The sequence below is a fragment of the Cervus canadensis genome, chromosome 26 (genome assembly GCF_019320065.1).
Source record: "Cervus canadensis isolate Bull #8, Minnesota chromosome 26, ASM1932006v1, whole genome shotgun sequence".
Lineage (NCBI taxonomy): Eukaryota > Metazoa > Chordata > Mammalia > Artiodactyla > Cervidae > Cervus > Cervus canadensis.
Window position 1 is genome coordinate 30,240,498 of NC_057411.1, and position 223,884 is coordinate 30,464,381.

General features: G+C 39.0%; 2 protein-coding genes across 7 annotated transcripts; one reads left to right on the forward strand and one right to left on the reverse strand.

Moving 5' to 3' along the window:
* The first annotated feature begins 1,332 nt into the window (after nucleotides 1-1,332).
* On the forward strand, nucleotides 1,333-110,046 carry BMP2K (BMP2 inducible kinase). 2 transcript variants are annotated; one of them, XM_043448562.1, is made up of 16 exons: nucleotides 1,333-1,630; nucleotides 49,501-49,619; nucleotides 52,377-52,482; nucleotides 57,697-57,839; nucleotides 60,851-60,972; nucleotides 63,052-63,133; nucleotides 67,170-67,302; nucleotides 73,303-73,406; nucleotides 76,235-76,314; nucleotides 80,383-80,543; nucleotides 84,427-84,608; nucleotides 85,708-85,806; nucleotides 86,601-86,785; nucleotides 87,539-87,696; nucleotides 94,548-94,658; nucleotides 108,473-110,046. In XM_043448562.1, the coding sequence occupies exons 1-16, from the start codon at nucleotides 1,471-1,473 to the stop codon at nucleotides 109,876-109,878; spliced, it is 3,351 nt and encodes a 1,116-aa protein (XP_043304497.1). In that variant the 5' UTR covers nucleotides 1,333-1,470; the 3' UTR covers nucleotides 109,879-110,046. The 2 variants fall into 2 exon arrangements, with proteins under 2 accessions (XP_043304497.1, XP_043304498.1); XM_043448563.1 differs by lacking the exon at nucleotides 94,548-94,658.
* On the reverse strand, nucleotides 107,757-136,627 carry PAQR3 (progestin and adipoQ receptor family member 3). Of its 5 annotated transcripts, none has more exons than XR_006265727.1 (8): nucleotides 136,245-136,627; nucleotides 132,506-132,668; nucleotides 127,611-127,766; nucleotides 124,354-124,551; nucleotides 122,114-122,204; nucleotides 118,416-118,564; nucleotides 115,671-115,790; nucleotides 107,757-109,909 (listed from the first exon to the last, which is right to left on the reverse strand). XR_006265727.1 is itself a non-coding variant. In XM_043448565.1 (7 exons), the coding sequence occupies exons 1-6, from the start codon at nucleotides 136,427-136,429 to the stop codon at nucleotides 118,422-118,424; spliced, it is 936 nt and encodes a 311-aa protein (XP_043304500.1). In that variant the 5' UTR covers nucleotides 136,430-136,627; the 3' UTR covers nucleotides 109,778-109,909; nucleotides 118,416-118,421. The 5 variants fall into 5 exon arrangements, 2 of the variants coding, with proteins under 2 accessions (XP_043304500.1, XP_043304499.1); XR_006265728.1 differs by having other exon boundaries at nucleotides 109,778-109,909; nucleotides 115,671-115,809; XM_043448565.1 differs by lacking the exon at nucleotides 115,671-115,790 and having other exon boundaries at nucleotides 109,778-109,909.
* Between the last annotated feature and the right edge of the window lie 87,257 nt (nucleotides 136,628-223,884).

Here is a 223,884-nt window from a genome sequence, read left to right on the forward strand (position 1 = left end):
ACGTCTTACACCAACGTTCACTTTGCCTGCCTCACGCCGCAGGCACTGAGATTCCTGCAGTTTATGAAATGGATGCAACGGGTCTGTTTTTTTTTTTTTTTATGGGCAAATCTCTTTGTTATGGGGCGGGGGGCCAATGGCTGGTTTTGCTTGCAAACAGTCCTAAATCTGCCGTTTTTCAACGATCTGAGCCTAACCTGCTTTTCCCGAATGGCCCGAGGTATGAAACTAAGTATCCAAGGATGGCCCTTGCAGTCGCAGCTCTGTCACAAGCCAGCCATGTGACCTTGGGCAAGTCCGTTAAACTCTCTTGCCCAAAGGTGATGAAAGGTCTTGAAACGGACTGAAAACGTCTTCTGAATACTTCGCAGGGTTGTTGCAGAGCACACACGAGATTCTGAAAGTACTCCTAAGTCATTTATAAACCGCAAAACGCTCTCAGCACAAGCGGCTGTTACCCAGAGTGCGACACCACGGCTTTAGAAGTTATGTTACTGAAATCCGCTCTACTTCTGTGCTGCTCCCACCTCCCACGCTCGGGGGTGGGCGAGCGGAAGAAGGTTCTCAGGGGAGAATTTCTGGAAAAACGACTTAGAAATGCAGGGAGAAAAGTCCCTTCGCAGAGGTGAAGTTGCTGGCGGCATTTTTAAGCCCCCGAGTGACATACCAACCTCCAGCGGCGATGGTAGACCTCGCCGCACAGCCAGAGCCAAAACCGGTCCCCTGACCACCTCCCTGCTCGAAGCGGGGACCCCAGGAATCAGGCCTGAATCCTCCCGGCCGGGACCCCAGACCCGGGATTCCGGACCTCGCCCTCGTCCCCAACCCCCACTACCGCCTCCCCCGTCCTCCCCCCTCCACGTGACAAGAGCCGAAACCGTCACTTCCGGCGGCGTAGGCAACGCGCCTGCGCGGGGCGCCTTGCCTTAGTGAGCGGTTGGCAGGGGCGCCGCGCCGCCAACGGCCGCGAGTGGCGGGCGGCGCGGGTTCGGCCGGGGCGGCGGCGGTGCGGTCCAGCGGGTGTGAGGCCTGAGTGGTCCAGCCCACTCCTCGGAAGGGACCGGCCGCCCCGCCCCCTTGGCCCTCTCCCCCGCTGGCGCCCTCCTCCGGGGTTCGCGCTCCGGGCGCCTAGCGCGGCGACGAGGGCGCCCGAGGCACTGGCGGAGGCGGCCGCGTCGCTCCCGCACTCGGGCCCGCCCCCTCGCGCCCCGCCCCGTCCCCGCCCTCCTCACCGCCCTCTGCGGGAGCCCGGCAGCTGCAGCGGAGCCGCGGAGCGGGCGGCGGGGCCGGGGCAGTGCGCTCGGGGCGCGCGGAATGTGAGGCTCGGCGGGCCGCAGCGTGCACGGACGCTCGGACAGGCGAGGGGCGGTGACCCCTCGCGGACGCCCCGGCCGCGCGCGCCGGGCCGGGCACTCGCCCTCTCGCTCGCCCTTACGCGCGCCCCGCGCCCTCCAGCGCGCCGGCGGGACCATGAAGAAGTTCTCTCGAATGCCCAAGTCGGAGGGCGGCGGCGGCGGCGGAGCGGCGGGTGGCGGGGCCGGCGGGGCCGGGGCCGGTAGCTCGTCCGTGGGGGTCCGGGTGTTCGCGGTCGGCCGCTACCAGGTCACCCTGGAGGAGTCGCTGGCCGAAGGTACGGGCGCCCGGGGAGGCTCGGGCAGGCAGGTGAGGGAGGGCTGGGGTGTGGCGGTAGCTTCTCCCGTTCTCTCCCGCTTCTTTCCGCGCCCTCGCGGCTCACTCTTCTTTCCTGCTGCCTCGGCCAGGCCGGCGGGGGCTCGCGCCTAAGTCGGCTTTTCTCGCCGCCGGCAGCTCTGACCCGTGCACAGTACTTTCAGTACGAGTTGTCATTTTCACTCCCTCTTGAGGCTGGGAGATAAATAGGAAACATCTTAGCGAGGTCTGCGGTGTCATGATTGAACCAGTGACTCATTAGAGGTTCAGATCGAGCAGGATTGGGGCTCCCCGCTCCGGCTCAGGCGGCTGTCCTGCACTAGCCTCTCCACCCGCGCCGCAGGGCTCAGGACCCCGCAGCCCCGGGTGTTCGCCTGGGTTTGCTCCTGCTCAGTCATCTGTTGAAAAACAAATTTATTTCTGTGTGTGCGCGTGCTGGAGGTGATGCTTTGCCCCAGATTTCAGTCAGTGGGTTGCCATTGGGGGAGCAGGTAAACTTGAAGCTCGCTTTGTTATTTAGAATCTTCTCTATGAGACCAGTTGCTGGTCATGTCCTTGCAGGACGTCTCTTTGATAGTACTTGAAAAGGCGGTATGAAAGGTTTACTTTCACTTGAGAAGTTTTGTTCATTATCTTTACCGGGTTATGTCAACAGTTGCAATGCTGCTTACAAAAAAGTTTACTGTTAAAAAAAAGAAAAAGATCCTACACTTTAGTTTTGTGTATCGTGCATAATCGGCTTGTAGGAGATAACTCTTGTTTTGTCGCGTGTTTTATTGGCTTTCGAGTTTTTAATCGCAGAATGATATTACGGAAAAAATACTTAAATACTTCTCAAGAAATCATTTGTTGGTGTGCTTAGCCCCTCACTTGTGTCCGACTCTTTGTGACCCCATGAACAGTTAGCCCACCAGGCTCCTCTGTCCATGGGATTGTCCAGGCAAGAATACTGGAGTGGGTTGCCATTTCCTTCTCCAAATTTGTTGGTAAATGGCCCTTTTAAGTTCCAAGATTAAGAGAGAAGAAATCAAAGACAGTAGTTTTGGTTCTCTGAGAGCTAGTTGTTGATGTGGTTTGGAGACAGTAGACTGAGATTCTACTTGTGCTTTTTGAAATGCTGTAAACAATAGCAAATGAGTACAAGAGGAAAAATGGAAGGTTATTGTCTATTAAATACTCTAAAGAGAAGGAAGATTTGAATGGTTCAGGGATGGATGCATTGTTTGGCAAGCTATTGCCCCTAGTAATGAGCCTGGCTGAACCTTAGAGAGGTGGGAGGAGGATCCCTAACTTGTCAAATAATGAGTGTATGGTAATGGGTGTTGACAGATTTACTACGCTGTGAAAGTTCCTATCGCATTATTTTACAGGAATTTCAAATGTTGGAGTTGTAGCTTGAGCTGTAGGTTTTCAGAAGACATGGCTGTTAACTCTCATGCTGTACTTCTGTCTTCTGAACTGTAGTAACTGATTCAGGTGTGACTTGAGGAATATTACACTCACTTCATTTCACTAAACCCCAGATGCGTCTTTTATTTAATAGAAGGAAATCATCAACATTTCATGAAACTAGACTTCGGATTTGTAGCTTTTGCCACTGCTGCATGCATGTCCTATGATTACTTCTGAGCAAGCTATTTTCAACAGAAAGTAATTTTGGAAAATGCAAATAAAAAAATTTCAAAAGGGGGGTGCTCAACCACACACAAAAAAATTTAAAAGAAAATTTTTTTCAATCACTAATGTCATTGTTAATGTTCCACTGCCTTTTGCCATAATTTGTCATTTCTCTTGGAAAAATCTGCAGTCAGTCAAGTGTTAGGAGGAAGCAAGCATTGAACAAACTCTTTTGAAAGATGGCACTACTCCCCCCGCCCCCCCCCCCCCAACATCCCAGCTCCTGGACCTAGGCTTTTGGCCTTCTGTGGAGGGAACCCTGAGTTCTTGGTCTTGTTCTCTTGTGTATTTCTTCTCTTTCCAGCACACATACAACTGAAATTATCTATATTCGGTTTACTCTTTGATTCTGACGATATATTGTCATTTCATATGCTTCATATCCTCTTTTCTTTCCAAATATGCCACAGTGTAGATGTTTAAGCACAAATGTGGTTTACATTCAAGAATGATCATTCCTTTAATTTACAAATATATTTGCCCAGTTGTAAGATTATGGCAAGTGCTTATGAAAAAGCGTTAGAGTTTAGAGCACCTGAACTGGGGAGAGGTTTAACCATTGAGTGGGAAAAAGGTAGAAGCAAAGATAGCAAAAAACAAGCCTAGTAGGTTTTACGTTTTTGTTTTCTGTCAGTGTTGTTTAAATGGAGCCAGGACTCCGGATGCTGTGTCCTGAGTGTTTTGCCATGCTGCTGCTCAGAATGACTTCTGCAGTGTCTTTGAGTCCTCAGTCAACCTGGTGGGAGGGCTACCTGTCTCCCTCCCCGTGTACATGTTTGATTCTCATTATTCATAGAGCTTATGTTCTATAACGTTGTTGTCAACAGTGATTTAGCAAATATGGAATCAATGTGCCTAGGGGAAATACAGTGTCAGGGTACCACAAGTCTCTGTTCACATTTTTGCTAGTCAGTCAATATAAACCTTGTTTTATGTGTGTTTCTGTTTCAAGACACCTTGTTTAGTATATATATTGTTCACTCATTAACATTGAATTCATGGCCAACAGTACTGTAGTTCGTGCCTAAACGAAGCTTAGCGAACACACAGATTTTCTCTGTAAGGGACATCATAGCCTCCTTGCTCTAAGGAATGCTAGGTGGACAACATTTTGGCACTAAACAACAGAATCATCAGTAAAAACCACAAAAACAAGAAAAACATGACTCGGTATAGACCTGGAAAAGGGCCCTTGCTTACAGTATGAGAGCTGGAAGAAGGCAGAGTAATACCTCTTTGATGGCAGCTGGCCTACTCAAAATTTTCGCCACTGCGCAGTCTGCAAATGACCATGAAAGTGCCATTGTTTGGATTTTGGGATATTGTATTGATTTCAGGGATACAAATTTGACAAGTAAGCACGTTTACAAATATGAACTCAAATAATGAAGATCAGCTGTATATGAAGATACACGTGCACATATATGTTTTATATAGTCTATTATAATTTTAAAAACCTAGATTCTTAGGGGTATATTTATGTTGTGTGTTGGTGTAGTTTCCTTTCTGAAATGTTATACACTTCATATCGTAATCTCTTTTTAGTTAAGAATATATGTGTTGGAAAATGCTGAGAACTTGCACCTTTTTAGTTCTTGCTAAAAGTTGAAACAACTGATAGGACAGGCATTTTCATGGTTTTCCTCAAAAAACAGTTTTGTTTAGTTTCAGGAATGCAAGTTCAGTTTTAGGTTAGGCTGTAGAAAAGAGCTAGAGCTATATGTAAATTTTAGCTTGAAACAGTATCAAATTGTCAAGCACATATAATTCGGTGTCACCTTCTAAGTTTTTACCAAAACATAGGACCACTTTTGGATAATATGCCTTCAGTCTAGTCAGAAGAATTTAATGTTGGTTGATAATGAAAAGGGTGGGTTCTCCAGTAGGGGACTTTTCGCCTTAAATGTCTTTGGTAAAAAGTGGACTTAAATGGGGAGCAGCATAGAGGGCAGGACATCATCCATAATTTGTTGACATAATCTAACCATGAGGTTATGGGGCTGGATAGGAATGATATCTTGAATATGATTGGGTGCATAGGACTTTCTGACATGGGCGTGGGGAGGTGGTGTTGGCACTGTCAGAAATTGGAAAAAAAAATTTACTACAGATTTCTGTAAAAGTAGCTTGGTAACTCTTTCAGAGTTAACTGCTTGGAGTAAGGTGAATATACCCTAGGTGCCAACTAATTCTCATTGTTAATTTTACAGAAATTACATCATTTCTGTAAAATGAATGTAAAGTACTTCTGATTTTGCAATATAAATCAGTAAGAAAAATGATGTATTTAAACATGATGTTTCATGCAGGAATTATCTGTAGCTACCCAGTAACATGTAAGTTAAAGTTCCTAAGAGATAAGAGAGACAGCAGAAGGGGAGGATTTAATAAAGATATCAACAACTGTTCCTATTCCCTAACTATTTATGAAATGCCTTCTTTAAAAAAACGCCAGGCTCTGTACTAGGAGAACAAAACAGATATTTCTTTGACCTTATGGAACTTATAGTCTAGTGTAGATGATAAAATCAGTCAGATTAATGTAGTTAGCAGTTTAGATAATTGTGACAAGAAAGCATAGGGTTTTATGAGTGAATAACTGATTCAGTTTATATTGGTGGATTAGGAAGCCCCCTCACTCCCCCCCTTTTTTGATATTTTAGCAGAAATCTGAAATTTGAGGAGGGTTAAGTAAAGGCAGAGGTGTGAAGGTGGGGGTGGTGTGCAGTATGTTATGAAGAGAGAAATTCCTCTGTAGGGAAGAGTTTCAGAAATTGAAGGAAGTCTGGAGCCATCGACCGAAGTGAATGAATCATGTGAAAGAAGGACCAGGATGATATTGGAGCAGAGACTAGGATCTAGGTCTTTGTATGACATGTTGGGCATTTAGATTTTATCTGAAAATGCGGTGGGAAGCCAGTGAAGGAGTTAAATTTGGGCGGTGACATGCTCTGATTTGTGTTTTCATAAGATCATGGTGTTTGCCCTGTGGTGTTTGAGAGGTATACAAATTAGATGATTAGTTACGAGGGTGGCAGTGGGGACGGAGCCTAATGTTACTAATGCTTGAATGGGAGGACCTGGTGTGGATACATGGAGATGGGTGTTGTAGGAAGTGTGAAGAATGACTTGCTCATGCACGTCTTGGATGGAGGTGCTCTGAGATTGAGATGGGAAGAGTAGAGAAGGAACAATTTGGGGGCTGGAGGTGGAGGTTGGAAGAATATCCAGTAATTCTGGACATGTGTAGTTGAGAAATCTGGGAGGAAATACTTGTCAAGTGGGAGGCTGAATGTATGGTCTGGTACTCAGCAAAGGTGTTGGGCTTAGAGACAGGTACTTGGGATTAGTGAGCATTTATTTGACTGTTATTTTAAGCTCTGGGATAGGATGGGTGTAGGAGAGCGTGCAGAATGAGAAGGGCAAGGCTGTCATGAAGGACGCCTGTGGAACATTGGTTTCAGACATTAGAGTTTATTAGAATCATTTATTTGGAGAGCTTGGTAAACCACAGATTGCTGAGCCTGACATCCAGAGTTTGATTTTGTATGGCTGGGCAGAGCCCATAATTTTCATTTCTACCAACTTGCTCATCAGTGCAGATACTGCTGGTCCAGGAAGCATGCCTTGAGAACCATGCTTTAAGAGTAGGCAGAGACTGAGAAGACTAAAAAGGAGCTGCCAGAGAGGCAGAGGAATACAGGAGAATCTGATGCCTTGAAACTGAGGAGTGAAGGGAGGGAGGGAACAGTTGTGTCGCTGAGAAGTCATCTTACTTGGTTACATTTTTTGGCCAGGCATTTGTGATTATAATGGGCTTCCCTGGTGGCTCAGTGGTAAAGAATCCTCCTGCCAATGCAGGAGACAAGGGTTCAATCTCTGGGTTGGGAAGATCCCCTGGAGGAGTAAATGGCAACCCACTCCAATACGCTTGCCTGGGAAATCCCATGGACAGAGGAGCCTGGCAGGCTGCGGTCCTTGGTGTTGCAGAAGAGTCAGACACAACTTAGCGATTAAACAGCAAGTTCATGATTGTGCGTGCTCAGTCTTTCACCTCCCTGGTGAAACTTAGCTGTGTTGTTTTCTGGTAACGCTCTTTGCTCCAGCCACAGGGTGCTTCCCTCCTGGTTCCCGGGTTGAATCTCCTGTTTGCTTTTCACTCTGCGTCTCTAACCCTAGCTTCCTAACTGCTGGCTCTGATCACTCCCTTCTTCCTGTGGACATTTGTAGCTGTTTGCTTTTTCTTCTCTTATCACATTTAATCTTTTGTCTTGAGATATAATTATGTAAGCACTTGGAAACGGGTGATTAATTATTGTTCCTGTCTCAACACCCCTGGCAGATAGTGAAATTCTGGAGGCTAGAAGGACTCTGCATTAATTGTTTTTTGTGTCACAAAAATTGAGTCATCAGAGGCATTCAAATACTTTTCAAAGGAAATGATTTTTGACTTTTTTTTGGGAAACCAGAATTTTTCAGTAGAATTTAGGACCTAATTTGCAAATTAAGAAGTACCAGTGGAGGACTCTTTAGTTCTTGTCCCCTTAGAGGTCTTCTGCTTAGGCCTGGGAACCCTGAATTTTCTACTTTTGGTGAAGACAAATTTGCAAAGTGGCATTTCATTTAGCTTCCTTGAAACAGCAAAGAAAGAATAACATGGATGCCCCCTTAAGTCATCTTTCTCTGTTGACATTATATTTTTCTTTATTTAGCAAAAGTGGCCGAGTTAAAAAAAAGAAAAGCATTTTTACATGTCATTGTGAAATTGTTTTATATTCTGCAGTTGGTTTTGACAGTCCTTTTTTTTTTTTTTTTTTTGGTGGAGAGTATTTTGAGGACAGGGTCTTATTTATTTATCTCTGTATCTTTAGTCCTGTGCAGTAATTTTCAGTTGTTGTTGAAATTAAACTGTAACACATAGCTAATACCTAGTATGAAAATCAATAGGTAATGTGTGATATTGACAAAATAATTTGTGTTGGTACATAACAGTGCATGCCAAATCTCTCAGTAAATATGGATTAGTTTCTGGTTCAGATTTAGTTGTAAGCTTTCGGTGAAATTTGATTCTGGCATTGTAGTAACTTGCTTTTAGATTAGCTGGTACATTTATCCTAAAGTAAGTGTCACATGTTTGTAAAAATTCCAAATCATTTTGATCAGATAATTATTATATGGCATTCAGCCACATATAATTTGTAGGTTCCTGTTAGCTATATAGAATTTTGACCTTGATAGCAGTATGTGCTTTCCCAATAATGTGAAAGTAATTTGCAGCAAAGGGTATTACATAGAATCCTGTTAACACATGCTTCTGTTTTGGGTTCTGTTATCATTGTAGGGACAGCTCCTAGGATGTAATTTTGATCGCTGATATATTTTCTTTAGATGTGGCAGTTTATTCAAGGACAAGATACTAACACTAAATTTCCAATACTTCAAAAATATGTAGTGGAAATTGTACATTTACCTCCAATGTGTGTGAGCTCAGTCGCTGTCATGTCTTTTGAGACCCCATGAACTGTAGCCTGCAAGGCTCCTCTGTCCATGGGATTCCTAGGCAAGAATAGTGGAGTGGGTTACCATTTTCTTCTCTGGGGAGCTTCCCAACCCAGGGACCAAACCCACGTCTCCTGCATTGGCAGGTGGATTTTTAACCATTGAGCCACCTGGGAAGCCCATTTATCTCCAGTAAAGGTGCTAAATTTGCACTGATATGTCAAATTTCTGTGATTTTAGCTGTAGTCAACTTTGTGGGGTTAGTACTGACATTTTCATGCTGAGCAAATTGGAAAGGTTGTCTTCGGTTATTTTAACAATAATGGGAATAAATTAATATTTGTTACTATCTTTCCATTATGGAGTTTGCAGGAAGGAAAGATAGAAAATTGGTGTTAGAAGTATTAAGGAACATACTAGAAGGTAGAATTGATGTCTGTCCTTACTTTGATTCCTGATCTTTGGTGTTCTTTACTGATCTTGTGTATTATCTGGGGTTCTCCTTTACCCCTTCTCTCCTTGTTTTCTTTTTTTTCCTTTTGTTGTCAAAACTCAAAGTAGAACATACACATTATTAGAACACATTTGGTAGCTATCAAATGATTAAAGCCTTGATCTGGAATTCTGAAATTAAGAGTATGAACGGCAGTTTCAAAGCTGCACGAGGTTTCATCTGCAAGGGCTTGAGGCTGCTCATTCCTTGATTTTTATCCTGCATCCATCTGGTGAACCATTTATGTACCCACAAGCCACTATTTTTAGGGGACTCGGTTGGGATGTTGAGTGGTTAATGACTGAGCTGTTTTAAATAGTTGGGTGCTTAGTTAATTTGGAGATTGTCTCAGTCTGTATGTATCATCTTTACAGTTGAGATCAGTCAGCACATTTCTGCTAGGTTTCAAGACTTAGGAAAGTGGTTGTCAGGCCTTTTCATAGAGGGACTTTGTTTATGGAATTTTAGGTTTGTCCTAGAATTCCAGTAACCTTGAGGGCATAGTTTGGGATGTAACCTTTGGAGAGGCACTTTGCAATGGATATTGTTTTAAAATGTGAAATATTTGTTGCTACTAGTTTTCCTGTTTTAAATTTAAATTTTGAAATGGTGCCTTCTTGGAGGCAACTATTAAAAAAAAAAAGGTGAAACTTGGGAGTTAGACCATCTGCTAATCCCAGTTAATGCCACTAACTCACATTGTGACATTTTGACCTCAGTTTCCTCAAGGAAAATAATGAAGTGGGTCAAGATAAAGCTGTAACATCTTTTTCTGTTTTGACTTTCGCTGATTCTGCCTATGTAACTGAATCTTACTGCTCCTGCCGATAAGAGCAGAGTGTGGAAAAGGAGGGCTAATGAGCAGTTTTAGGATTGAGATCGTAATGAAAGGATTGTGTGTAGTTATCATACATTTGTATTCTTTGGCAAATTTCAGTATAGGGTAGCGCTTTATTTCTTATTACATGGTATAAAGCCATTTCTTAATCATTGGAAAAGAGTCTTTTATAAGAAGTTATCTTGTGTGTTAGCCTCAAGGTAGAGGACCAATGCTCAGGTAAAATAGCATGGCATTTCAGAGCCCAGTTCAATTTCAAGGGCCTTGGCACCTTAGTTGCTGCTTTTGTCATTTTAATGATTTGTTTTCTCCCAGTGATTGGTCTATATATGTTTTTTGAAGGGTATCTGGAAGTAAAGAAACTCGTTTTACAAATTTTTGCTTACAAAGAATATATGAGGAAGGGTTATAGTAATATTTTCTCTGAGCAAGTTTATGGATAGAAAGTTTAACTGTGTTATGTGTGAAGAACTAGTTACTTTTTGTTTCCATTGCTGTCTAGCTCTAGTTTGGGTCCCTAATACTTCTTAAAGAAATACATTCTCATGTGGACTATTCCTCCCCTTTTAGGCTCTTTACTCATCAAAGCAACTCTTATATTTCTACTAATTTGTTCTTCTGGAAGTGGACTTCTGATTTTGTCACCCTCTTATATGCTTAAGCAAGTGAAATGCAGACTCAGTACTGTGGGATTCAAGGTCCTCTGTAACGTGACTCCAAACCCCTTTCCAGCCTTCATCTCTCACTCCACCCCTGGGTGTATGTCGCTATTGCACATCTGCTTCTGTCTCCTACACTTCTTTTGTGCTTTATCATTCCTGATTTTCAGTTTATGTTGTTATATTTGCCTGAATGCAGATACCTGCCTCTCCAGGTCTGTTGAAATTGGATCTTGCAGCACTCATTTAATATACCGTTAATTAATTGCAATCTTTATTTTTCCATGAAACCCTGTGTGCAACCAAATGAGTGCAGTTATGTCTTCCTTTGATGCCTTGTGTAGCAACTGTTTCTCATGTTGCACTTATTTTACATGGTTTTGTTCTATTCCAAGAAAATTCCTGATAAAAAGTTTCCTCTACTGCAAGATTAAAAGCTCCTTTAAAATTTGGCTTATATTCATCATTTATCTCCTGCAGTGCTATACTTGTGATACATGTAAGAGATTGAGGTGTTGAACTAAAAACAGTCCGAAGGCCTGTAAAAATTTATTGTTAAACAGTTGGAAAGCAAACTAGACTTGATGTATCCTGTTGTTCAGTTGATATTTAGGAACAGATTGGCCCTATTTTTCAAGTTATGTCCCTTTATAGAAATTAAAATAAGTAGATACATTTATAATGATGTAGGTACAGTGTTGTCTAGATAGATAAAAAAACACAACCAGATTTATTTGTGAATTTCTAGCCTATTTTACTTCTGTTATGATTACACAAATAGTGCATCTTTGTTTTGTGGGTACTGCGTTGCTCTTATTAGGTATGACTCTCAGAAATACTCTAGCCTAACTTCCCCTGACCCATGTCATCTTTAAGAAAGCCACGACTGTGGGACAGAGAGAGTGAGCTGAAGAGGCCTAGTGTATGTGCTCTGAGTAACGAATCTAAGGAAGTATCAGTGTTGGAAATGATCAAGTGGCTAAGGCTTTCTCTTCAGTGACTGATAGTACCAAGGTTTAATGTGACAGCTGGAATCTAAGAGAAGGAGAGATTAGCAAGAGAGGCGTCTCCTTAATGCTTTGCTTGAAGGAACATATGATCATTTCTTTGGAGGACCTCTCTAATTAGTCTGTGATATTGGAGGTGCTCATTTTCTAGTGGAGAGACATTGACTTTTTTTTGATTGGGAAATTTGTAAGCCTTAGCATAAGAGATCAGAGGGTAGCAAACTAAGTCTTTATGCAGTTTTCTTAGTAACTCATCATTACCACCCTTAGCATTCTTGTATTTCTTCTTTGGTTTTCTGGAAGAGAGGTTTCTAACACACTCCTTCCCTTGCCTAATTGCTATATTTACTTGTTTTCCTTAGATTTAAAAAAATTTCTTTTTTGGTGTGCGTGTGCGTGACTTGGCCATCGTTCGATCTGATGGAGATTTTTACATACTTAACTATTGTCTTTTGAATGAGGTGGTCAGTGGTTAGTCTAAATTTTGATATTCATTCTGGAATCATTAAGATATTAGTACTTATAATACAGTAAACTATTTTACTTAATGAATGTTTTCAGGACTATTTTTCTAGGGAGTAGGATTATGCATCACTGACCATGACCCACTTTTTCATTCTCTTTCCTGCATAACAGAATCTCTCCTTCTGAATATTAATGGTCTGTCTGTTCTTTGTGTAACAGCAACAAAAAAGATGCCACTGACTCATGATCAGTAGGACATGGATTTTGAGTTATTTTTCCAGAAGTAGGATGAGTATGTGTTCAGCTGTGCTCAGGTTTTTAATGGTCTGTTTTGTGATCTGTGACAGAAGTTTTTAAGACCATTAACTAGTGCTGGTGCTGTAGTGCAGAAATGTAGACCTAAAGAGGATTTTGTTTTCCAACTAGCCTAGTTCAAATCATGGTGAATAGTTAACCAGATTGTTAAACCTTTGTTTATTTTTTATCTTTTAATAAAATATTATTTATAAAATTCTAAGGATCTCAATCCAAATTGATAGTTTATATGTATGTATTTAAAATCCAGTGAACTAGCTGTTACAGCTTTGTTCTTCAGCTCACTGAAGTGGGACTTGAGAAATGTTGCAAATCCATGGATTGAAAGAAAGCATGTGTTTGTGTATGGCATTTTGCCCGTAGTATCATGTTAGAAGTGAGTTTGCAAGGTGCTGTATGAATTCATCTTATTCAGAGTTGGATGTAACTATTTTGATGGCCCATAAATTTCTAGCATGAGAAACTCCTGTTTATAGAGTTAAGGTTCAAATTTGTCCTCACTTTAAAATAGTAGCTGTCTTAATGAAAGCTACATGTATTTTAAAAGGTTATGGTGGGCCATTATGGATATTCTGAGGTCAATTCTGTTGAGTTTTGCTTTTTTGGAAGACTAAATATAGGGATGGAGTGGTGGGTGGCGTACAAGAATCTGCATGAAGGCAAAGGCCTTCCCAGCTTCCTTCAGAGAATATCCCCAGTGGTCTATTAAATGGAGTTGGTGGTGCTGGACTAACAGTCTATCTTTTAAAATGCTAGAGCCTCATTAAATCTCCTGTAATTGCAGCAATTACCCAATTTTAGTTCCCTTATTTAACTGTGAGAAAATAGAGTAAGGGATGAGCCCGAAGTCACACTGTTAGTGTTGGTTGTGGAGGGCAGACTTCAGGTCTCAGGACTTCAACTTAGCACTCTTCCCACTACATGTGGGCTCTTTAATTGGCTCTTGTACACATTCAAATTTTGGCCTTTGGTTGGAGTGGGACTTTGAGCAGACTTAAGGGATCAGAGGACTTTTAATATTCTGGAGGCAGCTGGAGTATTAATGGGTACCTGAGGAGTCTGAGGTGGAAGGAGGTATTCCCAAACATTTTTGAGTTAAAGTTTTTTCACTTTGCTAAGGCCATGAAACCACGTGTTGCAGTTGTTTAAGGTGTCAGAGTCAACATTAAAAGGTTTAAAATTACACCTTCCCCCAAATTAGTCTTATCTCAGTTTAGAAAGATTCAGCCCTGAGTGAAATAATGTGTTTGTGAACTGTAAAGTAAGATAAAATCACATCACTTTAGCGTCTTCATGTGAATCTAGCTTAGCAATATCTGGGACCTCCTGGTAGGGAGGAAAGAAAGTGAAAAGAAGAGAAACAGATGAATTCTTACCCCCTACCTCCTTCTGTTCCTAGTTCAAGGTTATGGGAACTTTAAAGCTTAGAGTCTAATGTACTGTAATATCAAATCCCCTTTTGCATTTCATTTAACCAATTTGTGCTACGTTTATTCAAAATAAAAAGAAAAGACACAGGATCTTTCAAATTTTTATCTTCAGATCGTAGCATGTATACATTTGTCTTAAACCTGAAAATACTACACTTCTGAGTCTTTGCAGGAAATAAGGTCATGTGACATCATACGAATTTTCTTAAAAATGGCATGACATTACTTCTGTGATATGTGGCATATTTTTATACACATGCAAGTGGAAAGTTAGAATGGAATGGTCCTTGATCTATGATTTAAAAATATTAAAAGAAAATTTGTTAATATTTTTATTAAACTATGGGATTATCACCATCATTATCAAGAAACATTTATTTAGTGTTTGTATTTTTTTCAAGTAGAGAGGTTTTTTTAAAAAAATTGAGATAGAGTTGACATACAACATTATATTAGTTTCAGATATACAACATGAGTCCACATTTGTATACATTGTGATAAGTCTATCCATCACCCCACAGTTATAAACTTTTTTCCCTCTGATGAGACCTTTTAAGATCTATTCTCTTGGCAACTTTCAGATATACATACAGGATTATTAACTATTGTCACATGTTGTACATTACATTTCAATCACTTAAGATCCTTTTTAAAGGCAAAATACAACCTTGCCCATCCCCCATCTACCTCTAATATGGATCTCTCTTTTACTTCCAACTTTAGACTCTCCCCCCCCACCCCCCCGTTTCTACTTGTGCCTTATTACTTATTCTATCTATTCAACATATCAGCTTGTTTCTCTCATTTTAAAAGACAAAACAAAAATAAAGCTTTTTCATGGTCCTTTGTGTGTCTTCCTTCCGTCACTGACTTCTGAAAGAATAGGCTTCAGTAATGGTTCTCCAAGTGTTGTTTGTGGGCTCCAGGGGGATGGGTCCTCAAAACCTTTTGGTGGGGTCTATCAGGTCAAAATTATTTTCATAATACTTTTAAGACATAATTGCCTTTTACACTTTATTGGCATTTTCACTGGCAGTTTGAAAGCAGTGATAGTTAAAACTGCTTTACCATGAATCTGCACAGGTGGCACCAAAATGTATTAGTAGTCCTGGTGTTCTTCATGGTCACATGTGCTCAGGTTTGTTTTCTTTTTTTAAAGCCATTTTCTCGTAATGTTTTTGATGAAGATGTAAAAAGTCTTTTCTCAATCTCAAAAGTACGTGTCTTTTTTTTTTCTTCTGATTGTGGTAAAATATACTTGAAATTTACCGTTTTAACTATTTTTAAGTTTATAGTTCAGTGGCATTCACATTGTTAGGCCATCATCACCACTATTCATTTCCAGAACTTCTTCATCTTCCCAAATTGAAACTCTGTATCCATTAAGCACTAACTCCACATTCTTCCTTTTCCCCAATCCCAGTGACCACTATTCTACTTACTGACTGAATTTGACCATTCTAACTTCCTCATATAACTGGAATCATACAATAATGGCCCTTTTTCATTGGCTTGTTTCACTTACCATAACGTTTTCGAGGTTCCGCCACGTTGTAGCATGTATTAGAATTTAAGTCTGACCCATGAATCCATGAATGGAATGTCACATTTTGTTTAGTCATCATTGGTGGACACAGTTTGGTCATTTCCACCTTCTGACTATTGTGAGTAATGCTGCTATGAATATAAGTGTATAAATATCTGCTCAAGCCCATGCTTTCATTTCTTTTTGGTATGGACCCAGAAACAGAATTGCTGCATTATGTATGAAAGATTCTATGTTTAATTTTTTGAGGAATTGTCATCCTGTTTTCCATAGTGGCCAGCTATATCATTTTAAGTTCTCATGTCCTCACCAACACTTGCTATTTTCTGTTTTTTTCTTATTAAAATTTTATAATGACCATCCAAGATGGGTGTGCGTGGTGTATCACTGTGGTTTTGATTTGCATTTTCCCAAAGATAAGTGGTGTTGAACATCTTTTCATGTGCTTATTATTGGCCGTTCATAAGTTCACATCTTTTTAATATGTGAAGAAATGGGAAGTATACATAAAGCACTTGCTTCATGGTGAAGTATATGGTGGTATAATTGAGGAAAAGCACTTAGGTGATTCAGTTGTGTGCTGAACCTGCTGCTTTTTTCATGGAACACTATTTTTATTTGAAAGTGACTGACAAACTATGGTTATTCATTTAGATCTGGATATTTGGCTCACGTTTTCTCAAAAAATAAAGTGAGACTGTCACTTCAAGGAAAACAAGTGTTATTAATGACAGAGTTTGATTTTTCAAAAGAAAATTAGAATTTTGGAGAACTTGTATCTGCTGCTGTGAACTTGATAGCTTCCTACCACTTAAAGGCTTTTCTGAGGAGATAGGTGATAATGTTTACAAATACAATTTTTAAAAAGGGTAACATGATTTCTTAAACTCTGTGAACTGTTATTTTCCTAATATATGATGTTACTAATATAAGATTGACCACTGGATTTTAATGTAAGCGTGCAAAAAATTCAGTGATGTGGTTTGAGACACCATGTTGCATGACCTTTAAGAAATGAGTAATTGTTATGTTTTGCTACAGTAGCAGAGAAGAATATTCATAGGTATCTGAAAGGACTATTAAAATAGTCTTTTATCGTTACTTCATTTCAGTCTTATGAGCAGGAGTTGTGGTGAGGTGTCCGAGGGACTGGTGACAACAGGAAAGTGTGGAAGGAATATTCCTTTGTACTCAGATGCTGGTTCACATTAGAGTGTGTGTGTGCACGTTCAGCTGTGTCTGACTTTGTGACCTCGTGGACTGTAGCCCACCAGGCTCCTCTGTCCACAGAATGTTCCAGGCAAGAATATGGGAGTGGGTTGCCATTTCCTTCTTCAGGGGATCTTCCCAACCTAGGGACTGAACCAGTGAACCAGCATCTCTTGCATTTCCCGCATTGGCAGGTGGATTCTTTACCAGCTGAGCCACCAGGGAAGCCTGGTTCACATTAAGTGTATTAATTTTTTAAAAGTAATTTTGGGGAGCCTTGTTCTCTAATACACTGCTTCTCAAACTCTTAATAAGTATATGAATCACTTGGGGATTTGTTAAAAAGTAGTTTCTGACTCAGAGCATCTGGGGTAGGGGCTGGGGTTCTACATTACCAGCACGCTCTTAAGTGATGCCAGTGCTGCTGTTTCCACAGGTCTCGTTCTCCTTTAGCCAGTCTCCTAGGAGAGGGAGAGAGAAAAAGACACCCTCTGAAGTGATCAAAGCAGTTCATGATGAATATCTGTTTTATTAATGGCCTTCAGATTGATCATTAGGAGACAGCAGGACTAATGCAGGGGTTCTTAAATTTTACCTGGGGTGCTATTGAACAGATTTCTGGACCTAAATCCCAGAGATTTAATCTTAGGTTTAGAGATCTTTTGGGAAAACATCAAGTTTAATAAGCACTCCATATAATTCTGTTGTGTTGGGATTTTGATTGACATTACTCAAAACTGCCTGTTAACTTGGGGTTGAGCATATTGATAGTATTGAGCATTCCTTTCCAAGAGCATAGCATCTCTATTTTATTGAAGTCATGTGTGAGGATTACTAGAAACCTTGTTAGATTTTGTTTGAAAGAAACAAAGGAAAGGGGGAAATAGTACTTGTTGGGTGCCTGTGGGAAACTTGCCTAGACTGTTTGAAGGGCTGATCTTTATTACATAGGTCCTTTAAGATCAAGGGGGGACAGTGCATTAAGTAATTTATGGTTTATGGGGAAATTTTTTAGAACTGTTGTTTAGTATATATAGAACCTCACCATGGAAGGAAATAACTGGTTTTACTTGTTTCCTTAGCTTTCTTCCTATTGCATTTCTATAAATTATTTCACTTTGAAAAGAATTTGTTCTTAGAAAAGCTGTGATCATATACTTTCAAAGGTGTGACTTTCTAATAGTAATCTCTGAACAGATTACTTCAGGTGGGAATATTTTTAGGAAAGTTCCAGTGGGTATCTGAAATCTCTTACCCGAGAGTTTCAATTTAGTCATTGTTAACCAGAAGTAGACATTATTATGCTCTTTCAGATAAAGTATATTCTAATATAAACCTACATGACTTAAAGATCCACAGGCTGAATGAGAAAACTAAAGTCTTGGTATCAGTGCTTTTAAGACAAAACTTGTTTTAATTTTTTAATAGTACTTATTCTGAATGAAATTTTAAATATCTTTTTATAGACCATTGTAACAGATAAAAATACCAGTGATAAACATTATAAAGTTATTGCATATTGACATATTTTGTTAGAGACTTCTAATTATCTAGAGAACTTTCTTCTACATTGTCAAATTTAATGTATTCACCAGTTCTTAAGTAGACATGACAACAGAACTATGTCCATTTTTAAAGAGAAGGTATGTGAGGCTAACAAAGGTCAGGTATGCTTAGAAGCCAGTTCATACACAGTGTAAGGAAGGGGAGATACACACACACACACACACACACACACACACACACACAGAGTGACACACACACACACACACACACAGAGTGTGTGTGCCAGAATTTGGAAGAGTTATAGTTGTATATTTCAGTAGAAGTAGTAAAAAGAAAGAAAAAAAAAACTCTTTTGGATAGCATATTTCTTTGCGAAGTTATAGATACTTTCCTCAGGAAAATTTGCATATATACAAATTGTGCAGATTTCAGAGAGTGTATATGTATTATGCAAATTACCCCTATGGTATATTCCTTGATTTTTATAATTTAAAAATGTATTCAAGCTTTTGTGTTTTAGTAGCTTAGATAGTAGTGGCTATACATGTATTAGTAGTGGTACTAATACATGAAAATATAAGTCAAAGTATATAGAGACTTCATTTTTCTAACCTATATACACTTAGGTGATTTTGGGGAGGAGATTCCGCTGCTGATGCCAATATTTGTGTGTGTGTGTGTGTGTGTTTGTGTCTGCATTTAAAGAGTTTTGTGTACAGTTTCTATCGGTAAGATTGGCTTTTCTCTTAAAAGTGCATAAAATGTTTGTAAGGCTGTGTTCAGCTGTATCGCTGAGTATCAGAAGAGTTTGACCAAATTCTTCCTTAATGTTCTGTGGTCATTAACAGTATGCACAGATGGGTTGTAGGTGTGCCCAGATGGTTCCCCTCAGTCCTCAAAGTGGCCCTGTTGTGGTTGGAGGTCCCTGCTGGTCAGCAGCTCAGGCTGAAAGCAAACTCTGTCATTCACATCATTTCCCCAGGGCGCTGGCCAGGTGGTTGGGAAGCACTGAGTTGGATAATAACACTGGATGGTTTTCTATTAGTAGGATAAATACGGATTCAGTCAATGGAATATTAAGCCCAGGGAGTGTTAGAGGCCCGTGAGAAAAATATGCTCCACTCGACCTGACAGGCCTAATTAATCAGGAAAATAAATTTGAGCTGTCTTTATAAAGGAGGAATTAACACTGCTAGTCTTTCAGTTTGAGTCTTATTTTTGTTTAGTAACATCAAGATAAACCAACTTGAAACTTGTAGAGTGTGCTTTTCTTAGGCTTACACAGAATGTTTAAATATGTATCTGTTTTCTGAGCCAAGGTTTTGCTATCAGGCCTTGAAGTAATAGATACTGGCCCTCTGCTGATATACTGGCCCTCTGCTGATACTTTGGCTCCATGGGGTGATTTTTCTCAGCAGTTCCCTCCCCCTCTTCTGAAGTAATTACAGAAGGCGCTGTGTTTACTTGGCACACTTTGAACTCGTTAGACAAAGTGTATGCATAAGCATCAACATGTTAGGGCCAGTGTAGTGATAAGGGATAATGCCAGGAGAAGTTAACATATCCTGTTCAGTACACTCTATCTTCTGTGACTTTAAAGAAGATGTTTCTGTTACTTGTTTTGAATGATTTGGAATTACAGTGCTTCCCAGCTGTCTCATGCACAGTCATAACCATTTTTTGTGCTTTTTATTTGCTAACTAGAGCTGTTATGTATGATTTTAATTCTGCTTTAATTAACCAGCTAGTGGAATGTAGTTATGGATAGAAGTTGTGTAGTGTTGTTAGCTTAATTTCTATGTGTTGAAAAAAATGGGTTTTGCCTTCTCTGATCATTTCATGTTAATGTCGTAAATTGGAATGGCTTGAACTGCAGCTGTCTTCAAAACTTGGAAATAAAGCTATTTTCATTTAATAGAAATATAATTTACATTGTAAATACCTAAAATAAAAAATGGGGAAGAACTCACTTGCTAATGGAATTTAGATTGAATTGCCTTGCTTATCTACAATAAATACACTGAAATTATAAACAAGTTTTTGGAGGATGAGTATGTTTTAAAGACTTTGTAAACCTTTCAAGATAAAGAATCAGCCAGCAATGCAGGAGACCTGCGTTCGATCCCTCGGTTGGGAAGATATCCTGGAGAAGGGAATGGCTACCCACTCCAGTGTTCTTGCCTGGAGAATTCCGTGGACAGAGTAGCCTGGCAGGCTATAGTCCATGAGGTCTCAAAGAGTCGGACATAATTGAGCAACTAACAGACACAGTATTTCAAAAGTTTTTTTAAAGAAGAGTTTTCTTTTAGTATTTTTTTTCCTAACGGCAGTTGTCCAAAATATTTTAAGATAGAGTTAAAACATCCCATAGAGCTCATTTTCATTTGCCTAGAGTTCATGTTTTACCTGTCCTTTACTCCCCCTCAGTATCTGTGTGATGGATTTATTCACAAACCCAGATTCCCCAAATCTCTATCTCTGGTAGTATACTCCTCCTTGCCTCTGTTGTAGACATGATCTAAAAAACCTGAACTTCTCACCAAATCAACAACTTCCCTGACTCCATTGGAAGGGAAGCCCACTCATGGTCACACAGGTGGGAAACAGGAGATGAGTTTGTCATCTCCTTTCTATAAATGTCTTTTTTTTTGCCTGGACTGTTAAAGTAGCTCTGTGGGGGTGTGAGAGTGTATGTATGAATGTCCCAGTAACCTTGTGTTAATCCTCTTCCTGTATCTGTTGGAGACTTTTTTCCTTCATACTGAAGTTCCTTTCTAATTTGGCTCCATACTGAAATTCCTTTCTAATTGGTCTCTTTTTCTGCCCTTGACTTCTCTTCACTCATCAAACAATGCTGGTTAATTATTATCTTTTATACAAATTCTTTTTTCCCCCCTCTTTTTTGGATTGATTAAGGTTCTCTCTATCTTATTATCCCACCTCCCATTAATTGGAAGCTATATATATATGTTTTTCCCTCTATTTTTTTAGTAGTTGTTTAATAGAAGACTACTCCCCAGGTGGCACAGTGGTAAATAATCTGCCTGCCAATGAAGGAGACGAAAGAGATGCCGATCGAATCTTGGGTCAGGAAGATCCCCTGGAGTAGGAAATGGCAACCCACTCCAGTATTCTTGCTTGGAACGTTCCATGGACAGAGGAGCCTGGCAGATTGCAGCCCATGGGGCTACAAAGAGTCAGACATGACAGAGGAACTGGGCACCACAATAGAAGATTATAGTTAATATTTCTTTAATGCAGGAATATTATGAGAATTGTAGAATGCTCTAACTCCTACATAGCATCACCATTTTCTCTTCCTGATTTGTGATGTCATTGTCCAGGATTTTGCAACTATTGTCTCTTTTCCTTGTAAATTGTAATTATACTTAGTGTTTTATATTGTTGTTCAGTTGGTAAGTTGTGTCTGACTTTTTGTAACACCGTGGACTGCATGCAGCACACCAGCCTCCTTTGTCCTCAACTGTCTCTTGGAGTTTGGTCAAATTCATGTTCATCGAGTCGCTGATGCCATCCAACCATCTCATTCTCTGCTGCCCCCTTCTCCTTTTGCCTTCAGTTTTTCCCAGCATCAGGGTCTTTTCCAGTGAGTCAGCTCTTTTTATCAGGTGGCCTCGGTATTGGAGCTTCAGTATCAGTTCTTCCAGTGAATGTTCAAGGTTGATTTCCTTTAGGATTGACTGGTTTGATCTCTTTGCAGTCCAAGGGACTCTCAAGAGTCTTCTCTAGCACTACAGTTCGAAAGCATCAATTCTTTTGCACTCAGCCTTCTTTATGGTCCAACTCTCACATCCATACATGACTACTGGAAAGACTATATCTTTGAATATACAGACCTTTATCGGCAAAGTAATGTTTCTGCTTTTTAATACACTCTTCAGGTTGGTCATAGCTTTCCTTCCAAGGAAAAAATGTCTTTGAATTTCATTGCTGCAGGCACTGTTCACAGTGATCTTGGAGCCCAAGAAAATAAAATCTGTCACTGTTTCTGCTTTTCTCCCTTCTGTTTGCTGTGAAGTGTTGGGACCGATGCCATGATCTTTGTTTTTTTAATGTTTTAAGCCAGCTTTTTCACTCCTCTCTTTCATCCTCATCAAGAGGCTCTTTAATTCCTCTTCACTTTGTGCCATTAGAGTAATATCATCTGCATATCTGAGATTGTTGATGTTTCTCTCGGCAGTCTTGATTCCAGCTTGTGATTCATCCTGCCCTGCATTGCACATGGTATACACTGCATAGAAGTGAAAAAAGCAGGATGACAATACACAGCCTTGTTATACTGCTTTCCCAATTTTGAACCAGTTAGTTGTTCCACATCCAGTTCTAACTGTTGCTTCTTGACCCACATACAGGTTTCTTAGGAGACAGGTAAGGTGGTCTGGTATTCCCATCTCTTGAAGAATTTTCCACAGCTTGTTGTGATCCACATAATCAAAGGCTACACTAAAGTGTAGTCAATGAAGCAGAAGTAGATGTTTCTCTGGAATTCCCTTGCTTTCTCCATGATGCAGTGAATATTGATTATTTAATCTCTGGTTCCTCTGCCTCTTTGAAACCCATCTTGTATATCTGGAACTTTGTTCAGGTACTGCTGAGGATATTGAGCATAACCTTGCTAGCTTGTGATATGAGCTCAATTGTCTGGTGGTTTGAACATTCTTTCTCATTGCCCTTCTTTGGGATTGGAATGAAAATGACCTTTTCCAGTCCTGTGGCCACTGCTGAGTTTTCCAGATTTGCTGACATATTGAGTGCAGCACTTTAGCAGCATCATCTTTTAGGATTTGAAATAGTTCGGCTGAAATTCTGTCACCTCCACTGACTGTGTTCACAGTAGTCCCTCCTAAGGCCCACTTGACTTCAAACTCCAGGATGTCCTGCTCTAGGTCAGTGACTCTGCTGTGGTTATCCAGGTCATTAAGACCTTTTTTTGTATAGTTCTTGCCACCTCTTCTTAATCTCTTCTGCTTCTGTTAGGTCCTTACCATTTCTGTCCTTTATTGTGCCCACCCTTGCATGAATGATCCCATGATCTCTCCAGTTTTCTTGATGAGATTTCTAGTCTTTCCCGTTCTGTTGTTTTCCCGTTTCTCTGCATTGTTCATTTCTTACCTCTCCTTGCTGTTTTCTTGAATTCTGCACTCAGTGGGTCTTTCTTTCCCTTTCTCCCTTGTGTTTAACTTCTCTTTTTTCCTCAGATATTTGTAAAGCCTTCTCAGACAGTTACTTTGCCTTCTTGGGTTTCTTTTTCTTTGGGGTGATTTTGGTCACTGCCTCCTGTAGTGCGTCAGGAACCTCTGTCCATAGTTCTTCAGGCACTCTGTCTGCCAGATCTGATCCCTTGAATCTAGTCGTCACCTCCTCTGTATAATCATCAGGGATTTGATTTATGTCATACCTCAGTCGCTTAGTGGTTTTCCTTACTTCTTCAGTTTTAAGCCTGAGTTTTGCAATAAGGAGTTCATGATTTGAGCCACAGTCAGCTCCCAAGTTTTGTTTTTGCTGACTGTATAGAGCTTCTCTCCCTTTGGCTGCAAAGAACATACTCAGTCTGATTTCAGTATTGATCATATGGTCATGTCCATGTGTAGAGTCCTCTCTTGTGTTGTTGGAAAAGAGTGTTTGTTGTGACCATTGTGTTTTCTTGACAAAACTCTGTTAACCTTTGCCCTGCTTCATTTTGTACTCCAAAGCCAAACTTGCCTGTTAGTCAGTGTTTAACAGTTACCTTCTTTTTTTCCCGCCTCTTTTCTTTCTTGTATGTCAGGCTTTCCATCCAGACTCAGCTGCTTTTACTCTGAAACATCCTTCCTTTTAAGTTCTTTTAATCAAGGTCATTTTGTTAGCTTGAAAAATTTTTTATTTTGTCTTCATTCAAAAAAGACTCTTACTTGATACAGAATTATAGGCAGATAGTTTGTTTCTTTCAGCATTTAGGTATCATTTCTCTGCCTTCTTCCTTTTATTTTTGAGAGGTTGGTAGTCACTCTGATCATTTTTGTGGGTAATCTGCATTTTCTTACTGGTGGCTTTGATATTTTGTTTGTTGCTGTGTTCTTTTACTGTGATAGTGTAAGTTTGGTTTTCTGTTATTGTAGAGTCCTTGAGTTTTCTGAATCTGCTGATCGGTGTTTTTCATCAGTTGTGGACAATTCTCAGTGATATCCTTTCTAATCCTTTTCTCAGTTCTCTGAGGTGATGGATGTATGTTGAATCTTTTCACCGTGTCCTGCAAGTCTCATAACTTCTCTTTCTCATTTCCCACCTTTGACCCTTTGTCCTGCCATCATTCTATGCATTCAGCTTCTCTTCCCGGTTCTGCTCCTTCATGTGTATTTCATCTGCAGTTTACCCTTTTCAGTTATTGTATTTTTCATATTAGAAATTCAATTTGTATGATAAAATTGCCTGGTCAGTTTTTTTGGCCTTGTCAATTTTGATAACCTCTTAATCCCTTTTTATACTTTTATTTTCCTATTTTGTTTCTTTAAATCTGTGGAACATTGCTATTTAGTATTCTGTGTTTGGTAATTCCAGTATTTTTTAATCTTTTCTGGTCTCATTGTGTAGTTTGATTGTTCCTTCTGACTTTTGTTCATGGTGGCTGGTTTCTTGAATGCTCAGTGATTTCCTTCCTTCTTTTAAAAATGTTTGTTTGTTCTGTGCTCACAGTCCGTAGAATCTCACCGGCTAGAGTTTTTTGAGGTTTGAGTGCCTTCCTCTAGAGAATATGAGTTTCTCTCTACCAGAAGTCTGGGTGTACCCACCTGAGCTATTAATAAATTGTTGGATTAGAGTTTTTTTTTCTTGAAAAGTTTCAGGCGACTCTCCCACTTTATTCAGAGCTGAGGCTAAGGCCGGTGCGTGTATGTCTTTAGCACCGTCTGTGGGATGCACTGGTTTCTGTGTTACACTGAGGGTGCTTTGTGGGTCCAGGCTTTATGTGGTGGTCCCATCATGGCCTTCTGCCTTATTCCAGTGTTGGCCTTTGTCCAGTGAAGCTTATGGATTCCTGCATCTTTCTTGTTTCTTTTTGTTTCAAGGGATTCTCTTGTTCTGTCTCCATGATTATGTTCTAGCATTTTAAGGACTGTTATACTAGGAAACATACTATACTAAACATACTATAAACTGTACTGTACTAGGAAACTAGGATAACAGCAAACTGTGGAAAATTCTTAAAGAGATGGGAATATCAGGCCACTTGACTTGCCTCTTAAGAAATCTGTAAGCAGGTCAGGAAGCAACAGTTAGAACTGGACATGGAACAACAGACTGGTTCCAAATTGGGAAAGGAATATGTCAAGGCTGTATATTGTCACCCTGCTTATTTAACTTATATGCAGAGTACATCATGAGAAACGCTGGGCTGGAAGAAGCACAAGCTGGAATCAAGATTGCTGGAAGAAATATCAATAACCTCAGACATGCAGATGACACCACTCTTACGGCAGAAAGTGAGGAATAACTAAAGAGCCTCCTGATGAAAATGAAAGAGAGTGAAAAAGTTGGCTTAAAACTCCACATTCAGAAAACTAAGATCATGGCATCTGGTCCCATCATTTCATGGCAAATAGATGGGGAAACAGTGGAAACAGTGTCAGACTTTAATTTTTGGGGCTGCAGATGGTGACTGCAGCCATGAAATTAAAAGACGCTTGCTCCTTGGAAGAAAAGTTATGACCAACCTAGACAGCATATTAAAAAGCAGAGACATTACTTTGCCAACAAAGGAACATCTAGTCAAAGCTATGGTTTTTCCAGTTGTCACGTATGGATGTGAGAGTTGGACTATAAGAAAGCTGAGTGCCAGAGAATTGGTGCTTTTGAACTGTGGTGTTGGAGAAGGCTCTTGAGAGTCCCTTGGACTGCAAGGAGATCCAATCAGTCCATCCTGAAGGAGATCAGTCCTGGGTGTTCATTGGAAGGACTGATGGTGAAGCTGAAACTCCAATACTTTGGCCACCTGATGCGAAAAACTGACTCATTCGAAAAGACCCCGATGCTGGGAAAGATTGAAGGTGGGAGTAGAAGGGGATGACAGAGGATGAGATGGTTGGATGGCATCACTGACTCAATGGACATGAGTTTGAGTAAACTCTAGGAGTTGGTGATGGACAGGGAAGCCTGGGTGCTGCAGTCCATGGGGTTGCACAGAGTCGGTTGGACACGACTGAGTGACTGAACTGGACTGATAACTAGGAAAGGTGATCTACCTTGAATTTGTAGTCTGCCTAACATGTTACTAGAAGCAGAAATTGTCATTTAAATTTTAATATGGTAAAATTTATTAGTTTTCATCTTTTTGGTGTTTAACGTAAGAAATTCAATCATACATACCTTTACTTACATTTTCTTTTAAAACTTAATGTTTTATTTTTTAATATTTATATCTTTGTAATCAAGTTTCTATTTGATGTGTTATGGGATAGTGCAGTAATTGATTTATCCTTTTCCCAGTGATATATATGCAGTGTTTCTGATGCCATTTATAAATTTTTTAGATGGCTTTCATGTTCAAGTAGATTTGTTTCTGAGTTTGTTATTCAGTGGTTCTTTGTTTCTATGCTATTACCATATAATCTCATCAGAGTTTATAATTTTGATAATTGGGAAAGTGACTAACCCCATTCCTTCCCCCCCCCCCCAATTCCTTTATCTTATTTCTTTAAAAAAATTGTTAGCTAGTCTTAGTTCTTTGTACTTCCACGTGAGTCTTAGAATCAGGATATCCAATTCCATGAAAAACTATTAAGGTTTTATTTAAATATATTGAATTTATCAACTCTGTGAGAAATTGAAAACTTTGTAACATGGCGCCGCCTTTTTCATAAATATATAGATATAGAAAGCTGCACTTATTTAAGTTTTCTTTGTCTTTTATTAATGTTTTATGATTTACCTCATACATCTCTCATACATTTTCTAGTTGATTTATTCCTTGGTGCTTTTGTTGGTGATGTTATTGCTATCATAAGTGATATCTTTTTATTTTTTCTTTTAGTTGCTCCTGTATAGGAATATAATTACTATAGAATTACTTTCTGATGGACATCTGATGAATCTAAACCTTTGCCTAAAATCCTTCTGTGGTTTCCTTATCTTTTGCAGGACAGAGTTCAAGCATCTCAGCATATGATCTTAGCAATAATCATTCATGATTAGGATTATTTCTGACTCTTTACCATGCCTCACTAATGACTTCATGTTTTGGGACCTGTGTTTCAGCTGTAAGGAGCTAGTTATAATTCTTTGAATTTACTCTGGTTCTTAAAAGCTTTATTGGGATATAATTTACATATAATTTAATTTAAAATGTATGATTTAATGAAGTTTAGTATATTTTATTATATAGATCTTTCTCAACTTAGAACAGGGATATGTCCCTGTAAACCTATTGTATGTTGAAAATACAAGTTGAAAGCACACTTAATACACCTAACCTATCAAACATCATAACTTAGCCTGCTTTACATTGAACATGCTCAAAATACTTACATTTGCCCACTTACAGTTGGGCAGAATCATCTAACACAAAACCTGTTTTGTAATCAAGTATTGAATGTCTCGTGTAATATACTGAATGGTTGCAAGTGTTTCAGTTGTTTACTGCTGGTCTGACTGGGAGCTGTGACTCACTGCTGTTGTCCTACATCACAAAAGAATGTCCTACTATATAACCCTACCTCAGGAAAATATCAAAGTTTGAAATTTGAAATATGTTTCCTACTGAATGTCTATTGCTTTTGCACCATCATAAGTAAAGTCATAAGTGGAAACATAGTTAGTCAGGGCCTGTCTGTATATTTAGTGTATTTGGACCACCACAACTGTCTAATTCTAGACTGTTTTCATCAACCCCAGAGAAGCCCTGTGCTCATTGTCAGTCACTTCCCATTTTTCCTTCCTGGTTCCAAACCCTTGCAGTCAGCAGTCTGTTTCTTTTCTTTATGGATTTGCCTTTTGTGGGCATTTCATGTAAACGGGATCATATGTAGCCTTTATGTCTGACTTCTTTCACTTAGCGTATTTTCAAATTTCATTCATGTCTTAGCACGTATCCTATGTCATTTATTTTTACGGCTGAATCATTTACATTCTTTGGGTAATACTACATTTTATTTGTGTATCAGTTGATGGACATACGTGTTGTTTCCACTTTTTGGCTATCATCAGTAATGCTTTTATGAACATTTGTGTACAAGTTTTTGTGTGAATATATATTTTCAGTTTTTCAGGGTATATTTTTAGGAATAGAGTTACTGGCTTGTATGATAACTCCACATTTAACTTCTTGGGGAACTGCCAGAGTTTTCCAGAGTGACTGTATTCTCTTGAAATTTATGAAGGTTTCCGGTTTTTCTGTGTTTTTACCAATGCATTGTCTTTTTGATTAAAGCCATCCTAGAGGGTGTGAAGAGGCATCTCATTATGGTTTTGATTTCCATTTCCTTAATTACTGATGGTTCTGGGCAACTTTTCCTGTGCTTATTAGTCATATCTTCTTTTGGGCTTCCCTGATGGCTCAGCTGGTAAAAAAATCCACCTGCAATGTGGGAGACCTGGGTTCGATCCCTGGGTTGGGACGATCTCCTGGAGAAGGGAACAGCTACCCACTCCGGTATTCTGGCCTGGAGAATTCCATGGACTGTATAGTCCGTGGGGTTGCAATGAGTCAGACACGACTGAGTGACTTTCACTTGGGGAAATTGCTGTTAAAATCTTTTGCTCTTTAATTGAATTATTAGTCTTTTATTGTTCAGTGCTAAGAGTTCTTCATAGATTCTAGATACTAGATTTTTATCAGGTGAAGCATTTGTAAGTATCTTCTCCTTTTCTTTGGATTATCTTTCACATTTTTTGAGAGTTTCATATTGAATATTTTATTAACAGCACAGTTGTCTTTTTCACTTTAATAGTGTTCTTTGAAGCATAAACATTTAAAATTTGATAAATTTCCAATTTTTTTTTCTGCTTTGGTTGATTGTACTTTGGTGTCATGTTAACACCATTGCCTAGTCCAAGGTCATGATGACATACACCTATATTTTCTTTTATTTTTTGAGCTTTTTTTATTTAAAATGAAGTGATTTTGTTTATTATTTAGTTATTTTTTGACCACACTGTGCAGCGTATTCTCCAGCTAGGGATCAGACCACACCCTCTTGAGTTAGAAGGTGGAGTCTTAGTCACTGGATTGCCAGGGAATTTCTTCTGTGTTTTATAATTTTTGCTCTTATGTTTAGGTCTTTCATCCATTTTGAGTTTTATGTGGGGTGAGGTGGAAGTCCAGCTTCATTCATTAGCATGTGAATATTCAGTTGTCCTAGCACTATTTATTGAAAAGACTTTTCTCATTCTGTTGTCAGTCATTCTTACTGGATATCAATTGACCATAAATGTATGGGCTTATTTTTGAGTTCTCAATTCTCTTCCATCGATCTATATGTCTATCCTTCTACCAGTACCACACTCTTTTGATTGTTGTAGCTTGGTAGGTAGTTTTTAAATTTTTTTTATTATTTAAAACTTTTTTTTTTTGGCTCTGCTAGGTCTTCATTGTTGTGTGTGGGCTTTCTCTGGTTGCCACGAGCAGCGGCTACTCTTCCTTGCAGTGTGCAGGCTTCTCTTTATGGTGGCTTCTCTTGTCGCAAAGCACAACTCTAGGTGTGAGGGCTTCAGCAGTGTGTCTCACAGGCTCTAGAGGGCAGGCTCAGTAGTTGTGGCACATGGGGTTAGTTGCCCAACCACATGTGGAATCTTCCTGTAACAGGGATTGAATCTGTGTCCCTTGCATTGGTAGGCAGATTCCCAACAACTGTACTACCAGGGAAGTCCAGTAGTTTTGCATTTGGAAAGTGTGAGTGAGTCCTCCAACTTTTTTCTTTTCGAGACTGTTTTTAAGTCCCTTGAGTTTCTATATAAATTTTAAGATCAACTTGTCTAGTTCAGAAAAAAACAAAGGAGGGGGGACTTGATAGGGATATTGGGAGTTTGTTTTTTCTTTTTTAATGGGGATTTTGGGAGTACTTGGGGAATATTACTGTGTTAAGAGTTCATTCTTCTAGTCCATGAATGAGGGATGCCTTGACATTTATATCTTTAATTTCTTTCAGTGATGTTCTGTACTCTTCAGTATATAAATCTTTCATCTTTTAAATTTACTTTTTCTTTTTTTAAAGATTATTGCTGCTGTTGTCAGTGGAATTGTTTTCTTAATTTCTTTCTCAGATTGTTCATTGCTAGTGTATAGAAATACAGTTCATTTTTATAGTAATGATCTGGTATCATGTTCGTGCTGAACTTGTTTATTAGCTCTTTTTTTCTATGGGTGTTTCAGGTTTTTCTATATACCAGATTATGTCATTTACATTTTCTATATACCAGATTATGTCATTTACAAATAGGTAATTTCACTTTTAAATTTGAATGATCTTTCATTTATTTTTTTTACTAAATTACCCTGGTTAGAGTCAGTACCATATTGAATAGAAGTGGAAAGAACAGACGTTCTTGTCTTGTTCCTGATTGCACAGGGAGAGTCTTCATCTTTCTCTCTTGAGTGGATTTTTCACATGGTTTTTTCTTTTTTTTAATCGAGATGATGATGTGCTTTTTGTTTGTTTATTCTATTAGCATGTTTTGTTATGTGATTTTTATATGTTGATCCAGCCTTCTGCATTTTTGCCCACTTGGTCACAATGTATAATTCTTTACATTCCTGGATTTGGTTTGCTATTCTTATTGAGAATTTTCACATTTGTATTTATCAGGGACATTGGCTTGTAACTTTTTGTGACATGTTTGGTTTAACAGAATGCTTAAAAAGTGTTTCCTCCACTTGGAATTTGTGAAGGATTGGTGTAATTCATCTTTAAACATTTGACACAATTCACTAGTGAAGCCATTTGGTCATGGGCTTTTCTTGGTTGGATGTTTTTTGATTACTAATGCAATTATCTTTGGGAGCTTCCCAGGTGGTGTGGTGGTAAAAAAATCCATCTACCAATCAATGTAGGAGACCCAAGAGACTCAGGTTTGATCCCTGGGTTAGGAAGATCCACTGGAGGAGGAAATGGCAATCCACTCCAGTATTCTTGCCTGGAGAATCCCATGGACTGAGGGACCTGGCAGGATACAGTCTGTGTTGTCACAAAGAGTCGGACATGACTTAGTGACTGAGAATGGACGTGGATGGATGGCGGTATCTTTACTTGCTACAGTTTTTAATTTTTTTTTAATTTTTTTTGGTGCTAGATCTTCATTTCTATGTGTGGGCTTTCTCTGGTTGTGGTGACTTCTCTTCATTGCAGTGTGCAGGCTTCTCATGGCAGTGACTTACCTTGTTGCAGAGCACAGACTTTAGGCACCTGGGCTTCAGTAATTGTAGTTACGGTCCAACTTTCTCATCTGTACACGACTACTGGATAAACTATAGCTTTGACTATACGGACCTTTGTCAGCAAAGTGATGTTTTTGCTTTTGAATAGGTTGTCTAGGTTTGTCATAACTTTTCATATGGGCCATAATTTCCTGTTTCTTTCTATGCTGATAAGTTTTTGTTGAAAACTACATGTTTTAAATGACATAATATGGCAATTCTGGAAATCAGATTCCTCCACTCCGTAGGATTTACTGTTTTTTTTTTTTTTTTTCCATTTAGTGACTTTAGTAATTGTGTAAAGCCTGAAATTTTTTTTTCTTTAATGAAAGAAAGACTGGTCTTTGCTCTGTTATGTAAATAGTCAGATAATGATAGAACAGATATTTCCTTAAACACCTGGAATCCATAAGTCTTCCAGCTTTTGCCAAAGGACTTTATGTATGTGTTGGCATAACTTCAATTCTCTCATGCAGTTTACAACTACTTTATGCTGGTCTTCCTTCTTCTGTAGAACCTCAGTGTTCTAGAGAACGCTAGGGCTAGTTGGGGATAATAAGGGCTGAGAGGCTAGGGCTGTCTCAGTTCTTCCCTGGGTGTGCCATTTTACCCTATGTATGTGTGGCCTTCTCAGTTCCCATGAATGTGTAATAGCTTTTCAAAGCCCCCTGTAGACATCTTATTTCCAATTTTTCTATGCAAATATTTTTGGTCAACTTATTATCCCCAACTTGTTTCACTGCCAAGCATGGCTGCAGTGTTATACGATTGCTGTTGATTGTTTTAAACAAGCTCTCTAGTTACAGAACTAGAATGAGTCAGGTTAAATAAAAACAAACCCTGAGAATGAAGCTTTTCCAGAGAGCTACCTGACAGATCTGATAGTGAGGAGTCTTGGGCTTTTTGGTAGCTCTAAGCCTGTTTTATTTCTTCCATTGTCTTCAAGGCTGCAAGGCTAGTAGTTTTTGCATTTACTGTAGTTGTGAGCTTTATGTTTTCAAGACTGCTGTGGAGCTGGAAGAGAATAATGAGAATAGGACAAGTTGTCACAAAGCTCACTCTTTTTACTGAGATTGTCATTTTTCTTGAATAAAAACTCCTTGAATTGTTGCAAGTCTTTGTGTAATTTCCTGAGTTGTGAAAATATAGGTGTTGCCAGTTTTTACCAGTGTTCTTATTGCTTTTATGGAGGTATAGATTTTTGAAGGTTCTTAACTTTCTATTTTGGAAGTGTCCCACTTGTTTTTTACACTTGTTTTGGGGGAACTACTACACATCTTCAATGTTCAGCTCATACATTACTTCTTTCTTCTGCTTAGTTGCTTCAGTCGTGTCCAACTCTTTGTGACCCTGTGGACTGTTGCCTACTAGGCTTCTCTGTCCATGGAATTCTCCAGGCAAGAATACTGGAGTGGGTTGCCATGCCCTTCTCCAGGGGATGTTCCCGACCCAAGGATCGGACGCCGTTCTCTTATTCTCCTGCATTGCAGGTGGATTCTTTACCGCTGGGCCACCAGGGATGGAGAAGCCAATGGCAGCCCACTCCAGTGCTCTTGCCTGGAAAATCCCATGGACGGAGGAGCCTGGTGGGCTGCAGTCCACGGGGTCACTACCAGTCAGACACAGCTGAGTGACTTCACTTTCACTTCCCTTTCATGCACTGGAGAAGGAAATGGCAACCCACTCCAGTGTTCCTGCCTGGAGAAGCTCAGGGACGGGGGCGCCTGGTGGGCTGCCGTCTCTGGGGTTGCACAGAGTCGGACACGACTGAAGTGACTCAGCAGCAGCAGAGCCACCAGGGAAGCACTGTTACTCCTTCAGTGACGGCTCTTCTGGTTTTCCTCCATGTGCTACAGCTTTATTGGTTTCCATATGCTTTGAACGTAGTGTTTTTATCCCACTTGTTACAGTAGTTTGTTTATCCGTATTTCTTACAAGCTTGTGGGATATTTGAGACTACTTTTTATCTCTAGTTCCTGAGAGTTGAAGAATCTCTGGAGATTATCTGTAATTGTTAATATAATTTTACAAATGATACAGGCCTAGAAGGGTAAGAGAGTAAATGCTTAACTAAGTATGTTTCTAAAACCCACTTCTGCTATTTGTGCAGTATATAATCATTATGCACTTAACTATTAATACTATATAGGATTATATAATGTTATGCATTGCTAGATATTTGCAGGTGAAAACAAGTCTATCTTATTAGAATTTCATATATACGTGTGAAGTAAGATTAAGAGATGACAAATAAAAGGCTAGTTAATTTTAAACATAGTAGGAGCTTCTTTCTTTCTGAACTTCATAAAAATAGTTTAGAAATTAGTGTATATATATGTATAAGTAATGAGTTTGATTTTTTTGATGAAAATTAAAAATAAATGAGTATTTTAATGAAGTAATCTCTTTTTTGTCCATTGATAAGTAATTTTCTTTTAACATGTTTCAGAAGTCATTAAAAATTTTAGGACCATTTTATAAAATACATAGATTGATTTTTTGACCTTTCATGTACTGGCTTCCACATACTGTTTTTTCTTTCCATCTCAAAACATTGAAACCTATCAATAACTTTGATCTAATTTAGTTGAGTAGGTTAGGGGCAGGTTGTAATAACTATTTTTGAAATTCTGTTCAGTCTCAAAAAGTGGTTAATTTCCCATATTATAGTTATCAAAAAAAATTTATGATGGGTCTCTGAAGTCTTTTTCAAACTGTGTTAGGGAACTGTGTTAAATTTTTAGCAGTGTTGTGGAAAAAATCAGTGTCAATAACTTTGGTGACAATATTCATATTTTGAGTCTGTTTATATAATGTCTATACCTGCAAAATATAATTTTTTTTGTTTGGTATAAGCTGGATCCTAAGGTGGTGTTAAGTATTGCAGGGAAATATGTGTATGGTGGGCTTCTGTTGTGGCTGAGCTGGTAAAGAATCCACCTGCAGCGCGGGAGACCTGGGTTTGATCCCTGGGTTGAGGATATCCCCTAGAGAAGGGAATGGCTACCCACTGCAGTATTCTGGCCTGGAGAATTCCATGGACTGTATAGTCCATGGGGTCGCAAACAGTTGGAAACAACTGAGTGACTTTCATTCACATCATATGGTATTAACCCAGTTTATCTTACTGTTACCTAACACCCCAAATGCAGGAGTATCACAGTGCTAAATCATTGATTTTTGTTTGTAAGCTTCTGCTTTGGAAACATTTTTTGTGGTTCTTAGTTAATGAGAAGTGCATGATATTTGCATTCTATAGAAATAACCTTACAAATGAGGGCTAGCTTCTGAAGCTTGATCCTACTGCTCATGTACTTGATGCCTATGTAGGACTCTCTTAACTACAAACAAAAGTTTGCAGTTGAATACATCTCAACTTAGTGTACTAAAAAAAGGAATTTTATTCTTTGAAAGGCAAGAGACTCTGTCCTGAAAGCAGTTGTACCTGAAGTCAATTGAACTTGCTTTGTATATATAGTAATCCTTTGGTACCCACAGGAGATTGGTTCCAGGACCACTTGGGGTCACTAAAATCTGAGGATGCTCAAGTCCCTTATATAAAATGAGATAGCATTTGCATGTAACCTATGTACATCTTGTAGTCTTTAAATCATCTCTAGATTACTTATAATACCTAATACAGTGTAAATTCTGTGGGAATAGTTGTCAGCATGTGGCAGATTCAACTTTTGCCTTTTGGAACTTTATGGAATTTTTTTGGGGGGCGGGATGTTTTCAGTCTGTGGTTGGTTGAATCTGCAAATGTGGAAGCTGTGGATATGGAGGGCCTACTGTAGTCTATGTTTAAAATTATATTAGTGTTATTACAAGCACCTTTAATGCTTCCACAGACTGTCATCCTATATGACATTATTTGCATATTTATTTGCATGTTGCTTGAAATACAGGTTTCTGCTTCTTCACTAATAATTTTTATATGGTAGAATTCTATGAATAAAATCATGAGAAGAAGAATATGAATATCTTTAAGGCTCTTAATACATGATATATAATCTTAAAGTATGGTTATGGTGGAAATATTTTACTAATTTCCACATCCACCAAGAACATATAAAAGATTATTGATTTTAGAGCATCCTTGATGACAAGTTTAATGAGGCTTTACTTTTTTTTTTTTTTTTTTATTTTTTCATTTGTTTTTGGGCTAGGATGAAGCCCTGGGCATTCGGTTTTTCAGAAGTCCCTTACATACTGAGTCGCTTCAGTTGTGTCCGATTCTTTGCAACTCTATGGAATGTAGTCCACCAGGCTCCTCTGTCGATGGCATTCTCCTGGCGAGAATACTGGAGTGGGTTGCCATTTCCTTCTCCAGGGAGGCTTTACTTTTTAATAACCCTTTTTTTGTGCGGGGGAAATTTTTTTAGGATGCAGGAACACAACTATAGCTAATGATAGATTGATTGAAAACTAAGGTATAAATAAGGATAGCTCTTAAATATATCTCTTTCCCTTTGATCGCTCCTTTGGAGTTTATACTTGGAAATCTAATTGCCAATTCCACATCCCAGCTGAATGTCCAACAGGCATCTCTAACTTAACATATCCCAGACTGAGAACTTACTTTACCCCAAATCTTCCCTGTTGTCTATTAAGAACTGTTAAGATTTTGAGATTTACCTTACTTGTAAGTTGGAACTTCCCTGGTGGCTCAGTGGTAAAGAGCTCACCTCCCAATGCAGGAGATGCAGGTTCAATCCCTGGGTTGGGAAGATCTCCTGGAGAAGGAACTGGCATCCCACTCCAGTATTCTTGCCTGGGAAATCTCATGGACAGAGCCTGGTAGGCTACAGTCTGTGGGGTTGCAAAAAGTTGGACATGACTTAGTGACTAAGCAACCAGTTGAGTTAGCCTGCTATAGTTTCATAGATTCTGGCAGAAGACATGGGAGAAAAGATTTTGGTACTGTAGTATCTGTATCCAGAATACCAGGGTTTGCTCCACTTTCTAGAGCCTCAGTTCCCAGAGGGCAACGTGAAAGGGCCGCGTGATGCCTGTGCACATAGTGGGATTGAATTGAGTTGGCAAAGGTTCAAAACCCAAATGAACCTTTTGGCCAACTCAGTTTTACAGGAGAGGAACACCGAGTTTAGGGAACCAGATGTTTTTATAATGGTTATTATATTTGCTCCAGGAGAGTTGGGGGCCAGGTATTATCATTATTATGCTAGGCAGTAAACAAACCTTCCCTTTGCTCCAAAGGGGATACAGGGGATCTTGTCTTCTAAGGCTGTTCATTACGTAGGCAGTCTTGATAAGATCTTCCAGAGCAAAGACAGTCAGTGCCTCTGCCTGCAAATAGGCAGAAATATGAGAGATGCATGTTAAATTGTTTTCCAGCACAGTCTTCTCCATCTCAGTGGTGACTTCATCCTTCCAACTTCTCAGTCCAAAAACTTGGAAGTCATTTTTAGCTCCTATTTTTCTCACATCCAGGGTTATCAAGAAATCCTGTCAGCTCTATCTTAAAATTGTATCCAGGTTTTTTTTTTCTTTCATTTCTCACTAGTCCCACTGCCCTGCTCAAATTTACTGTTATCTTTCTACAGAATTAGTGTGGTAGCCTACCAACTGGCTTCCTTGCCTCCAGTGTTGCCTGTCTTCACTGTTTTCCACACGATAGCTGGAGTGGCCATATTGAAATACGAATCCAGTTATGTCAGTCCTGCTCAGTGGCTTCCCATTTTACTGAGAGCAAAAGGCAAAGTCTTTACTCTCGTCCATACCCAAGAGCCTGTGTGATCTGGCTCCATTTTAATCCTTTGACCTCTTTTTTGTTACACTTGCCTTTGCTCATTCTGCTGCAGAAATTCTGGTCCCTTTGTTGTTGTTTTCCATTTCTGAGTGGTGTCCGACTCTTTGCGACTCCATGAACTGCAGCACACCAGGCTTCCCTCTCCTTCACTGTCTCCCGGAATTTGCTCAGAATCATGTCCACTGGTTCAGTGATATCATCCAACCATCTCATCCTCTGTCTCCCACTTCTCTCCTCTTGCCTTCAGTCTTTCCCAGCATCAGGGTCTTTTCCAGTGAGTTGGCTGTTTGCATCAGGTGGCCAAAGTGTTGGAGCTTCCGCTTTAGCATCAGTCCTTCCAATGAATATTCAGGGTTGGTTTCCTTTAGGATTAATTAGTTTGATCTCCTTGCTGTGCTAGGGACTCTGAAGAGTCTTCTCCAACATCATGGTTTGAAAGCATCAATTTTTTCGGTGCTCAGCCTTCTGGATGGTCCAGCTCTCAAATTCGTACATGACTGCTGGAAAACTATCACTTTGACTATATGGACTTTTGTCAGCAAAGTGATGTCTCTGCTTTTTAATATGCTATCTAGGTTTGTCATAGCCTTTCTTCCAAGGAGCAAGCATCTTTGAATTTCATAACTGCAGTCACCATCGACAGTGATTTTGGAGTCCAAGAAAAGAAAATCTGTCACTTTTCCCACTTTTCCCCACCTATTTGACATGAAGTGATGGGACCCGATGCCAGGAGCCTGTGTGATCTGGCTCTCTTTTAACCCTTTGACCTCTTTTTATGTTACACTGCCCTTTGTTCATTCTGCTCCAGGCTTTCTGGTCCCTTTGCTATTTTTCAAACATCAGTAGGCTTCTTCCTTAGGGCTTTTGCACACCTTCTTATATCTTCCTGGAATGAACTTGCCTTGTTATCTCTGTGGCTCATTCCCTCACTTCCATCTTTATTCAAAGTCACGCCAGGCCTTCTCTAGGCATCTAGCATCTAGATCAAGCATTCCTCCACTGGACACAGTTTTATAGTCTACCATCCATCTCCACTTTAATTTTTTCTTTCCTCAGAATGTGTCATCATTTACATGGCATATATTTTACTTGTATATCTTGTTTCGACCTCTCTAGGACATAAGCTCACAAAGGGTACAAGGGTTTCTCTGAATTACTTACAGTTTTGTTTCCGGCACGTAAAACAGTGCTTGGCACCTTGTGAGCAATTAATATGTATTGTCCAATGAATGAATGATTTACATGGTAAAGAAGTGAAATTCTTTTTTCTAAATTTGTAGTGTATATTAAAAGTCCAGTCAACACCAAGGGAAAATGATGAATCAGTGGTTAATTGCTTTTTATTCATAGAAGATCAATGTAGTAATTGTAATTTGTCAGTTAAAAAACTATTTCCAGCAGAACCAGTTTATTAATGTTAAGTCAATATTTGAGTGCCAGGCAAGGTGGTAGGCATTGATGATACTGGGATAAGTGAGGTGTATGTAGTTTCTTGCTTATAGAGCTTATGACCCAGTTGAAGGGAGAGGCACTAAATAAGTATAATAGATAGAATTACTGTGATGGGTAAATTTTTAAAAGTTCATGTTGCAGGGGTTGCAAATTCAGATGCCTACACTAGCCAGGTGCTTAATGTAAAAGAGCAAGGTGGGCCAGTACCTCATTGAAACTTTAAGAGGAGAGGGAACGGTGATGAGCCGCAGAGCACATGCCCTGTATGAAGGAGTGGCAACTGACTGACATCATATAGGAATAAAAATCCTCTCGCTCCTCATTTCCACGTTTTTCAAGAAAAACAGAAAAATCAAGATCGTCATCTGAAATACGCCAACCTTCTGAGGTACTGTGCAGTCTAAACCACACCTGGTTTTGACCTACAGGCCTCTTCTGTGTAAGAAATACTGCTTATTAAGGAAGGTATATCAAGAAGAAAACTTTGGGTATTGGGAGGGAGGACATTGTTCCCTCTCAGTAACCCCATTTTTCTTGTTCCTCCTAAATTGTAATATTATTCCCAGATCCTACATAGACTTTTCTCCTGGAGTAACAAAGACAAGTGTGGATATAAAAACATCACACTGTGAGATTTATGAGAGAAAACCCCTCTGGCTTCATCTTATCAGCATTGTGTAATTGGACTAGCTGCTTACCTTCTTTCTCAGTGTTAAGTTTATTCCTCATCTGCAGAATGGGCTTAAGTTAAATTGCTTCATAACGTTACGAGAACTAAATGAGATCGTGTACTTAGCAATGCTTTCTGTGTAGTTAGGGCTCTGTGAATGTCGTGCTCTTGCTTTTTCTCTTTCCAACTCCCCCCTCCTTTTTTCTCCAGCCAGTCAATTGTAACTGACTTATTCTTTCATTACCTTGTACCAGATAGTACAAATGGATAAGATAACTTTAGCATGAATTTTAAGTTAGTAATTCTTTTTAGAGATATTTTCACTTTTAAAAATAAAACTCCTGGAGTTCTTGCTTTAACCTAGAGTAATGAAAGTCTGATGTATCACAGGCCAGTGGTCATTGGCTCAAATCCTGCAGCCAAATAAGTGCCTGTTCCACTTAACTTGAAGATAGTTTTCAAATGACATTGTTTTCTTTGGCAGTGGTTGAAACCAGAAGTTGCTGACGGCTTAGTATTTTTTCTGTCTTGTTGACTAGCGTGATGTCTGATGATACACACAATACAGAAAAAGACCATGTGTAACTTTATCCATTCCTCTCATCTCTCTTCATTCCCCAGGGAAACAAACTTGATAGAAGTAAACACTACTAAAGCCCAGACTTTCATAAACATGAAGTGCTTGTGTGTATCAGGATACTGGAACCATAGGTATCCAAGATACCATAAACATTTTCTGTGGCAAGAGACTTATGGTGCCTTTGGGGAAGTTGTGAGTGTGGCTAATCAGCAGCAGCATTGTTATTCTTGTAAAATAATAATTCTCAGTGGTGGTGGTGGGGTTGTTGGATGGCAAGGGAGAGAGGAATTACTTGGAGAAAAACATCCTGAGACTCTTATTCTTTTTCTTTCAAGTTTATTATGAAAGATTTCAAAATGTAGAGAAAGTTTGGAGGAGTAGTACTGTGAATAACTATATGAAAATCATCTAGATTCAACTACTGATAACATTTTATCATTCCATTATTTACACATTTTTTAAAAACGTGGATAATTTTGAGTCAGGACTATGCATCAGAAGAATTATTGTTCATTTTCTTAGGTGGAACAAAGGTATTATATAGGATAGTGTATGTATTTTAAGAATGTATATGTGTTTAAATACTCATGAAATATTAATACTAAGAATAAACTGACATGAATCCACAACTCACTTTCAAGTAATCCACTGCTAGCCAAAAGCACGTTTTATGGTTTCTTTCAAAATAGACTTTAATCAAGGATTATTTTTTTGATTATAATCTCATTTAAAATCTAGGATAACCTTACCCCCCTCATTAAAAAAATTTCAGTTTTTTTAAACTAAGAAAATAAAGTGGTTCACCCAGTTCTTCCAATCCCCCGCCCTTCACTTCTGGCAGCTACCAATTTATTCTGTCTGTGAGCTTAGTTTTTTTTATATTTATTTAAAAAATATTTTTAGATTCTACATGTAAGAGAGATCATATGGTATTTGACTTTTCTCTGTCTGACTTATTTCAGTCAGCATAATGCCCTTGTAGTCCCTCCATGTTGTTACAGATGGCAAGATTTCCTTCTTTTTCATGGATGAGTACTGTTCCTCTCTGCGTTTGTGTGTGTGGCACAGATTTTAAATCTATTCATCCGTTGATGGCTAAGCTGTTTCCATATCTTGGCTATTGTGAATAATGCTACAGTGAACATGGGAGTACCTGTGGTGTGGTGGTTTAGTTGGTAAGTTGCGTCCATCTATATCTCTTCAAATTACTGTTTTTATTTACTGCCAATAAATACCCAGAAGTGGAATTGCTGGCTTATACTGTAGTTCTATTTTTAATCATTTGAGGGCCCTCCATACTGTCTTCCATAGTGACTGCCCCATTTTTATTCATACCAACAGTGCACAAGGGTTCCCGTTTATCTGCATTCTTTCCAGCATTTGCTGCTTCTCGTCTTTTCGATAATAGATGTCCTAACAAGTGTGAGATGATATCTCATGGTTTTGATTTGCATTTCCCTTGTGATTAATAATGTGAAGCGTCTTTTCATGTACCTGTTGACCATCTGTGTGTCTTCATTAGAAAAATGTTTATTCAAATCTTCTGCCCATTTTCAAATCAGATTTTTTTTAAACTATTGAATTGTACAAATTGTTTATGTATTTGGACATTAGCTTCTATCATGTGATTTGCAAATATTTTCTTCTCTTCAATATGTTGCCTTTTCCTTTTGTTTATAGTTTCGTTTGCTGTGAGAACTTTTTAGTTTGATATAGCCCCACTTGTTTAGTTTTGCTTTTGTTGCCTTTGTTTTTGATGTCAGGTTCAAAAAATCATTGTCAAAACCTATATCAAGGAGGTTACTGCCTGTGTTTTCTTCTAGGAGTTTTACGGTTTCAGGTCTTATGTTCAAGACTTTAATCCATTTTGAGTTAATTATTGTGTACGGTGTAAGATAGTGGTCCAGTTTCATTCTTTTGCATGTGACTGTTCAATTTTCCCAACACCATTTATTGAAGAGACTTTTTCCCATTGTGTATTCTTGTTTATTTTGTCCTAAATTAATTGACCATGTGTGTCTAGGTTTATTTAATTAATCTGGGCTCTCTATTCTGTTCCATTGCTTAATTTGTCTTTATGCCAATAACATACTGTTTTAATCATTATGTCTTTGTAATATAGTTTGGAATTAAGGAGTCTGATGCTTCCAGCTCTGCCCTTCTTTCTTGAGATTGTTTTGGCACCATGGGAAACTTTTAGGTTCCATACAAATTGCAGAATTTTTGATCCTATTTTTGTGAAAAATGCCACTGGAATTGATAGAGATTGCCTTGAATCTGTAGATTGCTTTGGATAGTATGGACCTTTAAACTGTATTAATTCTTCCAGTCCGTGAGTATGAAGTATCTTCCATCTATTTGTGCCTTCTTCAGTTACTTTCATTAATGTCTTGTAGTTTTCAAGATACAGATATTACACTTTCTTGGCTAAATTTTTTTCTAGGTATTTTATTATTTTTTATGCAGTTGTGAATGGGGTTGTTCCCTTAATTTCTCTTCTGGTAATTCATTATTAGTGCATAGAAATGCAGCATATTTTTGTATGTTGATTTTGTATTCCACAACTTTACTGAATTCATTTATTCTAACAGTTTTTTAAATGAAGTCTTTATTAGGGTTTTTATATATATATGTGTGTGACTCTTTGAAACCTCATGGACTGCAGCCCACCAAGCTCCTCTGTCCATGAAATTTTCCAGGCAAGGATACTGGAGTGGGTTGCCATTTCCTTCTCCAGGGGATCTTCCCAACCCAGGGATCAAAGCCAGGTCTCCTGCAATATATATATATATATATAATATCATATCATCTGTGAATAGTGACAGTTTTATGTTGAATAGGAATGGTGAGAGTGGACATCCTTGTCTTATTCCAGATCTTAGTGGAAGAGCTTTCGACTTTTCACTTTTGAAGTGAAGTGAAAGTCCCTCAGTTTTGTTTGACTCTTTGTGACCCCATGGACTATACAGTCCATGGGATTCTCCAGGCCAGAATACTGGAGTGGGTAGCCTTTACCTTTTACAGGGGATCTTCCCAACCTAGGAATTGAACTGGGGTCTCCTGCCTTGCAGGCAGGTTCTTTATCAACTAAGCTATGAGTCATCTAATATTATTTTGTTACTGTCTATTTCTCCTTTTAAGTCTGTTAATATTTGCTTTATATATTTAGGTCTCCTATTTTGGGTGCAGAAATATTTACAAGTGTTCTATCTTGTTGGATTGACCCCTTTTCATGTAGCACCCTTCATTGTCTCTTATTACAGTCTTTGTTTTAAAGTTTATTTTATCTAATGTAAGTGTAGCTACTCCAGCTCTCTTTTGGTTTCCATTTGCATGGAATATTTTTTTAATCCCTTCACTTTGATTCTGGGTGTCCTTACATCTAATGTGAGCCTTTGGTAGAGAGCATATATGTTGGTGTTTTAAAAAATTTATTCAGCCACTGTGTCTTTGATTAGAGAATTTAGTTCATTAACATTTCAGTTAAGTAGGTGCTTACTGCCATTTCACTATTTTTTTTTTTTTCCATGTTTTTTGTTCTTTGTGCCTGTCTTCTCTTGTTTTCTTTCTTTGGTGGTTTTATAGTTTGATGGTTTTCTTTAATGGTGTGCTTGTATTTCTCTTTATCTTTTCTGTCTGTATTTACTACAGGCATACCTTGTTCTCTTGTGCTTTATTTTATTGCACTTCCCAGATATACTGCCTTTTTTTTTTTTTAACAAATGGAAGGTTGGTAGCAACTTCGCATTGAGTAAGTCCATCAGGACCATTTTTTCTAACAGCTTTTGCTCACTTTGTGTCTCTGTGTCACATTTTGGTAATTCTTTCAATATTTTAAACTTTTAAATTATTATTATATTTTCCTTGGTGATTTGTGATCAGTAATATTTGCTCTAAGACTCCCTGAAGGCTGAGATGGTAGTTAGTATATTTTTGCAATGAAGTATTTTTTTAATTAGTGTGCACATTTTTAAAAGACATGATCCTACTGTACTATTAATAAACTATAGTTTAGTAAACATAGCTTTTTATATAATGGGAATCCAAAAAATTTGTATGACTAGTTTTACTGAAGCATGCTTTGTTACAGTGGTCTGGAACTGAATATGCAGTATCTCCAAGGTGTGCCTACATAGGCTCTTTACTGGGCTTCCCTGGTAGCTCACATGGTAAAGCCTCTGCCTACAACGTGGGAGACCCAGGTTCGATCCCTGGGTCGGGAAGATCCCCTGGAGGAGGAAATGGCAACCCACCCCAGTGTTCATGCCTGGGAAATCCCATGTACCAAGGAGCCTGGTGGGCTACAGTCAATGGGGTCACGAAGAGTTGGACATGACTGAGCGACTTCATTTCACTTACCAACTCTTAACATATGACAACTTATATCTGCAGTAATTATTTTAAATTGAAAACACAGAAGTTTAATCCCGTTGTGAAGCTCAACGTTATTGCTCCCTCCCCTCCACATTTTATATTATTGATGTCACATTTTACATCTTTTTATCTTGTGTATCACTTAACTAATTATTGTAATCATAGTTATTTTTACTACTTTTGTCTTTTAACCATCATACTAGTTTATAAATGACTAAACCTTTACCTTTACTATGTGTTTGTATTTCCAGTGAGACTTGTTCATTTATGTACATTTTGTACTAATGTACATTATGTACTAATTTACTAATTAGTACCCTTTCTTTTCAGCTGAAAGAAGTCTGTTTAGCAAATTTCTTCTAAGATCCATTTAGCAGTAATAAGCACCTTTTGCTTTTGCTTGTCTGGAAAACTCTTTATCTCTCTCATTTCTGAGTGATAACTTTGCCAGGTAGAGTATTATTGGTTAGAAGTTTTTTTCTTTCAGCACTTTGAATATATCATGACACTCCCTTTGGCTTGCAAAGTTTCTCCTGAAAAATCTGCTTATAGTCTTATTGGAGGTTCTTTTGTACAACAACAGGTTGTTTTTCTCTTGATGCTTTTAATATTCTCTCCTTGTCTTTAACTTTTGACATTTTAACTATGTGTCTTGATGTGGGTATCTTTGGGTTCCTTTTATTTGGAACTCTGGGCTTCTTGGATCTGAATGTCTGTTTTTTCCCGTAGGTTAAGGAAAATTCAGCTATTATCTCCTCAAATAAGATTGCTGCTCCTTTCTGTCTCTCTTTTCCTTCTGGGAGCCCTATGTTGTGAATTTTAGTCTGTTTGATGTTGTCTCGTATACCCCTTAAACTATCTCCACTGTTTTCATTCTTTTTCCTTTTTGCTGCTGTGGTTGGTTGAGTTCCACTGCCTTGTCTTAGAGTTGACTGAACTCTTTGTTCTACTTTTGTCCAGTCTGCTGTTGAACCCCTCTAGTGTATTTTTCAGTTCAGTTATTATATTCTTCAGGTCTTTGACTTCTGTTTGGTATTTTCTTATATTTTTTAAATCTCTGATGAAGTTCTCCCAGTTCATCTATTCAATTTGGTGAGCATCTTTATGATTATTACTCTTTATCAGATTAGCTACTTATCTCTCTTTCATTAAGTGTTTTTGTTTTCCTGAGATATTATCTTGTTCTTTTATTTGGAACATAGTCCTCTGTTTCTTCATTTTGCTTGTGTCTCTTGTGTTGGTTTCTATACTGTAGATGAACAACCAGTCAGTTTGGAAGGCGTGGCCCTGTATAAGAGATGAACTTTGTGATTCAGTCCTGCCTCAGCTTTTGGTTATCTTTTAAACATCTGTCCTTGTCCACGTAGCCTGTTACATTTTTAATACCCACCAGTAGTTGTGGATGTGCTATGACTTATCATTGTCCCAAAGGGTAGAATCTCAGCACCTGGATGCAGGTTTCCTGGAAGTCGAATCCTCAGACACCAGCTTTTAAAAGTATGCAGATATGTAGAGGCTTATGAAACTAAAAGTGTTAGCTGTGCTGGCCACCAGAACCAGGTGATCTGGAGGTCTCCCCTGAGCAGCAGTGTCAGAAACTGGGACTCCAGATGAGGGAAAAGCTCTTCTCTGGGTGATACCGGTGAGCTGGAGCAGGGCAGAGGGAGAGTGCCAAGATGGCACCCAAAGCCTTGTTCCTCGTGGGCCACCAGATGTGGATCAAACCTGAGGAGTGCTCCCTAGGGTGAAGCTCCAGAACAAGTAACGAGGCTGCCTTGGGTGTGCCCATTACCTGCTAATGAAGAAAATGACCTCACTTTGAAATGGGCTTCCCTGGTTGCTCGGTGGTAAAGAACCTGCCTGCCAGTGCAGGAGAGGTGAATTCAGTCCTTGGGTCAGGAAGATTCCCTGGAGAAGGGAATGGCAGCCCACTCCAGTGTCCTTGCCTAGAAGATCCCATGGACAGAGGAGTCTGACAGGCTACAGGCCATGGGGTAGCAAATGAATTAGACACAACTTAGCAACTAAACAGTAACAGCAACAACTTTCCAATAGTTGAGCAACAAAAATCACGTTTTATAGTTTCTTCTAAAACTAGTAATTAATCAAAAATGATGTATTAATTTGATTGTAACGTGATTCTACTCCATTTTTGTACTCTACATGTGGAATACTGTACAAGACAACTAACCAGCGTCAGTATCTCAGACTTTGTCTTACTGTCACTTTGTGTTATTTTCCATATTCTTTTAGCCCCTGTTATCTGTAAAGTGGAATTTAGGCCTTTAAGGTTTATTAGGTTAAAGGTATTTCACAGGTGATGCTGTTTAATTCATTTTCTATCACATCAGGAAGCATGTAATGTCAATATTAATGCCAATATTAGTGACCCCCAAATTTCTTCTTTGAAAAGAAATGATTTTCCTTTTGATGCTTTGACACCATGTGAATATCCTATTTTTCATAAACATTTCATCTAGAATTTTGCCATACAATGATGATCCTTGCTGAATCAGTTTCATAATATTGTATTTCTCAGCTTTGATGCCTTTCTCCCAGTTCCATTGACAATCTCTGTCACTTAGGGAATGAGTAGAGTCCATCAATGTGTTGGGCAAGAAAATGAGTTGAGGATCTCGGTTACAGGAAACAGATAATGGCATCTAATTTTATGTCACTTTTTTGAAGTTGGATTTTCAGTTCTTTGGAAAGAAAATGCTGATTAGGAGCTGAGAGACATAATTAGCAAATTATGTCTGATGAATGACTTCTTGTAGTGATTGGGAAATTTTTTTACTTGTAATCAGGTTATGTCAAATAAATTAGTGTATGTTAAGATTTCAGTTTAGTTCAGTTCAGTCACTCAGTCATGTCCAACTCTTTGCGACCCCATGAACCGCTGCACACCAGGCTTCCCTGTCCATCATCAACTCCTGGAGGTAACCCAAACTCATGTCCATAGAGTCAGTGATGCCATCTAACCATCTCATCCTCTGTCGTCCCCTTCTCCTCCTACCTTCAATCTTTCCCAACATCAGGGTCTTTTCAAGTGAGTCAGCTCTTTGCATCAGGTGGCCAAAATATTGGAGTTTCAGCTTTAACATCCGTCCTTCCACTGAACACCCAGAATGGATTTCCCTTAGGATGGATCTCCTTGCAGTCCAAGGGACTCTCAAGAGTCTTCTCCAACACCACAGTTCAAAAGCATCAATTCTTCTGTGCTCAGCCCTCTTTATAGTCCAGCTCTCACATCCATACATAACCACTGGAAAAACCATAGCCTTGACTAGACGGACCTTTATTGACAAGTAATGTCTCTGCTTTTTAATATGCTGTCTAGGTTGGTCATAACTTTCCTTCCAAGGAGTAAGTCTTTTAATTTCATGGCTGCAGTCACCATCTGCAGTGATTTTGGAGCCCAGAAAAATAAAGTCAGCCACCGTTTCCACTGTTTCCCCATCTATTTGCCATGAAGTGATGGGATCGGATGCCATGATCTTAGTTTTCTGAATGTTGAGCTTTAAGCCAACCTTTTCACTCTCCTCTTTCACTTTCATCGAGAGGCTCTTTAGTTCTTCTTCACTTTCTGCCGTAAGGGTGGTGTCATCTGCATATCTGAGGTTATTGATATTTCTCTTGGCAATCTTGATTCCAGCTTGTGCTTCTTCCAGCCCAGCGTTTCTCATGATGTACTCTGCATATAAGTTAAATAATGTTAGATGTTAGATTTAACAAGGCACTAAAAAATACCACCCCCGACCCCGTCCCCGCCTAGAGCACTTAGTTAATTCAAAAGTGACTTAACGGTTATGTTCTAAACACATTAATTACTTGTCCTCTGTCCATGGCGGTTCTCCAGGCCAGAATTCTGGAGTGGGTAGCCATTCGCTTCTCCAGGGGATCTTCTCAACCCAGGGATCGAAGCCAGGTCTCCTGCATTGCAGGCGGGTCCTTTACCAGCTGAGCCACAAGGGAAGCCTTGTTTTAGAAGGACTATCAAATTGATGAAAGTGACATAAAATATCCTATGCCAAAATGAGTTTTAAAAACTTAAGGTGGAAATCTTTGTTCAAATGTAACAGAATTGTTCTTTAGAATACCTGTATATTTCATATATGATGCTTTCTTAGGTGCAGTGAACAGACTGTGGCATAAATAATGAGGACATTTGTCATCTAGCATGAGAGATCCCAAAGGCTTGTCTAATTCAGTAGCCTGACTATGTTAGTATTCTGGGTCGTTTTCTCTCTGATTCTTTTTTCTATCATAGCCACATATGGTTGTCCTAGGTCTAAACATTATGTTCTTACACTGCAAAATCCAAAAGCTGGAAGGAAGAGCAAGGCCTTCTTCATAAAACTCTCTCCCCCTGCCCCCCTCCCCCAGATGGAAAATCTTTCCTGCAACCCTCAGCAGACTTTCCTATATGTCCCATTAGCATAGTCAATCTGAAATCAGTTGCTGACAAGAGGAAATGAGGCTCTCGTTACCGCCTTAATACGGTGTCGGTTCGCCCCCTAGATCGGGATGAGGGACCCGCCCATCTGAGCCTGCTGGTGGTTTGTCATCACAGAGAGGGGGGGGCCTGATGGGTAGACAATCAGTAGTATATGCCAGATATAGTGATATAGTTATGTTGTAGTATTTTCCATATCCCATAGAAGAAATATTCCCATTCAGATACTATTTTAATATTTTAATGTTTAAAAGAGAGACATGTAACCTGAAAAGCATATTATCCTATATGTGCTGGTTTGTGGTTGGTATAGCAAGGCAATGTTTTGGCTGTAATTTAATATATTAGTCACTTACTGTTCTTATTTTTGTCTTGTGTACAGTCACTTTATTTCCTTCTGAGATTAAGCTCCTCAATGATGTTACATGATTTTAGCAGTAGTTTCAAATTCTTTATATTTAATTGGTACTTGTTCTCATAGGTGGCTTCTCAACTGTTTTCCTGGTGCGGACTCATGGTGGACACCGTTATGCATTGAAGCGAATGTATGTCAATAACACGACAGACCTCAACATTTGTAAAAGGGAAATTACAATTATGGTAAGTGAAAGAGTAATTCCATTTGAAAAACTTGTATCAGCATAACATTAACCAGCTTTTAGGCAAGCTGCTTATGCACATCCTGACAACCTTTGAAGTGTACTCTTTAAAGCCACACTTAGGGCTAAATACAGCCAACTCCTACCTCTCCTCCCTTGCTTATAGTAGTTCAACAGGCAGGCTTCTCTGCTTTCTTTTTTTCTATTTAAAATACGTTTTAATTATGGAATGTTCTTAGAATAGAAAAATTGAGAGGACTAGTGAATGCCACTTCATCACCTACTCAACTTAAGGATTGAAAGCTTACAGATACAGATGAAGCCTTCTGTGTATTCCTCTCCAATGTCATCTTTATACTGTTATCCTAATCCAGAAAGAAGCCCTTATCCTGAATTTGGTGCTTACCATCCCCGTGGGTATTTAATAAAAGTATGTGTTTGTATTCACAGGCAAAACTTAGTTTTGCTTTTCATTTAAAAAATCATGCTGTAGAATTGATTTTTTTCCATAGGTGTGTACTCTAGTTATATGGTAAGTTATATGAATACTAGGAAAAGTGAAAAATACTTTACTAGGCCATTAAAGAAAATTTCAGTAATTCAGTTAACTAGACTAACCAGTTCAAGAAAACTACAGAATAAAAGTTTCCTTTTTGTCTCGAGTTGCTTATTGTCAATGCTCTGGGTAGTTTCTTATTCTTGTTCCCCCCTCCTCCTCCTCCTCTCTCCTGTTCTCCTCTTCCTCCTCCTCATCCGTTCTTTATCAAGTCTAATATGTATATTTAATATTTTTGTTTTATTGTGGCAAAATTCACACAATATAGTTTTTATAATTCACATTTTAAAGTGAACAATTCAGTGGTATTGAATGCATTCACGGTGTTGTGTACAGCCTGCCCCTATTGTTCTAAAGCATTTCATCCCTCCAGAGGGAAACGCCTGCCATGAAGCAGTTACTCCCCATCCCACTCTTGTTCAGGGCTTGGCAACTACCCAGTCTATGTTATGTCTCTATGGATTTGTGTCTTCTGGATATTTTATATCCATGGAAGCATGCAGTATGTGACCTTTTGTGTCTGACTTCTTTTCACTTAGTATATTTTTAAGATTCATCCACATTGTAGCACTTAACAGCACTTGATTCCTTTTTATTGCTGAATAATATTCCATTATATATGCTATGCATATATTATTTATTCATCTATTGATGGACTTTTAAAAAACCATTGTGATGGTCATTTGGGCTGTTTCTACTTCTTGGCTATTGTGAGTAAGTGTTGCTATATATATGTGTGTATATATATATATATATATTTGTTTGAGTGTTTCTTTTCAGTTCATTTGCTATATATCTAAGAGTGGAATTGCTGGGTCATATGATAATTCCATGTTTAACTTTCTAAGGAACCATTAAACTGTTTTCCACAGCAGTTGAACCATTTTATATTCACACTAGCAGTGTAGGAAGGTTCTAGTTTTTTCACTTCCTTGTAAACACTTGTTATTGTCAGTCCTCCCCAGCTGCTAAGAGGGAGATTTTCTTATTTTGTATCAACATCTCTATCAACACACATGTGGTTTGATCCTTTTTGTTTTAAGACAGGCGCATTTATACAATATGACTTACCTGAATTCTGCTTTTATTGTCCCTATCCCTCAGCTAGACTAGAGTTGATTAGACTTTGAGACTTGCTTTTTTTCCAGGTAAGGCTGTTAGTCAAAGGGGGAAAAGATTTACTCCGAGATAATAGGAAACCTTAGACAGTTTTCTAACTTGAGCCCAGATACGTTACTATTATATTGTAATAGTTCCTTCAATAGAATTTGTTTACATTTGAGATATATAAAATGTAGTCATCATCAATCTCAGTTAACACTCAGATTTTATGCTTTGAAAGAAGATAGTTTGGTGAGATGAGCAGTTGTCTTCCAACTGTTTTTTGATGACCAATCCTCCATTATTTATGTTTATTTGTGAATTATTCACATGTTCAACTGCCATTAGCTAATGTCTCAAATTATATTGCATAGTTAAAACTAGATTTTTTCCTTTAATGATAGTGGATGTAACTTACTTTAAACTTAAAGACAAAATGAATTTAGATCATTATTGTTTTTAACCTTATTATATATTGATGATTGTTTTATACTAGGAGCAAAGTGTCAGATTTCCCATTTTCTTCTTATTTGCATGTACTCATTCAACTAGTACTATATTTAATCTATAGTTTCTTTATAGGAATCCTATTTAGCTACTTGTTTATTTTTTGGGTTATTTAGTTGAAAGTACATACATTCATAAATTCTTTTAACTAGGTGGATATAAATTGCAGTCTGTTGCAGAGAAAACAGACAAATGAGAGTATAGCTGTTAGTTTAGGAACTAAAAATTCATATTTTAAAATAAAATACAAATTTAAAATACCATATAAAATCTGGTATTTTATTCTTGCGTCCCACAGTGCTATCTTGTGTATTCCCTTTTGAAGAGTATTGTTTTGAATGAACAAAAGTGATGTCTTTCTTCTCCATTGAATTTAAAAATGAGTATTCATTAACTTTCTGTCTGTTACAAAATGACAGTCATGTGTAACTAAACTTTCCATTGAAACTGTAGAAATTTTTTTAAACATGTCAGATTCCATACTTAAATCTTTTTGAAATTCTTTAAGTATATTAGTTTAAACTTCAAATCATTAACAATAGATGTTTAACATACATATTTTCCAGTTTTTAAAATTTTGTTTATTTTTTGCAGAAAGAGCTATCTGGTCACAAAAATATCGTGGGTTATTTGGACTGTGCTGTAAATTCAATTAGTGATAATGTATGGGAAGTGCTTATCTTAATGGAATATTGTCGAGGTAAGTATTTCTCTGCATTTGTTTTATGCCAAAGGAATTTGCTCATAAATTGGGTTATTAGGTGTCTTGGTTTCTCCCTGAGCAGCTGTTATCTAATTGTGGACACTCATTGCACCTCAGCTTTAATTATTTGTCTAATTAAGGAATGCTGTTGAAAAATAATTTATAATATTGTTGCATTGGTGATATGAGCACATGTAAATGGACAATTAGAAAAATGCCTTTGGGTTTAAGATAGGGAATCTAAGCAATCACATTTCTTGATCCCTTTATGTTTCTTTTATGGTCTAACCAAGAAGAACATGCTGTGTCCATATTAGTATTATAGGATTTTTCCAGAATGCTACTATGTTATCCTTGAGCATATTGAATTTAATGAATTTAAAGGATACATTTTGATGTATAATTCTTATAAATTTATGTGGTCTTTTGTAAACATCAGAAGATAGAAAACCACTTTTTATTTGGATTTAATGTGGTATTTTCAAAGAAAAAATTAGAAATTGTAGCGTATGCTTAAGAATTATAATCAAAGTGTTGACTTTTTTTTTTTGAACTTTAACATGTGTGAAGGGGTCAACTAGTCAATTTCCTGCAAACTTGCCTTCTTCTCCCCATGCACACCTGCCTCCCCCACCACCTCCCCGAATGTAACTGGCAGTTTGGGTTCTAGGGAGACCTGTTCTATATTTAGATTCTCTTAAGACAGCTATGATTGTTAACTATCGTACCAGGAACTCTAGTCAGTTCCTGAAGTTTGGAGGAGGAGGAAGATGGTGATGGTAATTGAAAAAATTTAGTCTTTATTTTACTCCAGTCTTGTAAGAAGGGAAGGACAGAGGAAAATGAAGTGAATCAGTATTGTAATATCTATTGTGATATGTTTGTAACTTATTTACATATATAATAGAAACAATTAGATATTTTTGTGATTGTTCTTCCTTATTTTTATCTACTGTAAAACATTATGATCCCTTGAAGGAGACAATACTGATTTTCCTTACTTTCCTAGTGTTTAAGGTGCTAATTCTTAGCTCGATTAGAGTTGACTAATAGCCCTTGACTATTGATAACTTTTTAAAAATAATTGAATTGAGCATAATCATAACCCTGAATGAGTTTAATTAAAATTGTCATTCAGAAGACATTTTAAAAGGGGAACCAAACGAGCTTCAGTTTTTAAGCAAGTGAGTGTTTGGGGGCCAGTGGTACAGTCTGTGGCAGATGAAATGTTAATTATCTTGTAAAAAATAAAGTCATATCAGCATTTAAATAAGATAGTAGGTTGCACTGTATGGCATTTTAAATTAAATGGTAATGAGTGCAATCTCAGAGATACGAAGATTGTTGAGGCTAGAAAAATGGTGACTTAAAATTTTAATCCTGAAATAGGGCAGAGTATAGAAGTTTTGGTTTAGGGGTTGATACCTGTTTGAAAAATATGTAAAGATTTGGCAGTTACCCACATCTTACTTTAAAAGACCTTCAGGCTTCAGCAGTATTTACTTTTTGGATATGATTTTAAAATTTTCATTTAGAATAATTTTACTTTAATGTCTTGTTGTTGCTCAGTTGTGTCTGATATTTTGCGGTCCCATGGACTAAAGCACACCAGGCTTCCCTGCCCCTCTCCGTCTCACAGAGTTTGCTCAAACTCATGACTGTTGAGTTGGTGATATCATCCAACCATCTCATCCTCTGTCGTCCCCTTCTCCTCCTGCCTTCAGTCTTTTGCAGCATCAGGGTCTTTTCCAATGAGTCAGCTCTTTGCACTAATGCAAAGTATTGGAGTGTCAGCTTCAGCGTCAGTCCTTCCTATGAATATTCAGGGCTGATTTCCTTTAGGATTGACTGGTATGATCCCCTTGCTGTCCAGGGGACTCGAAAGAGTCTCCTCCAGCACCACAGTTCAAAGGTATCAATTCTTTGGGCTCAGTCTTTTTTATTGTCCAGCTCTCACATCTGTACATGACTACTGGAGAAACCATAGCCTTGACTGTTCGACATTTGTGGGCAAAGTAATGTCTCTGCTTTTTAATACACTGTCTATTTAGAAGACTTTGGTTTTGAGTTTCTACATTAGTAAGTGCGGCTCAGATAGAGCTTTTAGCTTTTTCTGGGAACTTAGATTTTGTGATTCAAGGCTTCTAACCCAAAGATCTCTAAAGGGAAAAAATATTGACTAACTCTTTGTTTAAAGTTTATTCTACTCATTAAAACATTGAAAGTTTGCAAGAGGTAGAAGGAATTCAAGGTTATGATTTCTTTAGCTGTGAAATGATAGTTGAATAATGGTGAATGTTGTTGTTCAGTCACTAAGTTGTGTCTGACTCTTTGTGACCCCATTAACTGCAGCATGCCTGGTTTCCCTGTCCTTCACTGTCTTCTGGAGTTTGCTCACGTTCATGTCCATTGAATTGGTGATGCAGTCTAACCATCTCATCCTCTGTCGCCCTCTTCTCCTCTTGCCCTCAATCTTTCCCAGCGTCAGGGTCTTTTCCAATAAGTTGACTCTTCATATCAGGTGGCCAAAGTATTGGAACTTCAGCATCAATCCTTCCAATGAGTATTCAGAATTGATTTCCTTCAGGATTGACTGGTTTGATTTCCTTGCAGTCCAAGGGACTCTCAAGAGTGTGTGTGTGAGTTGCTCAGTCATGTCTGACTCTGTGACCCCGTTGACTGTAGCCAACCAGTTGCCTCTGTTAGTGGAATTCTTCCAGGCAAGAATACTGGAGTCTGTAGCCATTCTCTTCTCCAGGGGATCTTCCCGACTCAGGGATCAAACCCAGGTCTCCTGCATTGTGGGCAGATTTTTTTTTCCCATCTGAGCCATCAGAGAAGCTTGAATAATATGAATAAACACCAATAAACCACTTCTTTTACTGTTTAATTTTTGCGTAAAATGAGTCAGGACATCTAACAAAGTATGGAGAAAATTGCTGCATAGTCAGGTGCCTCAGTCTTATATGAGATACTTTGAACAAATTATAACCAAATAGACCTGAATTTTCTGAAAATTGAGGATTCATGGGCAAAATTAATGTTTTTTCCTCTGCTTTAAAGTTCTAAGGAAAAACTAACTATTTCAGAATACATATGAGAATGCTGTTTAGACAGTAATAATAGAAGGAACAAGTGTGTATACACCTTCTTCAGTTCAGTCACTCAGTCGTGTCTGACTCTTTGTGACCCCATGGACTTGAGCACACCAGGCTTCCCTGTCCATCACCAACTTATGTCCATCGAGTTGGTGATGCCATCCAACCATCTCATCCTGTGTCGTCCCCTTCTCCTGCCTTCAATTTCCCAGCATCAGGGTCTTTTCCAATGAGTCAGTTCTTTGCACCAGGTGGCCAAAGTATTGGAGTTTCAGCTTCAGCATCAGTCCTTCCAATGAATATTCAGGACTGATTACCTTTGGGATTTGATCTCCTTGCAGTCCAAGGGACTCAAGAGTCTACTTTAACACACAACTCGAAAGCATCAATTCTTCGGCACTTGGCTTTCTTTATAGTCCAACTCTCACATCTATACATGACTACTGGAAAAACCATAGTTTTGTCTAGAGGGACCTTTGTTGGCAAAGTAATGTCGCTGCTTTTTAATATACTGTCTAGGTTTGTCATAGCTTTTCTTCCAAGGAGCGAGTGTCTTTTAAGTTCATGGCTGCAGTCACCATCTGCAGTGATTTTGGAGCCCCCCCAAAATAGTCTGTCACTGTTTCTATTGTTTCCCCATCTATTTGCCATGAAGTGATGGGATCAGATGCCATGATCTTAGTTTTTTGAATGTTGAATTTTAAGCCGACTTTTTCACTCCTCTTTCACTTTCATCAAGAGGCTGTTTAGTTCTCCTTTGCTTCCTGCCATAAGGGTTATGTCATCTGTGTATCTGAGGTTATTGATATTTCTCCCAGCAATCTTGATTGATGGCAGCTTGTGCTTCATCCAGCCCAGCATTTCACATGATGTACACTCTGCATATAATTAAATAAGCAGGGTGACAATATATAGCCTTGATGTACTCCTTTCCCAATTTGGAACCAGGTGTTGTTCCATGCACCTTCTTACACATTACAAAATAACAGACATTCATTTATTCAAACTTGTTAAAGGAAAATTTCAAACACAAGCTTGCCTTTTTAAATTTCCAAACTTTATTTAGGTTAGAATGTTTTCTGAATGAATCATATATTTGTATTCTGAGAATATGATAGTAAACTTTCTCTTAGTATAAAAATTGTCACCATTATGCTATCAGTTATTGTAGTCCACTCAATACTTATTTAATAACTCTCTCAGGGCTTGTTGGTGTGGCTGTTTGACTTTGGTAGGTTACTCTGCCCTGGTAAGTTATCTCTTAACCTGGTTTAGAACATTAGTCCCTTATACATCTCTTTTTCTCTCTTGTGATTCCTCCATCCCCCTGTCAAGAAGATCTTTTCAAAATCTGATCAGGAAGTTTCCTTGATTCTCAAGACAAAATCTTAAATTTCTCTCTCTCTTGTCAGTATCATCTTTATTTTACTCTCTTCTTGATGCTTTCTAGACCATACTCAAATTGGTTCTCTTTAAGTTATTCAAAATCATCAAACTGTTTCCCAAACTAGAGGCCTTTTTACATGTCACTTGCTGTCACTAGGGTGTTCTGCCAAATCTCTGCCAGGTTAATTTCTAGTTAACCTTCAGTTTAAACATAAATAATCACTTCCTTAGACAGGCCTTCTCTGCCAGTCTCTTCTTCCCATCCTTTACCAATTTAAATTTGGGTTTTTCTCATATTATCCTTGTTGTTTGTAACTTTGATAAATATTTATGTGTGTGATTGTTTAATAATTTATCTCTACCTTTAGGTATAAATTTTGTGATAATAGATACTTTATTTTCGTTCACCACTGTTTACCCCCGTAATTAGCATAGTTGAATAACTGTTGCTTCAAATTTGTGATGCCATCAGTTACAAGATACATCTTGATTTTGGAATTGTTAAAATGTTAAAATCATCAGATATTCTCATATCAAAGATATAAAATGTGAAAAAAAATTATGTCATTGAAGCAACAGAATATGGTGTATAATAAGCATTTTTACATGAAAATAATGAGAAAGCCAGTTTTCCATTACCTGAGACTGTAAAGTCATTTCTTAATTTCTTTGTCTGTGGTAGTCTTCAGTTATTAAAAATGTCATCAATATTACTTTTTTTGGTTAGCTGGGCAGGTAGTGAATCAGATGAATAAGAAGCTGCAGACTGGCTTTACGGAAGCAGAAGTGTTACAGATATTCTGTGATACCTGTGAAGCCGTTGCAAGGTTGCATCAGTGTAAGACTCCGATAATTCACCGGGATCTCAAGGTAGGAACTTTAGACTCCTTATGGATTACTACCTTTTAAACTTTGGAGTTAAAATGTCCTTGGACTGTCTTCATCTAAAGCAGTTCTTGTTACCAGCACTCAGACTGGTCTCTCCGTTCTCTGCTGCGTTCCCTGAGGCCATGTAAAGACTGACTGCAGAATTGAAGCTGTGCTTTCCATGACCCTGACAGTTTCTCACATGGTTGTAGAAGTGGATTTTGTGCTCCCTGCTCTGCTTCCGTTGTACTGAGCAGGCTTCTCTAAAAGGTTTCACGTGAACAAGAATGTGAACGTCACCGCCGCAGGCGGGGTGTCTCTCCATACTGTCCTGCCAGCACTCCTCCTGTTTCCTGTAGTTCATTTTAAGCATCAAGGAATTTTCCAGAGATATTGGAGCTCACTGTAAATGGGTCTCTTATTTATTTATACTTTACTACAGTTTTAGGTAATTTCTTATAATTTGGTGGTGATTGTCACTTTAAGGTCACTTTGTCTTTCATATTCATGGAATCTGACCTTTTGTATATGGTACACCTGTTACACTGGAAAAAGTGCCCAAACGGGATTGAAGATTCCTGAAATTATATTGCTTGAGCTATCATTACATTCTTTAGAAACATAGGTATCTTCTTTGATACTTGGAAACACTAAGATTACAAAAATTCCTCTTCCTGAAATGTTCTATGCCCAGATATCCTAAGGTAAACCTTTCCCCCACTTCAAGTTCACTCAGATTCACTTTCTCAGAGTGCTATGCTTGTACCACCTTATTTATAATTACAACATAACCTTTCCATTTTCTACTTGTTCTACCGTTTATTATCATTTGTCAGTTTCTCAGATACTATGTAATTTGCTTATAAGACTGTTGTTTTATTTTCTGTCCTCTTCCATTGGAAGGTAAGCTCTCTGTGAGCAGGGATTTCTCTCTTTTGTTATGATGTATCCAAGCATTTAGTACAGTGCTGGCACATAGCAGAGTCTCAGTAAATGTTTACTGAATGAATGAATCTCAATTCTGGCTTGTTATTGGGCTTCCCAGGTGGCACTAGTGGTAAAGAACCTGCCTGCCAATGCAGGAGACATAAGAGAGGCGGGTTTGATCCCTGGGTTGGGAAGATCCCCTGAAGAAGGGAATGGCAATCCACTCCAGTATTCTTGCCTGGAGAATCCCCATGGACAGAGGAGCCTGGCGGGCTATAGTCCATAGGGCTGCAAAAAGTCAGACACAACTGAGCAACTGAGCACTCAGCACAGACGACTTTGAAAAGTGACAATAAAATGCTCTTAAGATACGAGAGAATAGAAGATGTTACTCAGAATATAGGTTGTTAACCATGAAGGCATCTTTTAGGGAAATTTATGCTAAAGAATACAAGCTAAGGTAAGATCACAGTGTTTGACTCCACATCTCTGTCCCTTAATTTGGATAATCAGTGTAGCATCTTTCATTTCAGTTCTTCTGGATATGCAGCTCTTTTACATTTTCCCTAATAATTTGGTCAGATGATTTTTTGCTATTTTAGCTCATTAACTTTTTTAATGTAAAGTTGATGTTTTCAGCCAAGTTTTCCTTGGTTTTAAAACAAAGACATTGAATTTCATACTATTATATAGACCATATTGACTAGAATTAGTTGTTTTTATGTGTGGAAATTTATTCAAACCTGCTTAAGTAGATATTTTTAAGTAGATTTCTTGTATAAATCCTTATTTTCTACAAGTATGTTTAAAAGTAAATTAAAATGAAGTGGGTTTTGTCATACATTGACATGAATCAGCCATGGAGTTACATGTATTCCCCATCCCAATCCTCCTCCCACCTCCCCCCCCCTCCCCGATTCCCCTGGCCTCCAACTAATAAAAATAATTGGAAAAAAAAAAAAAGTAAACTAAAATGAAATATAGAAGAAAAATTATAAAGAAACTAATGTGAGTATTTTGGTTGAGTGGAGAGAAATTTAATCACTCATTCAAGGCTATATCATAAAAATAAAAACACTGTAAAAAAGTTAATAATAATAGTGTCATTTATTGTATGCTTACCTTATTTCTGTTGTGTTTTAAGCTTTTTACATGTTTTAATACATTCAGCTTTTACCGTTTCTACAACAGTCTCATGTAACAGAGGTCATTTCCCCCAGTTTATAGGTGAGGAAACTGAAGCTCAGAGGGGTTAAGCAAACTGCCCAGGGTACATGTGATAATAAGTGGCACAGTTGGCCTGTGAACCCACACTCTCCTGTTTTAGAAACTGCGCGCGAAACTTTATTTATTTCGACTCTGATCTCTAAGTTAAGACACAAAGTTAGATCTGTGTTTTTCAGTGTAGTATTTTAGATAAAAATGGAATTAGGAGTTAATCAGAGGTAGAATTGGAATGGTTTTTGTTTTTTCTGTAGAAAAACTGAAGTGTCAGAAAAGGATGAAAATGGAGGTAGGGTATAGACTCACTGCTACTAGCAGTTCTTTTTTATAGAAGCGTTAGAGAGAGGACTTATGGTTACTTGAGGGCTTCCCAGGTGGCTCAGTGGTAAAGAATCCACCTGCTAATTTAGGAGATACGGGTTTGATCCCTGAGTTGGAAAGATCCCTGGGAGAAGGAAATGGCAACCTGCTCCAGTAGTCTTGCCTGGGAGATCCCATGAACAGCAGATCCCATGGACTGGCAGGCTACAGTCCATAGGGTCACAAATAGTCGGATACAACTTAGTGACTCAACATGTTACAACAAAAAGGGTTACTTGGCTCTTGTAAAACTCATCCTGGGATGGAAGAAACACTCCTGTGTTCTTAGTGAGAGAAGCAGTAGATAAAGTAACATGTATTTTTGTTCTGAATCATTTGCCCTTTCTCACAGTTTGAGGTGCCGTCTCTCTGTATATACGTGTGTATGTGTGTGTGTGTGTGTGTAAAACAAGTCCTTTGGTATTTATTGTGTAAAAACATTGTTGTAAAAAGACAATTTTCACTTTGAAAATACTACTAATTATTGATTTTCTTTTCTGAAGGTAGAAAATATTTTGTTGAATGATGGTGGAAACTATGTACTTTGTGACTTTGGCAGTGCCACAAATAAATTTCTTAATCCTCAAAAAGATGGAGTTAATACAGTAGAAGAAGAAATTAAAAAGTAAGTGTTAATTTTTGTTTTGTCTCATGAGAATTTTAGTTAACTTGAGTCTGTGACCAGCTCTGCTAGTTTAAACTTTAGATATTCCATTAATAGATCTCTTTAAGATATTTCTGTGTGATATAATTGATTAGTTTATGTCTCATCTAGTTCAGTAGGAAATACATTTTACCATGTAAGCAAAATTTTCATCTACATTGTAAACAAATTAATCAAATTTAACAAATTTGTTAAATAAGCTGTAGTAATTAGTGGAGTCATTAAAGGGAGTTTGAAGTTATTATTGAGTTCAATTAACCATCTTTGTGTTTATTGATACTGAGTGAGGATTTGTGCTTGTTAGGAAAAATACTTAAACTTTGGCCTCGTATTTACTATTAAGAAGTTGATATTATTGCATTGAAAACTGTGTGGAAAACTTGTTACTTTATAATACTGTTTTGGAGAACTCTTTGGTAGAAATATAAATCATATCTGCCTTATATTTTCTTAACCTTGTATTTTCCATGGTTGCTAGAGTATTGTAAGGACTTTCCCTGGCTTTTCTGTTTTCTAGTTTTAGAAAATAGTACTGTTTGTAAATCTTTGATCATCTTAATAAAATGATGCAGAATGCAGAAAGATCTGTCAGAATAGGAGTTTCTAAGTAGCTCCCTTTTTCTAAGTTACTTTTCTTCACTTTCTCACAGATTCTCAGTGGTTTAAGGCTGCCTATGAGCTTTTGTTTGAACTGTGACATGTATTTTGAAATAGGCTCAAATAGAGCTGATATTATTCTGGTCCATTTGTATAAAACTATGGTTTTGTAGACTTGTGTATTTCTACTCAGGAACAGCCAGTGATGGTTATGTTAAGATTCCATAAAAACAAACTCCTTAGTAAACTTATAAACATCCTGAAGAACACCAGAACAATGAATTATTGAATTGGCTTCTTATGGGTATATGTATATACATATAATTTTAAAAGTTATTGAGTTGTGATATATAATGACTGTTACAGAATTCTGCTCAAGCATCTTTGGCTTGCTGGAAGTTTAGTTTTTTGCTGTTAAGATCTGAAGTATAGCTAAAGTTTAGCAGAATTTTACACTAGTGGTGAACGTAATAAGCTCATGGGTTCTTGTACTTAGTGGCTCATAGGAATTAATGGTCTAATTGTTTATTCAGTTCACAGGGCGTACAACATATTGGACACTGTTGTTGATGCTACGGTATAGCAGTAAACAAAAAAGAAGGCCTGTCCTTATGTAGTTTACATTCTGGTTTCTTAGATCACTCCTCTGTAGTAGTATCATTCAGAATGTATCACGTTAGGGTGATTTGAAAAAAATAAGATGGTAGAATATTGAGTTTTTAAGATACTTCATGTAAAATAAAACAAAGTGAATCTTAAATTATGTCATAGTATAGGAATTCCTTTGATATTCTAATAATTTCTCCCATGAAATTGAGCAATACTTTATTCTGTTCATAGTGGATTTGGAGTTTTTATACTTGTAAATATTTATTCACCTTATCTTTTAATTCCAAACTACTTATGCTAACAGTTTTGGAAGTGTACTTAATGTAATTAATAATAATTAATTATGACAACTAGATTACTTTTAAAAGAATAATTATAAAAACAAACCTCAAGATTTACTACCATGTGTAAGAAATTATGTTAGGATTCATAAAAACAAACTGCTTAATAAGCATATAAATTAATTTTTTGAGAGGGTAGAAGTTTCACTTTTAAATTACTACACTAAAATATTTTGATAAGGATATTTTTATAGTCAAATTGTCTTATTTCATTTAAGAAATTCAAGGAAAACCATAGTTCCAGTACATTGTCTTTATTTAATTTTTTCTCTTAAAAATTGTGTTTATGATCACAGATGCAATTGCACTTGTTACAAACGTGTATAATGCTTTGTATTGTTTAATACTTGATGGGCTTTTAATGAGCTTTTAAAGCAGTATTATTTCTCTATAATGTTATTGAACCTAGAAGTTTTTGTAGTGTTTTATGTAGAAACAATGCAGTATGTCTTTTTTTTTATATCTCCGCTCCATTTTACTTATTTACTGCCAGGTATACAACTCTGTCATACAGAGCCCCTGAAATGATCAACCTTTATGGAGGGAAGCCTATCACCACCAAGGCTGATATCTGGGTAAGGCCAAGAAAGGCTGACATTTTCACTAACCAAATTAACAAGATCTGAATTCAGTTGATTATCTTCCCCCTGTCCTCCACAAGGTTATTTCCTAATAAGTAGAAGAGAGTGGTGGACAGTAAAGCTTACTAATAGCAGAAGAAAAATATTAGCACATATCTTCTTGATCCGGAGATGGAAAACTTAGGTATAAAAAAGCAAGTAAACAGTTTCCACATAACGTAACTTTTTACCACAGTATTTTTTAGAATTTAGATTATATATGACGGTTAAAATTTTTTTGATTTGAGTGCAGTTTTGGAAAAGCTGGCCATAACTCTTAACTGGTTATGCTTATAATTTTCTCAAGTATTTTAGGATCTTTTTAGTGGAAACTAGCATGAGTAAAATTTTTAAAAAATTATAAACATACCGTTGACTAACCTCTGTATATTGAGGTTCTTTAGCATCTATATATAGATTGAATTATTGAGGTTTAACATGTTTCTATGGCTTCCCTTGTGGCTCAGATGGTAAAGAATCTGCCTACAGTGCAGAAGACTCAGGTATGATCCCTGGTTCGGGAAGATCCCCTGGAGAAGGAAATGGCAACCCACTCCAGTATTCTTGCCTGGAGAATTCCATGGACAGAGGAACCTGCGGGGCTACGGTCCAGGGTGTCTCAAAGAATTGGACACGACTGAGTAACTAACACACACAACATGTTTCTATAGAGTTGAACTTTATGTTAGAGAGTCAATATGTCTTTTGAGGTTATTTCATAAGTAAAATGTGTTTTGTCTATATTTAATAAACTAGCAGGAAACTATTTTAAATGTGAATTCATTTAAATTTAACAAGCATTCAGCCATATCTGCCACCAGTGGCCATATTAGGAACTGAGGAAAAACATTCAGAAGTATTTCTAGAGTTTACAAGAAAAGTCATTTGATTTCATTTTAAAGCATAATATTTAGAAAGCAGTCAGGCGTAATGGGTGAAAGCAAATGAATATCTTCTTGGTGCTCCTTTCCTGACCAAATTCTTTTATAGAGATTGGGAAATATTCTTGCAAGGTAATAAAAAAAGAGTATCTACAATATTTTTCCCTCTGTCTACATATTATGCACTTTTTCATCAGTGGTTCTTAAATCTTGTGGTAGTTGAATTTGTATGTAATTGAATGAAACCACAAATAGGTTTGATTTAGTCAATTTGCTCCTGCTTACAGATTCCCAGCTTGTATAACTCAAATTCAGTTGGCTCTTCTCAGCATTGACATTTGATTCATTAATTGGCTTATAGTAAATAGCTTGTAGTATAATGTAGAAAACAAATTCAGTTGAATCTTAATTTATAAAATGAAGGTATTAATTAGAGGAGGTGATTGTGGAAGTCTTTTCCTGGCCTAATTTTGTGACTAGTGTTGAAACCCACATTACCTAAAAGAGTATTTCAACAGCGGAGGAAACAACAGATTCATACGTTGACTGCTGTTTTGAAATCATCAAGGGTTGATTTAAAAAAAGTCTTTTAAGAACATGTTTGTTACCCAATGTCTTAACAAAAAGGAGGGAGTCTTTCTTTGTTGTTTGTTTTTCCCCAAGCTTAAAATTTGTGCCAGGATGGCTAAAATTGTCAGCGATAGGTGGCTCAGTGGTAAAGAGTACATCTGCTAATGCAGGAGACATGAGTTTGATCCCTGGGTCAGGGAAGCTCCCCTGGAGAAGGAAATGGCAACCCACTCCAGTATTCTTGCCTGGGAAATCCCATAGACAGAGGACCCTGGAGGGCTGCAATCCATGGGGTCACAAAAGAGTAGGACATAATTTAGCAACTAAACAGCAACAAGTTTAAAATTTATTCCATTTACAGGTTAGTTATATGGAGTGGCATTTCTATAATGGGTAACTGGATATAGCTGTGGGATGACAAATAGATACTCAAAGATAAAAAAGAAGCCAGAAAAAAAAAAAAAAGAAGCCAGAAAAATTATCAGAAAACAGAATGTATTTATATGCTTGACAGAGATAGAGTTTCAATTTCCTTGATACCATTTTTATGCTTGTCATAGCTCAGATGAAATGCCTACAACATTTTAGGTGTGAATTTGAGAATATCCAGAAAAAGAAATCAGTTCATATCAGTTAAGAGCTATATTTTGATCTTATTTCAGAACAGTATTTAGAGAGTTATGATATTGAGGTTAAAGTATTCATTTAGCATATGTATTTTGGAGAAATTCATTTTTTACTTTGAAATTTCTATTGTAGGTTATTTTTATCCTGAGAACTAGGATGCTGATTTTATTGACCAATAGGAAGTTCAGTGAGAGATGCTTCATGTTACCTTTTAATGGGGAAAATGGAAGATGGTGATACTCAACCCTCAGAATTAGGTCATTCATTCCCTCCTGTTTCCTGAACAGTTCTCATTGTATCAAATGGAAAAAGAGGGAAATGCCTTTGGTGTGAAAAAAATTAGGACACCTCCTTGTGTTCACACTCTGAAGCAGAGTATTTTAGATTAATGTTTTTGAAGTACACTGGCATTGCTATCTAAAATTGTTACCTGGGAACTCCCACAACATATACTCTAACAAAAGACACATTACTGAAGGTTTGAGTGACAAGATAAAACTGGCTAAAAAGCAGATCTCCTTTGCTTCACTGTCATCTGGGCAGAAGAAAGGTATAATTTAATGCAGACATTACACCATTAATAGTCATTTTTTTAGTGCTGTTAAGGAAGCCTTATGCTCAGTTTGCAGTATAGAAGCTGAAAATATCTTCCTTAGAGAAAAATGCATCATAAATTTTTTAAAGCCACATTGAACTCGTTACTTCCATTCAGAATCTTTGTAGTTTTATTAGTCACATAGTAAATAATCTAGTAATGTTTTTGAACTAATATATTGAAATTTCTAGAGTCTCTAAACTTGTTTTGTTAAAGGACTTTTGTAATATTGAAAATAATGTTTTGTAAATTAATACTGTTGAACTCAGAAAGGTATTTCTGTATTTTGTGACCTTCGTAGCAGTTATAAAACTAGTGTATTTGTTAATTGGCTTGCCAGGTTGCTGTGTGACGAAAAAGCCAACAAAGGCCAGCTGATGCGCTAGTGTTTAGATAGGCCAGATTTCAGTTATTGCTGATGTCATTGTATAGTAACTACTGGATAATTTTATGTAATCAGTTTAGAGTTAGAATTGTCCCTTACACTCATAACGCTTTGTAGGCGACACTTCTTGTGACAGTGTAATGATTTCTTGAGCAGAAAATCACATTTTATTACCACGTCTCAGATTTGAGCTGTTGGCAGTTTAGCTAAAAATTTCCTGTGCTACTTTTCCAGACACAATTTGTGTCTTAGGGTGTTTTGTATTCATTGTCAGAAAGTAGATTTATTGGCACTGTGATGTCTATGAATCCATACAAGCAAAGCAGACAGAGCCCTTTCTTTCTGAATTTTATATAGATTACTCAGGTACAAATATGACTAGTATAATGTAGAATGAAAATTGTAGGATTATGTTTAGAAGTAGAGAACTAATTTTTATACTATGAAATAATGACATGTGCTCAGTGAATAATCAGTGTTGATGGGTGTCTGATAAATTTAACTGTGCTGGCTAACTCCTATTTGAAACTTGGAGCTTTAAAATGTGTTTTATAGTGAATTTTTAAAATATTCTGCTACAAGGAGCTTTGTGCTTGCTTTGTTGGTTGTTACATGCTAGCTGTGTACTAAATATATATTTTCTTTGTGAAAGAAATGAAAATGTAATTTTTCTCCCAAAGGGAACCAGTCACTTCTAATTTTAGTTCTGTCATTCATGATCTAGTGTTCTATGAGAGCATTAATTCATCCATCTAGCCACACGCATTAATTTAAGTTGTAATTTGTGAAAAGATTGAGTCAATATAGAAACATTAGGCTTTTGTTTTCTTAATAACATATTTAGTTTTTCATTTGTGGCTTTTTTTTTTTTTTGCTCTTGTGATCAAGTTGATACTTGAGTTCTGATGATATTCATGCTTCTTTGTTTTCCAGGCCCTGGGATGTTTACTGTATAAACTTTGTTTCTTCACTCTTCCTTTTGGTGAGAGCCAGGTTGCCATCTGTGACGGCAGCTTCACCATCCCAGACAACTCTCGTTATTCCCATAACATACATTGCTTAATAAGTAAGTACTTGGAAATTTATGAAAAGAATTGTAAGGTACTATACGCAGGGCCTGCTATTTCTGTTCCTTTACCTAAAACTAGTCTTTTAATTTCATGTTATTATAATTTTGTGAAACTGCTATAGTCAAGAAATACATTTAAAAGGATGTTCAGGGCCTTCCCTGGTGGTCCAGTGGTTGAGACTTTGCCTTCCAGTGCAGGGGGTGCTGGTTTGACCTCTGGTTGGGGAGCTAGGATTCCACATACCTCACCGCTATAAAACCAAAACATAAAAACACAGAAGCAATATTGTAACAGATTCAATAAAGATTTTAAAATTTATCTACATCAAAAAAATCTTTAAAAAAAGATGTTTATAAGACTTTTATAGGAATGAAAATAGACTAATTACTGATTAGTACATGGATGTTTTTAAGCTCTAGATAAGCTTTTATAGAACATAGAGGTTATGTAATTAAGGAAACTGGAATTTCTGGAAAAACTTTCCAGCATAACATTTCATTATTCAGTCTTTGTACTTTTGAAATCAAAATAACCTGATCTGTTTCTTGTTTAGATCAAACTATTTCCAATTTAAAATTGTAGTTTATTTGCCACATTTTTTACTGTTTATTCCTTGTTGATTATAAAATCAGAAAGCAAGCTAAGTGTAATATCAGAAGGAGTAATCTTGTGGACCTTTCATTCCAAAAGAATGCCTCAGTTTTTCTTACAGTCTCTTTTCAGAGTTTTTTCTTCGTTTTTGACAGATCCTGTAACTTAATTTCTTGAATATGCACATGGTATAATTTCTGCAAAAGATGATTTGTTACACATTTGGTGATTGACTAACTTTTGTAATTTATGAGGCTCATGTAACTCAAAAAAAAACCACCCCAAAACACAGAGCAAACACTCCAAGAGAAAAACAATCGAAATGGAGCATAAAAGGATATATGTTGCTTCACTTGGCAAACTTATTTAAAGCATAATCTTCTTTGTTTCTTTAAAGAAATCCACATTTCTTTAATGTGGATTTGCCCATACATGTTGGAAATTAGAGGATTATGTCAGCTGAACACAAAAACTACACTACTTCACATAGAGTGTTTTTCCTAGGTGAGGGGAACCAGAGTAATGGCGTGGGGGAGGTGGTGTTATAACTTACAGGGGAAAGGAAATAGCCCTAAGCTTGGCTGCTTCACTGCCAGCATGAACTTTCAGCTCTAATTGGAGAATATTAAACATGAGTGCTTGTATCTGGGGTTTCCTTCCCAGAGAGGTCTACCTCTCAGCTTTTGTGTGACTCTCTGCTAATGGATGGCCTCCTGAATAGCATCCTTTATGGCTCAGAACTGCACTTTATCTTTATTGGTGGATAACCTCCTAGTCTTGTTTTGATATGTTTTTCTGTCCTTCTGACAGCTTTCAGCCAAATAAGCTACCTGCCTGGGCAGTCCAAGTTACCTTTTCAGATACCAATTAATGTTTTTCTCAGAGTTCTGGTGACTGAGCTGTATAGGTTTTCAGTGGTTTGTCTCATCTCTCTTTTCTCCATTAGCCTTGTTATTTTTAGCTTGCCATTTTGCAAAATGTGTATTTTTTTTTTCAAAGAGCAAGCATACCTTTTGAGTATATATGAATAAACATCAGACCCATCAAGCCACTCTGTTTTAACCAGTTGCTTTCTTCCTTCATTGCAAAATTTAGGGCATCAGAAGCATGAAAGAACTGATTAATTGGAATGCTCAAAAAATAGATTGAGGAATTTTCTTTGGCTGTTGAGTGTTCTAGCCAATTGAAATTTAACCTTTCTTTGAAGCTTTTGTTATAAATCACCATATCAGTGGCATGATTTTGTTGTTAAGTATAATGTTTTTTTTTATCACAATTGGACTAAGGATTTTATTGAGGATCTTGCAGTGTCTGCTGATTGCCAAAGGTGGGAGATGGGTGAAAGAGATGAAGGTGGTCAAAAGGTATAAACTTTGAGTTATAAAGTAAGTCCTGAGGATGTAATATACAGCATGTGACTATAGTTAAAAATATTGTACTGTGTACTGTATATTTCAAAGTTGCTAAGACAGTAGATCTTAAAGAGTTCCCATCCCAAGGGAAAACAATGTTTAATTCTGTGAGGTGATAGATATTTACTATATCTACTGTGGTCACCCATTTCATAATACATATATACATAAAATCATTATGTTACTCACATAATGAACTTCTCTGTCTGACCTGGGCTTTCCTGGTAGCTCAGCTGGTAAAGAATCTGCCCGCAATGCAGGAGACCCTGGTTCGATTCCTGGGTCAGGAAAATCCTCTGTATAAGGGATAGGCTACCCACTTTCCTGGTGACTCAGTCGGTAGAGAATCCGCCTACAATGTGGGAAACCTGGGTTCAATCCCTGGGTTGGGAAGATTCCCCTGGAGGAGGGCATGGCAACCCACTCCAGTATTCTTGCCTGGAGAATCCCATGGACAGAGCAGCCTGGCGGGCTACAGTCCACGGGGTTGCAAAGAGTCAGACACGACTGAGTGACTAAGCACAGCACAGCACAGCACTGTCTGACTGACTTGACTTAGCGTATATGCTACCCTCATGTTTATCCATGCTGCAAATGGCAAGATTTCTTTCTCTTTTTTTTTTAATGACTGAATAATATTCCATTGGTATATATACATACATACACACACACACCTCTCACATTTTCTATATCCATTGACCCATTGATGGACACTTAAGTTGCTTTCATGTCTTGGCTATTGTAAATAATGCTGCAGTGAACTTGGGGGTGCACATATTTTTGTGAGTTAGTGTTTTTGTTTCTTTCAGATACATACTCAGAAGTAGGATTGATGGATTATATGATAGTTCTTTTTTCAACTTTTTGACATACCTCCATACTGTTTTCCATAGTGGCTGCACCAATTTATATTCCCACCAACATTGCACAAGGGTTTCCTTTTTTCCACGTTCTACCAACACCTGTTGGGCTTCCCAGGTGGCTTAGTGAGAAAGAATCTGCCTGTCAATGCAAGAAGACACAGGAGATGCAAGTTCTATCCCTGGGTCAGGAAGATCCCTTGGAGGAGAAAATGGCAACCTATTCCAGTATTCTTGCCTGGGAAATCCCACGGACAGAGGAGCATGACAGGCTATAGTCCGTGGTGTCACAGAGAGTCGGATATGACTGAGCGACTAACACACATATACATGTATACTTTTTAAAAGTTGATTTTATATTTGCAATAGAAGCAAAGTTAATGGGAGTGGTCTTGTGGTGACTAACATGATCATTTTAAGTTGGGTAAACAGGGGTGTATTCTAGCTTTTTTGTCTTTTCTAAAAAACTTAGTAACTTGATTCACTTTTAGATCAGTTAGACGTGTGTATTCATTAATCCAGCAGTCCCCAACCTTTTTGTTATCAGGGACGGCTTCCCTAGTGGCTCAGACAGTAAAGAATCCACCTGCCAAACAGGGGACCTGGGTTCAATCCCTGGGTCAGGAAGATCCCCTGGAGAAGGAAGTGGCAACTTACTCCAGTATTTTTGCCTGGACAATCCCATGGACAGAGGAGCCTGGTGGGCTATAGTCCATGGGATTGCAAAAGAGTTGGACATGACTTAGCGAGCAACAACAACAACAGACAAACTAAACAGCCTCCAGAAAATGTATTCCTACATGAAAATGTGAGCTAGGGGAGTTAGAGGTCCTTTTGTTTGCTTGTAAGATGATGTCAATACACCGACAGCCTGGTTACTTAATCATTAGGAGATGTGCTATGCTTAACTTGAGAGAGAGAGTTACCTATACAGATATTGGTTAGAAAACATAAAAGCTCAAATTTATTTATTTCTCTTCAATGCTTCTCATGTACTGTAAAAGAAAAAAAAAATACAGGGTTGCCCAAAGGATTGCCATTCCTCTCTAGATACTCAGAAAACCTTTCCCAAGATTATGCCATGCCAGGAAAGTGTATTTTCGTATCCTCATTGTTCTGTACTCCTGTAGAATTTCTTCTCCTGAACTGCATTTTGTTGTTAGGTCACTGGTCTGCATGAAGGCGGGTATAAGACCTGACTGTGTGTCACTCATTGTAGTTTCTTAGGAACATTGTTCACTCAGTGGGAACCATCTTTAGAAAGACTCAAAGGGGAATTTTCTCTTTGCTTTCAATATTAGAAATGGTGCTTTTTCTTAGCACCTGGTTTGTTTTTAAGAATATTGCAATTCATATAATGGATCATGTTGCCCTATTTGTGTTGACAGCTAGAGAGCTAAATTTTTCCAGTTTTGGCCCTGCATTTGTAGAACCAAACATGTAATTTCTTTACTGACAACATTATCCCTCTTTTTTTTTCCTTCCTTTTAGCCATTACTTTTTCATTAGTCTTAATTTTCTCATATATTAAAAAAGAATTACAGTTTTGTATGCCACTTCAAGTCCTCTATAGGAAAAAGTATTTATAATTAGCTACTATTGAAATAAGATTTTAAAGGCCAAATAAACTGAATTGTTAGGATAGAAAAGTTTTAAGTTTATCAATTTTATAAGTTTCTTGTGATTTGTTTCACTTTTACAAATTACATGAATAAGCATTTATAAAAGTTGGTATAAATGTATTCCCATATCATATACTATTGTTGCTTCTAAAACAATGTATTGCTATCAAGATAAAATATGATTTTGGAGGATAAAATAAACCTTGTAGATTTTTCAGATCTTTTCTGGAATGAGGTTGAATATCAACTAATATTAGAATTAAATGTTTTGAGCTATTTCATTCTAACATGATAAAATAATAAAATATCAATTTTGTAAGTGGTATATGTTAGCCTTTTTAAGTGTATAAAACCAAGTGACGTGCAGAATATAATAAAACTGAGTTCAAAATCTCTCAAATAACTTGTTTGTGCTTAGTGGCACTTGCCATCCAACCATGTTTTTAACCAGGTTAACTTATCATGCTGTCAGCGATGTATTACACGTTATTTGTTCAAATATTACCTATGATTGAAAGGAGGATTTAATTTTGACTTGTAATATTACTTAGGATTGAAAGGAGGATTTAATTTTGATTTGTAATATTAAGGTAGTTATTTATATACTTTTATCTCAACATAATTTTGTTAGCAAATTTCAGAATATTGTCTAATTAATGCTGTAAACTTTATATTGCAAGTAGGTTTAAAAATGATTTGAACATGATAAGAATTTAATCAATGAAGCAGAGTTAGAAGATGAAGAATACCGTAACAAAATATGGTTTTTTTCATGTATAGGATGCAGTATAAATGTCGGCCTTCTTGTGAAATTGTAATTTAGCAAGTAGTTCAAGAAATGTAGTGGCCATTTTGGTTAGAAAAAAGGTCAGGCCTTTCAAGCAGTGCTGTAGGATTGGTGTGAAAACTGTTCATAATAGAACCGTAAGACTATGCTTGTACTTCTAAACATGTTGTGGATAGCATATTGAAATACAGAACTATGATGAATACTGCTGTCATCCATGTGGGAGGAAAATGTGTTTTAAGAAAACTACAGTGCCGACCCTGTACTACTTCCCTATACTACTTTGTTAAGTAGATTGTAATGCATATAGTTTAGTCTTCTCTTCATGTTTCAGAAGCCCTTAAAAATTGATATATCTAAAAATATTAGCAGATACGTAAAAGTTATTTTAGATAATAGTGAAAATAAGGACCCCTACTATAGCCCAGAAATTTTCTTGAATAATTCCCCAGTGTTGACTAAACTCACTTTTTGTTTTGTGTCAGAGTCTCAGAAGAATATTCATATTTGTAATTCATGCTTTCAGTACTGATCTGTCTTAGGACTCATTTATCTTTAGCTTGGGATAATGTATAAAATAACAATTTTTGTATTTTCTATAAACATTCCCAAATTTTACCGGAAGCATCACTAACCTTAGAATGGAAGTATATATCTTTTTAATGTGCCTCTAATTGCTTCTGTGTTCAGTGAAACTTCTTAACATTTTGGTTTATTCTTGTAGGGTTCATGCTTGAACCAGATCCAGAGCGGAGACCCGATATATTTCAAGTGTCATATTTTGCGTTTAAATTTGCCAAAAAGGATTGTCCAGTCTCCAACATCAATGTAAGTAGTTTTTGTACTATAAGTAAGTAGGATATGAATTTAAAATCCATTTCATCATGTGTGGGTATATATGCTTTCAGAGTCACTTGTTTCATGACAAGTGATGTAATGGTATATTTGTAATTAGTATTTTTGATGCAAAGCTGCAGATACAAAGTATAAGTGCTGGGGTGCTCTGGGGAGCTATGGTGGATTTGATGGCACTGCAGGACACTTTACATCATTGAGGGGATCACAGTGACATCTCTGAAATAGCATAGACTATTATTAAGTTGACTATTGAAAAAGCAGGACTGTTAGATTTCTTAGGAGCATGGTTGGGCTGGGGGTGTCATGAAAAATGGCTGAGATACTCAGCATTCTGTAAACTGAGAAAGTTTGGTTGCCCTTGGTGTACAGAGCATAGGCATTATAAATGGAGAGAAGTGGGTTCAGTTCCACAGAACTGGAAAAGGTCAGTTTTCATTCCAATCCCAAAGAAAGGCAATGCCGAAGAATGTTCAAAACTTCCACACAATTGCCCTCATCTGACACGCTAGCAAAGTAATGCTCAAAATTCTCCAAGCCAGGCTTCAATAGTACGTGAACTGTGAACTTCCAGATGTTCAAGCTGGATTTAGTAAAGGCAAAGGAACCAGAGATCAAATTGCCAATATCTGTTGGATCACAGAAAAAGCAACAGACTTCCAGAAAAACATCTACTTCGGCTTTATTGACTACACCAAAGCCTTTGACTGTGTGGATCACAACAAACTGTGGAAAAATTCTCAAAGAGTTGGGAATACCAGACCACCTTACCTGCCTCCTGAGAAATCTGTACTCAGGTCAAGAAGCAACAGTTACAACTGGACGTGGAGCAACAGACTGGTTCCAAATTGAAAATGGAGTACATTGAGGCTGTATATTGTCTCCCTGCTTATTTAACTTCTATGCAGGGTACATCATATGAAATGCTGGCTGGATGAAGCACAAGCTGGAATCAAGATTGCTGGGAGAAATATCAGTAACCTCAAATATGCAGATGACACCACCCTTACGGCAGAAAGCAAAGAGGAACTGAAGAGCCTCTTGATGAAAGTGAAAGAGGAGAGTGAAAAAGCTGACTTAAAACTCAACATTTAGAAGACTAAGATCATGGTATCTGGTCCCATCACTTCATGGCAAACAGATGGGGAAACAATGGAAACAGTGAGAGACTTATTTTCATGGGCTCCAATATCACTGCAAATGGTGACTGCAGCCATGAAATTAAAAGATGCTTACTCCTTGGAAGAAAAGCTATGACCAAGCTACACAGCATATTAAAAAACAGAGACATTATTTGCCAACAAAGGTCCGAATAGTCAAGGCTATGGTTTTTCCAGTAGTCATGTATGGTTTTGAGAGTTGAACCATAAAGAAAACCAAGTGCTGAAGAGTTGATGCTTTTGAACTGTGGTGTTGGAGAAGACTCTTGAGAGTCCCTTGACCTGCATGATCAAACCAGTCCATCCTAAAGGAAATCAGTCCTGACTACTCATTGGAAGGGACTGATGCTGAAACTCCAATGCTCTGGCCACCTGATGCGAAGAACTGATTCATTGGAAAAGACCTTGATGCTGGGCAAGATTGAAGGCAGGAGGAGAAGGAGATGGCAGAGGATGAGATGGTTGGATGGCATCACCAACTTGATGGACAGGAGTTTGAGCAAGTTCCAGGAGCTGGTGGTTAACAGGGAGGCCTGGCGTGCTGCAGTCCATGGCATCACCGAGAGTCAGACACAACTGAGGGACTGAACTGAACTGGACTCAGTTGTCTATATCAGTGACTGGTTTTGTATATTTTGGGAAGTTGCTTAATGTTTGTTACTTTTTCTGTAAAACAAGGATAGTAATTATGAGGATTAGAAATAATAACTGTAAAACCCAGCGTGTAGTTCAGGGAAGATGTATTATAGCTGATACCATTAAAAGGCTTTGAATGTGTCTGTTGTCTGCACCCTGTACTTCACTATATCAGATTAACAGTACATGGCAAGTCTGCTAACTTTAATAAAGGTCTAGAATCAAAACACTGATTTTTAAGCTTTTTCAACTTGAGTGGCCTTACTTTTTCTTATAGGTTTCCTTTGTATATAACTTAATCCACTCCACTAAGAAAAAAGAAGGAATTTGGTCCCTTTCCTTTTCATTTTTTGAAATTCTTGTTATGTCAGTGTAATATATTCTTGGTTGAAGCTGAAAGTCATTGCTCACATTCTAGTAATGAATTTTATTTGACATTTGCCTGGATTTTCAGCCTTTCACTCTGCAAACATTTATTGAGTACTTACTGTGACTTTTTTTGAGTAATTATTGTAAACTGAACACCAGAGAGCAGAAGCAAGTGAGCGAAGCCTCTGTTCTTGTTTGCTGGACTTGACAAGCAGTGTCATGAAAATTACCTTCAGTCTGTAAAACAGCACTTAATTCATGTACTTGGTGTTTGCTTCTTTTTCCAGTGTGTGAAATAGTCGTTGTGTGGTCCTTTATACCCCAGGTTTACCCATTTGTAAAGTGGTTATAATATATATATGTATTATATAATCTAATATTGTTCTGTTTTCCAAGGGTTTCTCTGGAATACAAATAAGAAAGCGACACTTAAGTGTAACACATAGTGATATTTGCGGATTAGATTGGGCAAATATGTGTCAACAACTTGTAGGTATCTACAAAGTGAAGAGGTGAAGAAATAGTTTCTCACAGACAGTGCTGTTAAAGTTTAAGAATATATTTGCAATGTTTCAATAAAACTTTCTGCAATTGAAACGAAAACTAAAATGAAATGTTTTATTTTTTTCTTCCAAGAATTCTCCTATTCCTTCAACTCTTCCTGAACCGATGACTGCTAGTGAAGCAGCTTCTAGGAAAAGCCAAATAAAAGCCAGGTAAGCAAAGCTATGCTGAAATTTGAAAAGGCATTTATTAAAAAAAAGCGGGGGGGCAGGGAACAGTACTCATTTTTAATCCTAGCAGATGTCATTGGTTAAATAGCATCTTCACCCACAAAGAACACTGTATTCCTCACTGCATGTAGTGTGACGTTGAGACAGCAAGTTCAAAGTAAGCCTTTTTGTGTGAGATAACAGGGTTTGACAGTAGTCACACTTGAACTGCTCCCTCTCTGCCTTCATGAAGTGATTGTGTAACTGGTGATGTTACATTGGGTCATCTTACAGGTGGGACTTGTCATTATTTCATCCCATGACAACTAATTTAGGAAATACTGTGTTTTATTTTATTGTTAGTAATGACCTTTTATTGATTTATGAAAAGAAGAGCTGTATGTAGTTTACAATGAATAGTTACAATGGCAACATTTTTAAGACCAATAGAGGAATATTTGTTGTTGTTCAGTCTCTCAGTTGTGTCTGACTCTTTGAGACCCATGGAATATTATAGTGTTTTAAATAATTTTATAGTTATTCACTACATTAATGTTTGATACAGATTATGTAGGTTAAGGCCTAAATCTGAGTAATGGTTGAATTAATGATAACCTTTTCTCCTCTTTTTTTTTTTTGAGTTTAAAAGTGAGTAGATAGGACTGTATTTTAGATTATCAGGTATAGTTTTATATTTGGGGAGATTTCTTGATCACAGCTGTTTGTATTGTATTTCACTTAGGCAAAGTGTTTTGACATGAAATACGTAAAACCATCTGTCACACACTTGTTATATGCAGGATATAGATATGGAGGACCCAAAGAAAAAGAAGCGGTGTATTTCTAAGGAGTTCCCATTCAAGTGAAGATACACCAATGAACAGTTACAGCTTGCAGGTGATGAGGCTGTGAGCGTGGAGGAAGAGAGGACAGGGGCTCGGGGAGAATCCTTTCCTGGGGGCGGGCGTTGCTGGACTCTTTCTTGAAGGATGAGTAGTCTAGTCACTTGGAGTGATGGGTGGGAAGCTATGACAGGCAGACCTTTCAGGTAAGAACAGCCTTTGTGAGCTGCAAGATGGGAGCATGATAAGGGCACATCTACAGGAGGTTGGGAAATGAAGCTGAGGAGGCAGGTGAATGTCAGTCACAGCAACTTTATTCTCTGTCATGCTGAGAAATTTGGATTTTGGCCTTTAGGCAGGTGAATTTTCAACCTTGTAGTCAGTTTGCTGTTTGGAACTTGGTTGTGAGATGTGTTAGAAATAATCTGCTATTTGTAAATTGTTGAAATATCAATTGGGAATGACTTAATTTTTAAAAATAGCATCACTCTAAAACTGTTATCTTCATTCATTTGAATTTAAAATACTCTTGAGTAGGAGACAAAGGAGTAAAGTTACATCTAACTTGCAGGGATCCAGCTTGACTGACTGTCTTACTCATGATATAGCTGGAGTTAACAGCTGCTGTTATAGTTGAATGGTCATTATGAATTATTGTCAGACTTGTCAGCTAGTTTTATTGTTACTTGTCTTTTAAAATAATTATTTTGTCAATGATTAAATCTTTAAGTATAAATTTTTTAAAAAGCATGAGTCAATTGAAAAATAATGCTTTGAATATCTTTTCACCATGACACAAGCTATAGCTATACACTTACAAACAAATGAAATAGTTAACAAAAATTCACAGTGCTATTCATAGTATGTTAAACTATATATTATGTATATTGAATAATAGGGTTCATTGATCCTTACTGGTCAATAATATAAATTTCCTTTTTGTTGATAGTATCAGTAAAGAACTTGAAAAATTATAAATGGTAAAGTAAAAAATTAATCTTATTTTTCCATGTGAAAGTCATATTTCCAATGCGGGGGGAAGGGGAGTCTTTAAATAGCCAGTATCATTATTTACATATTTTAAAACCGTGAATATTATCTGCCTGCCCTACCTTCAATCTGTGAACTTTTTGTTTTACTTCTTAAAAGTTCCCTTCCATCCCCCAAAATTTGCATCTGCTCTTGGGACTGTTAAACATGTTAAACTTAATGTGATTTGTATCTTCAAGATGGCAGGGTTGAGAATCACTGTCCTGGCAGGTGGAAAAACTGAAGACTTTTAAGAGAAGAGAGAGTTTATATTTTAGGAAGATTGTTCAGGTTAGCAGGAAAGAAAAGAAAGCAAAACAAAAAAAATCAGCTCTGTGTTGGCTACAGTAGTGCGAATGAGGTTTTATAGCAGTGTTGATACCAGTAATTACTCAGTTTTTCGTTTCTGTTAAATTTGTATTTTCACTTTGCCTAATTCATCCTGGCATTTTCTTCTCATTTTTTCACAGGCTGCTTAATGTCTTTTACTGTCTGATGAAGTCATATTTATTTTTGTACCTCCAGTTCTCACCTGAGCCTTCTCTAGCCAAGTTAGGTTAAAGGTAGAATAACTCCTCTGTCAAACTTTTGACATTACTAGTGTTAGTGCTAATTATTTTTTCTGTGTTTTATTTTTGTGAACATGCGCCATATCTTCCTAGGTAGCCTGTAAACTCTTTGAAGACTGGGCACTGTCATGTTTGCAGGGTATCAGTAAAGTAATTGTATCGTAGATATTGGTGCATTAGGGAAATAAATTAGGCAACGCTAGACTAAACAACTGAGCCACCAGGGAAGTCTGCACAGCTTTTCAATGTGGTTTTTAGAGGTTTGCTGTGCTTGTGTGTGTTGTGAATCCTCTGTGGAGTGATATATAATAAAATAAGAACAAGGCAGGATGAGGCTTTGCCTGTACTACCCACTGAATAAAGAATGGTTAGACAAATGGAAAGACTGTATATAATGTTCCCCCCAGATTGCTTGAGTTTAGAGAGTATAGCATGGGCTTTAGTGCCATATCCATAATTTGGACTCAATAAATACTTTTTTAGATTAAATGAGATAATTGGTTATATGTACATGTGATCTTTTATTGCCTTAAATTTAGTTCAGTTTTCATTGTATCCTCCGCATTCTGTCTAAAACATAAATATTATTTTCAGAAAACTGCCCATATGCAATGTATTTCTATGATTTTCCAAAGTCTTTCTATTCAATTTCACTTCCTTTCTTTCTGAGAAGATAGTTGTTGACAGGGCTCCCTCTTGTGGTGTCTACAGATAGAGGAGAGAATGATAAATCTGTGCAGTGGACAGATCTATAGATCTGTTATGGTAGACAGGACTTTCTCTACATGCCGCAGATGTCTACTTGATGAATCATACATATGCAAAAATTTTAAGTGTCAGGTCATTTGAAAATGTGCTAAGGGAACTTGGTAAAGAGATTTTATTGCAGTCCTTTTGAAAAGTGAACTTAGACCTATTAAAAAGTATGAGTTTTTGTTTTGAATTTATAAAAAGCAGATTTAATAACTATGAAAGTTAAACATTTTTTGTGGCTTTTTTTGAAAGAGAAGTGTCTTCTCAGATTATCTTTAGTGTCTCCTGATTTCCATTTGACCACTCACATCTATGACCTAAACTAGATCCTAGTGTGAAAACTTTTATATGATTTCCATTCAGTGTTTCAAGTCAAGCAAAGATAAAGATTCAAGAAGTTGAAGGTGAGCCGGTAGCTCCACCTGTTAAACATTTTGGTTTCTTTTGTTTTATGTGCCCTAGGACATATTCTTTCTTTCTTAGGCCGAGTCCAAGCTAAGGAAGACTGTTATTTGTTGTTTATTTTTATGTTTCTGACTGGTTTAGAAAGTTGGCTCTCACTTTTGTCTACAACCTTACTGAGAAGGCTTCTGTGTGTTTATTTTATCTCCTTAAGAGCAATCCTATACTCTTTTTCTGCCGGCTTCAGTGGCAGACTATGTGTGGAAGCAGTCTGGTTTGAGGAAGTTGGTTCATTTTATTTCATTTACTTCCTTATCTTTATTAACATTTGATACTTGATAATGAGACTTAGGAAGAAGCCAAGAGGACTAACATGATCATCAATAATAATAAATATGCATCTGCTTAAATAGATGCTTCATAAATTAGAAATAATCCCAGTATTTGGAGTGACATGTCTTCTTCTTCTATTGTAGAATAACAGACACCATTGGACCAACAGAAACCTCAATTGCACCAAGGCAAAGACCAAAGGCCAATTCTACTACTGCCACTCCCAGTGTGCTGACCATTCAAAGTTCAGCAACACCTGTTAAAGTCCCTGTTCCTGGTGAATTCGGTAATCACAGACCAAAAGGTAATACAGCCCTGCCACCCTCGTCCCCTTTATAGTTGATTTACATAAACCTTTTATGGCTTGGTTACCTAGCAGTGTAAATTATTGGCAGACTTATTGTGAAGCAGGTATATTACACAGTACTTTAAGAAACATAAAGCTACTAATGTGTAATAAACTCAGCTAATTATTTTCCTAATGTTCTCAGCAAAGGTAAGTTACTGGCAGTATAAAAGTATGGTATAAAAACCTCACAATTTGCTTATCCCTAGAGTCATCTTCAACTAGTAGGGGTTCGAAGTTGATACTAAAGTTCAAGAGTATAGAAAATTCTGTATTGTATTGGAAAGGAAGAATTTGAAACTCTAGCCTTTATTTGTGTAAAATTGTTTTCAACTAGTATATTTTAAATTAGAATACTCTTAACGGACTTCCCAGGTGGTGCCGTGGTAAAGAATCTGCTTGCCGATGCAGACGTGGATTCAATCCCTGGGTTGGGAAGATCTGCTGGAGTAGGAGATGGAACCCACTGTAGTATCCTTGCCTGGAAAAGTCCATGGACAGAGGAGCCTGAATCCATGGGTTTGCCGAGTCCAGCATGACTAAACAACTGAGCAGTCACACACAATGGTTAAAAACCCACATATTGAGTCTCATGAACCTGAATTTCAGTCCTGTATCTTCTGTTTTTTTTTATAATAAGTGAAGTGAAGTTGCTCAGTCATGTCTGACTCTTTGCAGCTCCATGGACTGTAGCCCACCAGGTTCCTTCGTCCATGGGATTTTTCAGGCAAGAGTACTGAAGTGGGTTGCCATTTCCTTCTCCAGGGGATCTTCCCGACCCAGGGATCGAACCTGGGTCTCCCACATTGCAGGCAGACGCTTTACCCTCTAAGCCAGCAGGGAAGCCCCATATGTATTATGAGAATATAGGATTGTTGTGAGGATTAAATGACTGCTTACTGTAATGCCTGCCCCATAATATGCCCTTCAGAAATGTTCACTCGTAACTATAATACATGCTCAAGAAGACAGTATATTATCTGATGTAACATATGCCTGTGGTGATCAGGCATACCCGATGGAGGAATATTCTATGGAAAAGGGAACATAGGGAAGTATGAAGTCTTTATGTCTAATTCCCGTTTTACCATCTCTTAGCCTCACTGTTCTCTTCTGTAAAATGGGAAAACAGCTATTCTGTTTTAAAGAGTAAATAACAAGGTGTAATGTATCTTGGAAAATGCTGTTTCATGGCAAGCATTCAACGTGAATTTCCCTTTTTATACCTTTCTGGGGTGGGGATGCTCTTACTCTTACCTATCATGTATTTCAGCCCTTCAGCCAGAGACCACTAGGAACACACTTATATTTGAGTAAATTTGGTTTATTACTCAGAAACCCTGGAAATCTGTGGGAGTATCTCAGTAAGAAGGTGTCTAAAAAGACTTATGAAAGGGTTTGGGCTTGTTTTTGGTAATTTGGGGGAGGTAGGGGTATAATATCATTATGTAGAAGGAGAGATGGAGAAGCCTCATTTGGAAATAAAGCAACATTCAGTCATATTGGCCAGGATTGAGAGAAGTTTGGTCATTTTTGTGGCTTGGACAGTGTTCCTGATTTTGCCAGTGCTGAGACATGATTATGGAGTGGGCTTGTCGTGATCCATCACTGCCACAGGATGGCCTTGTCTGATGCTGGTGTTCTGTAAAACTGTTCACGTTTATCAGGAGACTCCTCCATGCCATGACAGGGGCAGCGCTGCTGCTTCTTCCATGCTTGCAGTTTAAGTTGGGGAAAAAAACAACCCCCCCGCCCCCCCCCCCCCCGCCCCCGCCTGCCACATGTATACATCTCTTAAGATTTCTTTTCCCATTAAATCTTACATAAAAGTAACACATGAATAAAATTTAAAAAAATATTCATACAAAGCAGTAATATTCAGAAAACTGTAGATATCTCCAATCTTTTTCTTCCTAAAGTAGACTAGCAACAGTTTGGTGTACCTCCTCCCAGTCCTTTTTATGTTTTTGCATGTATAAACACAGATATAAATAATTCATGTTGGGTTAAACATAAATGCATTCATACTAGATACAGTTCTCTACAGCTTGATTTTTCTTAATATGCTTTGGGGGGGCCTCCCAGGTGGCTCAGTGGTAAACTACCTGCCAATACAGGAGACATGGGTTTGATTCCAGGATTGGGAAGATCCCCTGGAGAAGGAAATGGCAACCCGCTCTAGTATTCTTGCCAGGGAAATCCCATGGACAGAGGAGCCTGGCAAACTACAGTCTGTTGGGTCACAGAAGAGTAGGACATGACTTAGAGATTCAGTAACAACAATAAACTTTGGAGAGCTATGCATAAATCTGCATGCATGGTGCATATCGTATTTTTATAAACACTTTCAAGAATAATTTAAAAGGAATATGCATTTTCTTATAATTCTAAGAGTTGTTGCTCAGTCACGCCCCACGGACTGCAGCACGCCAGGCCTCCCTGTCCTTCACCATCTCCCAGAGTTTGCTCAAACTCATGTCCATTGAGTCGGTGATGCCATCCAACTATCTTGTCCTCTGTCGTCCCCTTCTGCCTTCAGTCTTTCCCAGCATCAGGGTCATTTCTAATGAGTCGGCTCTTTGCATCAAGTGGCAAGGCGTGCATATAGATTCCTTGTATTTTGTAAACATTTTCAAGAATAATTAAAAGAAACATGCATTTTCTTATAATTGGAAGAGTTAGAAATAGTCGTAAAACTTATCTTCATAGAGATGCTGTATTTAAGGCCTGTGGAGGTTTGAAGACATTAATATTGATGAGAAAGAGTCCTCTTTCTCCTTGCACGCTCCCTCCCTTTCCCCCTTCGGATTAAATAGTCACATTTGATTTTACAGTAACTTGTTGGAAGAGAATATAGAAATTACCGTATATTACATTTCCTCTTTTTAAGTTGTGTATTTCATCCTCTTGGTTATTTCTGAAGTTTATTTGTAGGGTTTTCCTGTGGTACAGTTTATAAAGCTTATAGATAAATTTCTATTTAGGAGCCAGTGTTAGTAGATTTTCTACAGTAGCATTTATTGAACATCTGTTATATAAAAAGTTAATTGGGGTGCTAAAATAAATAATAATAAAGTCTTCACCCCATCTCTCAGGAGTAATAGTTAGGAAATAGCCATGTAAACAGTTAATGTGTGCAATGCCGAGATAAATGTTATAAAACCAAGTGGAAGCTTTAGATGAAAGAACAAGGAGAGATTTGAGATAAATTTTAAAGGATAACAACAGTTGCAGTGCGTGGAAACTGGCATTTTGGTTAGAGAATCCTGTCAGCAAACATGCAGACTCAGGATGGAGCATCATACAGTTGAGAAATGTGGAACATTTCAAACTGGCCTGGCTGGTGTGTCCATGGAGAGAGAGCATGGAAAATGACTTGTTCATGAGTTGTAACTGACAAAATTAACTTTCATGAATGCTTTTGCTATAGTAAATAATCCATTTAGACTACATTCATTTGGAAGTTTCTATAAAATAAGGATATAGATGCCTTGGTTAATGAGTACTGAAATGAGTGTTTTGAAGTCCAACCATTTTATTGAAATCATGAGTCTTTAATTTTTACTCCCTGAAATGGAGCACATTTGCTTTGCAGCGTTGTGTTTCTGCTGGGCAGCGAAGTGAATCAGCTCTGCCTGTACCTGTGTCACCCCTTTGGACGTCCTCCTCACTTAGGTCACCCCAGAGCCTTGAGCAGGGCTCCCTGTGCTGTGCAGTAGGCTCTCGTCAGTTGTCTGTTTTATCCGTAATAGTGTATATATGTCAGCTCCAGTTTTCCTATCCGTCCTACCCCCTTGAAATCATGATGATGCTAATGTAAGTTTTTGAACACCTCTTCTAGGAGCGCTGAAGCCCGGAAACGGCCCCGAGGTTTTGCTGGGCCCGGGGCCCCCCCAGCAGCCCCCGCAGCAGCACCGAGTCCTCCAGCAGCTGCAGCAGGGGGACTGGAGGCTGCAGCAGCTCCACCTGCAGCCCCGTCACCCTCCGCAGCAGCAGCCCCTTCAGGACGCCTACGTGCAGCAGGTGGGTCTGCCACTTGAGATGCAGAAGTATCTGTATCTTTTGTATGTATAGCCTCTATAGCTGTGAAGTTCATGCCAGTTGTAAATAGCAGTGAGTTCCCTTTTGTCTCATGGGACGTTGAGCTGTGGACTGAAGTAAACAGTTTGCTCAGTTTCCTGCTTATTAAAGAAAAGGCGTTTTATGTGCCTTCTGTGAGATGCTTAAGGGTGCTCTGTGGAAATAGGCTGTGTTGTGGCTTTATGAAGCAAAGAATGTTCACCCAGTCATTTGGCACCACAAATAAGTATTGCAGTTTATGATGAGTAGTATCTTTTGAGTTACATTTTGAGTTCGTATATATACAGACTGATAATGTTGTTGAAAAGGTGATATTAAGTTTTCAGAGGTAGCATTGTCTTGGGTTCTTGTTCTTATTTTGATGTTTTTCTTTTTTTGCCTGTGTTGGGTTATATGTGTGTTATGTGTGTGTGTAGGTGTATGGGGGTTGGCATTTAGAAGGGACATAGAAAAAAATGACCTTAAGTTCTATTCTGTCCTTGGCCTCATCAGAACCTGCAGATTTCTAGTGTCACTAAAATATTTTAAATTTAATGACTGTTGTTATCATCCTTCCATCATTTTCTGAACTATTTTTGAGTCAATTATATGCATGACACTTCTTATGGGTGTACTGGTGCCCTGCTCTTGACTGATAGACCCAGAGTGAAGAGGAGTTAAATAGGGGTGCCGTTGGATGGCCAGAAGATATCATTGAAGGGGAGACAGAGGACAGTGGGAATTTAATGTTGTAATTCCTGCAGACAGATCACTTCAGGGGCTTTCATTAACAAGTAAACAGGTTTAGGTTTCTTCCAGACATCCTTAAACTGTGCTGCAAATTGCTTTTAGTTGCATCTATTATGTTGCATTGATAATTTTGAAACTAGTTCCAATAAGCAGATGTAAGTTACAGTCACTTACTGATTATAGGTATTTCCCATTAGTGTTTGGCTATTGAGTACCCAAGTCATTGTTACGGTAGGATCAATACTTCACAATAAAAGGCTATGGAACAAAAGCGGCAGGAGTAATATCGTTGAATTTGTTTTTCAAACTGTAGTATCAGCATGCAGTGCAGCAGCAGCAGATGCTTCAGCAGCAGCTGTTAATGCATTCGGTGTATCAGCCACAGCCTTCTGCGTCGCAGTATCCTGCAATGGTAAGTGGTGCATAACTTTTAGAGGTTGCTTTTGGAGTATACACTGCAGTGTTGGAATTCACAGTGTGAATAGTATTTTTTAGAATTTAATAATTCAGAATTAACTCAAGTTAATTAATGAACATATATTTTATCAAAGCCAGTTATGTATGCTCAAGCAGTTTTACATTGGGTTGAACCTGGATTTGGCAGATCATAATAGACTGATAGTATTTTTCTCTTGTCTCATAGTATAAGGATATGACTGCTTACCCAGGGTATCTTGTCATATGTTTCATTCACTTGACAAATGTCTATTGAATTAAAAAAAAGTAAGAAAGGAAGGAACCCCCAAAGGAAAATTGCATTTGCTTCAGAGAATAGTTTTGACATTTTTTTATAGCAACCACCATACCAAGTGACTTTAAACTACTGTATTGTTTTTTTATTTAAAGGAGAATTTTTGAATCCTGCTAGGTGAGCCTAACTTTCCAGTTTCTTAAAAATTGAGGTATAATTGACATAAGATTATGTTAGTTTCAGGTAGATAATGTAATAATTTGTTGTGTGTCTATATTACAAAATGATTGCTACAATAAGTCCAGTTAAACAACTTCTTAAATAGATTTATTTCACCTTGTTGTAGTGTTCTGTAGAAGCTGCTCCTTCAGATAAAAGTTGTTTTTCCAGTGTCTGATTTGTTGCCAGTGTGAAAAGGAAGGAGTGAAGTAGCAGGTGCAGTGGAGTAAACAGGCGCGCTGCTGACAGCGCTTCGTGCCCTGAGCGTCGCTGTGTGACGGCATGCTTTGTTTCAGATGCAGCAGTATCAGCAGGCTTTCTTGCAGCAGCAGATGCTCACTCAGCATCAGCAGTCTCAACCACAGGCATCACCAGAGTATCTCACCTCCCCTCAAGAGTTCTCCCCAGCCTTAGTGTCCTACTCTTCATCACTTCCAGCTCAGGTTGGACCCATGATGGACTCCTCTTATAGTGCCACTAGGCAAGTATTTTTCCACTGAATACAAAGGAAATCATTGTGGGAGTGGGTGTTATCGTGGAGTGGAGTCATTTCATCGGTTGAAGTGGCTCCTGAATTTGGAGCCCATCTTTTTGTCGAGTTCTGTCTTTTCTCTTACTAGTCCTCTCTTCTGGTCCCTGTGCGTCTCCATCCTTCTTTCCGTTTTCATCAGTTAATTCTGCTAACTGCTGTCTGCAAGTAAGGCTTAGCAACATCCAGCAGTGTTTAAGGCTAAGGAAAGGAAAAGGAAAATTATTGTCAAAAGGAAAGCTATTGTGGTGTCTTAGCATAACCAGGACATAAAATCACTTTATTCAGTAGTGATTTTAGAGTGGTACTATTTGTTATGGCAACTGATTTTCACTTTAAGGTTTATTCACTGTGATGATAATAGTTAATATTTATTGAAGGCTTATTTATTTATGTTCTTTGCTTTACCTGTATTAAATCATTTACTCTTCTCAGTAACCCTGTGAGGTAGATACTGCTTCTCCTGTTTCACAGATGAGGAAGTTGAGACCTACAGAGGTCAGGGAACTTGCCCAAGGGTGAACAGCTAGTGACCTTTCTGGAGGTGATTCAGATCCCATGTGGTCCCTCTCCCAGTGCATGTCCTTATCTACCACCTCCATCATAATAAAATGATCTGCTTTATCAAGTATTTATAAAGTATGAACCAGGCCACTTTAAAATTTTCAGTTATAATTTTTTTTCCTCTTTTAATGTTTACTCTAGGTCAATTGCTGGTAAAGAGGCAGTTGCAAATATGACACATCAGAAGAACATGAGTAACCCACCTGATATGTCAGGGTGGAATCCTTTTGGAGAGGACAATTTCTCCAAGTTGACAGAAGAGGAACTGTTGGACAGAGAATTTGACCTTCTCAGATCAAGTAAGGGACACTTGAAGGCTTATTTTGCTTCACAGTAAAATAACAGCTCTATAATTATTCAGCAAGGCCAAAGACTGTTTTGGAATGGTAAAGAGAAAATTCTTTTTGCGCATTTGAGGGCAAAATTCAGGCCATCTTCTTTTACATATACTATCATACTATCTTGTGTGCATTAGAAATCAGTTGCTTGATAGTAGCTATTAAACCTAAGATTACTGATATTATGTTGATTCCTAACACTTAAATACTGCATATCTTTGAATGTTAATTCAGAAACCTCCAAAAAATGGAAAGTTAATGTTCAAATAAAAAGGGAGACATTAGTATCTTGCCTTACTAATCATTTTGCAGCTCTGTTTTCTTGCACACTCGTTACAAGATTTTGTGGGTCTGAGATGCCCTTTGAAAGTGCCTGAAAGAAACATGGGCTACTACATTATGTTAATGTTTTGTAATGCCCTTTGAATGAGTGGTGACATAAAAGGGCTGCTTTGTTATCCTGGTATGGCAAAGTGAAATAAATTCTTTTCCATCTTAAATCAGATATCTCAATGTTTTTACTTGCAGTCATTGCCTTTTATTAAACTACCTAATACATATGTCAAACCTCACCATACATATTTTAGAAATTATTTTTTGGAAAAGAGATGTGTGGAGTGTTTTGAGGAGCTTGCGAAACAGTAGCAAAAACTCATTCCTGAAATCTTAAGATAATTATCAGTTTTCTGAGTCTTGGGTGTGTGTGTGAGCATGAGTGCATGTGCCAAGTGTTTTTCCCCGTTTTGCATGTGAAAAGGTCATTAGTTACAGTTCCTAGTTTCTATTTTGTTTTTAGGTAACTGGCCTTATGAGAACATTTATTAGGTGAAGTACTTTGTTTCAGATTGATATATATTTTATGTTAAAGCTTATAAATGCCCTGAATTCATGTAAGAATAGTTGTTTGGAATTTAAATTTGTATTTTACTTTTTCGTTATATGATTATGAAAAATTAAATTGATTAAATACAGATATAAAAATGAGTTCTGAGCCTTTAATAAAGGTTTGTTAACTTTGATAAAACCAATCTTACATTTTTTTTCATTAAAAAATTATTTTTAAACCACAACATTTTTTGTTTGGCATTTTTCCTACAATTTATGTTGAGTGGTCCAAAAAGCAAGGTTTTTAAAAAAGAAAAGTATCTCTTTCCTTTAGGGAGATGGTAGGGAGATATAGGGGGTAACCAATCATTATAATTTATAGGATTATTTTTAAAGCAAAAGATAAAATATTCATTTTAATGTATTCTGACCAGGATAGTAATTAAGGTTTGCTAAATCAATATTTTCTACTCTTTGGGTGAAAACTCCTCTTCACACTGTTCTAAAAAATAAATCAGTTTATGGGATGGGTAAAGTATTCACATTATTCTGTATCTTATAAAAATGTTATTCTAAGCTCTCTAGAATTTATGATGACACCAAGTGTTAGTTACTTTGCATAGGCAGGAATGGCATACAGATATTCATGTATACTTCATAAAAATTGGATTTAGTTTGTAAAACGCTTAACCAGCCATTTGCTTTCAAACTTTAAGGTCTACTCACATGTGTAATTTGTGTATGTATTTGAATACACATGTGAATGCCAAAGAGAGTCAGAGTTCACTGCAGTATTAGTTATGAAAAGATACTAGGTTCCAAATGAAAGTGCAAGAGAAACTTTATCTAAAGGTCAGACTTGGAAACAACTCAGCCATTTGGAAAACCCCCTAGATGGTCCCTGAGCTGTTGAACTCATTGTCACAAGGAGGATTTACTTAAATTAGCACATCGCAGCAGAAAGCATGAATTCTGATAACCTGGCCATGCCATTTAACTAGATCTTTAACTCTGTGAAGTCACTTAACTGCTGTTCACCTGATCATTTATAAACTGGTTATAATGATGCTTATCTCATAGGGTTGTCAAGAAGGTTCAATAATGTCTTTCAAGAGTCCTGGCACTCCATAAATGCCACTTCCACTTTTCTTACCTTCTGTGTACGTCTTTGGGGTCTTATTTCCGAGGTTATTTTTCTATAACAAGCATTTTAAAATCATATCTAAACTGTTGGGTTTCTCAGCTGGCAATTAAAAGACAAATGGAAGGGGTTTTGTGGGCAACATGTCAGCAGCAGAAGTGATTTATGACAGCAGGGAGAGCGACTGAATTCCTCAGGCAAGAACACTGGAGTGGGTTGCCGTTCCCTGCTCCAGGGAGTCTTCCCAGCTCAGGGATCTAACCCAGGTCTTCTGCATTGCAGACAGATTCTTTACCAACTGAGCCACCAGGGAAGCTCTAATAATTGATAGTCACAGTAATGGGGTTCAAAAAAAGTGAAATGTCTCTAACAAAGTTTATGAAGAAATCAGTAATGTATAGAACATAGTTGAGAAAGATGCCTCCCAGATTTGACTTGATTGTAACGCTGAGTCGTCGTTAGCACGCCTTTCACTCACAGGCAATAAGGTGTCTAGTGCATGATCTACTTGGTAAGATTTAAATTACACAGATGGGTCTCTTCTAGAACCTCGAGTTTCAGTACACTAATGGTGGAGTGGAAATTGATTGTCGGTCATTACTGCGAGTTGGCTCCTCTGTCTCTATCAACATTTTCCAAAATGAAGAAATAAATTACCAATGAATTTGAAATACCAAATTTATCTTTTCATCAGCACAGATATTTATCAACAATTTTTCAAAGTCTTTTTTTTAAGATTTTTTATATTTGACTTATGAAAGCTTTCCAGTGAGAAACTGTATACTTTATGTTTGGACCTTAAAAATACTGGCATTGTCCATATAATGATTGTTTAGAATAAAACATTGCCATTTGAAGTTTTATTTTTAAAATAGTATGTGATTATTTATTTTTTAAAAAAGAAAAACAAGATGTACTGTCTAGGAAATACTCTACTTGTCTGTATTTTGCAGGCAGTAATTCTAAAATTTTGAGATATTAAAATTCTAAGATATTAGTAATTGGTAATTAAAAAACCCGTTTTTTAATCATTTTTAAGAAAACAGTGGACTCCAGCTGGCCAAGGAGGTTAACATATAAAATATGAGTCAGATTCTTCTTGCTCTTGCTTTCAGTGTAACAATACTTATGGTTTGGAATTTTTAACCTGTTCCTATTTAAGACCAAAATATTACATTTAAATTAAGCATTGTTAATAAAGCTAGTCTCAATATTTTTTTAAAATTTAAACTTGTATTTTTCGTGGTCTTTTGTGTCAAAGCATTCAGATTCATATGTTAACTTTAGAAATCTAATTGTCGTAATCTTTAATACACTAAGCACTAATTAGAATATGGGTGTTTGCTTTGGGAAAATTTAACTTGCCTTTGAATAGTTGTGTAGCTCTACACATTAATTAAAAGTAATACTTGATGATATGTTTTCTTGTTTATGAATTTATTGTTTATTTCTGTTTAAAATTGCATCAAAATAACTAAAAGGAAGAGTCGAAGAAACTAAAATCTGTGGCTCCTTTGCATATTCTACTGAATGTGCATTTTTTCCCTCTGAAGCCACAGTATGAAATAGATATTAGTATGAAATACTAATATGAAATACTAATTAGTATTAGTATTGATTAGTATTAGTGTGAAATACTAATATGAAATACTAGATATTAGTATGCAATAGATATGAAATAGATATTAACGTCAGTATAAAACATCAACTCTCACCATTTTAACCTGATTCAGACCTATTGCTGTTCTTTTATGGCAGAATCACAGAACTTTTCAGGCATATTAGGATGGTGTCAAAGTATCAGATGATGGCTCTACTTTTAAACGTTATTCTTTAACTTTTTGGCTGTTCAAGCCATTATCCACCCATATAAGCTGTTGAATTAACTTTTTAGAGTATATTCATTTTCTGATATTATGGAATATAATTTGATTCTAAAATTTAAAAATTGTCTATTTTTGCCATCTGTATCTATTAAAATCCTTGAAAAAATACTGTCTTCATTCAGCACAAATATTTTGGGAAGGCAGGAAGAGGTAAGTTACAAATCAAGCTTAAGTTTTACGCTAATGAAAAGAAAACAATTCAGAAAAAGAAAACAAAAGTTCTTTGAAAATGGAGCTTAAATACATTTTAGGGGTGACTTGGTATTTGAAAAGTAACTCTACATACCATTTCATTAGTTTTTATTTATATGTAGTTGATAATTTAAAAAATTAATATGTCTATTTTTTTATTTTGTGCCCTGGGATTCAGATTATCATGTGAACTTTAGAAATCGAAATGGTTTTAAAAAAAGTCTTTCTTGGAAAAATTTATCCTGTTTTGTGGAACAATGGGAACATGATTCACTTGATAGTTTATTCTGCTTCCTGTTTTGAAATAATTGGATACATGAACTTTGTGCAGAACAGTATTTTCACATTTTTAATTATGGGGATGCCATATATAAAAAAAATACTACTCCTTCATGGTAGTGTTTGTATGTTTTCATAGTATAAACAGTATTTGTTACTGATTTCCTGAATTAAGGTTACAATGAATATTTTGAAAGAACATCTAAATTGAATTTTCATTGCTTTCCATTTCTATATTGGATTTGAAAATAACCTCTTGAGTTTTGGAAGTTTTATTTGTACATAAATCAGTTGTCAGGTTTGTTGCCTTAAAATATTAGTGTTTCATTCAAAATTTTAAGTAAAAATTTAAATAACCTGAAGTTTCATGTGGATATTAATAGAGTTAGTTTTAGCCATAAAACTGATAATTGTATCATAAAGGTGTTTCAAGGATCAGTTGTCCATAGCAATGATTAAGTATTTTCAAGATACCATAGACTCTAAAGCCTTGCCTTCTCAAACCTGTACTCCCTGGACCAGCAGTATCCTGGCATTTGGGATCCTGTTGAATTGAGAATCTCAAGATCCATTGCAGAACCATCCAGTCCGAGTCTGCATTTTAACAACTCCCCAAGTGTTTAGAATGCACATTAAATTTGAGAAGCACTGTCCTAAGATTGCTGCTTTAACTTGGGGCTTTTTACCTCACTCTGCAGTTACAAGTCTTTTTAGAGAAGTCTAATTCTATCTGGATTTTCCCTCCGCATCCTGCCATCCCTTAGAACTCACATGAAATCAGGACCCGTGTGTGTGTGTGTGTGTGTGTGTGTGTGCCATCCCTTAGAACTCACATGAAATCAGGACCCGTGTGTGTGTGTGTGTGTGTGTGCCATCCCTTAGAACTCACATGAAATCAGGACCCGTGTGTGTGTGTGTGTGTGTGTGTGCCATCCCTTAGAACTCACATGAAATCAGGACCCGTGTGTGTGTGTATGTGTGTGTGCCATCCCTTAGAACTCACATGAAATCAGGACCCGTGTGTGTGTGTGTGTGTGTGTGTGTGCCATCCCTTAGAACTCACATGAAATCAGGACGTGTGTGTGTGTGTGCGTGCGTGCGCGCATGTGCGTGGACAATTAGTCCTGGCTGACTGCAACTCCGTGGACTGTAGCCCACCAGGCACCTCTGTCCGTGGAATTTTCCAGACAAGAACACTGGAGTGGGTTGCTATTTCCTTCTCCAGGGGACCTTCCCGACCCGGGGATTGAACCCAGGTCTCCTGCATCTCCTGCATTGGCAGGCAGATTCTTCACTGCTGAGCCACCTGGCCTGGGAAGAAGCCAGTTTACCCTAGAATTCCTAAACATGAAAGGAATAGTCCTGGGAATGCCTAAAATGTCTGTTAGAGTAGAATGGGTCTGATTATCAAGAATCAGAGGATAAAGAGACATTTTACAGAAGTCCAGAAGTTGTCAACTGATAAAGTGCCTGTGTTGTGCAGAGTTTAGGGGCAGGGAACAATTATCACCACTAGGCAATCAGGATACACTGGATCTTCAAGCATACCACACCTGCTCCTGCCTTTGAGCCTCTGCTCTGGCACTTTCTTTGCCTGATGTATTCTTCCCCAGGAATCCACTTCCGCCTCCTGGGAATCTTTTCTCACCAGGCACCTGTTAGCATCACTCCATTTCACTGTGTTTATTACTGCAACCTGTGCCCGCTCCCTTATTTCCTTTTACCTTGCTCTACATATTTCTCTCTAGCTTTGTTTTTAAGTCTGTATTCCTCATGTTTCTTTCTTATTAGTCGTTCTTCCATGCCAGCATGTAACCTCCATGAGGGCAGGAATCTTTTTGTTTGCTGTTGTATGCCCATGCTCTAGAACAGTGCCTGGCACATAGTAAATGCTCAACTATTTATTGAATGAAAAAAAAAATGAATTCTGTTAAGGCTTTTAATTTAGTAGAGAAATGTCTATATATTTGTATGTATGAGGATGGTTTAACCAAGTGATATGAGAAATGAACAGTAACACAAAATAACATACAGTGAATTACATTTTATTGCTATTGAAAAATATGATTTACCTCTTTTATGAATAAATGACTATTTGTATTTTTTCTATGAATATTTTTAGAGAAAGTTTGCCAAATATGTCTCTGTTTAATAATTGGGGTTTAACTTCAGATCTAATATGTTACAAGTTAAAGATAACTGTTGTTTAGATAAGTCAACCTAAGTTATTTGTTAGGTTAATTATATTTAGTGAAATCTAGCACTGTGATTATATTGTTAAACTTGCCTTTGTAGAAACAGATAACATATTTAAACTCAGGACTACCCCCTAATACTTAAACAAATGAACTTTGAATCTCATATTTTTTAAGAAGGCTGTTGCTTTGTTTAATTTTCATTTTTATTTGTACTGTGTGCCACTTTTTTTAAAATTTAAAGATCATTTTGTTTTTATTTTATTTTTTGTTTTGTTCATCTTATTTTTTCAGACAGGCTCGAGGAAAGAGCATCCTCAGATAAGAATGTAGAGCCACTTTCTGCTCCATATAACCATCCTCCAGAGGATCCTTTTGGTTCTGTTCCTTTCATTTCTCATTCAGGCAAGTTACATATGTAACATCATCACTCATTAAAAAAAGCACACAAGAACAACAGTAGTAACAAAGGCAAAAACCCTTATTATAAAATCGAAGTAGAAATCAGATGTTAGTTACAGAAAATAGAACAGAAAATTATTTTAGCCTCTAACTATCCTAGTTTTCCTAATGTTCTTTCCATTGGGTTATTTAATTTGTGCCTTTTGCTGACACGTAAAAATGCTGATTTGCATAGTAGAATATTAACTGTTTCTTTCTACTTTTACCATTGGATACTGTTTTCAACCATTGGATACTGTTTTCATGCATGAAAATATCTCCCCCTTTTATATACTTGAAATACTTTTAAAGACATTTTTATACTTAGCTTTTGCCTAAAAATCGTCTTTTCCTAGTTTATACACGCTCTCTTGTAGCTGCATTTTAAAAGTATTAGTAATCTTCTGTTTGTCACAACTTGTAACAAATTACCTATTCATTTCTTCTTATTCCTTCTTTGATTTCAATCCAGAATTTAAATATTGTTATTATTCACCATTTAAGAATACTTGTAATAATATTTTCAAAGTAATTGCCTAGTTAACACTGTTGAAAATACAAGGATGGAATTAGGATCCCACTTTGGCATAAATGGATTTGTGTGTATGGTTATATTATAATGGAAAAACTGAGTTTAATCTTAGAGAAAGGGAGTGCGGCAGAAGAAATCACGCTTTACCAGGAGGTAAAGATTTTGTTTAATATATTCAAGGTAATTGTCTACCATGTTCTTTGGTTCTGTTTTGTTTATTTCTCACTTAGGCAAGTTACATGTGTGACTTCATCACTACCATTTAGAAACATTGATACAGAGAGAGCACTAACAAAAGAAGAACGTGAATGTAAAACCAAAATAAGATATAGGTGTTCAGGATTTCTGATAATGCATCAAGGCAGTGTTACGGCCTTTCAGATTTGGTTATCCAGAACACAGCACAGTAGCTAAGTGTTTCCTGGAGGGTTTCTTTATCTTAAATTGGGGATGGTATTAAATACTTGGCGAGATTATTGAAAGGATTAAATGAGAACATGTTTATAGAGAACACAGAGATCGTCACTGTTGGTTGCTGTTGGGACTGTTGTTATTGGTAGTGTTACTAAATAGTATTTTTACTACTTACTACTGAATTCCAAAATCTTACGTGTTCAGTAAGTTTTGTAGCTGCTATCTAGCTAGTAGTAGTACAGAGTTCCAGTAATAATAAGCTAACTAACTACTGAATGAAATCTTTTCATGAAGTGTAGACCCAGTTTATGAAGCTGTTCCCCCACCAAGGACAGTTTTAACAGTACCATTTCTATTTTTATTAAAGCATTCACTACCAGTATTCAGTACAATATACACATATGGTATTCATTCCCGGTCTTGAAATGCACCCAGCCTTCCTTCTCCCTGAGACATCGTTGTTAGTTTGTATACTAACATGGGATGTGTGGCTCTGTGAGTTACAGCATGGACTATCTAATTTTAATAAACACCCTCAACTTCTGAAACATACAGAATTTAAACAATTCTGTCAATGAAATTCTAGATTTCTTGTGTTGTATTTCATTTTTAATTAGGTTTGGTGAACTTCCCTTACTCTCCCTAACTGTAACCTACCTCTTGGATCTTGTTATCTAATATGAAGTTAAATTGAATTTAAGGATGGGAAGGGTCACATTGTATATATAGCAAATACTTACTGAAAATAAATTATTACAGATTGTCAGTCCAAATGCTGGATCATTGTATAAGCCATGATGAGGTGTATCGTTTATACCTTTAGAGTCTAGTGATTCCTTTTTTTAAAAAAATTTTTTCCTTGAAATTGTTGTTGTTGTTCAGTCACTCATTCGTGTCTGACTTTGTGACCCCATGGACTGCAGCATGCCAGGCTTCCTTATCCATCACCAGCTCCTGGAGCTTGCTCAAACCCATGTCCATCTGGTCGGTGATGCCATCCAACCATCTCGTCCTCTGTCATCCCCTTCTCCTCCTACCTTCAATCTTTTCTCAGCATCAGGGTCTTTTCTAATGATTCAGATCTTTACATCAGGTGGCCAAAGTATTGGAGCTTTAGCATCAGTCCTTCCAATGGATATTCAGGACTGATCTCCTTTAGGATTGACTGGTTTGATCTCCTTGCAGTCCAAGGAACTCTCAAGGGTCTGCTCCAACAGCACAGTTCAGAACCATCAATTCTTAAGCACTCAGCCTTCTTTATGGTCCAGCTCTCACATCCATACATGACCACTGGAAAAACCATAGCCTTGACTAGACAGACCTTTATTGGCAAAGTAATGTCTCTGCTTTTTAATATGCTGTCTAGAAAAAAAAAAAAAAAGAAAAGAAAAAAAAATATGCTGTCTAGGTTGGTCATAGCTTTTCTTTCAAGGAGCAAGAGTCTTTTAATTTCATGGCTGATGCTTTTAATTTCTCCACATATGAATATGAGTTATGCAAGTTATTCCATAATGAATAAGTTTGAGCAACTTTTAAGAAATCAAGCACAGTCTTTTATTGTGAGCACTTCCTTGGAATGCTCCCTACCTTCAGGTTCTAATTAGAACTTGTAGATTCTACTGATTCTTGAAGATCAGGAATTCTCCTCTTCCAGAGTTTCAGCAGTGGTTCCTACTGTTGGATCCTACTGTATACACACAGAGGAAACTGAGGCTCTAAAGTGGGGCAAGTGACTTTTCTAAGGTCAGATGGTTAGAGTCCAGCTCTGGCTAATGCTAAACTCTGTTCTGTAAAAACAGCAAAATGAAACTGTTGCATGACTTTTTTTTTTTAACCAGTGTTCAGTATATGTTCTGTTCTGTGTGAATTGTTCCACTTGTAGATGGGTTTTTGATGTATTGTGGAAAAAAGTGAACTCCGTGTCCTAGTTCTCCACCATCTTGATTTCCCAAGTGTCGAGTGTCTTGTTCTAAATAAAAACCTACAGTGAGAGGAGTAACATAATAGAAATGTCAGTTCTATGGCATTTTTAATCTGGCTGGCAAATATTACCCACATCTAGTATGATTCTCTTCTTATACTCGGGCCTTGTTGCTTGGCTCGTGTTCTGAGAAATTGTACAGATTTTGATAAAACCTTCTAATCTAGCAATCCTTGGGTCTGGTGGGGTAGATTGCTGAGAAATGATGGCAGGCAGTATGCTTCCAATTCCCAGTCTCACAGCCCCTCCCTTATACCCTAAATGATGAGACAGTAGAAGGCATGTAATTACAATAGCAGTTTCAAGCCACTCATCCTCTATAATCCGATAGCAAGGAAAAGAACATCAAAATCTTCTTGAAACTGGAAGCTTCTTACATGATTAAAAATGTACCACCTGCTTTATAAGTAAAAGAAGTGTCCTCTCGAAGATGGAAACCTGATTAAAAGAGTGGTAACATGAATGGTAAGATGCAAATATTCCCCTCTCCTCACACTGTTTTGGACGTATTCTAAATATTTTAAGTTTTAAAAATTATTCATATATATTCATATATATAAATATATATGAATATAAGTATTCATATATATAAAACTAAAGAAAAATTTATATAAAGGTTCATTTATGTGGTTTAAGATTACATTTGCAATATTTATTTAAAATAGTGTGGCATCAGGACTTTCCTAGCAGTTCAGTGGGTTAAAACTTCACACTTCCAATGCAGGGCGTTTGGGTTTGATAACTGGTTGAGGACCTAGGATCCCACATGTCATGTGGCTCAGTCAAGAAATTAAAAAAACAAAAAACAAAATATATATATATGTATATATAGTGTGGCATTAACTAGGATTTCATTCTTTATACAAGTATTTGTTTAAAAAATACTAATAAGTGTATGAAAGTCTATGAAAATTGAGAAATTTTAGCTTTTGAGTTTGGAATCTTCTTCTTTTGGACACTTAAAGACTCTGATGTCTTTGAAATTTTAATATCTAGAAATATCTTTTTATGAAAATTCGAGCTTGGAATAGATGAATTCATGTTCTTAAATTCATTTGGTTAGGTAAGCTTGTTTTTCAGAATCTCCAAATAGTTTTTATCTTGTTCAGTCATTTTCCAGATCACTAGAATCAGATTAGTATGTGTTTTTCACAACTGTTGGCTTAGATGGTAAAGAAGCTGCCTGCAATGTGGGAGACCTGGGTTCAGTCCCTGGGTTGGGAAGATCCCCTGGAGAAGGAAATGACAACCCACTCCAGTATTCTTGCCTGGAAAATTCCATGGACAGAAGAGCCTGACGGGCCATGGTCCATGGGGTAGCAGAGAGTCTGATTCAACTGAGCAACTAACACACTTTCACAACTGTTTAAATGCATGATAAGTACCTTGAAGTCAGGAAGTAATCATATCTTTGTATGCTGTATAATACCTTGTTGAATGAATTCACTATCAAAGTGTACTTTGGTAATCTAATATAAACTTTGTATCACATACCCTAATATTTAATGAGTTTTCACTAGATAAGATGGATTTTATAAATGTTTGGCTCTATCAGGTAAGTTCGATTATTGCCTTTATTTCCTCATTCCGTATATGAGGAAATGGAGACTTTCTTGGATGTCTCTCTGCCGTGGATTTTGTAAAGTTGTGTGTGCTTTCATTTGTTGATAAAGCCTTATAGTATTTCTAGAACTTAACCCTATGGTGAGTGAAAGTTGCTCATTTGTGTCCAGCTCCTTGCGACCCCATAGTCCATGGAATTCTCCAGGCCAGAATACTGGAGTGGGTAGCCTGTCCCTTCTCCAGGGGATCTTTCCAACCCAGGAATCAAACCAGGGTCTCCTGCATTACAGGTAGATTCTTTACCAGCCGAGCTACCAGGGAAACCCTATATGATTAAGATATTTATCATAGTGTTCAACAAACACTGTTTGCTGAAGTAGAAGCAATACCATTCTCATTCTATTAGTTTTTTGTTTCCTTTTTAAAAAATTTTCAGACATAGGTTTGTAAAGGGGGATACAAAAGAAACATAAGGCAAGCCTGTGGTTATATTTTGTAAGGGATCGGTTCTAAGCTGTACTGAATGTTTGCTGGTGTTGATATTCTCCTGGTAGTTTATAGAATTTACAGAGAGTTTTAAACTAGTGTCATCAGCAGAGAAGTAACTGGGCCTTAAACTTGGACAAGTCATTCAGCTTTTCTCTAATTTCAAATTACTTTTATGTTAAAAGAGATTGGACTTGTCTTTAAAAATCTCTTGTTTTTTGCTTTCAACATATAGTTGAAACCGTGAAACAGGATTAAGATCACCAAAAGAAAGAAACAAGAAGAGAAACGAGAAAGCCAGGGAATGAGTGTCGGTTGGTAACGTGGCATATCTTCAAAATGGTAGGAAGTCATGACAGTGACCTGATACAGAAAGCAAGGGGAGCATTTCTGAAGATGTGGTTCATAAGACTGAAGGGGAAAGATTGTAGCAAAGCTAGCTTACAGAGCATTTTCACCCTAATGTTACTGTGGGAGCTTAAATGGTGGGAGTTAAGAGATAATGTATGAAAACCCCGCAGCACTTCATTCGCACTCAGGACAGTATTAGTTACTGTCTTCTCCGATTCATTTCTCAGGACCGTTAGTAGTGTGTAGTAGGTACTCCATAGTCATGAAACGATGGTGTAAGACGGCACAATAAGAGCCCTTTACTGAGCACCTACAATGTGCCGGCACTGTCGCAAGCACTTTACCTGTACTCTCGCTTTAATCTCGGCTGCGGTTCTCTGAGGCGGACACTGCTGCTATTCCTACTTTACAGATGAGGAAACTGAAACGCTAAGTAATACCTGACTCCAGATGAGAACACGAATCACCAAAGGACACTTTGATGAAGGGAGGGAAGTATGCTATATATTTTGATATGGGCAGTTACCAAATGGTTAATTTGGTATTTATTAGTAAATACTTATTTTATTCATAGTACTAAATAATTGAAGCACCGTCTTGTTAGCTTTGAATTACTGTTTTGACATTTTGTACAGAGGTATATTAAGCCATAAAGCAATGAGAATTTATGTGTGTCAATAGGTACTGGTTCTGTTGACACTTCGGTGACTTCCATGGTTTGTTTTTTTTTTCTCCAATAACATGGAATTTCCCTGAGGAGACAAGTTCATATGCCACACGAGAATTTAGACTTCATAAAGTCATTGCTGTTCCTCATACTTTACCTGCATCTGCGTTGTCTGCCTTGGTCACTCACCCTCTTCTCAGGATTTGGCTCCAATTAGATTTTGGCTGTTTCCAGTAATCAAACCCAACCTCAAAAGATGAGGATTACTCAAAAAGCTGGAATTTTTACAGTTTGTAGTTCCAAGGCACAAAGTGGAGAAAAAAACACCTTGACTGGAAGCCAGCAAATCTACTATATTTAGTTTAAGAAGATGGTGCTACTAAGAGCCCCAAATAAAAATTAGTCAGTATATGACATTTTATGGTGTATTACCGGTATCATTAATGGAGAAGAAGGTAACTGAGATGTGATCCTGAACACATTGTAGACATTTGTTTATGCTTTAAGTACATGTTCCTGGTGGTTATTGAAAATACTGTAACTCACCTTCTACCTACCTGAAAACCAGCCATTTTTACATTAATAATACAAATCTCAGTAAATAAAGGGATTATCAGGGTTTGGGATATTGAATTGTAAAGCAACATATTTAGGCTATCCTTTTGGGAAATTAAGCAGTGAAATAATCCTGATTTAAATTTTATAGCAAATCAAATGTGTAATATTTGCTCTAACAACTTGGAGAAAGCAATCTGGCACCAAGAGCAAGCAGTAGGAATATCTGAATTTTTTTAATTACAGGAATATGTTTAGGCAAAGAAATAGGTTGAAAAAGTTGATGGCACTCAGCTATGAAGTTACATTTTAAAGCACTATAAATTGTACAGTTGGTAACCAATTTTATAACTTGGTAATTCTTATTTTGAGTCTTTTGTGCCTGTGGAACAGGACTAAAAGTCTTAGAATACATTGAAATTATTTTAAAAAAATTTTCATTGGAGTATATTTGAATTACAATGTTGTATTACTTTCTACTGCACAGCAAAGTGAATCAGTTATACGTGTACACACATCTACTGTTCTTTAGATTCTTTTCCTATAAAGACCATTACAGGGTATTGATAGTGTTCCCTGTGCTATACCGTAAGACGTTATTAGTTATTTATTTTATACATAGTAGTGTGTACATGTCGATCCCAGTCTCTCCTTTATCCCTCCCTCCTTCAGTTTCCATTTCTTTCTCTCTTTTTTTTTTATCATTTTGCATCAGAGGACAATTAAGTAGATGGCTGTTGTTATAGAGAGTAAAACCTTATCTGGGATGGTTGAAACTTGCAAGTTTGGAATTTACCTTTTCCCTAGCAAGGGGTGGTGCAGAGCAGTGACCGCTTGTGTTTCACTTTGGGCTTCATGGTGCTTAGTATTTGCATTGCTCTTAGGATGCTGGCAGAGAGGCCTGTTGCTGCTCTTGTCTCCGCACTAGGTTATGAAGGAATGGAAGGATGAAGAAGCAGAGAAACATTTCAGCAGGGTCAGGGTGGGTTATGATCATATGGGAGAAAAAAGGAATTTGGAAAATATTTTTGATTGCTTGTTTTAGCTTTCTGAAGGGGTGACGATAAAAGAAATAAAACCAGTCTACACCAACCAGAAATTTCCCCAGTTGCCCATACTTTTCAGAAATGTAATCTGAAACCATAAAGCCAGGATAGATCATTGCATGTGTCTTTTCATGTTCTTTTTGAAAGCGTTCCTTTCAATTTCCTATATTGTGCTTTTAACTATAGCTGTTTAAAAACCAGAGATACAGTTTCCAGGATCCAAAATGCAGCCTTGTGGTGTGTGAATATACATTGGTTTGCCTGGTTATTTGTTTGGACCTGAGTCACTCTTGAATTATCCATAGAATTGCACCCTCTTGTATCCTGTCCCTATTCTTCCCTCTCATTTAAGTCTGTCTTCAACCATTGAGTCCAGAAAAGTAGGTGGGAAGTTGGAGTATGATGTTTGAGATTATTGAGTTTTGCCTTGTCCTGGATATGACAGTTAAACACTTTATCAAGTGCTTTTGTGTTAGGCACTATTTTAAGTCCTTTCTTTACAATAGTCCTATAAATAGAACCTGTTATTATTGTATTATTCTCTTGTAATATGATAATATGTATTCTTTCATGTATGAGGGAACAGATTAGAGGATTTAGCTGTGGTCTTAGTAGTTAACAGTTAGCCCATTAACTAGGTTAACTTTATTAGCTGTGAATTAATCATGCATAAGGAAGGAATAACAGTAAATCAATAAACTGAAATTATTAGTAAAAACAGACTTTTTTCTCCCCCTCAAAAGTGCATGATCATAGTTCTATTTAAAATCCAAAAAACTAGAAACAGCCTAGAGGTTCATTCTATAGGTTTATAGTTAAATGTTATACATACAATGTTTTATTACATCTCTATCAGAATTACTAATGGACTATATTGAAACCTGTAAAGATGCTTTAAAAATGGTAAGTGGAAATCCCCACAAATTTATATCCATACTGACAATTTAAAAAGTAGATCTGTATAGCGCTTTACAACAAAGAGATACACAGTCTGTATTAATGCAACTTTGAGAACCTGACAAAAGGCAGAGTAGGAAGTAGAAAGTGACAAATGTGTTTTGGAAAGCAATGTTGACAATTTGGGCAAAGGAAACAATTTAGAAGACTAGAATTAATATAAGAATACCCAAAGAAGGTCAGTTGGAGGACCTCTGTCCTGAGGTAAATGTTCCAGAAGACTTCTAGGAACAGAACTCTGTGCCCTAGAAATGGAAAATTTTCCAGGGGACTTAATAGAGCAACATTTCCCCTGAGTGCTTTGTGCAGAATTGTATATAAAGCTTAATAGGTGTTAATGTGTAAATAAAAGTGTTCGTAGTGAAGGAAATTGGGTGAAACTAGGTTTCATTAAGTCACATTCTTTTTGTGTACGACATGTCTGCACCTTTGGTTTGATGGGCATTGTCCAGATGAGTGGTGCTGGTGGTGGGGGCAGGTTACATTATAAATGTATACTCAGTTGCCTGAGACCACAGAACTGTTAGGTTCTTAAGGGAATAGCATTCTGCAGAAGACACTTTAGGGAAGATATTGGACTGTTCCTGGAGGTGTCTGCGAGCAGGAATGAGGGGTGCATGTTGTGGCTCTCTGTGGTAGGCAAGTCGCCTGAGGAGTAATATGTTAGCATGTCTCTTAGAGGGACTATCCCACTAAAGATAGTGAGGGATGGTTGCAAGTCTTTACCATTACATTTTTGCTTTGAGATAAAAATTCATGAAAATAAATGCTCTGGCTAATCTAAAAGCACGCTTTCTTTTTAATATTAGAAGTCTGCTATATGGAGAAGTCAAGTGAGAATCCACATTTGACTTGATTTTAATCTGTTAGGATTTAAGATAAGCTTATTATGAATATGTAAAGATAAGCATATAGCTCTTGGCTGGTTTCAGGGAACTGGCAGATGAATAATGCATGAAGATTATGTTTGTGTTTAAGTATAACTGACGGAAATCTCCACATCTTCTCTCCCCCTCACTAGGTTTCCTCCCCGCTCCCTGCTTCAAGGTTGTCAGCAACCTGCGTGAGCTGACTAGAGCCAGTGGCCACTTCCATTGTCAGTTTACTAGACCTCTTTGCATCACCCAGCCCTGTGGTCAGTTCCCTCCCCTGGGAACACTCTCTTCTCTCAGCTTAGGGGACATGGCACTCACCTGGCTGTGGTCCTCCTGTCTGAACTTTCCTGTTTGCATTGCAGGTCCCTCTGTTGACTTCTGAATGTTTTATACCCGAGTGATGGATCCCTTCTTGTACTCTCTTCCTCAGCGATTTCCTTCAGACTTGTGCCTCTCTCTCTATAGTGATGCCTCCCAAGTCTATTTTCTCCAGCCAGAAACTAACCATGGTGTCCAAGCCACAGATACTTTGCTCACACTTAAATGTCTCATAGATACTTAAAGTTTTGTGTCCAGACCAAATTCTTGATAATCTCTTCTACTTCCCAGTGTATTCTTGCCTCTTTTCCTCTGTATTAAAGGCATTACCATCCATCCAGAGTTTTCCTCTCCAATTTCTAATTCTGCCACTTCTGTTTTCCCTGCCACCATAACTTCTAACTTGGTGTTAGTCGCTTAGTTGCATCTGACTCTTTGTGACATCATGGACTGTAGCCTGCCGGCTCCTGGTTCATGGAATTCCCCAGGCAAGAATACTGGAATGTGTTGCCATTTCCTTCTCCAGGGGAATCTGGCTGACCCAGGGATCAAACCTGGGTCTCCTGCATTGCAGGCAGATTCTTTACCATCTGAGCCACCAGGGAAGCCCAACTTCTAACTTGAATGACAATTTCCTCTCCCTGATTGGTACTTTTGCAGCCACCCCCTTCAGTCTTTTTTCTGTATGGCAGTCACTTAATCTTTTTGAAATCTAAATCTGATTATTGCACTTTAAATAATTTATGACCAGTTCCCTATTACACAAAACCCAGATTTCTTATCATGGCCTTAGAGGGACCCTCATGATCTGGTCCTTTCCCCTTTCTTTCCTTCCTCTTGAGCAGCATCGCCCTTCATCACTGTGCTCTGAGCACACTGATCTATTTTCAGTCCTTCAAACACTCCAGCCACTCCCGTTCTTGACTTGGTCTTCACACATGCCGGAGCTGTTACTGGAGCACCTCTCTGCCTGCCCTTTGGGTGGCTGGCTTCTCCTTACATAACTGTCTTTAACTGTCATCTCCTTAGGGAGGCCTTGGGCAACTGTCCAGCCTAGCTTCATGCACCCTTCCCCCTGCCCCACGACTTAACACCTCTGCTGTCTTATTTCAGAGTGCTAGTCACACTTCCCTGGTGGCTCAGAGGTTAAAGCGTCTGCCTGCAATGTGGGAGACCGGGTTCAATCCCTGGGTCGGGAAGATCCCCTGGAGAAGGAAATGGCAACCCACTACAGTGTTCTTGGCTGGAGAATCCCATGGACAGAGGAGCCTGGCAGGCTACAGTCCATGGGGTCACAAAGAGTCGGACATGACTGAGCGACTTCACATACTCTCTGAAACTCTTGAAGGCAGGGGCCGTGTTTATTTTATTCACCAGTGTTATGCTCAGTACATATCATATAGTAAAGAGCTTCCCTGGTGGCTCAGTGGTCAAGAATCCACCTGCCAATGCAGGAGACATGGGTTCGATCCCTGGGTTAGGAAAATCCCCTGGAGGAAACGACAGCCCACTCCAGTATTCTTGCCTGGGAAATCCCATGGACAGAAGCCTGGCAGCCTACGGTCTGTGGGGTCACAGAGAGTGGGGCTTGACTTAGCAACTAAATAACCAACTACCCTATAGAATGTTTTGTTGAATCAAGAAAATGTGACTGGATTCTAAGCTAAGAACTCTGAAGGTGAAGTTTCTTTTTCTGTGTAGCTTTCTTGATTGCATTCTGAATGTATTAGATATGTATGTCTGTAGCTGTGAGCTTACAGTAGTTACTTGTTTTGCTTAACATATATTGATTGATTCAGCACAGCACTAGGGAATGATCTATGAGGTAAATGATAAATAGGCCTGTGTCTAAAGTAGGTGCTACAATTAAGGCTTGTACGAGGTTCATCAGGAGGACCAAATATAGGTGTTTTTTGAGGGGTGCCTCAAAAGGGCTCTGACATGGGCTAGGTTTTAGAATACAGCCAGGTACCCTGGGCAAGTCAGGTGGGAGTGGAGTGCTACAAGGGCTGAGGGCCAGTATTACGTGTGAGAGGCTAACAGCACAGTGCTCCTTGATCCCCAGATTAATTTCCTTGGTTTTTGAGAGTAAACTTGAACAGTTTAGATAGCAAGAGAGCCCCCAAACCCTTGTCCACATCTGTTCAGTTCCTGAATTTGAGCAGGGAGAGTTTTGGTGTGGCTATAATGAGGATACCCATGGGAGACATCAGGGTTTGAGGCTCACGGCATCGGAGGACAGAAGCCAGGTAGAGAAGGGCCTCTGTGTTGGGCTGTGGGTGGAGATTTTAGAGAGACACTGAAGGGTTTTCAGCAGTAGCCACGTGATGAGTACTTCGACAAGGTCATTCTGGTGACAGTGTAGAGGATCTGCCTTGAGGGACACGGGACTGAAGGCAGGCAGGCAAGCTGAGAGCCTGCGGAGTTGCTAGGTGAAGATGATGAGAGGGTGGGATCACAGCTGGTGGAGGGGAAGAGGGACCAGACCCCTGAGATTTTAAAAACACTGGTGGGAAGGGGAAGATGGTTTCCAGATTTCTGCTAGTTTGCAGAATTTTGTAGGTGGAGATAGTATTCATTACTCTAGAGGGAACTGGTGAGGAGCACATTTTAAGAGAAAAGATGGTCTCCTTTGAAATTACTGAGTTTAAAGTAATGGTAGAAAATATATATATATATATTCATGATAAAGAGTATTAGGTGACTAGGGTAGGTGAGTATGCATGGTAACTATTAGAGATCCAGTCATTACGGTAAAACACTGATTAACATACAAGTAGTTAGGACCCAGGGGAGGACATACAGAGGGAGAAAGGCAGTCAAGGTTAGGACCCTGGGGAACATCTGTGTTTAAGGAGATGTTTGTGAAAGGGAAGTTGCTAACAAATTTGAACAAGAGGGAATAGTCAGAGAGGTAGGAAGACAACAGTGCTGACTTTCAAAGAGAAGGAAATAACTCAAGAGGTGTCCTGGGCCATGAGGACCACCATTTAATCATGGGAAAGTAATAGCCCATCCATCATAAGGTATTTAGTTTTCATGACTAAAGACTATACTTCCAAGCCTAGCTAATTGTTTTGAAAATATCTGATCTTAGAGGGGAAGGGATGAATGGATATGTGATTGGATCAATTCAAATTGTTTACTACTTCTGGAAAATCAATTCAGTACACCAGTGTATTGGGAGGGCCATATATTTTCATATAAACTAACATACTCTATCTTTACTATGTATGTATCCTGCAGTGAAATTGGAGAACACTGTGTTTGATGCATTTTTGTCACCTACCATACAGTAAATATACTGACAGTTAACATTTTCATTAAGGTAGAGTGCTTTTAATACAGGGTCTACTGGTGCAGGTATGACAGTTAAAGGAAGATGTGTCCTCTTGGGAAGGCAGATGTCCTTGATACCGTCTCAGTTCAGTAACTGGTCCTCAGCTTGGATCAGGCTATGAGGATGTGCTCATGTTCACCCAGCCTATAAGATACTTATTCACAGTAAAATCCCAGAATGCCAATTTTAAATAGTACAGTGAAACATATCTAAGCAGATAAGCTATTCATGCTTGTTGATCTCCATAGGAAAACTTTATAACAGAGTCAAAATAGAAGCATAAGGTTGGGGTGACTGGGGGATCTGAGCAGGGCAATTGGCTGGATAATCTTATTCTGAAGCTGGGAGAAGAAAATTTGCTTGTGTACCATATTCAGAGTCCTATTGTGGGTACTATAAGACAGCTGTCAGTGGCTGCCTGTGGTGAGTAGGTGGTGTGTAGGGTAGAGACACAAACCTGTCGGTCTGCACTTGAAGGACCTAACCATAAACTAGGGGCCAAGTGCTTTCCTCCAGTGCCTCCCCCGGCACCCCCTCCCCACCCCCAAGCCTAATGACCAAGAACTGCCAATAAGTCTTCCTGTAAGGGAACTGATATGAGCGATCTGTAAGGCTTTGTATTAGTACATGATGTTTACTGCAAATGATTTTTGAGATGCATTGAGATGATACAATTTTTGTTTGAATTGGCAGGTTCTCCTGAAAAGAAAATTGAACGTCCCTCCATGAATCAAGAAAACGGCACTGCAAACCCTATCAAGAATACAAAAGGAAGTCCAGTCCCTAAAGACCACCGGACTGGAAAGAAAACCTCAGAGAATTCATTAGTACGTGCTCAAGTGCAAACGGGGAAGGACGAATCTGAGAGTGATTTTGAGTCCGATCCCCCTTCTCCGAAGAGCAGCGAGGAGGAGGAGCAAGAGGATGAGGAAGTTCTCCAGGGAGAACAAGGAGATTTTAATGACGACGACACCGAACCGGAACACCTGGGGCACAGGCCGCTGCTCATGGATTCTGAAGACGAAGAAGAGGAGGAGAAGCACAGCTCCGATTCGGACTACGAGCAGGCCAAAGCAAAGGACAGCGACGCGAGCCCGGGCTACAGGGACGCAGCCGGCGCGGGAGCGGTCCGGGGCCCTAGCGCAGCACTCCTCACGCCCGCCCGCGCGCCCTCGGACGCGGGAGCGGGGACTCCCAGGCCCGAGTTTGATGTCTTTGGCGCAGTCCCCTTCTTTGCAGCGCGGGCTCAGCAGCCCCGACAGGGGGAGCTGAAGGACCTCTCTCCGCAGAGCCGGCTTCCCCCCGCGGGGCTCGAGCAGGAGGAATTCGATGTCTTCACCAAGGCGCCCTTCAGCAAGAAGGTGATGGCGCGCGATGCGCACGCCGCCCCGGCTGGCCCCCCCAGCGTGGATGTCTTTGGCTCCACGCCGTTCCAGCCCTTCCCTCCGTCCGCCAGTAAAGGCGACAGCGGCGAGGACCTTTTCGGGCTGGTGCCCTTCGAGGAGATAACTGGGAGTCCGCAGCAGAAAGTCAAGCAGCGCAGCCTGCAGAAACTGTCCTCCCGGCAGAGGCGCACCAAGCAGGACGCGGCCAAGAGTAACGGGAAGCGGCACCACGGCACCCCGACCGGCGCCAAGAAGCCGGCCAAGCCCGCGTTCCGCACCCCCGAGCGGGCCCGCCGGCACAGGAGGGTGGGCCGCCGGGACTCGCAGAGCAGCAACGAGTTCCTGACCATCTCGGACTCCAAGGAGAACATCAGCGTGGCCCTGACCGACGGGAAGGACCGCGGGCACGTCCTGCAAGCCGACGAGGGTCTGTTGGACCCCTTCGGGGCCAAGCCCTTCCACCCTCCGGACCTGCCGTGGCACTCCCCGCACCAGGGCCTGAGCGCCGACCACAACCCGGTCCTGCCCGGGAGGCCCCGGCCGAATTCGCTGCACGGCTCCTTCCACGGGGCAGAGGCGCTGAAAATGGATGATTTTGGTGCCGTGCCCTTCACAGAACTCGTGGTGCAGAGCATCACCTCCCATCAGCCCCAACAGCCCCAGCCCGTCGAATTAGACCCCTTCGGTGCTGCTCCGTTTCCTTCCAAACAGTAGAGGACTTCTGACGGACTCGTGGTATTAACTCCTGTTTCAAAGAAAAAAAAAAGTATGAATAGTTTTATGAATTTGAAAGAAGATTTATTTGTATAGCTCTTTATATCATTCATTCTTACAGGTCAATCAGAATAGGCGATTTTTAAATAAACCAAATAGAAAAAGGAAGTATCTGCACAGGGTAATGACTCCATGTCTCTTCCACGCAGGCGCAAAGCAAGCGAAGGTGGCAGGTTCTAACCTGGGGTTTCAGCTACCCACCTGACGGCACAGAAGTCTAGGGAAGGCGTGTGGCCCCCGGAAAGGGGCCGGGAGCTGTGGCGTTCTTTTTAAAACAGGAGGTCACTTTTGTGCGCACGTCCCAGGCTCATTCCAGAATCTAGCATTTAAAACTAAGGTTACTTGTATATACACAAATTGCATTTGTGGATTTTTTTAAAAAAATATCTCTTCTAATCCACGTGGTTTAAAAAAAAAATATATATATATATATATATCAGTTTCTCATAAAGAATGAGAAAGTTATTCGGAGAGTGCAGAGATTTTTGTCCTTACACCTTTCTCTACAAAGAGGAGCCAGAAGTCACTGACTGTTGTGCCTAAAACTGTTTCATTAAAAAAAACAAGTGCCATTAATATGGACTATTACATAGAAGCCTAGAACAAAAACTAGAGATAGCTAGCTGATGGGTGGAAAAGCATAGAGAAAAAAGGAATGATAGGAGAGGAAAAAATGCTCAGTAGTACTTCAGGAACACTTTATGTTCTGACTTTGAATGGCTTCTAGCTCAAAACTTTTATCATGCCTCTAGTAAAACAGATTATTGGAAAAACTGGGAGTGAGGACAAAGGTCATAGAGAAATATTATTCTAGGGAAAAATATGTAGCTGAAACCCTGAGTTTCTGAGACGTTTACAATGTAAAATCATGTTGCATTTAATAATGTGCTTTATTAAATAACCACCTTCACCAACTATTCCCCAAGTCGTCTGGTGAGCAGCAGTTTTGGAGTTAGGTCTGAAGGGTGGAGTAGTTTTAATAAAGAGGACAGAAGAACGAATCCCACGAAGCCTTATGGGCAGGCCTTGCACATCCTGCCGCAAGTACCTCTGCACTAATACCCGAGATCTGAGAGTGGCTGTAAGGTGTCAAGGTGATGAGGGGCTAGCATCTCAACTCTGCTAGTTAGCTGATGGTGTCTTTAGTGAAAAGAACCCAGCTACCAAATTGCCTTTTGATTTTTACATCACAAATCCTAATTAGAAACTTGAGATTTTATAGAAATTGTTTAACAAGGTAGAAATCATTAATGTGAATACAGTCTGTTTCTCCTATGTCTCCATTTTAAGTTAGTTAACTGTCCCTGCCTTGCAAGTGAACATTTAGAAGTTTCTAGAACCATTAAAGCTATTTACAGAAAAGGGTAGAAACTCCTATCAGCTGGCACTCTCCTTGATTGCTGTATTTTAAATTAACGCTTTAAGCCCAATTAAAATCTATTTCATCAGTAATCTTATTAGAATCTCAATTATAGTGCCCCAACTGGGATGAGCTATTTGCCTGTTTTCATAGTTCTAAACTTGGAAAAAAACAAAATATCTGTAACTAAACTGTCTATGTTTTCTTGCTTCTCTCTTCTATGTTTTAAATCAGATACAGATTTGTGGACAAACAGGGAAGCAATATGTGAATGATGTGTAGCAGAGACAGATCAGTCATGACAGTCATTACTGCGTAAATGTTAGAGCCCAACCGCACCAGTTTTACTTGTCCTTGTGCCAAAGGCAAATGTTATGTTTGCACCTTGTTTTTTCTTTCTGATTCTCAGGTTGATTAATACTGCTAATGCAAATGCTCAAGTAGATGTTCTTTAAAACTTTACAAAGTAGATTCAAGTGATACTTTCTTTTAAAAGTGAAGAGTTGATGATTATACATAGTCAATTCATGAACTACAGTAGGTTTGTATCAAACAATCTGTTAATGAAAATCTGTTGGTTGATGTATACACAAGATGCTTCTTTGACTATTTTAGTCCTTATTAGCCTTTGTCTCTGCTAGACCTCATGAGTTTCATAATTTAGAAGGGGTACAGATGAATTAGTGTGGTCCCCTTGGGATGTAAATATGAAATACCTAGAGTCTGTCAGATACCAAGGCCTTGCTTACACTTGTTTTCAATACACTGAGTAACTTTAAATGATTTAGGCACTGACAGACGCTCTGGCTTATAAGGCTGGGTACATTCTAAGGAAACACTTTGACATTTTGTTTAAAATACTGACAGTCATATGTTTGTTATATCACAGTGACTTTCCTCTTGAGATTACAGCCGAGAAGAAACATTTAGTACTTATAGGGGACCCAATGGGATAGAAATGGGGAGATTCCTTTGTGTTCAAGTGGAGGAATTTTCCCAAGGAGTATAGGATTAGGGTCGCTTTCCATTTCCCATCGTGTTTTCCCACTACTGTTAGACTGTAGGTCACTCTGCACAGCTGAGGCCCCGCTAATTCCCTTATGAGAATTATGAGAAGAAAGCTCCCAAGACGTGTGAAAGAGCTTAATGCATATTTGGCACACAGCACTCGGTTTGGCTCTGTTATGTGATGGTCCAATTCTTGTATAAGGAAGGAACGCTGAAAAGAAATCATGTCTCTATTAATCAGTTGTCTTCTGTGCTTCTCTAGCATGTAAAGTCGTCACAACTCTAAACCTGTAATACTTGAACATCACAAAGGGAAGTGAAATATTACAAAGCTAGCGAAAGTCTGAGGCCAAAGTTATTTCTGTCCTAACAGCTTTAATCATGCTTCTTGGTTTTGAATTATCTTTTAAAATGCGGACCATTTGCTGAATTATTTTAATGTTACCACTTGAGCAAAATGTTAAGTGTTGAAAAGACCAGCTTCTATGGCCCTGAGAGGAATGTAAGACATTCTGCTAGAACACAAAATTGCTTGGTATACGTGTTTTAGGTGGAGGCGGAAAGGTGGTGGGCTGGGTGAAACTGACTATAATATTTATTCAGAAGTATCCATCAGGAAAGTGTGATTCTTCCACTGATGTGACCTCCGCCGTGTGTGTGTGTGCGATTCTTTCACTGATGTGACCTCCGCCCTGTGTGTGTGTGTGTGTGTGTGTGTGTGTGTGTGTGTGTACATGCTCGGGCCTAGTTATGCCATTATTTGGAATCGTAGACAGAAGCAGCTTTGGACCCTCCCCTGTTTATCGTGTGACAGGGACCCTAAGCTGGTGTCCCTCCTCTACTCTGGGGTTCAACAGGCAGAGCCCTTTCCTCCTCTCTGCTTGGCTTATTTTAGGTTGTGGTACTTCATATCAGCATTGCGAGAAGGTACACGTGTATTCGTATCACTGGTTCTGAGGAGTTTGGGTACATTTGTTTTAATATATGTAGACTGTGCAGTAAACATTTTTTTTTTTAAGCAAAATTACTTATCATTTATCATTTTAGGTCCAATGTTAGGCTGACAGATCTACTGTGAGAATGAGCTGACAGATCTACTGTGAGAATAACATAACGATAGTTTATATGAAAACTTTTATACACAGTGGGGTTTATACATTAGGGTAAATAGATAAACCCACGCTTGCATGCACATGTCACATCTCTCTAGTGTGGAGTTAATGTGAATTTTTACATTTTGAATGGAATTGCAACCACAATCATTGCTAAAAGAACATTCACTCCTAGTGAGGGTTTACAAAAGCCACTAAAAAGAATAAGGTAGACAGATGAAAATGCAAAGGGCCATCATTTGGGGTTATTTTTATTTAAAAATTTATTGTGCTACTTTTGAAAGAGAATTGTTTTTATGACTATGCTCTTTTTGTGATTGAAAGTCATCTAATAGTAAGCAGTATAGTAATAATAATAGGCTACTTTTTAATTGCTGGCAAACAGCTTTAAGTGCACTTTCTTTGATTACACTTCCATTTTTTGTTAAACTTGAATTTTCTGAAGCCTTTTATGTACCACTAAGCAAATAACTTTAACTTTTAATAAACCTGATTTTCATCTTTATTATATTTCTAATTGTTAAGACCATACTTTCTAAAGTTAACTTCAATCCTCAGATACAGCTGGGAAACTGTTATGAAATAGAATCAGTTGCTTTTTTTTTTTCCTTCCTATATCTAATTAAGCACTAACTGATTTTAATACTATATTGCCTTTACATTGCTTATTCTTATTGACTGAATCCTATCCCTCATTCACTTTGTTTTGTTTGAAATTTAAAGTTATTTTCTTACTGTATTTATCATACCTACTGTTTTAATAATCTGCTTTCTTTAAATGCAATAAATCCCAAATGGATTGCATATTCTTTATAATCAGTGACTTTGAGTTTTTCATTATTTGTCGTCTTATTAAAACTTTTGGATGCCAACTTCTAGTCAGTTCTTTCATTCACACCACAGACATTTAAGCACCTATTATGCATGAGCTAATGGGAGAGAAAAATGAGTAAGATTAGATCTCTGGCCTAAGGAGCTCCCAGTTTTGGATTTAAGTAAGAAAATACATTTTGTGTTTGTACAACATTTGACCTAGCATCTGTGCAACCAAAACGATCACACAATTTGTTCAGGGATTACAATTATTGATACTTACAGTGATGAAGATAAGGTAAAAACATAAGACTCTGAAGTAACTTTTGAATATTTAGCATAGTTTTTGCATTATATAAAATTTATTTTTTAAACTCTTTAAAAACATACCATTTTTCACTGTTAATAAGTATTTCGTTAAATAAAAATAACTTGATTACAGATGAGAGGCTTCAGCATGTTAAACAGAAAACCTATTTATTGGATTGATGGACTAAGTTTGGTGTTGAGATCACAATATTATGTATTAGTCCACAAACTGGAGTTTCAGATTGGTGGCTTGTGGAAAGATTCAACTTATTAGAAATGCACTTTGTTCCCCCGCCAGAAACTGTAACATTTATCTAAGGTTATATGGAAAAATAAGGGCCCTGTTTCTTTTTAATAAATTAATGGTACAAAGGAGCAAAATATCACATATAAGTTATATAAAATGCATAGTGTGGACTGTGCCACTGTGCAAATTCGGTTATAGTTTTAACTTTAGAGAAGAATATATGCTTCAGTTAGAGCTGTTTACTTTGAGCAAGCTAATTGCGTTTTAAGAAAGTCCAACTCCAGCATTGTATGAAAGATGAAGTTAATCTTTTCCTACTGAAAGCATGAGCTTTTGAAGTTTTCTTTGTTGGCACATTTGAAAAGACAGTCCACTTTTGCTTCAGATTGTCGACGCTACTGAATTTATGTGTGTGCTCTGCAGTGTTTTTGATCCCGGATTTGCAGAGTGTAGCTTGACTTCAGTGGCTATCATGCCTGCCCTCTAAGGATGGAAGTTTCACTGTTCACAAGAGACCCCCGCCCACAGTGTTACTGCTTCTCCTTCCTGAAAATGTTTTCTCAAAGGTAGTTTCAAGTCTGGGATCATTCTCTCGCTCTCCTACTCAGCAAGTATGGTAAATAATTTCAGGGGATGTTGGTACCCAATTGCATCTGTACCTCTTTTCGGTATAAACACAGTTATTGTGATAACGCACATATTCTGCCCCTCCCCAAAGAGCTGAGCGGACTCTTCATTGCACATATTCTGGCAGGGGTGAAATTGCCCAGAATGATCATTACAAGTGAATGCAGATCTACTCGGCTCACCAGGAATCTAGACGTGCAGGCTATGCCCCTTAATACTTAATGCAGGGCAAGCAAAGATATCTCTAGGTCGGTACCTGCCGAGTGGAGAGTTGTACAGCTTTATGCCAGTCAATGCCAATCTTCAAATCGGTTACTCTGTCCGGGTGGGATGCCATAAGATGGGACACACACTCCCTGAAGCTTCATTCCTGATTCTAAAACATGATTGTGAAGCTGTTATGTATCATAAAGAAAGACAAACAGCACTTATATATTTATAAACCCAGTTTATTTACATAATACACATTTTGCCATGCAGCTCACTGAATTGCTCTTAGTGTAACAACAAAGAAGACAAGCACTATCTTGCTATTTGAAAGCAGTTTTATGTAGAAAGATAATCCCCTTAAATGAGTTAACTACTACCTTACAAATCACTATAGACAATTTAAAACAGCCATGAATAATTTTAAAATGTAAAGTCTATAGGTAAAGAGCTTTTATAGTTTATACATTGGTAAAATTAAAAGCAGTCTTTTTTAGTACTTTAGTACTGTAGCTGAATAGTGTACTTTTAAAATCTTATTTTAATAAATCTACAAAAACAAAAATATACATTATTACAAGGCTCAGATTCATAGGCAATTTTTAAATATTCTTTAATGTTAACAATGTCTTAAAATTTTTGCCAGTAGTGATGTGCACACAGTAGGTGGTCAATAAATGCTGATATACAGAAGTGCTTATAGTTGACAGCAATCCACATTCGTTCATTCCCTACTTTATAATAAGTACATCATAGTCAAGATAAAAAAAGAACTTTCTTACAACATTTAATATTTTCATGAAAAGATGAAATGTTTACAGTGGTATAATTTAGCTCTTTCAGTCAGACCTGTATGCTTTTTAAGTTCAAGAAGTCTTAAAATTGGTCATTTTTATCAATTAATTCAGATGTCAAGGATTAAATAACTCATACACTATAACAAAAAAGGACTTTTTCTAAAAATTGGAAAAAAAATGAATAATGTTTTTATTTTGAGATTTTATAATTAAAAATGGTGCCAGACCTAAAATAGACTTTTCCTTCATTTTTAAATTAATCATAACTACTCAGTATATTCTGTTTGGCAAAAACAACAAAATATCTATTTAAAAGCAATAGTATCATGTAAGTCAATAGGGATGCTTTAGAGAAAATATATCCTATTTTTCATTTCCCCAAAATCTTCTTTCACTAAGCATACAGATCAAATTTCTGGCCATTTTCTTTTGGCCAGTTCTTTTAAAATAGCCATTTTCACAGTGGTGTTCCATCAGAGTAATGGGTAGAATGGGGTGTGCCCTTAGTCTACTGGGGGGAATTCGCCTTGCTGAGATACTCGCATGGGAATTCATATTCCAGCAACACTACACTGAGAAGGAACACAAAATTTTACAGATGCATAAACTAGGGCAATTAAAGTAACATTCTAAATATTGAATGTTTAAGTGGCATTTTGGGAATAAACTTCACTATCAATCAACACCTCCTGATACTTAGAAAGTCCAATGTTTTAAATATACACCAGTAATTAAAGCAGCTCACGTCAACCCATTCAGAAACTCGGATAATATTTTACATTCCAAAAAACAACATGTTTTTATGAATGACTACTTTAAGGGATTTAACTTATGCATATGAGAAGACCAGAAATCAAGGGTGCTAGGCTGTGGTACAGGGCAGCGAGATCTATTTTTTAATATATACAATGAAGTATCAGACCCAAATGTTAGCTAGTGTGTATCAATACTGTGAGTTCTCAGTGCAATACTAACACATGCATACAGAGAGAAAGGCCAGAACGCAGGTGAATTAATCATGTCATCAAACGGGGCATCTGCATGACTTTGTTCTAAGGCTTAAGGTTCACTTCAGTGTCAAGAACTGGGCCATCTGGATTCTGTGGCCTTTAAAGTAGCACCATGTACCTGGGAATCCCCATCATCAAGAAATTAAGACCGCAAATGCAGAGAGGTGAAAAGTCTGCTGTTATAGGAATTCTGGAGCCCCAAATCTGCCGTCTGTGGGCAGGAGCTCAACTCTTCTATATGGGATTAAATCATAATACTGGAAACCGAAAAGCTTAAATGGCCGATAACTTGGTAATTAGACCACAGAATTTGTCACCTGTCATGTAATTGGTTCTTAGTATGATTTTTATTGGATGGGAAATGACAATGAAAGTTCTTTTCCCTTTCTCAACACCTCTCTCAACTTGAAGAAGAGGTTTTAAAGTTTTGTTCTGGCAAACTAAAAAGTCCAGTGCTCCTAAGAAGAGAACCTACAGGAAATAAGATCTGAAGTGCTGGTTTCTCACAAACCAGCCATGGAAAGGCCAGTGATTACTCAGAATCGATCAGCTTGCTTTGAGCACAGGCCATCACAAACGCTACCTTCATCAAGCACTTAAACTTGATCTTCTGCTCTGTCTTCTGTTAAAGGAACCACACCCGAGAACTCCACTTTGTAACAGAGGTGAACTCTTCCTAAGGAAGTTAAGCTGGTGCTTAGGAAAAGGAGTACTGGCTTCACATTCAGGTTATTCAGATGATTCTTAGGGAAAGCCAACCAAAATTTTCACTTTCTGTACAAGCAGCAAGTTAGTAGTCTTAAGGGCCCACAAAGGAGTTACTATTACTGATCCCCAAGTATATTTTTCCATATTTATAAAATATTACTCATGATATTACCCAATCAGAGGGATAAAGGAAAAACGAATGGGAATCTAAGAAATGGTGGGGTCTAGAGCTCCCCATTATATATTGCTTAACAACTGAATATACCCAGGCTGCCATACCTGAATTCACAAATGTGAAACATAGTCAGGACAGGGTTTGCTGTGTCTATACTGCATAACATACACCGTCGACTGATGCCACCAATATAACATCACTACTGCAAGGATGTGCCATATTTGGTGGCTTGATCCGAGGTAGTTTAGTTGTCCTGCGAGGGAAGGCAGAGAGAAAAGAGTACTGATTAGTCTAGAGTCCCCTGGACAGCAAGATCAAACCAGTCAATCCTAAAGGAAATCAGTCCTGAATATGCATTGGAAGGACTGATGCTGAAGCTGAAACTCCAATACTTTGGCCGCCTGATGCGAAGAACTGACTCTTTGGAAAAGACCCTGTTGCTGGGAAAGACTGAAGGCAGGAGGAGAAGGGGATGACAGAGGATGAGATGGTTGGATGGCATCACTGACTCGATGGACATGAGTTTGAGCAAGCTCCGGGAGCTGGTGATGGACAGGGAAGCCTGGCATGCTGCAGTCCATGGGGTCGCAAAAGTCAGACACAACTGAACGACTGAACTGAACTGATTTTGATGTTAAATAAAAATATACTTCCATCTCTGGCCTTGGAAATGTGACTGAGCAGCAAAAAGATTTTGGCAGTCTCAGAAACTGACTGAAATTAATTCAGACCCAAATGTTTTCTAAAAAAGATTAATTCATATTGAGTCTGACTTTAAGGTTGTATTCATGAAGAGTACTGGTGAATTTCAGAAATACTATTCCAAATGTCTTTTCAAAATCTAGATGTGGTTAATTTCAGGACTTTGACCTTTTGTCTCCCATGTCTCAACATATATATCTGGTGAGGAAAAGACATCACATGAAAGAAGCAATGGAAATTAGTGCTACAAATCATGGAGTTAATTAGGCATGAAGCAGAGACACAGCTGTGTTTGCGTATAAGTCTGTTTGAAGCATTTTAAATTTTAAGCAGGTGTGTAAGGAGACAGCTCAGACCTGCATCTTGTACTATCAGATAAATGGAACAAATAGAAAAATGTAATTAGTGATGCTGAAGCTCTAATACTTTGGCCACCTGATGTGAAGGCAACTGCTTGGAAAAGTCCCTGCTGCTGGCAAAGATTGAAGGCAGGAAGAGAAGAGGACGACAAAGGATGAGATGGTTGGGTGGCATCACTGACTTAGTGGACATGAGTCTGAGTAAGCTCCGGGAGATGGTGAAGGACAGGGAAACCTGGCGTGCTGCAGTCCATGGGGTCATAAAGAGTAGAACATGACTGAGCAACTGATCAACAACAACAAAAAATAGGTTAATTAACAAAGGCTGGTTAGTTCATATACGGGCTTCCTTGGTGGCTCAGATAGTAAAGAATCTGCCTGCAGTGCAGGAGACCTGGGTTTGACCCCTGGGTTGGGAAGATCCCCTGGAAAAGAGAATAACAACTTAGGAGAATTAATTTCTCTCTGGTTACAGTATAAATTCCAAGGAGATTAAATAATTAACAGGTAAGAAGCATAGTGAAAAATAACAAAATACAGAACTATAGAAATTGAAATGTAATTCCTGGTGCATCTATGGTCACATAATGTAAATATTCTCTAACCTCTGTCTTCTCTACCAAGAATAATCAGTATAGTGTGTAGATTTTAAAGTGTAAGTCAACAGAATCCTTTCTGTTCTTAGACTTTCATTTATTTTTTTTGGTGCCATGGAATCGTTTGACAGCCCAGTGAAGTTCACAGACTCATTTTTAAAGCATAAAATACTGAGGATCATAAACCTGATCAGTTGTAATGCAGATATTACAGATTCACTGAGTTCTGTCCATGGAGAACTTGGGGATCATTGAACCCAACAAATGCCACTGTGATGTTTACATTAAAAAAAAACAACAACAAAAAACTGACATGAGCTGAAACTAAGTTCTTAGGTTTGAAAAGGTTTTTGGTTTCACAGTATTCACCCACCATCTCCCCACCACAACGTACTTCTCTTTAGAGCCAGGTCGTCAGTGAGGACTGACCAGCCAAGGTTTCCAAGCCATGCATTCATGAACACCTGACACTATCTATCACTTTTATCTGCAGAGACTTTTCACTTTTCACGGACTCTGTTATCTCCCCTGCACAAATGTACCACACACTCAGCTACACGGGGCACACTTTATGTCAAGCTCATCTTGAGAAAAGTTACATAACATTTGACCATTTATAGGTGTCCTGTATTAGACAACTGAGAACATCTGATCTGAATATTTTAGGGCCTAAAAACATGATGGCTATAATCACGAGTGTAGAGAACTTTCAATAGTTAATTTTCTACCTGTATGTATGAAGAAGAAATTCATAATGAAATAATTATTAATAAAATGATATGAAAATGTATTTCACCAGAACTGTTTTCTGAGGAGAATTCTGACCCTGCCTAGAACATGGGTGGGTCTTCAATTCAGGCACATGTCCCAGTTATGTTCCCAAATCCTAATGTTTATACAGAAGTTCTTCTCTGTATTCCATCCTTATTTAAAACTCAGTAGTGAAAGATCACGCGCACAGAAGAATGCCTGAGGTTCTGCAGTCTATTCATTCTCTAGTTCAAGGTTTCTCACCCTTTTTTCTTCCCCAACACATGTGACAAACAGCACACTATCTTCAATTCACTGTGGAAGAGGTTCTTAACCCAAGAGAGAGGGAGGACAATTTTCAATTTGAACTTAAACAGCTCCCTACTTCCAGCCCCCACACCGAAAAACCACTGCTCTCCGTCTCCTGGTACTCCTGCCTGGCGCCCAAGCTCAGTCTCCTGCTGGGCTTGCTCCCCTGTCCCTTCTTGAGTCACACACTCATTTGTGAACTGGGGCTGGGGGCGCTGTAGCAAGAGATGCAAAGATTTACTGAGTGCTCACTGCTGGTGAGGACCTGGGCTAAATGCTTCACGTGCACGTTCTCATCTAATACCCAGGAGAGAAAAGCATTACCTTCACATTTCAGAGAAGGAAACTGGCCTGAGAAGTCTTGTGTGACTTCAGTGCATACAGCTAATGAGGGGCTGATGGGGGATTTGAACCTAAGTCATCTGACTTCAGAGCTGAAGCTCTGAAACAAGCAAACACATGCTTTGGAGAACATTATTCTCTTTACCCAGTGTCCTCTTAGTTCTTTTCTATCGGAAGGCTTTTTTACCTAAACTGAAGCAGGGAAATCTGTCCTTAAGTTTCTGGCTTGTGTAAATCTTGGGGACATGAAGATCCTTAACTTAATTTCCTCTTACCACTGGGTGCCAGGAAGCTGAAAGTCAGACTGATGGGCCTTATATATTTTATAGAAAGTTACCACACATACTTGTGAAGTAATCCTAAACCTGGCTTATTTTCATTATCCTATTATTTTCCTTTGCTTCTAGTTCTGTTTTATGGATCTCGTACATATAAATTAATTTTTAAGCATAAGCAACTTTTGTGGAACAAAACGCTCCACAAAAAAGCAGTGGTTGAGAACTCACTACTGAAATGGGAAGTGAAATGGTGGTAACCCTATCTACTGGACTCAACTTCTATTGGGACAATGAAAGAAAAAGTTTGTGAAGGCCATCTGAGAGTTCAGGTTTTAGCTAACATTTGAGAAAAGCCATTCTATAAACAGTAAATTGGAAAAAAAATCTGTTTTGATGCTCTGACATATATATCTCCACCACTTATTTAGACTAAAGTCATAAAACCATTATAAAAACATATACCTACCTGGAAAATACCTTTCTGGAACTTTGGAAATGTAGAACAGGAAAGCAAGAAGAGCAATCACATACATCACAACTACACGGGGTGCAAAGTCCTGAAAAGCAAAACATAGTTTTTCACAGATCTCGCTACTGTAACTGAACTTCCAACTTACTGATATTATAAATCTAATTAATATAATTAAACACAGAGAATTAGAATTTATAGGTGGGATTTAAGTCTATTAAATCTTACAGACAGTCTCCAGTAATAGAAACCTAGCTCTCAATACTTTAGGAAGTGTTTCATAGGAGTGGAACACAGAGACTACCCTAAGGGTCAGGGTGAGCAGCTGAAGCTTCACCAGGGTCAAAGTGCAAAGGGCAGCCAACTCTAATCTACAACGTGGGTGCCTGGGTGGAATACATGCGGGAATGGAGTTACCAGCTGAATAAGCAGAGAGACTAAACAGGGATCTGTGGCTGGAAAAGACCCAAGAGGCTCAGCCCAAGAGTGGTATCTGTTCCACCATCCCAGATAAATGATTCTCTTGAACACTACTGTGCAAAGCTCTCTTGGAAAGCTTTTCCTTGCCCTAAGAAAATCAGCCAGCTCTAATTTATACACCTTGTTCCTAATTCTGGTTATAAACCTAATTAACTAAGAAGCCATTTAAGAAATAAAAACAAATGACTTTTCTTCCATCTACACATATTTGAGAATCATCATGGAGCCCCTCTCCCCTAAATCCTATGTTCTCAGACAATCAACCCCAGATTCTACAAACATTCTAGAACAAAGCTCCACCGTACCTCCAGGATTAGCTGTTTGGAACTTTTCATCTTTGGTCAAGTGCCTCTCTCTCCATCTTTTTAAAACTAGACCTTACTGGAGAATTTCTCTGCAAGTCTCCCTTTGTTTCTGCACTGGGATGATCTCTGTTCACATTAGATTTCCATCTTAGAGAACCAGTCTTCCTAAGCCATATTTCTATTTTAAGATTGCTGAACACAGGAAAGTTTCCCCCACACACCCCCCCATACTTTTCCTTCTCCATATGATAAGATTAAAAAGATGCATTTCCCTCATCCCAAAACATTCACTTCTGTGTCAACAATTATTCACTTCTGGTTAGGACTGAATCTATTAAGAGAGTAGCACTTCCCCATTCTATTTTCTGGGCATCAAAACTGTCACAAAAATGATGTTTTCAGATACCAGGATCACTGAAGTTACTCATCACCACTATCACACCTTTATGCCAATTTTTTAGTCTTATAAAGAAAGCTTCACCTTCATTCTCAAGTTGGCAACACAGCCAAATCATATCACTCAATTCACTACACCAGACTTCCTTTCTTTTTAGTTTTGTATGCAGATAATTTCCACCATGCTGTTACCAATAGTATGTAGGCGTACCATTAGTCTCTTCTCTTCTAAAAAAATATAATTCTTTTGAATAAAATCTGCATTTAAATCTCCACATTCCAAAGGTCCCACTGCAACAAGTATATGCAATTTCTTCTAGATTTCTCAGCATAATTAGGTTACATTAAAAATTCTCGTTTACTCCCTAGCACATACTTAGAGCATTTATATACAAATCTCTAAGAATTTAGGTCTAACTTCTAACTCCCTTCTCCAGAATGCTGAGGAATTCTCACTGAGGCTCTTCCTTATGTACTCCAATTCTCCCCATAACAACTAATGGTCTTTTATTTCTCAATATATTTTCCTTGAGGGGTAGAATATGGTCCCATGGCTCTGGCTGTCAAGAGATTTTCAAATCTCTATTACTAGTCTCAATCTCTGAGCTAAATCCACACCCGATCTCCACATTAACATCCCACAGGTACTGCAGACTCAAGAGGTCCAAGAAGAAATCCTTCTCAACTCCTCTGCCACAAACAAGCAAATCAGCTGCTCCTCCTGGCACTGACCTTGCCCCAGCTGCCAAAGCTGGAAACTTAGGAGTCCTCCTTTACAGGGAGGACTTGGATATTTACATTGCAAGGTGAACAGAAAGAAAGTTAAGAACGTATGATCTTACAGAAATACATCTCAGAAGAAAAGAGTAGTTAGAATCTACGCTGCAGAGTATGTTTTATTTATTTATTAACATATAGATGTGAAAAATTACTGCATCATTATGCAATTATAAATGACAAAGACCCACCCGCTTGGCCAGAGTACACTACTTTACCCAAAGGAATGACATTAAAAGGACAAAAAGAACAGGAACATACTGACCACACTCAGCATACCTGAACGATAGGAGCACCGATTCCTCCATTGAGCCACACCCAGTGGAGAGTAGGGATGACTCCATACCCGGAAACAGAACAGAAGATGATAGAACGGAGCCTCTGCCACTGCTGCGTGAGGTAATTGGGATGGATCTGAGCAAAGAACACGGCCAGGATCATAGCAAGCACGGTGATCAAGTACACTTGACGCCAATACTAGAATGAAAGGACGTCGCATTTTAATTGTCATTGACAATAAGGGAAGGCAATGAGCAATTTTTTATTTTGGCTTCTACGGGACACATTCCAAACTGTATTTATTTTGGTATTTTCACTTCCAAACACGATTACCTTCCTTCCTTAAAACAGTGTACACTGCACACAGTTTTCACGTCTCTTAGGATGACAAACCAGGCCCCAAAGTGAGGTGGTAAAGAACACATTTATTCACACAAAAGCATTCCCTGAGTACCTATTATATGCCAGGGGCAACTGAAGCCCTGTGGAAACAAAGACACTTATGACCTGAGCTCGCTCAGTGGGCGAGCTCACAGGCTATGAGGGGGCCAGACGTGTAAAGAGATAATTATAATCAAAGGATAAGGACTGCAGTTGAGTTATGGAGGGAGCTCTCGAGGAAAAGGCAGTGCGATGGAGCAAGGCAGCTTTGTGAAGGGAACCTGAAAGGCAGACACACTGGTGGGCTATGTATTTGTAACTTTTCCAAGCTGGCGCTGAAGGAATAGCAGAGCTCTTGAAGAAAAATATGATGTGGTTGTTTTTCAAACTATCTTATTAGAATAACTCTGACATCAGTGTAAAGAAAAAGAAAAAAAAAAAAAAGAGGTGACAGGAAGCTAGCTAGGAGGGTATTAAATATTTGATTCAAGGAGAAAATAGCTTGGACTGTTGCTGAACAGGAAGACAGATGTGAGCAGCAGATTCAGGAGACATTTTTGAAATAAACTAAAATCTTAATGGTTGATTGTCTATGGGATAGGGCAGCAGAGGATAGGTCAACTGTCTGCTGTAGAAAAGGCGGCGCAAAGGGCTTCTACGAGTGGAGCAAAAGAACAAAGGTGATCCAGCATGAGGGGGTGTGTGTGTACTGGGGGTAGAAAATGGTGAAGCATGAAATATCATTCATTTTAAAATATGTCAAGTGTGAAGGACTTATAGAATATTTAGGTATCTAAACGAGAGGCTGAAAAGCAAGTCCTGAAGCTCCTAAGTTGTTAGTTGTCCTCACAACTCAGTTAGGACAGAATTCTTAACCTGGGCTCCAAGGACTTCTCTGGGACCATTACAACTTCCTGAAACTCACATGTCAAAATGACTGATCAGTCTGTGCCCAAATGCATATTATCTGGGATGGAGGGTCCATAGTTTTCAATCTCATTCTCAAAGCAGCCTGTGTTCCTTAAAAGGTAAAGTGCCATTAGAGCAACTGAATATTTGGTTAAATGATGAGATAGCAGAGTTAAGAAAACAATTTTTCCTTTAACTGATTATGGACTGTATTAGCTCTAACAGATTTTTGTTTTTCTCCTCTTTAATCTACCTTGGAGTTCTGGTTCTTCTGAAAAAAAAGATTTACAGTTGTCCCACTAGTCTATTTGATTATCAGATATGCTTGGGAAGAGGTAAACAAAAAACCGGTTTCAGAGAAATACATAATAAGATCAGCAAAATACTTCTAGTATTACATACTCAAAAGCCTATTTTTAAAGATGTCAACATTTTCATGTAAAACAAATAAGTTGTGAAAGGTGAGCAGACATGCACAGTTTACTACTGAAACCAAACTACTTTACAACAGAGTAAATCACATATATATTTAATTATATGCTTCTATTCCAACGTAATCAGGCCTGAAAAACAAATGGCTTATGAATAAGTGGCTACCATTAACAATGTTCTTACATTCAAACCATATCATGGTTTTTCACTTTGCTAGTTTTATACTTCAGCATGTTGCCATTTTTCTCTATTATTGTGGAGTGACAAAGATCCTACTTAAGAATTCCCAATAATCAAAGGACTCCTGAGCTGCAGCCCACCCTCCAGGGAGTGAAGGCTGGGGGTACGGTCTGGACCCCCATTCCGCAGGGAGGGCTCGGGCAGAACAGACTCATCCAGTGACTAGCAGGCCCACTGCTCCTGGGAGAGTGGCTCAGTTTTGGCTCTGAAAGGATAAAAGGAAAAAAGGAAAAGAGAAAATAGTGTGGTGGGGGGCAGGAGAAAGAGAGGCGGGTTGACGGGGCCTTTCTGAATGGGAGGCCTTAGACTGACTGGGCCCATGGAAGGTTCAGTTGCCTTCTTGACTGAGACATGAGATGAGGAGGGAGTTGGCCAGTATATTTAGGTCAGCTGCTGTATAATTTGATCACTGTGTTTCAAATGCTGCTTACCCAAGGCAAAAACTGACTTTTGTAACTTTAGGCTCAGAAAGCAGCGCTGATCAAGAATTCAGAGAGGAGTAGTAGCATTAGTCGCTCGGTCATGTTGGACTCTTTGCGACCTCATGGACTGTGGTCCGTCAGGCTCCTCTGTCCATGGGATTCTCCAGGCAAGAATACTGGAGAGGACTGCCATTCCCTTCTCCAGAGGCTCTTCCCAACCCAGGGACTGAACCCGGGTCTCCTGCATTGCAGGCAGATTCTTTACTGTTTCAGCTACAAGATATGTTAGAATTCAGAGTAGACACGTTTATTAAAAACACTCACCACCCATCTGGTCTGTCTCTAGGTCTGACTCTAAATATAAGACTAAGGAAAGGAAAATATATTTCTTACGTAAGAATATGGGTCAACACATTGACAGATATACTTTCCTCTTCACCGCCCCCCTCCCCCGCACTGAGAGAGGAGTAAAGGATAAGAAGGGAAAATGGAAAGCAGTAGCTAGCTTGAAAATTTTAATGAGTGCTAACTTGGTCTTCAACTCCAGCAACACAAAAATAAAAGATGTGTAATGTGCATCTGAGGAATTGGGTAGCTATACGGTTTTAGAAGGGAAATAGTAAAATTTAATGTTTAAGTTTCAGAAGATAGCATATACATATTTTCCATGGAAAATCAGTAAAAGGAGTAGGAACTGATAACAGATGTTAGAGATCATGGGGCCCTTTTGAAAAATGAGTTTATGCCTCCACTAGACTTTATTGTTTCTTCGAGAAGTTAATTGTGTGTCTACTCATGAGTTCAAGGGAATCATGGAAAGATAAAAGATCTATACCTGAAAAGGAATATGTAAAATGTTTTTAAGTTACTTACATTATTACAATAAAATGCATAAAATACGCCGGAGACATAGCAGCCCAGTATTCCAATAGAAATTCCTGCATAATCTAATGCCATCCACCTCCGACAGGTTTTTTCTGATCGGTGGCAGGAAAAGAGATGATAGCCCACAGAGCAAAGCATACAGACCTATTGGGGAAAATAAAGCAAATCTCGTCAAAGTGAAACAGACAAAATGATAAAATCAGCTCACTCATGACGTTCAGGGAGTGGTCAGGTGAAGCCCAGGTTTTTCAGCCAAACAGACCTAGACATGGACTCTGGCTTTGTGCCTATATGTCATTTTCTTAAGCCTCAGTTTCCTCATGGGTAAAATGGGACAAAAATCATAAAGAAAGAAATCTATAATGATAGCTATTTTTATAAGATAAACAATTTAAATGAGTAGTACAATAGAAGGAAATCTATCTACTGCATCTTATTTTGATACAAGAATAAGTTTCCTTTTAAAAGCTGCTTACTACAGAAGATATGTCCTTAGAAAGAAGAAAAAAAAAAAAACAAAAACACCATGGAATTTGATGATGTAAAAAAATAAGCCCTACCCAGTCAATCTATGCTCCAGTGATAGCCACTGATAACATCTTTTATGTGTCTGTCCATACATTTTCAATGAATATATCAAACACCTCATGAAATAGAAGTCTATACACACATACATACAAGAACACATTTTAAATTAATCAAACGAAATCATATTGTATAGCTTGTTCTGCTATTCGTTTTCTTCCACTTAATATAAGACCTTTTATGTCTGTATGAGACTTCATTGTATAGAGTTTACTTTTAAGTTAAACACGGCTTTGGTGAATTCAAGGAAAAATAATTGTGACTTATGCTGACTATACGTTGCCAAATTGAGAGCAAAGCTCATCTGATTCAGTCAGCTGCTCTGAAGATGATAAGGTTTCTGTAGCTGAGCTCCCTCTGGTCACTAAATACCAGGTGCATGCCATGCACTGGGGGTACAAAGATGAAGCCTCTGCTGTCAAAGAGGTTTTTCTGGACAAGTGAACAGATGGTGATGTTGGAAGTCCTGCAGGAATGGTGCAGAGCAGTTAGAAAACAGGAGGGAGGAACTGGGCCTGTGGGCACATGTGTGCACCCGACGGAGGGAGCTGCGGGAGGAAGAGGGTTCCTGTTTCATCAGAGGGCCCCCTGAGCCGCACCTTCAGCTGCCCTGGCGTTCATCAAGGACAGAATCACCGGTGTGCGCAGGTTTACTGGTGTGTCCACAGCAAAAGCAGCTATTCAACACAGCACCCTGAACGACGTCACGCGGTCTTCTTCATGACGTGATTAGGACAAGTCCCACACATCAAGGAGTTTTAACTCCAATATGATGGGCTCTATGTGATACTACTGAAGATTTTAAATGCACCTTTATGGAAAGGTTGGCATGAGCGGTTACAGCTCTAGCCTTAGGAAACAATGACTAGAGCCTAGACTAAGGCAAGGACAGTGGGGATGGGGAAAGTGGGCCAGGTAAACGGTCATCTAGCCATTCTATGGGGTTCCCAGGTGGTGCTAGCGGTAAAGAACCCGCTTGCCAATGCAGGAGACGCAAGAGGTGTGGGTTCGATCCCTGTGTTGGGAAGGTCCCCTGGAGAAGGAAATGACAACCCACTTCAGTATTCTTGCCTGGAGAATCCCATGGACAGAGGAACCTGGTGGGCTACAGTCCATGGGTTCCAAACAGCTGGACACAACTTAGTGACTAAAAACAAATAACAATATACAAACCAGTCCCCACAGCCTCAATATCAACGTTCAAAGCAAGGTTCCTAACTAGAGTCTCATTTCTTCTTCTGCTATCTAAAATCTTTAATGCTCTGTGGCTTTGGCTACTAAACTGCAAGTCAGAGTGCACCTGACTCAATTAAACATAACTTTAAGAAGTTATGTTTTCTATTATCCTTGAGATAAAAGGATAAATCCAGAGAACATGAAGGGGTACCTTCTCATTGACTGGAAAAGATCTCATTGCCACAGTGCTGAGTGACATAAACAGTAAGCGGAGTCGATGCAGCTCAGAAGGAGGTAGACAGAAAGGTAGGCAGGCAAGAGTGAGGCAGGTGTGCATTCACAAACATCTGGAGGGATTTTAACCCAAATGTCCAACGTGGAAGTGGAATTTCAAATGACTTTTTGTAATACTTTCTTCCAAACACCACTTGTTTGCTTGAATTTCTATATGAGTGTATCTTATAGTAATAAAAAGAAAGTTAGTAACAAGGAAGTTAATTTCATTGTGAAAAGGAAAATAAAAGTGAAAAGAGAAAAATAACAGTATCAAGTGGAAAGGATTAATAAAATATATGGTATTCATAAAGGACATCTGAATTTTTGAAAAGTTAACCTAGACTAAGTATGTTCTGTTTTGAAAGGGACGTGTTGTTAAGAGTTGCTTAAAAAAAAAACCTGGCTGAAAAATTATCTGACATATTGAGTATGTTTGTTTTCTGCAAAGTTTCCTTCTGTGGAATATCTCACTTCATCCAGGTAGACAGATAATCAGAGCGTTATGTCTACATCCTTGCCATAATAACCAGATACCGTGGGACCTGGCCCCTGCCTATCGCTCCATCCTCGTTGTTCTCCACTTTCCTAGGGTCTAACACAAACAACAACACCTACAAGTCCAGAAAGTGCTAAGCTGTCTCCTGCTTCCGGGCCTGTCCACACATTTTTTAGGCTTCAATGCCCTGCCTCACTCTCCCTTCTGTGATGCGATCTTGATGACAGGTTGGTTTGTTCTGCACCAGATTCCCCATAACTGGCTTAGTGCCTGGCTATAGACAGGAGATATGAAAAAATATTTCTTGAAATGAATGCTAAGGATCTGAATCTTGGGAAAGGCATTCTCAAATTCTATTTTTCTCTAAGACAGAAAGACTTCTGGGAAAGTGCAAAGCCCCTAAAATTATACTCTACTATTCAGAATGGACTCTGTTATCTTGTTGGTAGGAAAGTATGAGCATTTAAAAAGCACAGGAAAGAGAAAAACATGTTATATATCTTTAAAAAGTTAAATGTACATCAGTATTAATACATACAGTGATGATTTACCATGCTGCCTGCTGACTCGAAGAATCCAGGGAAATCGGGTGAACAAGTTATAAATATAATATTATAAAAATAACAAAAATGGTATTTGTAAGTAGGGCAGGCATGCTCATGTGACTTCAGCAAACTGTGCCGTGTGTACCAGAAAGATCACTGCACTAGCAGGAGGACAGGACTTAACTGTCTTACTGAAGAGCCTTGAGCAAGTCACTCGAACACTTCAGGCGTTTCTTCATTGGCAGGAGTTTTAATTATTTCATCTTCTCAGTTTTGCAATGCAGTGCTTTCTTAAACCACAATGAAAATAAACATATATTCCCTGAACTAACATCAGCTGGGGCTGGGAGGATAAAGGGCAGGCCAAGGGTCAGAGGAAAGCTTGTGGGATCCTCAAAGGAGATAGTATCCAGATAACTAGCAGTAGAGCATAAACCAGTTTTTCTGATTATTGATTATAAGAGCATCTTAGTCTATAGTGTGCGTGTGTGTTAGTCCCTCAGTCGTGTCTGACTCTGAGACCCCATGGACTGTAGCCCATCAGGCTCCTCTGTCCATGGAATTCTCCAGGTGAGAATACTGGAGTGGGTTGCCATTCCTTTCTCCAGGGGATCTTTCTGACCCAGGGGTCAAAGTTGGGTCTCCTGAATGGCAGGCAGATTCTTTACTGTCTGAGACAGGTAAATAGATTCATTTCCATCTTAAAAATGGAGATAGGTTTTTAAGAGATGTTTAGGCTCCAATTGGGACAAAAGTTAAACCTGAGAAAGAGTATACTGTAAAAAAATACTTAAAAGAAAAAATAATTTCCTAATAATAACACAAAAATACAGAGTATTCTTTCCCTCAAAGAAATTAAAAATCTTATTCTAGAAACTAGAATTAGAAGAAAAGGGAGAGGGGGATGTTTCCATTGTGTTTCTTAATCATTTAAGTCCAAAGTTTTGAGTCAGTTGATGAAGGCCTGAAACTGATTAATACACAATGAAAGCAACAACTATGTGGCTGACATGGATTCCCCTTTCAGGGCAGCTGCAGGTTAACTGCTGGAAGCGCTGGCCTATGTGTGGGGAAGGAAGGATGATACTTTTTCTTTCCATTATTATCTTTATCTGTACTTTGCATTTTTTTTTTAATTTAAAAAATATCAACTGGATTTTGGTCCGTATTAGCTTTCTTCTTTAGAAACTCCTGTTTGAAAAATTATTAAACATAACTTTTAAAGGCCCTTTTACAGATTCCTGAAGAAAAGTGAAAGTTCTGAGGGACTATCACACGTTAGGTCAATGGAGGAAATGACACAGAGAAGAAACTGAAAGTATTTGAAATCAGGAAAGTGCAAAAGGCCCAAAGGAAATTAACATTAAAGTGAGAGAAAAGATTAATACCAGCAAAAGGAGGCATCAAAATTAAGACAATAGGGAAACAAGTACAAAAGTCATAGACCTATAAAAGGTGAGAAATGTTCCCAAACAAGTTTTCAGCACACAATAGGGTTCTGCTTCAGTTGGCAAATAGAATACAATAAGAGATTTCTATCTCTGTGTTAATCTTATAGCACAGAAGTCTAGAGAAAGGAAGAAAAAAGAAAGAAATTTTCTCAATCTTTAAAACTTCGTGGATTTCAAATACACTCTCAGAAAAACATACTTTGGGTGCTTATATTAGGAAATCGAATAAGCTAACTTATCTGCTACTTTGGGGCTCTTTGAAGCAAGTGGTGGGTGTGGAGTAAGGTCACCTGCCCAAGCCTGTCTGACTAAAGTTCTCTTTATCAATAATAGTGCTTGTGAAATGAGACTTACCTGGAAGCAGAAGAGACAAATAGAACAAATTACAAAATCTTCTCTGGATGCACTTGCTGAAGGTAACACAGATGTCATGTCATATATTCCCAGCGTGAAGAAGAGGAAGAAACCCAACAAATGACTCCAGATGTTTACTGTCTCATTAGATAAAATGAACAAACTGAAAAAAAAAAAAAAACACACACACACACCAAACATGCAGCTCAGATTCAGATCTGCTGGCTCAGTGGAGGCATTTATAAGGGTAGGGACAATTTGGTTGGTGGCGGACGTTATCTAATACTTGCTACTTTAAGCCCTTAACTCCATTTTGGCCTTTCTAAATTTAATGTACCATTTAGTTTAAGTTTTTCCACAACTCCATCAATCCTGGGATCTTACAGTTTTTTTTCCCCCCTTCTCATCTCTTATTATATTTACCATTTCAGTTATTTATGTATAAATTCCATCTCATTCTCCAGCATATCAACTCCCTGACAACTGGCACCATTCATCTTTATGATGCCACTGTTCTCAGCAAAGGGTCCTGCTCAGATCAGATGCAGAAATAAACGTATCTACAGAAATAAACGTGCAGATTAAAACTGGGTGCCAGCTAACACAGTCTGACATTCAGTAATAGGTATTTGAAAACCTGCTAAGCTTAAGCACACTTTAAAATACCTTTTTAGTATATACTGGGTTTCCCTGGTGGCTCAGATGGTAAAGAACCTGCCTGCAACAGGAGAGACCCAGGTTCAATCCCTGGGTTGGGAAGATGCCCTGGAGAAGGGAATGGCTGCCTACTCCAGTATTCTTGCCTGGAAAATTCCATGGACAGAGGAACCTGGCAAGCTACAGTCCATGGGATCACAAAGAGTCGGACACGACTGAGCAACTAACACTTTCACTTTCACTTCAGTATATATAACATGCAAGTGCAAAGTTAAATGGACTTGAGAGAAGCAGAACAAATACAAATGGATCCACCGGAGATGTCCTTTAAGACAGGCATGCTGCAACAACTTTGCTGAGGCTGTTTTGAAACCAAACTAGTTTCCAGGTGGCATGAATTTATTCTTTGTTGGAATAATAGATTACTTTTACTATCAGTACTAGTTGCCCTCTTTCAATATGCCCTAACTGGTTTCAGTTTAAATAGGGCTTCCCAGGTGGCTCAGTGGTAAAGAACCCACCTGCCAATGCAAGAGACTTGGGTTCCATCCCTGGGTCAGGATGATCCCCTGGTGGAGGAAATGGCAATCCACTCCAGTACTCTTGCCTGGGAAATCCCAAGGACAGAGGAGGCTGGCAGGCTACATTCCATGGGGTTGCAAAGAGTCAGACATGAGGGAGCATGCACGCAAACGTATAACTCTAACAGAATTTGCAGCAGTCACCATGGTTCCCATTTTCCCATGTCATAAACATCCTGGAGTCTCACACAATCAAACGATCATCAAGGATAGAGTGGATCTCATATCATTAATGTCAGGCTTTATCCTGTACAAGCTCCAGGTATAAACACTACTTATATTGGGGAGGGGGAGAAGAGACGCAGGAATGTGAGGAAACATAACTAAACCCAGGACTGTCTGACAGCCAATACACATCCGTTACACCTCAGAACTTTTCATGTGGTAAAACTCGGTGTAAGCTGGTTAAGTGAGCAGAGAGGCACAATCATGGCATGTTCCTTCCAACTAACAGAGTACTGGCAGAATAGCTGTGACATACTAAACACCTCCGTATATCTATATAGATAGAGACATACAGCTGGCCCTCCGGGCAGCTAAAAGAAGAGAGGGCAAAAGCTGAGCCTGGAAAACACCAAGCTGGTAGCAAGGACACTTAGAAGAACATCCCTAGGAGTGGATCTACTCTTAATCAATGAGAAGTTAGACACATACTCTGATCAGCTGCAAAATCAACACTCAATTTCTTCCTCATCATCTATCCGGCTTCAAATTCGATGGTCATGGTGTTAACAAGTCACCATTTACTGAGTGTTTATTATGTGCCAGGCTGGGCGTAGTATTTACATACACAAGGACTCATTTAATCCTTACTACTTTCTGAAGCAGATTCTGTAAATACCCTCACTCTTACAAAAGGGGAGAATGAGGCTGGGAGAGGCTAACTTTTGTTCAAGGTCCCACAGCTGTGACGTGGCTGACCTGCATACTCAAGTCTTTTTCACTCAATGGCCTGAGATCTAAAGCGCTATATTTTCACTCCTTGATCTATGAGATTTGGACCCTAACAAGAATGCAGAGGTGGGTTTAAAGCTATTGTTTAAGATAATTCATTACCCCGCTCTATCCATGTGGAACTTCACATCCACAGCAGGGGCGAGCTCTGATTTCTTGTGTAATAACTTATGCAAAGAAGGTGATGGGGAGGAAATGGCACTCAGGATTCAAACTGTCAAATGCCGTGGGCCATTCATTGAAGCCAAGCGGAGATGGACAGTGATGTGATCTTACTTTAAAGGCAGGGTAAAGGACAGCGGGAAGACGGTGCCAAAAAGAAGATCAAGCATCAAACACGTGGTTGCTCCTTGAGCAATTCAATAGCTCACCTTCCAGCAGTGGGGTTTGTCACTACACTGACCTAGAGCTAGCCAACATCAGTATGTCAATTCTCCTAAAGGGGGTCCTGAAATGAAGTACATATAGTGAGTTTTAGGGCTTCCCAGGTGGCTCAGTGGTAAAGAATCTGCCTGCCAATGCAGGAGATGGAGGTTTGATCCCTGGGTTGGGAAGATCTCCTGCAGAAGGAAATGGCAACCCACTCCAGTATTCTTGCCTGGAGAATTCCATGGACAGAGGAGCCTGGTGGACTCCAGTTCATAAGATCACGAAAGAGTTGTATATGACTTAAAGCCTGAGCATGCAGACAAGTGAGTTTTAATAGAAATCTAGTCTAAGAACTAGAACACTAATTTTTCAGTTTTGTTTTCTTTTTAAACCCAGGCTTTCAAGGGACTCAACTTTAAGAATGTAGATGATGAAGACATTCCTTTTTTAAAGATGTTTCTATAGTGCTCTAATGGAGGGCAGCACCCCGTTATAGGCCCCCTTTGCTATAGTGCTTTTCCCACACAGCATTTTTCACAATGGTTATTACATAAGAGTGTAATTAGCTCTTTAATGTGTCACCCAGGCTAGACTTCAGTAGATTCACGAGAACAAGGGCCACACCTGCGTTCCTCTGTAGGACCTGGTAGGGAGACTGGCAGGGGCTCCATACTATCTACTAAATGCATGAATCAGGAATTTTTAAAAATTTATATGCCAATGTGAACTTGTTTCCTATTATACCGGCATTTACCTGGCTCCAAATATCTGAATTTCCATAGGGCTGCCTTAAAAATAAACAAAGCTTAGGTATACACAGGAGCAAGTATGTCCTGGCCATTGCCAGTGGGGTTGATTCCAACATGTACCCCCAATAAACGCCGAATGGAATAAAGAATGGGAACCCTTTGTAAACAGCAAAGCCCCACTGGAGTTAGTGATTATGGTCATTGTTACCGTCATTAGTCCATAGATCAAGTACCCCGGCGGGGGAGAAAGAAAGACCACGAAGAGAGGAGAGGTGGCAGATAAGGATGAAAAGGATGGAGCAGCTAGGGAACAAGGGGCGCGGAGAACAGCGGGGAAAGCAGCAGGCGGACCAGACAAAAAGGGTGTAGAGGAGGAGGAGCCGCCGGCGCGCCCCCCTGGCGCACCCAGCGGAGGCGGCCAGTCTGTACCTTTTGATACACAGCCTGGAAGGCAGGTAGGCCCGGTAGCCGTCGGTGATGTACGGGTTGTCCTTGAGGGACACTGGGATCTGCTCGTAGGTGTAGAGGCGGATGCCGCGGGGCACCAGGACGGGCCAGTACTGGTAGCTGCCCAGCTCGATATAATGTGCGCTTTTCAGTAGCTTCTGATGCATCCTTCCCGGCCGCCGCCGCTCCCCAACCGGGGAACTCACCCAGGCCCCGCCTCCCCGGGGAGGGGGCTTCGCCTCCGCCGCAGCCCCCGCCCCGGAGCCCGCGGACGCCGCGCGAGGTCCTACGGCCCCGCCGCTGCCCAGGCCCGGCTCCGCGAACTGAGCGTCCACCGCCGTCAGCGCCCCGGCGGACCGGGCGGTGTCGCAGCCCTCTCTGACGTCAGCACGCTGCTGCGGGCCCCGCCCCTCGGCCCTGGCTTCGATCGGGGTGGCTGGCGATGGGAGGGGGCGTGGTTGGGGAGTGTAGGGGGCGTGGTTATGGAGGGGCGGAGGCGGGGCCGGGGTCCGCGCGGGCGCGCCTGTGTACCCGGGGGGGTTCCGCTGCCGGAGCTTGTAGGCAGCGTCTACTTATCTACGACAAGAGTGCGAAGCTGTATAGCAAGTACAGCTGGTTTTTTCTTATTCTCTGTTTAATTAGAAGCAATATGTGTTTCATTCTGAAAATCAAGGAGAAAGGACTTAACTGGAACAAAAATAAGAACTAGAAGTAACTCTCACCGGTTACGTTAATCTTGGAATCTCACACACTTGGTGTCAGAAGGGACCTTCGAGGTTTTCTCGGCTAAGGTCAGTCTTTTGAAGTAGTTGGAAATAGAGAAATCTGATGTACATAGAATTTTATCAAAATCGAGCGTACACTGAGCCGTAAAGAAAGCCCTAACACATTCAAAGCACCAAAATTTTCTCTGACCACGGTAGACTTAAACTAGAAATTAGAAAACGGAAAATCCCCAAATGTCTGGAATTGAAACAAACGCTTCCAAATATTTAGTGGATTGATGAAGAAATTGCAATGGACATGAGAAAATCTAGTGAAATGAATGATAAGAGGTGGAATATATCAAAACTTGGGGTGTAGCTTATACAATGCTTAGAGCAAATGTTATATCTTCGTCACCGACTTTGAATTATGATGCAAATGCTTAGTCATAATGGCAACTGGGGAGAACGTCAGTTTTGCATCCATTTATGTAGAATAGCCTGTGTTTTGCTACATGTATGGTAACAGTCACTCATGATGCCTATTATTTGTGTATTGTTATTGTGCAAGTAATATTAGTTGATGTTTGAGAGGCAGTAACTTCTTGTTACTTCTAGGCTTGTAACTTCTTGGCTTTGAAGCCTTTCTAAACTACCTGAGTTTGAATTCAACCATTTGCTAGCTATGTGTCCTTGTACAAGTATTTAACCTCTTTGTGTCTCAGTTTTCTTACAAGTAAAATAGGGATAATAACAGAACTTTGTGTTGTAAGGGTTAAATCAGTGAATCCATAAAACACTGTTAGAAAACTGCCAGACATATTGTTAGCCCCAATAAACTTTTATCTATTGTTAGGGTTCAAGGGAAGATATATTAATAGATAAAACTAGAAAAATTTAGATAAATCCTAAATGGACTTAAACATCGTGTAAAAGGAAACATTGAGAATCTTTAAGCCATGAAGCTAAAACCAATATTTAAAAGCTTACTCTGTGGCCAGCACCTTAGCTCTGCTGAAGTTTTCTGTGTATTGTTGCTCTTCAGTCGCTAAGTTGCATCTGACTCTTTACAACCCCATGAACTGCAGCCCACAAGGCTTCCCTATCCTTCACCATCTCGTGGAGTTTGCTCAAACTCATGTCCATTGAATCAGTAATGCCATCCAACCATCTCTCCTCTGTCACCTCCCTTGTGGGAGGCTCTTCTGAATATATTCATTGCTGGTGCCACATGAGATTACTATGTGGTCACCGCTGACCCAAGGGTGGATCAGTGGCCCATGAGATGTCGTAACGCAAATGTCCATGCAAGTGTCATGAAAATTAGCTTTCTTCAATCAGTTTCTTTCTTGGGAATTTGGCCTGGAGATGTGGGAAGAGTGCTTGCAGCCCGGTATTTGAAACAGAAGTAGGAAGATGCCCAGAGATCATCAGAGGCAGAGAACTGTATCATGGTAATGGTGGGACCACTGGAGTGAAGAACTAAGAATGTCAGCTCCTTTGATTGTCATGAGACCTGCCGCAAAATGACTTCTAGACTGACTTCAATAATCTATAACTCATGTCAGTTCTTTCTAATTAAATAGCTATGTGGTTTGATTTTTAAATTAAGCCTTCTTTAATACTAAATACTTAATACCCCCCCCCCACTTTTGAAGTGAATGGACAAATATGAAAAGATAGGTATAGCAATGATCTATGTCTGAATCCTAGAGAGAAAAAGAAGTCTATGAATTAAAAAAAAAAAAAAAGAAAAAGTTCTTTCACTCAGATCTGTAAGGCAGGGGACACAGGCAGCTCTGCATTGGAGGCACTTCTAACAGGGAGGGGAGATGGCACAGCTCCCCTCGTGTAGCAGTGGATTTTTAGTACTTTGAGGACTCTGGCTCTTTAGTTATGATGCTTGATAGAAGGCTTCAGTGGCATGCCGGATGGAGGAATAATGCCTGGTGGGGACATCCAGAGCTGCATCTAGCTGAAATCTCAGTGCCCTTAAGGGACAGGATGGGAAGGTGGGGACATCCAGAGCTGCATCTAGCTGAAATCTCAGTGCCCTTAAGGGACAGGATGGGAAATTGTATCACATGGGTATTTGAAGTTTCGGGAAACTCAGATTGTGCCTTATTTTATAGGATGACTTTCTGTGATCTGGAATGGGGAGACGCGGGTGCTCCATGAAGCATTGTGGATAAGTGAGATGTTTTTTCCTTTCCTTCCCTCCTTCCTTCTTGTATATTCTTACAAACCTAGACAGTGTATTAAAAAGCAGAGACATTACTTTTTTGAAAGTGAACGGGTTCACTTAAAAATGAAACATGGAATCCACTTAACAGAAAATAATTTTATTATCAGGCAGCATATAAATTTTTTATCTTACTGGAACCTGTGAATATGACCTTATTTGAAAGAATGGCCTTTGCAGATGCAATTAAATTTTAAGATTTCAAGAGGAGATCAACCTGAATTGGACTGGGTTCAAAATCTGTGATGCCACCATCATCACCATCTTTTCCAAGTCTCTGTCAATAGGTTCTTTTTAGTGCTATTTTGCTGACTTATCTGTAGTACTTAATTGCTCACTAACTTTCCTTTTCTTTCCTTCTTCAGTTTCAGTAACAATACTCTCCCGGTTTTCTTATTTTTCTTAACATACTATCTTAGTCTCTTTTGTAGTCACTTCATTTGTCTGTTGCATAAGTATCCTTTTTTTTTTTTTCTTTTTTTGCCACACTATCATATAGTATCTTAGTTCCCCGACCAGAGATCAAACCCATGTCCCCTGCACTGGAAGTGTGGAGTCTTAACCTGTGGACCTTCAGGGAAATTCCTAGATCCATGTTCTTAAGGGTTCTGCTCTTAATCTTTTTTCTTGTCCCTTTACATACTGTAGTTAGACTGTAATTGTCTTGATTTAATATCCACATATATCCTATTAATACCACATATATGCTATTACAATGCCAGGACCCGATTTTCATCCTAAGTTATATACCAAAATATCCAGTTTCTTATTACATATTTCCACTTGGATGTGTCTCATGACACACACTGCACCCAGGGCAGGAAGATCCCCTGGAGAAGGGCATGAAAACCCACTCCAGTATTCTTGCCTGGAGAATTCCATGGACAGAAGAGCCCAGTGGGCTACAGTCCATGGGGTCGCACAGAGTCAGACATGACTGAGCAACTAACACTTTCACTTTTCAACACTTTCATGATTATTAACTAGGGATGTCTGTTCTGGGCTGAGAAGCAGCATTCTAATCCTATTCATCTGCAGTCATGCCTTTGAGTCTTCCCTTATCACACTTATTTACCATATACTGTTGGATTATGTCTCTGTTTAGTATCTCAGATCTACCCTTTTTCTGCATTCCTGTTGTCATTACTGTGAAGTGAAGTGAAGTGAAAGTCACTCAGTCATGTCCGACTCTTTGTGACCCCCTTGGACTATACAGTCCATGAAATTCTCCAGGCCAGAATACTGGAGTGGGTAGCCTTTCCCTTCTCCAGGGGATCTTCCCAACCCAGGGATCGAACCCAGGTCTCCCACATTGCAGGTGGATTCTTTACCAGCTGAGCCCCCCAGGGAAGCCCAAGAATACTGGAGTGGGTAGCCTATCCCTTCTCCAGGGAATCTTCCTGACCCAGGAATCGAACCGAGGTCTCTTGCCTTGCAGGTGGATTCTTTACCAACTGAGCTATCAGGGAAGCCCTGTGGTTTTTTTTTTTAAATTTAATTTTATTTATTAGTTTCTTTGGCTGTGCTGGGTCTTCGCTGCAGCATGCGGGCATGTCTCTCGTTGCAGCTCACAGGCTTGCCTTGGGGACCAGGGCTCTGGGGCACGTGGGCTCAGCAGTTGTGTTGCACAGGCTCTCTGGTTGTGGCATGTGCGCTACTTTAGTTGTGGCGGGTGGGCCTGGTTGTTCCGGCAGCATGTGAGATCTTAGTTCCCCGAGCAGGAATTAAACCCACATCCCCTGCTTTAGAAGACGGATTCTTAACTACTGGACCACCAGGGAAGTTATGTCACTGCTGTAGTTTAAACCTTTATCACATATCACTGGCTACCTCTGGTCCCCACCATCAGCTCACAATTCAGTCTGCACCTCCATGGCCTTTAAAAGCTACATCTTATTTATTGCTATAAACAGACAGAGAGACAGACAGACTTATAATCTCTAGCTATACCCCACAGCATATACTTCAAGCTTTTTAAAATAATATATCTCAAGACCTGGACCGTGCTTTAGGACTCACATGAGCCTTGTCTCTCCCGGCAATTTGACCGGCCAGACACAGTATATACCGACCTTCATAGTTTCCTAAAGGCATCACGTTGTTTCCAATCTCCTTGCCTTGGCACTTGCTGCTCCCTCTGGCTGGAATGCCCTTCACCAATTTCTCCCCTTTCTTTGCCAGAATATCTCCTAGTAATTTTTCAAGCCTCTGCTGTGGCATCACCTTCTCTGGAAATCTTTTCATTTACCCTATTCCATGTATAGGTTCAGTGCTTTTCCTCTGGGTCTCCTTGACGGACATGCAGAATAGAGAATGGAATTTACCACAGGACAGTGGAATCACCTTCTCTCTTGTAGGTATTTAGTGTCCTTTGAGGAATCTTTATTCTTTCTGCAGTTCCAGTGCCTTAGGCGCTCAGTATCTTTGTTTTCAATCAACTTTTTTTGGAGACTGGTGAAGACTCCCATGCAGTTGTAAGAAACAATAGCATTATTTCCTTCAGTGATAACACTGGTTTATAATATCAAAGCCGTCCAGGTGTGGAATGTTTCCATCACCCCAGGGGTCTCTCCTCTTGTCTTTGAATGCCACACCTACTTCACTCTTATTCTCACCCTCTCCTTAACCTCTGGCAACCCTGAATCTGTTCTCCAGCTCTGTAATTGCGTCATTTAAAGTATATTATATAAATGGAGTCATACATTGTGTAACCTTTTAGAGTTGCTTTTTTCAACTCTGGATAATTCCCTGGCAATTCATTCAGATTGTTTTATACAGCAATAGTTTGTTTCTTTTTACTGTTGAATCGTACTCCATAGTATGGATGTACCACCATTTGTTTAATCAGCCGCCAGCTGAAGGGCATCTGGGATTTTTCCAGTTTGGGGCTATTACAAATACAGCTGGAGGAACAATAGTATACAGATTTTCAGGTAAACATATTTTTTTGTTTACTGGAGTAAATGCTCCCGAAGGCAGTGTTTGACATGGTCATATGGCACTTGCATGCTTATATGGAACTCCAAACTGTTTTACAAAAAAATTTAATGGATAAAGGAAAGATCTAATAGCATTGTTCAAAATCTTTAAAGATTAGGATCAAATAAATCTGTTTTTAACTAATTGCACAATCAATCATATTAGTCACAAGAGCGATATTCTAAGTACACTGAAACATACTGTGGAGCAGAAATCAATAAAGCTTAAATGTGATAAGCTTCTTCATTACTCTCAGAGTCAGGGTTTTTATCCTAAACTGTTTATAGCAATAGTGAGGTTAAATTTCTCACCAATGATGTGTACACACTGCACTATAATGTTTAATCTCTAAATGGCTGCTCTTTGAAAATTGCATTTAAAAGCCCCCACAAATGATCAACACAGTTTGTTAATCACTAATGTACATTAAATGTGTAACCACAAAGCCCTTTAAATTTTTTTTCTATTTTTATTGTGTTCCACTGGATACCATAAAGGTGCTACATCCTTGATAGCATTCTCATTTCATACCAAGTCTGTCTTTTCATTTGAAGTTCATATCCAGGACTTAGAATAATGTTTTTCAGGTGTCATGGAAGGTGCTTGTGATTTAGGCCCAGATGGACATGAGGCTGAATATGAACAATGTCACTTACTGACAAGTTTCAGAGTCTCTCCTGGCTTTTATTTTCCTCATCTGTTAGGTGAGGATAATTCTAAGCAATCTACCTGATTTGCCAGGGCTCTCAAAAGAGACGTGAAATAACGTGTACAAAGTGTACTATGTAAACAGCATCAATACTATTCAGTTCCTTTGTCTTATGGCATTAAAAAAAATTGGATTTATCTTTTAAAAACTTTTTTGTTGAAATACAGTTGATTTATAATATTGTGATAATTTCTGCTATATAGCAAAGTGCCTCACACACATGCATTCTTTTTCATATCTTTTCCTTTATGGCTTTTTACAGGATATTGAATATAGTTCCCTGTGCTATAGAGTAGGACCTTTTTTATCCATTCTATATATAATAGTTTGCATCTGCTAATCCCAAACTCTTTTATGGCACTTTTAATTTCCTGAGGAATAAACTCCTAAGGTTTATTTATATACTTTGTTCATATTGTCCAGGAGATATGAGAGTAAGTTAAAAAAAATCAAATCCAAGGAAATATTGAAGAGTAGCTGGTATAATCTGCTAAAGGGCCTTCTTAATATTAAAGGTGGATGTTAGTATGAAGAAAAACAATTATGTACCATTGAAAAAGTTGAGTTCTTGGGACACAAACCCTATATTCATATTTCTTTACTTCTTTTTCTTGTTAATGAATATACATCCACTATAATTCAGTTCAACTTAGTGAAGGAATTGTGTTTCTTAATTTGGACTAGTGTTTTTTTTATTTTGAATAATTACATGCTATCAGAAACAAAATCACCACTGATAGAGCCAAAATTTTAAACAAACACCCACTTGGCAAATGGCCAAGAGCCCAGATCAAGAACTGCTTGGAGTGATCACAATGTATAACATGCAGGAATAGTAGCTTTCTGATCATTTTGTATCTGATTTGAATTGATACCTTGGATAGTGGTAGCTGTTCCACCTGACTGCTTGCTCTGCAGAATTTAGGAAAATAAGTGTAATTGATGAAAAATGCAAGTTGACCTCATTTTGTATTTTTCAATGGCAGCTTTGCAGTGCTCTGAGGGGCCTCTGTGGTCATAAAGAAGAATGAGAGAGACATTGACCAGGAACAGAAAGGAGCTACTCTACGATAAAAAGTGATTGGGTGTTTCAACTCTATTGAGGCTAATGAGGAAATAGATTTAAACAGTGGCATTAAACCAAAAACATCAAGGTTTGAGTCTGTCCTCTGGCAACTAGTTAGCACCTGGGTGAGATAGGACTGCATCACTTGTCTTCATGAGCCCAACACAAAGGTCTAAATGATTTTAGTCTTCTTCAGGAAGACCCCATTAAAATGTGTGTTCAGATCACCTTGGTGATAGGATCCATTAGCCTTGACCTGGAGTAGTTTACCAGGTCAGCTAGTTTCTGCCTAGATTGGAGCCCTGTGAAAACGAAGCACAGGGAAGTTTAGTATTGTTGAAAGTGAGGAAGATTACGGGAAATTCCTGGTATCAAGTGCTTATAAGGAAAAACAAATGAGGAGCTAAAAAAAAGAGGTGGGAGACAGGGAAAAGGAAGCAGGAGCCCCCTGGGGTCTTGCAGGATCAGCAGACTGGAAACTTTTCAAAAACAGGAAATATGTCTAGTTCCCATTGTACACCATGCTAAATACCATAGACTAAAGACCAGAGTGCCTGGAACATAGCATGTGCTAAGTTGCATCAGTTGTGTCCGACTTGTCCCCATGGACTGTAGCCCGCCCGGCTCCTCTGTCCATGGGATTTTCCAGGCCAGAATATTGGAGTGGGCTGCCATTTCCTCTCCAGGGGGGTCTTCCTAACCCAGGGATCAAACCCAAGTCTTTTAAGTCTCTTGTATTAGCAAGTGGGTACTTTACCTAGTGGTAACTGAGAAGCCTGGAACATAGTAGGTGCACAACAAATGTTTATTGAATAGGTATTCTAAAATTGTGCTCAGTTGCTAAATTGTGTCTGAATCACTGTGACCGCATGGACATAACCGTCCAGGCTGCTCTATCCATGGGATTTCCCAGGCAAGAATACTGGAGTGGGTTGCCATTTACTCCTCCCGGAGACCTTCCCATTCAGGGACTGAACCCACATCTCCTGCACCTCCTGCGTTGGCAGGCGGATTCTTTACCACTGAACCACCTGGGAAGCCTGTTCTAAAATTGGGGGGTGTGTCTATTCTGAAAGGAGAACTGGAGCTTCTTAGATTGAATTTATATACCTAACAAAAGTTTGCCTGAGCCTGGCCCTGCTGGAGATTGTCGAGCCACAGTATGGATAGGCGAGGTTATGGAATTCTTTCAGTAATATATTTAGAAACAAGACAAGATTCTTGTCTGGAAGGGTTTCTATGAAAAAACAGAAGAATGATCAGAATCATTTGACTAACCTCTGACTCTTTTCATCTTTGAGCTTTTTAAATTTTCGTTTTTTAATTTCAAGAAGTGCAAAAATGCGTTTACAACCAACATGACCATCTCGCAGATGACAGCCATCATTTGTTGAGAGTCTGTTGTACGCCAGGCAGCACGCGAGTGTGAAACCTGTATGTTGGCGGGACTGGCTGATTTTTGAGTTCCTGTGGGTTCTGCCATGTAGTGACCCAGTGCTCCTGCAGGTGTCAGTCTTTCCCTGCAGAATGTTACCTACTGAGTCCTTGACTTGAGCCCTGTTCTGAGATAGGGCTGAGAAAACAGTGGTTTTTTAAAGTTGGTACCCTAAGGTTAAAAAAAAAAAAAAAAGATTTATTTATTATCTATATCTGAGCTGATTTCCTAAGTATGAATCAGCCTGACAGTTAGTAAGGTAAAATTAAAAGTTAAGAAAGTTAGTTGCTCCGTGGTGTCTGACTCTTTGTGACCCTGTGGACTGTAACCCACCAGGTTCCTCTGTCCATGGAATTTTCCAGGCCAGAATACTGGAGTGGATTGCTATTTCCTCCTCCAAGGAATCTTCTTGACCCAGGGATTGAACCCAGGTCTCCTGCATTGCAGGCAGATTCTTTACCATTTGAACCACCAGGGAAGTTAAATTAACGACACTGAAAAAAAAAAAAAAAGAAACTTTGATGATTAAATTCACATACTTTTTGAATAGCTTTGCAGTTTGACCTTATCTTTCGCTTAATAGAAGATAATTTGTTGTACTATTTTCTTTAGGAAAACTGAAACAGAGACTTTTTTTGAAAGGCAAGCTTCAGCTCAGAAGATCAATGAAAAGCTTCTGGCCTCTGCTTATGCCTCATTTTGAACTGTCCTCTCCACCTCATTTATGACTTTTCCCCCTTTTCTCAGAAGGGCTGGTGTGACTGAGCTTGGGGAAATGACTGGTCAAATCAGACTGGTTCCTGGGTGGAGGCACAGTTCGTCAGCCTCACTCACTTCCACCTGGGCCTCAGCTTGTCCTTACAGCAGGTGCTCATGCGTGCATGAACGGTCACTCAGTCGTGTCCGACTCTTTGCGACCCCATGGACTGTAGCCCACCAGGCTCCTCTGTCCGTGGGATTTCCCAGGCAAGAATACTGGACTGGGTTGCCATGCCCTCCTCCAGGGGATCTTCCCGACCCAGGGATCAAACTCACGTCTCCTGCATTGGCAGGAGGATTCTTTACCAGTTGTGCTTAGATTTATGTGTGTGTGCTAAGTCGCTTCTGTCGTATCCAACTCTCCAACGCTATGGACCCACCAGGCTCCTTGGGCCATGGGTTTCTCCAGGCAAGAATACTGGGAGTGGGTTTCCATGCCCTGATCCAGGAGATCTTCTCAACCCAGGGGTTGAGCCCTTGTCTCTGGCATCTACCTGCATTGGCAGGGAGGTTGTTTACCTCTAGTGCCACCTGGGAAGCCCCACGCTCAGAGTATAGCCCTTCAGAGACATGCCAGGACAGGATGGAAGAGTGAAGCAGAATTAGCAGCATGCCCAGAAATAGCCATTTTAAAATGACTATCCCATGGTATTTACAAAAACACTCTTCTAGGCTTCCATCACTTTCTCGTTGCTTCTGGGCAAACGCGCAAAATATTTTTACCCCTGCAGCTCTGGTGAGTGTGTCATACACAGTAACAGCGTCTGATTTTCTTGTACACTTTGGAAACATTTAGAGTTTCATATCTCAGAGCTGTGGACATTTTACCTCTTCCATCAGACCCCTGGGTCCAGTACTAAGGCGATACTTCTTAGACTGTGGTCTGTTGATCATGTGCATCTGAATCTAGGGGATGTTAGTTAAGGGAAAAAAAAGAAAAAGCAAAGTCTTTGACTTATCTCTCTCCAGAACCATAGAACCAGATTCTCTGGAGGATGTGCAAGAAATGATATTGATTTTTTTCCCGCACTGAAGTTTGAGAAGTACTCAGAAGCAGTGCAGGGCTTCCAGATGGCTCTAGTGGTAAAGAACTCGTCTGCTGATGCAGGAGATGCAAGAGATGCAGGTTCAATCCTTGGGTCAGGAAGATCCCCTGGAGAAGGTAATGGGACCCCACTCCAGTATTCTTGCCTGGAAAATTCCATGGGCAATGGAGCCTGGTGAGCTACAGGCCGTGGGGCCGAAAAGAGTCAGACACGACTGAGTGACTGAGCTCACGCCCCAGAAGCAGTGCTCCCAGGAGCCATCAGTTCCTTGAGCCCAGATTACAGGTCTGATTTGGTCCTAGGCGCCCACCGCTATCCCTGTTCCTGTGGGTATCTTCAGAGCTTTCCCCCATTCCTTGTTCTCAATTGAAATTTATCCCCAGAGTCCTTATTCACTAAAGATGATCTGAGAATCTCCCAGAACTCAGTGGTTGAATAAAGCCCCCACTGCTAGTGTCAGGGAAGCCTAAATTCCAGCATGTTTATGCTAGGTGAAGCCTGGCACAGTCAGGACCTTTTCTTAACCTTTTTCCTTTTCTGCCTCATTTGTCAGGTGGTATTCTTGACAACGCTTCTTCTCTTCTGTTCTTTACTGAGTAAGAAATGATCTCTTAAGATCTGATCCTGTGTCCTTCTTCAGGGACAAATTCAAATCCACCAGGGAAGTGGTTGATCGGTCACAGAGTTCAGCACTTATTGCCTTGCTCTCTAATTTGTTTCCTCTCAGCTTCTTGGAAGTAATTTTTATCTTTTTTGTATTCTTGGCATCCAGCCTAGTGACTTGGACATTGTAGGTGCTTCCTATGTGCTGACTCACAAAACAGTGTTTCAAAAATCCCACTCTCACTTCTATCTCTGTAAATCAGTGTAAACCAAATATAATAATAAGCAACTCCTTGAGGATAAGGCCCAGGGATGCTTCATCTTTAACATGAAGAAATGAATCTATGAATGGAAATGCATGTCTTTCATGTCTGTTTCCATGTATCAATTTGAGATACTATGATAGGGAACTCTAAGGGGAGGGGCCCTGTCTCACTCCTGTCCAGTTCTTGACATGATATCTAGCACATAAAAGCACTTGCTAAATGTTTGCTGAAAAAAACTTCAAGAAAATCCCTAGGAATCCCTTTCCATGAACTCATGTGGTACGGAAAAGTTACCCTCACTTTTACAGATGCACCTGGAATGTTCTCCCAGCCAGAGTTAAAGGACTTTCCTGGGTGTTGCACAGGGTAGAAATGGATTCAAGACTAGAACCCAGGGTTTCTCAGGTCTTTGGAGGAGCCATTCTGCAGCAGAACAGAGAGATGGAGTGCTCTCCTGGGTCACTGGCTGGGGAGCTTCCCAGTGAGGATTTGAAGATAGTTCTCACTTTCCAGAAATGACCATTCAATACATACGTATCATCTTTCACAGCTCAGATGGTAAAAATCCACCTGCAGTGCAGGTGACCAGGATTTGATCCCTGAGTTGAGAAGATCCCCTGGAAAAGGGAATGACAACCCACTCCAGTATTCTTGCCTGGAGAATTCCCTGGACAGAGGAGCCTGGTGGGCTACAGTCCACGGGGTCGCAGAGTTGGACACAACTGAGCGACTAACGCTTTCACTTTGTTTCATTTTCTACCAAGCAGTTTTGCTTGCCCATTCTCTAGCTGTAGTCTAGGCAAAGAATCTATGAGGTCTTGTAAAGATGAAAGTTCATTGTATGATATCTTTAATATGTGCATTACTCTGTCACCAGTGGAAAAAAAGCCCATCTTTTTGAGCAGGTTGTAATGTAGCATATAAGTGGGTAGAGGGCAGTGCTGGAATACAATATATATGAAAGAGTCTGAATTACAAAAGAAGTGACTCAGGCAAATGTAAGGGGTTCTTTGGAGTTAATTGATTTAATTTTCTTGCTCTGACAGCATTCACTACTAGCACCAGCACCAGCATTAATGACCATCTAGTTCATGGTTGCTGAGTGACAGCATTGATTTTTTGAACCCAAAGCTTTCCTGGTGGCTCAGATGGTAAAGAACCCACTTGCCAATACAGGAGGTGCAGGTTCAAGCCCTGGGTTGGGAAGATCCCCTAGAGAAGGGAATGACAACCTATTCTAGTATTCTTAGTATTCTTGCCTGGAGAATCCCATGGACAGAGGATCCTGGAGAGGTGCAGTCCATGGAGTCACAAATAGTTGGACATGACTGAATGACTAAGCATGTGCTACTGATTTCTAGTTCAGTATGTTTTTTTATTACACCATAATATGATTTCTTTGAATAGGTTTTGTTTGTTTGTTGAAAATAATTACATATTTTTCCAGATTACAAGCCATGGTAAAATTATCCTTATAAAATTCAAACTTAGAGACATGGATATTTAAGATGGTAAAAGTTTCCATTTTCCCAACTTTCTTCCATGTACAAGTAAGGATAACAGTTCAGTATTTATTCTTATATGGGCTTCCCAGGTGACTGAGTGGTAAAGAATCTGCCTACAAAGCAGGAGATGTGGGTTCAATCCCTAGGTCGGGAAGATCCCTGGAGAAGGAAATGGCAGCCCACTCCAGTATTCTTGCCTGGGAAATCCCATGGACAGAGGAGCCTGGTGGGCTACAGTCCATGGGGTCTGGAAGAGTCAGACATAACTTAGCAACTAAATAACAACAACAATATATTCTTATACTTTTTCTTATGTATAAACATATATATATATATATATATTTAATAGAAATAGAAACATATTATGGATACTTTTTTCCATTGAAAGGTTTGTGCAAGCTAGACCAAGACTTGCTTGATGCATATTGGACTAATATGTTTATGCACAACTTTTTTGTGCTTACCTTTAAATGCTGGTCCTGCATCCTCTAACAATTGTTTTTCTCCTGTTCTTTTCTAGATTAGCATCATTGTGATTTTAGCCCTTTTAATTTGTAACACATGGTGTGATTCAAACCACTGAGTCTTAGCATCTGTCAATGATAAGATCATTCTTTTTAGTGATATAAGGATGGTTGCCAATAATGTGGCAGAATTTGGCTTTTCATTGTTGTGTTATTAATGACTACAAAAAAGAGCTCTTGGGTAAAATTGTTTTTTTTTTTTTTTCCTACTTAAGCTTTCAGTTAGTAACCTGAAATCTCTTTTAGATTTCTGCACAAAGTTAAAACTAAGGTGGCTTTGGATTTTCCAAAGCAAAACTATTTTTCTCTGTCCCCCCAATTTTATTCTAAGTCATTTTATGTAGGACTGGCTGGCACTACTCCCCCACACCTGGGCATCTTGTAGGCTGCAGTCATCATGATGGAACAGGGCAGACTGGCATGAGCAATGGCTGGGACCAACGTGGATGGAGCCACACTGGGGCCACTGAGGGCTTGGAAGACCTCGAGTCAGGACTACCTTTGTGAAAGAGCAGTGATAGCCCCTGCTGGTTCTAACTCAAGGGTATGTTTCTTTCCTCTGAACTCTCTTTTACTCTGTTTAGAACTATTTATTTTTCATTTCATTCCTTTTAATGCTGATTTCATATTTATTTTTTATATAATTTATCTCTCTAGCTACATATAGATATATATTCTGTGACTATAGTAGTATGTATTATATATACACACATACTTTATTACTGCAGTATTACTTGTTCATAATTTATCAATTAGGAAATACACATTTTTGGTGCTGGGTATATGTGCTCAAATTTTTTTCCTGATGGTTGTGTTCCATGCATGCTCAGTCGAGTCTGACTCTTTGTGGTACCGTGGACTGTACCTGGCAGGCTACTCTGTCCATGGAATTTTCCAGGCAAGAATACTGGAGTGGGTTGCCATTCTCTTCTCCAGGGGATCTTCCTGACCTAGGGCTCGAACCTGCATCTCCTGCATTGCAGGCAGATTCTTTACCTCTGAGCTACCAGGGAAGCCCTTTCCTGATTGTGGTGTATGACAAAAAGTATTTGAGACCAGTGTACAATATTATGAATTTCTCATGGACTTGGATCATTTAGTTTCTTATTGATACCCCTAATTGCTTAGCACAGTGTCTGGCATATAATAGGTGGTTAATAAGTATTGTTGGCTGGCTGACTTGCTGGATTGATGTATACATTAATAAATCATGTGAGTGTTTCTGTTTTTGAGTAGATGGTTATCTTAAGTTACCATTTAGTAAATACTTCGGGTACTAAGAACACATTTGGGGTGATCAAACAACTAGATGCTGGTAATTGATCTAGAGGTTATGTTTGCATGAATTAAAAACTGATTCAGCTTGCTGCATTTTTCAACAATCTACCAGATTGATGGATTACCACAAAATAAATGGTGAATATAATTGAGAAATTTTATGTAACTCTGTTCCCCAGGATTCATTACTGTTAAATATTATCAGAATCCTGTCTAGGGTTTATCAAATGATATGATTTCCACAACCATCTATGTTTCTTTATATGATTTCTTTATATTTCTTTGCCCTTTGGTGAGAAAGTCATGTGGTTAGAACAATACAGTGACATGATCAGGGATGAAGAAGTAGGGGAAGAAGAAAAGTCCTTAAAAGGGTTGTATGGGGGACTTCTCTAGCAGTTCAGTGGTTAAGACTTAGCATTTCTGGTTTAGGCGGCAGAGGTTCTATCCCTGGTCGGGGAACTAATCCCACATGTGGTGTGGTGTGGTGTGGTGTGGCCAAAAATAAACAAACAAAATTTTTTTAAAAATGAAAGGTTTGAATTTAACAGCTAACTATTTATGATAACACAAACAGTTTAATTAAAAAAGGTTCGTGTGGCTCATATTCAACTGAAATATTGACCCCCCCCAACATTAGTCTTCTCACCCCCAACTCTTTAAGGTAACAGTGAGGGGATTCAGGGTCAATGCCAAGTAACAATGTTCCCAGCTCAATCTTCATACCACCTCTCCTGTGGCTGATTCTTTCCTATGTTGCTGTCATCCTTGATATTCACTTTTACAGCAATGTAAACAGAGCCTAGTACATAGTAGGAACTCAAAAACTTTTGTGTGTGAAGCATATCTTCTCTGTGTAGTTTGTGCCCATGTACATACAGATGTACTGTGTCTTTGGTGGTGGAGGTGTTAGCCACGTGCCAGCCAGGGCAGAGCTGGGAGGGGACCAGGATCTGCGCATCCCTCAGCCACGTGGCTCGGTCAGGTGGCTCTGCTCAGCACCGCCTGTCTGCCTGTTGGTGGGGGAATGACGGTTGTCTTCTTCAGCCTTGTCTTCTTTGTGTCCTCTTCCTCTGTGCAAACAGATAAACGGAGAGAAAGGATTTGACTCTTCTAGATACCTTGAATTAGTGGAATCAAACAGTATTTGTCTGCACCTAATATATTCCCTGCCTAATGTATTGCCTAGTGTTGAAGAAGACTCTTGAGAGTCCCTTGGACTGCAAGGAGATCCAACCAGTCCATCCTAAAGGTAATCAGTCCTGAATATTCATTGGAAGGACTGATGCTGAAGCTGAAACTCCAATACTTTGGCCCCATGATGTGAAGAACTAACTCATTGGAAAAGACCCTGATGCTGGGAAAGATTGAAGGCAGGAAGAGAAGGGGACAACAGAGGATGAGATGGTTGGATGGCATCACTGACTCGATGGGCATGAGTTTGAGCAAGCTCCGGGAGTTGGTGATGGACAGGGAAGCCTGGCGTGCTGCAGTCCATGAGGTCACAAAGAGTCAGACATGACTGAGCGACTGGACTGAACTGAATGTATTCCCTGGTGGCTCAGATGTTAAAGAATCTGCCTGCAATGTGGGAGACCCAGGTTCAATCCCTGAGTCAGGAAGATCCCCTGGAGGTGGGGAATGGCATCCCACTCCAACATTCTTCCCTGAAGAATCCCATGCACAGGGGATCCTGGCGGGCTACAGTCCATGGGGTCACAAAGAGTCAGACACTACAGTGACTAGCACTTTCAGTGTATATTGGAAGCATTTTTAAGGACTTCCCTGGTGGCTCAATTGGTAAAGTATCTGCCTGCAATGCAGGAGATCCATGTTTGATCCCTGGGTATCCAAGTTCCATCCCTGGATCAGGAAGATCCCCTGGAAGAGGAAATGGCAACCACTCCAGTATGCTTGCCTGGAAAATTCCAGGAACAGAGGTTCCTGGTGGGCTAAAGTTCATAGGGTCCCAAAGAGTTGGACATGATTGAACAACTAACACTTTTCACTTTTTTTAAGGTTAACTTAATATGTGTCGTCTTCATAGATGGTACCTTCTTTTTTTTTCCCCATGTGCTATGTAGTACATTCTCATTAGTCATCCACTTTATACATAATAGTGTGTATATGTCAGAAAGTACTTTAGTAAATGCCAGGGGCTGGGGGATGGGCGGTTGGGAGGGGGAATGGGGAGTTTGTGCATAATGGGTGGGGACAGAGTTTCAGCTTAGGAAAATGAAAAATTCGGGATGTGCATGTCGTTGAGAGTTGTTCTATCTTGTGAATGTACTTAATACCACTGAACTACACAGTTAAATATGGTCAAAATAGTGTGTTTTATATTATGTGACTTTTACCACAATAAAAAATTTTAAGAAATAGACAAAAAGACAGGTTGGATACTGTAATAAACCCTGTGTTTTTTCCATTAGAATTTTCACATCAAATTCAGCTTGGTATGTTGCTGACATTCTCTTAATTGTGCATGATTTTTTTTTAATGATATGGGTCAAATAGAAGGAAATATGAATTTCTGTAAATGTGGGCATATTTTTGAGTTCACCTATGAATTATTTGAATGTGTAGTTTTTGTTAATAGGACCATTTTCTGTGTCTTGCTCTTCTCTCCTCCTTTTGGCCTGACTCAAAATTGCATATTAGATGTGAATGCCCTCTCTTAGTGCTATTATCCCATGATATTCCCAATCAGTTTTGCAGGAGAAGAAAAGCACATTGAGGCAGAAAAGTTTCTGCTAGCAAGTGAGGGAAAGTTCTTCATACTTTCTTCTTTTTATTTTAACTCAAGTTAGTTAATTTTTCAAAAAAGGTTTTTAAAGAGTCAATTTTATGTGTCAGTGATTTTCCTTTATTAGTGGATGGTTTTAGCACATGTTCAGATACACCTGTCTTTTATGCTGGAAGAAGATTCTAAATTTTCCGTAGAGACATAGTTTATTAGTCAAGATCTGGAATATACAGTTTTTAGCCATTACTTTTTTCTTTATTGACTGTGATTGGTACAAACTGTAAGCCACAAACTCAGGCGGACAAAAGATATAATTTCATTTTTCTAAAGCTTGCTTAACTACTATTATAACCTGTAACTGAGTTGAACCCTCTGTGAACATAGGGTGTTTGCAGATACAATTGACTTACCATGATGTCATACTGGATTAGTTGTTATCGTTTTTCAGTTGCTCGGTTGTGTCCGACTCTCTGCGACCCCATGGACTGCAGTACACCAGGCTCCTCTGTCCTTCACTATCTCCTGGAGTTTGCTCAAATTCATATCCACTGAGTTGGTGACACTATCTAACCATTTCATCCTCTGTGGACCCTTTCTCCTTTTGCCTTCAATCTTTCCCAGCATCAGGGTCTTTTCCAGTGAGTCCGCTCTTCCCATCAGGTGGCCAAAGTATTGGAGTTTCAGATTCAGCGTCAGTTCTCCCAATGAATATTCAGGACTGATTTCCTTTAGGATTGACTGGTTTGAGCTCCTTGTAGTCAAAAGACTAGGGAAGCTCTAATAAGCAGAGTAGAAGATGTGAACACAGAGAAGTAACGTGTTTGGAGGTGGGGAGGGGAAGAGGCTGGAGAGATGCATCTACAAGTCAAAGAAGGACAAGGCTTGCTGGCCACCATCAGATGCTGGAAGAGGCAAAAGAAGATTCTTCCCTGGAGACTTCAGGCCTGCTGACATCTTAATTTCAGACCTTTAGCTTCCAGAACTGTGAGAAAACGTTTCTGTTGTTTTAAGTTACTCAGTTTGTGGCAACTTGTTATGGCAACCAAGGGAAACTAATAGTCAGCCTCTTTTTAAAGTTGGAATAGCAAAATAAATAAATAACCTTATAAAATGTGGGAAACTCCTTCTCTTTTTCTGGAGCTGCTTTAAGTAGCAGCAAGATGTGGTGTTAAAGTGGGGACCCTCAGATCCTTGCCATCACCAAGCCACACTGGTGTCCCTGTGCCATCTCCCAGTTGGCCTGGTCCCCATCAGTGCTAGTTTCTGGTTGCTGCAGAGACTTTGGTCCCATCTAGTGGCCCCTTCTGGTCTGCCACTTTCGCCACTCTTTCCAGCCCACTCTCGAGTGACCCGGAATCATGCTGTTCTCGCCAGGCCATGCTGTGGTTTATGAAGGTATACTGTGCCCTTATTTCCTCTCTGAGATGTTAACATCTTGCAGGACTTTACTAGGACAATAGATTGCAAATCCCCTTTGTCCTTGAACCCCACAAAGACGTTTGTAGGTTTTACTACCTCTCCAGAACTTGGCCCATGGAATGGCTCAGAGTTTATTACTAATGCAAGTTCTCGTTATTGAGGATTATTTTTCTAGCCTACTTCAGTTCTTGTTCATTCTTACAGCTTTCTCTGAGATCTTTTGTCCATGTCCTGCTTCTTTTTAACCCCTCTAACAGGCTCAATTCGGAGAAGGCAATGGCATCCCGCTCTAGTACTCTAGCCTGGAAAATCCCATAGATGAAGGAGCCTGGTGGGCTGCTGTCCATGGGGTCACATAGAGTCGGACACGACTGAAGTGACTTAGCAGCAGCAGCAACAGTCTCAATTAGTGACTCTCCGCTGGAGGTAATCTTCTCCCCCGTGGTCGTTTAAAAACGTCTGGACACATTTTTGGTTGTCACAAGTGGGGAGTCGCAGGGTTGATATTATCATCAGGTGGGTAGAGGCCAAGGATGCTGCTAAATGCACAGAACAGTCCCCAGTCCTTCCCAAGTCCTCTTCCATGTAAGTAAATTATTTACATTAAAATATAAAATATATAAATGCATAACATTTATTGGATCTTCTGAATTTCTTAGATAGCCAAACTACCGAATTAGGAGGAAAAAAAATCTACTTTGGACCTCGGCCTTTTTTGATTGACTAGAGGATGTGAGAGTTGGATGGTGAAGAAAGCTGAGCACTGAAGAATTGATGCTTTTGAACTATGGTGTGGGAGAATATTCTTGAGAGTCCCTTGGACTGCAAGGAGATCCAACCAGTCCACCCTAAAGGAGATCAGTCCTGGGTGTTCATTGGAAGGACTGATGTTGAAGCTGAAACTCCAATACTTTGGCCACCTCATGCGAAGAGTTGACTCATTGGAAAAGACCCTGATGCTGGGAGGGATTGGGGGCAGGAGGAGAAGGGGACGACAGAGGATGAGATGGCTGGATGGCATCACTGACTTGATGGACATGGGTTTGGGTAGACTCTGGGAGTTGGTGATGGACAGGGAGGCCTGGCGTGCTGCGATTCATGGCGTTGCAAAGAGTTGGACACGACTGAGCGACTGAACTGAACTGAACTGAGAGGTGTTCAGATGACTTGTGCGAGTGCTAAGTCGCTTCACTTGTGTCCAACCCTTTGCAACCCTGTGGACTGTAGCCCTTCAGGCTCCTCTGTCCATGGGATTCTCTGGGCAGGAATACTAGAGTGTGCTGCCATGCCCTCCTCCAGGGGATCTTCTGATCCAGGGATCAAACCTGCATCTCTTAAGTCTCCTGACTTAATCAAGTGCATATTTTAGCTAATTCATGCCACTCTCAGAGGAATGTTGGGCTGAGAATGTATGAACATGGATTCCAGTATGTTTTTCTTACCAGCTACTTAAGCAGGGAACTTCACACCTCTGGGTCTTAATTTCTCATGTGTTAGAGATTTAAACTTGGTTATCTGTGAAACTCTTTCCATTGAATTTTTCCCTATGATTTAGGAATAGATTGTGAACAGAATTAATTTTTTATTTGATAGATTTTAAAGGTACAAATAAAATTCATCTTGTTTTCATGCTATTTTTGTAAATATGGGGATTTCTAGTTGTTCAACAAAATTTATTCTCTTGTTCTTTCACATGCCCAGGAATTAGAGTAAAAGGATAAGTTTCTATAATGAAGAGATCCACAAATAATACAGTGACTCTAAAAAACTAAGATCAGACCACATTTCCCATATTCCTTTGCGTTTTTATGTGATTAAGTTCTCACTAACAGAAGGTAAAGAAGGGTGAGGTGTCTAAACTCTGACCCCAGTCCTGAAGTCAGTGGTGGGTGCGCCTCTTTCATGCCCTCGCTCTTCCTCCGACTGGAATCCCAGGTCATCCAGCTTCAACCATACCAGGTAACAGTGATGCCCAGGAGGATGATGAGATAGCAGAATGAAAGGGGTCTGGAAACTCAAATGATGGAATGGAACAGAACTGTCCCATCAAAATGCATTGCTGTCCTCAGAGCAGTTTAATGGAAGACAAATGGATATTAATTGCTAGGCGTTTTTATTGGGCTTCCCAGGTAGCTCAGCAGTAAGGAATCTGCCTGTCAGTGCAGGAGCCGCAGGAGACCTGGGTTCGATCTCTGGGTTGGGGAGATCCCCTGGAGAAGGAAATGGCAACCCACCCTAGTATTCTTGCCTGGGAAATCCCATGGACAGAGCAGCCTGGTGGCATGGAGTCCATGCAGTTACAAAGAGTTGGACATGACTGAGCAACTGAACCTGCAGGCGTTTTTATTATAGCAGCATAGCTTTTAGCCATAATAAGTAGAGGAATTTTCCACATAATGACTAAAACAGCAAATTTCAAAAATGCTGTTATACCCACTATGAGGTGCTAGCATTGACTCTGAATATTTCATCACCAAAATGTAAGCGAAACATTTTAGAGCAAAGAGAGAATGTGGAGACGATTAGGTCTATCTTATTCATATTCTCTTTATTTTTGTCCCCTGGCTCTGTACCATTTTCTCTTGTGAGTACTGTACTAAATAAGAATCCTCATAGTCTACTTTGAGTTGATGTTTTCTTGTGTTAAACATGACCTCTGTGGTCAGAGAATTATCACTTTCTCTATCTGCAGTTGCACAAGTTTTAGGCTTAGTGTATTGTCTTTCCTACCGTACAGTTCTTATAGCTCTCTCATTTTCTGGCCTTAATGCATGACTGATGTAGGGCATGTGGCTATCGCCCATTGTGTCTAGCACAATAGTCTACTATAGCCGTTTGGAAAGAATGCCAGGGAAAGTTTTCTTCTTTATGATGTAGGAAGGCGGAAGCAGAGGTAAAGGGGACTGGTGGCTTAGATCACCTTGGCTTTTACTGGGAAGGCAACAACATCTTGCCAGTATTCCAAAAAAATCACCACCATCTCACAAATGTTCTCTTTGGCTATTTTCATTGTGACTCCTCTGTAAATTATAACATTAGTAATTATTAAGTATTAGTTCACGTGTTATCCTAATTCTAACTCTGAACCATTGTCATGTTGAATGAGAATTTCATGTTTAACTATGCATATTAATTGATATGTTGGGATAGATATTCATTGAATTATAAGATCATGTATAAGAGAAAGACTATACGTTGAATATTTAATTTTATATATGTTCAAATGGACTTTCCAGGTGGCGCAGTGGTAAAGAGTCTCTCTGCTAATGCAGGAGATGCAGGAGATGTGGGTTCCATCCCTGGGTGAAGAAGATCCCCTGGAGTAGGAAATAGCAACCCACTCCAGGTTTTCCAGCAACCCACTGGGAAATTCCACAGAGAGAGAAGCCTTGTGGGCTACAGTTCATGGGGTCTCATAGAGTTGGATGTGACTGAGCATGCATGCATGTGTATGTTCAAATATGGAAAAGTAGATTAGTCTTTCTCCCATTGATTTTTTTTCTGTCTTAAAGGCAAAGTTGATTAGCTCAACCGTGGCCTGAATGAAAATGGCAGTGATCATCTTATCAATCTTTATCTTTATCAATCAATCGTTCCTATCTTTCTTTAAATGGACTTATGTACTTGGCATAGGATGGCTTGCAATACGACTGCTATTTGAATTGAATATCCTTCTGAGGTTTGCAAGGTGATTTGGGTTAGAATGTTAGTTCAGTGACTTTTTTAAAAAATGAACTTTCAGATATAACTTCCCCTAACATCACTTCTTGGCAAATAGGTGGGGAAACAATGGAAACAGTGACAGACTTTATTTTCTTGGGCTCCAAAATCACTGCAGATGGTGACTGCAGCCCTGAAATTAAAAGACATTTGCTTCTTGGAAGAAAAGCTATGACTAACCTTGACAGCATGTTAAAACGCAGAGACATTACTTTACTGACAAAGGTCCATCTAGTCAAAGCTATAGTTTTTCCAGTAGTCATGTATGGATGTGAGAGTTGGACCATAAAGAAAGCTGAGTGCCAAAGAACTGATGCTTTTGAACTGTGGTGTTGGAGAAGACTCTTGAGAGTCCCCTGGACAGCAAGGAGATTAAACCTGTCCATCCTAAAGGAAATCAGTCCTGAAAATTCATTGGGAGGACTGATGCTGAAGCTGAAGCTCCAATACTTTGGCCACCTGATGTGAAGAATTGACTCATTGGAAAAGACTCTGATGCTGGGAAAGACTGAAGTCAGGAGGAGAATGGGACGACAGAGGATGAGATGGTTGGGTGGCATCACCGACTCAATGGGCGTGAGTTTGAGCAAGCTCTGGGAGTTGGTGATGGACAGGGAAGCCTGGCGTGCTACAGTCCATGCGGTCGTAAAGAGTCGGACACAGCTGAGCGACTGAACTGGACTGAATAATTTTAAATTGATTCTTTGGAAAGAAAACTTTGTGCACGTTTTAACTTGCTGTTAGTTCATGGGGGCCTACATGATGATTTTTGTTTTTCAAGTGACACAGTGAGACTACTCCGTACTTGCTTGCTGTGACTTCATTTGGATTTAACTGGGAGACCCACCTTTCTTCTGCTGTTCTGAGTAGGCAGCTGTGGCTGGTTTCACAGGAAGCAAATCCCCAAGAGGGAACTTTCTGGAGTTGCTGCCTTTGCGCTGTGCTCCCTCTGTTTTGATACACTGAGCAAGGAATGTTGATGAGACATGAGGCAGAACAGCTTGTTCCTCCACAGCTATTTTGACTTTGCAATGCTGGCAGTAGTAAAAAGAAAAAAAAAAAAGTTGAGTGTTAACTAAGCAAACACATGGGGCTTGGAAGAAGGCTAGGGAACAGCTAGGCTATTCTTGGTATCAAGAACCCTATTGCTTAGGAACTTTGAATTCCAGTTCATGAATGCATCGTACTTGGAGTTCTGCATTTCTTTAGATGCCCTTTATCTCTGGGGGTGTTAATAAGAACAAATGGTGTGGCTAATGAAGAAAAATTCAAGTTGTGTTCAGTAGTCAAATTTCAGTACCAAGAAGATAACGAAGTGATACCGCAAAGGATTCAGAATGTGATTATGGAAGCCAAATTTGTTAAAATAAATACCCATGCAACTGTCGGTATTAATAAATAACAGATTATCCTGAAGAAATAGGAAATATCAAAGATATGGATTGGTTTGATTAGGGGCACTGCTAGGGATTTTAGAAGGACAGTGTGGATTATAAGCTTGGTTTTGTGAGTTATCATCTCTGTTTTTCATAGAAGCTGCAGTGTATTGGCTTTGAGCCAGGGCTTTAAGAGGCGTGGCAAGCTTCCTTCTGCCTCCCTTAAGCACCTGCAATCTGCCATGAGAAGAACAGGTCATAGGTAGCCACAGCCTTTTTGCTTGGGTCCAATAATCAGAACTATGAGGAACTAGCCTGAACGTTGGCCAGGTTGAGCTTAATTGAACTTAATTTACTGCCAGCCTGTAGACTTGTGGAAGAAATAATTTTTTTTGTGTGTTAAACTTTAGTGATTATTTGTTATGCAGCATTATTGCAGTAAAGCCTAACTAATGCACTTTTATTAGAGGTATCTAATTTTATGCTGTTGATATGTGAGAACCAGAGATGATCTGACATAGATTTTTTTGTACAGTCTCAGATAGAAACTGCTGTCACAGCCTGTGGTTGCTGCAGTGTAGTCAGGTTTTCTGGCTGCAACTCAGAGTTTCTGACTCCTCTCATCACTTTAGACTTGAATGGAATCCCACTGTCCTGGGTGTGGCATTTCCCATCTTAAGTGGCCACCTAAAGAGCTGGGTGACACAGTCCAGAAGTGTGATGTGCTAATTCCTATGGAACAAACTTTGATCCGTGGGAAACTGAAGGTGGGAAGGAGAAAGTAAACATCCCTGCCCTCTTCTTCCTCTTTCCCATGGACAGTTCCAACCACACAGCCACATAGCTCATCTGAAGGAGCCTTGTATGGCTTTCACTGCCTTGGTTTTAATTTTTTATATCCCAAAGAAAGCACCAGCACTTAATCTTGATCCAGGATCTGTCTTCTAGAGACCCAAGCTAAGGTGTAGACCTTGATCACCAAGGCAAGATTAAAATGATAAAAATGGTGATGATGATGGTCTCAGCCAATACATATTGATGACCACTTACTGTGTAGCAAGCAGTACGATGACTGCTTTGAATTCATTTCACTTAATTACTCATGACAACTCATAAACTGGGTAACATTGTTAAACTTCATTTTATAGAGGAGGAAATCAAAGCTTAAAGAGGTGTGGTTATTTGGCCAAGATCCCATAGCAAGTAAGTGGAGCTAGCATCAAGTCCAGATATTTCGAATGTCGTATGAGTTAAACCACTAAGTAGCACAAATAAACTGCAGGGTAGGTAATAGGTGCCAAATTGCAACGTCTTTGTGCTCCAGAGCACCCAACACAGTGTTACATATTGTGTACATTTAATATGTATTGGGTTGGCCAAAAAGTTTGTTTGGGTTTTTCTGTCAGATGTTACGGAAAATCCCATTTGGGTTTTTTTTTTTTTTTCCCCCTGAAAAATTTGATCAAACTTTTTGGCCAGCCCAGTAATTGATTGATTTTATAAATAATTCATTAAATTTTCACTTAGGTAAGGTAAATCTAAAACTATTCTACAAGTATTCATGGATTGTCAATTTTGAAAATTAAACTGAGTCATGGTTAGTAATAAAACATGCTCTGAATCAGAAAATCTTTTAGAATTTTATAGGGCTTTTTACAAACTTGAGGTGTAGTTGCTTGACAATGTCGTGTTAGTTTCCACTGTACAACGAGGTCCATCAGCTACATGTATACATAGGTCCCCTCCTTCTTGGACCTCCCTCCCCCGCCCCATCCCACCCTTTCGGGTCTCCCCAGAGCGACTGAGCTGGGGTCCCTGTGCTATTCAGTAGGTTCCCACTGTGGTCGTTTAGTCGCTCAGTCGTGTTTGACTCTTTGCAACCCCATGGTCTGTAGCCTGCCAGGCTCCTCTATCCTTGTCCTCGGCAAGAATACTGGAGTGGAATTCTCCAAGGAGGAATACTGAATTGGGTTGCCATTCTCTTCTTCAAGGGACCTTCCCAGCCCAGGGATTGAACCTGTGTCTCCTGCATTGTACGCCGATTCCTTACTGTCTGAGCCCCCAGGGAAACCCAGGGAAGGTTCCCACTAGCTATCTCTCATGCACATGGCAATACACGTGCATCAATACCAGTCTCCTGGTTCACGGCAACCCTCTCCCCCAACCGTGTCTGTTGGCCTATTCTCCACGTTGCATCTCTATTCCTGCCCTGCAAATAGATTAGCTTGTACCATTTTTCTGGATTTTACATATATGTATTAATCGATGGTATGTTGTTTGAAAGTAGTAGTTTTTGAACCTGATGAATTTGGAATAAAAGGATATTTATTACAGAAGGAGTACTCTTTTTTTTTTAAAAGCACTCTTTGTTGCTTCATGGTGCTCATTGTAGTGGAAAAATAGTGAGCTTAAAATAAGTGAACCTGAATTCTGCCCTTGAGTTTTTCACTAACAGTTTTACTTGTGATTTGGGGAAAATCAATTTGGGCTTGAGCTTCAGACACATTATATGTAAATTGCAAAATTGGTTGAAGGATATTTCTACCCCTGTTAACATTTGTGATTTTCCTGAAGTTTCTGGGGAACCTGTATCCAGTTGGCATTTGAAGACAAAATTATAGGCACCCTTTTCATGACATGTTCTGCCCTCTCCGTCTTCCAAGACTTTTTTTTTTCTTGCTGTTTCTCAGTATTTCCCTTGTTTTTTAGGATTCAGTTCAGATACCTTTGTGTGTGTGTGTGTGTGTGTGTGTGTGAAAGAGAAACTTCCCTGGCTTTCTTAGACAGTTTCCTACTTTTTACTCCTACTTCACATGCCTGTACTATAATTTTTACTCTGTCATATGTGATCATTTGTCTTTGTCTATCTCTCACTAAACTGTGGACATTTTCAAAACCACAGGCTCAGAGGGTTTAGTGTCTGCCTGCAATGCAGGAGACCCAGGTTCAATCCCTCGGTTGGTTAGAGCCGATGGAGAAGGGAATGGCAACCTACTCCAGCGTCTCTACCTGGAGAATTTTCATGGACAGAGGAGCCTGGTGAGCTACAGTCCACGGGGTCACAAAGAGTTGGACACTACTGAGCAACTAATACTTTCACTTTTCAAAGCCACAGCTAAGCGTTTATTATACTTTAAGAAGGGAATCAATGGCAGTGGTATTACAGAAGCTCCATCTCCACCCCCCCCCCAACAAATACCTGCTGTATTCATAGACTTTAATTAGGTATAAGCTCTTTGAGAGCAATTTTCGTGATCCCTAAATCCCACTTTTGTAAAGATATAGTAGCTCAAATGTGCAAGGAAACATGTACAAGGCTGTTTATTATAGCCTGTTTGCAATAATAAGAAACTGTAATTATTTGCAATAATAAGAAGCTGGAATTGTTCATAATCCTTAGAGGAATAGCTGAACTCCTGTTCTCTCCTCTGTATCCTCCTCTGCTAGTACTGCTTTTTCCCTACCACCAGGGCTACGGCCACCACCACACAATATTGACGCCACTACCAGCAACAATTAATTATAAAGAGCTTATTGTATTGAAGGAGAGAGTGGGGAGACGGTATTGTGGATGGCGGTAAAGGGACTTTTAACATAATGTTTCTTACTTTAAAAGAACAAGGCGTTCTTTTTATGGTTAGCAGTTTTATTTGTTCTATGAAATCTTTACCAAGTCTAAGATTTTGAAAATATTGTCCTAGGCTTTCTTCTAGAAGCTTTGTGGTTGTAGCATCTACGTGAGGATCTGTGGTACATTTCATGTCAATTTTTGTGCATGGAGTGATGTAGGAGGTGAGGTTTACCTTTTTATTTCTCACATGGATGTCTAATCATTCCAGTATAATTTGCAAAAAGAATTTCTTTCCTCGGTAAATTTCCGTGCCACCTTTGTTGATAGTCAATTGCCCATATATGTTGTAGGTATATTTCTGAACGGTCTGTTCTGTTTGTTCATGTTCACTTTAAGTCAGACTGTCTTGATACTTTCTGATCAATGTATGTGTTATCTCTTTCTATTTATTTTGTTTTTCTTTAATTCTGTTCAATAATGTTTTCAAGGTTTCAGTGTTTGTGATTTCTACATTTTTGTGTGATTCATTCCTAAGTATTTTGTATTTTTGATGCTATCATAAATGACATTTTAAACATTCAGTTTCTGATTACTTGTTGCTGGTGTATAGGAATTCAATTGATTCTTATATGCTGATCTTAAATCCTAAAACTTTCATAAACTCACTTATTAGTAGCTTTTACTCTATGTTTCATCAAACTTTTACACAGATGATCATGTTTTCTGTGAATAGAGACAGTTTTATATGCTATTTATTCTGGTTTATAGGCCTTCTATTTCTTTTTCTTACTTTATTTCACTAGCTAAAATCTCATTACCGAGTTGAATAGAAGAGATGAGAGTGAATATTCTTGTCTTTTTCCAGACTTTCATCTTTAAGTATGATGTTAGCTCTAATTTTTTCATAGGTGCATTGTATAAGGTTGAGAAAATTCCCTTCAATTCCTACTTTGCTGCTTGATTTTATCATGAATGGATGATGAGTTTTGTCAAATGCTTTATGTGACTATTCTGCAAAGATCTTATTTCATTTGTTTATAGACTGATAGATTTCTCATGTTAAAGCAATGTTACATTCCTGGGATAAATCTAAGTTTGTCATGGTATATAATCTTTTTTAATATCATTGGATTCAATTTCTAAAGTTTCCTTATATTTTTTACATCTCTTTTCATGAGAAATATTGGTCTGCAATTTTCTTGTAATGTTTTTTTATTTTGATATCAGGGTAATGCTGATCTCATAGTATAAATTGGGAAGTATTCCCTCTTTTTCAATTTTCTGGACAAGTTTATTTAGGATTGGCATTCTTCTGTCTTAAATACTTGGTAAAATTCCCCAACGAAACTACCTGGAACTGAAATTTCTTTAGACAGAAGGTTTCTAACGACAAATCTAATTTTTTTAATGGATATAGGGCTGCCCATGTTATCTGCTTCTTATTGAGTGAGTTTTGTTGTTCATATCTTACACATTTTTTTTATTTCATCTAACTTGACAAATTTATTGGCATAAAGTTGTTTAGACTTTCCCAAGTATTATTTTAATATGCATAGCATCACTGATAATGTCACTTCTTGATGTTTAGTGTTTTTTTTCTATTTAAGTCATTTTATTTTAGCTTTTTTTTTTTTTTGGTTCTTAAGGTAGGAGCTCAGATTATTGATTAGATTATTGATTTCTAATATACATATTAATTACTTTAAGTTTCCCCCAAGTTTTGCTTTAACAAAATTATATAGTTTGTACTCTTTTTTTTGGTCTGGCTTCTTTTATACAGTATATTTTGAAATTCATCCGTGATCAAATTTCCTCTATACTTACCCTAATCTTCAATATAATTTCCCTTTCTGTTATTGGGAGTGGAGTATTTAAATCTCAGTCTGTAAGTATGTATTTGTCTAATTCCCCTTGTAGTTTCATCAGTTTTGCTTTATGTATTTTGGCCTCTGTTATTAGATCTATAAATATTAGGATTATTATGTCCTTTTGCTGATTGGACCCACTTATCATTGCAAAATAACAGTTTATTTCTGATAATTTTCTTCCCTCTAAATCCTATTTTGTCTGATATTGATGTATTTACACAGCTTTTATTGTTATTAGTAATTTTATCTTATTACATTCTTTTACTTTTAGCTTATTCAAGTCTTCGTATTTAATACATTGTTTCTTGTTGGCAATGTTTTAATTTGGTCTTGCTTTTTCTTTTTTTTAAATTCAGTTTGACAAACTTTGTCCAGATCATTTATTTTCAGTAAGTTTGTTGATATGGTTAGATTTAACCCTATTATCTTGATATTTGCTTTCTATTTGTCCCACCTGTTCTTTGTTCTTCTCTTTTTCTGCCTTCTTTTGAATTAATTGAACATTTTTTCTTAATCCTATTTTATCTCCTTTTATTTGGGCTTAAGGCTATAACTCTTTGTTTTGCAATTTTAGTTTTCCTTTAGGGTTTATAGTACACATCTTTAACTTATAAATGTCTGCCTTTCAGTGTTATTAGACCATTTCACATATAGTATAAGAATTTGAAAATAGTATATTTCTTATTTTCCCCAATCTTTATGCTATTGTTATCATGTATTTTGTTTTCATGTATCCTGTAAACTGCACACTACATTGCTATTATCTTTAACAATTATCTTTTAAGAAGATTTAAATAAGAAAAATGTCTCATATCTTCAGTTGAGTAGTTACTTTTCTTATGCTTTTCATTACCTTGTGTATTAATAGAACCATACTTCCATATTGTATCATTTTTCTTCTTACTGAAGGACTTTCTTATGGTGTGAGTTTGTTGGTGAAGAATTGTTTTCATCACCAAACTTTCAGTTTGTTGGTAATGAATTCTTTCCTGTGTCTGAAAAAGTCTATTTCACCTTTGTTTTTGGAAGATATGCTCACTGGATACAGAATTTAAATTGACAGTTTTCTTTCATACTTTGAAGATGTTGCTTCACTGTCTTCTTGCTTCCACTGTTTCCCACAGAAAATCTGTCATCAGCTTTATTTTGTATCACTCTTTCTAATGTGTGTGTGTTTGTATGTGTGTACATTTACTCTTTTTTTTAAAAAATTTTCTCTATAAAACCAATTTTGACCAATGAGATTCTGATGTGCCTTGGTGTAGTTTTTCATGTTACTTATGCCTGACTTTATGTTTCTTGAGCTGCGTGGAGCTATAAAAGTATAGTTTTTATCAAATTTGGAAAATTTTTGCCATAATTCTTCAAACTATCTTTCTGACCCATGCCTTTCTCCTCTCTTTTGTGAACAACAATTTTACATGTACTCGACTGCATTAAGGTGTCTCACAGCTCATTATTGCTCTATTTGTGTCTTTTAAAATTCTCTTTTCTCTCTTTTCTATTTTGGATAGTTATCTACACCTTCAGGTTTCAGTTCAGTTCAGTTGCTCTGTCGTGTCTGACTCTTTGCGACCCCATGAACTGCAGCACGCCAGGCCTCCCTGTCCATCACCAACTCCTGTAGTTCACCCAAATCCATGTCCATCGAGTTGGTGATGCCATTCAATCATCTCATCCTCTGTCGTCCCCTTCTCCTCCTGCCCTCAATCTTTATCAGCATCAGGATCTTTTCAAATGAGTCAGTTCTTCACATCAGGTGGCCAAAGTATTGGAGTTTCAGCTTCAACATCAGTCCTTCCAATGAACACACAGGACTGATCTTTAGGATGGACTGGTTCTATCTCCTTGCAGTCCAAGGGACTCTCAAGAGTCTTCTCCAACACCACAGTTCAAAAGCATCAATTCTTCAGCGCTCAGCTTTCTTTATAGTCCAACTCTCACATCCATACATGACCACTGGAAAAACCATAACCTTGACTAGACGGACCTTTGTTGGCAAAGTAATGTCTCTGCTTTTTAATATGCTGTCTAGGTTGGTCATAACTTTCCTTCCAAGGAGTAAGTGTCTTTTAGTTTCATGGCTGCAATCACCATCTGCAGTGATTTTGGAGCCCCCAAAAATAAAGTCAGCCACTGTTTCCACTGTTTCCCTGTCTATTTACCATGAAGTGATGGGACCGGATGCCCTGATCTTAGTTTTCTGAATGTTGAGCTTTAAGCCAATTTTTTCACTCTCCTCTTTCACTTTCATCAAGAGGCTTTTTAGTTCCTCTTCACTTTCTGCCATAAGGGTGGTGTCATCTGCATATCTGAGGTTATTGATATTTCTCCCAGCAATCTTCATTCCAGCTTGTGCTTCCTCCCGCCCAGTATTTCTCATGATGTACTCTGCATAGAAGTTAAATAAGCAGGGTGACAATATACAGACATACTCCTTTTCCTATTTGGAACCAGTCTGTTGTTCCATGTCCAGTTCTAGCTGTTGCTTCCTGACCTGGCTGCATACAGGTTTCTCAAGAGGCAGGTCAGGTGGTCTGGTAATTTCAGAATTTTCCAGTTTATTGTGATCCACACCTTAAGGTTTACCAATCTTATTTTTCCCTGTTATGTTTAATCTGCAATCAGTCCAATCCAAAGTACTTTTATCCTACACATTTTTCATCTCTAAAAGTTTGATTTGGTTCTTTTCTATATTTTCCATGTATCTGCTTAACTTTTTCTACATATGTAATGCATTTTAAATAACTCTTGTAATGACCTTGTCTGTTAATTCTATGATCTATGTTATTTTTTATTAGGATTCAGCTATTTCCTCATTATGGGTTATAATTTCCTACTTTTTTATATGCCTGGAAATTTTTTATTTTGTATGAGTTTTATCCTGTTGCATGATATGGGTATTTTTAAATATACCTGGGTGTTGTTCTGGGATGTCATTAAATTACTTGGAAAGTGTTTGATCCTTTGGGTCTTTATTTGTTAGGTGTGACCTTGAACAGTGTCCCTTCAAGGATTGCTTTCCACTGCTTAAATAAGACCTTCTATATACTCTAATGAAAGCCCCATGAATCTTAAAGTTTTCCAGTCTGGTTGGTGGGAATAGGCATTTTTATTTACAGTCCTGTGTGGGTACCAGGCATTCTTACCTCAGGGTGGTTTTTTCCTGGAACTTGGGTAGTTTCCCCATGTGTCTGTGCTGGTAAGTACTTTGCTAAATACACGAGAATGACTCATGGTAGATCTCTTAGGTCTTTTCTTCGTGCAGCTCTCTCCTCTCTGGTGTTCTGCAGCAAACTCTCGCTGCCTTGGGAGTCTTGAACCCTCAGTACTGTCTTCCTACTCAGTGAATCTCTTAGTCTCTGCCAGAGGTCTCTCTTCCTAAAAACTCTGAGTCTTAAGACATAGCCCAATCCTAGGGCATGCCTCATTTCCCCCTGTAGGAGTCCTTATTCTTTATTACCTGATGTTGAGTGTCTTTCAAACCATTGTTTCATATATTCGTATATTTTTGTCTATAGTTTGTTTCAGGCAGGAGAATAAATTTAGTCCTTGTTACTCTCTTGGGGCTTCCCTGGTGGCTCAGTGGTAAAGAATCTGCCTGCAGTGCAGGAGACGCAGGAGGCATGGGTTCAATCCCTGGGTTAGGAAGATCCCCTGAAGGAGGGCATGGCAACCCACTCCAGCATTCTTGTCTGAAAAATGCCATGGACAGAGGAGCCTGGCAGGCTACAGTCATGGAGTCACAAAGAGTCGGATATGACTGAGTAACTAACACTTGCTACTCTATAATGGCCAAAAGCAGATGTACGCTGATTTATTTATTTATTTCATTTTTTTCTTTTTATTTATTTATTTATTTTTTATTTTTTTTTTATTAGTTGGAGGCTAATCACTTCACAACATTTCAGTGGGTTTTGTCATACATTGATATGAATCAGCCATGGATTTACACGTATTCCCCATCCCGATCCCCCCTCCCACCTCCCTCTCCACCCGATTTCTCTGGGTCTTCCCAGTGCACCAGGCCAGAGCACTTGTCTCATGCATCCCACCTGGGCTGGTGATCTGTTTCACCATAGATAGTATACATGCTGTTCTTTTGAAATATCCCACCCTCACATTCTCCCACAGAGTTCAAAAGTCTGTTCTGTATTTCTGTGTCTCTTTTTCTGTCTTGCATATAGGGTTGTCATTACCATCTTTCTAAATTCCATATATATGTGTTAGTATGCTGTAATGTTCTTTATCTTTCTGGCTTACTTCACTCTGTATAAGGGGCTCCAGTCCTAATGAGATGGATGATTTATTTTTTAAATATAAAACCAAGTTTGATTTTCTTGGATGTACCCTACTTGACTATGTTTTTTTCTAATGCAGGTTTCAGTTTTTTTTTTTTTTTTAATAGTTTATGAAGGATCTAGACCTTTGGTTTTCTTTACCTGTAGTATCTTTTTCAGGTTTTTGGTCCAGAATTATGCTGACTTCCCAACTCTTCATAAAAAGAGTTGGGAATGTTAACTTCTATTTTCTGAGTGTTTGTATTTGTATTTTTTTCTTCCTTGAATATTTGGTAGAATTCACCTGTCAGGGAAACTTTGCTTAGAGTTTTTTTTGTGGAAAGATTTTGAGTACATATTTAATGTCTTTAATAGATATAGGCCTGTTTAGATATTTAGTTTCTTCCAGTGTAAATTTTGAAGTTCGTGTTTTTATAATATTCCAGTATCATTCTTTTAAAATCTAGAGCATCTATCCTGATAGTCCTTCTTTAGTTCTTAGTGGTAATAATATATATTTTCTCCTTTTCACCTGATAAGACTTGCTAAGCACATATCAATTGAATTAATCTTTTCAAAGAACCAAGTTTGATTTTATTTTTTTAATAGTTTTTATTATTTTAAGCTAGTTTCTCCTTTTCCCCTCTGTGAAGCATTCTGCCTTCTACTGCTTCTCCACAGATGAAAGCATTTATTGGTCTCCTTTCTCTTAGAATGGGGTCATACTTACTTTTAATTAATTTAGCTTTATGTTTTCAGTTCTCATGATAGGTTAAAAAAAGCTATGATTTTGTATATTATCTGGCTTTTCCCTTAATCTTAAGTTTGAGCAGTCATCTCCGTGATTTCTAAATTTCAGTCTTCTTGATTAATTAAAAGATGCATGAGACAAGTGCTCGGGCCTGGTGCACTGGGAAGACCCAGAGGAATCGGGTGGAGAGGGAGGTGGGAGGGGGGATCGGGATGGGGAATACATGTAACTCCATGGCTGACTCATGTCAATGTATGACAAAACCCACTACAATATTGTAAAGTAATTAGCCTCCAACTAATAAAAATAAATGAAAAAAAAATTTTTTTTAAAGCAAGCATTGTATTCAAGTCAGAAGAATGGATTTTCAGACAGAGTTCTACATGTACCCAGGGATTGAGCCTGGGTCTCCTGCATTGCAGGCAGATCTGTTATCGTCTGAGCCACCAGGGAAGCCCATGTATGAGGCACTAAATGGATAGTTAGTGAACTAATGAAAGAGATTTCAAGGAGAAAATTGAATCTGATTTTATAAATCTTAATTAGCTCTAATTTTTAAAACCAGTTGAAGTTTTTTCGCTAGTTTAAAGTTTGGGATATGGCTCTTAAACAGAAGTCCATAAAACTCTGTAGATTTGCATATGTATTCATGTTTGATAACCATTGAGTTAGAAGGTGGGTAAAAGATTGGTGTTTGTGTGTTTATTAAAAAATATGAATAGAAAGCTTCTATGCTCATAGGTGGGGAAGGCAATGCACCCCACCCCGGTACTCTTGCCTGGAGAATCCCATGGACGGAGGAGCCTGGTGGGCTGCAGTCCATGGGGTCGCTAAGAGTCAGACATGACTGAGTGACTTCACTTTCACTTTTCACTTTCATGCACTGGAGAAGGAAATGGCAACCCACTCCGGTACTCTTGCCTGGAGAATCCCAGGGATGGGGGAGCCTGGTGGGCTGCCGTCTGTGGGGTCACACAGTCAGACACAACTGAGGCGACTTAGCAGCAGCAGCATGCTCATAGGTTGGCCTCAACTGAGAAGAAAAGCTGAGGCTGCTGGTTCGTATTCTGCATTGAAAAGATGGTAGTGATTCCTGGCTTGATACAAGATGCTGTCTTAACAGGGTTAAGAGTCACACTGAGGGACAGAGCAACAGGTTGAGTCCTTGGGTTTGTACCAGAGCCCCATGAAAAGGACGGAAACAGGGTGTACTTACTATCTAAAAGTGTAGTGATAATGTGAGGTGGGGAAAAGAGGTCATGATATGTGTATGTGTGGGTGTGAACACAACATATATTTGGAGAACCCTCTTTACCAGTCCTTTAAGATAATGGAGAAATATCTGTCCAGAGTTTAGTTAAGCTACTCCATTGTATTGCTACCTTGGCATTCATTTCGTTTGCCTAAGCAACCTATGGGGGACTTAAACTAATACTTAGTCTCCTCACGCAAGGGCATGCCTGGATAATAGCCTGGAAATTCACAAGCAAATTAAGTCTCTGACATAACTTCCCCAACAGCCTTCATAATCAAGTTTCTCATTCCTCCCAAGGTCTTCACTTGGACCTCATTGGTGAACATTTTTCCATTTGCTTTATTTCACATATTCCACCCAATAATCCTAGGAGGTGGATACTCTGATTTCCAATTTGCAAATGAGGAAACTGAGGCACCAGAGGTTAAGAAACCTGCTCAAGATCATGCAGCTAATAAATGACAGAGTTGATGTTTTAATCCAGGAAAGACTGGCTCCAGAACCTGGTGCCCAAATACTGTTCTAGTCTACTAACAAAGGCTGGCTCAACTGACATCTGTGAGAAGAGCTGCAGAGACAATGAAAGGATCAGGTAGGTTTTGAACTCAATATGGAGGGTCTTGGAAGCCTTGCATGATGAAGTGATGAGGAGTGCTAAAAAGACACTGCCAAGGGAAGGTGTGTATGTATGTGTGTGTGTGCATGTGTGAAGGGTGGGCTGGCCGGCAGAGAAGCTGAAGAAGCATTCCAGGCCAAGGGAGAAGCTCATTTATAGGGCTTGTTGAGAAGCATCTCTGTAAGCATCTTCAAACTCAGTGGCAACTTGTGATTTTTTAAAATGAAATTCACTTCGTGTACAACTTTCAGATTCTGTTTTGTTGCATGATTCAAAATGATGCCAGCTGTTGAGCACATACCTCTTCTGCTTCCTGCTTTTTGGGCAGTGAATGGTAAAGAGGAGGCTTGGGAATCCTGGAAAGTGAAGTTCACATCTCAGCTTCATTCAGTTCAGTTCAGTTCAGTTGCTAAGTCGTGTTTGACTCTTTGTGACTCCCCATGGACTGCAGCATACCAGGCTTCCCTGTCCATCACCAACTCCTGGGGCTTACTCAAACTCATGTCCATTGAGTTGGTGATGCCATCCAACCATCTCATCCTCTGTCGTCCCCTTCTCTTCCTACCTTCAATCTTTCCCAGCATCAGGGTCTTTTCAAATGAGTCAATTCTTTGTATCAGGTGGCCAAAGTATTGGAGTTTCAGCTTCAGCATCAGTCCTTCCAATGAATATTCACGACTGATCTCCTTTAGGATGGACTGGTTGGATCTTCTTGTAGTCCAAGGGACTCTCAAGAGTCTTCTCCAACACCACAGTTCAAAAGCATCAATTCTTCGGCGCTCAGTTTTCTTTATAGTCCAACTCTCACATCCATACATGACCACTGGAAAAATCATAGCTTTGACTAGATGGACCTTTGTTGGCGAAGTAATGTCTCTGCTTTTTAATATGCTGTTTAGGTTGGTCATAACTTTTCTTCTAAGGAGCAAGCATCTTTTAATAATCAGCTACATAGTCATGGTTGTTTCTTAATTATTTGGGATTGTGGCCTCTTTTTTTTTATCATTAATAGAAAGTGTACTGAAAATGCATATCTGAAGGTTTTCATTGCTTGCAGCTGTTAGATAATCATCACCTCCTACCCCTCTCCCTACTAGTTAGCCAATCAGATTAGTTCTGGACCCTAGCCTTTAGCCAATGGGTCCTTAAAGAGGAAACTGTAGTTTAAACAGAGACAAAGGGAGTTTGGATGGCTGTGGATTCAAGGACTGTGAAGAAAGGGTAGAGGAATGTAAGAAAGGGAAGGAAGAGGAGACTGAAGCCCTGAGACTCCTTCTCTGCCCAACTTGATTCTGTTCTAATATGTAGAAAAAAGAGATTAACTAGGAAACAACTAGAAATTAGATTTTTAACAAGCTTTTTGTGATCTCTCATCAAATGATACATGTGGTGCTTAGTGTTCCTAATGAGTTGCACTAAAATTATTTTTATATTTTTGGACATCTGTGGAGTGGTAAGTGCATTCCTAAATATTAGAAATAATTACAAGGAAATATGTTTATATAAATCATTTGGCAATAGGTTTTGAAGAGCTCTGTTTTAATCATGGTTTTGGTTTATATGTGACTTTGATTTTTGTCTCCCTTTATCCTTCTTGATCAAGAGCTGATGGTGTCTGAACTGGAGTGGACATACCAGATCACTTTGAACTTTGTTTTCTTGATTGATGAAAATTGAAGACAATAGCTCTGTCACTCAGGATGTTTGTAAGGATGACATAGATAATATGACAATAGCTCTGTCACTCAGGATGTTTGTAAGGATGACATAGATAATATGCAGAAAAGTGACTTGTGTGAGGTTTAGTACAGGGTGGATACCAAAATCATTTCAAATTCCAACTTCCCTTCCTCTCTCCATTATACTCTCCCCTTCTCCCTCCCTTCCTTCCTTCTGGCCTGCCTGCCTTTTTTCTTGCCTTCCTCCCTTCATCTCCTCCAGGCAGTGAAGCAGAAGCTATAGAGGCCATATCTCAGGTTTGACACTCAGAACCTGGTGAGCTGGACTTAATCTTTCTACTCCTTAGTTTTCTCATTGGTAAAATGAAAGAATTTGTTAAATAGACCTCTTAGGAGTCCTACAAGTTGTCAAATTCTATAATCCATCATTTTGATTCTTGAGTTATGCCTGAAAATGTTTGAGTATAAGTTTAGTCACAAAGTTTTTGCCTGTCCAGGAGAAGGTTGTGATCCTAGCTTTCCACTCCTGTAAAGCTGGGAGAAATTTCCACAAAAACAGTTTGACTAAGCTCCCAGCTGAGTTCACAGAATCCAGGCAGCTGAATGGATGAGTTTCCATTAGCACAGTGATGTTTGATTATGCAGCTGCAGCACTGGGGAGAAGAGACTGAACTGGTATTTATGAGGTGAAACTGTGACTTGAACTTTAAACCAAGTTCTCCTGGAGGATTTAGATCATGCTTTTTCATTTCCTTGGAAAAATGAAGAGCCATGTATGATCAGCCACATAATGCCCTTCCTCCCCCAAGATATCCAATTTTTTTAATGCCTGAAACCTGTGAATATGTCAAACTTACATGACAAGAGTGATTTTATGTGTGAATAAGAATTTTGAGATGGGAAGATTATCTTGGATTATCTATTGACACTAATGTAACCATAAATGTCACTGTAAGAAGGAACCAGAAGAGTCAGAGGAAGGAAATAATAATGTAATGATACAAGCAGAGAGAGAGGAAGGTTTGAAGATGCTACACTCTCTTTGAAGATGGAGGGTGGGTACGCAAGCCAAGGAATGTAGGCAGCCTCTAGAAGCTGGACAGGGAAGGAAATGGACTCTCTCCTAGAACCTCCAGAAAGAATACAGCTCTGTCAACACCTTGATTTTAGCCTGTAAGATCAATTGGAATGAAGTCTACAGAATGAACTTCTGAATGAATGAAGGCTTCTATAGAATGGCAAGATAATACGTTTCTATTGTTTCAAGCCTCTATGTTTGTAATTTCGTAAAGGAGTAATAGGAAACGAATCTACCACGACTCCCAAAACAAAAACTCTACATGTTAAGTCATTTATTTTTCCTCCCAAATAAGTCTGGATGAATAACTCTGAGGATGAGAGAATAATTTTACTTACTGCAGCTTAGTGGCCTTCTCTGGTGGCTCCTACGGTAAAGAATCTGCCTGCAAAGCAGGAAACCTGGGTTCAATCAGTAGTTGGAGAAAAGCCTTGGTGAGAGGAGGTGACCTGGACCTTCCAACACTTTGATGTATGAAAGCTTTGTAATTTCCATTCACTGTGGGGTCCTAGGTAAAGCAGAAGGCTTCACTCGAGGGAGTAACTGATTCAATGAGATGGAAATTGTTTGGAATCAATCTGTCTCCTGTTGGGAATCTTCATGAGTTATTCAATTTCAGCTCTGTTTCCTCTTCCTGTTTCAGGAATATGATCAAGCTTGCTCCAGAAAGGCTATTGAGTATTGAATAAGGTGATATTGAGACATTTACTGTTCTACTGAATTATTCCTTATATCCTTCCCCCAACCTGACTTTTCTATAAAGTTCAATATGATTTCTCACCCTTGGTAAGGGTTGGTGGCTGTTAGCAAAAGGGCGCCTCTTAGATGGAACAGTAGGGAGGGGCCAGGAACAAAAAAGTAGCCATCGGGTATTTCTCAATGAGGTTTTTCCTCTCTAGGTTTCAGTCCAGGTAGATCAGGTTCTAGGGAGTCAACTCTGAGGCAGAGATTTGTGTGCAGCAGATTTTATAAGAGTCTTATAAGAACAACACTTGTTTGAGAAGCAGGATTGGGCAGAAAGAGAGTTGAACTGGGATACAGTTTCAACAGCGCCATCAGCTGATGCTGCAGGAAACTCTGAAGCTTGACAGACCCTTTAGAGAGGTCCTAAATTGAGGTGTGAGGGGTGTAGTGTTAGTCACTCAGTCGTGTCTGACTCTTCGTGACCCCATGAACTGTAGCCGCCAGGCTCCTCTGTCCATGGGATTTTCCAGGCAAGAATCCTGGAGTGGGTGGCCCTGCCCTCCTCCAGGGGATCTTCCCAGCCCAGGGACTGAACCTGGGTCTCCCACATTGCAGGCAGATTCTTTATCATCTGAACCACTAGGAATGAGGGGACTGGGCCTTGGTACTCCCATATTGACCAGTTGCTGGATATGTGGCTATCCCAGGGAAGTTTGCTTGAATTGGGGTGATGCAGCTCCCTTTTTCTGAGGGCAGTACCCACAGCCAGCATATCCAGGGAGCAGGGGAAATGGGTGCTTCAGTCCTGAAGCAAGGAGCTGGGTGGTGCACCAGAGCTGTCCTTTGTCAATGAGTGAATGTGGAAACAGCAAAAGCAGAGGACTGAGATCAGCACCTAATCGAGCGCTCAGTTGGATTCTGGAAAAGTGATTTATAAGTTTCTATGTGCATGCGTGGTCAGTCGCTTCAGTCGTATCTGACTCTTTGTGACTCTGTGACGCTGTGGACTGTAGCCCGCCAGATTTCTCTGCCCGTGGGGATTCTCTAGGCAAGAATACTGGAGTGGGTTGTCAAGCCCTCCTCCAGGAGATCTTCCAGACCCAGGGATTGAACCCTTGTCTCTTATGTCTCCTGCATTGGTGGGCAGGTTCTTTACCACTAGTGCCACCTGGGAAGCCCATAGTTTCTATGACATTGGCTTAATGAAAGTTGCTTACTTACTTAGTTTCATGTTCCAGTAATAACCCTTTTCATTGCTTCTGCATCTCCGTGAGGGTGAAAAATAGAGAACTGAGTTAGATAGTTGAAAGCCAAAGTAAACCTGACATTAAATCTCAAATTTCAAACTTGTTGAACAAAAAGGTATCCATGTGCCTTGTCACATTTACCTTCTTTGAACATTTTCATCTCTGCCTTCCTTTGTCTATCCTGAAGGAAATTAGCATTAAGCAAAAATAACAAAGTTGGATAGCAGAAAGAAAATCAGTGCAATTAAAGGACCTGGATTCAGTGTGACATGTTTATGAAACTCCTACTAAGTCCAGACCAGATACATCTTCATGAAATATTTATTTTAGGTGTTAGAAAATCCATGGAGAAGACCTCCTTTTAAGTACAAGCAGGCAGCTGGGTTTTGTACTGATGGCACAATAAGGAAGGGGTTTCTCTGGAAATTAATTTTATGCAAGTTATTCATAGTTTTTTGCTGTCAAGTTGATGAAAAATCCATTTTCTTCTATAACTTAAGTTACATTGTGAGAGCTGTTGAAGGTAGAACTAGCTTAATTACACAAAGTTTTCAGCATTTCTAAATGTTTTTTTTAGCACTTGTCACTTTGGTTGTTAGCTTTTTGTCTTTTTCTCATCTCACTTCTATATTTTACAAATATCAACCGCATCTCCTATATCTTTATTATTAATTCATTCAACTTCTGTTACAAAGAGATCAAACATTTATTCCTTTGTGAACATTTACTTCCCGACAAGCTTAGGAATAGTTGACTGACAGCAAGAGCTACCCCCATGGAGCCTGTGTAAACATGAGTTTATGGGCTGCTATGCAGGCACCTTTGGTGATTTACTTTCTGGTTATTGGAATTTATTTATTTTTTGATGGACTGGTAAATTATGAGGCTGTGGACCTTGCCAGGTTTCCAGGTATCAACTCAAAATGCCTTGCTGGAAAAACTGGTTGGCATTGCAACACAGAGAATGACCAATGATGCATCATATATTTTTAATAGATATAATGTTTTAATAAACATTCTCCTCCTAAAGCAATGGATTTTAAAATAGGCTTTTGCCTTGAGCCATGTAGCCACCCAGCTGTGAGTTTTATAAGGCAACAATCTCCACATCATTAGATGTTATGACTAATATTCCAGCAACTGAAATAATAGCTATTTACACGCGCATAAAAAGTTAAAATGACATTTAAGGTGCACCTACACTTAGAAAAGTGAGGTTGTAAAAGTTATACCACAGGTTCCTCATTCATTTTTCCCATATTGACTTATCCTGTAAAGATCCCTTGCAAACCAAAAAGCAGCTGACAAAACTTAATCCATACTGATCCTTGGGACCTCTTTAACCTTGAGAGCAAGGTGGGCTTGCCTTCTACCTCTAAACCCACCGCCCTTTAGAGTTCAGGCTTCCTGAAGGTATCTGCTAATTTCATTGACTCAACGGGTATGTGGTCTGTTCCAACCTTTGCCTTCAATGTTTGCAAGTTACTGTTTTGTTCTTTCACTGGTTTCTATATGGAATCTGCTTACATTAAGCATTTGGTGAGGTTTTTGTGAGTTTTGTGGGCTTCTTTGGTGGTTTAGGTGGTAAAGAATCTGCCTGCAGTGCAGGAGACCCGGGTTCTGTCCCTGGGTCGGGAAGATTCCCTGGAGAAGGGAATGGCTACCCACTTCTGTATTCTTGCCTGGAGAATTCCATGGATAGAGGAGCCTGGCAGGCCACAGTGCACGGGGTTGCCAAGAGTCAGACACGACTGAGCGACTAACACACTTGTAGGTTTTACTAAGAATTTGGAAGACTAAGTCACTTGTGCACCTTACAGCCTTCTCTCATTTCTCTGGTTCTACCTGCTTCCCGTCTAGCCTCGTGTCCCCCCATCACTGAAACAAGCACATTTCTTTCCTTGTCTTTTTCAGAGCACAGCTAGGCCCTCTGGGGACTCATCTCCTATTCCAAGTACTTTTCAAGGTTTTTTTTTTTTTCCCTCAGACAAAAAGTCTGGTGCCAATTTAAATGAAAAGTTATTTTTCCCTTCTCACTGAAGACTTATATTTTCTATTCCTGCTAAGAATTTTGCTCACAGGCATTCACCAGTTATAATGAAGGGAAATTTCTCCTGAACTCTCCCCTGGTGGTCCCACTTCTGGGCAAGTGAAGAAAGGAAGGCAGGCGGGAGGGAAGAATAGCACTAGCAGGAAGTTTTGGATGGACAGCTGTTAGAAGGGGAAATGCTGGTGTTTTGGTTCCCTCTCTCTAGGGGCGCTGCATGAGAATGTTCAATCAAGAGAAGTGATTTGTCTTTGGTCAGTCTTACTGGCTCCGCCCTGGAAACACGCAATCCAATCTCATCTTTTTAATTTTTTCTTTGTTTTAAAACTTGTAAATCTCTATCATCCAAATGACAACCAGGTGGCTTCATTCTATCTATCTCCCTTGCTACTTTGGCCCATCACATAGAAACTTTGGCTTTTTGGAAATATAGAGCAGAGTGATTTTCCCTATACCTACCGTTTTCTTCTCACATCTTACCATAGTGTGAATATTTGTGTCCCTGCCAGATTCACATGGTCAAATCCTCATGTCCAGCATGATGGTATTAGGAAGTGAAGTCTTTGGGAAGTAATTAGGTCTTGAGAGCCCGCATAAATGACATTAATGCCCTTATAAAGGAAGGCCAAGAGAGCTTCCTTACCCCTTTCCCATATGATGACATAGAAGTCTGTGACCTGAAAGAAGACCCTCACCCGATCATGTTGGTACCCTGATCTTGGACTTCCAGCATCCAGAATTGTGAGAAATAAATTTCTGTTGTTTACAAGCTATCTAGTCTGTAGTATTTTGATATAGCAGCCGAAATGGACTAAGAAGCATCTAAGTGATTTATGTTATTAGAATAATAAACTGAGCATATTTGGCTCTCATATTTCCTCTAAATGAAATACTCAAATATAGCATGAATATCTACTTGGGTTATGATATCAAGGGTAATTTATTTCCTAAACTTAATCTAGTTTTCGTTATATAATGTTGAAGAATGTACTTGTTATGAAGAAACTGAATTTTATTTAACAGCCAAGTTTTAAAAATGATAACTTAGGCTTCAGTGGATCTTTCCATGATAATTTGTTTTCAGTGTTTTTAAATGATGCTACTCAGTGGTAAAAAGCTAAAAGCATTTCCTCTGAGATCAGGAACAAGACAAGTATTTCCATTCTCACCATTTATATTCAACATAGTTTTGGCAATCCTAGCCACAGCAATCAGAGAAGAAACAGTAAAACTGTTACTGTTTGCAGATGACATGATACTATACATAGAAAATCCTAAAGATGCTATCAGAAAACCACTAGAGCTCATCAATGAATTTGGTTAAGTTGCAGGATACAAAATTAAGACACAGAAATCTCCTGCATTCCTATACACTAAGAGGTATTAAGGATACAGTTTCATTTGTCATCATAATAAAAAGAATAAAACACCTAGTAATAAACCTACTAAGAAGGCAAAAGGCTTGTACTCAGAAAACTCTAAGACACCGATGAAAGAAATCAAAGGTGACACAAAGACACGGAGAGATATACCATGTTCTTGGATTGGAAGAATCAACATCATGAAAATGACTACACTCCTGTACTCTACAGATTCATCCCCTATCAAATTACCAAGGGCGTTTTTCACAGAATAAGAACAAAAGATTTACACTTTGCATGGAAACACAAAAGACCCTGAATAGTGAAAACAACCTTAATAAAGAAGAACGGAGCTGGAGGAATCAGGCTCCTTGACCTCACACTATACCACAAAGCACAGTAATTAAAACAGTATGGTACTGGCACAAAAACAGAAATACAGATCAATGCAGCGAGATAGTAAGTCCAGAAATAAACCCACACATCTGTGGCCACCTAATCTATAACAGAAGAGACAAGAATATCCAATAGAGAAAAGATAACTTCTTCAGTAAGTGGTGCTGAGGAAACTGGACAGGTATGTGTAAAAAAAATGAAATTAGAACACTTCGTAACCCCATACACAAAATAATGAAAATAAAAACAAAAATAAGCAAATGGGACCTAATTAAACTTAAAAACTTTTGCACAACAAAGGAAACCATAAACAAAACAAAAGACAGCACTCAGAATGGGAGAAAATATTTGCAAATGAGGCAACTGGCAAGGGATTAATCTCTAAAATATACAAATAGCTCATGCAGCTCAATATCAAACAAACAAACAACCCAATCAAAAAATGGGCAGAAGACCTAAATAGACATTTCTCCCAGGAAGACCTACAGATGGTCAACAAACACATGAAAAGATGCTCAACATGACTAAGTATTAAAATGCAAATCCAAACTGCAGTGAAGTATCATCTCACACTGGTCAGAATGGCCATGATCAAAAATTCTACAAATAATAAGTGCTGGAGAAGATGTGGGGAAAAGGGAGCCCTCTGTTGTTGTGAATGTAAATTGGTGAAGCCACGGTGAAGAACAGTATGGATGTTTCTTAAAAAACTAAAAATAGAGCTACTGTATGACCTAGCAATCCTACTTCTAGGTATGTATCAAGGGAAAACCATGCTTTCCTAGTGGCTCAAACAGTAAAGAATCTGCCTGCAATGCAGGAGACCTGCTTTTGATCCCTGGGTTGGGAATATCCCCTGGAGAAGGGCATGGCAATGCACTCCAGTATTCTTGCCTGGAAAACACCATGGAAAGAGGAATCTGGCATGCTATCGGCCACAGGGTTGCACAGAGTCGGGCATGACTTAGCACACACAGCACATGCACCCAGAAGTTCATTACCACAGTAGCCAAGACACGGAAGCAACCCACATGTCCATTGACAGATGAATGGATAAAGATGTGATATCCATAATATATATAATACAATGGAATGTTACTCAGCCATAAAAAGGAATGAAATAATGAAACAGTGCTATTTGCAGAGACATGGCTGGACCTAGAGTCTGTCATACAGAGTGAGGTAAGTCAGAAAGAGGAAAAAAAAGTATCATATAATACTGCATGTATGTGGAACCTAGATAAATAGTATAGGTGAACTTATTTGAAAAGCAGAAATAAGATTCATAGTTGTAGAGAGCAAGCTTATGGTTCCCAAAGGAGGAAGGAGGGGTGGGATAAACTGGGAGATGAGGACTGACATATATACACTGCTATGTATAAAATAGATAACTGAGAACGTGTTGTATAGCTTAGTGCACTCTACGCACTGCTCTGCAATGGCCTAAGTGGGGAGGAAATCGAATGAGGCACTTTTCTCTACAGCAAGAAACTAACACAACATTGTATAAAGCAACTAGACTCTGATAAAAATTAATAAAAAATGAAAGATGCTGCTATATTTCCCATCCCTGGATAATGTGGAATAAGTATCAGTGACTATCTCAAGAGTCTTGAAAGTGTTTATTCACCTTAAACTATAATTTTGGGTGTTTGCAGGATCACTTTGTTTTTAGGGTGCTTGTATATGGAATGAATGTGACTGGATTGTTTTCCATCTTTTTTTCCTGCATTCTATTTTGAAGCTAAATGCAGCATTCCTTTAAGTGGTCCGCTCCTACGCGCCATGATGTGTGTAAATTTCTCAAGGGACTGAGACTGAGTCTCCTTTATGCCCTTTCCCTCGTGTAGCCTTGCCCAGAATAGGTGGTCAGTTCTCTCTGTAGAATGAGGTCTTCCTCTCAATTTGGTAAGAGAATGTTAACCTCTGAAACTTTTTCATGTGGTTGTTGGTTAGTGCGGAAGAAAATATGGATTGGTCTCCAAATCTCCATGCTTATATACCAAAATCATCTTCAATCAGGCATCCAAGAATTTGTGACTATATTTGCTTAATTATAATTGGGCTTCCCAGGTGGCTCAGTGGTTAAAAAAAAAAAAAATCTGCCTACCAACCAGGAGACATAGGCTCGATATCTGGGTCAGGAAGATCCCCTGGAGAAAGAAATGGCAACCCACTCCAGTATTCTTGCCTGGGAAATCCCACGGTAAGCTGCAGAATGTGGGATTGCAAAGAGTCGGACACAACTTTGTGACTTATCTGCATAAACAACTTAATTAAAACAGTGAATATCACCGCACACATCCCTTCCTTCCTCAGTCATTTAAAACTGCTGAGACATTTTATAAAGAATGGGAAAAAATCAGAAACCTTTTAATAGCTATAGTTTTTTTTTTAATTAATATTTATGAAGCAGTGTGAAAAAGTTGCTTGAAGAGAAAACAATAAAGCAGGCACTGGATACCAAGAAAATGGAATTGCCTTGTCAGGTGATAACTCTCCTATGACAATCTGGTTGCTTCAAAAATGAGAAGTATTTCTTGTGATTTAACTGCCTCTCTCATCTTATCTGTAGGAATCCTGGGTTTCACAATAGAATCATCACGGCATATGCTTTCTTTTTCACTGTTTTGATACTGAAAAAGGAATACTGCATTGCCTATCACAATGTTTGCACAGCCTACCCACGGCTGTAGCTGAGTCTTGAAAGACTTTGCGGGTTATGACATTCCCCTAAATGTGCTGAGCTTTCTTTAACCTTTCATAAAACATTGTGATCTTTATGGACTGTATCATATTGTGCAGTAATGTGCTTTATTGTCCACAGAATAAGCTTTTCTTAAAGATAATTGGAAAGCTGGAAATGGCTGCTATCGGCTGATTTTTTAAAAATACATTATTTCTGAAATGGGGCTGGTGTAGTAATGACCCTATCTGTTCAAGATTTAAGATTTGTCTTGGCAGAGAAAATTGATCCATTTCACCTTTGTCTAATGGAAATTTTTATCTAGGATTATCTGTTTATGTAAATGAATGTTCCTCTGAAAAGGGAACTTGAGGGGCTGTAAATCTTGGTGACACTTCAGTTTCATAGGGGAGAAATTGGAAAGGATTCTAGTATTTATCTGCCTGAAATTGGTTATAAAAACAAAATTATCTTCATGTACCTGCAGCATCTGATGTTTCCTGGATTTCATTATATTTTTGAATAATTCAGTGCAATAGTAAGAATGGTGTTTCTATATTACCTCATTCAGAAGTTGTTTTGACTTTTTCTATTTTCCAGTTGGTTTCTGATGCTGACATTAAAAAGGAAGTGAAGCCTTTTGCTTCCCCACTCTTTTAGGGATGGGATTTTTTTCTGCATAATCTTAATAGTCTTCGGCTATTGTAGGCTTGTTATCTGCAGTTGTGTGAAATGTGTTAGCAGAACAGCCATCATTTCTCTTTTTAAAAAACTATGGCTTAGATGAATTCTGATCTGTTGACTGAATTCTGAGGTATCAGAATTGCTCTAAACAAATAAATTGGTTCTAAACAACATTGCTCTAAACCAAATATTTTGGTTCTTTAAAGTGATTTTTGGACCAAGCTTACTTTATCTATTGTACTTGGAAGTTGTGAGGTGATAACTTTGAAAAACCATCATGTCATAGCAAATTCTGTTTCGTCACATTGAGGGAAAATCAGAGAGAGAGATCAACTCATTTAAATGTCAGCTCATCAGAAAGTGAAAGTCACTCAGTCGTGTCTGACTCTTTGCAACCGCATGGACTATGCAGTCCATCTAATTCTCCAGGCCAGAATACTGGAATGGGCAGCTTTTTCCTCCTCCAGGGGATCTTCCCAACCCAGGGATCAAACCCAGGTCTCCTGCATTGCAGGTGGATTCTTTACCAGCTGAGCCACAAGGGAAGCCCAAGAATACTGAAGTGGGTAGCCTATCCCTTCTCCAGGGGATCTTCCCGATCAAGAAATTGAACCAGGGTCTCCTGCATTGCAGGCAGATTCTTTACCAACTGAGCAACCAGGGAAACCCAGCTTATCAGAGCACAGGGTCAATAGTTGTGGTTCACAGGCTTGGTTGCTCCATGACATGTGGGATCTTCCTGGACCAGGGATTGAACCCTTGTCTCCTGCATTGGCAGGAGGATTCTTTACCACTGAGCCACCAGGGAATCCCTGCATTAACTTTTCTAAAGAAATGAATTATTTCTCTATAGAGATTATTATTATCAGTAGGTATCAGGATTATGCTATTTTTATGCTTCTCTTGTACTTGCTAGGAAGTCTTTCCTCTTTAGAAAATATTAGAGTTATTTCACCAGGATTTTTTGGGATGTAATGGCTTTATTGATATATAATTCACATACTATATAGTTTACCCAGTTCAATTGTATAATTCAATGATTCTTTTCAGAGTTCTGCAACTATCACTGTAATCAAATTTAGAATATTTTCATAGCTATTTCACCAGAATTTGAAAAAGAAGAATATATTGGCAACATGTTGCATTCTGAAGATGACATGAATGTAATTATTAAGCTGTGTGACCTAGGGCTGAAAATTAGTAAGATATTTTATTTTTTCAGTATGAGTCCATTTATAACACAGAATAGAAAGGCTTGGTTGGTAAAATAATCTGCCTGCAGTGCAGGAGACCCAGGTTCAATCCCTGGGTGGGGAAGATCCCCTGAAGAAGGAAATGGCAACCCACCCCAGTATTCTTGCCTGGAAAATCCCATGGACAGAGAGCCTGGCGAGCTACAGTCCATGGGGTCGCAAAGAGTCAGACATGACTAAAGCGACTAAACCACCACCAGAAAGGCAGCAACTGGGAGTAGTGTTTGCTGCTGGGAATATTATAACAAATCATATTTTGGCATCCATATTGATGTTAATCATTGCAGCTGCCTTTCATTTTTAAGTGCACATGAGCAACAAAGAAAACAAAAATGACCTCTCTCTTTTAGGAAATTGAAGGAAAATCTAGCAGTATGGGATAAAAAACAGAGCACTAGCTGGGAATCACAGGTCTGGGTGGCTAAAGAATTGTGTAGCTGTGGAAAGGGCATTGCAGTTTTCTAAATCCCAGTTTCCTCAGTTTTAAGACAAAATGCAGCTGTTCTGTGAGAAGTTAGGACAGGAGTTACTGGGTGTGGAAGTGTCAGGAGACGCTTGAGTTGTTTTGGAGCTTATGGGGTGCTGCCAGTGGCCTCTTACTTGACTGGGGCATGATTTCCACAGTTTTGTTTCCTTTGGGAAAATTCCTCAGGCTGCATGATGGCCCAGTGATCTGGGTACTTTCCTGGTTGTATTTGTAGCTCAGTTAAAAAGTTCCCTCAAATGCCTGCTATTTCATTAGATCACTGGGAGAAGTGTATTTGAAAACATTTAAAAAATGGCAACATGCATTCCCATTTTAGATAGAAGTCTTTGCAAAAATGTGCAGCTTTTTTTTTTTGGTATGGATGACATGTATTGCTTTGTGTATACCTCTAACTTGATATTTTATTTATTTATTTTTACCATTATGAAAGTCCAATAGGTGTACTTTCTAATCAACTTTACCTTAGAGAATTGGTTAAGAAAAAAGGCCTGCAGGTACTATCCTTTGCAGAACTAGTGACATTATCACAATCATGATACTCTTTAAATATTTCCTTTGACCTGGAAGGTGCCCTGAACCCTCAGTTGTTCATTCCGGAATTCACTCATCAACGTTTAAGGACACAGAAAACAAACTAACTGCACCTGTACTGACTTGCAAGTACTCACTATTTCCTACACAGGTGGCACTAGGGGTAAAGAATCTGCCTGCCAGTGCAGGAAACATAAGAGACTCCTTCCAAACTCATCAGAATGAAAAGTGACTTAGCCACCCAGCAGGAGATGAGGGAGATCAGAGATGTTACATGAATGAATGGGCCTCCACTGGGAAGAAAATGTCAGCAGTGAGGATCAGGATTTCCCTCAACACAGGCACTGGGGGTGTGGTGCAGGGTATCTAGGAAATGCATGTTTGATGGATAAATGAATTTGCATTTATCCCTAATAAAACAAAATTTTATTGCATGAAGGCCATCATTTAAGGTGGTGTAGAACACTTTTAGATTCTGGTTTTCTCATCTATGGTAAAAATCATCCTATTTTCATGTGATTGTTAGATCAACATAATCAATACACCATCAATGTGCTAATTTGAGGTGCCAAAGGCTGAATATTTTACAATGTAGGGTGGCAGGGTGGGGATGTGGCTTAGTCCAGTCACTTAGGGGTCAACCTGGTTTTTGGACTTCCCAGGTGGTGCAGTGGTAAAGAATCTGCCTGCCAATGTAGTAGATGCAAGAGACTCAGGTTCCATTGCTGGTTTGGGAAGGTCCCCTGGAGAAGGAAATGGCAATCCACTCCAGTATTCTTGCCTGGAAAATTTCATGGACAAAGGAGACTTGCAGGTAACAGTCCATGGGCTCTCAAAGAGACAGACATGATGGACCGACAGAACGCACACACACACAGCTTGTCTTTCAAGGTACCATCCCATCATCAGTTGTCACCACTACTCAACCAGTGGATGGTTTTCTTAGCTGCACTCACTCTCTGTGTACATCTCCATTGTAGCTGCAAATATATCATGAGATTTTTGGTCAGATGCTTTGCCAGTTATACCATGAGATAGACAACAGTTTGGTGTAATAGAGAATATAGAGGTGAACTCCCATTGCTTATTTTGCCTTTAGCTTCTCTTCTTTTCTCAGCTATTTGTAAGGCCTCCTCAGACAACCATTTTGCCTTTTTGCATTTCTTTTTCTTGGGGATGGTCTTGATCACTGCCTCCTGTACAATGTCACAAACCTCCATCCATAGTTCTTCAGGCACACTGTCTCGCAGATCTAATCCCTTGAATCTATTTGTCACTTCCACTGTATAATTGTAAGGGATTTGATTTAGGCCATACCTCAATGGTCCAGTGGTTTTCCTTACTTTCTTCAATTTCAGTCTGAATTTGGCAATAAGGAGTTCATGATCTGAGCCACAGTCAGCTTCCAGTCTTGTTTTTGCTGACTGTATAGAGCTTCTCCATCTTTGGCTGCAAAGAATATAGTCACTCTGATTTCAGTATTGACCATCTGGTGATGTCCATGTGTAGAGTCTTCTCTTGTGTTGTTGGAAGAGGGTGTTTGCTATGACCAGTGTGTTCTCTTGGCAAAACTTTATTAGCCCTTTGCCCTGCTTCATTTTGTACTCTAAGGCCAAATTTGACTGTTACTCCAGGTATCACTTGACTTCTTACCTTTGCATTCCAGTCCCCTTACAAATTTTTGAAAAAAAAGAGAAGCTAAAGGCAAAGGAGAAAAGGAAATATATACCCATTTGAATGCAGAATTCCAGAGAATAGCAAGGAGAGATAAGAAAACCTTCCTCAGTGATCAATGCAAAGAAATAGAGAAAAAAAATGGAATGGGAAAGGCCAGAGATCTCTTCGAGAAAATTAGAGATACCAAGGGAATATTTCATGTGAAGATGGCACAACACAGGAAAGAAATGGTATGTACCTAATAGAAGCAGAAGATATTAAGAAGAGGTGGCAAGAATACACAGAAGAACCACACAAAAAAGATCTGCATTACCCAGATAACCACGATGATGTGATCGCTCATCTAGAGCCAGGCATCTGGGAATGTGAAGTCAAGTCGGCCTTAGGAAGCATCACTATGAACAAAGCTAGTGGAGGTGATGGAATGCCAATTGAGCTATTTCAAGTCCTAAAAGATGATGTTGTGAAAATGCTGCACTCAATATGCCAGTAAATTTGGAAAACTCAGCAGTGGCCACAGGACTGGAAAAGGTCAGTGTTCATTCCAATCCCAAAGAAGGGCAAGGCCAAATAATGTTCAAACTACTGCACTATTGCACTCATCTCACACGTTAGCAAGGTAATGCTCAAAATTCTCCAAGCCAGGCTTCAACAGCACATGAACCGAGAACTTCCAGATGTTCAAAGTGAATTTAGAAAAGGCAGAGGAACCAGAGATCAAATTGCCAACATCCGCTGGATCATCAAAAAAGCAAGAGTTCCAGAAAAACATCTACTTCTGCTTTATTGACTATGCCAAAGCCTTTGACTGTGGATCACAACAAACTGTGGAAAATTCTTCAAGAGCTGGAAATACCAGACCACCTTACCTGCCTCCTGAGAAATCTTTATGCAGGTCAAGAAGCAACAGTTAGAACTGGACATGGAACAACAGACTGGTTCCAAGTTGGGAAAGGAGTACGTCAAGGCTGTATATTGTCACCCTGCTTATTTAACTTATATGTAGGGTACATCATGTGAAATGTCAGGCTGGATGAAGCACGAGCTGGAATCAAGATTGCTTGGAGAAATATCAATAACCTCATATATGCAGATGACACCACCCTTATGGTAGAAAGCGAAGAAGAACTAAAGAGCCTCTTGAAAGTGAAAGAGGAGAGTGAAAAAGTTGGCTTAAGGCTCAACATTCAGAAAACTAAGATCATGGCATCTCGTCCCATCACTTCATGGCAAGAAGATGGGGAAATGGAAACAGTGAGAGACAAACAGATGGTGACTGCAGCCATAAAATTAAAAGACGCTTGCTCCTTGGTAGAAAAGCTATGACCAACCTAGACAGCATATTAAAAAGCAGAGACATTCCTTTGCCAACAAAGGTCTGTGTAGTCAAGGCTATGGTTTTTCCAGTAGTCATGTATGGATGTGAGAGTTGGACTATAAGGAAAGCTGATTGCCGAAGAATTGATGTTTTTTAACTGTGGTGTTGGAGAAGACTCTTGAGAGTCCCTTGGACTGCAAGAAGATCAAACTAGTTCATCCTAAAGGAAATCAGCCCTGAATATTCCTTTGAAGGACTGATACTAGAGCTGAAACTCCAATACTTTGGCCACCTGATGCAAAGAACTGACTCACTGGAAAAGATCCTGATGCTGGGAAAGATTGATGGCAGGAGGGGAAGCGGGCAGCAGAGGATGAGATGGTTGGATGGTATCACTGACTTGATGAACATGTGTTTGAGCAAGCTCTGGGAGTTGGTGATGGACAGGGAGGCCTGGCATGCTACAGTCCATGAGTTCACAAACAGTTGGACACAACTGAGTTGCTGAACTGCCGGTTACTTATTTAAGTTTTAAAATCAAACATAGGTAACAAACCATCCACTTCTCATGATAGCAAAATGTTTATTTTAATCTCAAAAGCAGTCTAAAAAGACCTCAATAAAATTTCAACCTACTTTTTCACTATCAACAGACACTTGTTGGTAAATGTATTATATCTACATATACATCTCTATGGGCTTCCCAGGTGGTGCTAGTGGTAAAGAACCTGCCTGCCAATGCAGGAGACACAAGAGATGCAGGTTGGATCCCTGGGTTGGGAAGATCCCCTGAAGGAGGGCATGGCAACCCACTCCAGTATTCTTGCCTGGAGAATCCCATGGACAGAGGAGCCTGGAGGGCTATGGTCCACTGGGGTTGCGAAGAGTTGGATACTACTTAAGCGACTTAGTACTCACGCACTCATCAGCTCTTAAGGACACAGTTAGAAAACAAACTTTAATTGCAGCTGTACTGACTTGCAAGTACTCACTGTATTTCTTACACAGAGCACCAGATGTTTTCAAATGCTCCTTACTTATTCCCTGTATCCCCCAAGCTTTGTCTCTTCACTCATTCCTGCCTCTGTACAGGATGGCTTGGGACTGTGCTTAGAGGATGCACAGAGAACCTGTCTGCAGGTGTTTGTATGCGAGGAAGGTGCAGTTAGGGCATCAGGGCAGGTGATACAAATTATCAGCTTGACTTGATGATGTTGAGTATCAATCCACATCTGGCTTCATGTTTCTGATTTCAGCCTCTTCCTCCGGGTACAGAGTCTCCCACACCCCTTAAAACACTCCCCCCCCCTTTTTTTCCCCACTGGAACAGTCTCTCAGCAGCCCTGACTATTGACCGTCTAATCTTAGTATCTAAGTCGATTGCAAGCACTGAATACTGGTAAAGCTACATTTCCTTGATTGTTGTGTTTCTCTGTATAGACCCAAAATTCAGTACATAAATTTCTATATGGTCTGGGTCTAGGACCTGAAAATGGTTGGCTCCAGGCTCTTCTATGCTGTAATTCAGTCCACATTGCAGAGTGGGTTGTAGCATGTTTTCTCATGAGGACCATGGAGATAATAAGTGCTTTCTGCCTAGTCAGGCATATTGTCAGGATTTAATGAGAGGATACATTCTAAAATGTTTTTACAACTATAAACTGAAGAGTTCAGAAATTAATAAATATAATTTTCATCCTGGATGCAACCTTTTAAAACATCTAATTCAAGTCCAACCTTCTAACTACAAAGGTGAGAAAAGTCTAACACTATTAAGTTTTTCATAGCAAAAGAACTATGTGTTATAACTACATTTACTTCTCTGTGGGCTTCCCAGGTGGGATCTCTGGGTTGGGAAGATCCTCTGGAGAAGGAAATGGCAACCCATCCCAGTATTCTTGCCTGAAGAATCCCATGGACAGAGAAGCCTGGTGGGCTGTAGTCCATGGGGTTGCATGTAGTCGGGCACGACTGAGCACACACATACATACAACTCTAATACAGAGAAAGCAAAGACCCCGGCAAATTTCTCTGTAGATGGGAATTTACAGCAGGAATGCTAGAGGCTAGCTTGGGTGGGAGAGACACACTCTGCATGAACTCTTAATTTTAGTCAGCCGTGCTGAGAACAGAAGTCACTACCAACTGGTTAGATATAAAATAAACAAATATTATGTGCTTGGCAGAGTAGAAAAGTTATGCGCTGCAGTAATAAAATTCAACATATTTGTCACCCCAAATAAAAAGGGCACAGTCTAAAGCTTGAGGTTTGCCAGGTTGGAGGGAGCAGAGAAGTTTCCTATTTGTTAGTGTTCCCTTGAGGCAACTTTTAAATGACATGAGACATAGCCCTGCTGGATTTTGGCATGTGAGGTTTATCCAGTGTCCCCTTGGCTGAGTTTTCCTCAGAATGTCCTTCTGAGTGTAAAGGAGAGTTCAGGGGCCTAGTAAAAAGACAGAGGCCATGAACTGTCTTGAGTTTTCTCTTTTTTTTCACTTCTCAAGCCTTAGGGAAGAACCTCACCATTTGAGGTCTGTCTGAGGAACTCTGCTCACTGCTGTCTCCCAGAATCTTCCTACATCGTGGTGGAAAGTGACTTCCTATTGCCTGTTGATCAGATATAACCTCTGCATTTGGACTCAGTCAGTCTAGCCTCCCCCTCTTAAATTAAAATGAATGGCAAAATATTTAATTTATATCAAAATGATAATTTATAGAATGCATCTGTACTCATTATCCACTTTAAGAAATAAAATATTATAAGCCCCTGGGTAACCCTCCTCCATTGCATTCTCCTCTTAATCCCAAAGGTGGCTACAGTTCTGAAACTGAGGTTATTATTTCAATGCAGTTCATCATACTTTTACAACAAGTATATTTATCCATATGATATTTATTTATTTTTGGGTCTTTCGCTGCTGGGCCTTCCTTGCTTTGTGCAGGCTTTCTCTAGTGGTGGCGAGCTGAGGCTACTCTTTGTTGCCACGTGCAGGTTTCTCATTGCTTGTTCTCATTCTCATTTCTCTTATTGCAGAGCTAGACTCAAGGTGCACGGGCTTCAGTGGTTGCAGCATGAGATTTCAGTAGTTGTGACACATGGGCTTAGTTGCCCTGAGGCATGTGGCATCTTCCCAGACCAAGGATTGAACCCATGTCTCCTGCATCGGCAGGCAGTTTCTTTACTACTGAGACATGAGGGAATCACCCACTCTTGCATCCTTTAAAATTTAGTCTTTGTGTCTAATGTTCTAAAATCTAAAAATTCAGCTTCTCCCTTTTATTTCTAATTTTTTCCCCAATTCTGCTACCCCTCTTTTCAAATGTCCCTTTCCTTCAGTCATTTCATTTGTGTGGTTTCCTACTTCTTATTTGTTTTTCAAGCATATGTCTGTCCTTTCATTTAATTCCTTTTACTCTTTATTATGTTATATTTTTATCTCTTTTGTCAACATACATTTCTGGCATGCTTTCATTTTTGTAGGGATGTTATTTTGATTATTTATTATTATTTTTTCCCTAAAATAACTTTCCATAAAAGAAATTTGAGCATGACTCTTTGCTGCTGCTTTTTAATGGTGTTTTCTTACAATTTCAAGACATTATTATGTACTTGATGTCTGTTCTAACTTCACTGCTCTGAGCATTCTTTCTGTTTTTTCATACTGTGATCTCTCCATACTTCCTGAGTTGTTCTTCTGCTCATCTGCCACGCTTTTATCTTGTCCTTCTTAATTTTTTGCCCTTATTATCTGTATCCTGCTCAGTTAGATTCTCTTCCAAGCAGTTTTTCTTGATGTGGGGTTTTTGTCCTGAAAGTGAGATTCGGTATACTCATTTTGATAGTTTGTTGGGCCAAGACTGTTTTAGCACTACCGGAACTTATTGCTGTCTGTTTGCATTAACCCTTGAGTTGGATTCTATAGCACATGCTTCCAGTTTTGATTCCACAGGGATCCTATAGCTGGTATCACAGTGATGGTGGTTCATCCACACCTATTCATCTTTTGGAGTTCCTGAGGATGGCTTTTCCTGTAGTTTTGTTGTAGATGTTGTCTATGGGCATTTGGTTTTGCCATTCTATTTTCTGTGTCTGTTTTCATGGGAGGGGGGAGTAGATTTTAAAAAAACTGTCTTGCTTCATCTTCTTTCTTCTCAGAGTCTTTCTCATTCCTCATGTGTAATTATTTAGCATCTTTCCATCATTAGAATGATTTTTGGGAACTTTTTGGAAAGTTCCCAAAAATTATTTTGAGAAAGTGATTGCTTTCTTTTAGAAAGTAATTGCTTATTTTGAAAAATTCAAATGCATAGTAAATTTAAAGCTGTACACACCAAAAATAAAGTAACTGTCTGAGGTGGTGGATGTGTCTGTTAGCTTGATTGTGGTAATCATTTCATAAAGTATGGTGGTTTAGCCGCTAAGTCATGTCTGAGTCTTATAACCCCATGGACTATAGCCCTCTGTAACCAGGCTCCTCTGTCCATGGGATTTCCCAGGCAAGAATACTGGAGTGAGTTGCCATTTCCCTCTCCAGGGGATCTTCCTGACCCAGGGATCAAACCCGCATCTCCTGCATTACAGGCTGATTCTTTACTGTTGAGCCACCAGAGAAGTCTATTAAATCATCATATCGTGTACCTCAAATATTCCAAGGATCTCTGGTTCTTGTTAGTAGAGAAAGATATTTGTAAACCGAGATCTAGGTACTTGTTACGGTTATTGCAGTGTCACTTATTTTTAAACGCGTGTGTGTGTGTGTGTGTGTGTGTGCAGAATAAGCTAGGAAATCTATTTATCTCTTTTTCTGTCTCTCTTTATGATCCTTGTTCTTCCTTTCTTTCCTCCTCATACGGATACTTCTAATCCAGTCCAAGCCACTTCAAGATTATTCATTACTTTCCCCATTCCTTATTTGTGGGGGCTTCCCCAATGGCTCAGTGGGTAAAGAATCCACCTGCAGTGCAGGAGACACAGGAGACGTGGGTTCAATCCCTGGGTCGGGAAGATCCCCTGGAGGAGAAAATGGCAACCCACTCCAGTATTCTTGCCTGGGGAGTCCCATGGACAGAGGAGCCTGACGGGTTACAGTCCGTAGGATCGCAGAGTCAGACACGACTGAGTGACTAAGCACACGCAGTCCTTATCTGTAGCTCTTTTTTCTGACCCTGAGGACCTTGGCTCCAGCTCAGATGGTAAAGAACCCTCCTGCAATGCAGAAGACCCAGGTTTAATCCTGGGGTCAGGAAGATCCCCTGGAGGAGGCAATGACTACCTGGGAAATCCCATGGACAGAGGAGCCTGGAGGGCTAGAATCTATGGGGTTACAAAAGTTGGACACGACTAGGTAACTGACACACACTCTGTTTACACACTTGTTAAATTATATCACACACTTAAAGTAGTTTCAGAATACTTCTTTACCATCGCTGACAGCAAATGTCCTGAATGGAATTCAGATTTTCTTTGTCTTTCATCTTTACACTGAGTATATAATCAAATTGCCTTCTTTTTTCCTTCTTGTTCATGGCTAAATAGTATCTATCTATCACATTTTCGTTTATCCATAGATGGCCACTTAAGCTGTTTCTTCTATGTCTTGGCTATTATAAATCATGCTGCAGTGAACATGGGGGTGGATATGTCTTTTTTGAGTTAGTGTTTTTGTTTCTTTTGATAAATACACAGAAGTGAGATCATTGGCTCATATGGTAATTCTATATTTAATTTTTTAGTAGCTTCCATACTATTTCCCAAAATGGCTATACAAACTTACTTTCCTACCAATAGCTTACCAGGATTTCTTTCTCCATATCCTCACTGTTCTTGTTTTCTTTTTTTTTTTCATAATACATCCTAACAGATGGAGGCAACATCTCATTATGGTTTTGATTTGTGTTTCCCTGATGATTAGTGATATTGAGTACCTTTCCATATGCCTGTTTGCCATCTGTATGTCTTTGGAGCCATGTCTATTCATGTCCTTTGTCCATTTTTAATCAGGCTATTTGTTTACTATTGTGTTGCATGCATTCCTTATATATTTTGAATATTAACCCTTTGTTAGATATTTGCAGATTTTTTTTCTCTTTGTGTTGATTGTTTCCTTTGCTGTACAAAAGATTTTTAGTTTGATGTAATCTCATTGTTTAACTTTTGTTTTTGTTGCCTGTCCTTTTGCTGTTATATCCAAAAAATCATTGCTGAGAGACCAATGTCAAGTAGCTTTTTCCTGTGCCTTCTTCTAGGAGCTTTATGATTCCAGGTTTCATATTTAAGTATTTCATTTATGCCTTTTCAGTATCTCTTGAGATGATTATATAATTTTTATCCTTTATCCTGTTAATGTCACGTGTCACAATTCATTGATTTGCATATGTTGAACCATCCATGCATCCAAGGGATGAATTCCACTTGGTCATGGAGTATATTCCGTTTAGTGTCTTCTTGAACACTAGTGTGCTAGTGTTTTGTTGAGAGTTTTGCATCTGTTTCCATTAGAGATATTGGCCTGTAATTTTTTTCTTGTAGTGTTCTTGTGGTTTTGGTAACAGGGTAACAGGTACTGGCTTCATAAAAAGAGTTTTGTAGTATACCCTCCTCCTTAATTTTGGGGAAGAATTTGAGAAAAAATTAGCATTAATAATTTTTTCTTTAGTGTTTGATAGAAATCACCAGTGAATCCATCTGGTTCAATGTGTTTGTTAAGAGATTCTTGATTACTGATTCAGTCCTCTTACTTGTTATTGATGTGTTCAGATTTTCTATTTCTTCATGATTTTCTGTTTATTCTATTTCTTTAGTATTGATAGGCTGTATGTTTCTATAAATTCACCCAATTCTTCTAGTTATTCAATTTATCAACATGTATTTATTCAGTTTTCTGTTATATCCTTTGCATAGCATCATTTTATTTGAAGTGTAATTACTTTACAATGCTATGTTGGTTTCTGCTGTAAAATGAAGTGAATCAGCTATCAGTTCAGTTCAGTTCAGTTCAGTCGCTCAGTGGTGTCTGACTCTTTGTGACCCTGTGAACCGCAGCACGCCAGGCCTCCCTGTCTATCACCAACTCCCAGAGCTTGCTCAAACTCATGTCCATCGAGTTGGTGATGCCATCCAACCATCTCATCCTCTGTCATCCCCTTTTCCTCCTGCCCTCAATCTTTCCCAGCATCAGGGTCTTTTCAAATGAGTCAGCTCTTTGCATCTGGTGGCCAAAGTATTGGAGTTTCAGCTTCAACATCAGTCCTTCCAGTGGACACCCAGGACTGATCTTCTTTATGCGTACATGTATCCCCTCCCTCTTGGACCTTCTTTCCCACACCATCCTACCCCTCTAGGTCACCACAGAGCCCTCCCTTTGCTATATTGCAAGTTCCCACTAGCTATCTATTTTACACGAAGTAGTGCATATATGTCAATCCTGATCTCCCAATTCATTCCACCCCTCTTCCCCCAGTGTCTACAGGTCTGTTCTCTACATCTGTGTCTCTATTCCTGCCCTTCAAAGAGGTTCATCACCATTTTTCTAGATTCCACATACATGTTTCGATATATGATATTTATTTTTCCCTTTCTGACTTATTTCACTGTGTAACTCTCTGGGTCCATCCATGGCTCTACAAATGACCCTACTTTGTTCCTTTTTATGGCTGATATTCCAGTGAATATAAGTACTATGTATTCTTTGTCCATTTATCTTTCAATTGACATTTAGTTTGCTTCTATATCCTGACTATTGTAAATAGTAAATAGTGCTGCAATGATTGTTGGGGTGCATGGTCTTTTTGAATTGTAGTTTTCTTAGGATATATGCCCAGTAGCGAGATTGCTAGGTCATATGGTAGTTCTCTTTTTAGGTTTTTTTAAGGAACTTCCATACCATCCTCCATAGTGGCTTCAGTAATTTACATTTCCATCAATAGTGCAAGAGGGTTCGCTTTTCTTCACACCTCTCTAGCATTTATTGTTTGCAGATTTTTTGATGATGGCAATTCTGACCTGTGTGAGTTGATACTTTATTGTAGTTTTGATTTGCATTTCTCTAATAATGAGTGATGTTGATCATCTTTTCATGAGTCTGTTGGCCATCTGTATGTCTTCTTGGAACAAATGTCTGTTTAGGTCTTCTGCACATTTTTTGATTGGGTTGCTTGATTTTCTCGATATTGAGCTGCATGAGCTGTTTGTATATTTTGGAGGTTAATCCCTTGTCAATTGCTTAATTTGCAAGTATTTTCTCCCATTCTGAGGGTTATCTTTTTGTTTTGTGTATTGTTTCATTGCTGTACATGAGCTTTTAAGTTTAATTTGGTTCTATTTATTTCCTTTTCATTACTCTAGGAGGTGAGTCAAAAGGATCTTGCTGTGATTTCTGTCAGAGTGTTCTTCCTATGTTTTCCTCTAAGAGTTTTATAGTGTCTGGTCTTACATTTAGGCCTTTAATGCATGTAGTTGTCCAGTTTTCCCAGTATTGCTTATTGAAGAGGCCATCTTCTGTGTTGTATATTCTTGCCTCCTTTGTCATAGATTATGTGACCATAGGTGTGTGGGTTTATCTCTGGGCTTCCTATCTTGTTCTAGTGGTCTACATTTCTGTTTTTATGCTAGTACCATACTGTCTTGATGACTGTAACTTTGTAGTATAGCTTAAAGTCAGGGAGCCTGATTCCTCCAGCTGTGTTTTTCTTTCTCAAGATTGCTTTTGCTATTCAAGGTCTTTTGTGTTTCCATACAAATTGCAAAATTTTTGTTCTAATTCTATGAAAAGTGCCATTGGTGATTTGATAGGGGTTGCACTAAATCTGTAGATTGCTTTGGGTAGTATAGTCATTTTCACAATATTAATTCTTTTAACCCAAGAACATGGTATATCTTCCCATCTGTTTCTGTCATTTTTAAATTTCTTTCATTGGTGTCTTATAGTTTTATGAGTACAGGTCTTTTGCCTACTTAGGTAGGTTTATTCCAACACTACTATGTTTCAAAAAACCCAGACTTTACAAAAAGAAATATTTAAAAAATTGTTATTCCCTCTTCATCTCCTTTATCTTGCTTACCCCCCTCCTTTGTCCCAGCATACACTTGTAATTTTTGGTTTTCCTTCCTTTTGTTTCTTTTTGAAAAACAAAGAGTACATATATGTATAGTTCTCCATCTTTTTTCACAGAAGGCAGCATATTTTATATAACTTATACATTTTTATGTTCTATACCATCTTTCCCCCACTTAACATGATAGACAATAGATCTCTTTCTATAAGTTCACAGAGACCCTTCTTATTCTTTTTTACACTGTGTGAATTTATCATAGTCTAACAGTCTCCTATATATGAGCAATTAGGATATTTCCACATTGCAGAATTACAAGTAAGGCCATAACTTTTTATATGTGTACTTTTGTAGTGCTAGAAGTGTGTATTCTGGGCAAGTTTCTGGAAGTATGATTACAATGTTAAAGGTTAAGAGCATGTGTAGCTTTTTTTGATATTATTAAACTTCCCTTCTAATAAAGCAACATTCTGCATTCTCGGCAGTAATGTGTTAGAATGTCCATTTCTCCTTACTCTAACCAGTAGATTATGTTGTCAAACTTTTGAATTTTTTCTCTTTTGAGAAATATTCAGTGTAGTTTTAATTTTTCTTTTTTCATATGTGAGATTGAACATATTTTCATATGTTTATGAGCCACCTTTCAATAATTTTCAAATGATTGCTTACCTATTTATTTTGTCTATTTCTTTCTATCAGGTTTCTGGGTCTTTCTTTCCTTTGATTTTAAGAGTTCTCTATTTATTAGGGACATTAGCTCTTTTCCCATTTTATGTATTATAAATATTTTCCTCTGATTTTTATTTGGTTTTTGATATTGCTTATGATATTTTCTTAAACTCATGTAGAAGTAAATTTTATCAGTATTTTCTTTTAGTGAATCTTGATTTTAAGTCATAGTTAGAAAGCTTTTTCCCATTTACTTTCTTCTAGTGTATGCATAGTTTAGATCTCTGATTTATTATAACTTACTTTTGTATATGATGTTGGATATTCTTAGTTGACTCATTGGAATAGACCCTGATGCTGGGAGGTACTGGGGGCAGGAGGAGAAGAGGACGACAGAGGATGAGATGGCTGGATGGCATCACGGACTCAATGGACATAAACCCCGGGAGTAAACTCCGGGAGTTGGTGATGGACAGGGAAGCCTGGCGTGCTGTGATTCATGGGGTCACAAAGAGTCAGACACAACCGAGCGACTGAACTGAACTGAACTGATTCTTATTTTATCTTTTTACAAACAGATATTCTGTTTAACAAAGCAATTTATTAAAAACTGTATTTGTGCTCATGATTTGAGATTTTACCTGTATTGTATAGTAAATATCCATGTGTATCTGAGTCTATTTCTGCAATTTCTATTCTGTTCTTCTTGTCTAATTATTCATGTACTAGGGTCTTCTCTTTTATTTATAGTATGTGTAATATCTCATGTCTTCTCCCCAGATAGCTTTTTTTCTATTATGTTTGTGATTATTTTTACATGTTTATTTTTAAAATGTGAAGTTTCATATAAACTTGTTTAGTTCCATAAAAAGTCTTGTTGGTATTTTTCTTGGTATTGTTTTAAGGTTATCAATTTAAGGCCACCTTGAATTCTAATTATTGTTAAATGACCATCACCTAGCATGTTGCTAGGCTGATAACATATTTAACAAATACCTGTTGGATGGACAAATAAAGGAATAAATGAACACTTCTATTGTTTACAGGTTTTATAGCTGGACTCAAATAGTCATGTCCTTGAATATGTTATATTTTAATTAAAAGTTAAAAAGTACCTTCTTGGGATAAAAGGCTCAGTCACAACGTTGACAAGTATATTTTTCTACCCTAAAAAAGGTCTTTATGTATAATTATTAAAAAACAATCACTAACTCCTAAAGCAACTTTGAATATATTAAAAACAGCACCCTTTGTTATAAAACTTTACTACCATTTGATGGAAAATTATCATAATATCCTGACTTTTTTAAAAGGATACATTACTTTGTTATTTAAATAAATACACAGATATATGATCTCTTTCATGTGACTAGTTCCCCTTCATGTTGTCCTGTGTTCAACACTCATAGTTGTACAAGGCTGTCCTATGTAGTAGTGTTTAAAACAGATTTAATAATGTGACATGAACAATAATACATGTCTCATTTTCACCTGAAGATAACAAACCTAAACACTAGAAGTTGATACACTGTTCTGAGATTTCCTCTGTAAGAATTTCCATTAGCTTGCCTATACTCTTTCTTAAGACATAATTCCTTTATCTTTGCAAGAGAAGGTTGATTTACACCCCTTTTCTGTGTGTACACACACACACACACACACACACACACAACTCCTTTCATCTGAAGAAATCCCAGTAGACTTTTTCATCTCTTTGTACCTCTTTCTCTGCTGAAATGCAGCTGCCTTAGTTATGGAAGACCGCAGCCAACTGGCACAAAACAAGAAGTAAAACATTTGGCAGAAAGGAAGTTTTGTTAATGACACCAACAATGTGAGTCAGTTTTCTTGTGAAAAACTGCATGACTAAATATTTGATGGAGAAATAGCAAACTTTTCTTCCAGTCTTCTCTTAGCATAACGTGTTAGTCCTTAGTATATATAATTTTTCAATATCAGTGATAGTTGTTTTTTAAACAAGAGCAGGGGCAACCACCCGTGAACCAAGCATAACACTGTAAACATTGTTTGCCAAACTTTTTTTTCTGTTTGTGAATGTAAGCTATTGTTTTTTGCTGTGCCAGTTGAACAATTAAGGATTTCCCTGGATTTATGGGAAGTCTTCCTCACTTGCACATGATTCTGTGTAGAGTTAAAAGTATCAGGTTTGAGAGCCAATGATTGGTGTAGCTTCTAGAGCATGTTTCTCTCTTGCATCATAAACTCCATGGAAATATAAGAAATCACAATACAGGTGTGCTCACGGATGCATTGTTTGGATATGCTTTCATGAGCTTTCATAAAGCATCTAACTCAGCAAGGGACAGTCTTCCATAGTCATTAGGGGCAGTGTTGTCAGACAGATGTGGCTCCTGGCTTGGCTCTGGTGAATTATTTTAATAAGTTGATAAGCTAACTTCTCTCAGTGTTCATTTTCTCATGAATAAAATTGGGATGTGGGAAAGATACAAGCAATAAACCCATGTTGTGAGGATTAGAATAGGGAATGCTTAGCATTCTACTAGCTATTCTGTTTGTTAAGTAACATAGAACAGGAAGCCCTTCTCAGTCCGTTGTTTGTTAATGTGAACTGGGCAAAGTAGAGACAGTTACTGGAGCAATACCATTGTTCCAAGTCTACATGTCATCTCAAATTCTACAGAACTATCAAGAGTCTAAAAATCTAGTATTCAGTTTTTTAATTGTGTGGAGACAGTCACCAGAGGTTTGCAAGATATTTTAGAACAGTCATTCTGGTACCTCCCTTAAAGAAACAGAAGCCATTGATCCTGCTGTAAAAATGTCTTGTGGGGTGTTTGTGGGACAGGAATAAAAGCACTGGGCAACTTCAGAGGTGTTAAGACTCAATAAAAATTATAGAAAAAGTATTCACTGTCTATAAAGCCATTTTCCTCAGAGATAGTGCTACCCAAAAGAAAGTTCTGTGATAACAGAAGGATTCTGTTTCTGAGTGGTCCAGTATGGCAGCCATGAATCACATGTGGCTGTTGAGTACTTTATGTATCTAGTGTTATGGAGGAACTGAATTGTTAGTATATTTAATGCTAGTTACTTGAAATAACCAAACTTGGCTGATGGCTATTGTATTGGAGGGCACAGCTTTATAGTGTCCAGGTCATAATTGGAAGTGTACATTATTCTGAAAGGAAAGCATCCTTTCAATCAACAATTTTTAAAGTTCAGTGATGTGCACTGCACCCAAGATGACTTCCTACGAGGTAGCATTTGTGCATATCCACAGCAGAATTCCTGGGACGTGGTTTGCCAGCACTGAGTAAGTGTAGCCCTGTGAATTTGTTTTTTGGATGCACTGTAGTTCAGTAGGACTGAGTGCTCACCTGACTGGGGAAGCTTGGCTGCAAAACCTTCGTTCTCCCTAGCCCCACCCCCAAGAGCTGTTATAAACACTGGAAAAAAATTGTGGACCATCTGTAGCTGCAGATGGGGATTTGTGGACAGTGTACAAGTTGCAGTCATGGAATCAGCAGAGATGCCCAAAATATGTCATCCAAATTGACCAGTCAAAATGGTGAGGAGAACATTATCTTGTTCGGATACTCGGTCTCACAAACACTCTACGGTGAATGGGCCCCTCTTGGGGTCACAGGCTCATTCCCTTTCCTCATTCTCTGATAACACTACTGCTTTGACTTGCAGCAGTCTGGACTCACTCAGGGACAGTTTTACTGCACCACCATCTGAAGCACCACAAAAGGCATTGCTATTGGCATTTTCTACCGTTTGATTCTTTTCCTGCACAAAATAGGTTGGGAGTATGTGACCTTTTGACTTGTTTGAAGCAGTAAGTACTGTGGGCAATGCATTATGTTGATTTTATTATGCTGGAGAAGTAATTAAAAAAAATTATCATCCTTGAGTTTTTCTTGCATGGGGTTTTTAACATACATCATTTTGCCATATCAAGCTTAAAAATCACATTGAAGTTAATACATTGAACTGTTTGAGTTTGCTGAGAAGGCCACAGTTAAATAGGCAGTTGTCAGTGTCAGACCATGAGGGCCATTTAAGGTAACTTGGTTTATTTGTGAAGCCAACAGTCCCTTTCTCTCAGCCCTAGAATTTTATACTTCTCTAAGGTTTGATACATTCATATATTGCATTTGAAATTCACTGTAACGATATTGACCATGAGCCAGTTTAAGCCTATGGATTTGGTAGAATGATCCAATAGAGAATGCCAATGTGGAGGAAAATAAACTAGAGCATCATTCGCCTGGGTCTTTATTGAGGATGTCGGCTTGAAGAGACTCTGATGGGGCATTGTAACTTGGAGAAAGATGTGGAATGTTTTGTAGGGATTCAGTGGGAGGGGACTAGCAGAAGTTCAGCCAGTTTCTGGAATGCTTGGTTCAGGACAGTTCTCAGAGGAGATAGAATTTATCCTGTGGATGAGCAGTGATTACTGAGCAATTTGGATTTTATCGAGAGGGCTGGAGTGGCACAGTTAGGGGCTCAGCCAGTGTACTAGAGGGTGGGGAGGAGTGACTGCCAGAGATGAGGAATGCAAGGACTGCCGTGAAAAATCTGCGGTCTTTCAGCATCCCTCACAACAGATTATGCAATTCAGTAGTATAATAGTGCTGTCTTTCAAGAAAGCAAAGTTAGGCAATGAATGCTGTAGTTCCATGGTTTTTGGTGGAAATACATATTCTGAAGTAGGATCTGAACAAAGCATTTTGTGGGTGCAGCAGCTGAGGCCATGCTAGGCAGGAACTCTTACCCCCGACTCCTGTCTCCAGGCAGAAGCTTGCTCAGGATCTGTGGATCCCTACTGGCTCCTCTCTACGCCGGAGAAGGAGGAGAGCCTGGCTTGAAAGGTGACTTGGGAGGAGAAGCAAAGAGCATGGCCCAGACCCTCCCAGGTCTGCACAGAGGGTTCAGTCCACTCGGCTCACACCACTTGGCAGTGCAGCTCTGCCCTGTGCAGGCCCAGCTGCCCGTACCAAGGGATATGAGTCTGATCCAGGGGCACACCAGCCAGCTTGATGGCTGAAAGTCTCACTTGTGTTCTCTAGCCCAGTTTTACCAGTGAATGTTTTACGGTAAATGTTTTTATCTCCATCTGTCTGAGGTATACATCTATTTTTCCATTAGTTACAAACTCAGAAGGGGGAACAGAATGGTTTTATTATTGACCTCCCAAAGACAGGTCAACAGACCTAGGAGTTCTTGGGATAAATTTTATTTTAAAAAATTAATTTATTTATTTTAATTGGAGGCTAATTACTTTAAAATATTGTAGTGGTTTTTGCCATACATCGACATGGGTGCACATGTGTTCCCATCCAGAAACCCCCTCCCACCTCCCTCCCTATCCCATCCCCCAGGGTCATCCCAGTGCACCATCCCTGAGCACCCTGTCTCATGCATCAAACCTGAACCAGCGATCCTTTTCACATATGATAATATACACGTTTCAACGCTACCCTCTCAAATCATCCCACTCTCGCCTTCTCCCACAGAGCCCAATAGATTGTTCTTTATATCTGTGTCTCTTTTGCTGTCTTGCTTATAGTGTCATCATTACCATCTTTCTAAATTCCATATATATGCATTAGTATACTGTATTGGTGTTTTTCTTTCTGACTTACTTCACTCTGTACAATAGGTTCCAGTTTCATCCACCTCATTAGGACTGATTCAAATGCATTCTTTTTAATGGCTGAGTAATATTCCATTGTGTATATGTACCACAGCTTTCTTATCTATTCGTCTGCCAATGGACATCTAGGTTCCTTCCATGTCCTGGCTATTGTAAACAGTTCTGCGATGAACATTGGGGTACACGTGTCTCTTTCAATTCTGGTTTTCTTGGTGTATATGCCCAGCAGTGGGATTTCTGGGTCATATGGCAGTTATTTTTCCAGTTTTTTAAGGAATCTCCACACTGTTCTCCATAATGGCTGTACTAGTTTGCATTCCCACCAACAGTGTAAGAGGGTTCCTTTTTCTCTGCACCCTCTCCCGAATTTATTGTTCATAGACTTTTTGATAGCAGCCATTCTGACTGGCATGAGATGATACCTCATTGAGGTTTTGATTTGCATTTCTCTGATAATGAGTGATGTTGAGCATCTTTTCATGTGTTTGTTAGCCATCTGTATGTCTTCTTTGGAGAAATGTCTGTTTAGTTCTTTGGCCCATTTTTTGATTGGGTCATTTATTTTTCTGGAATTGAGCTACAGGAGCTGCTTGTATATTTTTGAGATTAACTCTTTGTCAGTTGCTTCGTAATCAACAAATGATCAATATCCACAGTGTATAATATTTGTAAAGTGAAAGTGAAGTCACTGTGTCATGTCTGACTCTTTGCAACCCCATGGACTATAGCCTACTAGGCTCCTCCATCCATGGGATTCTCCAGGCAAGAATACTGGAGTGGGTTGCCATTTCCTTCTCCAGGGTATCTTCCTGACCCAAAGATCATGAGAAACACTGGGCTGGAGGAAGCACAGGCTGGAATCAGGATTGCTGGGAGAAATATCAATAACCTCAGATATGCAGATGACACCACCCTTATGGCAGAAAGTGAAGAACTAAACAGCCTCTTGATGAAGGTGAAAGAGGAGAGTGAAAAAGTTGGCTTAAAAGTCAACATTCAGAAAACTAAGATCATGACATCTGGTCCCATCATTTCATGGCAAATAGACAGGGAAACAGTGGAAATGGTGGCTGACTTTATTTTTTGGTTTCCAAAATCACTGCAGATGGTGACTGCAGCCATGAAATTAAAAGACGCTTACTCCTTGGAAGGAAAGTTATGGCCAACCTAGATAGTATATTGAAAAGCAGAGACATTACTTTGTGAACAAAGGTCCATCTAATCAAGGCTTTGGTTTTTCCAGTGGTCATGTATGGATGTGAGAGTTGGACTATAAAGAAAGCTGAGCGCCAAAGAATTGATGCTTTTGAACTGTGGTGTTGGAGAAGACTCTTGAGAGTCCCTTGGACTCTTAGGAGATCCAACCAGTCCATCCTAAAGGAAATCAGTCCTGAATATTCATTGGAAGGACTGATGTTGAAACTGAAACTCTAATACTTTGGCTACCTGATGCGAAGAGCTGACTCATTTGAAAAGACCTTGATGCTGGGAAAGATTGAAGATAGGAGGAGAAGGGGACGACAGAGGATGAGATGGTTGTGTGACATCACCGACTCAATGGACATGAGTTTGGGTAAACTCCGGGAATTGGTGATGGACAGGGAGGCCTGTCGTGTTGCAGTTCATGGGGTCACAAAGAGTCGGACATGACTGAGTGACTGAACTGAACTTAAGTTGCTTCGTTTGCTATTATTTTCTCCCATTCTGAAGGCTTTTTTCTCCCACCTTGCTTATAGTTTCCTTCATTGTGCAAAATCTTTTAAGTTTAATTAGGTCCCATTTGTTTATTTTTGCTTTTATTTCCATTACTCTGGGAGGTGGGTCATAGAGGATCCTGCTGTGATTCATGTCGGAGAGTGTTTTGCCTATGTTCTCCTCTAGGAGTTTGATAGTTTCTGGTCTTACATTTAGATCTTTAATCCATTTTGAGTTTATTTTTGTGTATGGTGTTAGAAAGTGTTCTATTTTCATTCTTTTACAAGTGGTTGACCAGTTTTCCCAGCACCACTTGTTAAAGAGATTGTCTTTTCTCCATTGTATATTCTTGCCTCCTTTGTCAAAGATAAGATATCCACAGGTGAGTAGATTTATCTCTGGGCTTTCTGTTTTGTTCCATTGATCTATATATCTGTTTTTGTGCCAGTACCACACTGTCTTGATGACTGTAGCTTTGTAGTATAGTCTGAAGTCAGGCAGGTTGATTCCTCCAGTTCCATTCTTCTCTCTCAAGATTGCTTTGGCTATTCGAGGTTTTATGTATTTCCATACAAATTGTGAAATTATTTGTTCTAGTTCTCTGAAAAATACTGTTGGTAGCTTGATAGGGATTGCATTGAATCTCTAGATTGCTTTGGGTAGTATACTCATTTTCACTATATTGATTCTTCTGATCCATGAACATGGTAAATTTCTCCATCTATTTGTGTCATCTTTGATTTCTTTCATCAGTGTTTTATAGTTTTCTATATATAGGTCTTTTGTTTCTTTAGGTAGATTTATTCCTAAGTATTTTATTCTTTTCATTGCAATGGTGAATGAAATTGTTTCCTTAATTTCTCTTTCTGTTTTCTCATTGTTAGGAATGCAAAAGATAGGAATGCAAGGGATTCTTGTATAGGAATGTAAGGGATTTCTGTGTGTTAATTTTATATTCTTGGGATAAATTTTAAATAATACTGTTGTGCTGTGTTTAGTTGCTCAGTTGTGTCCGACTCTTTGTGACCCCAGGCTCCTCTGTCCATGGGGATTCTCCCGGCAAGAGTACTGGAGTGTGTTGCCATGCTCGTCTCTAGGGGATCTTCCCAACCACATTGCAGGCAGATTCTTTACTGTCTGAGCCACCAGGGAGGCCCAAATAATACTGTTAGTACATCGAAAAAATATATGGTTGTGATCTGGGCTACTTTCTGAATTAATTCAAACTGAATAATAACAATATTGATAATGATAATCAGTGTTATTCATTAAACACTTAACATGTGCCAAACAATGGCCTAATCAATTTTTGTATGTTACTTCAGTTCTTACAGCAAATGTATTATGTATACATAATGATTGATCCCAATTGTTTTTTTTCAGGTAAGGAAGCTGAGGTTTAGAGAGGTTAGGTAGCTTACTCAGGGTCGTGCTGCTATGGGTGGTCATTAATGCCACACAGTTTCTCATATGCCTGAATGCTGCTTCTGTCTCCTTATGTTGGTTCAACTCACACCCTCAGTGTTCCATGGTGATTTATACACAAGGCCACTCTAGGGTATGGTCTTGAAACTGCCTTCACCTTCCTTCTGACTCCCTAACACTTTCTTTGGCTTTTATTTTTCTCTGGTTCCATATTCTGACTTGGATAGATGCCTCTGATCCCATTCTATTTTGGTGATCCTCTGAATTCTCCTTATCTCTTTTTAATATCTTGGCTTTCCCATGCAGTATTTTACTTTGCTCATATCCTTGACTCTGTGGTCCCAGTTACCTTGGTTATAAACATCAGATGCACTTTTAGTTCTTTAGAACTTAGTCTCTTTCTCTCTTTCCACCAGAAGAATAAGATTCACAAACATTGAAGGAGGGGACTTAGACAGTAAATCTTATATATTCAGTGCTCAAAACAGCTATGTGGTCCTGTGGTCAGAAAATAATATTCCTCTGAAATAGCCTTTCAGTTTTTGCTTTACTACTCAGGGATGCCTTTTTGCCTTTTGGAGAGACTTGCCTGGATGATCACGAGTTGCTGTCAACACACACGGAAAAGTCGTCTAGGTGAGGTTGAGATATCTGAGCACAGAGTCAGGTTCTGGGAGAACGCAGAGGACACCAAATACCCACATCAAGGTGTAAGCAGGTTAGACACTGTGTTGGTGGATCCCCTAGAGAAACCTGCTTCACGTGGTATTGATAAATATGAGGACAAAGCTTTGGAAAATGTGAAATCAAAGTTGGCAGGGGCACATGAAGAGGAGAGGATCTGGGGAGATGGGGAGGCCCAGGGAGTCTTGAGATCTGAGGTCCACTTTGTCTTGAAGTCACGGCCCTCTCCTACTCAGTCTTGACAACTTAGGTACTAGGACTAGGATTCACTGTGAATTTTAATCCATTTTGCTCATCTGGGCAAGCAATGAATATCTATCAAGTCTTCATCAGGTCCACAGCACTTGCAGGGAGTAGACTATACACTAGTGAACAGACTCTATATAGCAGTGAGGAAATTAGGGAGGTTAGAGGTTGTTGTGGGATGGGCTGGAATTGTAAGGCCCCGCTGGGACATCAAGGAGGGAGGGACACCCAACCAGCTGTCCTTGAGAGGTCAAGGAGAGCTTCCTGTCTTGAGGTAGTATTGTCTAGTCTTGGATTTGCAGGATAAGTAGGTGTCAGCTAAGTTTGGGGAGAGGAGTAAGAGTATTGGAAGCAATATACTTGAGAACCCAAAGGGTAAGAGAGAGCACAGGACACTGTCCTTACCCAAGGATGTTCATCGAGTGTGGTGTGGCGGATATTGGGAAGTGACTCTTGAGAGAAGGACAGCAAGAAGCTCATGTCAGGGGTTCTGGAAGCCATTGAAGGATTTTGAGCAGGAGAGAGATCTGGTCCAGAGTTTGTTTTAGAGATTGCTGTGGCTGCTCTGAGAGCAAAGTGGAGAAATATAAGTTCAGACACTGGCAAAACCAGGGTACAGGCTGTGGAAAAGTCAAGGTGAGGTGTGACAAAGTGCTTTGAATTGGCATAGTATTAATAGCTGCAAGGTTACAGCAGTGGATGGACTACAGGAAGATTTAGAAGGTAAGATCTATAGGATTCCATTGTTCATTGGTGCAGGAGTTGAGGGTGAGGGCTAAGAAGGATGATTTCTAGAGTGGTGCTTGGGTATTGCCAATGACAGAGAGCATGGGAGGAGAATCGGGCTGCAGGGGTCTTTGATGACTGTAGGTACCACCTGGGCTGTGCTGAGCGTGAGGTGCCTGTGAGATTAGCAAATGGACCTGTGCAGTAAGCAGGTGGATGTGGGGTCTGAAAGGTGGACCTGGCTGGAGAAAGGGTTGTGCCATCCAGGGTATGCAGCTCTCAGCTGAGGCCGCAGGAGTGGATAAGATGGAGAGCTAGTAGATAATTTTTAATTTATCTTAATAATAAGATAATTTTTACCTTTAGTAATGAAAAGTGATAGTTACTGTTTCAATAAGGTTTCAAAGTTTTCTGTGCTTTACTTTGAACAGAAGATCTCTAAACTTATTGATTTATGCCGCTTAAAAAAGATCAGTCTATCGGTCAGTTTCTTTCATTGCCTGTGGATGACTGAGGTCTTGTTTATCATTTGAATACTTTGAACACGCCTATTCCAATAAAAGGGCTTCCCTGGTGGTTTAGATGGTAAAGAATCTGCCTGCAATGCAGGAGACCCAGGTTTGAGCCCTGAATTGGTAAGATCCCCAGGAGCAGGCAACAGCTACCCACTAGTAAGCTGGCCTGGAGAATCCCACAGACAGAGGTGCTGACAGCCTACAGTCCATGGAGTCGCAAAGAGTCAGACATGACTGAGCGACTGAGCAGACACACGTGAATTCCAATAAGACCGGCCCCTTTCAATCATGAGATAAACTAAAAGCTGCTGTGAATAAACTTTATGTTTTATCATAAGACAATGATGATTAAGTATTTATTGGCTCCACCATGGGTGCTGACGTAAGAGCACTTAGCAGGAAGTATGCTTCTTGCTCTTTAGCAATCAGTCTTCAAAAGTATATCTGTTGTGGAAACTCACAATGCAGATTTATCAGCAAGAAGATAGAAAAGCATGTGGCAGGGCCACATTTCTCCCTGTCTACCCTCTCAGACATCCCAGAGGCTGGTCTTACCCCAGCAATCAAATGTGTTTCTGAACAACAGACAACATGCAGTGGTGTATGCTGGTAAAAGTTGAACAACCGACTTTCTGGGAAAAGAAAAAAAGATAAAAACAAATATCATATATTAATACATGTATGTGGAATCTAGAAGAATGCTACAGATGAATGTAGTTTCAGGGTGGGAATAGAGATGCAAATGTAGAGAACAGATTTATTGGCAAAGGGGAGGGTGGGATGAATTGGCAGATTAGGGTTGGCATGTATACACTACCAGGCTTCCCAGGTGGCCTGAGTGGTAAAGAACCTGCCTGCCAATGCAGGAGACATAAGAGATGTGGCTTCAATCCCTGGGTCAGGAAGATCTCCTGGAGGAGGAAATATACCCCAGTATTGTTGCCTGGAGAATCCCATGGACAGAGGGGCCTGGTGGGCTACAGGGCATAGGGTCAGAAAGAGTGGACTCGACTGAAGTGACTTAGCGCGCACACACATACACAAAATAGATAGCTAGTGGGAACCTGTGGTATATAGCACAGGGAGTTCAGTTCAGTGCTCTGCCATGACCTAGAGGGCTGGGATTAAAATAAAAAACAACCCAGCAGCAACAACAACAAAACACACACACAAATCTTGGTTTATAGCATTGCTGATTTCTGTGCTATCAATATTCCTATGTTGGTTGATTTCAGGATTTCAGCCTGACCTCCCTCACCACAGAACTGGGAAGAGACATGTAAAATTAGCACCTGCCAGGTGGTGGGGGCCGGCTACACACCCTCTTCACATTTCTGCAGACATTTTAGTCAACTTCAGCCTGGCATAGAATATTTTGTAAGAGGTGTTATATTTTGTTACAATTTTGACAAAAAGCATATTTTATCTTGTTTGCTCCCACATATGTTGGGAGTAGTTCCCAACCAGGTGGAAGGTCTTGGGTTGGCCAAAAAGTTTTTTTTTGTAAGATGTTACAGAAAAAACCCAAACAAACTTTCTGGCCAACTCAGTACTTCCAAGAGAACGTATGTGAAATCAAGGAGAACAGGAGTTGTGGAAGGAAGCAGGTCGAAAGAGGAGAGATTAATTATAAAGATCAAGAGGTAGAAGGACCATAATGGAAAGGAATATGAAAAAGAATATACGTATGTATAACTGAGTCACTTTGCTGTGTAGTAAAAAGTAACACAATATTGTAATCAAACTACACTTCGATTAAAAAAAAGAAAAAAAGGCAGGAGCATGTTACAGTTTTTCCCTTGGTTTTGTTCATAGCGCCTGGCATTGCACCAGGGGGTGAGGGGGTGGGTGCTGCGTCCTGCCCCTCTTACTGGTGGGTTAACTTCGGTGAGGCTGAGGCTGCAGGAACACTGGTGCAGCTGTTGGAGCCCCATTCTTGGTGTGTTATTACATGTAGTGTCCAGAATGCAAAGCATTTGCCCAAACTTCTACTTAACTAAAAAGTATCAAGGCCTCAACCGTCAGCGTTTCTGTTGATGTTTTATTATTTTTTAAATTGAGGTATAAATGAAAACTGTTGGTGTTAAGTCTTCAGGTTTTGACTTTCAAAATCTTGAGTCAACTAGAATTCTCAATCAAACTTTCCTTTCCTGGATACTGAAGTTTGGAATTATTTGTGTGTGTGTTATTTGCTTCGTCGTGTCTGACTCTCTGCAACCCCATGGACTGTAGCCCACTAGACGCCTCTGTCCGTGAAATTCTCCAGGCAAGAATACTAGAGTGGGTTGCCATTCCCTTCTCCAGGGGTCTTCTCGACTCAGGGATTGAACCCAGGTCTCCCTCATTGCCAGTGAATTCTTTACCATCTGAGCTACAGGGAGCCTTTGGAATCATGTGATTAACTACAAAACATGCCAAGCCAATCCACACGCCCCCAACAGAAAACAAAGCACAAACTATTTCAATTTAAAGGATGTTCAGGAATTAACTTTTAATTCTTATAATTAAGTTAAAAATCCCCCCAAAGCTTTGATTTAAAGTCTACCAAATAAACAGTCTGAGGAACTGAGTGGCTTTTTAGAACTAGCTTTGATTTAAGGTAATATTGAGAACCTTACATTCATATTCTTCAAGCAGCAATCCACATAAGGCTCTACTAAGACCATCTGGCTACAGATGATAAAAACATTTTTTAAACAAACAAATTCCAAAGGAAACTTTTTTTGTCAGTGCAATCTCAAATACACAGAAAGATAAGAGAAAAAATAGTTATTTGCTTTGTTTAGTGAAAGATTCTTTGTGCCTGGATAGTTTATGTATTATTGTTTCTTAAAATATTATATTCTCTTTTACAACCTAAATTTCCTAGATAAGCATTCTTGCCTGTTCAAGGTTTGTGCATTGAGTCATAAGTGTCTGTTTAAACACATGTGAATTTCTGTGTGTTTAAATATAATACTCAGATAGATGCAAAACATAAGTATGCTCAGGGGCCATAGTTAAGAATTGATTAAACAACATACTGGAGAGGAGTGTATGAGGTTTTCCCTCTGCCTCCTCTCTGCTCGCCCCCTCCATCTCTCTCTCTACCTACTATTCTTTCCCCCCACACCTCTCACCCTTACCACTGGTCCTGCCCTGCCCACTAAAGCCTCTGCACCTTCCTGCTTGTAATTTGTCGCTAATCAGCTGTCACTGTCATAGCCATGATGAGAGGTTCATCTCTGGCTGAGGGTAATGGCCTTAAAAGTCACAGAGTCAATGTCAATGGGATCGCTCCAATTCAATCACTGAGCTGAATGAGGGATGGCACCTGCTGACATTAGCACTCATTTTGAGCTCAAGCATCTGGGCCCCAGTAAATAACCATCAGTGGGTGGGTCTGGGGGACAGGTCATTAGCCCCACGAAAAATAAATATCGCTTCCCTTGATGGCTGCGAGTAATTTAGCTCAGACGAGGAAATTTCACCCTAGATTAAGTATGATGAGCCAATATCAGTCAGAGGAGGCCAAACAGTGAGAGCTTGATGAGATAGAGGGAAATTTATATTCAGCTGGCTGCATGTGAGATGAGCTCAAAGAAACGACTTACCCTTCCAACCCATCTTCCTGTGCCTGCTGGGTGGTGGGTTTAGCTTATTGCTTGCCTTTTCTTCTTTGATTTGTTGGGGGGTGTTTGAAGTAGAGATTCGAGGCTGCACTAGGAAGAAGAAAGAGGCCAGGATTCAAATTTTTCCCCGGCTTGCGTTTGTGAATTTTGTCCTCTAGCACGTAATGTCACAGCTTAGCCCTAGCGCCAGCACTTGGCTGGCGGAAGGGCTTCGCCGTGCCGCCGGCTCTCACACGCAGACCTCCCCTCCTGAGAAAGCAGACTCCGCTTTAATTGTTTTGGACGCCCTGGAGGCTCCTTTCCAACATGAGTAAATAAGCCAGAGAGGGAGGTAAAGTGGGACTAGGTCCCTCCTTTTTTGATTCTTGGGAAGGAAGAACTCCCACCCTCACTTCACAAGAACATCTTTTTTATTTGTCCCACTGACGTGATCCATCAAATCCAGAAGGATTATTAATAGAAGGTCCTTATTAGAAGCAGTTTAGCTCACTTTAGAATCATATTTTATATCTGTAGGGATCTGCCCTCGGCCCACCCTCTCCCTCATTGAACTACATGTATCTGAAAGCTGGGTGGATCAGGTTCCCAAGCAGTCTCTTACATTAAAAACTGGATACGATATTATTTCTTTTGCTGCCCGCTTTGATAACAGAGGGTTCCCTTATGGCTCAGATGGTAAAGAATCTGCCTGCAGTGCAGGAGACCTGGGTTTGATCCCTGGGTTGGGAAGATCCCCTGGAGAAGGGAATAGCTGCACACTTCAGTATTCTTACCTGGTCAGTCCCATGAACAGAGGAGCCTGGAGGGCTACAGTTCATGGGTACAGTCAGACAGGACTGAGTGGCTAACACTTTCACTTTCTTTTGGGAGGGGCTTTCAATAGCCATATATATCAGCCACTAAACCAATTTCTAAGTTACGCATACCTCACAATTAACCAAAAATCCCATAGCATTTTTTTGAAAGCAAGGTTTTGTTCCATGACTCGGATATGTGAATTTTGTTTTTATAGTTCTGGAAACAATTTCATTGCAGACAAATGGGTCACGGAGGCAACAGTCATGGAGACGTGGAGGATGGTGAAGCATGGATGCATGGATAGTGGAAGGGAGATACTGGACAGACTCAGGGGATGTAGGATCAGAGATTTCTGTGAAAGTTCTCCCTCTTATAAGAGCTCAATAAATTCTTCTTGACTGAATTCATAAATACCTGCTGAGTATTTATGCATCTATATAATATAAATGCATCTCATAGAGGAACTCCTAGTGCCTCTCCTATTCAGAGGAATGATCACAATGGTAAATGTAAAGATATTTGGGTATTTATTTGTTCTTGACCTACAGTGAGTGCTCAATGATGAATGAAGGTTAAACAAATACATGCTTTGTCTCCCCTTATAGGAGACATGGGTTCAGTCCCTATGTGGAGAATGTTCCCCTGGAGGAGGAAATGGCAACCCACTCCAGTGTTCCTGCCTAGAGAAGCCCATGGACAGAGGAGCCTGGTGGGCTGTAATCCATGGGGTCACAAGAGTTGGACACGACTGAGCAACTGAGCAGAGATACACGCCGCTTATAGACTGTAAAGTCCATCGGAGCAAAGCCCATGGGCTGCCTTGGGCCACTGTATTCCTGAGCAGAGCTCAAGGTATTCCGTGCAGTAGGTGCTCAGTAAATATTTGACAGGTGAATAAAATTTTTTTGAGCACTTCTTATGTCAGGAACTACATGAGGGACTAAAATGTATGGTATATATAAGATGAAGTGTGTTATTTCATTGCAGAAAAAAGATCTTTATATGAGAAGCTGAAAAAAGAAGCATGTGCCATACACGAATGTCTTCTATGAGATAATCTGATGTTGCATCTGTTTTTACCAAAATGTGGAATGAATTAGAGAAGGAAATACCATGGTACAATGAAGGCTCTTGAAGAATTCCTATAGGAAAGAAAATGTACTCCTTGATCTATAGACATTCAAGCACAGTGATTTTATGTTGGTTCTTGCTAGGCAAATGCCCCCAGGATATATTCTTGTTGAACATGCAAGGCTATTAAAGCTCTCCTGCCCCTTTAGCTGGTAGACATTTTTCAAAGTGAGTTGTGAGATTCCCAACTTTGTGATATATGTTGAGAAGGTATTTTATTGATTGTACAGATGAGAGAAGCAGAGGGATAAAGAGACTTGCACAATATCTCAGATAAAGCCAAAATTGATCCCAAGTCTTTATCACTAAACAAGTAAGGGGATAAAGAGGGCAGCCTAAGTGTTAAAGTCTTTAATTTATCCACACAGTACAATATTATCATCATCCCCAGTAAAAGACCCTCATGGACAGAAATGCAAAATATTCATTTATAAATAATTCTTTATGGGTTTTGTTATAGATACTTTTGTATGCTTTTGTCAGAAAAACAATTACTAATAGTCCAATATGTCTTGGAACCACAGGGGATAGTTTTCTGAATCAGGTTATTTTAATATACTAGGTATGCTCATGGCAAGCTAAGCAAAGAGGTAATTTAAACAACTGCTCCCATGATTCCTATTTCAGTGATCTGAAATCAAAGAAAATTTCTTCTGTGCAGAATCTTTGGTATAAACAGATTAAATTGATCAGGTCACTTTCATTTTTACTTTTGAGGGAAATTAGATAACTCTGATTCTATACTTTTCATTGTTTTGCAGACTAAACAATTTTTAGAGTTGGTGTTTTTAAAATGTACAATTCAATAGTCCAACTAAATTAAAAAATATACTAATTTTAGAAATTAGATTATTTCCTTGTTATTGGACAGAATATTTCCATAATGAAAATTCTCACTAGCAATATTTGTCTTACAAATATTTATCTTATCTTGTGCTAATATTTCAGAAGATGTATTTGCATTGATTCATATATTTTATATATCAAAGTAGAAATTGTTTTAGAATCAGATGCTGCTGTTTTTGTGACTAGCAGATTGCTTTCTCTGGTTCTCTCTCATTCTAAGAAACTACATTAAAAATATTGCTGTCTTTCTGTGTATTACTGTGCCCTGAAATGAAATCTGTAAAGGTCCAGGGATTTAATTTCTTGAGTATTTATGTTTGGCTTTTAATACTCTGTATAACCATATAACCACAGCATGGTTTAGCCTCACTTGGTAGCTGAAAGGTGATTTTTCCCACGTGGTTTTCTTATTTTGAGGTTTTGTTGCTAAAGGTGAACGGTAGTAGAGCCAAGGTTTAAGGCTGCTGACAGGTGTACATGCAAAATTTGTGACTCAGATTCGGTTGCTTTGGTGTCTAGGCCAGTGTTGTAGCTAAAACAGTCTTATGCTGGTCACTTATTTGAATGAATTGAAGTATCCAGTGTGCATGAGAGTGTGTGTGTTTGTGTGTGTGTGTGGTAGATGGAGAGAAGAGGAAAGGAAAATTAATTGGCTGTTTCTTCAAGTTTTGAACATTTCCACCAACCTTCCTCATTGTTGCCATATTCCTCCCACTTTCACCTGGGAGAGCAAGCTTTGGGAGTGGGTGAAAAAAATAAGGAAAAGAAGAAAAGAAAAAAAAAAGGCAGACTAGTGAAAGAAGAAAAAGTGTAATTAAGCATAAATATACAATAAATTTAAAAAAACCCAACAACAAACCAACTGGTGCAAAGGCTTCTATAGAGAATAGGATTACTCTGTGCTAGAAGTCAAGGAGCTGAAGGGTAAGCACTTTATGGACATCATTCCATCTAATCTTAACAATGATTATTTATTATTCACATATTATAAATGAGAAAAGTGAGGCTCAAAGAAGTTAAATAAATTTTCCAAGCTCACACTATAATAAAAGGTCATGTCACACTTGGAATCCGAGTCTCTCTGATTTAAAACCCCTGCTTTTAACCACTACATTTAGGAAGTGCTTGTTCAGTTGAACTGAATGCATAGAGATGCAGATTTTGTTTGAGGCTATGTGGTGTGTGTGGCCAGCAATGCAGAGCGTGGATGGAATAGGTGGGTCAGAATGGCTTTGGGAAATACCTGTTTTAAGCCTCATCATTGGAAGGAGAGACAGGTGTTTTTTGGTTTTGGTTTTTCAGAAAAAGTAGAATGCATTGTGTTTTGAGAATTTGGCAGAAAAGTTAGTGCAAATGGCAGAAAAGTCAGTGCAAACGGTGACTGTCATGATTTCAAACCATATGGATGGACACCATCATGATAGAGGTAAGGACTTTTTCCTTTAGTCTTAGGTAATAAGGGACTTCCATTCTCCTTCTTTCTGAGGAAATGCAAACTCTTTTTCTAAAGCCCCTAATTGAAGGCTGAGAATTCAATAGAGCTGTGTTCCAGAGAGTCTACTAACCTGTGGCCTCCACTAGGTTATTTAGAAACTTTGGATTATCCATGCTCCTTGGGCTTCTTTTCACTCCTGCTCCGGCATTTAGGATGTGTGCTTTTGTTTCTGATTAGTCAGCACAGAATAAGGAATAACATTTGGCTTTGCTAGTTATAAGGAATTAATAGCAGATGACAGAGGTCACATTCCAGGTTAAAATGAAATTTAAAAGTAAATTGTGTATGAAAATATTCCATGTTTTTTTCTCTTCTCTGTAAGCATAGTTGAGAATACTTTGTAAGTTTGAAAATAAGCACTAGATGTTTGTCAGTCAACACTTGTAAGCATATGTAAGTGTGCACACACACACCCAATAACAGCAGCCATTTGTCCTTCAGACTCACTTTATAAGACTGAGGTCATTAAATTTCCAGAGCTTGTCTGTCTTTCTTTGATCAAGTAGGCAAGATTGCTATGATGAAGTGATGAAGTGGTAGATAGGACCTAGGTCAGAGCTAAGTAAACCTGTAGATAATTGGACTAAATTGGGAATTTTAGTATTGTAGTTTTCAATAATAAATGTTTCCTAAAAAGTGATATTTTAAAAGTTTTTAAAATTAAACCTTATACTAAATCCATTGGGGTGATTTTTCTATTTAAAGCAGGTCCCCCCTCCCACAAACCAGTATGTAAATATCATAATTTTAAAGGATGTAATCTCTAAATCTATTTGTTTTAGAAGTACCATTGCCATTTATTTAGATTTTGTTTCAGTGGAGCGTCCTGTAAAGATGATGATATTGATGATAATGGTGGTGCTGGTGGTAGTTGTAGTTGTGACAGAAAAGAAGAGGATAAAGATTAACAGTATTAATACAAGGTTCATCAGCAGGATAATATTAGTAATAATAAATTACTGAAGCAGTTTTGTTATAGGTTTTTGAAATGAGATGAGATTTTGGGGTTGTAGAATCCAAAAGGCTTTATCAAAAGGAAAAGATTAAAAAATTTAAAATTTTCTATTTTTTACGTTCCTTTTTTGATTTGGAAGTCTTATTTACATTGTCCCTCCTATTCTGTAATAACTGGCATTTATTATGACTCGATATCTGTCTGCAGTGTTTGTGCATGAGAAACTAATGAACAGTTGACAAAGTCATCATGATGAAGGGGCTGGTGATGAATTGATTGCCATCACACAGGTATTGTGTGCATTCTACCAGTTGACATTTTGAACTTCTTCCCTAATGCAGGTTGCTTTCTCTCATCTAAGAAACAGATCAAAGGCAGGCATTCCCAATTAAGCCTGGTGAGGTCCTATACCTCCTAATTACAGGCTAACTTACTGTGTCTAACTGTAACAGACATTTTGTTAGCAAAATGCTTTGAACACCCAAGTATGCCCAATAAAGCAAATAGGAAAATATTACAGTTACTAGTGAAAGTGTTCAATGTGTTGAATTTTACTGCTGAATAGTCTATAGTGATATTTTAGGGTCATGTACTTTTTTCTTTTGCTTTTCTTTTTAGAGGATGTTGTAATTTGAACATTAATAGCAAGCCTATGAATTAAAAATGATAGGAAGGGGAAAAAAAGACTGTTGTCAATTAAAGGACTTAGAAGAATTTGCAAGAATATCATAGGAGGGAATTCAAGTTTGCAGTGTTTAAAATATTGTGGGAGGAGACTGATAATATAAAAAAAACTCACATAAATTTAGCCAAATGTTATAATCAGAGATTGTTGTAGAGTGGATTGGAGACCAAGTCTGTGTAAATAAGAAAAAAAGTTTTATTTTACTTCTTCAAGCTCTCCCTTCTGTTGCAGTTTTTTTTTTCCTTTAAAATTTTACACTGATGGTAAGCCAGACGATTCAGATTTATATCATTGTAATACTGCTATAATGGCAAAATGTGAGATTACAGAATATGGAGCTCATAAATGAACTATGTTCTGGTTGTTTTGTTTCCAGACATTTTCAGAGACACAGATGAAGCAGTTGATAAACTAGAGAATGGCTATTACTTAGCCATCCATTATGCAATGTAGTTTTTCTCTTACTTCAAAAATATTTCATTAACAATTTTTTTTTTCTTGAGTTCTCTTTACACTTCTTATTAGGATCAGGGATACCAGATTATTATCTACTCCAGACATCTTTGGCAAGTTAATATTCCTTGGATCCCAACTGTAGAAAATTCCTTTTGTTTTTCGGTTTAAAATTTGTTCAGCAAACTCTTGGCAGTAAACCTGAGGGGGTCTATCGTAGACTCACTGTTATATAATACCCTTGTTCTGCCTAACTTTAGAACCCAAATCCTTTGGTTCAAATAAGTTGAATTTAACTAACGTCCATTGAGCACTTCCTCCTTCTCTTTCTGTTCTTTAGTTTACAAGGCAGTATACAGAGCCCTTTATAGTTTACCAGCATATGGAGTTTGTATAACTTTTTACAGTTTCCAAGGAATTTTGGTCCATATTTTCTCCCATGAAATTGGCTTTGTATACAGGTGGTGCTAGTGGTAAAGAACCCGCTTGCCAGTACAGGAGATGTAAGAGACACAGATTCGATCCCTGGGTCAGGAAAAGTCCCTGGAGAAGGGCATGGCAACCCACTCCAGTATTTTGGAGTATTCTGGAGAATCCCCATTGACAGAGGAGCCTCATGGATGACAGTCCACAGGGTCATAAAGAGTCAGACACGACTGAAGTGACTTAGCCTGCAGCATGCATGCATAGATGAATGACATGATTCCTACTCTGGAGATGCTTCCAATCAAATTGAAATGGTAAACAGGAACATAAAGGACTTACTACTCCATTATGGAGCTTCAAAATAACTCTGAGTAGACATTTGAAAAAGATAATAAAGTATAAGGACGTATTGAATTTGACACTTGCTTAAATAGAAATACATGGCCTCTCTGTTAAATATTTGGAAACTTTAGACTGCTTTCTATTTTAGAATTCTTACATCAGATACTTTGTATCAATAATGGAGATAATAATACCTACCTCTCATAAAGCATGTAATACTTTTTGAGGAGCTTTTAAATCTCAGATTTCATTTTATCCTCATTAATTTGATAATCTACTGAGATTCTTTTCTGTCCATTGATTTGATTACAATTGCTACACAGCAAAAAGAGAGATGGAATCCCAGTATATTAGATCTTGAAGGAAGTATAAAGATAATCTAATCTAATGCTTTTATTTTAAAAATGAAGCTCAGGTCAAGGTTAAGTGACTCATCTTAGGTCACACTGCTAGTTAGAACCAAATCTTCTGATATTAAATCAATCACGTTTTCTACCAAATCACACTGCTCATGTCCATTATGGGTTTTTTGAGCCTTGTGCTCCAGATGACTGATGGGTTCAGGGGTGAATTATCCAGTTTGACTCTCTGGTCCACCCAAATGCCCTGTTCCCTGCTTGCTGCCTCTATCCTGTGCCCTGTCTATTTCCCTCTTCTGTTTATTCAGACACGCAGTCATTCATCTACATCAGACAGTCTATTAGATCTGTTTCACCTGTGCTTGCCAGTGTCCATGGGGGCTGAAATGATTGGATCCTGATTACCATGGTATCAGACGTGGTACCAAAATGCCTGTCCCTGGATATTTGAATATTAAAATGAGTCCATTTCTAGAGCTAGAAAGTAGCTCTTTCTACTAAGTGAGGAAGTAGGCTTATGAAATAGAGATAGAATTGGTAACATGTCACTGAGTTCCCCAACAAAGTTTGTTGCTTAGAGTGTATTAACAACGTCTAACCTAAGAGTGTAGACGTGGAAATATTTCTGATCCGTGATTACTCTAATGTGGTGTTCGCTGTCAAAGATACTAGTAGAGTCTCATGGTAAGCTTTAAAAGGTAAATGTAGACCAGACTCTATCTCAGGGGTGAGAAGAGGGCACTCTGGGCTCAGATCTCACATGCATGAAAGGCCCCAATTTAGTTTTCAAGATTAGTTGTATAGAGTCTCAGAGATGTGCCGACAGGATTTAAGGCTGTTCATCACAAACCATAGCCTTTTGTCCCTTTATAGGTCAATACCTATAAAGCCCTATGTACTTAAAAAAAATTAATTGATTGATTTTAATTGGAGGCTAATTACTTTACAATACTGTGGTGATTTTTGCCATACAACGACATGAATCATCCACAGGTGTACATGTGTCCCCCCATCCTGAAACCCTCTCCCACCTCTCTCCCCACCCCTTTAAATCATTTGATTCTCTTGTGGCCAGCCTAGTCTACACTGTATGCTTTTTCTGCTAAATGTGTTAATTTGTCAAATGTGTGCATTGTATATGTATATGCCAATCCTAACTGTTTTGGCTTTTAAAAAAGATTTTTAAAAGCTCTTAGATCCTCAATAAGATGTGGCAGAGATTGTTTTAAACTTTCAGAATCCATTTATTTTGTATTTAACCTCTCTTACATCATGTTAGAAAAGGCAGAGGAACCAGAGATCAAATTTCTAACATCTGCTGGATCATAAATAAAGCAAGAGAGTTCCAGAAAAACATCTATTTCTGCTTTATTGACTATGCCAAAGCCTTTGACTGTGTGGATCACAGTAAACTGTGGAAAATTCTTAAAGAGATGGGAATACCAGACCATCTGACCTGTCTCTTGAGAAACCTGTACGTATGCAGGTCAGAAAGCAACAGTTAGAACTGGACATGGAACAACAGACTGGTTCCAAATAGGAAAAGGAGTGCATCAAGGTTGTATATTGTCACCCTGCTTATTTAACTTATATGCAGAGTACATCATGAGAAACACTGGGTGGGAGGAAGCATAGGCTGGAATCAAGATTGCTGGGAGAAATATCAATAACCTCAGATATGCAGATGACACCACCCTTATGGCAGAAAGTGAAGAGGAACTAAAAAGCCTCTTGATGAAAGTGAAGGAGGAGAGTGAAAAAGTTGGCTTAAAGCTCAACATTCAGAAAACTAAGATCATGGCATCTGGTCCCATCACTTCAAGGCAAATAGATGGGAAACAGTGGAAACAGTGGCAGACTTTATTTTTTGGGGGGGCTCCAAAATCACTGCAGATGGTGACTGCAGCCATGAAATTAAAAGACTCTTACTCCTTGGAAGAAAGTTATGACCAACCTAGACAGCATATTTAAAAGCAGAGACATTACTTTGCCAACAAAGGTCCATCTAGTCAAGGCTAT

Excerpts from the sequence above, each read along its gene's own strand:
- PAQR3 (XM_043448565.1), bottom strand. The coding sequence starts at position 136,429 with ATGCATCAGAAGCTACTGAAAAGCGCACATTATATCGAGCTGGGCAGC. Across the intron at positions 132,669-136,244 it reads TCCAGGCTGTGTATCAAAAG|TTTGTTCATTTTATCTAATG; the intron begins GTACAGACTGGC and ends TTTTTTTTTCAG. Across the intron at positions 127,767-132,505 it reads TTTGTCTCTTCTGCTTCCAG|GTCTGTATGCTTTGCTCTGT; the intron begins GTAAGTCTCATT and ends TTTCCCCAATAG.
- BMP2K (XM_043448562.1), top strand. The coding sequence starts at position 1,471 with ATGAAGAAGTTCTCTCGAATGCCCAAGTCGGAGGGCGGCGGCGGCGGC. Across the intron at positions 1,631-49,500 it reads GGAGGAGTCGCTGGCCGAAG|GTGGCTTCTCAACTGTTTTC; the intron begins GTACGGGCGCCC and ends TTGTTCTCATAG. Across the intron at positions 52,483-57,696 it reads CTTAATGGAATATTGTCGAG|CTGGGCAGGTAGTGAATCAG; the intron begins GTAAGTATTTCT and ends TTTTTTGGTTAG.